General features: G+C 41.4%; 1 protein-coding gene across 3 annotated transcripts; it reads left to right on the top strand.

The window, feature by feature from the left end:
• Positions 1–75,510: 75,510 nt before the first annotated feature.
• LOC126473823 (solute carrier family 22 member 7-like) lies at positions 75,511–222,879 on the top strand. Of its 3 annotated transcripts, none has more exons than XM_050101142.1 (9): positions 75,511–75,597; positions 101,624–101,883; positions 117,441–117,683; positions 145,737–145,894; positions 161,059–161,227; positions 178,418–178,639; positions 194,815–195,029; positions 199,063–199,250; positions 221,422–222,879. In XM_050101142.1, the coding sequence occupies exons 1-9, from the start codon at positions 75,556–75,558 to the stop codon at positions 221,452–221,454; spliced, it is 1,530 nt and encodes a 509-aa protein (XP_049957099.1). In that variant the 5' UTR covers positions 75,511–75,555; the 3' UTR covers positions 221,455–222,879. The 3 variants fall into 3 exon arrangements, with proteins under 3 accessions (XP_049957099.1, XP_049957098.1, XP_049957100.1); XM_050101141.1 differs by having other exon boundaries at positions 221,346–222,879; XM_050101143.1 differs by lacking the exon at positions 199,063–199,250 and having other exon boundaries at positions 221,346–221,458.
• The last annotated feature ends 51,628 nt before the right edge of the window (positions 222,880–274,507 follow it).

The following is a 274,507-nucleotide window of genomic DNA, read 5'->3' as shown; positions in this document are numbered from 1 at the left end:
TCATCATTTATCCATACAGTAAAGCTGCATGCCCTCGGGACAAATTACAGCCGTAGTTTCCCCTTGCTTTCAGCCGTTTGCAGTACCAGCACAGCAAGGCCGTTTTGGTTAGTGTTACAAGGCCAGATCAGTCAGTCATCTAGACTGTTGCCCCTGCAACTACTGTAAAGGCTGCTGCCCCTCTTCAGGAACCATACGTTTGTCTGGCTTCTCAACAGATACCCCTCCGTTGTGGTTGCACCTACGGTACGGCTATCTGTATCACTGAGGCACGCAAGCCTCCCCACCAATGGCATGGTCTATGGTTCATGGGGGGCGGGGGGGCAGTACCAAGCACAAATGACAGACTCTTCTCATTTACACCGAGCATAATTTCATGGCTGCGAAGGATTGGTACAGGGCGCTTCATTGTATTGTTCAGCTCTGCAGCCAACATATTGGCCATGTCTATGTCTCTCACAAAGGTAATGCACTCACCTCTTGAACGCCTTCCTCTAGTAGGTAGGCTTGAACTGAACAGAATGTCTTGTGGCATTTCCTCATATTAAGCTGACCAACCATTCTTGGAACCAGCAGAGACATGTGACGTGTATCGCTGGAACCCTACGAGATCGTGCTGCAAAACTAATGCCTCCGAATTTTTTTATGCGGAAACTCTTAAAGACTTTTAAACAAAACAAACTTCATTAACATTATACGTCATTCTTCTCCATGCTTACATACTTACCTCTCAACATAGTCGCCCTGGCTAAATGCAAACACATTTCTGCCATAGAGGCACCAGTCTGCTGATAGCATCGCTGTGGAACGTTTGGCTTTGTTGACGGAGTCGCAACCTCGCCTCTGCTTGCACTGTTTTGTCATTATTAAAGTGAATGCATCGAAGCTGCTACTTAAGTTTTGGAAATGTATGAAAATCGGATGTGGCGAAATCAGGATTGTATCGAAGATGATCAATGACAGTTATCCCAAGGCGACGGATTGTTGCAGATATTTCAGCGCTTGTGTGTGGTCTGGCATTGTTACGCTGACAGAGAGGGCGCTCGATGCGTGAGCGAACACTCTGTATTCAGGCTTTCAATTTTCTGAGCCTCGCAGGACCCCGACTTAGTTACGTTACACACCACCATATTACACGCTACAATTCAGAGCCCTCTAGCAGCAGAGGCTTGCAACTTGCGTCAAGGAAGTGAAAAAGTCGATCGAGTAATATGGGTAACATGTAATACACGTCCCCATAGATGACCAAGTATGAGTAGCAGCATCATGAGAACGCTGTCGGCAGCATATCAAGAAGGATCCAGCTATACTACACTACATGGTTTGGAGCTACACGGTTCTCAATGTTGGTTATCAGGCAATTTTTATTTCACAGATGTGAATAGTTGTGTATTTTTGGCAGCACTGTCCATTATTTTGGTTACTCCCTTGAGTTTATTTCGCAGTAAAGCTATTTTTAACTTTCGGAATTCTTCCTCTGTCACCCCCTTCTTCTTGATTTCAAGCCCCTACACTTTAGTAGTGGGGTAATGGTGCCTAGGAGCAATTTTGATATCAAATTGGTATCAATTTAATTATGCAAATTCATTAAACTGTTCAAATAATTACCATCACTCCATTATGACATCATGGGTTTTCCCCAGCCAGCACATGTCTCTTCTCCCACCCCTTCCCTCGCCCCACTCCACCCAACCCCTAGACATAGTGGGATATTGAAATTTTGGTGGGAAAATCGAAATGGCGGGAAATTCAAATTTATTGTCGGAGATGTCAAATTTTGTGTTTTGACCTTGGTGTCCATGTACCAACTGATCTAGTTCTCAACACCATCACCAGAGGGCGCTGCTAGCTCTGCTCATTCCCCTCACCCCTCTCCCTTCCCTCCCACAATGTAATCCAAGATGGTGGACCAGAAAAAGGGGTGGAAACCATAGGAATGTCGAATCTGGTCACATAACAGGCTTCAGCCAATATTACCGCAGTATCTGGCGATGTCATCGAAATAAGGCAGGCTCAACAGCTCCGCAGCCTCAGTGTCAGTCAGCCTGCAGCAGCAGAAGAACAAGAACCACAAAGTATCTGCAGCAGCAATCGAGATCCAGCACAGCCCTGCAGAACAGGAAAAAGTGGGAAAGTAAGTACTGCATATTACATCTTTGTCTATAATTAGCATTATTATTGGTTGTTTCATGTCTTGGTCTGTATGTGACACTTCCTCCTCCTTGTTAAGCAGTAGCCTTTGACCTGCCAAGGCATGCAGGGGTGGCTGCCAACACAACGACATCTGTCACATCAGGATTCGCAGCAACCTCAGCCAACATTTTATTGAGTCCTGCACCAACTTCTGGACCTGCACCAGCACCAACCTGCAGCATTTCCGAACCCGTAGCGACCATGTGGGATCCTGTAACGCACGTTGCCCACATGCTGGAGCAGGACAAGGAGCTATTATTGCCCGTCCCACTGATCGATTTGTGTGATGAAGGCGCCCAGTCTGTTTTCCAACGTCTCAAGTATTGCTGGTGGGTCTAAACAAAAAGATGAAGGGCAGTGTTGGTCACTGACATCTGATCCATTCGACCAGAACATACATGTGGTAGTGCAAGGATAGAGTGCAGATGCCGTGGATAATGAAGTACAAAGTGTGCTCAAGCTTTTCATTTCAACATACAATTTAATGCGTAGTGAAACGAAGCGTGTAAATGTGGGTGTAGAAGCACATCATGACTGGGCCTTGTGTGTGAGGGTAGGAATTGAAAATGCATCAAAAGGTGTTAAAATGCCTATTTCTAAGTTCGACTGGGACGAAATATGTCGTGCAGATAGCTATATCAATCAACAGATGACGACAGAGAGTTATCTAACTTGTACCCCACCGGACATTTGTCTTACTTGTGTGACAGTATCTATACAACAGTGTTTTATGACTCTATACTATGTGTGAAATCGGATGACATTTGTGTTTGTCTACCACATGCCACAGTTATGAAGCTGTACGATGCCTTGCTCTGGAGAGACTGAGCCAGTAGTTGCTAAGCATAGAATCTGCATACAATGACGTTGTAAACTTTATACATCTGCATACTGTACGTATTGATGATCTGGAACAGTACCTTTGTTTTAGCATCAATGCAAAGCCGAAACAGAAAAAGGTTAAATGTATGTGTGAAAAACCAGAGTATTGTGAGGTGCCCTTTGGTTTGGAGGAGATACATGTGGAATTTATTACATATCATAAAGTTTTATTTGGGAAATATGCTACAGTCATACAGGTGTAAAGAAGATAAAGGAAGAGTCTGATGATTTTTTTTAAAATACTGAATCCGATTTATGGTACTTAAATAAGCAACAATTATTATAATTACAAATTAAAAATCTTGCTAAAAGAATAACAATGCTCACAGTAATTTAAAGTACTTGATCAGGATCAATTCATTAATAACAAAATTTAACAATTTACATCACTAAGAACAGGGCTTGAAACCAGGAATATACAGTCCCCAAATACAAGTAAGAAGGTGTGACCGCAAGCAGATTCAACAAACTGAAATTTATCAGTAAAATGAATCACAAATGACTGTCACTAAAAGTACTAACAACGCCCAAGGATGGACAACAAGTTAAACAAATAGTTCAAATCCAAAATACAGATAGGGTAACAAGTCACACAAATGATTGTGGTTGTTGGAAAGCTCTTAACAGTCTATAAGCCTTAATAAAATTCCTTAAGCAGAAAATATACAATTCCCAAAAATACAAGCAAAGCTGGAAGACATACAATTTAAAATGTGACTCCCAGCGGATACACACCAACAGAAACATTGACAATGACCATCAAATAAATATTCAGTCCCCCAGAATGCAAGATAAGGTGGAAAAACATGCAATTTTATGTAACTCCAACTGGTACACACCAGCAGAAACATTTACAATGGCCCTTAAGTAAATATACAATCCTCAAAATACAAGATAAGCTGGCAAGTAGAGCAGGCGGCTATCACAGCCAATAGACAACAAGCAGGCAAGTTTTACAAAGAGTGGAGTTAGCCAATGACTGTGGTTAAAAAGGAAACCTCAACAGTTCTTACTCATAAGTGAAAGACTTTAAAACTTAACATGCTCCAGAAATAGCGATAAGGGAGCTAGGTTTAAACGAGTATTTAAAGAGCAGGTATGGCGATGAGGAACTTCGGGCTTGCAGAACACGCTTCGAAGCTTATGTGCTTACTAAATCCACAATAATGGATATATTAAGAGATCCTGATTAATTGGTGACACTCGGCTCTGGCATGTATTAAACAATCAAATTTACTTCACTTGAGCCAACACATGCAGCTTGTAAAGGCACCAGATTGTGGACCAACCTAGATGTCGTGCAACAATGGAAGTGTCGCTGCAGCAGAAATGAAACATGTTTCTCCTCTGGGCCCAGGAAACAGGAATGCGTCGTCTGCTGTCAAAACTACCTTGCCAACACACATCACAAGAGGGCAGCAGTCTGCCCAAATAAGGCAACAGACTAGAATCCCTAGGATTTAGGCAGTATTAACATTCTGTGAAACCAACTATACATCCAATTTACAAGCTTAACACTTCTTAAATTACTTGAAAATTAAAAGAGTGAAACATAAGCTTCTGTTAATGCAATGACTAGGACATGCTCATCTATAAAGGGTGCCTTGCCTTTGAGATAGACAATGTTACAATTTCAATTTGATAACTCAATTTATGACTGAGAATTCTTGTACAATTACACAGAATATGGCCTGGAACAACAAGTTACTGTTAGTTCCAATGTTGTGACCATACACACCATCACTCAGAGGCACATTACCGTAACAGAAGTAGCTAGAAAAGGCGAGTTCTGGCCCACTAGCCCTCTCTCTGGCTCACAATGTGGGTATCGCGAAAAAGTGAGCTAGTGATCTAAAACCCGCCTTTTCTACTACTTTCACTCACATTTTCAGGCCTAACTCACTCTAAAATAATTATTTCATATTAAAGGTGAACCTAAGAAAAAGAAATTTATTATATTTGTTTACAAAAGGTGAATGTAAGAAAATAAATTTAATCTAATTTTTATAAAAGGTGAACATAAGAAAATAAATAAAATGAATTAAAATTATTGACTTTCTCTTTTAATAACCATAAGATTTTTATGAACAGCAGTTTGTAAATGGTTTTGAGAATGTTCTAGTGCATTCACAAGTAACTTCATTTTTCTGATATACTCTACAACATTCCTTACACATTCTACAGTATCCACCTTTTCTGTATTTGTCTTTATAAAATTCATTAATAATCTTTTTCTCTAGACACTCACCACATTGCTTTAGCTGTTTGGTATTGTCCGGTTAAAGAATATAAAATATAATAGGAAAAATTTTGCATAATGAATTCCAGATCATGAAATTTATTATTTTTGTTTTTAAGTTTCTTCATTCCTTTGTAACTCAATTTCATTAGTTCATCTTAAAAAAGTTGAAGATCCCAGTCAGTAATTAATTTAGAATATCTACCTGGTAAAAAATTTTAAAATCATTATTAAGCCCTATACAAGTTTTTTCTCCATATCTAGCATTTAAATATTCACATCCAGTAACATTATATAAAACATTTACCTCTAGCTCACTTAGATTTTTAATCTCTTTCAAGACACTTACATTGTTGAACTTCATGATTAGACTTTCATTTATACAGAAAAAAATTTATTTAGATTTTTATAATTTCTGAAATCCATATGATAGTGTATATATTTCATTTTCCAAAGCATATCTGTTATCATCATATGAACTCAATGATTTCTTGCTTATTTCGACTGTGTAAATTTCAAGTCTTTCACTTCGAATCATATTGATTTTTCTGTAATGTCCTCTTTTGTTTGACAAACAATCTTTGCAATCTTCTAAGCTTATTCTATTTTAAGAACACATTTATTAACTCCTTTATATTTTTTCTCCATTTTATCAGCAACTTTATAAGCATACATTTTTGCTCTTAAACTGCAGAATTCTTCCATTATTCTTCTATTGCATTCATGTGTCATTTTTCCTAAAACTTTTTTGTTTACTTGTAGAATTCCATAAATATTTTCTGCTGAATAATCACTTGCATCAAAGTAATCAATCATCGATTTCATTTCTTCATAAAAATCTTCAGTTTGTATTTTGTAGATATAACTGTTTGTATCTTGATAACACAACTCAAAATTTTCTCCATATTTTGGTTTCATTATTCAATTGAAAATCGTACATCAAATCTTTAGATAAATCAAGTATACTGATTCCAAAGTAAATGGGTTTTTAAATGTGATTTTTCTCTTGTTCATATGAATGGTAACAAGATTTTCATTAAATATAGTTAATCCTTTAAAGCTTCTCCATCTGATACTAATTTTACATCCACTCTGTTTCTTATATTTTCCATTGTCTTACCAAACACAGAATTATTCATCAATTTGTAGAAATATTTTTCAAAATCATTCTTCGATTTCATCCTCATTTGTTTATTCAACTCTATTTCGTCAACCAATCAGACTGTTTAAATTTTTGTTATCTTCATTCGTAGAGATAGGTATTGTTTGAGGTTTCTGTAGTGAACTACATACTTATTTCTTTTTCCAGAGTAGTTGGCAGTTTGCTTTCTTTAGCTCATGGCACAATTTTATTGCGAGTGGTAAATCTTTATGTAAACCATGCAGCTCCTTCAGATATTCTAGATCTACTTCGAAAATTTATCCCATTTTAGCAGTATCTGAAATTTCACTTATATCTGTGCAATCGCACTTCGCACTCAGGTCTTCAGGCCAATCAAAATTATTTGGTTCATCCTATTCAAATTCAGTGTATGGTAAATATTGTTTCATTGCATAACAATATAAATTATTTGCATCTAAATATGCTAAATAATTTCATATCTTTTTCACATCAGAGTGAAAGAAGTGCACTTCATTCACCATTCAGTGCACGTATTTCATATTTCTAATCCCAGCATTCTGGTATCCGGTAATAAAATAATTCAGGCCCTGTTAATAATTTCTATGGGTTGTCTAATTTATTTGATGATGTTTACAGTTTGTCTCGCACTGATCTGTGAGAGGAGCTTGGAGTTAGGAATTTTCTTTATTTATGGGTGAGGGCAGCATTCTTCCTAGCAGCCATGATGGCTTCCCGTTTCCCATACTTTTTGCGATCGCCAGGGTAGCACGTGGTGTCGTTTGAACTTCAATAGTGGCCAAAGTTTCTTTTGTTCTCAGTTCCCCAACCTGCCTTACCAACCTTGTAACTGCTGTTTCTGCTCGATTTTAACATCGCGAGGTAGCCTCCCTGTGAGATTCGGGCGCTCTGACTGGCCAGTTCATGTGCCCACCAACCGCCCTCTGTGGGTGGATAGTGGACGAAGGGGCAGTGGTCAGTTACAGTATGACCGTGCCTGAGCCTGGAGGTGCTGCTTTCAGAACATGAAGTTTCAGTAAGCATGAGTTCCGACGTGCACTGTAGCTTTGCGCCCTGCGGCCCAGGGGGAACCTTATAGGTCATTTTACAGATGTGCGTTCCTTAAATTACGGTTTGTGCAATTTGTCCAGGTTATAAGACTGTAGGTTTTCCCTGTCCAGTTGGGCATAATGTGCACAATGTGTTGGTTAGTCACAGTAGCTTGCAGTTCGGCACTAAAATGTATACTTTCGTGCTCGCTTTTCCGCTTTGTCTGGCAGTAGCTCTTTCAATTCTCAGAATTTAGGTCTCCCTAACTTGAAAATTTGTGCCCTTTGTCCTACGCCACATGGTGATTGTCTGGCGCCCCTTCATGTTTCGTTAACGTAGTCGGACTGCGAGCCAAAGTTATCTAGTATCGCCTGTATGAATAGTTTTGCGTCTTGCTGGTTTTATTCCTTTAGTTCAGGGGGCTACCTAGCGATTCACCCCCAGTAGCATCTTTCTTAGTCTTTGGCTGATTCATGGTGGTGGTCTTGGCATTCCTGCAAACCCTTCTTTAGCAAATTGAAATCCATTTGATAATATGGCGAGCGTTCCTAAAATTTCTTTTCTCCTGCCATCGTGGCTTATTACGAATGCACGTTGAGACAGGCTGCTGAACTCAATTCTTTCTTCCCCCCGCCCCCATTTGATTGTATAATTGTGCAATATTCAACTGTTAAATAAATGAGTCTTTTAATGTTTACATTCTCCCTTTCATTACATGAAATCACTCTTAATGTCACAGTAGAATAATGCAGAACTATTCTCATGACAGCAGTTACTATAAGGTCGTGCAGGTCCCTCGCCTTTAACGATAGGATAAAGATTCAATAGCATGCACCTGGCACGACCATTCCACACATGGTACCGATAATAGTAACAATAATTTTCAATTATCCCCCATTGATAAACTGGGAAGTGTTCATGACTCAGTGTGAGTATGTGAGCACTAAATCCACTTGATGTGTTGGAAGTAGTGCTCTGTGTGTTGCATTGCTGGTTTAGAAAAAAAGTCAACATTACAGCCCTCACAGCAAGGGATAGTAACCAGTAAAAACACGAACCACCACTTTTAATAGTCTATCATATATTTATTATTTTCTTTAACATACCTTTCACAACATTGTGATATTCCTCCTCTTATTCCTTTTTCAACCAAAATCATATCACAACCATGTAATAAATCAAGTGGTTGTTTGGTCATTCTCAGCATTTCAACCCAAGATGAAATGGGTGCAGTAAAATACCAAGATGGATCTAAATCATATGCTTTTATACAAGTTTTTCTAAAATTTTGAAAAACATCAGCTGATAATAGTACATCAGTTTTAAGATACAGATCATGATATTCACCAAGATTTTTCTTATTAAAATTGTTCCAAACCAATCTTGCATGTTTATAGTCTTCTTAATGTATTTCACAGTCATTCAATTTATTGTAAAATTCTTCTTTTGTTAGTAATTGTGTTTCTTCAAATTTCTTCCAAGAATCCATGTAATCATATGGATCTACACCTTTTCTGATCACTAAATCGCATAATTCTGCTTTAAAAAATTCTTTATATTTTTCATTTAATCTCTCTTCAAATTTGATAAAAGTTTGTCAAGTGAAGAAGCCATAAATTTAAATGCATCACTAACTCTCATTTCAAACATTCCGGCCTTTTACCAAAACTAATATATCTATCCTCATTGTTGGCTATTAAATCTATCTTTCTTATCATACCCAACTTCTTTCACAAAAAATGACAATCATATATAGATAAATTATGTAAATAAATTGGTACAAAACTCGGATGTTTTAACTGTAAATTACAATTATTACATCATGGATTTATATATTTTCCACTCAAATGATCATGATGTTGAACCTTTTATTATTTCTTGTATAATGATATCCACACAGTGTACGAACTTTAGATTTATTATGTCTTGATTGTCCTTTGGTAGTTAATGGACTCATTTCTACAATTTCAGAATAAATTCTTCCAACTTCATTAACCTATTTTTTCATGCATTCAATAAATTTCTTATGGCTATTTCATCTTCTGTAAGCAACATGATCTTTATAATGTCTATTAACATACTTGATATAATAGCAGACCACACTTGGTTCATGTTTTTGATATTCCATTGTATATGGATATTCTGGAATCAGTGTCCATCTCCAATTGTAAACTTTCAAAATCAGCATAAATAACAAATGAAACTTTCTGTGTATGTTGATAATTTTTATTATTAACGTATGATCCTTTCTCTGGCATTTCTACTTTTAATGATTTGGTAATTAAACAGCTCAATGTGTGATTATCTAACTTTTCTTTACTAACAATATGGTGTAAACATAAATCAGAAATAAATTTTGTTGCTTTGTCTTTAGTAATTTGACTGGAGACAAGCAGAAATAAATTTTTGATGTAACAGTAGTGTGAATTATTTTCACTCTTAAACTAAAGGAGATCTTTCTGCCTGTTACTTTTCGTTATTTTTAATGGATACACTTGATATTTTTCATCAAACGAATAGACATTGATAGATACTTTAATTCCACTCTGTAGTTTTGGAATATGTTCAACCACTATGGGAAACTCAATATTTTTTGGTTTCTGATCAAGATCAAGACCAAAATTTTATATTTTGTTACTCTTTCTGAATGTTTATGTACATGATTCAATGCAGATTTATAGCTCATAAAACATTTTTGGTCATTATTTTTAACATTAATACATGCTTTTTTGTTATTTATTTCATCTGATAATTCAAAGTAAGTTGATCCTCTCAATGGAATATACCCGTTTATTCCTAATTGCAAACCAATAAATCTATTTATTATACATCATGATCCATGAGCTTAAAAATCACCCATTCCTGACAAAATACTTTGTTTACCCATTTTACATTTTTTATTTATCACTCTTTCATTTGTGATCCTACAGGTCTCTCTGTCTGGAACTGAAATTCGATAATCATTCTGTCAGTCTGCATTTGGTACTCACAAAAAAGTTTTAAGGTTATTTTAAATCCATGATGTATTTTTAGATTCTCTCTTAAAATTTCCATAATTTTCAATTTTACTGCAGTCAAGAAATGGTCAGGTTCTGTTGTGTTTATATTATTTTCAAAATAAGTCGTTTATAATGTGTTTTTAAGTGGAGTATCAACTACATAAACTATAGCTATATTTCTGTCTCCAGGTTTCTAAAATAAATTAGTACAAAATGGAAATAATATTTCTTTATTAGTTCTAGTTTTTTGTTTTGCAAGCACATTAGTGGAAAATGGAAATATTTCTTTGAATGGTTTTTCCTCTTTAGTTTGGAAAACATCATCATCATTTTCAGTTTTATGATAGAGTAATTGTTTCCAAAGAGTGTCCTTAAGGACAGAACCCATGTTAGGTGCAAACATCTTTTAATAAATCTAATTACATCAGCTTTATTTAATTTACTATACCTCTCGAGTTATTCCTTCTACAACAATCGCCAAGTTAAACAACTGTGAATCTCTCCAGTCAGTCTTTCTATAATAAAGGAAATAAGATTCATTAGCTTTATAAAAATTCATTTTTCAAAATTAATCAGTAAGAGAATCCTTATTTAATTGAGACTTAAGTAATAAGTACTAGATTCTTCTAATTTCTTATTCTTACATTTATCATTATGTTTATCTTTATGCGAAGGATTTATGCAAAAAGAACTTAAATCTTCAATCTCTTGACAACCTTTACATTTCTTGTTGATGAATCAATTGGTTCTTCATTATTATTCATCAATAATAATATTTGCGAATTTTTTTCCATGTGGACTCCGCTTTAAATGTTCTTTGTAATAATATGTAGCAATACCTTTTCCAAATACACAAGGAATTCGATTTTCATTGTAATTCTTTACATGATATTTAATTGCACATGGTCTACATACCATTCTGTAACCTTCTTTTGTGTATTTCTGTGTATTTTTGTGTATTTCTGTAAAATTGCCAATTGATTTCTCAGTATCACATTATTTGCAAAGTTTGGATTTTACTGCTTCCATTTATGTAGAAAAATTTTTTTAATTTTGTGAAAAAATGAAATTTTCTAATTTTTCTACCCTGTCTTTTAATATATTTATTACCTGAGGAACTAATTTTCTATAAACAATACCAAATAAAGACAAATCTCTTGCACCAGCTCCAACATTATTTTTTGTGAATTCTTTATATTCATAGAAAGTATCATTAATTAAAAAGTATAACAATCCATTAATTTACCTAAATGCATAATTCATCTCTGTTGGCAATCCAGGAAATTCTCTATTTACAACTCCTTGTGACTTGTATGTAAAATTACATAAATCTGATTCCACACAGAAAAGTTAATTAAAGAATAAAAACGTTCTACCTCAATAAGTGTTAACTACACCATTTAATAAAAAGTTTCTATGTAACCCTGTACTAGATATTGATTTTGGATATCCCAGAATTAATTGCAATGTGTGTAAATTCATCATATATAACTTACTGTCAACAAATAACACAACTTCACCATTTGGTCTTTCATATGCTCCACCTACTTTTTGAAAATTTTGAGGTGAGAATGTTAACCAACTGGTCATCAATTGTGGACTATTACCACCTGTTCTCATGAAATGTATATAAAACTCCATTTACAAAAAGTAAGTGATCGAACTTTTTCATTTGACATAATAACTCAATTCGTTCATTTGGTATAGAAGGTTGTGTTGATATCTTAACAGTTATAGTTGGTTGTGTTATTATTTTTTATCATTCACATTTTGAATAGCTTCAATATCAACATGAAATAATTCTAAATGTGAACCTTTATTTTATGGATACATTATTGACTCATAAACATCTGAATGATATAAATCTAATGAGTGACCAACTTTCATGAACTAAAACTTCAAATAAATTTGTCAGATGTTTTGGTGTATTTTTGTCAATTTCTAAGTACCATAACTCATCATCATCCATGTGTATTTCTACTGGATCATTATTCTTATTTGGAAGAAATGTATGACCAACCACATTTCCTTTTCTATCTAGATCCTTTGGGCAATGAGGACTATATATTTCGATTTTATGGAATCTTCCTTTATTTGAAATTAAAATATCAACATTATTGTTATGGAGGCGACATTTAATATCGGTATATTTTTGCCATAAATTTAATGCTTTTTCTGTCATTTTTAATACTTGGTTAGTTGCTCCTTTATAGAACCATTTTACATTCTTTTTATTCGATTTATAAATATTAGTTCTATATCCACCAAAAGAATCTTATATGCCACTTAAAGGTCGATTCATATAACCTTCACTTAACTCACAATTGTTTCAAGATTGTATGTTAGTTGAAATAACATTAATGAATCTCTTAATAGATCAATGAGTAACCAATTTTCATGAACTAAAACTTCAAATAAATTTGTCAGATGTTTTGGTGTATTTTTGTCAATTTCTAAGTACCATAACTCATCATCATCCATATGTATTTCTACTGGATCATCCAAATAACCAAAATCAATTAAAAATTTACCTGCTTTGTTCCTTTCATTGGCTACTACCATTTTCATGAACAGCAGTAGCAAAATATCTTCATTTATATACACTTAAAATAATATGAAATATTATTTCCTAATAAAAATGTTTTCTTCTAAATTGAGTCAATTATAGATGTATTCAACAACTTGCTTATACATAATTATAAGCAGGTGTTTGTGATTATTGACAAAAAGAATAATCCATGGTTTAAAGCAAGGGATGTATGTGATATTTTGCAGTATTCGAATTCTAGAAATGCTTTACATGATAATATTAGTGAAAAGTGTATCAAAAATTAGAAGGAACTGGAGTGTACCTTCTGGTTAAACCGTTGAAACATGCAACCACATGCTGTCTTTATTAGTGGACCAGGTCTCTACACTCTGATTATGAAATAAACAATGAGATTAGCAGAAGATTTCCAAGACTGGGTTTGTGATGAATTTTTACTATCAATTAAAGAACATGCTGTATATAAACTGCAGTCAACAGTTGAAAATTTACAAGAACAAATTGAAGATTTACAAATACAAATTGAATATTTACAAATTGCTATCGAAATGGCTATGTGTGTTCTGGAGAAAATAAGAGAAGACATTCAAAAATCAAGACAAAGAATAATGAGAAAGATGAAACAATTAGAGAAATTCAACCACATGTAGTTACACCAACTGACAACATTAATGTAAGACCAACATTCGTTCTTTTAAAATTATTCCATGATGAATGTGAATACACTTATTAAAATTTACAAAAACAGTTATACACAATCGAAGTCAGACACCCAAATTGTGAAGATATATTAAGAATGAATTACAATCCCAATTCAATAAATTTAGACCAAAGAATGAAAGAAACTTTAAGAATTATTTGCTGGCATATCTATATTAATATTTTAAATAATTACACTCAAGAAGAATTGGTTAATGAAAAAATTACTCTAAATCCATAAAGTTATTTTCATTTACAATTTAATTTAATCATCATCAGACACATAATAAATTTGAGTTTTATTTTAATATCACTTCTACATAATGGACAATTATTTCTCCTCTTTGACCATTCATCAATACAGTCTTTATGAAAAATATGATTACACTTTGATTTTACAAATGATGATTTTCATTACTTAAATATAAAGAACATTCTATATCGTCAGGTTGTTCAATTAGTTCATATAGTTCACATGGATTAACATTTTTTGCAAGAGTGAATCTGATACATATTGATATTTTAAAACTGTTTCCCATATAAGTCTATCTTGAAATTCTTCCATAAAATCTTCAGACAATACTTGGTTAGATGATATTACATCCCAATCTAATTATCCTGAAATTCTCTCATAAAATCTTCAGTCGATTCTGGTGCATATGATATACCTCTCCAATATACTTTATCTTTAAATTCTTTAATACAATCAACCATTAATTTTTGATTAGATGATATATCTCCCCAATCTAATTTATCATGAAATTCACTGATAAAATCTTCAGTCAGTTTTTGAATATGCGACAAAATATCCCAATCTAACTTGTCCTGAAATTCTCTCATATAATCTTCAGGAAATTCATAATGTTCGGATATGTATTCCTAATCAGTTTCACTATTTTCTTTTGCTCCAACTTTCAGTTCACAGACTTCCAGGTTATTTCAGCTCACCATTTCTTAAAAATAATTTTTATTTGATTTGTAAAAACCTGAAAAATGAAGATTATTAGTAACCAATCATATTAGTTTAACCAGTCTCATATGGAATTACATTCTCTTTATTTATCGAAATATTGTGTGAATTATCAAATCCTAGGCATTTAACATATACTTTATCTTCTTTCTTTTTCAAAACTTGTTCAACTAGATAAACATCTGGATATTTTGTTTTCTGTAGCTCTTACTTATAAAAATAGTTCCCTATCTTTCATTTTGTATGTGACTGGATTAGTATGAGTGACAGATTCAATACCTATCTTATAGTTCTTTTAATTAACTTCCATTCTTTTCATTTTTATAGTTTAATGTTTTGTGTTATTCTATTCATTAATTAATTTCGAAACTAAGGTCAGCCCATTTATAATTTCCTTCAAGACTAAATTTTTTCTTTAAGTGTTTTGTTAAATCTTTCAACAACAGATGTTTTTACTTCTGTAATAGTTGAATAACAATTAATGTTGTATTTCTTCATCAATTCTTCAAAATCTTTATTATAGAATTCTTCTTCATTATCCATCTGTAAATTTTTTGGTTGTCTAGAATATTTTTTCAAAAGCATCAGCAGCATTCTTACCTGTTTTATTTTTAACTTGGATAGCACAAGAAAATTTAGAAAAGATGTTGATAACAGTCAATAAATGTTAATGTCCCCAATTTATCTTCGACATTCCTTTCAATTTGCCAGAACCCATTTTGACTAGATAGGTCTGCCATAGATCAGCAATACTGAGAGAAATTACATTTCTTCATTTAAAATTTTTCTCATGGGTTTATGTAATTCATCAATGCTTTGTGCATTAATATTATGGACTAGCGACTTGCTACCCCCTTCACCTACAAATTTTTTTAACAAACTTACTCTTTTTAATTTTACATACTGTGCAAAGACCTTCAAACATCTGTCATCCATTTTAAGTGGTGTGTATGAGGATTATGAGTATCAGTAAATTTTTTTACATTTCAAACAATAAATGTGATCGCTGTGAAGAGTGTGAGTGTTCATTTAAATAGAGTAAAAATTTAATAAGATTTAAAGTACTTCATCAAATATAATTTCTTTACACCAACTGGAACAGTTTTAACAGAATCTTTCAATCTTACAGTCAGAAAACTTGACTTATTTATAATTATTGACTGAATAGTAGAAGTTATTTTACAAAGATTATAGCAAACACTTTCTGTAATATCAAAATCATTAAAAGATAATTCTGTATTTATATTTCGACCAATAACAACAATTTAAAAAAAATAAACTTATACTTGAAAATGTGTGTTTTTTGTTCCCCTCCTGTAACAAATGTAAATTCTATTATTAGTTTACATGTAATTTATCTTTAAGACTACCTAATTCATTTAAGTATGGAGTAAAATCTGTTTTTGAGTAATAATATGAAAAAGCTTTTTCTACTTCCCTTTTTTGTAAAGTAATTTGTTAGATTAGTTTAACTGTCATAATTATTCAACCATGTAAAAATAATAATATTTGCAGGTTTTATAACAACATCTGAAAGTCATTCTGTAAATATTTGTTCACTAAATTCTTTGCATCAATTGGGTCATTTACATTCGAAATTCTTCTACCTTTAAACCCAATATAACATCTACTCACTTTAAAACTAGCATAAATTCTTTCTGAAATTGTTTAATTACATTATTTATTTTTAGAGCCATTAATAATTTAAAATCTATGATTTTTAGTTGAAAATCTTCAAACTCTGAAATTGATTATTAATTTTTGGATGAAAATGTAAATCACTATTGATCTTATTTACAAAAGTGTCAGTTTATTAAACTCAAAATATCATTAAATTAAAAATTATCAAATAATAGTTAAAAAAACATAAGTGACTGCAAATTACTTCATCAAAAGTTTGTATTTTCTCAGCATTGTAGTAAACATCTTTTTTCCCAAATAATTAACTAGTTTAGTTATTGTATTAGCACCAAATGAATCAAAAACAAATTTTATATCTTTATTCTTATAATAACAAATCCAATGAGAACCAACATGATCAGATGATCTAAATTAACTAATTCAGATTCGTATTTTCTAGGACCACTTAGCAATTCATCAGTAATAAAAACACAATGGAAGTGTTTGATTTTTAATTGTTTAAGTGATTCTTCTATATCGAAATTAAATGATAATGGATTATTATATTTATTAATAATTTCTTCGAATTTCTTTACTCCTTTGCCTTTCCTTTCCATCGCTTCATTATGCATATACAAAAGAACAATGTCCTCTTGAATTACAGCTTCTTGTTGTTGCTTGCTTTGTGATTTGAAATCAGCGCCATGCTGTTGTTCTTTTTTGCTTCGCTAGATGTTGCAAAATGATGGGAAGTGTTAGAAGAGAGAGATGAGAATTGTACCCTGCAGCTGAATATGAACTCTATATCGGTTTTGCTCATAAAACTAAAAGAAAATGAACTGTGCCTATTTTCATGGAAATAAGACATTTGTTAATGTCACGATAATGTTTTCTTGTTTTTAATTGCTGTTCGTTTATAGAAGGTGCATTGACATTAAACAAATGCATTCTTCATGACAGAATAGCATGCAGTTGCAGGTGGGAGGTGGGTCCCAAGTGTGTCGTCACCCAAGGTAGCTGAGGTCTGGTTCGGGGTGGTGGGACAGTGCGACTACATTTTAGACAAACAAGTTGCACTCAGGGTGGCCATCGTTTATCTCACTTTGTTCAGGGACATGATGGCTGCTTGTGTTTGTCAGCTCCGTTAGTGCAGAGTGGCTGCCTGGACCATGCAACCACATACACAATGGGGTTGCACTGGACTCAAGACTCTGCCAACAGATATGGCAGGGAGCTATGGACAGTAAAAAGATGAATGCACATTCAGCTGACGCTCCTCTCTCTTGGTGCAGTCTTTTGGGATGACGATTTTCCTCAGTCCCCAGTACATGTGTTGCATTATGACTCATGGTTATGAGTGCTGGTTTTTTATGACAATTTCGAGGTGTAATTAGAACAGTGAAGCATTTTCCATCATTTGTGGTAGTGCATATTGGCTTTCCTGAATTTCGATTGCTTGGGGTGCAGGGTGATTGTCGAGCAATGCAGGAGGAGGCGTCTAGTGGACTCTGATTTCAAACACCAGTAGACACAGTCCTCAGCTGTATGCTTACAGGTAATACACTTATTAAAGGCCTCTCTGTCCAACTGGTGTCAAACACGATAGACACAGTCCTCAGCTGTATGCTTACAGATAATACAGTTATTTAAGTCCTCTCTGTCCAACACCAGCATCTCGTAATATGACATATTTCCCATCAAAAATAAAGATTTTCCCGCCAGCTTGTAGGTGAATGGTAGAATTTGAGTATGCCTGTCGCTAGTTTCTAGTGGTATTTTGAAATATTTTTCCCAGCAGGTTAACACCAGTTGTATGGAATTGTCAATTTTTGGAACAGTATTGCGAGTTTAGGCACTCTTTCTCTATGCATATAGTTATGTAATTAGGACCGAACTTGAAGATAAATTATGTAATTAGGGCCATTCTCTACTTCAGTTTTCCAACAAAAATAAATAAAGTACACTAACCTACCCTTCACTCCTGCATCTGGACGGTTCCCTGTGTTGGGGTGTGCACTTGGGCCTTCTGTCCAGAAATCTGGGATCTGAGTCCCAGAAAGGGCATCCATTATTTTTAATTTCTTGCCCATTCCTTGGTGGAGAGTGCACTGGAGGGCAGCATAGCCTTAGGGGATCATTTCTGAAATGTCTATCATTTTTGAAATTCCCACCAAAATTTGAAATTTCCACCAACTGGGTAGATGGGGGAGGGGGAGGCATGGGGAGGTGGAAGGTGCAGGGAGCTGCGTGCTGTATCGGGAAAACACATAACATCATCTGGTGGTGGAGTGGGGATAGGCTATTAATTGATCAATTTAATTAATTAGCTTATCAATCTGACATCAAAATTGCTCTTGTGCCACCCTTATCTCACTACTGAGGTGATTTACTTTTCATAACATGGACGCATAGGCAATGCATGTATTAGCAGCACTAAACACAAAACTTCACATGAAGAATCATTTCTTTATACCTGTCTCGAACCACAGCCAAGACAGTAAACAAAAATTATCGATGTTCTGACTAGAAAAAAACCTTACTTTATGGACAGTGTCATTAAAGATAGAGGGATTAGTGAAAGCAAGACACTACAGAGACAATGGTCACCAGAATTAAAATGATTATCATATAGGTATGATAGCACGTGCATTTGTCACATGTAGACAAGACAGATGTGGGGATATATTAGGAATTCACTGCTCCCTTCTTTCCTTCCTTAGCCTTCTATCTACCTACATGCATCAATATTATCAGCTTGTATTTGACGTAATTGATCGAGTAAGTGCTGAACTGTTTCCTGAGTTGACGCTTTTTCACTTACCGCCATTTTTCTAGCCTGTTGCTACAAGAATTGTACAATACACCACACAAAAGAAAAAAAGCAAAGGTGGGAAACAACTACACTGGTTCACAACAGTAAAAAACTTGAAGTTGGGACTTAGTTGTACGTTTTTGCAGAATGCTGCTGCTGCACTGCCATTGTCAGTGTTATCATTTCAAACTCAAAATATCTGTTGACATCACTTCTACAGAATATGTCCCGCACATAGGTGCGGGCGAGTGAATCTCTAGTTGAGGTGGAGAGTAGGTGCAGAGGATGGAGGCTGCCAATGGTGAGAAATAATTTATTGACTGATTACTGCAGTTGGACAGGTGCAGATGCAGCATCCACAGGAGGTGAGCAGCGCAGGCAGGTGGTGACCCAGGCTGGAAGAGTCATACAATGATGCGCCAGTGATGGTGCTTTCGTGATTATGGCATGGTGGCTACCTTCCTAGCTGCAGATCGTTTGTCTCCACTGCTATGTCAAAAGGTGGTACTGCTGTTCTCATAGTTGTGGTCTGAATCAGCCAATACTCATCCCAATGGTTGACAGCTGCATTGCCTTGGATCGACTCTCATACCAGGGGCTGGTGCTGGCAGACCCCATTACTTCAGAGCTGAGACAACGTTAGTCTGACACCCAGCCCATCCAGGCTGGGGCTGAACCTCCAGCTGGTGGTCCCATAGAAATGGCAAAAGATTGTTGGAGAACTCGCAGCAGGAGCCGACACGCAGCAGACGCCTATTTGAAGTCCAGTAGTGGTCACATGTCCACAGAGGGCGGATAGCCCACTTTTATACACAGCAAGGCAGTTTATAAGGTGGCAGATTGAATGAATGTCAATTTTACACCTTAAATGAGAGATTTTATATATCGTAACAAGTAGATGAGTATTACCCTGACATACTTCGGCGATAATGAGCAGATTTGCCTATTAAAATGTACAGTATGTAATGCAAAAGGATGACACTCGATTCGACAGTATTAACACGCCAAACACAAATCCTGCATGTCAATGAGCAAAAGGTGAAAAAAGCTGCTGGAGGAAACGTTTTAGTTTGGCGGCAGACGTGAGTTGTGCCATCACAGCCTGAGTAGAACAGAACGCTTTTAAAAAGGAGTTGGTGACCTGTGGCGAGGCCGACGAAGAATGTTCCGAGCAATACTTCGAGGAGATTGGGTAGCGGGCCAGTGCTGCTTGCTACGGAGAAATTCTATAGAAAACTGCGTTGGGGAATTCCAGATGGATACAAACAGGCCAGCGATGCAGGTGATCGTGTGAAATGCCCGTGGTATGCTCGTTACGTATGCGTGTAACTTTTAAGCAGGCACAAATTGTCTGATTGGCTGGAATAAACTCAGAAGGAGTATGAACAGCTTGGTACAGAACTGAAACAATGTATCTAGAACCGTACAGAAAGCAGTAGGGAGGTGACGGAATCGGTAGTATCATCTGACATAGTGGTGGAAAAAAATCCAGTCCGTTATGCAATCGTCCGTGTCAGTTGCGGAAACACAAAAACGTCATGAGATTCCAGTTGTATGCCCACAAGATCTTGCGTCAGTATTTTCCGATCCGAAACAGAAGCAAATTGTAGGCGAACAGTTGAGACAGGTAAGCCAAGCAGGAAATGTGTGTCACAGCAGATAATGATGCGAGAAGCGATAACTGCGCGCATGCCAACAGAACGGCAGCCGACCCTCCGAACGTACGCGAATGACGCGATAACACAGAAGTTTACTGCACCACACATACCAAATTCTCAATTTATAAGTTACAATACAACAGGCCATATACCGCAGGGCAATATGAAGCAAGTACAAAGACAAAACACTGAGCCAGTAACGGGAAATTTAAATCTGCCAGTCCGATACATGAGGAACGGTACGGTCTAGTTAACTGCACACCACTGCGTAGATGCGATGCTAGGTGGTAGTCAAAAATATGTCGCCTCAGGATACAAATGGGTAGTATGAATAAAGGAAACATGATGCAGTTGAAAGGAACGGAAAATGTTGTGAAAACATAAACGCCATATGGTGCAATAGAAAAATTTGACAATGATCAATTCTTGACAGTCAGAAAATTCCCACATTACAGAGGAAACGGCAACAGCTTACACCCCCGCACGTTTATACATCAATTCCAAATCGGTTTACCAGAGCATTGGGCACTTAACTGCAATTTTGATTTCATTTGCTGCTCATATGGAAGGCGCAATAGCGGAAGCCATGCAAAGAGTCGCTGCAAACTGTCAGTGGTGTGAACAATTTAAGTCTGCATTCTTGGAGCGATACTGGTCCACGGAAACCCAAAATAGGATAAAGTATGAATTGTTACAGAAGGAGTCATTTGAAAATTCGGAAGAAAAGAAGCCAGTTCGATTTTTGGACGAAATGACGAAAAAGAATCAGTGTCTAGAGGTTCCATACAGTGATGGAGAACTGACAGTGTGTAAGTAGGCTGTTTAGGTTTTTATATTGGTAACGCCACGTAGCGCTCTGTATGAAAATCACTGGCTGTGCCGTGTGGAGTCTGTGGCTGGTTTGCATTGTTGTTGGCTATTGTAGTGTTGGGCTGTTGGCTGTTAACAGCGCGTAGCGTTGCGCAGTTGGAGGTGAGCCACCAGCAGTGGTGGATGTGGGGAGAGAAATGGCAGAATTTTGAGAGCAGATGATCTGGACGTGTGTCTATCAGAAACAGTACATTTGTAAGAATGGATGTCATGAACTGCTATATATATTATGACTTTTGAACACTATTAAGGTAAATACATTGTTTGTTCTCTATCAAAATCTTTCCTTTGCTAACTATGCCTATCAATAGTTAGTGCCTTCAGTAGTTTGAATCTTTTATTTAGCTGGCAGTAGTGGCGCTCGCTGTATTGCAGTAGTTCGAGTAACGAAGATTTTTGTGAGGTAAGTGATTTGTGAAAGGTATAGGTTAATGTTAGTCAGGGTCATTCTTTTGCAGGGATTATTGAAAGTCAGATTGCATTGCGCTAAAAAATATTGTGTGTCAGTTTAGTGTTGATCAGAATAGGTAAAGAGCGAAATGTCTGAGTACGTTCAGTTCTGCTCAGCTGTTTGAAAATCAAATAACGTAAGGGATTTACCAGCACAGTAATTCACTAATTTTTCTAAGGGGACATTTCAAGTGTTGCAACAAAGGTGAATGTGGCACAAAGTACCGCTATCCAAGATGGTGGCGATGACGTCATCCAAGATGGCGGCGATGACGTCATCAAATATGTTCATATGTTCGATCATCGAGATGAATGTGAAGGATAGAGCAGCTTTCAATAGCTGCATTACATGTAGACGTTCGAGGAAGGACTGTAGCCACAGTTCACTACATCTCGTATGGAAGTGTATGATAATGGAGGAGTGTAGGAGGAATAAGTACAAGAATTCTCTTCAGTAGTTTTCGGTAATGCAGAGGGATGGAACCAGGATGCGTATTGTAACCGTATTGTATGCAGCACTCGACTATCGATAATTTATTCAATCTAGACATTGCAGTAACTAGTACAATAGAGAGACTAAATAGATGGCGCAAACTGCCGAGATACTTATCATGAAGCATTCACTCTCCCAAAACGGAAGAGACGTCCAGCTGATGTCAATTCACTTCGGTCTAAGCATATTTCTATCCTCCATATATACCATTTAAGATCAGCTGCCCACCACCCCATCCTCATGACTGTGCCGAATGTGTTCTATTGATGAGTTGATGGTGTTAGAGCGGGATGAGTTTAACAGCTATGTGGTTTGTAAGCCTACAGCCGAGGACTGCCCCCGTAGCCTCCTACATGCGGAATGGAAGCGCGCATTAATGCTTGAACATATGAAGAGGGTGAATACGGTCCTGCAAATAAATGTGTTGCAGCAAGATGCTTTAAAGATACATCACCCATCTCATGGAAATATCTGCTATTTTTAAAAACTGTCTGCCTTTTCTAAAAGCGCCATATAAGCTCCCAGCCCACCAGAGACGACTGCCTCCAATCCAGCAGACTGAAGAACTGATCTAGTTCACGAGCTTACCGCCAGAGGGCGCTTCGTTAGGTCATGTGATCACACGATTTAGCCAATATGAACATGGCATCATGATGATGTTGGAGTATGGTATAGGAGGAGGACTCAACAGCTGCTCGATCTCTGTTCAGGTCAGTCAGTCAGTTAAGATGAAGCATCAGTCACTGCTGCAGCAGCAGCAGCATCAGCACCAGCAGAATAGAAGGAGGAAGCAGCAGAAAAGTAATTAACCGGTATCTGTTTCCCAAAATTATTATTATTATTATTATTATTTCTGTAGCAGCAGCATATTACGCTTAATGAATATTCTTCTTTGCCCACTAGCTTCACCCGTAATGTCAGAATCAGCAGGTTCCAACCTGTCAGGGCCCGCACACGTGGTGACCTCAGACTCTTCCACGCAGGATCCTGTAGTACAGCTTCTCAGTATGCTGGAGCAGCATAACGAGGTGCTAATGTCAGTGCCAGAGACTGCGTTTGAGGCGGCTCCACAGTACTGGACTCCTTCGTACGCGCCATCCATTGATCATCGCACAAGAGATGTTCAACCATCAGTGCAAGAACAGCGTGTTAGCCACGCTGGTGTGGATGTTGTGGATGAGAAGATACCGATCTCCAGTGCACCAAGCTTTACTGTTCGCCTCATGCTATGTGTTAACAGTTAATGGTTCAAGCGTCTTCATGTAGGACTTGAAGTTTCACAAGACGGTAGCCTGTCAACTGTGTTAGTGCTCGAAAATGTAAGCAAAAATATTAAAGTTAGGTTTTCTGACTACGAGTGAGATGAACTCTGACATGTAAAGCCGGCCGAAGTGGCCGTGCGGTTAAAGGCACTGCAGTCTGGAACCGCAGGACCGCTGCGGTCGCAGGTTCGAATCCTGCCTCGGGCATGGATGTTTGTGATGTCCTTAGGTTAGTTAGGTTTAACTAGTTCTAAGTTCTAGGGGACTAATGACCTCAGCAGTTGAGCCCCATAGTGCTCAGAGCCATTTGAACCATTTTTCTGACATGTAAAAACATACATCAAGAAGCATATGACTACCGAATATGCTCCATCCCACTTCTATCAGGACATGTACTATGACAGTCTGACTGTGAGTATTCTATCGATGTATGACGATGCTACACTAAGAATTAAAAGTGCTGAGGGTCATAGTATTTTCATGCAGCACTCGACTATCGATAATTTATTCAATCTAGACATTGCAGTAACTAGTACAATAGAGAGACTAAATAGATGGCGCCCATATGTTCAACTGTATACAGTGACATCATTAACTGGCTTCACAGATGTCGCATTCACATAGAAGATATGGATAATTGTATTAGTACCTGTATAACTGAGTGCCGAATTCTTGTGCTATTCCTCGAATAGGTGTTGAAAATGTTGAACTCAAATTTACTGATGGAATACAAGACTATTGCAATGCGCCTATAATATTACGAGATATACATGCTGAATTTGAGGGGTATAAAAAGCAGCTATTTTCGAAATACTGTACTTCTGCCTCACTGTTTAAAAAAGAATGAACTTATTGTTTTCCATGATGATCATAATTGTATATCTTGAATAAATAAATATATTTATAATCTTAAATTTCTCTTTGTTTTTTTTATTTCTCTAGACAAAGATGTCACATACGTTAATGCACGTTAGTATACATTTATGTATATATACGTTAATGTATGTCACACTCTTCCTTTAAATATACCACTTGGAGTTCATTCTATCGTGTAGCCTTTGTAGCTCAGTTGGTAAGGTGACTGTGCTATAGTGGCTACACACATATATTATTTATCATATAAAAGCCTATTGCACGCCAGTACCTAACACAGTAGGTATCATGGCAGGCTGGGTGAAGACCCTCGCTGCAAGGACTTTGTTGTAGGTAACTGGTCCTGTGATGATGACCAAGGCCAGAAGACCAATAATAAGAGGAAGAATGGACCACTCCTTCCTGACAGCATACAGCGATAATTGTAGGCCCTTCCAACTGTGGTAAGACAAATGTCCTCATGGCTCTGTTAATGCACATAGACAGAGTCTGCTTCGAGCACCTTTTCGTCTTCTCCAATACACTCTTTCAACCCAAGTACCAGTTACTGCAGAAAATATTAGGTGGTGTAACGTGCAGAGCATTCAGTGAAAGCTGCGACATCCCCGCATCTGAAGAGGTAAAGCCTAACACTGTCTTCATATTTGACAATGTGGCTGTTGAAAAGCAGGATCAAATCCGTAGATATTTCTGCTCTGATCGTCATATGGGTGTTGACGTATTTTATCTGACTCAGACGTATTCCAATATCTCAAAACAGTTGGTGAGGGATAACGCCAACCTCATTATAGCCTTCAAACAAGACAATCTCAATTTAAAACACGTTTACCAGGCTCATGTAGGGACCGACATGTCATACAATGAATTTGTAAAGATATGTGCTGATTGTTGGAACCACTCACAATATGGGTTTCTCGATATTGATAAAAGCCGTAAACTGAATGACGGTAGGTATAGCCGCAACTTCCAGGAATTTGTCCATATATAAACGTGCAAAATAGCTGACTGCGTCAGTAGACACTACACCATGGAAACATTCCCACGCATGCCGGTTGCTCAGCCTGAGAGGTTAGGTGTGTATAGACAGAATGCTCGCATGTACACCGATATGAAATTTAAGAATCTTGAGGGAAGACTTGGTAAGGTTGTAAGGGAATTAAAGGACACTCAGGAACTTCTTGCCCTTAACCAAAATCGGCTAGAGAATAGAATTAGTGCAATTGAGGAGAAGACAGAAGCTGAGGTTGTTGCTATTGAAGAAGGAGATGTAACAAACAAGAAGAAGAAGAACAACAAAGCATATATAAAACCACGTGATATGCAGAGCTCTGACCAGTATGCTTTGAGATATCGACAAAGCATAAAGTCATTCAGGCGTGCAAAGCAGTTCGAGAAAAATTACGTTTGCTGAGGTTGGGACATGTGGATTTCGAGCAAACACTAAGAGAAGCTTTTAAAGCTGTTACGAATCTATCAGTAAGATGGCTTTGCGTGATGATGATTCAATCGCAGAATTCACCAACCAGTATGGGACGGGTAAGATAGACAGAACATTTGGAGTCAGCAGGGAGAGACCATACATGCTAGGCTCTCAAACTATAAGTTTATTCGATAGCACAATACGCATTGGAGATACAGAGTTTAAAAGAACACCTGGCTTAAGAATCTAATCTTCCTAAGGCCCTCAAAAAACTTAAAATACTCTAGTAATGATTGCAAAGTGTATGGTGAAATACTACAGTTGACTGAGCTGCGTAAACATCCTGACGGAACACTGAGAAACCCGCAACCATTATACAACCTTCACTGAATGAGCAACCTAAAAGCATTTGTGAGGGTGTAGACTTTCAGCATAAAGGCGTGAGCAATTAACTCCCGCAGTATATATATTACGATGAGCCGGATGAACTAATAGACAGACTTCAAGTGTTGATGGCTTCGGCTGCTGCGGGCAATACAGCTCATTCGAATGAGGTTGTTTCGATAATCTCTGAGCTTTGAGAGAGAGGTATCATCGAATAAGTATGGAGACGGTAGTTCGAGAATTGCACAAGCCAGCATGTAAAACATACCCATGCGGGCATGTTATGATTAAAGGGCTGGATGACCCGTGGCAAGCCGATCTTGTAGATATGAGTCAATATTCACATGAGAATAATGGATTCTAATACATTTTCATGGTTATTGATACATACTCTAAATTCGCATGGTCATTACCTGTGAAAACTAAAACCGGTAGAGATGTTGCTATGGTGTTTGAGCGTTTGCTGCAGACAGGAACGAATCTTCAAACCGATCACGGTGGGGAGTTTTACAACGAACATTTCAAGACTGTGATGGAGCGGTACGGGATACACCACTACTCCACGTTTACCCACCTGAAAGCTGGCATCGTGGAGCGTTTGAACAGAACAGTCAAAGCTCAAATGTGGATGCGCTTCAATCTTCGCAGTTCGTACAAGTGGTTAGATATCACCCCACAGATAATAGCACGGCATAATCGAACCAAACATAGTACAATAAAAACGAGACCGATCGATGTTCGCGATAATACACTCATGGACACAGTTTATTTCCGTATTAAAATGCTGGACCCACACAAACAGAGATTCAATGTAGGCGACTTCGTACGTATTTCCAAACACGAGACAGCGTTCGAGAAATCGTAATTGCCAAACTCATCGGCGGAGATATTCACAGTATGCCGCCACTTCCCAACACTTTTGACGTATGAAACACTGCTAGATCCGGCAGCTTATCATTTCCATCGGAACTACTACTGCACACGTCCGATCTCTTTCATGGCTAGGCTTCGACTCTTCTGTAGAATACTCTAAGTCTTCTCTACCCGGTTCAAGGCGCTACAGTCTGGAACCGAGCGACCGCTACGGTCGCAGGTTCGAATCCTGCCTCGGGCATGGATGTGTGTGACGTCCTTAGGTTAGTTAGGTTTAAGTAGGTCTAAGTTCTAGGGGACTGATGACCTCAGATGTTAAGTCCCATAGTGCTCAGAGCCATTTGAATAATGAATGATATACCTCTGCCAACAGTAGCCAACAATTTGGGGATGGCGCTTCCGCGCGGAATTTGTTGCTCTGGACATAACAGCAAGTCGCTTGTCTCTTCACGCAAATTATTAGGGTATGCAATGTCTGCCTCGAGCACATACCCTACATCAGAATCAGCCGCAAAACCCATTATTTGTCCACTTAATCCCTTCAATTCGTCTTTGGATAGCCACCTAAACCCACCAACCAGCAACGGTTGCATCATGGCGTGCCTGTATAAGTTGTTAACATCTAAGTACAAAATGTAACTAGAATCAAGGATGCGTTGAACACGACACCCATCTGTGGGTTATTTGCCTTGGCGTGCCTGTGAACACATTGACGAAGTCCACCACAGATCCCTCACTCAAAAAATAGAAGCATTGCAGGATCAGTCAAAAGTTCAATGCTGCGGCCCGTTTATTTGAGCATAGCGTCCCAGGACAACGCAGATGCTGTGTAATAAAAGGCAGGGTCCAGAGAGTACGTGGTCATACATACACTCCACAATTTTTCAAAAACATCTGCAAGCAAACGCACGCCCATGTCCATATATAACCTTGAATATTCTCCGAAAGTTGGGACGTTGAATTCCCGCCAGACATTCATGGCATGCTCATAATCTGCGGTGGTTACGTCATCGCCTGTAAGAGTACTTGTAAAAGCAGATACGTCGGGAAGCCTGGTTTCATTGAGTTTTGCCATACTATCAACATACTCATATGGGAAAACTCCTTTCCTAGTCGCTAGTTGGAACTTTTCCTCATCGAGAAATGCAGATCGAGTGATATGCATATCATTCTGAGGTAAAGTCTCAACCAGTTTCTGGAGTGAAGTCTGCACAAAGCGTAAAGGGCCAAGGAAGCGGTGCGTAATTTTTGACGTCATTCGTTTTGAAAAAGAAATGTACTTCTGAACAATCTCAGGGAGGACACTGACCTGATCATTCTTCACACCGAACTTAGCCAAGTGCTCAACGAGAAAATGAGTTTGTGTGAAATTTGTGTGTGAGGCTAGGGGTTCCCTTCACAACGAGTAATAGGAGCCAGCAAGCATTCAAAATCGGCGTACACAACAAAAGAAAATCGCTGCTGGTGGTGAGTATTGTGAAATTTAATGAAGTTATTTTCCTCAGTGGGCATAATCACACGTACTGGGTCCTTGGAAGCACAATCTAATAGATGTGTCGCTAATAACTCTTCAGAAGAAAAATAGTTCAAACACCTTAAACAAATATGCTTTTTACACCATTTTACACCAAAAACTGGGAACAAAGGAGTCGGGACATGTCTTTGATCCAGACATAGTAATAATTATCACCTTCAGAGAAGAGCAGCATGTTTACATGCAACTCTCGCTCACCTGCAGATTTAGAGAAATGGAGGGGGCTGACTTGTCCTTCTTCTCCAGGCCATAAACGTGAACTGATATTCTGGAATTCTGATTCTCGAACTTATGTATGTCCTGGATCATTACAGGGAACTCTAGTCCATCAAAGTTATACTGTCTTTTAATATCTTTGAGATTGTAACTGCCCGGACACTTGGTACTTTTCTTGTAATATCTCTGATAAGCCAGGACTGACCATGCAAAACAAACATTATCATACTGATTTTGAACATTAATGCTGTGAGCGTGGGCTTGCTATTCTGTTATTCTGAGCAACGGATTAATCTGAGATGTACCCTTTATCCTGTGGCTCCCGCAAGATGCAATTTCCACCCCCACACTACTACAGAAGTCAGACAGACGCTCCTACGTTCTAAAAAGTAATGCCTGAAAAACTTTCAGCAATAAATATGTTCTGCTGTAAGGAAATGACACAAAATTCACAAAATTTCTTACGTAACTAGTGGGATACTTGGGTACTGGAGTAGTGCTAGTTAGTGTAAGAAAAACATGAAACTAACGAAAATTATTATTTATTTTGCAAAAATTCTGAGAAATCACAATGGCACTTTTAGTTATGAACTGAACAAGTTATATCCTGGTTCTTTTCGGAATGTGAAGTTACCTCTCAAGGATAGGATTCGCTAATGAAATTTCTATACAAAGTTTAAGATTGTTATTGACTTGGCAGAATAGCTGAGAGCTGTGCCTACTCAACTTGAATAATTATCTGTCAGAATGTTGCTAGGTACGGTCGAGGCTGTCGCATGTGAAATGAAGTGAAGTGTACTGTTGTGGGGGAAATATGGGGATCGCAATAGTTATAGCTCACAATACCGTAAGCTGCGATGACTGCTGTCTGCGCCGCTCGCTGCTGACAAATAAGATAACTCTCATTCTACCTAGACTGACTTTCGCCAATCAAACTCTCCCTACGCCTTGAAGTTGAGGACTCCTATTCGCCCCTAGTCTAACTATTGGCCTGGTACACTGGTCAGATAACGAGTGCACTGTGATGTCACTCAAAGATTCGCTCGCAGGCGTTCAACTATAACTCTGTCCATTCACACTGCACAATAAGTGTGGCGGCCAACACAGTGAGCAACGCTTAATCGCAAGGACTCACTATAGAGTCGCGCTCCAATTCTCTCTCGACAGAGGTGCTCTCCCAGTGAAGTACTGAGGAGAGACTTGTTCCTTGCTCTTTGAGTACACGTACGAGCGCACACGCTCTCGTTACGTGTTCTCGCTCCAAGAGCAACACCGGAACGGCCCCTCTCCACGCCAGACGTGAAGGGGTATATTTTTTGGTCTCTTCCATTACTCCATCAGCTCAATGTGTCAGAAATATCGTCTGCCATTCAGCATTGCTCTTCTAAAACGGGAGAATGACGTTTCTTTAAGGCGACCAATCCGGAAATCCGTAGCATTGGCGTTTGGCGTCTGCTGTCTCCGTGTGAAAATCTCTGAAACTGCGTGCTATGTGTAAAGAAAGTGTAGGCTGGCCGCTCCCACACAATGTAGCGGAATTTGCTTTTAAGCCGAACACGGGGACGTTCCCCCTTTTCACACGGGCCAACCCTGTCTGCTCTACGGGCAGTCACCAGCCGACATAGATAGGCTGAGTCGTCCTCTGAAGGGACCGGCCCCCTGGCGTGCGGTTTGCATCTCCTGAACTAAAAGCAAGCCCCCGCGACCGTAGTGTCTTGAATGTGTGTGTGTATGCCAGCCTCAAGTATTTCAACCACGGTGCACTTACTTGTTATTTGCATATCGTTTACATGAATTCATACAACACTGACTTTATCTTATCGAGTTTGGGTTCGAATGAAGCGTCTTGATGTGCGGAATATGATTGTGAGGGCGGAATATGTGAGCAATGAAGGTCAGGAGACCACGACGTCTCACAATGCATGCGTGCTTATTAGCAATGTCGTCAGGGAGTTTAATATAACTGGACCCTCCATTTATTGGATCAGAGACACGTATACGTATGTTGAGGTGTGGTATATTGCTGAGCGCTTTAGCAGACTCATTTACTTCCATCTCGGAAAATCGGGCGATAATAGTGCTCAAGGTGGATTCTCGGTATCACTCAGCAATCGATGTGCTCCGAGAAATAACGCCATTATCACCCCATATACAGTGTAGAGTCGTTGTTTCCGCCTCACCTTGATGTTTAGGTGAGTGACTCAGTTCGCAGCACAACACTGGGCTGCATGTAATGGCGTTAAATCCTGAATCTTGTAGGACTTTGACGAGCTCCGTCTCCAAGACAGGGAGGCCCACTTGTAAAAACCCGACAGTTCGCGATACCTCCCACACGGATTCTCAATTCTGCTGAATGAGATTCGCCCCTCAAAAGCCCTAGCTACTGCTGAGTATTCTAAGGGGGTCATCACGCCATTATTCTGATCGAATTGACTATCGATTGGACAGGAGAGAGAACTACCGCTAGCGACAGGAAAATTACTATTACTACTACTACAGCTAGGGGTCCACCCGGTAGAGGATGGGGCTGGCAAAGTTGCGTCGTCATCGTTTGCAGGGAGGGATATACGTGTAGGAACGCGTACCTTGTGCAGACGACAGCAGCGAGCTGGTTCAGTAAGAGGAGGAGGAGGCAGTGACAGCCGACTTGATGGGCCTGGGGGTGTGTTGCTGCTGCCGCTACCTGCTGTGGTGTGGGGGGGGCTGTTGTTCTTCTTCTCGGTCGCGACCAACCGCTTGAATTGCCCACGTACGCCAGAGGGGCTGCGGCGGTGCTGGGGACGAAGCTTGCGCGCCTTCCGGCCACTTCTCGTGCAGCCCTGATTGGGGCTAGACAAGTCGCCACTTGTCTTTGCGACTGTGCGCCCTGGATTCCCGCCCCTGCAACCACCGCTCTAGGTACACGGACTACGCCATGTGTTATACGTGTAACGTAAATAAGAAGAAAAAATACTTTAATGATTTAGATTTAAAAGAGCGATAAATAATAATAATGAGAGTAAATAATGGTAATTATTTGCAGTAATGTTAATGTTCAAAAGTATTCACCTTCTCCGCTCTGGCTCCATGATTTGAGCAACTCATTGCCACATTCAACAAGGTCCCCAAACCAGTCGGGCAGGTCGAGTTCCTCTTCCTCCTCCTCCTCTAAAAACTGGGTGTTCCTTGGAGCAGACATCGTTTGAACGCTGTCACCTTGTACCCTTTGTTGGTACACCCCTCCCTGTGCACAGAATTAGTAACATCTACAAAGAAAAGACAAGAACTTGAAGACTGAATATATACAAACAGAAAACGGGTATGTACATATATACATATATATATATATATATATATATACACTCCTGGAAATGGAAAAAAGAACACATTGACACCGGTGTGTCAGACCCACCATACTTGCTCCGGACACTGCGAGAGGGCTGTACAAGCAATGATCACACGCACGGCACAGCGGACACACCAGGAACCCCGGTGTTGGCCGTCGAATGGCGCTAGCTGCGCAGCATTTGTGCACCGCCGCTGTCAGTGTCAGCCAGTTTGCCGTGGCATACGGAGCTCCATCGCAGTCTTTAACACTGGTAGCATGCCGCGACAGCGTGGACGTGAACCGTATGTGCAGTTGACGGACTTCGAGCGAGGGCGTACAGTGGGCATGCGGGAGGCCGGGTGGACGTACCGCCGAATTGCTCAACACGTGGGGCGTGAGGTCTCCACAGTACATCGTTGTTGTCGCCAGTGGTCGGCGGAAGGTGCACGTGCCCGTTGACCTGGGAAGGGACCGCAGCGACGCACGGATGCACGCCAAGACCGTAGGATCCTACGCAGTGCCATAGGGGACTGCACCGCCACTTCCCAGCAAATTAGGGACACTGTTGCTCCTGGGGCTTCGGCGAGGACCATTCGCAACCGTCTCCATGAAGCTGGGCTACGGTCCTGCACACCGTTAGGCCGTCTTCCGCTCACGCCCCAACATCGTGCAGCCCGCCTCCAGTGGTGTCGCGACAGGCGTGAATGGAGGGACGTCTTCAGCGATGAGAGTCGCTTCTGCCTTGGTGCCAATGATGGTCGTATGCGTGTTTGGCGCCGTGCAGGTGAGCGCCACAATCAGGACTGCATACGACCGAGGCACACAGGGCCAACACCCGGCATCATGGTGTGGGGAGCGATCTCCTACACTGGCCGTACACCACTGGTGATCGTCGAGGGGACACTGAATAGTGCACGGTTCATCCAAACCGTCATCGAACCCATCGTTCTACCATTCCTAGACCGGCAAGGGAACTTGCTGTTCCAACAGGACAATGCACGTCCGCATGTATCCCGTGCCACCCAACGTGCTCTAGAAGGTGTAAGTCAACTACCCTGGCCAGCAAGATCACCGGATCTGTCCCCCATTGAGCATGTTTGGGACTGTATGAAGCGTCGTCTCACGCGGTCTGCACGTCCAGCACGAACGCTGGTCCAACTGAGGCGCCAGGTGGAAATGGCATGGCAAGCCGTTCCACAGGACTACATCCAGCATCTCTATGATCGTCTCCATGGGAGAATAGCAGCCTGCATTGCTGCGAAAGGTGGATATACACTGTACTAGTGCCGACATTGTGCATGCTCTGTTGCCTGTGTCTATGTGCCTGTGGTTCTGTCAGTGTGATCATGTGATGTATCTGACCCCAGGAATGTGTCAATAAAGTTTCCCCTTCCTGGGACAATGAATTCACGGTGTTCTTATTTCAATTTCCAGGAGTGTATATAGCAATGGCAAAAGAGGCGTTTTATAAGAAAAGGAGAAATTTCTGCAGCGGTCTGGACAGAGAACTCAGAAAGAGACTCATAAAATGTCTTGTATGGAGTGTTCTTCTATATGGTACTGCAGGCCGCGGTGGTCTAGCGGTTCTAGGCGCGCAGTCCGGAACCGCGTGACTGCTACGGTCGCAGGTTGGAATCCTGCCTCGGGCATGGATGTGTGTGATGTCCTTAGGTTCGTTAAGTTTAAGTAGTTCTAAGTTCTAGGGGACTGATGACCACAGATGTTAAGTCCCAAAGTGCTCAGAGCCATTTGAATCTATATGGCACTGAAACATGGACTATGAGGAAAAAAGTCAGAGAAAGGCTGGAGGCTTTTGAGATATGGACATGGCGGAAGAGGGAAAGAATAAGTTTGATGGACAGAGTAAAAAATGAAGAGGTACTGAGACGAGTGGGAGAGAAAAGACAGTTACTAGATGTAATAAAGAGAAGAAAAAGAAATTAGATTGGGCATATATTAAGAAAGAATGACGGACTCATAAAAACAGCTTTAGAAGGTTATGTAGAAGGGAATAGGAAGTGAGGAAGGAAGAGATTCCAGATACTGGATGACATGATGGATGGTACAACATACAGCAGCATTAAGAAGGAAGCAATGGATCGCAGAAAATGGAGAGGGAAAGGACCTGCTAATACAGCAGATAACTGATGATGATGATATGTATATGGTAATTATATATATACACTCACAGTCCGTCTTCAGCCCACGAATGGCCTACCAGGATCATCCAACCGCCGTGTCATCCTCAGTGGAGGATGCAGATAGAAGGGGCATGGCGTCAACACACTGCTCTCCCAGTCGTTATGATGGTGTTCTTGACCGAATCCGCTATTAATCGTTTGAGTAGCTGCTTAATTGGCATCACGAGGCTGAGTGAACCCCGAAAAATGGCAACAGTGCATGGCGGCCTGGATGGTTATATATATATATATATATATATATATATATATATATATATATATATATATATATATATTAGATGAAATTACTTTGATCTAAGAACTATGTTTTTATTGGAAATTTACTTACATTCGAGCTGCGCTTGCGCCCTCTCCATCTCGAGCTGCTGGTCTACAGCAGCGAGCATTTGAGGGATGAAATCTAGAAAGATGGAAAAGAGTGAGTGTAATATCGAGTATGTAAAGGAAAATTTGCAGCAGACCAGAACATATAGGCAAAAAATGAAAGAAATGAAACATTTATATAGAGCACTACAAAACAAATATAACAGTAAGACAAAATCTATTAAATGACATATTAATCTGGGTAGAATGCGCTACAAAACAGATATAAGATAGGGACACACAAATATACAATCTGTTAAATGATACAGCATTCTGTACAGATTGCGGTCCAAAACAGATATAACACATAGACACACAAACATAGAATCTGTTAAATGACACAGCATTCCATATAGAATGCGGTCCAAAACAGACGCAACACAGAACATAGAGACACACAATACGAGTAAGCTCAATCTTTGTAGAGAGCACTCTAATATGAATATAACACATAACAGAGAACACACACAATCCATTAAAATACACAGCCATCTTTATAGAGAGCGGCCAAAAACGGATATAACACGCAACATAGAGACACAGAACATGCACTATCCTTATATATGGAGGTCGAAAACAGATGTAGCACTCATACGCAGAGTTAAAGAGTACAGATACCGGAACACTGAAAATGAACTTACCAGGTAATGGAACTTCCTCTAAATGGGACCGTTTGCTGCTTCCACTGGCACTGTAAGTGCTGCTGGCGGATCCTGATCGCTTCATACCGAAAGTTTGCTAACGACGATAAATGCACTGGATCAAGTATAGGAGCAGAGTGAGGGCGAGTTGGGTTGTGGTCTGGATTATATAGGTTCTATGACGTAGAGTCAAGTGACTAGTGCAGTAGCGAATAGGAAAGCCGCATCCTAGGGGTGGGGGTGGGGGGTGGGGTGGTTGTACATCATGAAGGACCACAGCGCCCCTAGTGGGAAAATGTGAAACTTGTCATTTGTTCATTGAATATCGAAGTGGTACTTTAAAACTGATATGGAATTAAGTAATTGGGTAATTCATACGTTAGATGCGGGATGTGAGTGTTAGAATATTTACGAAATACCATGCCCAGAGTGTGTATGGAGGGAGTGCTCGGCCGCTCACGGCCCTGTGACGTCAGGAGATGACTCAAGATCGTCAGCTTTCTCTCTCGCGCCGCATCACGGTGGCGACCTCTGATGGCACGGATATGAACTAAGCCAGTTGCAGTCCAGACTCAGTGGCGAGCACATCTGCTTCAAATTGGTTAATTAATAAAGACAAGTGCATTTTTCTCGCCATTGTAGTACTGGAATTTGAACTTCCCACCATTTTCTGGGGGGAGGGGGGTAGGTTAGGGGAGGTAGCCCAAGTGTCGTATCTTCCCGCCAAAATCCGAAATCTTTGATAACGTCACGGTGGCGCTCTCTACTGGCGACGATATGAACTAAGTCAGTTGGAGTCCAGACCCAGTGGAGAACACACATGCTTGATGTTGGTTACAAAGTAAAGACAAGTCCCTTTTTTCCGCCGTTTTCTTTGCTTAGTAGAGATAAGTGGGGTGTGATACATTATCATGTTTGAATTTGAACTTTGCGCCATTTTTCTGAGGGAGGGAGGCGTGGCACTTTCCCATCAAAATTCAAACTTCCCTCCAAAATCCGCCATCTTGAATGACGTCACGGCCGCCATATGGGATGACGTCATCGCCGCCATCTTGGATAACGGTCCTTTGTGCCAAAATCACCCTTGTTCCAATACTACTGACACATATGTGCACAATGAAGTTACCCTTGCGTCGTTATCAGCAATCATTGGTTGGTGGACCAGGAGATCATATTCACGTATTTAAAGGCATTTTAAGAGAACCTGAATTCATCTTCAGCGAAGATGACACGAAGAAACAACGTGCAGTGAGAGAAACCAATGGAAGGGGGAATAATAGCAACCAATTGGCCTTTAATAATGTTTACAATTGCAGTAATAATGTTCGGAAAGGTAATCGTTATGGGAAGAATAGTAATCGCCCATGGGATAATAACAGCTATGGTTCTGGCAACTCACAGAGGTCAAACAATAACTTTGGATTTGGTGAGCTAGGGATTACACTAATGGATTTGATCCAGAAATTATGGTGGTAACTATAATTCGTGATATGATCACCAAGCAAACGAAGCAGGAAGGCTTAGAGGTCTTCCAACACAAAACCCAAATTATTCGGGTGGAACTGGAATGCCTAGAAAGCAGAAAGTTTGGGAGAATCAGAATTTAGCAGGACAACATACACGAGATGAAACGGTACAAGAAGTCGAGTTGAGGCCACCAAACCCCGGTAAAAAAACAGAATTGACGAGATGAACGGCACGAGGACCAGTCACAAGAGTTTCAGTCGGCAAATGAAGTTGATTTTATAATTAAATATGTAAATAGACTAGGCTTTGATCAACAAGATTCTGAAGCAGGTTTAGGGAGTGATCAGATACAAATACCAGTATACTGGGAGACAATTGACTGGGAATCGTCCGAGGATGAGGAACAAGAGTTGTCAACAGTTAATGTATGTGGCTGTACAAAAACTGATGATAACCAAATTGTGGAGGATGTAGTTCATTTATACGAAAGCGAGAGAGAAATGGTATGACAAGAGGATAATGCGCCATTGGCAATATCAGTATTGATACCCAAGTTATATATATATATATATAGGACAGGAACGTATGAAGCGATTAGAGAGGCGTTTTACAAAGAATATGGGCAAATAACTTCATCCCAGAATATTCAGATGACAGCTGTTAAGAGTAATAAGGAGAATAAAGTGACTGTAGTAAACCAATGGGAAATGCAGGCCCAACACATTGACAGGTTAAATGTCACTCGATAGAGGAGGCGTTAATACATGAAAATGAAACTAAGTCTCCTCATGAGATGCAACTGATCGTTCGGGCTGAGACAGGTGGCACTATTGTAGATGCCATCCTTGATACGAGAATCGAAATGACGGCGATTTCGGAAGAACTTTTTGAGAAATGTAACGCTTAACAGGCGCTACCAGTGTTAAAGGACCGATTATGGGTGCGTCAGCGGTGATTACTAGGCAAACGCATGTAACTTTTTCCTGTCAAGGGCATGAAAGAGAAGCGAACATGATAACTGTGCTGAAACTATCTGTGCTCATAGACATTGGAGCCGATTTCATGTGTCAAATTTGTGTCGCATTCAATATCGACGAAGGGTATATGATGCTCGGGAAGGTAGGTTTTACTGTTGAAGAAAAACTCAGACATGAAGAAATGCCAGGTGCTTACACACAACTGACCATGCTCTGTATCAGTCGGAGGAGGGACATTCACAGTATAGGTGGGCGAAAGAAACAATACCTGCGGATGACGAAGTAATGGTGGAAATTTATGAAGAAATAGACAATAAGTTGCGACAGGTAAGGGATATTTCAGATACAGACAAAGCCGAATAATAAGGAGTATTACTGCAAAATGCTGAGGTGTTTCTACCAAAACCCTGCGCCACTAAAAATTCTCAATACGAATTCAAGGTTAGAGGTTACAAGCCGTTTAGAGTACCGCCTTACACTACTCCACTGTGTTACCGAAGACAAGTATTTTTAGAATTACACAGGATGCTAGATGACATTATTGAAACTTCAACCTCGACATACAACAGTCCTTTGCAAATTGTGGATAAGAAGTATGGAAGTATTAGGTTGGTCATTGATGCAAGACAGATAAATTCCGTTATCAGTCCTGAGACCAATCGCCCAGAAAAATTGGAAGAGCTTCTAAAAAATTTCTTCGGGGTTAAGATTTTATCTTCCCTTGATCTGAGGGCTAGTTTTTGGCAAATAGAACTAACACCTGAATGTAGAAAGTATATGGCTTTTATCACATTTGGACGAAGTTAACAGTTCAAAAGGAACTGAATATATCCTCTGCTGCCTTTATGAGAAGTTTAGCAAGTGTACTGGATAAAGAGCTCCAATAGTGTCTCACCTGTTATGAGGTGACATATTAGTAGCTGAACCATCATGGAAACTTCATAATGAGGAGCTCAGTAAGTTGCTAAGGACATTAAAAGAATATGGAGTAACTGTGAACATAATGAAGTCCAGTTTTGGAAAATAAAATGGTTAAGTTTTTAGGCCATATTATTGCTGGACAGGGAATTGAACCAAACCCTAGCAAACTGTCAGCAATACAGAATATAGGCACTTCATACAACAGAAAGACGCTACGTGGCTTCTTGGGAGTCATTAACTTCTACAAAAGGTTCATTTGGATAGAATCCCTTGCTACCCACGTTTATGTGTGTTAGCTAGTAAAAAGATGTCCTGGGTGTGGAATGCCCAAGCAGGAGTTTCAGCAACTAAAAAAGTCGCTGGCAAAGGCACCAATTTTAGCGCATTCCGATTTGACGAGGGAATTCTGTATGGCGACCGACAGTGGCAAGACAGGCTTGGATGTGGTACTCTTTCAACAATATGAAGAAGACGATAGCTTTCGCTGGTCGAGTACTGACCAAATGTGAAAAAAATTACTCGATCACAGAGTTAGAGGTCTTGGCAGTAGTATAGAGGTTTCGTAGATTCAGATACTTCCTGTTTGGTGGAAAAACCAATGTGTTTACTGACCATAAGGCACTAGAATTTATCTTAAGTGCAAAACTATTGCCAGGAAGATTAGGTCGATGGATGTTAACGTTGCAGGAATATGATTTTCGTATCACCTACGTGCCTAGACCATCAAACATCATAGCTGATATCCTCTCCAGATTGCTGGAACGAGTTAACGAAAGCAGAGTGAGTAATACAGAAGAGGAGCAGGTAGCAATGTATTACTTGAAAAATATGCCATTTGAAAATTACGTCACCAATACCTCAAAACAGTTAGGTAGCGAACAAGATAAAGACCCAGATCTCGCCATGGTTAAAGCTAAGTGGAAAAACAGTGAATCACGGGCCGTTACACAATTCTGTCTCATAAAGGATAATGTCTTACTCTACAGATGTAATACAGATACAAGTTTATGGGCTGCATGTATACCACAGGATCTGATAAATAAGTATATTTGGCATACTCATTTGAGTAACAGTCATTTTGGTCCTAAGGTATTTTTTTTAAATTAACGATGTCTTGTCATTTTGCAAATATGGTGCGAAGAATCAGACAGGTTCTGGCTAGATGTAAGAAATACCAGACAGCTAAACATGTAACTTTTCAAACGAGACCACCAATGTTCCTTATTATTCCAGAGAAACTGAGACACATAGCAGCAACAGATGTCATGGGTCAATTACCTTGTACACAGAGAGGTCATGTATTCATTTTCGTGGTCCTAGAATTAACGTCGAAATATGTTACGTTTACTCACTTGAAGAAAGCAATTGGGAGCAATATAAGCAAGGCACTGACATAAAATTTCCTTCGACAGGTTGGTCGCGTCGATAAAATGCTGTCAGACAATGGACCACGATATCGTTCAGCGCAATGGCAAAACACTCTGCGACGGCATAAAATCGAACGTATTTCTATTTTCAAATATATGTCAAGCGCCAACCCAGCTGAACTAACGATGAAGGATCTGGGAACGTTTGTATTGTAGCAAGCAGCACAATACTGGGGATAGATATTTGTCTGACTTCCAAGGTGTGGTAAATGAAATGCCACATATCAGTACGCTATTACCTCCAATAAGTGTTCTGAAAAATAAGCCAGCACCAAATAAAATCCAGGAAATAATTAAACTCCCACCAGTACCCAGAGTGCAACATCAACATCTAGTAAAATTGGCACCGACCAATTTGAAGGCTGGGGAATTAAATAGAAAGAACCGAGCTGACAAGATGGCTACCTCACGAGTATTTTCACTAGGACAAAAAGTACTTGTGAAAACCCACCATCTGTAGCAAGAAAAAACATCTAAGCAATAAGTTCTTTTCAGTATATAAAGACCCTATGGAAGTAAGTAAAGTGGTTCATGATAATGTAGTCGAATTGATTAACCCAAAACAGGAAAATCATTGGGCTTGCCCCATGTGAGTCACTTGAAATCGAGTAAAGGGTAAAACAGCAAATATTAACTCCACAAGAAAAATTAGTTGTAGCAAATATCCGGATTCCAATAACAGCAAAATCTAGAAGTCAAAGAGTTGGGAAGCTAAGAAAATGCATACAGATAAAAAAAATTTTAATTGTACTTATCTCAATAAAGTAAATTAGTTAACTTTCTCAGTATATCAAAAGGATACTTGTGAAGGAAGAACAATAAAGTAAGAACTAAAGTAACTCTTCTCCAGAGGAAATGTGTTATGGGGGATGAGTAAAAAGAAAGGAGAAAGATAGAAATTAGCATGTGAATAGTTTGACGAAATAGTAGTAGATTCTCTCTTAAAATGTAGTGCGAAGCTAGAAAGAAGTTGATTTATTTATTGATTAAAGGAAGCCAAGAATTAGGAAGGAAGTAAAGAATTAGGTAAGAAGGAAATATCATTTGTGGTTTGTTCCGTCACAGACAGTGAACATTTAGTTGAGGAGATAGTGGGGGGGGGGAAATGAGAAGCATTTATGATTTGTGGAAGGTACCAGAACTTGCTATAAAAAGAGAATTGAATTATTAAGGAAAGCAAGAAACATGTTATTTCTTGGAAGGGTGTAGACAGAGGGATGTGAGTTTAACACAGGGAAGATTTCAATAAGGAAGAGTAGGATAAGGGAGAAAGTAACATAAAAGTTTATTGTTTAGAAGAAGGAGACAGGGATAACTGCAAGTGAGAAAAATAAGCTCTAAAATCATAGAATTGGACAGTGCAGAAAGTTTTGAAAAAGAGGGACAAATATTATATTTTGAAGTTCTGTTACAGCTTATGCCAAAAAGAAGAGACTGCAGAGAAAAAGACGCTGGAGTCGGAGTCAAGGTGCGGAGTTTTGATAATATGATGTACCTGTAGTTTAAAAAAAGAAAAAACAAAGCTACTAATACATTAAACGTCATCACCATCAATTTTCCTCTTACTGTCCATAGTGATGAAGATGAGAAAACCATAATATTTATATTATTAGAAAAGAATTGTACATATAGAATGGGGATAGATGTTGATCTAGTAAAAAAGATATAAACAAGAGTATAATAAGTAGAATCCTATGTATAGTTTAAATAAGGAATTTTTGTAAAGTCTCCTAGTAGTTTAGTTTTTGTAAAGCTTGCAATTTATTGTAAGGGAGAAAGGCTTGTGATAAGACAGGTAATAAAACCACGTAAATTAGAGAAATTTGGCGATGTAAGATGGACAAAAGTGTGCACAATGTTGTGTTATACATAACATCCTCAAGCACGATGCATCATCATTCCGGTCGGATCGACAGCAGCAATGAGTAGAGCAGTTAGGCATGACAGGAAGGAACAGTGAGTGTGGGTGCCTGGTACATCAGCTTTCGAGATGACGAAAGCAAATGCCTTGTCGGAAGCAACAGTCTGAGAGGATAACACATCTGGGCAAAAGTAAGTGGGTCTACGAGGAATCCTGGATATGGGCAATACGTACCATGACGCGATCGTTATGCATGTGAATGTCACATGCGATCTTGATAACAACAGTTTTGCAAAAGTGATAGGTTTCTAGCACTACTGCCACAAACAGTTTAGAGCTACATAAGGAGATTTGATGGCTGTCCACCAAAACGGAATTGAGGCGGACACATTACATCAAGGAAGAACGAATGTTTGAATTCACTGGAAGAAGAAGAGGCTCATTTCTGTAACTCAAGATACAGAATGTCTGAAACTATCGTCATACCATATGGAAGCCAGTGACTACAGAACATTCCCTGAACACTCATGAGAGTAAGCAAGAGAACGATGGAAGGCTGTCCAATCTATCCCAATGTACCTGATACAATAAAGGATACACAACGATTTGAAAGAAAATACCATAGGGACAGATTATACAATAACGAGGTTAAGCATGTCTTAAATGCTAATTCCCAGTCCAGAGAGTATCGAAGGCCCAAGTGAGAAGACAGCAAGATGCAACAAGAAAAGAAGATTCAACACAGAAGATTAGGAATAAAGAAGACCTGGACCAGATGAAGTCAAGAAACCTTTCTAAATCCCTTCCCATACAAGACCATTATTGCATCCAACTACAAAAAGAATGCAATTGTAACTGTTATAGCAATACAAATGTCTGATATTCGTTATGGAAAATTGTAACACTTCCGAATGTCACACCAAGAGATGGGAGATGACTATTCGTGTAGAAAACAGGGGATGAATTAATCAATGATGGATTGACATAAAGATTCGAGGATTGACGAAGAACATAAGTTTATGCTGCTAATAATAGATACCTAATATAATTTCGCCATGAGTACATGCAGAATAGAACAAAGACAACCAAGAATGCACAACACACTAAAACCTTCTGCAATCTTTCTCTCTGCCAACTGCCATTCCATGCTCAGGAGACACGTTGAAGTACAATGACGACTTCAATGAACCATGTTGAAGATATATGAGAAAGGACTGTCTGTGACAGACTAGTATCAGATTAATCTTGAAAAAGAAAATTTTTACGAACACACAGAGTGTGTTGTTGTTTAAAAATATTTAATTTTTGAAGAGTTTTGTGTGAGAGACAGATTTTTGTTAACAATACTTTTAAGATTTTTTAATCTTGACGTATCAATAATATTTTCTTGTATTTCATATTGTACAACACATCTAAGTTAAGAAATGTGTTTGTTAAAATATAGGTTATGTAGATTTAATATTCATAAGGTAATTAGTAGGATTCGGAATGTTTGTAAGAGTCAAGGAATAATTTAATTCATCTGTAAAGTTATAACGCATAAGTTTAAGATTTTTGGGAGAATATAAATATGTTGGTGAATGGGATTGTGCCTGAAATGTTATGAGAAGGGTGCTGTTAAGTATAACATAAATTAAGAAATTATTGTAAGAGATGAAACTTTCTTGAATTATTATTGACTGAGGTTGAGAATCAGAATAAATATTGAAAAAAGGGGAGGATAATTTTAAGTGAAGGTAATGCCGGAAATGCATATCCTCCTATTTCCATCTATTGTACTATTATTTTTTTCCTTGTTTTGTTACCTCAAGATATGACATTTCTGTCTCTTTATATATTGTAATTGCTTTACTGTTTGGATATATATATATATATTTATGCACTTATGTCGATGTATAATTGGTTTGTTTCGTAAATATTATTTGTATTTTTACGCTGGGTCTTGCCTAGGGAAAACTGCTATCGAACGATTACATCGATAGGTCGTGTGAAGAATCAAAGTGTGTAGGATCTTTGGTAGGGTGAACTCTGCCGCGTGGGGCGCGGGCAGGGAGAGTCTGGCGGGAGTAGCGAGTGGAGCAGGTGTGTTGTGTGACGCTCCCGCGAGTTGCCGCGCTTTCGGGGTTTGGCAGCATGTAATTGCGCTCGACTCGCGATGATAGTTTCTGACATGGTGTCGCGGACGGGAAGCATTAGCTGGCGCACATCAAGAGCCCGTTTCGCCTGGTGACCGTGTCGAGAAGAAGGCGCGCCAACATCCAGCTTCTGCAACAGCGACGGCCGACAATGAGTGACTGTCGCCACCTCCTCGACCGACGGCTTCAAACCTTCAATCAACCGACAAGGAAGACTGGACGCACGTAAAGTTTTAGAGCTGTATGGCAGACCTCAGCTTTTAATCTTGTTCCATTTTCGTAACTATAATTACAGCAACTTAGCATGAACGTTTGTTGCTCATTGTCCCAATTGCATCACCAAGCAGAGTCCCTTCCTTTTCCGAAATGAACCCGAGTGTCGTTGAAATTCAAACGCCAGCATTAAAGTAATATAGCTAACTCGTTTTCACTGCTTTAATTTCAAAGTTCAATTATGGCATTAATAGCTGGCTACAATATTCAGATTACACAAGCACGAATTAAGAGTGCGAGCTTTGTTACCGTATTTTAGCTTACCTGTGACTGCAGCTCAGCTTGGTACATACTAAATTTTACTATTGTTAATTGTTCAGAATCATTTAATTCAAGTTCAAAGTTAAATCTCTTCTTTCTAAATTGCGTAGATTCAAGTAGCTTTTGAAATGATTGTTGAGGTAGTCCAAGACTAACCGTATTTTACTGAATTTCGATGTGCTTCAGAAAGAAAGCTCACTATTAACTTCAGTCACTAAATTAACTTTCGATTTTCCGGTTTTAGTAATTCTTTTGCTAAATTAAGTCAGAGTGTAGCGAAATTTATTACTTCTGACAAACTTTCAGTTTTCACACTACACGTGTCAACCTTCAGTTGCCACGCTTCTAGTGCTAATTATATGTGTAATAACCTTTCTTTTTCAGTTACTATAGTAATTGTCCTTAGGACTGGCGACCGTGATTTCCCCAAATCTCAAATACCTAATTACCGCTAGTTAATTGTTAATGTAACGGCTGCACATTTACTTTCTTTATTAACTTTACCCCTTTTCAAAATTAATTTCCACCAGTTTCATTAGCACATTTCCTTTCATTTAGATGTAACCCTTTCCTCCCTCTTTACCGACAGGTTAACTTCGGTGACGATTGCTTTTCCAAAACTCCCATTAGGTACACGCGGTTTCATTTTTCACTGTCATTAAGGCCGGTAAGTGAGGGGGGAGGTTACACCCTCAACTTCAATACAAATCATTTAACATAAGTCATGATGCCAAAAGAAAAAAGTCTCAAAGTTAAAAATTATGAGTGGTAAAAATTTGTAGGTAATCTCTAATTTGTTTAAATTTAAATTTAAAATATATTCAACTATGAGATAGAAAGAAAAGGCTTCATATTATTTAAATAATTGTATTAAATCTGAAAATTAGTAAAAAACACGTTACATTTTGGAAAAACATTACTTTGGTGCTCAGATCAGTAGTAGACAGAAAATCATTTGTGGTGGAAAAAATAATGAAAAAGAGACTTAAAGAACAACTATTTGATTATGCCATATTAAAATAGAGAGTTGGTCAATACTAATATAAAACAATTGCTACAGTCAGCAGTTGAAAACTCAACTGTTTATTGACCCAGTGCAAAATTGATCATGGAAGGAGGAGGATATGCAAGGTGGCAGACTGAATGAATGTCAGTTTTGCACCTTACATGAGAGATTTTATATGTCGCAACAAGTAGAGTATTTCCCTGATATACTTCGGCGATAATGAGCAGATTTGCCTATTGAAATGTACAGTATGTAATGCAAAGGGATGACACTTGATTCGATGGTATTAACACACCGAACCCAAATCCTGCATGTCAGTGAGTAAAAGGTGAAAAAACCTCCTGGAGGAAACGTTTTAGTTTGGGGGCAGACGCGAGTTGTGCCATCACGGCCGAGTAATACGGAACGCTTTTAAAAAGGGATTGGTGACCTGTGGTGAAGAGGACAAAGAATGCGTTGAGTGATACATCGAGGAGAGGAGGTAGCGGGCCAGTCCTGTTTGCTAAGGAGAAATTCTTCAGAAAACTGCCCGGGGGATTTTCAAGATGGGGGCAAACAGACCAGCGATGCAGCTGATCACGTGAAATGCCCATGGTGCACATGTGATGTACGCGTGTAACTTCTAGGCATCAGGAGTAGGCACAAAATGTCCGATTGGCTGGAATAAACTCGGAAGGAGTAGAAAGAGACGAAATAACTATGCAGTTTGAAAGTAGGCCCCTGGCGATTCGCAGAGGCAATTTCCTCAAGATGAAAGGAACGCTCCCATTGGTTTGAAAAAGCCGTGACGTTAAACACAAAAGGACACAGGTGGGGGAAAGTTTGCTACAAAAGACACTAGCCCAAACACTCTGAACCAGTGTCAAGTGTAGAACAGGGCGCATCATGCTCTGTATGGCGACAAAAGAGAAATTTTGTGTGAACACTGCGTTCACTTCGGCTGACATTCAGCTAGAAATTAGCTGAATAGTCGTTGAGTTCCGATAACGGAGAAACGAAGCAGCCACGTAGTTAATTTTTCTTGCGAGAACTGAGAGGGCATTGTAGTATACACGCTGCTCCATCTGTGCATGTGTATATCGCCGTATTTCCAGACTACGGATGAGTGCATGTTTTCTCGCCTAACGAGAAACATAGGTCAGTTTCTGCTGATAAGATCAGTAAAGATTTTGAGTAGCTTTTTTACAGGATTTTCAGAGGGCGAGAGCAGCCCTCCAGTCGTCAGTTCATCGCAGCTAAGGTAAATGCTGCTAGCAGAGGTGTAAACTCGTTGGTTCACTGGCTTGTCTTCACTGTGAACTCGAGCAGCCTTGAGTAATCTTTTGCTCATCTTGTCACAAAAGCTAACCATCCTCTCTAGACTTGTCATCCTAAATAGTACCGAAGTTAGAACCAGAATCGGATGATTTGTCGTAATACCGGCCAACTTCAGCTTGTAGAGAACATTCTATTTAAATCTGATATTGTTGTGTTCAGCGTAATTTCGGCTAAACAGGACGTAATGCGTTATCTTGACAACTGTCCTAACATTGTCATGTCACCACATATGTAAATTCGTGTACTTCTTTGACCAAAATTCTGAAATTAAACAAATTGTGTACAGGTAAACACAGATGTGCTCTGTCATAGAATAAGGGTCCATTTCTAACCCTAATCATTTATTCTATAGACGCTAATGCACTCACAGGGTGTTTTTGCTGATGTCTGACAAACGTGAAAAGGAGTGGAGTGTCAAAAGTTCTTATTGCGCTTGAGGTCACACATGCAGCATGCCAAGTACAATCGAAATGTCTCAAAACGCCGGTTACTATCCTAGCTCCTGGGTCACAGCTGCAGAGTAGCTGATATGGAGCAAATGCTTGAGTCAGCAGGTGTCAACAAGCACGATGTTGGCTTTGGTCCCTGACTGGTGCTTACACCGCTGAAGTAATAAGTTACTGTGCAATAATTGCTTATTCTGTATGTGATTTCAGTGTCGCTAGTCACACTTTTAAATGCTGATAGCTTTCAGACAAAGACAAACTCAGAAAATCTGTACACACACTTGTGTGCATTGTCATACTTCGTTACTAGTCACTGAAATAGAGTTCTAGACACACAGTATTTGCATAACTGTCGGGGGGACTGTGATACACATAGGCTGCAAGTAGTTCTCATACAGATGATGCTGTCTCAGGCTGATTCAGTCGGCAACGTCTAATACCTCATATCTAGTCCTCATTGACAATCAGAGCCGATGTCAAGTTAAAAGTCTTCATCATTTAGAATAATTGGCAGTAAAATAATTTCTCTAGCCCTGTTGTTCTACATCTACTACATCTACATCCATACTCCGCAAGCCACCTGACGGTGTGTGGCGGAGGGTACCTTGAGTACCTCTATCGGTTCTCCCTTCTATTCCAGTCTCGTATTGTTCGTGGAAAGAAACATTGACGGTATGCCTCTGTGTGGGCTCTAATCTCTCTGATTTTATCCTCATGGTCTCTTCGCGAGATATACGTAGGAGGGAGCAATATACTGCTTGACTCTTCGGTGAAGGTATGTTCTCGAAAGTTTGACAAAAGCCCGTACCGAGCTATTGAGCATCTCTCCTGCAGAGTCTTCACTGGAGTTTATCTATCATCTCCGTAACGCTTTCACGATTACTAAATGATCCTGTAACGAAGTGCGCTGCTCTCCGTTGGATCTTCTCTATATCTTCTATCAACCCTATCTGGTACGGATCCCACACCGGTGAGCAGTATTCAAGCAGAGGGCGAACAAGCGTACTGTAACCTACTTCCTTTGTTTTCGGATTGCATTTCCTTAGGATTCTTCTAATGAATCTCAGTCTGGCATCTGCTTTTCCGACGATCAACATTATATGATCATTCCATTTTAAATCACTCCTAATGCGTACTCCCAGATAATTTATGGTATTAACTGCTTCCAGTTGCTGACCTGCTATTTTGTAGCAAAATGATAAAGGATCTATCTTTCTGTGTATTCGCAGCACATTACATTTGTCTACATTGAGATTCAATTGCCATTCCCTGCACCATGCATCAATTCGATGCAGATCCTCCTGCATTTCAGTACAATTTTCCATTGTTACAACCTCTCGATACACCACAGCATCATCTGCAAAAAGCCTCAGTGAACTTCCGATGTCATCCACCAGGTCGTTTATGTATATTGTGAATAGCAACGGTCCTATGACACTCCCCTGCGGCACACCTGAAATCACTCTTACTTCGGAAGACTTCTCTCCATTGAGAATGACACGCTGCGTCCTGTTATCTAGGAACTCCACAATCCAATCACACAATTGGTCTGATAGTCCATATGCTCTTACTTTGTTCATTAAACGACTGTGGGGAACTGTATCGAATGCCTTGCGGAAGTCAAGAAACACGGCATCTACCTGGGAACCAGTGTCTATGGCCCTCTGCGTCTCGTGGACGAATAGCGCGAGCTGGGTTTCACATGACCGTCTTTTTCGAAACCCATGCTGATTCCTACAGAGTAGATTTCTAGTCTCCAGAAAAGTCATTATACTCGAACACAACATGTGTTCCAAAATTCTACAACTGATAGACGTTAGAGATATAGGTCTATAGCTCTGCACATCTGTTCGACGTCCTTTCTTGAAAACGGGGATGACCTGTGCCCTTTTCCAATCCTTTGGAACGCTACGCTCTTCTAGAGACCTACGGTACACCGCTGCAAGAAGGGGGGCAAGTTCCTTCACGTACTCTGTGTAAAAGCGAACTGGTATCCCATCAGGTCCAGAGGCTTTTCCTCTTTTGAGCGATTTTAATCTATCCCTCTGTCGTCTATTTCGATATCTACCATTTTGTCATCTGTGCGACAGTCTAGAGAAGGAACTACAGTGCAGTCTTCCTCTGTGAAACAACTTTGGAAAAAGACATTTAGTATTTCGGCCTTTAGTCTGTCATCCTCTGTTTCAGTACCATTTTGGTCACAGAGTGTCTGGACATTTTGTTTTGATCCGCCTACCGCTTTGACATAAGACCAAAATTTCTTAGGATTTTCTGCCAAGTCAGTACATAGAACTTTACTTTCGAATTCATTGAACGCCTCTCGCATAGCCCTCCTCACACTACATTTCGCTTCGCGTAATTTTTGTTTGTCTGCAAGGCTTTGGCTATGTTTATGTTTGCTGTGAAGTTCCCTTTGCTTCCGCAGCAGTTTTCTAACTCGGTTGTTGTACCACGGTGGCTCTTTTCCATCTGTTACGATCTTGCTTGGCACATACTCATCTAACACATAATGTACGACGGTTTAGAACTTTGTCCACTGATCCTCAACACTATCTGTACTTGAGACAAAACTTTTGTGTTGAGCCAACAGGTACTCTGAAATCTGCTTTTTGTCACTTTTTCTAAACAGAAAAATCTTCCTACCCTTTTTAATATTCCTATTTACGGCTGAAATCATCGATGCCGTAACCCCCTTTATGGTCGCTGATTCCCTGTTCTGCGTTTACTTTTTCAAATAGTTCGGGTCTGTTTGTCACCAGAAGGTCTAATATGTTATCGCCACGAGTCGGTTTTCTGTTTAACTGCTCAAGGTAGTTTTCAGATAAAGCACTTAAAAAAATTTCACTGGATTCTTTGTCCCTGCCACCCGTTATGAACGTTTGAGTCTCCCAGTCTACATCCGGCAAATTAAAATCTCCACCCAGAACTATAACATGGTGGGGAAATCTACTCGAAATATTTTCCAAATTATCCTTCAGGTGCTCAGCCACAACAGCTGCTGAGCCAGGGGGCCTATAGATACATCCAATTACCATGTCTGAGCCTGATTTAACCGTGACCTTCACCCAAATCATTTCACATTTCGGATCTCCGTCAATTTCCTTCGATACTATTGCACTTCTTATCGCTATAAACACGCCTCCCCCTTCACTGTCCAGCCTTTCTCTGCGGTATACATTCCAATCTGAGTTTAGGATTTCATTACTGTTTACATCTGGTTTCAGCCAACTTTCTGTCCCTGGTACTATATGGGCGTTGTGACCGTTTATTAATGAGAGCAGTTCTGGGACCTTTCTATAGACGCTCCTGCAGTTTACTATTAGCACATTAATATTGTTACGCCCTGTTGCATTTTGGCTACTCCTATCTTGCCGCGTCTCAGGAGGCGTCTTGTAGGGCCTAGGGAGGGGATTCTCTAACCTAAAAAACCCCCATGTGCACTCCACACGTACTCCGCTACCCTTGTAGCCGCTTCCGGCGTGTAGTGCACGCCTGACCTATTCAGGGGGACCCTATATCTCTCCACCCGATAGCGGAGGTCGAGAAATTTGCACCCCAGATCTCCGCAGAATCGTCTGAGCCTCTGGTTTAAGCCTTCCACTCGGCTCCAAACCAGAGGACCGCGATCGGTTCTGGGAACGATACTACAAATAGTTAGCTCAGATTCCACCCCGCGAGCGAGGCTTTACGCCTTCACCAATTCCGCCAACCGCCTGTACGAACTGAGGAAACTTCACATGGCGGATGTTTCACGTTATATTGACGAGCTTGTCTGTTCAGTTGTTATGTTTGCTTGATTGTATGTCCAGTGGAGCGGTTGCTATGGGTTTATAACCCTAAACCAACCATCCTGGAGTGAAAGGTAACAGTGTGTTGGCAACTATAGGAGGCAGTTTCAAAAGCAGTGAATCCGCTATGCCAGGTGATAACGGATGTATATGGATTAATACAGAGACAGATATTGGGTTTCAATTGCATGAGTGTTTCTTAATGTAGTTTCTGTTTTCAAGAAAACTGTAAAGTGCGAAAGTGAAAGTGCGTATTATAAATTCCATGGGTGTTAGTCTGACAAGGCACAGGTGCCATTCACAATGAGGACCCAAAATAATATGGTACAGCTACAAAGCACTGATGGTGTATTATTTCCAAACGAACTTGAACGTTAATCATGAAAAGTGAATCTGTCAGGCTGTGAGTCCTTAAAGATATGGTAGAACTGATTTTAAGTGTAGTGCAAATGCATGGACAATAGCGTAAGAACCTATCTTTAAAAACCAGTAGGGATATTAATCGAGATTTTTCAAATTGTATAAGGCCTACAAAAGTGCCAGGTGCGTCATTAATTATTTCGAAGTACGGCCGCATCGTGGCAATGCCACCAATTATTGTTGTAAGTGATTCGTATGGTGACCTCTGTATTAACATAAAGAAATTAAATTTTATCAAATTTAAATTAACAGTTGAGAGCATGTCTTTAGCAAAGGGTCTAGTGAAGCAGGGGATACAACCCGTCGGCTTTGACCAATGACGTCAGAATTGGCCAGAGAGCGTTTATTACACAGATGAAAGAGCTGACAAGACTGTTCAGAAACAAAGGAATACGAGAGACGAAAAATACAGTTGACATATATCAAGGCAAGTAGTATTTTCACGTTAAGCATATCGCGTGTTTGTATCATATTATTTCTTGTGGAAAATGAAGGGGTATCTCAAGGCGAACTTAGATTTTTCGAACCATGTCCCTCGTCAAATGGGCCGCCACAACCGATCTTAGCTGCAGCGCCATACAGATAAGTCATGAATACGGCGACGAGATAGACTTGTGAGGCGCATATGTTCGCCGCACTCACGACATCGAACATACTCGGCAAAGAGGCCACACATTTGTAAAAAACAAATCGTGGTCCACATGTCTACGCCCATAGCCTCTCTCAAATCATCCAGGTTCATCGGAACAGATAAATCCATACCTACAAACGAAAATGAGATACTAAAAATTGTCCTAAAATAAGAAACTAATGTTCCAAATTACCTCAATATCACTAAGAATGAAATTAAGTACCGAATGAATCGCAAACAACCAATTATTTAAATAAATGCATACGAAGAATATTTTGAGTAATATGTAGCGATCTCTTTTAAATTCACATTCAGTTATTTTAATGTACAATGATAGCACTTATCCAGAGCACAGAACTGTTTTATTATCTATGGCTGAAAGTGAAGACATTATTATCTATGAGCAATGTATGACGTCATTGGTCAAGGCCGACGGGTTGTATCCCCTGCTTCACTAGACCATTAGCAAATGGTACAAATGAGTGTACCAGATAAAAGACGTATTCGATGCTGCTATGAATAGACAGATATTAAACACAGAGGATAAAAACGTTAAACAGTACCTCTAAAGCTTGCAGTTCGCCGTTTTGGATATGTTTCTCCATTCCTGAAGACAGTTCTGTGCACAGAAGATACGCACACTCGCTTACAAAGTCGACCTGTGCGCCTAGGACAGCCCTTCGTGGTTGGTTACTGAGCATACTGCGATATTTCATATCTGCAAAAAACAACTTAACTGGGACACCAGTCCCAAATACGTTGACGTTCGTCGGAAAACAATGCAGCTGATAACACCCGTGTTAATCTGAAACTGGGGGAACAAGCGCGCGATAGTAGCAAACGTCTAATTATTAGACCAGAAAAGGTGTTGCTAAGCCACGAAGACTTTTGAGTCGGTTAGGTTCCTAAGCCGCTAAATGCATTTTTGTCGATTTTGAGTTGAGCACACTACCGTATAGATTTTTTCTGCGCCGACACGACGGAACGGGTTTCAGGGTGCAAAACCCGCTATAAACAGTTGAAATTGGCTGTATAAAACAGTGTTCGGTTGCAAAAGCCGCAAACTGAACGGTGTCTTCGGGTGCAAAGCCCACTAAATGTGCAACGTTAGCAAGAGAAGTTCAATAGGCAAGGCCGTCGCCGTGCCATGTCCGGATGCAAAGAATGCCAACTGACAGCAGACTTACCAGTCTAAACATTCAAAGCTACCTTCAGGTTCTTACGATTCGAAAGGATGTTTTTCTTAGTCAGAGTTAGGTTGGCTGCGGTGCAGCGAACGCCTACACAACAATGAAGCTCTCGCTGCCGATGCGTTGTCGAAATAAACTACTGGCCATTAAAATTGCTACACCAAGAAGAAATGCAGATGATAAATGGGTATTCATTGGACAAATATATTATACTAGAACTGCCACGTGATTACATTTTCACGCAATTTGGCTGCATAGATCCTGAGAAATCAGTACCCTGAACAACCACCTCTGGCCGTAATAACGGCCTTGATACGCCTGGGCATTGAGTCAAACAGAGCTTGGATGGGGTATACAGGTACAGCTGCCCATGCAGCTTCAACACGATACCACAGTTCATCAAGAGTTCTGTCTGGCGTATTGTGACGAGCCAGTTACTCGGCCACCATTGACCAGACGTTTTCAATTGGTGAGAGATCTGGAGAATGTGCTGGCCAGGGCAGCAGTCGAACATTTTCTGTATCCAGAATGGCCCGTACAGGACCTGCAACATGCGGTCGTGCATTATCCTGCTGAAATGTAGGGTTTCGCAGGGATCGAATGAAGGGTAGAGCCACGGTTTGTAACACATCTGAAATGTAACGTCCACTGTTCAAAGTGCCATCAATGCAGGCAAGAGGTGACCGAGACGTGTAACCCATGGCACCCCATACCATCACGCCGTGTGATACACCAGTATGGCGATGACGAATACACGCTTCCAATGTGCGTTCACCGCGATGTCGCCAAACACGGATGCGACCATCATGATGCTGTAAACAGAACCTGGATTTATCCGAAAAAATAACGTTTTGCCATTCGTCAACCCACGTTGTCGTTGAGTACACCATCGCAGGCGCTCCTGTCTCTGATGCAGCATCAAGGGTAACCGCAGCCACGGTCTCCGAGCTGATAGTCCATGCTGCTGCAAACGTCGTCGAACTGTTCGTGCAGATGGTTGTTGTCTTGCAAACGTCCCCATATGTTGACTCAGGGATCGAGACGTGGCTGCACGATCCGTTACAACCATGCGATAAGATGCATGTCATCTCGACTGCTAGTAATACGAGGCCATTGGTATACAGCACATCGTTCTGTATTACCCTCCTGAACCCACAAATTCCATATTCTGCTAACAGTCATTGGATCTCGACCAACGCGAGCAGCAATGTCGCGATACGATAAACCGCAATCCTTTATCAAAGTCGGAAACGTGATGGTACGCATTTCTCCTCCTTACACGAGGCATCACAACAACGTTTCACCAGGCAACGCCGGTCAACTGCTGTTTGTGTATGAGAAATCGGTTGGAATCTTTCCTCATGTCAGAACGTTTTAGGTGTCGCCACCGGCGCCAACCTTGTGTGAATGCACTGAAAAGCTAATCTTTTGCATATCACAGCATTTTCTTCCTGTCGGTTAAATTTCGCGTCTGTAGCACGTCATTTTCGTGGTGTAGCAATTTTAATGGCCAGTAGTGTATATACCGCTATGCACAGTTCAGCTGCTCGGTGGAGTGTTTGTTGAGGTATTTGCGTAAATGTTTTGAAAAAAAAAAGTGATGTTGTGAATGGTTCACATGCAGAAGATGGTACAAACGATGTGGGAGTAATTGAAACAGTAGGAATTCTGCAAGAAGTCGAATCCATCGTCGTTGTTGCAAATGAGAAGAACGAGACCGAGGGTGACAGTCCATCCAGGAAAAGAAAGAGGCACCTTCATCAGAGCAAAAGAAATGTTTACAAAACAGAAAGGTAAAAACATGAAAAGTATTACTAAAGTAACGTTATGCAATGAATACTGTGTTGACACTAATTGTTATGACATACTTGGCCTTCCAAGTTACTGGTAACTGGCATTTCCATATTCAAAAACCCAAAAAAATTGCATTCACCAAAAGCAAAAACAAGAAGTTTTATCTAGCCCATGGAGAGCCCTTCTACAATTTTGAAGCTGGAGACGGAAAGATCATCCCGAAAAGTGGAAAAAATTTCGGCAAAGGAAACGGCGCAACTCCAATCACAGCTGCTGTAAAAACTTTCAGAAGCCAAACTCGGAGACGTCAAAAAACTTTTGGAGCTCCACTTTGCTGAAGACTGGGCGACCAACGACAAACTCAAATTCTACACTGAGGTGTTGGGCGAACAGGAAGGCACTTCTAGAGCCCCTGCCAAACATCTGAAGATGCCGGAAGCGATGGTGAGTCGATGGGCAGTGTTGAGGTCGATCTCACTTAAAAGTAATTTTCAGCTAATTTCATTTTCTAGAATTTCTTGTCGCTGTCTTAATTCAGAATGAACTTCCGGCCAATTTTATTACTTTCTAAAATTTTGTCAGTGTTTAGTAAGATGCAATTTGGAGCTAATTTTATTTTCTACAATATCTTGTGGTGCCAAAAACGTGATGGCGAATTTTTTTTGAGAAAAAAACCTAATGTTAAACCTTCATATGTTTTCTATTTTAGATGTTAAGTAAGTCAGTTTATCCTGGTAAAATAATGTCGCCTTCCTATTTTTATATGCCAATTTTGTAGAATTTTCAGACTTCTCTTTGAAATAAAACCTATTCTGTTTATGTTCGCAATAATTAAACTCCATCTCTTTATCATTCTTAACGTATCACCGTATAGCGAGTTTTGGAATCGAACGTTTATTTTCTAATTGGATCGATACGTTTGCAGAACCCGCTGGCTGCATAAATCGGATGCAAAAACTGCTAAGTCAATATTTCATTTAAGATTTTTATATACTAAACAAAATCGCAGATTCCAACCATTAATACCGTGTAATTAATTACTTTTTTACTTATTTTTTAGAAAAGAAATTAAGTCTTTAACTATAATGGTCTGGATGCGACGAGTTTTACGCGATTATCTCAGTTTCGCTTATCATGCAGTTAGCGGCTTTTGCATCTGGTCTACTCACGTATTTTCTCACTAACGTTCATTTCATTTTAGAAACAGTTGGTGGCAGCCAGCGTAAGGAACTGACAGTATTTGTCAGCGCACCCTACCTCTTCGCGTACAATACCAGCACAGGATTGTTAATGTCCAGAACATGGGTATGATATCATTCAGCATACCACATTACAGAAACACATAAAAGCTGAATTGCATCCCTAGTAAAACGGCTACCATGATTCCAGACATTCTTCAGTCAAAGCTTATCATATATATATATATATATATATATATATATATATATATATATATATATATATATATATAGGGTGGTCAATTGATGTGACCGGGCCAAATGTTGTTGATGTGGCCTTTAGTCCTGAGAATGGTTTGATGCAGCTCTCCATGCTACTCTATCCTGTGCAAGCTTCTTTATCTCCCAGTACCTACTGCAACCTACATCCTTCTGAATCTGCATAGTGTATTCATCTCTTGCTCTCCCTCTACGATTTTTACCCTCCACACTGCCCTCCAGTACTAAATTGGTGATCTCTTGATGCATCAGAACATGTCCTACCAACCGATCCCTTCTTATGGTCAAGTTGTGCCACACACTCCTCTTCTCCCCAATCCTGTTGAATACCTCCTCATTAGTTACGTGATCTACCCATCTAATCTTCAGCATTCTTCTGTAGCACCGAAAGCTTCTATTCTCTTCTTATCTAAACTATTTATCGTCCATGTTTCACTTCCATTCATGGCTACGCTCCATACAAATACTTTCAGAAACGACTTCCTGATACTGAAATCTATACTCGATATCAACAAATTCCTCTTCTTCAGAAACGCTTTCCTTGCCATTGCCACTCTACATTTTATATCCTCTCTACTTCGACCATCATCAGTTATTTTGCCACGCCATATAGCGAATCTCCTTTACTACTTTAAGTGTCTCATTTCCTAATCTAGTTCCCTCAACATCACCTGACTTAATTCGACTACATCCCATTATCCTCGTTTTGTTTTTGTTGATATTCATCTTATATCCTACTTTCAAGACACTGTCCATTCCATTCAACTGCTCTTCCAAGTCCTTTGCTGTCTCTGGCACAATTACAATGTCATCGGCGAAACTCAAAGTTTTTATTTCTTCTCCATGGATTTTAATACCTACCCCGAATTTTTGTACCGAGCGAGGTGGCGCAGTGGTTAGACACTGGACTCGCATTCGGAAGGACGACGGTTCAATCCCGGGTCCGGCCATCCTGATTTAGGTTTTCCGTGATTTCCCTAAATCACTCCAGGCAAATGCCGGGATGGTTCCTCTGAGAGGGCACGGCCGACTTCCTTCCCCATCCTTCCCTAATCCGATGAGACCGATGACCACGCTGTCTGGTCTCCTTCCCCAAACCAACCAACCAACCAACCAACCGAATTTTTGTTTTGTTTCCTTTATTGCTTGCTCAATATACAGATTGAGTAACATCGGGGAGAGGCTACAACCATGTCTCACTCCGTTCCCAACCACTGCTTCCCTTTCATACCCCTCGACTCTTATAACTGCCATCTGCTTTCTTTTCCAATTTGTAAATATCCTTTCGCCCCCTGTATTTTACCAATGCCACCTTTATAATTTGAAAGAGAGTATTGCAGTCAACATTGTCAAAAGCTTTCTCTCAGTCTACAAATGCTAGAAACGTAGGTTTGCTTTTCCTTAATCTTTTCTCTAAGATAAGTCGTAGGGTCAGTATTGCCTCACGTGTTCCAACATTTCTACGGAATCCACACTGATCTTCCCTGAGGTCGGCTTCTATCGGTTTTTCCATTCGTCAGCTGTGACTTATTAAACTGATAGTTCGGTAATTTTCACATCTGTCAACACCTGCTTTCTTTGGGATTGGAATTATTATATTCTTCTTGAAGTCTGAGGGTATTTCGCCTGTCTCATACATCTTGCTCACCAGATGGTAGAGTTTTGTCAGGACTGGCTCTCCCAAGGCTGTCAGTAGTTATAATGGAATGTTGTCTACTCCGGGGGCCTTGTTTTGACTTGGGTCATTCAGTGCTCTGTCAAACTCTTCACGCAGTATCATATCTCCCATTTCATCTTCATCTACATTCTCTTCCATTTCCATAATATTGTCCTCAAGTACATCGCCCTTGTATAGACCCTCTATATACTCCTTCCACCTTTCTGCTTTCCCTTCTTTGCTTAGAACTGGGTTTCCATCTGAGCTCTTGATATTCATGCAAGTGGTTCTCATTTCTCCAAAGGTCTCTTTAATTTTCCTATAGGCAGTATCTATCTTATCCCTCGTGAGATAAGCCTCTACATCCTTACATTTGTCCTCTAGCCATCCCTGCTTAGCCATTTTGCACTTCCTGTAGATCTCATTTTTGAGATGGTTGTATTCTTTTTTGTCTGCTTTATTTACTGCATTTTTATATTTTCTCCTTTCATCAATGAATTTCAATATTTCTTCTGTTACCCAATGGTTTCTACTGGCTCTCGTCTTTTTACCTATTTGATCCTCTGCTGCCTTCACTATTTCATCCCTCAAAGCTACCCATTCTTCTTCTAATGTATTTCTTTCCCCCATTCCTGTCAATTGTTCTCTTATGCTCTACCTGAAAATCTGTACAACCTCTCGTTCTTTCAGTTTATCCAGGTCCCATCTCCTTAAATTCCCACATTTTTGCAGTTTCTTCAGTTTTAATCTACAGTTCATAACCAATAGATTGTGACCAGAGTCCACATCTGCCCCTGGAAATGTCTTACAATTTAAAACCTGGTTCCTAAATCTCTGTCTTACAATTGTATAATCTATGCGAAACCTTCTAGTATCTCCAAGTTTCTTCCATGTATACAACTTTCTTACATAATTCTTGAACCAAGTGTTAGCTATGATTAAGTTATGCTCTGTGCAAAATTCTACCAGGTGGCTTCCTGTTGCATTTCTTAGCCCCAATCCATATTAACTTACTACGTTTCCGTCTCTTCCTTTTCCTATTGTCGAAGTCCAGTCACCCATGAATATTAAATTTTCGTCTCCCTTCACTACCTGAATAATTTCTTTTATCTCATCACACATTTCCATAATTTCTTGATCATCTGCAGAGCTATTTGACTAATAAACTTTTACTACTGTAGTTGGCGTGGGCTTCGTGTCTATCTTGGCCACAATAATGCGTTCACTATGCTGTTTGTAGTAGCTTACCCGCACTCCTATTTTTTTATTCATTATTAAACCTACTCCAGCAATACCCCTATTTGATTTTGTATTTATAACCCTGTATTCACCTGACCAAAAGCCTTGTTCCTCCTGCCACCGAACTTCACTAATTCCCGCTATATCTAACTTTAACCTATCCATTTCCCTTTTTAAATTTTCTAACCTACCTGCCTGATTAAGGGATCTGACATTCCACACTCCGATCCGTGGAACGCCAGTTTCCTTTCTCCTGATAACGACGTCCTCTTGAGTAGTTCCCACCCGGAGATCTGAATGGGGCACTATTTTACCTCTGGAATATTTTACCCAAGATTTTTTTTTTCTTTATTGTATTTTAATTCCCCATTGGGGCGGGCTGGCAGCAGCATATGCGTTGCTCTTCAGCCGAAAGACATAGAACAAACAATAGAAGACATTTAAAAAGAACAAAGGAGAGAATATTGTGAACATAGATATAAAAAAGGGGGAACATCATGGAAGGCAATAAACAAAAAACGGGGTGACCGTAAAATGGAGATAAAAAAACTGTTAAAACTGTTTAATAGTAGCACACACAAAAAGCCACACACTGCAACAATTTAAAGAACACAAGGCACAGTGTGACTGGAGCACGAAAGGTATCGACGGATGGTGTAGCACATAACAAACACTGACGGTGAACCTCAAGGCAGTACACAATTAAAATCACACCTCGTGATGTACAGGAGAAACAGCACTGAACACAACACTGATGTGGCACACTGACGATGATCAAAACAGAGGATCTGCCAGGCGCAAGGAAAGGATGGAGAAGGGAGGGAGGAGAAGAGATGGGGGAGATGAGCGGGGAGCGTGCTGAAGAGGGCCAGGTAGGGAGGGATGTGGGAAGGAAAGAGGCAAGTATGGGGTGCAGGGTCTCAGGGGGGGGGGGGGGAAGGAGGAAAATCCGCTCTGGGAGAAGGAGGGAAAAGGGAAAAAGGGAGCCTTGGGGAGGGGGGAGGAACAAGGCCAGGTTATAGTTGGAAGGAAGGGTAGATGTCACGGCGAAGTTCGTCTTCCGGGAGGGGGAGGCGTTGGAAATTGCCCTGATGAAGGAGATGGAGGGTGTGGAGGTGGAGAGAGGGAGGGATACAGCGATAGAGGCGTGGCAACGGGCATAGGGTGGACAGGAAGGAGGAAACCAGAGGGTGGGGGGACTCAAGCCTGCGGACAATGTAAAGGATGCGGAGATGTTGGAGGAACAGGAGGAGGTGGGGGAAGGGGGTCAGTTCATACAGGAGCCGTGTGGGGGAAGGAAGGCGGATACGGAAGGCAAGGTGGAGCGCATGGCGTTCAAGGATTTGGAGGACCTTGTAAAAGCGGGTGGGGGCGGAGATCCAGGCAATGCCGGCATAACAGAGGATTGGACAGATGAAGGATTTGTGGGTGTGGAGGATGGTAGAAGGATGCAATCCCCATGTCCGGCCAGACAGGAGTTTCAGAAGGCGGAGGCGGGAATGGGTTTTCTGCTGGATGGTCTGGAGATGAGGGGTCCAGGTGAGGTGTCGGTTGAGGGTGAGGCCAAGGTGTTTCAGGGTGGGGGTGAGCTGGATAGGACGACCATAAAGGGTGAGGTAGAAATCATGGAGGCGAAAGGAGCGAGTGGTGCGGCCTATGATGATTGCCTGGGTTTTGGAGGGGTTGAGATGGAGGAACCACTGGTTACACCAAGTGGTGAACTGGTTAAGGTGGGTTTGGAGGGTACGTTGAGACTGTTGAAGGGTAGGATAGAGAGCCAGGAAGGCAGTGTCATCAGCATACTGGAGAAGGTGGACTGGTGGGGGTGGCTTGGGCATATCACCTGTGTACAAGAGATAAAGGAGAGGGGAGAGGACAGAACCCTGGGGAATGCCAGCCGTGGGATAGAAGATACGGGAGTTGGTGTTGTGGAGGGTGACATAGGAAGGACGGTGCGAGAGGAAGGAAGCGACCAGAGAGACAAAATTGATAGGCAGGGCGTAGGTTTGGAGTTTAAAGAGGAGACCGGATGCCATACACGGTCATAGGCATTTTGGAGGTCAATGGAAACAGAAATGGCAGAGCGACGGGAGTTGAGCTGGAGGGACAGAAGGTGAACAAGGTTGAGGAGTTGGTCTTCAGCAGAGAAGGAAGGTCAGAAGCCACACTGGGTAAGGAGGAGGAGGTGGTGTTGAGCAAGGTGCTGATGGATATGGTGGGAGAGGATAGATTCAAGGACCTTACTGAAGACGGAGGTGAGGCAGATGGGACCATAGGAAGAGGTGGCAGAAGGGGGTTTGTTGGGTTTGAGGAATAAGAGGATGCGGGAGGTCTTCCAAAGGTCAGGGTAGAAACCAGTAGAGAGAATGACATTATAGACATGGGTGAGGACAGTGAGGAAGGAATAGGGGCTTTCTCGAAGGTGACGGTAGGTGACACAGTCGTGACCTGGGGCCGTGTTGCGTTTGGACTGGAGGATAAGTTTAATGTCTTGTGCTGTGATGGGAGTGTTGATGTTGGAGGGGGGCAACTGCCCCAAGTACTGGAGACTAGGAGCAAGTGGACCGACCGAGGTATTGGCACATTCCATGATGGTGGGGAAAAGAGAATAATCAAAGTGGGGATCATCGTGGATGGAGAAGACCTCGGAAAGGTGGGAAGCGAAGTGGTTGGCCTTACTGAGGTTGTCAGGAAGGGGGCGATCGTTATGGAGAAGGGGGTAGTGGGGAGTGGAAAGGGAACCAGTAAGGTGATGGAAGGCGGACCAGTACTTGGAGGAGTTGATAGGGAGGGTGGGGTTGAGTCGTGCGACGGGTCTGGCGCCAGCCTCGGCGTTTCGTTGCTGTAATAAGGTTCCGTACGTGTCGCTGTATTTGCCGATGGCATTGGAGTGTATCCCTGTCACGAATGCGCAGGAAGGAGCAATAGAGGCGGCGGGATTCACGGAGGAGGAGGACAGCCCACGGAGGGAGAGTGGGACGGTGTGGGTGGATGGTTTTAGTAGGAACATGGGCCTCCACAGCGTCAGTAATTACCTTCTGAAGGAAGGACGAGGCGTGGATGATGTCGTCAGGATGGCGATAGGTAAGAGGGTGGCTTTCGACCTGGGTGGAGATGGAGTCCCGGTAGGCATCCCAGTTGGCACGGTGATAGTCATGGACGACATTGGGACGGGGTGCAGGTTGCGGAGCCGGAGGGGGGCTATGAGCAGACGTTATGGTGAGAAAGACAGGGAGGTGATCGCTACCTGTGGGGTCAAGGAAGGCGACAGCGATACGCCCAAGGAGGTTGGCGGAGGCAATGACAACATCGGGGGTGGTGTCACTTTCGGGTCGGGTGTGCTGGGGAAGGGGAACAAGGTCACCTTGGATTGTGGAGAGGAACTGATGCTACCGCCGAAGCGCAGCAGGAGTGCGGCTATGGATGTTGAAGTCGGCGGCAATCACATAGGTGGAGAAGGCGCGGTCAATGTGTGAGATGAAGTCATAAGGAAGAGGAGCAGTGGAGCGGACATAGATGGTGGCACAGGTAATGGTGAGGTAGGGGAAGAAGACGCTAAGGATAAGGTGTTCAGTGGGGTCATTGAGGAGAGGTTGTGGCAGGACGGGGATATGCTTAAGGTGGCCAATCGCGACTCCACCCTGCGTACGAGGACCAGGAGCGTCAGTGCGGTGGAGGATATAGGGAGAGGTGCGGATAGAATGGTGGGGCTGAAGAAAGGTTTCGTTCAAGAGGAAGGTGTCGACCTGGTGGTGGGAGAGGGTGTGCATGAGGAGGTATTTGTCAGAGCGGAAGGAGCGAATGTTCTGGAAGAGGATGCGATACTTGTGCCGCGCCATGGCGGGAAGGAAGGGGGGAAGAGAGGGAAGGGAAGAGACTTAAACTAGGGTTTTGAGGCGGGTCAAGGTGAAGTGGGCTTGGTTGTGGGAGTAGGTGGCAAAGGTGTTCAGGTGGAAAACGGAGCAAGCAGCAAGGGAGATTTGTCGGAAGGTGTGGGGGCACTGAAAATGGTGAATGTTTTGGAGTACAACGGTAAGGAACCGGATGATGTCCTCGGCTGTGAGGGGTGAACAGAGGGAATTGTTGGGAAGAACAGGGGGATCGACGGGACGAACTGGGACTGTAAGCTCAGAGGTGGCTGGAGGGGGTTTAGCTTTACACTTGTGGGAATAGGTGGGATGGGGGCCATTTGCAGGTATTACAGGAAGGAGGAGCAGCGAGGTTGGGGCAGTTCTTAAGAAAGTGGGAGGCCTTGCAATGGGGACAGGTGGGGGGGGGTTTGCAGTTGGGAGTCAGGTGGTCACTGTACATCAGGCACCGCTGGCAATGGTAGGATTGAGGAGGGGATTTGGAGGATTCGACAGGGTGGCGACAGTGGTATATCAGGGCACCCTGGGTGAGGAGATGGTCAGTGGATGGGGCGGACTCAGAGATCACCCGCATGAGGTAGGTGGGACCAGAGGCATTGTGGATACGGTGGGCAGAGCGGATTTCCAAGTCCTGGTGGGAGTTCAGTTCTGCCAACACTTCATCCTCTGTGATCACCGGGCTGAGCTCGGTGATCACAGCGGTGTAGGTGGGGGGGCGACGGGGAGGCTGGGGCTGACAAGGAGTGGAAGTGGAAAAGAAGGGTGTCAGAGAGGTGTGAGGGCCAAACATAACTCGTGGGAGTTTTCGCAGGAGGTCCGTGTGAAAGGATGGGGACGGGGACTCGATAAGGACCGAGTCCCTGCGGGGAATGAGTCGGGAAATGGGAGCACCAGGTAAGTACTTTCGTATCTCCAAGGTGAGGGTACGAGCGTCGAGGAACTTAGGATCGGGAGTTGACAAGACAAAGGTGTGGAGGGTGGGGGCCGAGGTATGGGAGGCAGGAGGAGGGGTGGTGTCCGTGGAGACGGCAGGGGGAGGGGGAGGTGGTGTTGACTTTTTGTGGGAAGTGGCGGGAGCAGAGTCGGAAATGACGCGGTTTTGGGGATTTTTGGAGACTGGAGGCTGGGAGGAGGGAAGAGGAACGGGGAGGAGAGGGAGGTGATGGGTGGCAGATCCCTGTGGCATAGTGGAGGCGCCGGGAGAAGCAGCCGGTTCAGTGGTGGCGACGGTGGCTCGGCGCGACGCGATGCGTGCGGGAGATGCAGACAACAAAGTGACGGGGTGGGTGAGAGAGGGGAAGCCAACCACCTGGGGGGCGGCAGCAGAGGCGGCAACAGAGGCGTACGTGAGGGCGGGGGTAGTAGTGGGAGCTGTTGAGGGTGTGGAGGCTGGAGGAAGGGTGTAGAGGTGTGGGTATACAGCAGGGGAGGAGATAGGGGGATGGGTAAGTGAGGGAAGGGGAGGGGAGGTGTGAGGAGGGAGGCCAGGCGCGGCACTCCAGGAAGTGACTGTGGGAGAGGGGGAGGGGGAGGTGTAGATGACGGTGGAGGTGGGAGTACTCATTGCAGGCGAACGGCGACTGACAGACGGACGGGCAGCAGGCGGCGGCGGCGGCGGCAGCGGTTACGGCGACGGCGATGGACAGCGAGCAAGCAGGCGGACGGACGGACGAACAGCTACAGCAGCAAGCGGCGGGCGGGCGGGCGGACAGACAGACAGACAGACACAATCTTCGAAGACGGAGATTCCACCCTGAGAGTAGCCCAGGCTTTGCAATCTGACGCTTTCGAAGGAGGGGATCCAACCCTCTAGACGTTACCCAAGAGGACGCCATCATCATTTAATCATACAGTAAAGCTGTATGCCCTCGGGAAAAGTTACGCCTATAGTTTCCCCTTGCTTTCAGCCGTTCGCAGTACCAGCACAGCAAGGCCGCTTTGGTTAGTGTTACAAGGCCAGGTCAATCAATCATCCAAATATCTCACGAAGTAAGCGTCAAACGAAAAAACTACAAAGAACGAAACTTGTCTAGCTTGAAGGGGGAAACCAGATGGCGCTATGGTTGGCCCGCTAGATGTAGCTGCCATAGGTCAAACGGATATCAACTGCGTTTTTTTTAAATTACAAAACGGAAAATGTGGTCCAACTAAAACATTCTTATTTCTTTCCGTACTGCACGAATATGTCATAAAAAATGGGGGTTCCTATTTAAAATACGCAGTTGATATCCGTTTGACCTATGGCAGCGCCATCTAGTGGGCCAACCATAGCGCCATCTGGTTTCCCCCTTCAAGCTAGACAAGTTTCGTTCTTTGTAGTTTTTTCCTTTGACGTTTGTTTCGTGAGATATTTGGCGTGGTCATTATCAATGGACCACCCTGTATATTTTTTTGCAGAATACAAACAGCTTTTTTGCCAATTCTCAGTTGACGAAGTCAGTTCTAGACTGTTTATAACTGACTGAAAACACGAAATCACGCTACACAACTGTACCCTTAATTAGCTGCAGCACTGTTGGTGTTGCTACCTACCCGCTTATCTTGATAGCACATCCGTTACGTCATTAATCTTCATCAACATGACTTCTCTGCAATTCACACTTACCTGCCTGACAGAGGGTTTGTCGAAACACCTCCAGACTATTTCTCTTTCGTTCCACTCTCCAACAGCGCGCGGGAAAAACGAACGCTTAAAGTTTTCCGTGCAAGTTCTGATTTCTCTTATTTTATTACGATAGTTATTTTTCCCTATGAATATGGGGGTCAACAAAATATTTATACATTCAGAGAAGAGATTTGGCAGCGAAAAAACGCCATTGTTTTGATGTGTACCACCACTCTCGTACCATATCCGTATCACTATCTCGCCTAATTCGCTACCCTTCTTCGTAATTTTTCGATGTCCCCCGCGACCTCTGTCTGGTAAAGATCCCATACCGCGCAATAACATTCAGAAGAGACCGTACAAGCATAGTGTCGACAACTGTCTAGTAGATCTGTTATGTAATATCTAGGTATTTAGTTCAATTGGCAGTCTTTAGATTTGTGCGAATCATCGCGTATCCGAAATTCCTTACAGTATTCGAGTGAATGACCTAACACTTCGCATTATTTACAGTCAACTGCACCTTTTCGCACCATACAGATATCTTGGCTATGTCGTTTTGCAATTGGTTCTGATCTCCTGATGATTCTACGAGACGGTAAATGGCAGCATCATCTGTAAACATTTTAAGCGGGGTGCTCAGATTGTCTCTTAAATTAGATAGAGCAGATAAGCAGTTACTAACGCCTCGCTTAGACGGTGAATTGGCATCACTTAGTTCCAGTAAGTTGGATGTAGAGAAATTATAGGCAAAGTTTAAGCAGATTGTAAGTCGTGGTCTGGAGAGTTATGTGTCTAGCAAGTGGATAAAGCATGGAAGAGACCCAGCATGATTTAGTAACGAAATTCAGTAGATGTTGAGGAAGCAGAGGTCGTTGCACTCTCGGTTCAAAAGGGAACGCATAAATGACGACAAGCGAAGGTTAGCAGAGATTAGTGCGTCTGTGAGAAGATCTATATGCGAAGCATACAATAACTACCACCGTCACATCTTAGCAAAAGATCTTTGTTGACCATTCTGGTGCGGCAATTGAAGACAGCAAAACGAACGCCGAAGTTTTAGATTTCACGTTCAAGAAATCGTTCACAAAGGAGAATCGTAGAAACGCACCGTCAGTTGGCCATCGCACAGACTCCCGCATGGACGACAAAGTACGAGGGTGGGTCAAATGAAAACCTTAACTTTGTAATTACAAATCGAAATTTCGCGCCCTTATCCTGTAAGTTGGTAAGCGTGCTATAAACAGCGTGCAGAATGGTCTGTAGGTGGCAGCATAGTGCAGATGCACACATACCGTCGCAGTATCAGTATAAAGATGGCCGCCCCCACTTGCGACTTGCACCAGGGAAGAACAGCGTTCTGTTATTCGGTTTTTGCATAGTGAAGGTGTGAAATCTACTGAAATTCATCGACGAATGAAGGTTCAGTACGGAGATGCATGTTTGTCACAGCAGCATGTCTATGAATGGAGTAGGAAGTTCGTAAATGGTGTGACTTCAATGGAAGATACTCCTCGTCCAGGTCAGGCACAACGAGTTGTGACCCCACTGAACATTGCAGCAGTTGAACCCATAGTGAAGGAAAACCACCGAGCGACACTGAATGACATTGCAGCATGGGTCAGCACACCACATTGTGCATGATGTGCTCCAGTTTCACAAAGTGTCAGCAGCTGACTCCTGAAATGAGAGAACGACGTGTTGATGCTTGTGAAGAACTTCTTCGGCGCTTTGAACGAGAAGGTAATGGCTTCCTTACAATAATCGTTACTGGGGACGAAACCTGGGTTCACTTCCATCATCCGGAAACGAAGAGAGCGAGCAAGGAATGGCGCCATTCCTCATCACCAAAACCAAAGAAGTTTCGAACAGAACCGTCAGCAGGGAAGGTTATGCTGACTCTGTTTTGGGACGAAAACGGCGTCATTTTGGAGCATTACATGCCTAGAGGGGCCACTGTCACCAGTGCATCATACACAGATCTCCTAAAAAATCATCTGCGGCCTGCAATCAAATCAAAGCGACTTGGATTGCTGTCAGCGGGTGTCCTTTTGCAACATGACAATGCAAGGCCCCACACTGCCCGTACAACAGGTGCAACAATCACAGACTTGCATTTATAGCGTCTTCCTCATTCTGTCTCCGACTGAAAATTTAAAAAGGGAAATCGATAGGTTACAGTTAGATATAGTGGGAATTAGTGAAGTTCGGTGGCAGGAGGTACAAGACTTCTGATCACGTGAATACAGGGTTATAAATACAAAATCAAATAGAGGTAATGCAGGAGTAGGTTTAATAATGAATAAAAAAATAGGAATGACGAAGAGATATATGAAATGTATCATAAGATAGAAGAAATTATTCAGATAGTGAAGGGAGACGAAAATTTAATGGTCATGGGTGAATGGAATCCGATAGTAGCAAAAGGAAGAGAAGGAAACGTAGTAGGTGAATATGGAATGGGGGTAGGGAATGAAAGAGGAAGCCGCCTGGTAGAATTTTGCACAGAGCATAACTTAATCATAGCTAACACTTGGTTCAAGAATCATGAAAGAATGTTGTGTACATGGAAGACGGCTAATGGCTCTGAGCACTACGGGACTTAATACATGGAAGAAGCCTGGTCATACTGGAAGGTTTCAGATAGATTGTGTAATGGTAAGACAGAGATTTAGGAACCAGCTTTTAAATTTTAAGACATTTCCAGGGGCAGATGCGAACTCTGACCACAATTTATTGGTTGTGAACAGTAGATTAAAACTGAAGAAACTGCAAAAAGGTGAGAATTTAAGGAGATGGGACCTGGATAAGCTGACACAAGCAGAAGTTATGGAGAGTTTAAAGGAGAGCATTAAGGAACGATTGACAAGAATGGGAGAAAGAAATACAGTAGAAGAAGAATGGGAAGCTTTGAGAGACGGAATAGTGAAGGCAGCAGCAGAGGATCGAGTAGGTAAAAGGACGAGGGCTAGTAGAAATCCTGTGGTAACTGATGAAATATTGAATTTAATTGATGAAAGGAGAAAATACAAAAATGCAGTAAATGAAGCAGGCAAAAAGGAATACAAACGTCTCAAAGATGAGATCGACAGGAAGTGCAAAATGGCTAAGCAGGGATGGTTAGAGTACAAATGTAAGGATGTAGAGGCTTATCTCACGAGGGGAAGATAGATACTGCCTACAGAAAAATTAAAGAGACCTTTGGAGAAAAGAGAACCAGGTGCATGAATATCAAGAGCTCAGATGGAAACCCAATTCTAAGCAAAGAAGGAAAAGCAGACAGGTGGAAGGAGTATATAGAAGGTCTATACAAGGGCGATGTACTTGAGGACAATATTATGGAAATGGAAGAGGATGTAGATGAAGATGAAATGGGAGATACGATACTGAGTGAAGAGTTTGACAGAGCACTGAAAGATCTAAGTCGAAACAAGGCCCCAGGATTAGATAACATTCCATTAGAACTACTGATAGCCTTGGGAGAGCTAGCCCTGACAAAACTTTACCATCTGGTGAGCAAGATATATAAGACAGGCGAAATACCCTCAGACTTCAAGAAGAATATAATAATTCCAACCCCAAAGAAAGCAAGTGTTCACAGATGTGAAAATTATCGAGCTATCAGTTTAATAAGCTACGGAAGCAAAATACTAACACGAATTCGTTACAGACGAATGGAAAAACTGGTGGAAGGAGACCTCGGGGAAGAGCAGTTTGGATTCCGTAGAAATGTTGGAACACGTGAGGCAATACTGACTCTTCGACTTATCTCAGAAGATAGATTAAAGAAAGGCAAAAGTATGTTTCTAGCACTTGTAGACTCAGAGAAAGCTTTTGGCAGTGTTGAGTGGAATACTCTCTTTCAAATTCTGGAGGTGGCAGGGGTAAAATACAGGGAGCGAAAGGTTATTTACAGTTTGTACAGGAACCATATGGCAGTTTTAAGAGTCGAGGGACATGAAAGGGAAGCAGTGGTTGAGAAGGCAGTGATACAGGGTTGTAGGCTATCCCCGATGCTATTCAATCTGTATATTGAGCAAGCAGTGAAGGAAACAAAAGAAAAATTCGGGGCAGGAATTAAAATCAATGGAGAAGAAATTAAAAAATTGAGTTTCGCCGACGACATTGTAATTCTGTCAGAGACAGCAAAGGACCTGGAAGAGCGGTTGAACGGAATGGACAGTGTCTTGAAAGAAGGATATAAGATGAACATCAACAAAAGCAAAACGAGGATAATGGAATGTAGTCGAATTAAATCGGGCGATGGTGGGGGAATTAGATTAGCAAATGAGACACTTAAAGTAGTAAATGAATTTTGCTATTTGGGGAGCAAAATAATGTTGATGGTCGAAGTAGAGAGGATATAAAATGTAGACTGGCAATGGCAAGGAAAGCGTTTCTGAAGAAGAGAAATTTGTTATCATCGAGTATAGATTTCAATGTTAGGAAGTCGTTTCTGAAAGTATTTGTGTGGAGTGTAGCCATGTATGGAAGTGAAGCATGGACGATAAATGGTTTAGACAAGAAGAGAATAGATGCTTCCGAAATGTGATGCTACAGAAGAATGCTTAAGATTAGATAGGTAGACCACATAACTAATAAGGAAGTAATGAGTAGAATTGGGGAGAAGAGGAGTTTGTGGCACAACTTGACTAGAAGAAGGGATCGGTTGGTAGGACATGTTCTGAGGCATCAGGGGATCACCAATTTAGTTTTGGAGGGCAATGTGGAGGGTAAAAGTCGTAGAGGGAGACCAAGATATGAGTACACTAAGCAGACTCAGAAGGATGTAGGTTGCAGTAGGTACTGGGAGATGAAGAAGCTTGCACAGGATTGAGTAGCATGGAGAGCTGCATCAAACCAGTCTGTGGACTGAAGGCCATAACAACAACATTGTATTAACAGTTACTTCGTACCGTAGAGGCCTTTGCTCTACACAGATACGATTCGAAGTTGTATTACATCAGTGCCAGTAGCAAAAACGTGCTGTTTATGAAGAATTTTTTGCTACTCCACTAATGCTCAAACAGTTACGGATGTATACTTTGTTCGTGTACATTCACTACAGAAGTAAGGGATCATATTCTAGGGAATGTAAACCAGACCAAAACTGCTTTCATGAAAAAAAGGTAACTGTAAGAATAATGAAAGAAGCAAGCAGCAGAAAACAATGTAAACCTTTTTTTAAGAATTCAAAAATATTAAACCTTCTCCTGAGGTGATATATTGGAGATAGTTACGCATGTTAAAAATCTATGCTGCGGAAAAGATACAGTTTTCCTCAAAATAGAACTGTTCACGATTGCAGTAGCAGGTCAAACAGTAACATTTCTTGCCAGTCTTTCCAACACCACGTTGTGCGTATCAAGTGTATATCGTGGAGGAAGAAAACTGTATAACAAATTACGCAGATATGTAAAATCTCTGTCCCAATGATGTATCTTTAAAAAATCTGTGACATCCTACCTGCTGCAGAACTGCTTTTATGGAGTCTGGCATTGTCTTACGGATGAAAACATGTAATTCATATTTTTAACTGCAGAAGTAACTTGTAAATGTACAGTATACAGAGGTGTCTGAAGTCATGGGATAGTGATATGGATATGTGGGGGTAGTATCGCAAAGTAGAAAAGGGCAGTGCTTTGGTGGAGCTGTCATTTGTATTCGGATGATTCATGTGAAAAGGATTCCGACGTGAGTATGGCCGCACGACGGGAATTAGCAGACTTGGCACTGGAATGGAAGCTTCAGACGATCCATTTCGGAAGTAATTAGGGAATTCAGTATTCCGAGATCCACAGTGTGTAGAGTGTGCCGAGAGCAGCAAATTTCGGGCATGCTGCGTTTGCACAGAGTTGTGAGTGCCAACAGACAGGCACGAAATAACCGCAGGTATCAATATGGGACATAACGAGAACGTATCCCTTAGTACAGTGCGGCGAAATTTCTCGTTGTTGGGCCATGACAACGGACGACCGCACATCGACTGCAGCGCCTGTCCTCGGCTAGTGACCATATCGGTTGGACCCCAGACGACTGTAAACCGTGGCCTGGTCAGATGAGTTCCGATTTCGTTTGGTAAGAGCGGATGGTACGGTTCGAGTGTGCCGTACACCCTACGAAGCCATGGAGCCAAGTTGTCGAGAATACACTGTGCAGGCTGGTGGTAGCTCCGTAATGGTGTGGGCTGTGTTTACGTGGGATGGAGTGCGTCCTCTGGTCAAACTGAACTTATCATTGACTGGAAATGGTTATGTTCGGCCACTTGGAGACTATATGCTGCCATTTATGGGCTTCCTGTTCCCAGACAACAATGTAAGTTTTGAGGACGACAATATGCCTTGTAGAGGATCTCGCAGGACACTACCTATAGTCTGGGAGACGAGTCTTTGGTATTGACAGCTCGGTAGCGTCTTTCCGTTGCCTAGCGACCGCAGGCAGGCAGCCAATGGCGGCCTGACTTTGAGCGGGTAGCAAGGGCCACGTTGCCGCTCTGGAACCCGGCCGCGCGCGCTTACGAAACTTACCAGTGTCTCGCGTGCAGGCGGTGCGGTCGTTCGTCGTTTGTCTGAAGTTGAATTCCCAGTTTATTTCGTTTTTGTTGTTTTTAGTGTTTCTTTGTTTATGTTTCGTTGTAAACAATGTCTAGTGCGGCGGGTAGTACCAGCCCAACACAAGAAGTGAAACGGAGGAAGAAAAGTGTGCTACACACCCAGGCCCGTGAATTCGTGTGCTCTGTGACGGATTACTTTGAGAAAGAAAAGGACAAAGGTGGGCCCTTAATTCCTGTTGTTCAGGTTGTGAAGAGAACTGCAGCAGCATTGAAAATAAGTAAGAACACTGTTGTAAAGATAGGGAAAGAACAGTATAGTGTAGATTGTGACGAGAGTGGCACAACAAAGCTGCACACACCAGGAAAGAAGCGACCGAGAAATAAGCAGGTGACAGCTTTGGACGATTTTCAGAAAGACGCTATTCGTCGTCATATATACAGCTATTATAAGAGAAAGGAACATCCCACTCTATCTAAATTACTGGTGTCGCTTCAGAAAGACGATCTTTTTAAAGGGAGCAAATTTTCATCGCGTACAGTGTTGAAAGACATTGGCTTCAGTTATTCACGGTTTAACGGACGCAAAATATTAATGGAAAGGACAGACGTAGTTGCATGGCGGTGCAGATTTCTGCGCAGGATCATCGAAAGTATAGTGTGGTTAGATGAAACTTGGGTCAATGCCAGCCATTCTTTACGTAGAGGCTGGAATGATGGAACGCCCGAGGGGACAATGGCAGTGCCTGTTGGCAAAGGAGGGCGTATTATTGTCTTACATGCAGGTACATCTAAAGGTTTTGTGCCAAACTGCTTGAAAATGTTTCGGTCAAAAAAGACGGGAGATTACCATGAAGAAATGATCAGTGTAGTATTTCAAGAATGGTTCGAGACATCGCTTATGACGAATCTGACAAGTCCATCAGTGATTGTTATGGACAATGCGCCTTATCATTCCGTTGTTCACGATAAGGCACCAACCTTGGCAACAAAAAAAGACGATATCATTCAGTGGTTGAAACGGCGAAAAGTAGATTTCAGAGAAGATTTAAGGAAGGCGGAACTGCTCGAAATTGTGGCACAAAAGAAACCCCAATTTCCAACATATGTAATTGACGAGATTGCTAAAAGGCACGGGCATGAAATCGTTCGGCTTCCTCCATACCACTGTCACTTCAATGCAATTGAAGGAGTGTGGGCTCAGATAAAAAATTACATTGCTGCAAACAATAAAAAATTCACGATCTCTGAAGTGGAAACTCTCCTTCCAGCAGCTATCAATAAAGTGACAAGCGAGACGTGGGCTAAAATTGTAAACAGAACTGCAAGTGCCATCAGAGAGGCGGCCAAAACCGAAGGGGTTGTGGAAGAATGCATCGAAAATTTAATTATACATCTGGGAGAGAGCAGTGATAGTTCGAGTAGTGCTGAGGAAGACAATGTCAAATCAGATTCTGACAGTGATGTGAGTGGTGTTTTTCCATTACAGTAACTACAACGTATTCAGGAATGTAAGGAGGGAGTTTGCTATCGATCTACAACCAGATCATCATATTGTGAGTACTTTCTTCAGATTATAACTCTTAATACACTGACCAATTATTCTGTAGCTTGTAGTAGAACAAATTAATAATGCTAATACTTAACAATGTAAACCAAAACTGCTAATGTTCAACAACTTGCGAAAATAGTTTTCATTTCAGTTGTGAAGTTTAACAAATAACTTTATTATGTTTCAGCATCTTAGATACTTGTAGTAAATAGCTCTTATCAGTTTTGGAGTTAATATATTTCAAGCATCAACTTTAAATAAATTCACGCGTACCAATACGACTTGTATTTTGTGTCGCTTTTATTTCTGCTGCTAGAGAATGCGTGTAGCAGACAGGGCGCCGCGTGCTGTGAGCCACGTTCGGCAACAGCGCCGTCTGCCCGCCGGAACTGTCACTACCAATCACTCGTCTCACGGACTATAACGAGGCTGGCGGATGAGCGAGGCGCTCGTCGAATCCACGTGGCGGACTAAAGGGACTGTCAGCTAGTACACTGGCCAGCCCGAATGCAGTTTTTAAGCGATTCCCAACACTCTCTTCGGAAAATGTTAGGCTCACAACCATCTGTGGTTACAGCGTAAGGAACTTCTAAAAGAAAACACATATGACCATAAATCGTCCGCCGGCCGCTGTGGCCGAGCGGTTCTACGAGCTTCAGTCTGGAAGCGCGCTGCTGCTACGGTCGCAGGTTCGAATCCCACCTCGGGCATGGATGTGTGTGATGTCCTTAGGTTAGTTAGGCTTAATTAGTTCTAAGTCTAGGGGACTGATGACCTCAGATGTTATCACAGTGCTTTGGGCCATAAATTATCCCGTTGACTTGCCAGATTGTTAGTTACACCCCACATTCCTCCACTCGTGACTGCCATATCCGTTAAACACGTATTTTATCAATTGCGTTATTTTCGTACTGTAGGTGACGCCAGCAGATAAGGAGTACCACAGCAGTTCAGAGGTGCGTAACGTCGGTCTCTTGCTTCACAAGCCGTCGCAGTGCGTGTGCGACTCCCTTGAACAGACGTCTCTTCGCAGGGATGGGGAAAGACATCGGCAACGGCGAACTGCAAACATTGGAGGTACTGTGGAACGTCTACCCACGTAGAATACACCAAACGCATCCTCCATTACGTGTTTACATAATTGCACACGGTCAGGATTAAAAAGAAAAATGTTCTGATACAAGGTGTTCGTCTCGAAGAGTGACATCCAATGACTCCAAACTCGACCCTCGTGCCTCACCTCCAAGGGTGTGACGTGACAGATGGCGCTGTAATCGACTAAAGTCAAAATGGGTGAAAAGCCGTTGAAAAGTGGTAACATCTCAAGAAGTACACGTCAGATTATGGTCCCAGGTGGTTAGAAATGCAATTATTTTCAAATCTTTAATGTGAAACCGGCTTTTATAGCAAAAATACTTTACTTCTGTACAAATCGCACTATATTCAGGAATTTCGCAAATAAGTGTTCTGCAAATACTGCTTGAGCACAGATTCGATTGGCATCACTTATCGTTGCATAAGAACTACATGGGGACGGCTTTCAAAACCGCTTGAAGATTTGCAGTTGGATACAATAACAACTAGCAGCCTATGTAGATTTTCGTTCACATATACTTTCCTCTGATGAAACAAATCGCCAAATGAATAGGCATAATAGGCGTTATTGGTAAGTGAATAATCCGCGTTAACTAAGGGAAGTCGAGGATCATATATGAAAGAAATTACACCAAAAATGTGGACCAAGTAATTGTGTTTCGGACAATCAAGCCTTTTTTGCTACAAAACCGGTTTCTTATTGAAGGTTTTAGGATAACATCCTTTCTACCTCCTGGGATCCTGATCTGATGCGTGTTTAAACAGTTTTTAATGCAATTCCAGTTTTGTCGATTACAGCACTATCTATAACGGACTGCAAAAAAATTTTAATGCAAAAGTCAGTCTGCGTACTCTTCCTGGAGAATCCGCAACAGAAACTGGGGTTCCTTTTCACGATTTCAAACTTGACCCTCCCCCCCCCCCCCCCACACCTCCTGGAGGGGGGCAGGGGATCGAGTACCGTGTCACTGTATGTGAACAACTTTCATTCCAAACTTTTTTAATCTGATTTGTAGTTTTCCGCGTATTTCCAAAAATATATTTATATTCCTCAGCCTCTATAGCCTGTAAGCCACTAACAGCGTGTGGCCAACATACCTGGTAGCAACATTAACAGTTTCCAGTCCTCTTCGATTTGCGTATTGAGCGAGGCAGAAATGACTGTCTATATGCCTCCCTAAGCGCCCACATCTCTCTCGTCCTTTTCTCATCATAACAACGCGAGATGTGTAACGGCGACAGTAAGCGCGTTTCCGATTTTTCTCGCAAGATTCTCATCCTAGATAATCATACAAATTTGAGAGAACCTGAATTTCTTTCTGTGACATTATTTATTCATCGTATCGCTTTTGACACATTGAAAAAATAAGTAAGTTCATAGAATATACAGCCTAATATATCCTAGTAAAATGTAAAACATCTAGAGCATTTATGTACACTGTCCACTCTATAGAGTCGCCAGCACGAAGTTTGCCGTAGTGTGATCTTGTGGGGAATTCTTCTGTGATGTGTCTGACGACGGTCTGTGGTTCTCCGCAGTCACAAGACGGCATGGCTACTTACGCAGTTTCCGAAAAAAATATACACATCTCCCATGCTGAGTTCTAACCCTGTTTAGCATTGACCATGTTCTGCGTGGCAAGTCGAATCCCTGTTGTTCTTGAACGATACACGGCGCAGTATTTTCTTTTTTTCTCTAGTCCACTCCTGCGTCCATGATTTTGGTAAGGTGGACCTCATCTTTGACAGGGATCTTTTCTATTTTATTCTAATACTCTAGAGCAAAGTCAGTTGTGGTTTGCGTCATCAGTATCTTGATGGACTGGTAGATTTTTTACTGTCGCCGACGTTTTTTTTACTCGTTCGTGAGAGCACTTATGCGTCGTAGTTGACGGGGTGGAATGTGGCTTAATACCAGTGGCCATTCTGTAGGTGTTGATCTGATGACACCAGAAATCATCCTCATGCTGTTGTTTAGCTAGACGTCTGTTTTTTGAGCATATGGACAAACTGGGGCAGCAAAATCAGCACGTGAGAAAACTGGCCTCAGAGCAGAGAAACGTAGGGTGGATGCCGATGCTCCCCAGGATGTAATACACATCTTTTGGATGAAGTTGTGTATTGTTTCCAGTTTTTTAGTTGTTTTTGATACGTGATTTCTAAAAGAGAGGGGTCTATCTGGGGCTACCCCAAGATACTTAGGTGTTGTACTGCAAGTGTAGTGTTTTCATATTATACGTTGAGTTTTGTTCCGGTGAATTTACTATTTAGGTGAAAGCAGGAATTCTCTGCTTTGGTGGCATTTCGTTGGGGAAAGTTCTTTCACAGTACAACTAGGTCTCCGTCAGAACTTCTTCTAATTGTTGAATTGAGCTACACCTTGTTGCAAGTACCCAGTCGTCGGCGTAACCTAACTTCCTTGATTTTGTTTTTGGGATGTCCGCTTCGTAGAAGCTGAAGAGAAATGGAGCAAGGAGTGGTCCTTGTGGTAGATATTTTTAATTTACACTTGTGTCCAAAATTAACGCGACAAATCGTTATTCCCCCTCCCGCGTCTATTTCTCAATATAATGATACAAACTGTCAACCAGATGCCCGCACGATCTTATTCTGATCAGAAGATGGCATTCCGGTCAACGGACAACCATGTCATCAATGGGTTTTTGTATGTCCGTCCTTTTCACTGGAGGTCTTGGTCTCCATGGCCGTTCACTATTGTAAGAAAATGAAGCCCCTACAGCTGTCCTTATGATCTTATTTATTGTGTAGCTACCAGATTCGGCGCTTCAGTGCGCCACCTTCAGAACTTAGTTGACGCTGATAATCCCTTCAGCATCAACTAAGCTCTGAAGGTGGCTCACTGATGCGCCGAAACTGCTAGCCACACAATAAATAAGATCATAAGGACTGCTGTATTGGCGTCATTTTCTTACAATGCCAATGACGACATCACGGCACCTGTGAAACGAGGTAGTGTTCGCCGGCTAATCCCACATCCACAATCGCTGTGTACACAGTCGCAGACTGTGCAGTATGGCGCAGAGAAGATGCCTACCAGACTCTCTGCGGTGGAGAAACACAGAGAGAACGGAGGCAGGACAGTCGCAGTATGACGTGGCCCGATGACTTAGTGTGAATCGTTCTGTTGTTTCTCGGTTGTGGCGGCAGTTTATAAAGACCGGAACTGTGTCCCGAAGACCAGTGCAGGGACGACCACGTGTGACTTCAGAAGAGGACCGTCATTTGGCTATACACCTATATCTCTGACATCGATCTGTTGTAGAATTTTAGAACATGTTTTTTGCTCGGGTATCATGTCATTTCTGGAAACCAAGAAACTACTCTGTAGGAATCAACATGGATTTCGGGATCAGCTATCGTGTGAGACCCAACTCGCTTGATTTGTTCATGAGACCCAGAAAATATTAGATACAGGCTCTTTAATTTTACTGTAGGCAGTATCTATCTTACCCCTCGAGAGATAAGCCTCTACATCCTTACATTTGTCTTCTAGCCATCCCTGCTTAGCCATTTTGCACTTCCTGTCAATCTCATTTTTGAGACGTTTGTATTACTTTTTGCCTGCTTCACTTACTGCATTTTTGTATTTTCTTCTTTCATCAATTAAATTCAATATTTCTTCTGTTACCCAAGGATTTCTATTAGCCCTCGTCTTTTTACCTACTTGATCCTCTGCTGCCTTCACTACTTTGAGGAGTCCATAAAGTCCAGGTGGTGCTGGCGCTTTGGGACGCAGCTTCTTGATGACTTGTTCAGGCAGGCCCATCTCCTTCAACAGAGCCCTGGTCTTTTTGTGCACTTTCTCTGTAGGGTCGCTTGCTATTGACCTGTATGCAGGATCCTTCAGAAGGTGTTGCACCTTTCTGCCATATTCTGTTTTCTTTAGGATGACTGTAGAGTTCCCCTTGTCTGCGGGCATCACCACAATGCTGTCATCCTCCCGGAGTCGCCTCAGACCACCCTTTCATCACCTGAAATGTTGGATTTGGGTGGCTTGGTCTTGGTGAGCGCCCTGCAGGTCTCTCTTCCGATCTCTTCGGCCACACTAGAAGGTAGAGTGTTGGCCATTTGCTCAACTGCACTGACGAAGGCTGCGACAGGCACGTTTCTAGGTGTCATTGCGAAATTGAGGCCCTTACTTAGTACTTTCAAGGTGGTCTCATCAAGCTGCTTGTCACTTAGATTGACCACTGTGCGTGTGTCCCCAGTCTGTTGTGCCTTGTTGTTGAGGCGCTCAAACTTGGCTAGTTGGCGTGCCATTCACTTCTTGCTGGTGCATTCTGCTAGAGACCAGGAGGCACCGTCAACCTGGTTCCAGTCTTGAGTGGTCAAGGAGGCTGCTACAGTTAGGTGAAGATACAGCAACTCCCTAGACGTAACATCCAGTCGGTGGCGCAGGTCGCGCACTCTCTCTCTAACCAGAGCGAGACTAGCTCGGTGTTTTATCCTGTTTGCCGCTCTCGAATTAACGTGATGCTTGATCCTGGCGAAAACTGGAACTACCTTCCCCTCTCGGCATGTCAGCAGGAAACTGAGAGCACACAGCATCCTCCCTTTCCTTTGTCGAAGCTTGTCCAGCTTCTTGATGTTACGGCACATCTCCTCCCCGTAGAGTCTTCTGATGTAATTCTTCATGCTTTCCCGGCGATCTGTTGACATCTTGGATATGTCATATATTGGCCAGACCACCAGAACTGTGAACATCAGGTGTAAAGAACACCAGAGACATACCAGACTCAGGCAGGCTACTAAATCAGCCATAGCAGAGCATTGTCTGGAACTTGGTCATTCAATGGATTACAATGACACCAAGATTGTGACACAGACCTCAAGATTTTGGGACAGTGTCATTAAAGTAGCCATTGAGATTAAGGTCACAGACAATCTAATCAACCGTGACTCGGGATACCAAATCAGCACTGCCTGGAATCCAGTGCTTGAGCTTGTGAAAACTCAACGCAGGTCACTGGGATTCTACAAGAAATAGAAGCGGAGACCGAGAGAACAGCCGTGAGACAAGGTGTCTGACATTGGAGACCAGATCTGAAACACTCCAGATCATGAACACCAGCGACCAGAGAGGGACAATGTAGCCGCGTCTGGCGGGCACCGGTCCGCATCGTCTAAACTACCGGCAGGGGTTGAGGAAAGGTAGTATTTACCCGAAGGCATTGACTACTAATTCTGGGGAGGAGATATGGAACTTCAGGTGTAGGAAATTGTCATCTTTATTTGCGGATTATAGAATCAAATTCATTTGGACTTCAGTGGGTTGGACACTGCCAGGTGCATTACCTGTTGAGCAGTGCGACTGGTCTTTGGAATGTGTCCCGGACATCTGACGGGACTCCGATGTTCCTTATGAGTGGGTTTTCCGAGACCACGGCTTTTTGATACAGGCGTCTGGCTTTTTGTTGAAATCTGCGAAGGACCTCAGGTTCTTGCACAGCTTCATGTACGTAACGAGACGGGAACTGCAGGTGCACGTGTAGGACTCTTCGTAAGGCCTTATTCTCCAGTGCTTGAAGACGTTGAATGTGGCGGGTGGCAGCATTGCCCCAGGCGATGCAGGCGTAGTCCATGATCGGCCGGACGAATAGCCTGTAGATGAGGAGGCCATTTGCAACTCACAGTGAGGAGCCTTCATTAAGCAGCGGGTATAGTGCACCCAGGCGCTGGTCCACTTTCCTGCGGGTGGCCGTGACGTGCTGTTGCCAAATGAGCTGACGATCCAGCACAACTTCGAGATAAGTTGCTGAGGGCAGCCACGCGATGTCTTCGCCGAATAACCGAATTTCCGGCACTGGCGGCGGTCGTCTTCTGGTAAAGATGACTGCTTGGCTCTTCTGAGCGTTGAAGCGAATCCTCCATTTATGGGACCATCCTTCAAGGTCGGAACAGGCGTCCTGAAGTCGGCGGTGCATGGCCTGAGGCCAATGGCTGCACGTGTAGATGGTGGTGTCGTCAGCATACATAGCTTTTTCCACCCTGGGGGAGGTGGGGATGTCCGATGTAAAGATGCAGTAAAGGATCGGCCCAAGGACGGAGCCCTGAGGTACGCCAGCGGCGATGGGCCGGAGAGTCGAGCAGGAGTTGGCAACGCGAACAGAGAAGGTTCGCCCTCGGAGGTATGATGCGAGCAGCTGTACCATGGAGCAAGGAAATCCGTGCTGCTTCAATTTCCACAGGAGCCCCTGATGCCAGATGCTGTCGAACGCCTTGGAAATGTCAAGGAATACCGCCCCACAGTATTCCCGGTTGTTGAAGGCGAGGGTGATGTCTTCGACGACGCGGATCACCTGTTGTTCAGTGGAGTGGCCTCTTCTGAACCCAAATTGCTCCGGTGGGAGTATCCTCCGTCGGTCCATTATGGTGCGGATTCTTCGTAACAGCAGCCGTTCGAACACCTTACTGATATGAGGGAGGAGGCTGATAGGTCGATAGTTGGCCGGTTCCTTCCTGTTCTTCCCCGGTTTTGGAATGGGGATAACTGTAGCCCGTTTCCATGCCTCTGGATATGTCAGCGTCCGGAAGATGTTGTTAAAAACTGCAGCCAGCCAGATATAGGCTGCCGGAGGTAGTTCCTTCAGGGCTCTGTTGGGTTTGTCATTTGCCCCCGGTGCCTTGGTGGTGTTCAGACCAGCGATGCATGTCCGAACTTCTTCCATCGTGACGGGCGGAATTTGGTCCTCATCTGCAGCAGCAGGTTGGTCCAGGTATTGTTGGACTTCCGCTTCCACGCGCTGAACGTGATTGACGTCAATCGGGTCGTTCACAGGGACGAAATTAGCTTCAAATACATCGGCGATGGCGTTGGCCTTGTCCTCAGGGGTGTAGACGAGTCCAGCCGGGGCTGCCAACAGAGGAATAGTCGTCCGACGTTTAGTGAAAAATCGAACTGTGTCCCAGTGATTGGCATCCGGTGTAAAGGCCTCGAGTTTCGTGGCCCACTGCTGGTTCCTGTGGGCGAGGAGGGCGACCTTGACGTCGCGCCGAAGCTGGTTGATACGTCGCTTAAGGTCTGGATCCCTGGTGAGACGCCAGTCTTTGCAGAGACGATTGCGGAGACGTATAAGGTCCAGGATGTCTTGGGGTAACCCTGGACGAAGTGGCTGCCGCTGTCTGGCCTGTGGCGTGGACTGCCGGAGAGCTGTGGTAACAGCAGCGGTGAACTCCGCCGTGGCATCATCGACGGGTGCATCCGGTGGAGTGAATGCCAGCAGATGGGGGAGCCGATCCCGGTAGTCATCCCAGTGTGTACGTCGCAGATTCCACCGTGGCGTCTGCGGAGGAAGATGGACGTTCAGCTGGAAAATGACAGGCAGATGGTTAGAATTGAGAGCATGTCTCACTTCTGCCGTCATGAACTGACGTCTAGCGGGCGAGGACCTCAGACGGAACAGACGGGGCGGCGCGGACCGATTAGGGAGCGCCCAGCACGAAACAGAAGTGGAAATCATAGTAACAGTCAGGAGATAGAGTACCCAACATCTCAGACCGGGTCTGACACACCTCAGATGATAACCACATCCGTTGAGGACGGCCAGAACGGGCGACGACGGCAGTCGGAACATCTGCGACTGGAGGGGTCCGTTGAAGCTGAGTCTGGCGGGCGCGGACCGCAGATGGAACACTCGACCCGGCGCGGACCGATTAGGGAACGCCCAGCTCCTCCCAGGCATAAATACTGGACTCGATCGACCCAAGGACCATTCTCAGGTAGCACCTGAATAAGACAGCGAGGCACGCTGTTGAAATATCGTGCGAGAACGACGCGAACATCCGGCTGGATTCCCGAATATCCAAGATGTCAACAGATCGCCGGGAAAGCATGAAGAATTACAATAATTGTTTTCTTTGCAGTCTTCCTCAGCACATTGTTTCAAACCCATAGGTGCACGTAATAAAGCATCAGCAATAATATTAGAAGAACCCTGGATGTAAACAATACTAAAATCAAATTCCTGTACATACAGTGCCCTTCGTGATAATCTTCCATGTGTTAATTTTGTTGACATAAGAAATTCCAGAGCTCTATGATCGGTGTAAACCTTAGTATGTCTGCCATACAAAAAGATGCGAAATTTTGTGAAAGCCCAAACAACAGCCAAAGCTCCATGTTCTGTGATCGAATAATTCTTTTCTGATTTAGAGAGAACACGACTTCCAAATGCAATAGTTTTCTGTACTACAACGTTGTTTTCTTCTATCTCTTGAAATAAGTGTGCACCTAGGCCTTTGTATGATGAGTCCGTCGCCAAACAAAATTCTAATTGAGTTTCCTCATCCCAGCACCAATCAGAATTCTTTCCAGAAAGTTCACATAAACGAGGTGTGGCCAAATTGTCCAATCTAACAAAGCACCTAAGAAAATTACAGACACCAAGGAAATTACAAACATCACGTTTATCAGTAGGAACAGCATAATTACGAATAGCGTCTAGTATCTCTGGATCAGGAAGAATACCTTCTGTTGAAATAATATGACCAAGAAATTTCACCTGAGAACGACCAAATTCAGATTTTCCCAAGTTCACTGTAATGCCAACTCTTGCAAAAATACGAATCCAAAATTCTGTTATGCTCTCTCCAAGAACGTTTAGCAATAAGAATATTGTCAACATATGAAGTAATATTGTTACGAAGATAAACAGGTAAAATTTCATTTAAACCAAGAATGAATGCTGCTGAAGATACAGTAAGTCCAAATGGTAATTTCGGAAATTGATAACAGTTACCAAAGGCTAAAAAAGTAGTGTATTTTCTACAATCAGGGTGGAGTTTAATTTGCCAAAAACTTGCACAGAGATCAATTGTGGATAAAACTTTAATTCCATGGAAATGTTGAAGAAGTTCATCTAAATTTTTTGGACCTCAGTTTCAGGAATGAAGATATTATTTATCAGTCTGGAATCCAGAACCAAACGAATTGACCCATCCTTTTTAAAAACTGCATGTAATGGGCTGGTATAAGGACTGACAGCTGGCTCAATAATGCCTTGATCTAACATGGATTGAAGTTCTTTCTTAACATTGTCTCTATAAGCCAAAGGAATAGCGTATGTTTTTCCCCGAAATGGTGTGTGTGTTCTTTTACTTTAAATAAATATTGTAAGCCTTGTATAGTTCCTGTGTGATGACTAAATACTGTAGTATGCGAAGTCAAAATTTGGTGTAATTTTTCTCTTGCAACGTCATCTGTCACCTCAGCTTTGTTAATCTTTTCATTAATTAATTCTTCACCATTAATCATATCATCCATCGTGTCTCTGTATCTATTGTCGTTGTCATGAATGAACACATTGTCGTCATAATACTCAGCGAAAACATCAGAAGTAAGAAACCTTAAACAATATGTGTCTGATTCAGATTTCGTTACTCACTCGAAAAATTTCAAACACCTCGGCATTCCGGCAACATTCAAGTTCACACTTCCTTCCTTAAAGTTTAACATTGCTTTATATGTGTTAAGAAACTCCATACCTAATATAATTTGTGTATTGAGTAATGGAACAATAATAAAATTAGCAGAAAATTCATATCCTTGACAAATGAAATTTAAGTTGGTCTGTTGTTTGACTTCCACACTTTTTCCAGAAATAGCTCCTCGAATTGTGGTTTTAGAAACAGGTAACATAGGACAAGCAATAGTTCTTACACATATACGAAAACCTAATTCACTAATAAAATTCAGTGGGCTCCCAGAAATTAAAACCGCAGTGAACTTATTCTTACTCACACATACTTCAATAACAGAATGTAAAAATGTGTCTACATCATTTTCCTTTTCGTCTAGCAAAATATCTCTCACGTCTTCCAAGCATACGTAGTGTAAAGTCGTAGTGTCATTACTTTTTGAACCGTCTGTATTGCTGCCAGAAGCCGAAGCTACAAGTCATTGTCGATTGTTTGTGTCACGTCTTTGATTATTCGCGTCACTTCGCGGATCAATTTCTACGATTTGCACTTTGTTGTTGTTGTTGTGGTCTTCAGTCCTGAGACTGGTTTGATGCAGCTCTCCATGCTACTCTATCCTGTGCAAGCTTCCTCATCTCCCAGTACCTACTGCAACCTACATCCTTCTGAATCTGCTTAGTGTACTGATCCCTTGGTCTCCCTCTACGATTTTTACCCTCCACACTGCCCTCCAATGCTAAATTTGTGATCCCTTGATGCCTCAAAACATGTCCTACCAACCGATCCCTTCTTCTAGTCAAGTTGTGCCACAAACTTCTCTTCTCCCCAATCCTGTTCAATACCTCCTCATTAGTTACGTGATCTACCCACCTTATTTTCAGCATTCTTCTGTAGCACCACATTTCGAAAGCTTCTATTCTCTTCTTGTCCAAACTGGTTATCGTCCATGTTTCACTTCCATACATGGCTACACTCCATACAAATACTTTCAGAAACGACTTCCTGACACTTAAATCTCTACTCGATGTTAACAAATTTCTCTTCTTCAGAAACGATTTCCTTGCCATTGCCAGTCTACATTTTATATCCTCTCTACTTCGACCATCATCAGTTATTTTACTCCCTAAATAGCAAAACTCCTTTACTACTTTAAGTGTCTCATTTCCTAATCTAATCCCCTCAGCATCACCCGATTTAATTTGACTACATTCCATTATCCTCGTTTTGCTTTTGTTGATGTTCATCTTATATCCTCCTTTCAAGACACTGTCCATTCCGTTTAACTGCTTTTCCAAGTCCTTTGCTGTCTCTGACAGAATTACAATGTCATCGGCGAACCTCAAAGTTTTTACTTCTTCTCCATGAATTTTAATACCTACTCCGAATTTTTCTTTTGTTTCCTTTACTGCTTGCTCAATATACAGATTGAATAACATCGGGGAGAGGCTACAACCCTGTCTCACTCCCTTCCCAACCACTGCTTCCCTTTCATGCCCCTCGACTCTTATAACTGCCATCTGGTTTCTGTACAAATTGTAAATAGCCTTTCGCTCCCTGTATTTTACCCCTGCCACCTTCAGAATTTGAAAGAGAGTATTCCAGTTAACGTTGTCAAAAGCTTTCTCTAAGTCTACAAATGCTAGAAACGTAGGTTTGCCTTTTCTTAATCTTTCTTCTAAGATAAGTCGTAAGGTTAGTATTGCCTCACGTGTTCCAATATTTCTACGGAATCCAAACTGATCTTCCCCGAGGTCCGCTTCTACCAGTTTTTCCATTCGTCTGTAAAGAATTCGCGTTAGTATTTTGCAGCTGTGACTTATTAAACTGATAGTTCGGTAATTTTCACATCTGTCAACACCTGCTTTCTTTGGGATTGGAATTATTATATTCTTCTTGAAGTCTGTGGGTATTTCGCCTGTCTCATACATCTTGCTCACCAGATGGTAGAGTTTTGTCATGACTGGCTCTCCCAAGGCCATCAGTAGTTCTAATGGAATGTTGTCTACTCCCGGGGCCTTGTTTCGACTCAGGTCTTTCAGTGCTCTGTCAAACTCTTCACGCAGTATCTTATCTCCCATTTCATCTTCACCTACATCCTCTTCCATTTCCATAATACTGTCCTCAAGTACATCGCCCTTGTATAAACCCTCTATATACTCCTTCCACCTTTCTGCCTTCCCTTCTTTGCTTAGAACTGGGTTCCCATCTGAGCTCTTGATATTCATACAAGTGGTTCTCTTCTCTCCAAAGGTCTCTTTAATTTTCCTGTAGGCAGTATCTATCTTACCCCTAGTGAGACAAGCCTCTACATCCTTACATTTGTCCTCTAGCCATCCCTGCTTAGCCATTTTGCACTTTCTGTCGATCTCATTTTTGAGACGTTTGTATTCCCTTTTGCCTGCTTCATTTACTGCATTTCTATATTTTCTCCTTTCATCAATTAAATTCAATATTTCTTCTGTTACCCAAGGATTTCTATTAGCCCTCGTCTTTTTACCTACTTGATCGTCTGCTGCCTTCACTACTTCATCCCTCAGAGCTACCCATTCTTCTTCTACTGTATTTCTTTCCCCCATTCCTGTCGATTGTTCCTTTATGCTCTCCCTGAAACTCTCTACAACCTCTGGTTCTTTCAGTTTATCCAGGTCCCATCTCCTTAAATTCCCACCTTTTTGCAGTTTCTTCAGTTTCAATCTGCAGTTCATAACCAATAGATTGTGGTCAGAGTCCACATCTGCCCCTGGAAATGTCCTACAATTTAAAACCTGGTTCCTAAATCTCTGTCTTACCATTATATAATCTATCTGATACCTATTAGTATCTCCAGGATTCTTCCAGGTATACAACCTTCTTTTATGATTCTTGAACCAAGTGTTAGCTATGATTAAGTTATGCTCTGTGCAAAATTCTACAAGGCGGCTTCCTCTTTCATTTCTTCCCCCCAATCCATATTCACCTACTATGTTTCCTTCTCTCCCTTTTCCTACTGACGAATTCCAGTCACCCATGACTATAAAATTTCGTCTCCCTTCACTACCTGAATAATTTCTTTTATCTCGTCATACATTTCATCAATTTCTTCATCATCTGCAGAGCTAGTTGGCATATAAACTTGTACTACTGTAGTAGGCATGGGCTTTGTGTCTATCTTGGCCACAATAATGCTTTCACTATGCTGTTTGTAGTAGCTAACCCGCACTCCTATTTTTTTATTCGTTATTAAACCTACTCCTGCATTACCCCTATCTGATTTTGTATTTATAACCCTGTAACCACCTGACCAAAAGTCTTGCTCCTCCTGCCACCGAACTTCACTAATTCCCACTATATCTAACTTTAACCTATCCATTTCCCTTTTTAAATTTTCTAACCTACCTGCCCGATTAAGGGATCTGACATTCCATGCTCCGATCCGTAGAATGCCAGTTTTCTTTCTCCTGATAACGACGTCCTCTTGAGTAGTCCCCGCCCGGAGATCCGAATGGGGGACTATTTTACCTCCAGAATATTTTACCCAAGAGGACGCCATCATCATTTAATCATACAGTAAAGCTGCATGTCCTCGGGAAAAATTACGGCTGTAGTTTCTCCTTGCTTTCAGCCATTTGCAGTACCAGCACAGCAAGGCCGTTTTGGTTAATGTTACAAGGCCAGATCAGTCAATCATCCAGACTGTTGCCCCTGCAACTACTGAAAAGGCTGCTGCCCCTCTTCAGGAACCACATGTTTGTCTGGCCTCTCAACAGATACCCCTCCGTTGTGGTTGCACCTACAGTACGGCCATCTGTATCGCTGACGCACGCAAGCCTCCCCACCAACGGCAAGGTCCATGGTTCATGGGCACTTGTCTCTCTGAATTTCTGTCACGTGGAGGGTGCCAATTAGGTCCTTCCTGTCTGTTAGATGTAAATTCTTTGTTGTGTCTGTTATTAAAATTTCTATTTTCATGGCTATCTGCATGACTACTTCATGTGTAATTTCGACTATCACTTCTGAAATTATTGTTAGGGCTACTACCCTGGTTATTTCTGTAGTAAGAATTTCCATTATTGTATGAATAATTTCTGTCTTGATGATACCGATTACTGTTTCCGTATGATTGATCATTCCGGTAAGAATTTCTATTATTATAATTGCCTCTGAAATTTCTGTTAGAACGTCTGTTATTGTCATAAGGGTGGTATTTATTGTCCTGTCTGTTTCGTCTCTCATTTCCGAAATTAACGTCATAACGTCCGTTCCGATCATTATCGCTTTTCTCTGAAAATCTATTGTGGTTACCGTTACTGAAAAAATTACAAGAAGTTACATCGTCGTCGTCATACTCAAGTTCTTGCAGCAAAGTCTTAAAAGTTTCAATGTCGTCTTTACATCTTCCGGCTACAACAATGTATCTTATCGATTGTGGCAGCTTAGTTAAACAGTTCAGTCGGGCTATTAGGGTTGGAAAGGAATTGATTCTTTTGAATCACGTCTTCAAAGTATTCTGCCGGCGTGCGGAACTCAGACTGTTTAAAATTACACTGCATAATAAGACTATGTTTGACTCTGTCTTCCGTGTTTTCTGACCAATATGCCGATAGAAATACATGATAAAATTCATTTAAATTATTACAATCTCTAATAAGTGCGCGCATGCGCGTCGCCGGTTCGTTTTCTAAATATACACACATAAATTCCAGTTTGTGACTCAGTGGCCAATTTGGGGGAAGTGCGTACATAAATTGATCTAACCATGAATATGGATGTATGTCATTATTAGAATTGCGAAAGAACTTAAATTTACGAACAGTTAAAAAGTGTTTGTAGTCGAAGTTTTCGCCTCGTGGCGACAAAGACCTACCGTGTCTGTCCCAGTCCGAATGTTGGTTATTGTCAAGTTCGCGCGCCTGGCGCTCTCTTGTTGCATCTCGTAAATGAAATAAATTACTTTCTTCAAAACCCCCCGCTATCGGTGATTCTAAACTTCTTTTACTGTCTTTTCCTACGATTTCGCTTTCAATTTGTGTAACTTGCTTTCGTAAAGCCTCAAATACCCTTTTAACGCGTTCATTAAATTTTCCCTGATTTTCAACATGTTTATTTATATTCTCGTACTCTTCTGTTCCTGTAAATGGCAATGGAGCTGTATCATCTGAATCCCTGTTCCCACTTAAACTAATATTTGTCAATTTATCTGAAATCTCCTCAACCTTTTCCGTTAAGTCACCTGTTTGTTCTTTCTGTTTATTTACGTCTTCCGTAAGTGTCGCGACTCGGGTTTCAGTATTGACACATTTAGTAGTTAACTGTTCATATTGTTGTTTTAGGTTATTTATTTTGTCATTTGGTACGGATTCCTCGATTGTTTCAAATATTTCTTCCGTATCGTATGTACGCTGTAAATTTAACTCTGAAAATTTTTGTACTATCACGCGATCTCTTTCTTCCTGTTCTCTATCCTGTTCTTTTTGTCTATTTTCTATTGAAGTTAATCTGTTATTGTGAGCATTCAAAATCGGTTGTACTTCTTCTCTAATTTCTTTCTTTAATTCATCTTTCATGTTTTCAAAACATGTCCCTATTCGTGAGTCTAACCGTGTTGCCATTGTTCCCATCTCTGTTTTAAATTCAGATCCTAACTGTGTTTTCATTGTTCCCATATCAGTTTTAATTGTTCCTATTTGTGATCCCAAATTTAATATTGCACTCATCAACTGCTCCATATTAAGTGGTTCGAAATTCTTTTCGCCCCTAACATTTCCTGTAAAACTAACTTCCTTCGTCATAGCCGTAAAGCTATCTGTGTTCGACACTATTCCAGAATTTTCTAACATTAATCTCGTATTCTGAAAATTTTTCAATTGTGAAAAAATTTGAATTGGTTCCGGACTATTTTCCCAGCTTATTAAATTGTTTTCTACTTTATTATTCACCATACTGTTCTCCAGTGTTGGCGAGTTCGCCATGTTAACAAATTCGTTATTCTGAATATTCATCATTCTTATCTTTTTCATCGATTGCGTAATCATTTACAAAACATACAAAACTCGTCAGTATACGAAAATTACACACAATATAACACTTTATCACCAACAATACCATTCACACGAAATGCTTCTTGACAAACACGATTAACGAACAATTAAAACCTTCACAATTGCACAAAATTGTCAAACCTTTATACGACACATCAGAGATTAAATTCTACAAAAATACCATTAGAAGAATGACAAGACAACTATAAACGTTCAATTACAAATTCTACACTTGCAGTATAGACTAAAGCAATACTACTGTCTACTATTTTTACTATGAAAACAATTCCAAGGGACGATCCGAAGCAGCGGTCGCCACGTGCATGGGGGCTTAACTAAAATGAAAAGACTAATATTTATGAATAAACGCAATAATTTTACTACCTGTATGACCGGTTACTAAGTCTCGTAACCGGTTTGCCCTGACTAGTATTAGCACGCAATCTGACTGCATAAAACAAAAATAAAGAATGACAAGGAAGTTCCATTAACACAATTGATTAATTAAGTCCCCTGCAACTATAAAAGCAACGAAAGAACAAAGCACAAGTGTAACCGTTCACTGCGTGGTAGTGTGACTCAATGTACATGTATCTGGCTCTGTTCTTTCTCAATACGACAAAATATTTTAAACACCATTTACAATGAATTAATTGAAAAACCAGAAATACTACAATTACACATAGAAACCAGAATTACAAGTCTAATAAATGAACACGAGCCAGATGCTTTGTTGACTGTGAGCAAGAGGGATTGTTATTAAAGAAAACTATAATACCTTTTTACCTCATTACATATTGACGAAAATATTCCATTACACCAGCATCATAAATCAAAAGCCCATCTCCTTTCTCAAATATATTCTGACAGTTGCATCTTCTTCCATCTATACATTACACCAACCAAACAGTACAACACTCAGATCGTCTACTCTCTCATCCCAACAGAACAACAACTGCCCTCGACACCCTCTGAACTACTACAGCGCCCATTGGAGGCGGCGGAATAATAATCTTTGTCGCAATCTCTGGCGCTGTGACTCAGTGTAGCCACCTTTCAATAGTTCCGCACATCTGTTCGACGTCCCTTCTTGAAAACGGGGATGACGTGTGCCCTTTTCCAATGTTTTGGAACGCTACGCTCTTCTAGAGACCTACGGTACACCACTGCAAGAAGGGGGGCAAGTTCCTTCGCGTAGTCTGTGTAAAATCGAACTGGTATCCCATCAGGTCCAGCGTCCTTTCCTCTTTTGAGCGATTTTAATTGTTTTTCTATCCCTCTGTCATCTATTTCGATGTATACCATTTTGTCATCCGTGCGTCCATCTAGAGAAGGAACTACAGTGCAGCCTTCCTCTGTGAAACAGCTTTGGAAAAAGACATTTAGTATTTCGGCCTATAGTCTGTCGTCCTCCGTTTCAGTACCATTTTGATCACAGAGTGTCTGGACATTTTGTTTTGATCCACCTACCGCTTTGACATAAGACCAAAATTTCTTAGGATTTTCTGCCAAGTCAGTACATAGAAGTTTACTTTCGAGTTCATTGAACGCCGCTCGCATAGCCCTCCTCACATTACATTTCGCTTCTTGTAGTTTTTGTTTGTCTGGAAGGACTTTTTCATTAGATGCTTTTGGTTCTCGTTCTGCTGATGAGTAAGTTGCGTGAGTAGAGCTTCCAGCGTAGGTGGTTCCTGGCCCATCGCCATTTTAGTGTGTTATAACTAGGAATAACACGATAAATACATCACCATTCTCGACTTATTGACACTGCACTGATGCAAATAACTGTGTTACTGGGCGCCAAGTTGTAGATGAACACTTCATCGAAAATTACATAAAACTATGGCGGTTATACCAATGTTCAGGGAGTGCAAGCGAAAAGCAGACTTCCAGCGGAAATCAGAATCCCGTCGACGTACTAAGCCTAGTGAACATTCGAGTCCAACTTCCAGTATAGCATCCCGATTCCAAGTCCAGAGTGCAGCCAAATCAGTATCGAACAGCAGGTCCACTGCAGTGTAGCACTTCCAAGTTGTAGAGTAGAACACAGCGCGGTGAGAACTCACTTGAAGACGTCAGTTGCTGCATTAAATGAGGCTCCGTAGCAGGCCCCCACAACCGCACAAGTGGTCGACTGTTCACTGTGTGGTGAGCGGACAAATTGAATAGCTGGGCGGCGGCCATTAGAGTGGTAAACTGACGCGCGGAGTTCGAATGTTTATACATCACTTTTGGTTATAAAATGCCTTCCCTTGAGTTAAGTCACAAACATAATGCCTCATTTAAATACGTTACTACAATATACTTCTTAATTTATGAACAAACAGCAACTAGTCACTGTTTAAGAATTTATCTTACGTACTACATGGAATCTGCCGTAGCTAAAAGTTATGTACTGGACCCTAGCAGTTTTCGTAGTTCATTTACGATAGATGTACGCAAAATGCATCAAAATACTCTAAGATTTGCCCACTATATTAATAGATATTTTCTGATTCTGCCTTGCTTTAGATTTTATGACGAGAAGTGCGTTATTTATGGCATAGTGCTTTGGCAACTCACGACCAAATTATCAAGTTTCAACCTATTCTAGACCATGAAAACACTACCGATCAGCCAACTTTCTTCAAAATGATCAGAACATATAAAATGGTATTCTGTCGGTCGGAAATCTAGCCTTCTGACAGCGTGTAACCATTTTTGTAACAGCTGTGGTTTTGAGAAAGGACACCTGCAGATAGATGCACAGACATTATGCTAATACCGTGTTACAAAATCATTTATTAAGTGCACTGACATACAAAACAACTTAAAATATTCACATATCGGTGAAATGTAATATTCGTTCCTTTCTCGAATTTATTTGTACAATTAATCGCTGCACAACTCTTCACCATTGTACTTCTTTTGATTGGAACGTACAGACAGTAGAATTACGAGTAACAAATACTGTATGTACGCCCCAACAAATATACAACGTTGAATCAGGGTTTTCATGAACAGTCGCTGGCCGGAGTGGCCGAGAGGTTCTAGGCGGTACAGTTTGGAACCGCGTGACCACTACGGTCGCAGGTTCGAATCCTGCCTCGGGCATGGATGTGTGTGATATCCTTAGGTTAGTTAGGTTTAAGTAGTTCTAAGTTCTAGGGGACTGATGACCACAGGAGTTGAGTCCCATAGTGCTCAGAGCCATTTGAACCATCTTCATGAACAACAATACTACACAATACTTCAGACTACAACCACTATAACGGCGTCCAGCCGAAGGTTCAAATTATCCCGCGACTGCAGTGCCTTCAGTGAGTCTAGTTATTTTTTACAAGGTCTTTGCTCCATAGTTAACCGAGCCGGCGGCTGAGGTCGCGGTACAGTGTGGGCGGCCAATCGCTGAGTGTTATGGGTGACCAATCGCACGCGCTCACACGAAGCCGACCTGTGATGTTAGTAGAGGGCGGTGCAAGGACAAGAGCGGCCGACGATGCATTTTTTGGCCGAGCATAATGGAGCGCGCTGATGGTCGGCGCGGAGATTAAATAGTGGTGAATACCATAATTCCCTTCCTCACCCGTTCTCAATCTGAACATGCCGTCCGTCTGTAATGGCCTCACCGTCGACGAGATGTTAAACCCAGATCTTCCTTTCTTCTTCGAGTATTGGAGGACCATGGTCAAATACAGCTGTTAAGATTGTATGTTAAAAATGAAGAAATTGCTCCAGCTGTATTTAAGGTGTCGATTTTATTTTGGCAACTAGTTTCAACGTTGTAACTAGTTGCCAAAATAAATCGATTCCTTAAATACAGCTGGAGGAATTTCTTCATTTTTAATATAAATTTAATACAGCTGACGTCCCACTGTCTTCCATTTCAACTATGGATGTACGAAGGTTAGGATTTTAAGTTTTCTGTGGTTTCTCTAAAACTCCTAAGGCAAATGCTGGGATGGTTGCTTTGAAAAAGCAAACCACTGTACCACCTACGTTGCAACTAAGACTTCTTTATTCACAAAATCAATTTCATTTTTCAGCAACCCATTTTTATGGTAATGTGTGTTATTATGTACGCCTTTAACTTCAATGGCCACGTAGTCCGCAAGACATACGGAGGGCTACATCTGCGTCTACGGTACTGCTCTACAGTTCACAGAGCCTCTTCCAGACTATTTCTCGACCGTTCCTCTCTCGAATCCAATGCGGGAAAAATGAAGAACTAAATCTTTCTGAGCGATCTCATTTTTCTCTTATTTTTCTCGTATTTTACTACGCCCCCTGCCAGGCACTTCAATGTGAGGTGGAGAGTAGTCACGTGGATATAGATAGTTATTTTCCCCACGCAATCAACAAAATATTTCCGCTTTCGGAGGAAAAACTTGATCAGGATAGAAACAGGGATAGCGTTCATGATGCCATTTTAGCAGTTATGGCTACAAAAGTTAATAAAACAGTCAAGACGGCTAGGAGAGCGTTACTGCTATATAGAGCAGATAAGATGTTGTTAGCATCTCACTTAGAGGATGAACTGATGTCACTTAGTTCCAGCAAGAGCGACGAAGAGGAATTATGAGGAAAGTTCAAGCAGATTTTAAATCCTGGTCTCGGGAGTTATGTGCCTAGTAAGTGGATAAAGGATGGGAAACTTCCACCATGGTTTAATAACGAAATTCAAAAGTTGCTGATGATGGAATACGAAGATAGATACGAGAAATTAGGGCTCATATGAAGGCATACAGACAGTCGTTTTTCCCTCGCTCTATTTACGAGTGGAACAGGAAAGGAAATGATTACTAGTGGCACAGGTTCCCTCCCCCTAGCACCGTACGGTGGCTTTCTGAATATTTGCGTAGAAGAGGATGTGGATATAGTTTCTGTAAAAAGATCTCGCCGCAACTAAAAACGCTTGTGTTTTAATGACTGCCGGCCTAGCTCATCATATCCAGGACGCTCTTCCCGCTATTTCGGGATATTACAAAACAAGCTGCCTGTTTTTGAACCAATCGGTCCTCATTTATAATGTCCACTGGTTTTGTTCGTTTCTTGATACTGATTTTGTGTAGGACTTATCGACTGTTTTCGCAATTATTATTCATAGTTTGTTTCTGTTTCCTGTTCTTACATTCCCTCGCCCCTTACAGGCAAGAGTGAGTTCTCACAATATGCCACTCTTCATCCATAAATTTATCAAGCGCAGCGTCAAATGTGGTCACTTGTCTTGATATACCACTTCAAGTTATCTGTTTTTGTGTTTTTAACGTAAGTTTCTATATTGTTGTGTTCACCAACATACAAGTTGGCAGGAAGCGAACATCCTACCACAGAAAAGTAGTTGGTGTACAAAGGTACCTTGGTTGCACGCTAGCAACTGGGGTGGTCACAGGGTGTTTACACTGAGGTGACAAAGGTCGTGAGATACCTCCTAACATGGTGTCGGACCTCTTTCTGCCCAGCGTGTTGCAAGAACTAGACGTGGCATGGACTCAACAAGTCCAGCTGAGCCATGCTACCTCCGTAGCCGTCCATAATTGCAAAAATGTTGACTTCGCAGGATTGTGTGCACGAACTGACCTCCCGATTGTGTCCTACAAAAGTTCGATGGAATTCATGTCGGGCGATCTGGGTGGGCCGCGCGGGATTAGCCGAGCGGTCTCAGGCGCTCTGCCGGCTGAGTGGCCGAGCGGTTCTAGGCGCTATAGTCTGGAACCGCGCGACAGCTGCGGTCGCAGGTTCGAATCCTGCCTCGGGCATGGATGTGTGTGATGTCCTTATGTTAGTTAGGTTTAATTAGTTCTAAGTTCTAGGGGACTGATGACCTTAGAAGTTAAGTCCTATAGTGCTCAGAGCCATTTGAACCATTCTGAATCAGGCGCTGTAGTCATGGACTGTGCGGCTGGTTCCGGCGGAGATTCGAGTCCTCACTCGGGCAAGGGTGTGTGTGTTTGTCCTTAGGATAATTTAGGTTAAGTAGTGTGTAAGCTCAGGGACTGATGACCTTAGCAGTTTAGTCCCATAAGATTTCACACACATTTGAAATTTTTTGATCTGGGTGGCTGAATCATTTGCTCGAGTTGTCCAGAATGTTCTTCAAGCAAATGGCGAACAGTTGTGGCCCAGCGAGAAGGAATCTGTGATCCATAAATATTCCATCATCGTTTGGAAACATAAAGTCCATAAATGGCTGCAACTGATTTCCACGTAGCCGAACATAATCATTTCCTATCAGAGATTGATTCAGTTGGACCAGAGGAACCAGTTCTTTACATGTAAACACAGCCCACACCGTTATGGAGCCACCAGCAGCTTACACAGTGCCTTGTTAACAACTTCATCCATGGCTTCGTGTGGTCTAAGTCACTCAAAACCTACCATTAACTACTTGTGAAATTGGGACTCATCTGACCAGGCCACGGTTTTCCAATCGCCTGGTGTCCAACTCATATGGTCATGAACTCAGCAGAGGCGCAGCGGGAGACGTCAGTAGTGGGGCAAGGCGGTTTCTATCCCAAAGTGCCATTATCCAAGATGGCGGAAGGGCGTCATTACCCCAAGGGCGGCGTCACCCCGAAGTACCATTATCCAAGATGGCGGCCGTGAAGCAAGTACGTGACGTCACATGACGTCAGCTGATGATGCAAGTACTGTTATCGAAAATGGCAGCTTTTGGCAGGCAGATAGGTCAGTTGGGCTGCCTCTACTAACCTAAGAAAATGGTGGGAAAGTAAGGGCACATGGGTTACCTCCACTAACCTAAGTCGCTTCTTCCTAGGAACTGCACATGAATCTTTATTTAAACAATTAGAACAAGTACCACTATCAAGTGTTTTCGCCATCCTCTTGGAAAAAGGGCGTGAATTTTGCTATAAGAGCTTACCCCTGCAGCTGAGGCAAGATAATATGGTGTCGCCCCACTGGAGACTGCTCATTCAATTCAAATAAAATTTTTTATAAATTTGTTTAAATTTGCTTAAATTTGTTTAACTTTGATAAAATTTCTTTAAATTTATTATCTACCCACAGCATTAGTGTCGTGTTACCGCCACAAGAGGCTGAGATACTGGTGGTCCGTGTTTTAGTAGCTCTATTACATGCTCTCATTATGCTCTGGACATAAGTTTTTATTTAAACAATTAGAGGCAGTACCACCATCATATAGGTAAGATACCTAGTTTCAACTACTTTTCAAGGTCAACCAACCATATTTCCTACACACATTGAGGGACGGATGTCACCCAGTTTATTTATTATGCTGGTACAAAAACTCACCCTGCCAGTGGTCTAGAGGGGGGGGGGGGAATTGATGTGAAAAAGGGATCAGCCTGTTCTGGGCTGTTGGAGAGAGGAAGGAGCGTACTTTATTTATTTTTTGAACAATTTATTTAGCCACAGATTTCACCTAATTTATTTATTTATTATGTTGATGCAAAACACTCACACTGAAGTGCTTGGGATCACAATATACAGTTTACAGACCTGGAAACTAATTTTAAATAATGCATTATGCTGATATGCAGAGACGCAAACAACTCGTAAGTTACTCAAATAATCCAGTACACACCATGCAGACATGCAAACTACTCGTAGATCATTGAAATAATGCATTCAAACACCTGAAAATAATTCAATGCACAAACACTCAGTGCAAGTAAAAAAATGCAACTTGCCAGCCACTTGAACCCTGATTCTGCTGGATGTAAATCCTAAGTCCACCCCCTAACACATATAAACTGTCTACATGCGGTAGAGGAAAGTTAAGTTAGTGTACTTCATTTATTTTGCTTGGCAAGCTGACTCAATTATCCATCCTAATTAATCATAAACATCGGTCCTAATTTCACAACTATATGCATAGCGCATGGTCGAAGTAGAGAGGATCTAAAATGTAGACTGGCAATGGCAAGGAAAGAGTTTCTGAAGAAGAGAAATTTGTTAACATTGAGTATAGATTTAAGTGTCAGGAATGCGTTTCTGAAAGTATTTGTACGGAGTGTAGACATGTATGGAAGTGAAACATGGACGATAAATAGTTTGGACAAGAAGAGAATAGAAGCTTTCGAAATGTGGTGCTACAGAAGAATGCTGAAGATTAGATGGGTAGATCATATAACTAATGAGGAGGTATTGAATGGAATTGCGGAGAAGAGAAGTTTGTGGCACAACTTGACGAGAAGAAGGGATCGGTTGGTAGGACATGTTCTGAGGCATCAAGGTATCACCAATTTAGTACTGGAGGGCAGCGTAAAAATCGTAGAGGGAGACCAAGAGATGAATGCACTAAGCAGATTCAGAAGGATGTAGGTTGCAGTAGATATTGGGAGATGAAGCAGCTTGCACAGGATAGAGTAGCATAGAGAGCTGCATCAGACCAGTCTCAGGACTGAAGACCACAACAATAACAACATGCATAGCGCTGCACAAGGAGGGCTTAAAATCGCAAAAAGTAACTATTGTGGTGTAACGCCGTAAGTTTTGTATAAATGATTTTCTTTTGACATATGACCATGTGCAGACTCCGTCACCTACGTCAGTTACAACACACTTCAAAATTATTTAAATTCTTTTTTAAATTGTCTCTGAATGGTTCTTGAACGAAACTGTAAAACATCGTCATTTGAGTCGTATGCGCAGAATTACGTTACTCAGTCCAATTGGTTTGCGCAAACTTTTTCAATTTAAATGTCGTTTGTTTCTCCTCAGAAATTATATTAATGCAAGTGATCTGCTTTAATAAATATTAGAACCACATTGAATAAACTTTCAAGAATCACACTCGCGATGAACGCTGTCAAAAATTAATAATCTTGTCAAATAAATTACTTAACATAATTCTTCATAAATAAATTCTCGGAACACGTATTTAAACTTTTGTAGCATCCACTAGTTTATTATCTTCCTACATATAGACGTGAACATGAGCCTTCACAAGACAGAACTGAACATTTACAACATGATTAAACTTTCTGTGACGTCATTGTTGTAGAAACATTACAAATTCTCAGTTTTTCAATTTTTAGAAGCACGACGCAACAACTCGGTTTCAGGATCTTTTGTTGCTCTTTGGCTGTCGACCCGGGACGTATAGTGGCCAGCAATTTTCTCTCTGGTCCCGGCAGCGAAGATGCTGTCTCCGTTCATTGCGCCGCCCTCTCCGTACATGAAACATAAAAAATAAACACAAAACTTTAGACAATTCACAGCCATTACAAATATTACAAAAATACATAAACAAAACAGTAAATTAAACTTATATTCACCTGCAAACTGGGCTGACACTGGTGGATGGGTGACGCTTCAATTTCGCGTCCCACTACACTATACCATAAAGCTTGCGTTATCCTGCTGGAAACAAAATTCGTGATACCACACCAAACTTACTCAAATATCTATCCTAATTGCGTAATTAATCACAAAGATCCGCCATAATTACACAAATGTATGCACAGCATAAAAAAGATTTATACCACTCGAAACCAGCGACAGAAACACTCAAACTCTACCCAACACCTACAAGCTGGGGTAAAAACGTCCAACTGACTAGATCCTGGTGTTGGACAGAAATGAATTTAAAAAAAGTGTATTACCTGCAAGAGTATAGCATATCCCTGTTTGATGTCAGAGACCACTACACACACCTGCTAAAAAAAAAATCGCCCTAACCAAAGCCAAAACACGCTATAACAGCTGAGGGAAAGAAAAGGATCACAGTAGTGGGGGAAATCGTCATCCTAAAAGACGGCATTCTCATCGATATACAATCACAAACTCTGAGGTAGAGCTACTACACTGACAGTCTCGCGGCCCGCGTAGCCCCAGCCGCAAGCCTCGCTGAAATGCCTCGCGGCGCCAGGGCGAAAGTCCTGCTTTTCCCCCCAAATGCATCCTGTTCGTCTCAAAGTATATTGATGACTGACAGGTTTACCGTTAACAGTCGCAAGTAGACAGCGCTTTAAATCATATACAGAACACGTGGCTGTATACGAGTCGAACGCAGGCTATGTCACGTGACTGATGCATCCTGACAGTGGAAAAATTGACCAGTAGCAACTTATCCCTCTCTAGAATCCATCATTAGTCTACCATTAAATCGTACCTCGCTACAGCTCCGTCTCAATCGATCATCAGCTACTGGACATACTAATAATACCTCAAACACCCAATATTGACAAGAGTGAGTCACAAGCATATAAGAATTGAATCCAACAAATAAAAAAACGAAGAATTGTAAAAGAAGGCAGCAAACAGGATGGACTGAGTGATCATACACAGACATAAATAAATAAAACTCATTAAAATATTGTCAAAAGAAATTAGCTACTTTTGCCACATCAGACAATGTACAGTTATAAATTAGGCTCGCTACTGACAATGAAACTTGTAACTTTGCTGCTGTTGGTCACTGGAAACAGAACTAGATAATTCTATAGAGATATAAAACTGTTGCCCACATTCTCCACCGGCTAGCAATACAAACAAAAAGCAAATGTCTGCTGCTTTCCTGGGGACTCATTACATTTCCCTGTCACTGAGGGCGATAGTAACACCGCTGCATGGTTGTTCATTTTCAGGAGAGGACTGGAATCCCAGAATGCAGTACAAAAACAAAGGCTGCTCCAGCATTCGAGGAGGTCCTGGACGCCATTGGGTCCCGGGGGAAGTTCCAGACGAGGCTGAACATCGTCTTCGTTTGCTTTGCCTCATGCTTCGACCTGATGAGCGTCAACATGTTCTACCTGGCTATGCAGACTCCAGATCACTGGTGCTACGTCCCTGGCAGGGAGCTTTCCAACCTTTCAGTTGAGGAGTGGAAGAACCTCACCATACCGAGGTTTGTAGTGGTAAATGTTTTAGCTTTCATTGATCGGTTCTGGTAGAATGTTTTATACAGTATGAATAAAAACACCCACAACACTGATGTAAAATTCTACATTATTTATTATTTTTTCACAAACCGATTTTCGGCTCTTATGCAACCGTCAGGTTCAAAGATAAGTATGTGCTGCAGTGAAATTTTGTTGCATCATATATTTTAAACTAGTGCATCTAGAGAGTATCTCCATTTCCAGACATGTAAAATGTAAACGTCAGGTTTAAGAATAAAACAAGAGGGATTGTTTCAGTGTAAATGCTATGTAAGATTATTTAACTAAGATAAAATAAAGGAAGGAAGACGAACTATCTCGAAATAATTTGGAATTAATAAACATGTATCCATCAGCCTAAGCTTAGTACTGAATTACCAGATGCAGTTCCCTTACTCGCCACTTCAGACTGCAGATACTTCTCATAATCCCAGCCAGGCCATGTTGCAAATTACCCCCCTCCCCCCCCCCCTCCCCTTACTCACATGTTCCACTTTCCTCTGTTTCGGTTAGATAATTTGTTTTCTTGTGAAAGAAAAAACATGTTGTATAATCACAGCTCCTTCACTTACCTGCTTATTTTCTCTACTCTATCTTATCTGTTTGTAATTTGGGAATTATTAAAGAAAAATTTATTTTGTTCAGCCACATCTTTCAAATATGTATTGTTCAGTTTATTTTCTTCTGTGAACAACTGTTGTAATTTGTAAACGGTCCATTAATTAATGTATCACATATATTATCTTAGTTAAATAATCTGTCATCGCATTTACACTGAAATAAAACCTGTTGTTTTAATCCTAAAATCTAACGTTAATATTTCTAACTCTGGAAATGGAGATACTCTGTAAATGAACTAGTTCAAAATATTTGCTCGAACAAAACTTCACTGCACCACATACTTGTCTGTGTACCTGTAGATCACGTAACAGCCGAAAATCTGGAAAATAAACAAGAAATATTGTAGAATATTACACCAGCATTCAGTGTGTTTTCATTCATAATTTTGGCTTTGATCTACTACAACTGCCTAGTACTTCAATGGAAGTTGAAACTCAGTAAGTACAGCTTGTTATACATGTGTGTACAGCATAAGATGAAAAAAGATAGCAAAGACCAATCTTGGTTTAATGTTACCATTCACAAAATGTAGCGAAAACAGAAATTGTTGTACTTCCAATTTGAAAAATAATAAACAGATAGCGCAACTTGCTTACCTATAATACGGGATATGTGCAAAGCGTGCAACTACATTCACTGTCAGATCTTGGAGAAACATCTATCAGAAAATCGAGCGAAGTTACGACTGTAGGACACGTTTTAAAGGCAACGACGGATCCAAACTTAAAGATGTCTGACCACCGTACGCACAAAAGTAAGCACTACCAGTACTGAAAAGCAGTTTAGACTACTCATTACGAAGAGGGATCCAGGAAAAATTTGTATTAGAAAGCACTTTATGGGGAGGGCAATCACATGTCAGAGACATTGTTTATAATAATAACAATAACACTTAGTAATCACTCAAATTATCACAAAAATTATGACAGTTGAAAAGTCAAGATTGTAAGGGTATTTCCAAAAACCACACATCTGTATTAATGTGCTTTATTTCTACAATTTCAAAATTTCACTCAGTGGTTCGTATTCTTGAAAGTTAAACTCGAAATGCGTCTATACTGACGTGAAACCGATAGTTGAGAATAAAGTGCCTTCAAACAGCTATGTGGATTTTGGAAACACCTCGTCATTCTTGACTTTTTAATTGTTATAATTTTTATGACAATTCGAATGGTTATTGAGATTTGACTATTGGTATTGTTACGCAGAAACTTCTATCAGTTTTTACATTGAACAGACTGTGAAAACTGCACCTTTTTAAAGCTTGTCTTTACCGAGAAACTCACAGTAAAAAAACCGATGAACAGAATCTATATCAGTATCCATACTCTGCAAACCACTATAAAGTGCACGGCAGAGGACACTTCAGGTTGTAAAAGTCTTAAGATATTATCGTTTTCCATTGACGGGAAAATGTTTGCTAAGTTGTCTCATTAGTTAGTTTTCTTTTGTCTTCGAAGTCCAACATACGTAGTGGGTGCAGTATATTCCTAGATTCGTCAGTTAATACTAGTCCTCGAAACACTGTATGTAGGGTTTAGAGGTATTGTTGGCTTTAACGTTAAGCATTGTGCCAGGGGCCTGGGACGGAAGTGGGGGTGGGTTGGTGGGTGGGTGGGGTGTGGAGTTAAACACACAAAATCCCCCATACGACTACACTCAACGTTACGTAACACATGCACATGGGCCGAGTGTCTAGACCTCACACACCTGTTTCCTGTCTGCACTTGTTCTATTGATGCTGCAACCACCAACTAAAGTTTGATCCTGAAATTGTTTATCTACTAATTGACTGCAGTTCAGGGAGCATACACACAATGACGACCACAAATATCTGGTGAAGACTCATATATATTATAACAGTACAACACGATAATGTGGGATGCACTGTCCACATAAAAGATATAAATCAGTCCGTGCATGACAGCTAGCGTTTTTCAGAGAGTCATGCCTCCGGTTCTGTTGATCACAGAGATAAGGGGTCAAGCGTTCTCGATAGTTCTTGGCCTAGTGACCACTTGTATACCTATAGGAAGGACGGCCAAGCACTAGCTTCTTCTTCTTATTTTCGTTTTGGCCATTTGAGGACCACGTTGATTCGCTTCTGTTTCGTTTCTTCTGATCTTTCTCCTTGTCCAATATTCTTTCATTCGCGTACTTTGCATCTTTCTTCGTTCTTCCGCCCATGATGATTCTGTTCTGTGTCTAGTTCTGTTCTCTAAACCTGTGAAAGCCTGCATTTTTTACTTAAAAATTACTCTATTGTATTTCCCTGATTCCTACATTCGCATTTCTTCTAGATACCTTTGCACCTCTTGGATTCGGTGTACTTTGGTTCTCTTGCTCACCAGAAACTGTATTATTTGCTGTGTTAACCTCCCCTGATCCATTCTGAGGATGTGCCTTTTGTTCTTCGAGGTCCCACTGTCCTCCTGAGAGTTTTTCGTTCCGTCAGTTCTAGTCTCTTACGTACTCCTGTTCTTACCAGGTTAAGTCTTTCTGCTGCATATAAAACTATTCTGCAGCACATGATCAAATTAAAACATTACACACTTCCTCCAGTCCAGACAAACTGAGCGGTTGGTTCTTCTGCATTCAGTCTGGTCCAGGATGGATGTAAGGCAGCTTATAAAAGGACCATTTGTTCATGGGCACTTCCTGAGATAATCCCAATAAACCATGATTTTTCGGTACCAAAAGTACGAGTTGTGGCAGAGAAACTTCAGTAACACGTATTAATGACAGTTCGTCGAAATTTTCATCATATGTTCTGAAGACGATGATGTCGGGGAACCTTGAAACATTGTTCAGTATGACAGTCAGTTTGTGGGATACAGAGGGCCATAGTTACGTACTTACACGTGTACATTATGCATAATATCCGACGTGAGGCACAAATGTAGTTTTGAATGACGTAGTGAACACATGGCAAAGGTTCTAGCACCATCATAATGGTTCTGAGGTCACTAGACGATGCTTTTAACCAGTATTTTTTCACCAATAAAACTAAATGATCTGTTGTCTCTGTATAAAAGGCACTTCGCGCTTGTACAAATATGCGCAAAGTGTTACTGCAATGACAAAGATAGACCAAAAAGAGTCTTAAAATAGCTAAAAAGAACTTAAAATGACTGCCAAAAATTATATAAAACTGGGAAGATTCCAAACTAAGTGAAATACTTTTTTCTTTTTTAAGGTACACATCATAAGCCAGGCGTTTTTGATGAATTACGATCGATGCGCAAAGAACAAAAAAAAAGTAAATCAAATGATTTTGTGTTAACTTATTTGTTGTTTGTATGTGTCAAAGTATAAAAATTTGTTGAAGCATATCAGTGAACTATCAAAGTTTCGCTGCCTTAGAGCAATGGTTTTGTATGAGCAGCACACCTAGTTGTAGCAGGGGAAAAAAGGGTGCCAGTGCAGGAATACTCATGTTGGAACACGAAAGATTCTGTTCTGTTCCTCTTTAGAAGACTCTGTCAGAAGATGTGGGGAACCAGCTGCCTCAACCGTAGTTCCGCCTTCCTCATAAAAAATTTTGGCATGCGAACATAATCACGCACTTTTGTGCTGTAAGAGGGTTGCAGAAAAACGAGATGGCAGTTATAAGAGTCGAGGGGCACGAAAGGGAAGCAGTAGTTGAGAGGGGATTGAGGCAGGGTTGTAGCCTATCCTCGATGTTATTCTGTCTGTATATTGAGCAAGCAGTAAAGGAAACAAAAGAAAAAACTGGACTAGGAATTAAAGTCCAGGGAGAATAAATAAAAACTCTGAGGCTTCTCTGATGACATTGTAATTCTGTCAGAGACAGAAAAGCACTTGGAAAAGCAGTTGCAGGGAATGGACAGTATCTTGAAAACAGGGTATAACATGAACATCAACAAAAGCAAAGTGAGGATAATGGAATGTAGTCGATTTAAATCAGGCGACGATGAGGGAGTTAGATTAGGAAACGATACACTTAAAATTTAAAATAGTAGAGGAGTTTTGCTATTTGGGAAGCAAAATAACTGAGGATGGTCGAAGTAGAGAGGATATAAAATGTAGACTGGCAATGGCAAGGAAAGCGTTTCTGAAGAAGAGAAATTTGTTTACATCGAGTATAGATTTAAGTGTCAGGAAGTCCATACTGAAAGTATGTGTATAGAGTGTAGCCATATATGGAACTGATATATGGACGATAAACAGTTTAGACAAGAAGAGAATAGAAGCTTCTGAAATGTGGTGCTACAGAAGAATGTTGAAGATTAGATGGGTAGATCAAGTAACTAATGAGGAGGTACTGAATAGAATTGATGAGAAGAGAAATTTGTGGCACAACCTGACTAGAATAAGGGATCGGTTGGTAGGACACGTTCTGAGGCATTAAGGGCTCACCAGTTTAATACTGGAAGGAACCATGGGTGGTAAAAACCGTAGAGGGAGACGAAGAGATGGATACAGTAAGCAGATTCAGAAGGGTGTAGGTTGTGGTAGTTACTCTGAGATGAATGGACTTGAACAGAATAGAGTAGCTTGGAGAGTTGCATCAAATCAGTCGTTGGACTGAAGACCACAACAACAACAACGTTGTGTTCGAACATCATGAGTTATCTCGAAGAGAATGGTCTATTGACACACAGTCAACACGGATTTAAAAAACATCGTTGTTGTGAAACACAACTAGCTCTTTTCACACAAGTGTTGAGTGCTATTGACAAGAAATTTCAAATTGGTTCTGTATATCCAGATTTCCAAACTGGCTTTTGAAGATGAGCAACATAAGCGGCCTTTAGCGAAATTGCCTCCTTATGGAATATTTATGTGACTGGATTCGTGATTTACTGTCAGAGAGTTCACATGTCGTGGTAAATGACTTCTGGCGTTCCCCAAGGTATCGTTATAGGCCCTCTGCAGTCCCTTATCTATATTAACTATTTAGAAGACAATCTGAGCAGCTGTCTTAGGTTGTTTGCAGATGACGCTGTCGTTTATCGTCTAGTACGCTCATCAGATCAAAACAGATTGCAAAAACGATGTAGAGAAGATATGCACTTGGTGCAAAAATTGGCAGTCAACCCTAAATAACGAAAAGTGTGAGGTCATCCACATGAGCGCTAAAAGGAATCCGTTAAACTTCGGTTATACGACAAATCAGTCAAATCTAAAGGCCGTAAATTCAACTAAATATGTAGGAGTTTGAATTACGAACAATTTAAATTGGAAGGAATACATAGAAAATGTTGTAGGGAAGGCAAACCAAACGTTGCGTTTTATTGTCAGGACACTTAGAAGATGGAACACATCTCCTAAAGAGGCTGCCTACACTACGCTTGTCCGTCCTCTTTTGGAGTACTGCTGCACGGTGTGGGACACTTACCAGATAGGACTCACGGAGTGCATCGAGAAAGGTCAGCACAGAGCAGCACGTTTTGTAGTAGCACGAAATAGGCGAAAGACTGTCACGGACATGACACAGGATTTGGGATGGACACCATTAAAACAAAGTCGTTTGTCGTTGCGGTGGAATCTTCTCACGAAATTTCAATCGCCAACTTTCTCCTCCGATTGCAAAAATATTTTGTTGACGCCGACCTTTATAGGGAGAAACGATCGTAGTAATAAAATAAGGGAAAACAGAGCTCGCACGGAAAGCGAAAACGGTTCGTTTTTATCTTTTTCCAAGATCCGGCTATCTGAACTTCCGTCCTTTCAAATGCAACCACAATGTGCTAAACATTGCACCATGTCACGCAGTGGGCAGTCGGGAACCTCTTCATGAGGAAACAAACTATCTGTTACAAAATGTCAAGAAGTACGTTTTCAGTTACTTTCCTTTTTTTATCATTCTGTTGACGCGAAACCTTCAGACACGCACCAGTCGGTCAGGTTGATAAGGAAAAAGATAACGCTAAGGGGCAGTGTTGACGCAACGACTTTGCGAGTGGCATGCGGGTATTTCGAGAAAATCTATTATCAAGGCCCATAGATCAATCCAAGTCGAAACAAAATATCGATATGAAAGCAGAATATGGCTAGACATTGTTGTCCATAATCAGTAATTGTTTATCGTATATTAACGTTATTGGAGGAAGAACAGAACAAAATGACGCTAGAGTGTATTATCTCTGACAGAAGCACGTCCACGAAGCTCTCGCTAAGTTACGGGATTAATATTGACGTAAGAGTTAATTTACTTAATATTACATTTTGGACTAGTGCATTTACTTCTTCGCTAAGCTATCTATTAAAGGTTTCGCTTTTCTGAGCGTCTTTAGATCGACAAGAAAGTATTTTGTAAAGGCCGATAGTCGTTAGTTTTGTTTACATTTTAGGCGTAAATTGCGGGTGAGCGTAGGTACTTTTTTTTTTCACTAGACCTGGCGGTTCAAAGTTAAATTAAAAGTGTAGGTAGTCAATTAGAACTTTGGAAAGTAAGTTTAAAAGTTTGTTTACATTAGCGTTTAGTTACGTATTAGTACAGGCTACGCAATTTCAGTGATCTTGTGCCAAGTTATTCTCTGCTTTTGTGTAAATTTTGTGTAAATCGTTTGTGCAAGTTTTTCTATCAAAGCATTTGTGACCAATGTAGTGGTTGCCGTAGAAACCTGAAGGAGGGGTGTTCTGTGAAGACAGTAGATTGTGGTTTAATTGGGGCGAATGTAGCGGCGAGGAAACAGGGCTAGATAATGAGGCTCTTCCATGACAATGTAGGTTATGTAGAAAGGACAGAAAAAACGCTGAACAGGAGGCAAAGATTTGTGCCCTTAAGGATGAGTTAGAAAACGCCGGTTTGTAATTATGTAGGCTTAGGGAGAAAAACGAGATGGAGTGCTGGGAAAAGGTAGCAAGCAAATGGTGGAAAAGGGAAACTGTTCAAAAAACTTTAGAAATTCCGTTAGCAAATCAATTTGACTTACTATCTGAACTGGTATGTAACTGGAAGTAGGTTGAAGCAGAATATTAGCTTAAAGAAAAATGGCAGGTCTGGATCAAATCAGAGTAGGAAAAGAAGAACTCTACTTTTAGGTAGCAGTCATGGGAGGGATGTAGGCCAGCAGTTCTAGGAGAAATTAGGTAAAGTGTACCAGATCTTAAGTTTTGTGAAACCAAGTGCTAGCCTTAACCAGGCAAGAGAAAACTTAGGTCAGGTATGCAGGGACTTTGAGAAGGAAGATCAGGTAAGTATAGTTGGGGGAGCAGGAAACAGCTTCGCTGTGAATCTAGGATATGGTATTAGGAGTGACCTTTTAATGTTGATGCATTAAGTTGTTCTGAAAGAGGTCCTGATATTCAACAATAAAAGCGGGTTAAAAGCTGTTAGCTATCTGGGGGAGCTAACCTTGAATTATTGAGCCATTGTTTCACCAGGTACCCAGTCTAGCTTACCAAATTCCCAAGCAGACTAACACTAATTAAAATCTTTTAGTAGTCATCTTACAACAACCGGTGATATATATATATAAAAAGAAAATTTAAATATAAAGAAATAAATCAGTTTATATTTGGATATTTATTTCAACATTGATCATTGTCCCGTTAAAATTTCTGCATATTAAACTTGATTCATAACTAAACTGGTGCCTTATTTAGGATTGTGAAAATGTGAGTTTGTAATCTTACGGAACACATCAAATATGGAGCCAAGATTGGGAGACTGCATACAACACTACATTCATAAAATAACACACGAAGAACGTTGAAACATATGCAAGAGGAAATTAACCACAACCAACCGATTCAATTTTCACCCAAAGAAGTTACGTTCGTAGCACAATCCTGTCCGTCATGAAATTACCACACATAGGTATACTAAATTCATACTAACTCGATGTGAAATCTTTGCGAAAAGAATAGCTGAGGGCTACTTTGATGATTACACTACATGCTTCACGTGGTCAACTTGGTTTACACAAAGAGTGTAACTCCACAATAATTTTGATAATTATAATAAATTACATCGAACCACAAATTACAAAAGAAAAATCTCGAACTGGTTACTATCGCCTTACTATTAACCTGATGGGTCAAACAATTGTATAAGCACGTGGTACTGGTCTCACAAAGTACACCCCATGTGGGCTGAACATAAAGAAAAGTTGCTATATTGAAAAATATTGTGAAGACGAGACGTTATAATCTCACGCACATTGACATTTAAGATTGATGATCTTAGTTAGAGTTACAGATCATCCACACGTGGTTCCACTTTACTCACAAAGTAGTGACAAAGCAACTACTGGAAGATATTCTGAACCTCACACTCGAATTACATTGCGTTGCAATTTAAGATAACGTTAAATATTTTAGATCTAAACCTGAAATAAAGGTGATTAAATTTTCAGTTAGGCTGAACTTAAGAAATCCATTGTCCTACGGACTTAGCAGAGACATGCTTAGCCCGAGATCTTACCACTTCAGACGCTCACCACGGACTGACTGCCGTGGGCCCCTACCAAGGGTGCTTCTAGATACAAAACGGAAGTGACCAGAGATGCAGCTTCCTATACCAACATGACAAGGGACGAACAGGACCATACTAAGAATAGAAACCTCTTTGCTTTTAGAAAGCGTAGCTACCTGTTCCGACGTTGGTCCTACTGTTCTCTAGCAGACAGGCTTGTCTGCTACCATCAAGCATGCAACTAGAAATACATTTGCTCATTCATGATTTCACACAGAAGGGAAGGGGGATGACAGTATCTTATCATATACAGTATGTAAAACAAAGCGCATGTAGGTTCCGTATGAGGCTGTGTGACATGAATTACATATAAACTGTGTTTTAAAGTGTAGTGGTGTGACAGATCATTCTTGATTATGTGTAAAAGTAACACGTTCCACTGCTCAGTCTCCTCCCAGATAGTCAGAAACACCACAGTAAATTTAGAAGTGGAATGATGCCATAAATGACAACAGTTTTAAAAAAATTAACATGAAAGGAATCGAACAGGGACCTTTCAACCTGGACAAAGTAGGACAAGGAACTGGGCACACAGATGTGGTGTTTGTGGAGGTCTTTCAGCGCCATGATCGGCCATAGGTAAACACTGCTGTAAGGCGTGTAAACACTGAGCTGAACAGGATGTGCCAGACACTGGCAAAGTCCCACATGAGTGTTCTTCCAGTTGATGCTGTTGCTAGGGGGGGATACACAACACATGGCCTGCACCTAAATAGGAAGGGGAAAGGTAAGTTAGTTTCTCTGTTAGCAGAAACTGTAAGGGAGGGGGGAGGGTGCACAGTCACACAAGAGATGATCCCTGTGGTTAATGGGAACAGGCAGACAGGTTTTCTAGGTTGATGCCAATGTCCAGACAGACAATAATCAAGAAAAATAGAATAAAAGAAGCGTCATTAACAGTAAATAGGTATAAAGCTAAGGGTAGTGTCAATTTACTTCATAAAAATATCAGGGGAATAAAAAATAAAATAGATGAGCTGTTAGTGAGTTTAGATGATCTTAAAAATAAGAATGAGGTTGATATTCTTTGTCTGTCTAAACACCATGTAACTGTGGGGATGGAAAGTGTCAGTATAAATGGGTGTAATTTAGCATCTTACACTTGCAGATCGAGCATAGATAAAGGAGGAGTTGCCATTTACACAAAACAAGGGGATAAGTACAAAACTGTAGAAGTAAGCAAATTTTGAGTCGATTAGCACTTTGAAGTTTGTGCATGTAAACTGCAGCTAGATAATGTACTGTTGTTATTAGCAACAGCATACAGGTCACCATTAGGAGAATGGCAGCTATCCATAAAGTAGTTTGACTCCCTATTACGCTGTCTGTCAGACAAAAAGAAGAAGTTATTAATCTGTGATAATTTCAGTCTAAACTTTCTCAGCAGTTGTGATAGTAAAAGTGAACTACAAGTGTTATTAATGACGGATAGCTTAGAATCAGTGATCAATTTCTCTACATGTATAGCTCAAGACAGTAGCACTCTAATAGATAATGTATTTGTGCAGCAAGAGGATGTAAAACTAACACATGCTCTCCCTGTGATAAACGTATTGTCGGACCATGATGCACAACTGATTAACTTACAAAAATTAGCAGGGTGTACAGTTCAGAAACTAAGTAAAAGTGTAAGGCTGGCCAATCCGGTATCTATAGCACACTTCAGAGAAAGTTTAAGAAATGTTAATTGGGGAGATGTGTATAATGAACCAATTGCCAATGATATATACAACATATTTCTTGATAAATTTATAAAATTTATATCCCTTTTTGAACACTGTTGCCCCAAATAAAATTAATAGATGTAACACCAAACAGTTTTCAAAAAAGGCTTGGTATTTTCCCAAACGGGCTAACTTATGCCATAGTCTAGCCTCTCTACAAAAAATGGGACACCTCACGTCAATAATTACCAGCCATTATCCTTGTTCACAGCATTTTAAAAAATTGTTGAGAAAGTAATGTACTCAAGAGTGGTTAGCAACTTCAGCTGTAATGGGATACTTAGTAAATCACATTTTGCATTTCAAAAATGCTGTTCCACTGAGACAGCAATATACAATTTCACTGTCCAGTACAGAAATTACAATTCTATGGTATAAATGGAACAGCATATGAGTGGTTTAAGTCATACCTACAGAACAGGAGGCAAAAAGTTTCTTTATTTGGTTTAAGTAATTTAAGGAAGCTTCCCCTTTCATCTAACTGGGGTGAAATTACTTCAGGTCTTCAACAGGGCTCGATCATGGGTCGCCTTCTGTTCTTGATCTGAAAAGAGAGACTAAACAGAAATTGTTTACTGATGATACAAGCATCATTACTAGTAAAAAATATCCAATAGAAAATGATACAAATAACGTCTTTGGAAAAGTTATTGATTGGTTTTCTGCGAATGGGCTTGCTCTGAACTTTGAAGAAACACAGTACACCCGATTTTCTACTGCAAGGAATGCAGTTCCTTCAATAAATATAACACATCAGCAGAAGTCAGTAGCCAGGGTAGAGCATACTAAGTTTTTGGGTGTACATCTAGACAAGGATCTTAATTAGAAAATTCATATTTTGTATCTCCTAAAGCGACTAGGTTCATCAACTTGTACTATCAGAATAATTGCTAAGTTAGAGGATATAAAAATTAGCTAGCTAATATTCTTTGCATACCTTCACTCTATGATGTCATACGGATTACTATTTTGGGGTAAATCAACACTCAGGCAAAAAGTATTCACTGCTCAAAAAGAAGTGGTTAGAACAACGTGTGGGGTTTGTAGTCAGTACTGCTGGGGAACGATATACACCACAATTCATGATATAATTGAGAAACAGATAGCGAATATTGCAATCCGATACATCCAGTAATTACCGTAAGAACGACGGAAGACTTATCCTGTATGCTCGAGCTGTTAATCATTTTATTGTATCCCAGTGGGATCAAATGGCTCTGAGCACTGAGGGACTTAACATCTGAGGTCATCAGTCCCGTAGACTTAGAACCACTTAAACCTAACCAACCTAAGGATATCACACACATCCATACCCGCAGCAGGATTCGAACCTGCGACCGTAGCTGCAGCGCGGTTCCGAACTGAAGCGCCTAGAACCGCTCGGCCACAGCGGCCGGCTTGCCGCCTACAGATCACGTCTCGAGCGTGATAGGAAGACGTACACTTCACGACAGTCTCTAGCCGGCAACTTTTATGAATGACCCACCTTGAATTTCAGGCATGACAAGACGTTCCCCAATGTACCTTTAGGAGGCAGTTTGCTTCCACGTTACAATGAATACAAGTGTGTCTTCGGGTCCATGGGTGTCGAACCCCATACTGATGTTGATCATTTACACCATTTTCGAACGGAATAAACGTTTGATCATTTAACACTTGTTGCCTGATGAGCACCTCCACCGTCTCCAGAATGAGGTTTAGCTTCTGTAAAGTTTGGAAGGCAGGAGACGATATACTGGCAGAAGTACAGCTGTGAGTACCGGGCGTGAGTCGTGCTTCGGTGGCTCAGATGGTAGAGCACTTGCCCGCGAAAGGCAAAGGTCCCGAGTTCGAGTCTCGGTCGGGCACACAGTTTTAATCTGCCAGGAAGTTTCACCTCCACCGTCTGATATGGAGGGTGGTCCACTGATCGTGACCGGGCCAAATATCTCACGAAATAAGCGTCAAACGAAAAAACTACAAAGAATGAAACTTGTCTAGCTTGAAGGGGGAAACCAGATGGCGCTATGGTTGGCCCGCTAGATGGCGCTGCCATAGGTCAAACGGATGTCAACTGCGTATTTTTAAATAGGAACCCCCATTTTTATTACATATTCCTGTGGTACGTAAAGGAATATGAATGTTTTACTTGGACCACTTTTTTCGATTTGTGATAGATGGCGCTGTAAGAGTCACAAACGTATCGCTCACAATTTTAGACGAACAGTTGATAACAGGTAGGTTTTTTAGATTAAAATACAGAACGCAAGTACGTTTGAACATTTTATTTCGGTTGTTCCAATGTGATACATGTACCTTTGTGAACTTGTCATTTCTGAGAACACATGCTGTTACAGCGCGATTACCTGTAAATACCACATTAATGCAATAAATGCTCAAAATTATGTCCGTCAACCTCAATGCTTTTGGCAATACATGTAACGACATTCCTCTCAACAGCGAGTAGTTCACCTTCCGTAATGTTGACACATGCATTGACAATGCGCTGACGCATGTTGCCAGGCGTTATCGGTGGATCACGATGGCAAATATCCTTCAACTTTCCCCATAGAAAGAAATCCGGCAACGTCATATCCTGTCAACGTGCGGGCCACGGTATGGTGCTTCGACGACCAATCCACCTGTCATGAAGTATACTATTCAATACCGCTTCACCGCGCGCGAGCTATGTGCCGGACATTCATCATGTTGGAAGAACATCGCCATTCTGTCATGCAGTGCAACCTCTTGTAGCAACATCGGTAGAACATTACGCAGGAAATCAGCATACATTGCACCATTTAGATTGTCATCCATAAAATGGGGACCAATTATCCTTCCTCCCATAATGCCGCACCATACATTAACCCGCCAAGGTCGCTGATGTTCCACTTGTCGCATCCATCGTGGATTTTCCGTTGCCCAATAGTGCATATTATGCCGGTTTACGTTATCGCTGTTGATGAGTGACGCTTCGTCGCTAAATAGAACGCGTGCAAAGAATCTGTCACCGTCCCGTAATTTCTCTTGTGCCCAGTGGCAGAACTGTACACGACGGTCAAAGTTATCGCCATGCAATTCCCGGTGCATAGAAATATGGTACGGGTGCAGTCGATGTTGATGTAGCATTCTCAACACCGACGTTTTTGAGATTCCCGATTCTCGCGCAATTTGTCTGTTGCTGACGTGCGGATTATCCGCGACAGCAGCTAAAACACTTACTTGGGCATCATCATTTGTTGCAGGTCGTGGTTGACGTTTCACATGTGGCTGAACGCTTCCTGTTTCCTTAAATAACGTAACTATCCGCCGAACGGTGCTGACACTTGGATGATGTCGTCTAGGATACCGAGCAGCATACATAGCACATGCCCGTTGGGCATTTTGATCACAATAGCCATACATCAACACCATATCGACCATTTCCGCAATTGGTAAATGGTCCATTTTAACACGGATAATGTATCACGAAGCAAATACCGTCTGCACTGGTGGAATGTTACGTGATACCACGTACTTGTACGTTTGTGACTATTACAAAGGGAAAAAAGTGGAGTGTTCACTCATATTTCTTTACGTACTGCACGAATATGTAATAAAAAATGGGGGTTCCTATTTTAAAAAACGCAGTTGATACCCGTTTGACCTATGGCAAGGGCTATCTAGCGGGTCAACCATAGCGCCATCTGGTTTCCCCCTTAAAGCTAGACGAGTTTCGTTCTTTGTAGTTTTTTCTTTTGATGCTTAGTTCGTGAGATATTTGGCCCGGTCACTATCAATGGACCATCCTGTATATTGGAACGATGCTTCGTGACGTAACATCTCCCTTCTAGGTCCGTACATAAAATACATTTGTTGCTCCAGTAATTCCTGTTATAACTTTTCTCAGACATCTGTCCGCATACCGAGTCAGAAATTTCATGTCGTCCGCCAGATACCTACATTCGTGCAGAAGAAATGATACTGCACCCACTGCAAAGGCACTATTTCTCGTGGCGCGTTAGTCCGCGATTATGATTCGAATTCCGATTGCTTGCGCTGCGAAGAATTTGAACCTGCTCCATCAACTCAACCACAGGGGAATGACCATTTGCTACAAGCGTGTTCTTAAGCTCCCTTAGAAACGTCGTGTACGAGGACTGAAAAAAAAATCACTATTAATATTGAGACTTTGTGTACTTAGGAAATATGTTCAGTTGCTAGTGGCTGGACCCAAGCTAGAGCCTATCTCTGTCCAAATTTACATTTTTGCATGTACTGGTGTTCAAAACATTTTGTGCATTTCACAGCGTAAACAGACAATTGTAGGTCGCAAAACAATAGCGTGTTAATATGACACGACGAAAAGTTCTTCAGTAATATCAAGAATCTCTCTTCTTGTCTGGATGTAATTATTTCGTATATTTATTTTTCCACTCTTTTCGGTCCGCAGCTCGTGGTCTTGCGGTAGCGTTCTCGCTTCTCGCGCACGGGCTCCCGGGTTCGATGCCCGGCGGGGTCAGGGATTTTCCCTGCCTCGAGATGACTGGGTGTTGCTGTGTCGTCTTCATCATTATCATTCATCCACATTACTGTTGGAGGAAGGCAATGGCAAACCACCTCCTTTAGCGCCTTACCTAGTCATCAGCGCGGGTCTCCTGCATCTTTCCCTACCTTCCTCGGAGTATGGCGCCTCATCATCACTGTTTTCGCGTCACATGAGTAAGCTGTGGGCTCCTCTTTTACGCCCTAAGTTATGTCCTGCTTGTTACAGGGAAGGAGCCTCGTTCAGCAAGTGCCTGATGTACAACCAGAGCGATGTGACGGACTTCGGCGGCAGCAGGGAACCTGTGAAGTGCCAGCACGGTTGGGAGTATGACGACACGTGGTTCTCCCTGACGGTGACGTCACAGATGAACTGGGTCTGCGACAACCGGCAGGCCGTCAATGACGTCTTCTTCTACTCACAGATTATTGGAGTGGCCCTGGGGTTACTGTTTGGCTACATTGGCGACATGTGCGTAGCTATTTTTTTTATTACCGGTTTCATCCACCATGAAAAGACACTTATTATTTTCAGTACACAGGGTGTTACAAAAAGGTACGGCCAAACATTCAGGAAACATTCCTCACACACAAACTAAAGAAAAGATGTTTATGTTGACATGTGTCCGGAAACGCTCAATTTACATGTTAGAGCTCATTTTAGTTTCGTCAGTACGTACTGTACTTCCTCGATTCACCACCAGTTGGCCCAATTGAAGGAAGGTAATGTTGACTTCGGTGCTTGTGTTGACATGTGACTCATTGCTCTACTGTACTAGCATCAAGCACATCAGTACGTAGCATCAACAGGTTAGTCTGTCAGCGTCAGAGAAGTTGCTGCTGTACAAGGTAACGTTGACCACGTCACTGTATGGAGAGTGCTACGGGAGAACCAGTTGTTTCCGTACCATGTACAGCGTGTGCAGGCACTATCAGCAGCGGATTGGCCTCCACAGGTACACTTCTGCGAATGGTTCATCCAACAATGTGTCAATCCTCATTTCAGTGCAAATGTTCTCTTTACAGACGAGGCTTCATTCCAACGTGATCAAATTGTAAATTTTCACAATCATCGTGTGTGGGCTGACGAGAATCCGCACGCAATTGTGCAATCGCGTCATCAACAGATTTTCTGTGAACGTTTGGGCAGGCATTGTTGGTGATGTCTCGATAGGGCCCCATGATCTTCCACCTACCCACAATGGAGCACGTTATCATGATTTCATATGGGATACTCTACCTGTGCTGCTACAACATGTGCCTTTTCAAGTACGACACAACATGTGGTTCATGTACGATGGAGCTCCTGCACATTTCAGTCGAAGTGTTCGTACGCTTCTCAACAAGATTCGGTGACCGATGGATTGGTAGAGGCGGACCAATTCCGTGGCCTCCACGCTCTCCTGACCTCAACCCTCTTGACTTTCATTTATGGGAGCATTTGAAAGCTCTTGCCTACGCAACCCCGGTACCAAATGTAGAGACTCTTCGTGCTCGTATTGTGGACGGCTGTGATACAACACGCCATTCTCCAGGGCTGCATCAGCGCATCAGGGATTCCATGCGACGGAGGGTGGATGCATGTATCCTCGCTAACGGAAGACATTTTGAACATTTCCTGTAACAAAGTATTTGAAGTCACGCTGGCACGTTCTGTTGCTGTGTGTTTCCATTCCATGATTAATGTGATTTGAAGAGAAGTAATAAAATGAGCTGTAACATGGAAAGTAAGCGTTTCCGGACACATGTCCACATAACATATTTTCTTTCTTTGTGTGTGAGGAATGCTTCCTGAAAGTTTGGCCGTACCTTTTTGTAACACCCTGTATAAGAAGTTAAATTATTTTTAGAATTTATGATTGGTTTTTCAATAGCGACAGATACGTAGTACATTTCACATATCACTACCGTTTCAGTCAATATAATAAGAGTGCATTATTATTATTATCGATGTATTCCTATATGTCACGTGCATTACACTGTACTTTCCCATTGTATCTTTTTTTCTAGGCTCTGTGGTGAAGTTAGTTACTTGTTTATGCTCCATGGATACTTTTTAAAGTGGTTCTAGATATTTATCTTAGCAAAAAGAGGAAACCGAAAGCTAATTTTATTCTTACATAGAAGCCAAAGGTACTTAAGGGTTTACTTGGTTAAAAATTTTATTACTTTTGTACACACAGACATACACACGCACCTATCTTTCATACTTTTCTATAGTAAATATTGAGTTCAAGGAGCTGAAAGTAGATTAATGTTACACGTAATTGACCTAAGATTAAGATACTGCAGTACGATGTATTACATTGTGAAAGTGTGTTCTCGAATCAATTTTTTACTATTAATTTATGACACATTTCTACCAATTAGTATTCAGTTGTATAGGAAAATGTAATATATATCGTAACGATGTAAGATGTATTTCACAAATTTATTGGTCTTATTTGTCCTCTTATTTTCCTCGAGCAGTTTATAGCACATTTTTATTCCCAGGAAAAAAATATTATTCTGAGTTTTCCATTGGTTTTTTCCTGCTATATTTAACGTCAAGTTTGATGATGCTCCATAATCATAACCAGAACTTTAGGGGACTACCAACTGATGTTTTCTTAATATGGATAAAAGGTTATTAAATGTGCTCCATGATATTAGTATAAACTTTAATTCCTGAAAGAGATTTTTATAGTAAACCGAGTTACTATTTTTACTTATTACTCTGATGTCCCTTGTCTGTAGGATTGGTGGGGTTTAAGAGACCAAACTACATGGCTATCAGTCGCTCCATCCTATATGTGTCAAGCCGGGAAGTGTCCTCAGAGTGGAAGGACGTACAAGGCAAACCCTTGTAACCTCCCCACCGCAATTTTTAAAAGAAAGAAAATTGACAATACTTAATAGAAATGGGAGCCAAGTGTAACCTCCCCACAAAAATTTTAAAAGAAAATAACGATACTAATTAGAAATGCTGATGGACATGGCTCTATGCGTAACCTGCCCACAATCAAATGTACTGACAATGGCAACAAATGTGAAATTCGCAATCTGACTCAATTATAAATCCTTCAAAAAATTAAAGTCCATTCAGTGACAAGAAAATTCAATTAAACCGAAATATCGGTCTTTGGCCCTGTGTAAAAACAATCAGAATTAAAGTCTTACCTCAGAATAAATGGATGTCACATATCTGCTCTTGTTGTTGCGCACCACTTGGAGGAACTACATTGCAAATAATAATATTCTCCTTTTTTTTTTTTTGTAATTCTAGTGAAATTTTTCTTCAAAAAGAAGTGGAATGAAATGGGAAGTGCAACGAGATCTTTAGTTCAAAAAAATTAAACTTTTGAGAAAATGCTTTTGAAATAAAAAATTATTATTGGGAGACTTGTTGGAGAATAATTACAATAAATAAAATTTTTCATTATCTAATGATTATATTAATTAACAGTATACCTTATTCCTCATCTTGACCATTGTTGCCGACCGCCTACATCACACAACCGCACTGGGCTGCTACTACTGACCGACCGCTCTGCATGACGACTACAGACAGAGTACTGCTCTCAACTAGACAGAGCTACAGACTCGCAACGACTGACTGACTGCTACTCTGCATAGCGACAACTAACTCGCAAAGACTACTACTGACTGAGAACCGCTCGCAACACTCGCGCGGTCAAGCGCATACTCTCTGGTCACAGATGCTACAATGCCTCGCCATCGCTGCTGCGTTACATACGTGTTTCATAACCCTCCACTCGGGGGGCAAAAATTTGGCAGCGATGGTGAGTCATTTGGACTTGCCAAGCGCGGCAAAATTTTTCTTTAATTAACAAAATCCTACAACTTACAGAATATTTAAATGTTGTGCACACGCACTAAGTACAAAATATATCAGACAAAGACAAAATGTGAGTACAAAACATAGTAGCAAATCAGAAAAGTATATACAAACTTTTTGACAGATAAAGTGCACAGGCACTGAAAAAATTCTTTAGCATATGCAGAACAAATAAACAGACTGGCAAGAATAATTAGATGTAGTACATAAAGTAAATGTTGTGCACACGCACTAAGTACAAAATATATCAGACAAAGACAAAATGTGAGTACAAAACATAGTAGCAAATCAGAAAAGTATATACAAATTATTTGACAGATAACAAAGTGCACAGGCACTGAAAAAATTCTTTAGCATATGCAGAACAAATAAACAGACTGGCAAAAAATATTATGTTGACAAGTGTACATGCACTGAAAAATGTCTTTAGCATTTTCACAACAAATAAACATAATGGCAAAAAAAAAAAATTCATGTCCAAAGTGCACATGCACTGAAAAATGTCTTTAGTATTTTCACAACAAATAAACATAATGGCAAACATCATGTCGACCAGTGACATAAGTGTACTCACACTGGAGTTTAGCGAATCGAAAAATGTATAACCTATGAACATAAATGATGTTACCAAAAAAAATTTTTCTTTATGTGACAAGAATCAGGATAGGAAAGGGAAGGATTGCATCATGGTTGTAGCACTTTAGATTGCACACAGCTGCTCTGAAAGTCCATATCTTTCCACAGTAGTACAACACCAAGTGACACAACTTGAAGTTCTTTTCCCATCAGAATTTATCAGTGTAGCCAAGACACTGAACTGTCGTAGTAATGTTCCATGTTTTCATTTTGGCAGTACATTAGGTACACCAAACAGTGGGACCATAATAATGTCTTCATCGCTCATGGTGGTGGACAGCATGTCGTGTCAACACCACACTCTTACAAGGCACACCAACGTAGAATTAGTGCAAAACCAAATATAGTGCTCCATGATCACTGGGATAAACAGGACAAATGGACATTGCAGTAATTCAGGGTAGTCAGCTTATGAGGTGAAGGACATCAAGTCACATAATATTGACAATTACAGTCTTCATTGATAGTTCGTGGCATTCATAGCCCAGTTATTGAACATTTCTGTACCAAGTATGTAGTATTACAGAAAAATGTTCATTAATTGTTTTACATAGAATCAGTAGCCTTCTTTTCCTGGTTACAAAATATTATGAAATAATCGCATTCTTTTCAGTTACAGAGTATAATTAAGAATCATTAACCTTCTCCTAATTACAGTTAATTAATCATTTGTCATTCCAATCTATTAAGAATCATTAGCCTTCTTCTAATTACAAAGCATTATTAAACAATCACATTTATTTCCAATTACAAAGTATGAACATTGAAAACAAGAGTTAATTAATGGCATAATTAATAACAATTTCGTTGATTGACATTAATTATTGGCACTCAGTGGCCATCAAGTATTGAATAGAATAAAACATAGTTCATCATTCAGTATTATTCAGATCATTACAAAGTCATTATTAAAAATCAGTTAATTACAGTCAAATCATTAGTAATCACAGGCATTACAATAAACAGTGGCAGTTATTAGCTAGTGACAAAGCATTATTTTGAATATAGTCTCATTAAGAGGTCATTACTCGAGTGACGTGCTATTCAGAGTTGATCAGTATTATTCAGAATTATCATAAACTAGTGACATTATGTGGGACTGGTAATACATTTTTTTGGTAGCAATGCATTGCGTTGGGATCGATAATTAATTGCTGAGGCACAATACTTTTTGCTTTTGACCTATTGCTGCAAATGAGGATAGGTAACGTCATTCGTCATGAGTCAGCTGTAGCAAGATTATGTAACAAGGCAGTACATGTGATCACATTTATAAATGATAAACACAAATGGGTAAAAAATATAAAAATGCAAGTACTAGAACAGGTATAATAAGTAACAGGTTTAGTAAGTGTCATGAAAAACTTCTCCTGGAAAAAATATAAAAACGGATTATTGACCTGAAAGAAGAAACGCACACTATGCTGAAAAGTAGTGAACTTCGAATTAACAAGTAGTGAAATGTGTATAAAATGTGTTCCATAGCTGTCCTTTCCAAAACTTTCCGTCATCCTACTATGCAATGTAACACCTGCTGTCAAAGCAAACCGCAACAAATACTTAAATAACTACGTGGCATAAATACATTACTTCAACATTATCCTCATCTGTAAAGAAAAAAACTTCATTATCCATATCATCATAACTTCACCATAATCATCACCTGTAGAGAAAAACTTCATTATTCATAATACCATTTCCTTCATCATTATTCATCAGTATTCACTATCATCTGCAAAAAATCACTTCATTACTCATTACCTAACTATTCCTTATCTCTAGCATATTTCATCACTAAAAATAAGATGTGTAGTTCTCTCTGACAGCCTGCATCAATCACCTTGTATTCTGAAAGAAAAAATTAGTTAAGACTGCTATTCTGTGACGAGTATAGTATAGTCTTGTTAATGCTTGTTAATCCTGATCCCTTTACTCTTCCTCATAAAGTTATTGCATCTCCTTTCGTTTATTTCGTAGGTGAAATTCCCATTTATGTTAAATTTATTTCTTAGAATCATCATTCCTTTCTGAAATTGATGAACAAAGATTAATGTCTTGCATTTAAATCCTATACCCACTAAATAATGACTGGTTTATGGTGACACAATTAACCATACAGCATAACATGACAGAAAACGTAATATGTCCAAGACATTGACAGTGTTCGGATGCGAAAAAATGTACACAGAATAATACAATGCAGTAGCAAAAAAAATGTGAAACAGTCACGATGTTGAGATGTCATAAGGCAAAAAAAAAAAAATGTCAAAGTCGACTGGTGTGTGTTATATCTTAACTATTTCATAGTGCCTACAAACAAAACTGGAGTACAGTCATATACACAAAAAAATGGAAAATGTGCACGGTCTGATGTGTAACGACAAGAAAAGCGACCTGCTAACCTTACCTTGCCGGGCACTTGCCAAGAAAAAAAAAATACGATAATCATCAATAAGTAGTCACATAAATATAATTGCAGAAATAGTCGTAAATGTGTAAATTCATCTGGAAAAATATGCACGGTCTGATGTGTAACGACAAGAAGAGCGACCTGCTAACCTTACCTTGCCGGGCACTTGCCAAGAAAAAAAATACGATAATCATCAATAATTAGTCAGGTGAATTAATTGCATTAGTAAATGGCATTATAGTGTGTTGAATCATACAGTGGTTTCACTCAATAAACGGTTTAATGTTTGAGATATGGTGATTGCCTTTCGATTTTCTGGTTCTCAAAGTTTCGACGTGTACAACATTGGGGTGAGGGATGCTGCGAATCCGATACGGACCTGCGTATAGAAGTTCAAATTTACTGCACTTACCTTTTAATTTGCTGGATAAATAGTGTGTACGTACTAATATCTTCTGTCCAACGTGAAAGTCGCGGCGTGTACAAACCTGTTTTTGCTGTCTTCTCCGGCGCTCTGCGGCACGTTTGATGTTGTTCAGCGCAATGTCAATTATTTCGTGGTGTCGTAGGCGACGATTTTTGGGGAATTCTATTAATTCTTTAATTTTGTTCGGTGGTTCAACGTTTTTCAGTATAACAGTCGGAGATAGCATAGTGGATTCATTTGGAATGGAATTAATTACATCTTGGAATGAGAGTATGTGTGTATCCCAATCAATATGTCTTTTGTGGCAGTATATTCTGCACAGCTTACCAATTTCCTTCATTAATCTTTCACAAGGGTTCGAAGAAGCGTGGTACTTGGATATATAGATCGGAGAAATGTTTCTAGCTCGTAACATGCGTGTCCATACACTACTACGAAATTGAGGTCCATTATCAGAAATTACTTTCATTACATGCCCTACATGAAATAGAAAATGTTTTACAAATGCTTTCGAAACAGTTTTAGCAGTAGCTTTGCGTAACGGAGTGAAAGTAACAAATTTTGAAGTGAGCTCAACAGCGACAAAGATGTAGCAAAAACATGGTAATGAGGTCGGACATGTTCTTTTGTGTTCCGATTCTACTTTGTTACTATCCGTAATAGTTTGCACGTGTCAAAATTAATCATTTGCTGAAAAACATTTGTTTGTGTTTTGTGAGTGTCGTAAATTGGTAGTGACAGCAGAAGACAACACAGCTGACGGACAGAAGCATTAGCTCGCGCAGCTGACCAAAGCATGTGAAAGGAAAAAAAGAATACTATGTCTCGTAATGACGACGAAATGAAATTTTCAAATGCAACTTGTTGAATGTACATGACGCTGAAATTTGCTTTGCAGAAGTTGGTTGCGATGTCTTGCTGATTGTTGCCGAGAGAACGCGATAGTGCGTCTGCTATAACATTTTGCGTGCCGGGAATGTGAACTATTGTAAAATTAAATTCCTGTAAATACAGTTTCCATCTACTTAACCTGTCGTGAGTAAATTTAGCTGAAAGCAAAAATTGTATTTCTCTGTGGTCTGTGTAGACGGTGGTATGTCTGCCATAAAGAAAGTGCCGAAATCTCGTAAAAGCCCATACAACACAATGTTTGAAGTTCTGTAACGGAATAATTTCGTTCAGCAGGTGACAAAATGCGACTTGCAAATGCGATGTTTTTAATTACTGTAGAACCATCTTCTTCAATTTCCTGAAAAATATGTACACCTAAAGCGGTGTTAGAGCTGTCAGTGGCAATGGAAAAATTTCTGGTGAGATCTGGGTGCGATAAAAGTAGAGCATTCAATAAAGCATGTTTCAAATAACATTCTCGTGAACAAAATTCTGCGTGTCAAAAGTAATGTTTGCGTTACTGTAGTATGCAATCTGTGCTGTATCTGGTTAAATTCTATCGTTCGTCCTGTTATTTACGGGAGGATGCTGTGGCATATCCACTATATGAACTGTTCTGTTATTTCTTACTGACGTGTTACGCTATGGATGACACCTATTGTCTGTTCCATTCATGATTATTTGTTGTTGCTGATGTTGTTGCTGCTCATAAGATCGACTGTTATTAAATGTACGCTGAAAATTGTGCTCATCATTCTTTTTACGTCTGTCCTAATAATCATTCCTATACGGTGTATTGCGATAGGAATTGAAATAGAGTGTTGTCTGTACGTAGTTATTTCTTTGCTGCCATGCGTTACTATTTGTTGGAGCTGAGACTATACATGCACGCGGCGAAACATTAAAGTTTGGTTGACCTTGTAGACTGCATTGTTGGTTAGGTATGCTAAGCGGCTGACTTTCATGCTATTGTGGTGAAAAACATCTATTGTTACCAAAAAATGCGTTTGCTGTTAATTTTACTTTTACACATACTGATGATTACGATTTTATCTGTAATTAAAATTACGGCGGTACTGGAGTGCCTACTGAAAATTGTCACATTCGGTAAAAGATTTGTCGTATCCGGTTTTCATTACATACGTTTCTTAATACTAGGTAGAGCAATAGTTAAAGAGCAGTTTGGATAGATATAAAGGATAGTAGAAGAAAAGGCAGCAGTGCAGAAAACTAAAGATGAAACAGCACTACTACAGCTCGGGGCCCTATGCTCGCTACGGCACATATTCATTAAAGCGTAATGAATCCCCTGAGGTCATTTACGCACTGCAAATAAATTTTAGCTTTTGTGTTACAGGCAATAGCGATAAAATTTCAAAGGCAAATTGTTGTATTCGTGCTAATTCAAATTTCTTCATTACAGGCAATGCTGTTGTAAATACAAAAATAAATTGTCGCATCTGGTTCAAAGCTAGTTTCTCCATTACCGATAATAGCGGTGAATGTACAAAGATAAATTGTCGTATACAGTGCAAATCGTGTATCTGTGTTCTGTCATTATTAAATTCTTTACATTTGCTTACAAATGCAAATTGCTCGAAATCTACGTTCTCGTCTTTGAATTTGAAAACACGTTCGGGTTTGTGTGTGAATCTGTTCGTCTGTGTCATTCCGGATTTCAAGTTGCGTAGCTTTTCAGATTTTAAGTCGCGTGGCTTTTCGGATTTTAAGTCGCGTAGTCTCTGTAAATTGCTCACTTTATACGCGTTGCGCGAGTCTGACAAATGTTCGCAAAGTGGCGGATTCTGTGACGTATTGGTGACTGAAATAGTTTTTATTTCTGTTACTTGTTGTTGTAAAATCGATAACTTTCCACGTAACGTGTTATTAGATGAATCGATCTCATTAATCGTCTGCTGTAAATTTTGAAATTCAGGTGTTTGGATAAATGAAACCGGTGCAGTATCGTCTGATTTATTGTCATTAGTATTTTCGATAGCATCAATACGACTGGCCAATTCATCACATTTTTCAGTCAGTATTTTAACCTGATCATCGGTTTTAGAATCAGACGCATTAATCTGTTTTTGCAACTTGCGCGTAGTTTCGCTCAGTTTTTTAACATCAGCTTTGATGACATCGCAATCCTGTGTTAGATCTAGTTGTTCGAATCTATCTGTCACTGTTTGAATATTTACTGTGTGTGTATCCGTTTTTGCTTTAAGATCAGAAATTTCATCCCGTAATTCCGCGTTCAATTGTTCTATGGTATTAATTTTGTCGGACACTGTAGTAATATTATTGTCTACATACGTCTTCGCTTTCGCGAATATTTTACGTTTGTCCTCTTGTCTCTGTGCAGTGATTGTTTCCATGACTTGTCGTTTTACTTTGTTTTGATCTTGAATAAATCTGCGGAAACGCGTATCACTGTTCTGTATGTGCTGACTAAAGCGCTCGTTAATCTGAGTGTTCTGCTGTTCGAATTTCGCGTCTATCTTTGCGTCCATAGTGCGCGAAAGTTCTACCGTCATTGCTTTAAACTCGTCCCGTAATTGTGCAGCTTTTTCAGAGCATTGTTTAGCGACTCTGCTAATTTCGTCTCTGAGTGTTTCTGTTGCGGCTGTTTGCATTTCTCTTAATTCTTGCGCAACAGACTTAATTTCTTCGATATTTTTTTGAGAACAAGCCTCAATTTTCACGCGCAATTGTTCCTTAGTGTCATGGCACTGCGCGGCAACGTCTCTAATTTGTTCACTAAGCTGTCTGTTATCTTCCCTAAGTTGTTTGAAATTTTCACTCTGTTGTTTATTATCTTCCCTAAGTTGTTTGAAATTTTCACTCTGTTGTTTATTATCTTCCCTAAGTTGTATCAGTATTGCCATAATTGGATCCGAGCCAAAATTACCATTTCTATTATCTGTACTGTTCAATAGTGGATCTGGAATTGTTTCACTTTCTGTAACCATTTGGTCATTCTGAAATTTACAAAAAGGTTTGTCAGTCAAATGTATACTATCAGTCATTGTTTCGGAATTAAATACATCTGTCCTACTTTGTGTGATCTGTTCATTTTCATTAGACAGATTTGACTGTACATTACTTGAATTTTCCAAATCGGGTGTGTTAAGCTCTACAGCGCTCATTACCATAGAGCATTCTGCGTCATCAATTGTCGTCAAGTTAACAGACGAGACAATTGAGTTCGTTTGTTCATCATTAAGGTGAAAGTCATCATTAGTGGTTGGAATGCACTGATTGTTAGTGAACGCAGGATTGTCATCATTACGTTGCGTATCACAATTACTATCGGTCACGTTGTTTAAGTCAGTAATTTCATTCACAATACTTCGCGATACACTATTCACAGTCTTTCGCGGCATTTTTACAATAGTCAAAATTTTTCACAAAACAAATAAGCACAATGCAAAAGCAACACACAAATACAACAAAGCAGCAAATTGCCGTTGACCTGTAGAAAGAAAGTCACAATATTATTAAAAGCGTTGCGCCAAATCCTAATTATCTAAGCAAATAAGAGCAAATATCTGACTGTCGCTCAAAAGACTCTCAACGAAATACGATCCTGGACTGGGTGTCGCCAAGTGTAACCTCCCCACCGCAATTTTTAAAAGAAAGAAAATTGACAATACTTAATAGAAATGGGAGCCAAGTGTAACCTCCCCACAAAAATTTTAAAAGAAAATAACGATACTAATTAGAAATGCTGATGGACATGGCTCTATGCGTAACCTGCCCACAATCAAATGTACTGACAATGGCAACAAATGTGAAATTCGCAATCTGACTCAATTATAAATCCTTCAAAAAATTAAAGTCCATTCAGTGACAAGAAAATTCAATTAAACCGAAATATCGGTCTTTGGCCCTGTGTAAAAACAATCAGAATTAAAGTCTTACCTCAGAATAAATGGATGTCACATATCTGCTCTTGTTGTTGCGCACCACTTGGAGGAACTACATTGCAAATAATAATATTCTCCTTTTTTTTTTTTTGTAATTCTAGTGAAATTTTTCTTCAAAAAGAAGTGGAATGAAATGGGAAGTGCAACGAGATCTTTAGTTCAAAAAAATTAAACTTTTGAGAAAATGCTTTTGAAATAAAAAATTATTATTGGGAGACTTGTTGGAGAATAATTACAATAAATAAAATTTTTCATTATCTAATGATTATATTAATTAACAGTATACCTTATTCCTCATCTTGACCATTGTTGCCGACCGCCTACATCACACAACCGCACTGGACTGCTACTACTGACCGACCGCTCTGCATGACGACTACAGACTGAGTACTGCTCTCAACTAGACAGAGCTACAGACTCGCAACGACTGACTGACTGCTACTCTGCATAGCGACAACTAACTCGCAAAGACTACTACTGACTGAGAACCGCTCGCAACACTCGCGCGGTCAAGCGCATACTCTCTGGTCACAGATGCTACAATGCCTCGCCATCGCTGCTGCGTTACATACGTGTTTCACCCTGATGAACGTGTTGTAACTGAGGATCAATAAAATCAAAAGATGCGAGTAGAAGCAAGCAGAAGTCAGTGACGGGTAATCGGGAGAATGTGGGTATGTTGCTCCACTCAGAAAACTGCTGGAGGCACCCAAAACATGTCATGCAGGAGGTGCACCCTCTGCATGCGACTGGCGTTTCCTCTCCCCCCATTATCACAATAAAAACTAGCAAAACAGGCAAGTTTATAAAACATCAGAAAAGACAATAGCACCAACGAGACAGTAAACCAACGATATATGAGTAAAAGAATAAGAACTTGAAAGGTGGGAAGGGCAAAAGCCAGGCTGGATCACCGACCATCCCCTGGGTCGGAGCAGGAGAGGGGGTACCCCTGCAACCCTTAAGTGACTGACGATGCCATTGTGCCCTCCCTCACAGAGAGGAGTAGAAACCAACTTTATGGGTAAAATGTGAAACCAGATCAGCTACTCTGACGTCATCCACTAGCACCAGAGACAGCGTATCTGCAGGTTTAGGGTTTTACTGTACAGTGGCCAGATTAGAGCGTTCCAGAAGGATGTGGACACCCATCAGATTGGCACCACACCGACAGTGGGGTGAATCCTCATGTTGTAGGCTGTGGCTGTGGGTCGGCCAAGTGGGGCCAATGTGAAGATGGCAGAGAATGGCATATTCTCTGTGAGAAGCACGAAGGGAAGAGTGCCACATGGAACGGTGGCTTATTTCTTGCAGTTTGTTTGGAGAAAGCAGGGCACACCAATCGGTGCTCAGCTGATGGTGGGGAGTCGACTGCAGGCCAAGTTCTGAACCTTTAAACTCCAAAGTCGTTGTTCTGGTGGCTAACTTGGTCAACAGGTCAGCATATTCGTTCACTGGGATCCCAACGTGACCTGGGGTCCAGACAAAGACGACCGACCATCCATCTTGATGGAGGTCGGAATGGAGATCTGGATAGTCACGACCAGTGGGTTTCGGGGGCAGCGCTGGTCGATAGCCTGATGACGAGGTTCCAGACGCTTAAAACATTGCAATTACTAGCATATTCGACATTCATTTCACTTCAGGTGACAATTTTTAACCTTGAAATTTATACTGTTATTACACAATCCATGATATTATCACCTAATGTTAATTTAACAGTATTAATACGGTATTAATATCCACTTATGTGGTTTGGTGGCTCAGTGTTCGAGAGCTATACTACTGATCCAAAGGTCATGGATTTGGCACCTAGTCAATCCCACAATATTTATCTGATACTTTTCACATTTGGAAGTGATTTGCATATACGAAATATGCGTAGTTGCACTGTGGTTCGAGGGTTCACGTTGAACTGTATATCACTCTATAGCTCAGTTCTATGGCCGAAGGATGTTATCAGCATGTGCGCAAGTGGGTGTGACGCGTATGTCCGTCCATGGTATGCTCGCTCTCACTGGGTTCTACAGATATATCTGTCCACAGCATTCTGTGGCTTGTAGCTAATGCGAGTGACGAGTTTAATGCCAATAGATATTGCACACTTAGGTGATAAAAGTTATGGGATCCCCCTAAGATAGATCGACTCAGACCTTCTTTTGACAGACGTAGTGGGGCATCTCGACATGGCAAGGACTCAACAAGTCGCTAAATGTCCCCTACAAAAATTCTGAGCTGTGCTGCTTCCACAGCCCGCCAAAATTGTCAAAGCGTTGCTGGTGCAAGGATTTTCTGCACGCAGTGACCTCTCGATTAAACCCCTTAAATGTTCAATGGGATTCGTGTCGGGCGACCTGGCTGGCCATATCATTCGCTCGAATTGTCCAGAATGTTCTGAAAAGGAATCTCGAACAATTGTGGCCCGCTGACATGGCTCATTGTCGTCCATAAAAATTCCATCTTTGTTTGGGAACATGAAGTCCATGAATGGTTGCAGGTGGTGTCCAAGTAGCCGTACATAAAAATTTCCAGTCAAAGTTTAACTGGACCAGAGGATACACTTCATTCCAGCCCGCACCGTTATGGAGGCACCAGTAGCTTGTTGAAACTTGCGTCCATGGCTTCATGGGGTCTGCGCCCCACTCAAACCCTGGCGTCAGCTCTTACCGTCTGAAATCGGGACTCTTCTGACCAAGCCACTGTTTTCTGCAGTCGTCTGGGGTCTAACTGATATTGTCACGACCCCAGGAGAGGCACTGCACAGATGTCGCCCTGTTAGCAAAGACTCACCTCGGTCGTCTGCTGCCAAAGCCCATTAACATCAAATTTCGCCGGCCTGTCCTTAGGGATACGTTCGTCGTACATCCGACATTGATTTCTGTGGTTATTTGAAGCAGTGTTGCTCTCCTTTTAGCACTGACAACTCTACGCAAACACCGCTCGGTCGTTAGGTGAAAGCCGTCGGCCACTGCATTCTCCTCGGTGAGAGGTAGTGCCTGAAATTTGGTGCCCTCGGTACACTTTTGGCACTGCGGATCTCGTAATATTGAATGCTCTAGCGATATCCGAAGTGCCATGTCTCATACATCTCGGCAGCACCACCATTCCGCGTTCAAAGTCTGTTAATTCCCGTTGTACGGCCATAATCCGTTCGGAAACCTTTTCACACGGATCACCCGAGTACAAATCACAGCTCCGGCGATGCACTGACCTTTCATACGTTGTGTACGCCATTCTACTGCCATCTCTACATGTGCATACCGCTATCCCAATACTTTTGTCACCTCAGTGTAACGCTATTGGTTAATGACAAAAGATAAAGAAGAACGAGAAGTAGAGAGATAACCCATCACGGGTTGAACCTACAGTGATGAGCCAACAGTTACGACCACCACCCACCACGACACTGAATGCCGCCCTTTGGCGACACTTGAAGCTGTAAGGAGAGCACATGGGGACTTCAGAAGAAGAGATACACATGTCGCCTCACGCTAAGACTAATGCGCAACAAGAGTGGCACACAGTCAGAAGAGAGTTTTTTTTTTTTTTTTTTGGTCATCAGTCTACTGACTGGTTTGATGCGGCCCGCCACGAATTCCCTTCCTGTGCTAACCTCTTCATCTCAGAGTAGCACTTGCAACCTACGTCCTCAATTATTTGCTTGACGTATTCCAATCTCTGTCTTCCTCTGCAGTTTTTGCCCTCTACAGCTCCCTCTAGTACCATGGAAGTCATTCCCTCATGTCTTAGCAGATGTCCTGTCATCCTGTCCCTTCTCCTTATCAGTGTTTTCCACATATTCCTTTCAAATGGTTCAAATGGCGCTGAGCACTATGGGACTTAACGTCTATGGTCATCAGTCCCCTAGAACTTAGAACTACTTAAACCTAACTAACCTAAGGACAGCACACAACACCCAGCCATCACGAGGCAGAGAAATTTCCTGACCCCGCCGGGAATCGAACCCGGGAACCCGGGCGTGGGAAGCGAGAACGCTACCGCACGACCACGAGATGCGGGCATATTCCTTTCCTCTCCGATTCTGCGTAGAACCTCCTCATTCCTTACCTTATCAGTCCACCTAATTTTCAACATTCGTCTATAGCACCACATCTCAAATGCTTCGATTCCCTTCTGTTCCGGTTTTCCCACAGTCCATGTTTCACTACCATACAATGCTGTACTCCAGACGTACATCCTCAGAAATTTCTTCCTCAAATTAAGGCCGGTATTTGATATTAGTAGACTTCTCTTGGCCAGAAATGCCTTTTTGCCATAGCGAGTCTGCTTTTGATGTCCTCCTTGCTCCGTCCGTCATTGGTTATTTTACTGCCTAGGTAGCAGAATTCCTTAACTTCATTGACTTCGTGACCATCAATCCTGATGTTAAGTTTCTCGCTGTTCTCATTTCTACTACTTCTCATTACCTTCGTCTTTCTCCGATTTACTCTCAAACCATACTGTGTACTCATTAGACTGTTCATTCCGTTCAGCAGATCATTTAATTCTTCTTCACCTTCACTCAGGATAGCAATATCATCAGCGAATCGTATCATTGATATCCTTTCACCTTGTATTTTAATTCCACTCCTGAACCTTTCTTTTATTTCCATCATTGCTTCCTCGATGTACAGATTGAAGAGTAGGGGCGGAAGGCTACAGTCTTGTCTTACACCCTTCTTAATACGAGCACTTCGTTCTTGATCGTGCACTCTTATTATTCCCACTTGGTTGTTATGCATATTGTATATGACTCGTCTCTCTCTATAGCTTACCCCTACTGTTTTCAGAATCTCGAACAGCTTGCACCATTTTATATTGTCGAACGCTTTTTCCAGGTCGACAAATCCTATGAAAGTGTCTTGATTTTTCTTTAGCCTTGCTTCCATTATTAGCCGTAACGTCAGAATTGCCTCTCTCGTCCCTTTACTTTTCCTAAAGCCAAACTGATCGTCACCCAGCGCATTCTCAATTTTCTTTTCCATTCTTCTGTATATTATTCTTGTAAGCAGCTTCGATGTGTGGATGATGCTTTTCCGAAAGTCAGATGGTATATCGCCAGACTCATATATTCTACACACTAACGTGAATAGTCGTTTTGTTGCCACTTCCCCCAATGATTTTAGAAATTCTGATGAAATGTTATCTATCCCTTCTACCTTATTTGACCGTTAGTCCTCCAAAGCTCTTTTAAATTCAGATTCTAATACTGGATCACCTACCTCTTCTAAATCGACTCCTGCTTCTTCTTCTATCACATCAGACAAATCTTCACCCTCATAGAGGCTTTCAATGTATTCTTTCCACCTATCTGCTCTCTCCTCTGCATTTAACAGTGGAATTCCCGTTGCACTCTTAATGTTACCACCATTGCTTTTAATGTCACCAAAGGTTGTTTTGACTTTCCTGTATGCTTAGTCTGTCCTTCCGACAATCATATCTTTTTCGATGTCTTCACATTTTTCCTGCAGCCATTTCGTCTTAGCTTCCCTGCACTTCCTATTTATTTCATTCCTCAGCGACTTGTATTTCTGTATTCCTGATTTTGCCGGAACATGTTTGTACTTGCTCCTTTCATCAATCAACTGAAGTATTTCTTCTGTTACCCATGGTTTCTTCGCAGCTACCTTATTTGTACCTATGTTTTCCTTCCCAACTTCTGTGATGGCCCTTTTTAGAGATGTCCATTCCTCTTCAACTGTACTGCCTACTGCGCTATTTCCTTATTGCTGTATCTATAGCGTTAGAGAACTTCAAATGTATCTCGTCATTCCTTAGTATTTCCGCATCCCACTTCATTGCGTATTGATTCTTCCTGACTAATGTCTTGAACTTCAGCCTACTCTTCATCACTACTATATTGTGATCTGAGTCTATATCTGCTCCTGGGTACGCCTTACAATCCAGTATCTGATTTCGGAATCTCTGTCTGACCATGGCGTAATCTAATTGAAATCTTCCCGTATCTCCCGGCCTTTTCCAAGTATACCTCCTCCTCTTGTGATTCTTGAACAGGGTATTCGCTATTACTAGCTGAAACTTGTTACAGAACTCAGTTAACCTTTCTCCTCTTTCATTCCTTGTCCCAAGCCCATATTCTCCTGTAACGTTTTCTTCTACTCCCTCACCTACAACTGCATTCCAGTCGCCCATTACTATTAGATTTTCGTCCCCCTTAACATTCTGCATTACCCTTTCAATATCCTCATACAATTTCTCTATCTGTTCATCTTCAGCTTGCGACGTCGGCATGTATACCTGAACTATCATTGTCGGTGTTGGTCTGCTGTCGATTCTGATTAGAACAACCCAGTCACTGAACTGTTCACAGTAACACACCCTCTGCCGTACCTTCCTATTCATAACGAATCCTACACCTGTTATACCATTTTCTGCTGCTGTTGATATTACCCGATACTCATCTGAACAGAAATCCTTGTCTTCCTTCCACTTCACTTCACTGACCCCTACTATATCTAGATTGAGCCTTTGCATTTGCCTTTTCAGATTTTCTATTTTCCCTACCACGTTCAAGCTTCTGACATTCCACGCCCCGACTCGTAGAACGTTATCCTTTCGTTGATTATTCAATCTTTTTCTCATGGTAACCTCCCCCTTGGCAGTCCCCTCCCAGAGATCCGAATGGGGGACTATTCCGGAATCTTTTGCCAATGGAGAGATCATCATGACACTTCTTCAATTACAGGCCACATGTCCTGTGGATACACATTACGTGTCTTTAATGCAATGGTTTCCATTGCCTTCTGCATCCTCATGTCGTTGATCATTGCTGATTCTTCCGCCTTTAGGGGCAATTTCCCACCCCTAGGACAAGAGAGTGCCCTGAACCTCTATCCGCTCCTCCACCCTCTTTGACAAGGCCGTTGGCAGAATGAGGCTGACTTCTTATGCCGGAAGTCTTCGGCTGCCAATGCCGATTATTTATCAAAATTTAGGCAGTGGTGGGGACCGAACCCGGAACCGAAGACGTTTTGATTATGAATCAAAGACGCTACCCCTAGACCACGGGTCCCTTCCATTTTTGTGTTATGTTCCGGGTTTCCTGTAGTGACCATTGTGCTCCGGTACGGATAACAGGTGCATCACAGCGTGCAAATTACGATGGCGACTCAAATGAAAACCTTAATATTTTTTTAAATATTATTTATTGTGCAGAAGTGGTACAAAGTTGTATCACTTTTCAACATGGTCTCCCCCACGCTCAATGCAAGTCCTCCAGCGCTTACAAAGTGCATAACTTCCTTTAGAAAAAAATTCTTTTGGTAGTCTGCGCAACCACTCATGCACCGCGTGGCGTACCTCTTCATCAGAACGGAACTTCTTTCCCCCCATTGCGTCAATCAGTGTCACTCGGCGGTTTTCCTTCACTATGGCTTCAACTGCTGCAATGTCCTGTGGAGTCACAACTCATTGTGCCTGACCTGGACGAGGAGTATCTTCCACTGAAGTCACACCATCTGCGAACTTCCTACTCCATTTGTAGAATTGCTGCTGTGACAAACATGCATTACTGTAGCGAACCTTCATTCGTCGATGAATTTCAATAGGTTTCACACCTTCACTACGCAGAAACCGAATAACAGAACGCTGTTCTTCCCTGGTGCAAGTCGCAAGGGGGGCGGCCATTTTTATCGTGATACTGTGACGGTATGTGTGCATCTGCACTATGCTGCCACCTCCAGGCCAATCTGCACGCTGTTTGTAACACGCTTACCAACTTATAGGATAACGGCGTGAAATTTTCGATTTGTTATTACAAATTTAAGGTTTTCATTTGACTCACCCTCGTATATGAAGCGACATCTAGAAATGTAACTTCCTGGCAGATTAAAACTGTGTGCCCGACCGAGACTCGATCTCGGGACCTTTGCCTTTCGCGGGCAAGTGCTCTACCATCTCAGCTACCGAAGCACGACTCACGTCCGGTACTCACAGCTTTACTTCTGCCAGTACCTTGTCAAGTTTGGAAGGTAGGAGACGAGGTACTGGCAGAAGTAAAGCTGTGAGTACCGTCCGTGAGTCGTGCTTGGGTAGCTCAGATGGTAGAGCACTTGCCCGCGAAAGGCAAAGGTCCCGAGTTCGAGTCTCGGTCGGGCACACAGTTTTAATCTGCCAGGAAGTTTCATATCAGCGCACACTCCGCTGCAGAGTGAAAATCTCATTCTGGAATCTAGAAATGTACTCCAAAGTTCCATGGGCAGGAAAGAGCAAGAATCTCGTGTGCAGAACGCCTAAATTGCGTACAGATTCATTGCGATATTCTGGCGGTGTATGGACTACAAGCAATGTCGCTTCCAGCAGCAGTGAAATGGCGATAAAAATTTGGCCATGGCCGAACAGACGTGAGTTATGCTGACCAGGAAGTCAAGATCTCCCACAGTACCATTTCCATCTTTTCAGCAAGCTGAAAGGATTCCTGGGGGAAACAGACCTTTCAAACGTGAGAATGTTCACCAGCGGTTCTAGAATGACTTCGTGAACAAGGAGCGGATTTCTGTCGTCGAGGAACTGAACGATTGGTAAAATGTTCCGGTTGTTGTTTGCAGAGATTTAGTGACAATGTTGAAGAATACTGTCATTTATCTGACTCGCTTCGGAGTGTAGTGTAGCATTCAATGAAAGCTACTTGATCTGCGATAATAATGTGTAACACACGTTTTGGAGCCCCTTGTATATACACTGACATGACACGCACAGATGACAGTAGCATCGCGTATGCAAGGTTTAAAAGGGCAGTACTTTGGTGGAGCTGTCATTTGTTCTCAAGTGATTGTGTGAAAAGTTGTCCGACGTGATTATGGCCTCACGGCGGGAATTAATAGACTTTAAAACAGGAATGGAAGTTGGAGACAGACGCTTGGGTCACTCCATTACGGAAATCGTTAGGGAATACAATATTCCAAGATGCACAGTGCCATGAGTGCGCCGAGAATACCTAATTTCTGACATTATCTCTCAACAAGAACAACGCAGTGGCCAAACGTCCTTCACTTAATGACCGAGAGAAGCGGTGTTTGTGTAGAGTTGCCAGTGCTAAAAGACAAGCAACACTGTGTGAAATAACCACAGAAATCAATGTGGGGCGCACGACGAAAGTATCCGTTGAGACAGTGCGGTGAAATCAGGCAATAATCGGCTAAGGCTGTGTCCTACGTGAGCGACAGAGGCGAGCGACTTCTGGATACGCGACACTCCAGCGACAAGCAGTAACGTCGGGCGACAACCTTGGGTGTCCTGCGTGCGAGCGACCATGTCGCGCTACAAGATGGCTGCTTAGAGCCAACCAGCTGTTTCGATAAAACGGCGTCCCTAAACTGCGGAATACTGCAGCTGGAGAGTAAGGCTACAGAATTAGGTATGCTTAAGAAAATAAAGTGAAAAGGAATGCTGTGCATGAAATTTACAAATAGAGGAATCTCCATGGAGAATTTCGTAAGTATCGTCAACTACGAAGATCGCCAGACAAGTTCTTCGAATACACGTGAATGAGCAGAGGAGCATTTGACTACTCATCAATAAATTAAATATGAATGTTCTTTTTTTTACATGATCAACACCTTTTAACAGCCAATAAATGCGGACGAATGGCTATTACATGATTAACTACACTAAATTCCAACATAAGTACACAGATTGACACCAGTTAACAACAGCTAGCTGTAGGGGTAGAGTAGACAGTTAATAATCACATGTGAGGAAAAGGTTCTGGGTTCGATACCTGGACGTTTTTATATTTTTACTGATTCAGTTACGATTTTGTATACTATGTTTTATGTAAACTGTTTACACTGCATCGCTAAGAATATTTTTAAGGTCTTGCCAAAGAACTTATCTTCACACCTACACCAGTTTATCACACACTTTTAATTCCTAATAAATTACAATGAACCATGAAATTTTAAAGATATTTGATGTTGCGAACGTAATTCATCAGCAGGCAGTGTTAAGGCCAAGCGTTTCAATTACACTAAATAGTTTGTAAAAGTATAGCTTACAAAGTTTTTGAAAAGAAAGTCAAACGTTTTGTGTAATGATTTGTCTAAAAGTATGAAATAAAAAATATTAGAGAAACGTTTGGAGCACCTCGTCTTCTGTTCATGATTTCGATCATCATTCAAAGGCACGTAGAACGTTTCTCTGACCTAGGCCTACTTATTTCTTTTACATAAATCATTTCATAAAATATTTGACTGATTACTTCCACTTTTGAATTTCAAGTTTTATTCAGAAAGCATGATCTTACTGACTCCTCGTTTGCCTTCCTAACGTACTTGATTCGAAGGAAGTCTTTTTGACATTTTAATACCGCCCCAATGTGTCTTTTTATGTGCAAAATAGCTAGGTCTTGAACAGATGTCATTTTTGACACTTCATTTATAGTAGCTTATCGTGAAAGATTTCAATTTTTCCTCAGCTTATTAATTAAGTCTTCGTTCATTACCCTCATTATATTCAAGCAGTTAAATATTTTCATGCCAAACTAGACCTCATGCTGGTCACTTTGATACCCCGTTTACCTGTTTCACTCCCTTTGTTTGGCTATGAAAATTTGGACAAAACCTCATGGTGTAAGTTATAGGGAGTCTTGTTTTAGCTCTGCTCACGCGTTTACAAAAACGTATTGAGTGTTAATCATATGATAAAATAGTCCTTTCTGCGTGCTGCCATTTCCAGAATTTGTCGTTTCGATATCTTGGACCTTTTATGAGATACGACGATTTTTACAACCATTAGATTCCCAAAGCGCAGGAAACCAGGGATATAACAACCAATATCTCAAGAATGAAAAGAGGTATCATTGCGGTCTCAACTTTAAACACAATTGAGATGTATTGGTTACATTTCATATGCGATAATGTATGGCCTTAAATGAACTACACGGAAAGTCTACACAATGTGATTCTTACCTCTGCAAATTCTTAAAAATTACGTGCAGCCATGTACTCAATTTCGTGCAGAACAGTAACTATGACGAATAACGAAAATAGATTCTGACCTCTATCATTTAAGGATATCAAGCTATAGGTTGCGGAAGAATCATATTTTTTCACCGAATAGTTTTCTTAAAATCGGATGATAAGTAATTCATAACTGCCGTCGCGTCCGCTCGACTGCTTTGCCAAGAAGACACGTGCCTATCGCTCTGTGTTGCGCGTGCTGCAGTGACAAGATTCAAACACGTTTGAATTCAAACGTCGCCAGTTGCAGCGGGAGACAGGCAGCGACACAGATGTTGCTCACGTAGGCACTTCCCTAACTATACCTGCTGTTGTGTTTTGTCGCCTTAAGCTGTCGCTCGCTGTCGCGTGCTTCTGTCGCTCACGTAGGACGGCCTAAGGCAGCAGACTAGCAATGTGAGAGCCCTTGCTAGCATCACAACATCGCCGCCAGCGCCTCTCCTGGGCAGGTGACCATATTGGTTGAACGCTAGACGACTGGGAACCCCTGGCTCGGTCAGATGAGTCCTGATTTGGGGTAGTAAGGGCTGATCGTAGCGGTCGAGTGTGCCCAGACCCTGCGACCCATAGACCCAATTTGTCAACAATGCACTGTGCAAATGGTAGTGGCTCCATAACGTTATAGGCTGTGTTTATACAGAATGGGCTTGGGACCTCTGGTCCAACTGAACCGATCACTGACTGGATACGGTTATGTTCGTCTACTTGGAGACTATTTGCAGCCATTCGTGTACTTCATGTTCGGAAACAACGATAGAGTTTTTATGGATGACAATACGTCAGTCGCTGGGAAACAGTTGCCTGCGATTGGCTTGAAGAGCATTCCACACAATTCGAGTGAGTGATTTGTCCACCAAGATCTTACGACATGAATCCCTTCGAACATTTATGGAACATAATAGAGAGGTCAGTGTGCGTACAAGATCCTGCACCAGCAACACAATTCCGTAATTATGGACAGCTATAGAGGCAGCATAGCTCAGTATCTCTGAAGGGGACTTCGAACGACTTGTTGAGTCCATACTGTGTCGAGTTGCACTACTACGCCGGGCTAAAGGAGGTCGGCCACGATATTAGGACGCAAATTGGAGGATACACTGAGATACGTCGCTCACAAAGTACAAACCGTTATGACGCTGCGCCTGGGAACGAACATCTCGGTGAAGCTGGTCTGCTGTTCGCTTGCTACTGTCGTATCTACGGAAAATGGATAAACGACTGCGAAACCACGAGCAGGCGAGAAGGGATTGAACGTCCATACCTCATTGCGGAGCACGAAGGTCGGAAGTTTGCCCATTACGCAGAATGGGCAGCGATCTGCCGCAGATCTGAAGACAGATCATAATGGTGGTGCAGGCACACTTGTTTCTGAGCACACCGTTTACCGCAAGTTGTTGAACCTCCAGCAGACGACCTTGTTGGGTTCCCAAGTTACTCCAAAAATATCCCCAACTTACCGTCCGATGGACGCAGGTCGGTGGAGGCAGTATTATGTTACAGCGGACATTGAACTGGGTTTTCGTCCGTCCTATGGCTCTGTTGAAGGTACCACTGCAGATGTGGATTGTGTGTTTATTGCTGTGGAAGACCTGTATTCCTTCATCTTTAATGTCTTCCCTGACGGCGGCGACATCTTCCACCACGCTAACTGTCCCGTGTTACAAGGCCAGAATCAAGCTACAGTGGTTTGAGGAGCACGATTGTGAACTCATTTTGATACCTGGGCCACAAAATTAGCACGAGCTCGGTGGAGAATATTTGGTACACTATCGGGCAAATTCATGCCATGCAGAATTGCTGATATATGCGTTCCAAAGAGTGATAATCATACTATTAAACAGGTGGTCATAGTGCTTTGGGCCATCCCATCAGCGCAACTGCAGATGTTGACTCCATTGTGTGTTCCGTGTGTTTCACCGAACGAGGTGGCGCAGTGGTTAGCACACTGGACTCGCATTCGGGAGGACGACGGTTCAATCCCGTCTCCGGCCATCCTGATTTAGGTTTTCCGTGATTTCCCTAAATCGCTTCAGGCAAATGCCGGGATGGTTCCTTTGAAAGGGCACGGCCGATTTCCTTCCCCATCCTTCCCTCACCAGAGCTTGCGCTCCGTCTCTAATGACCACGTTGTCGACGGGACGTTAAACACTAATCTCCTCCTCCTCCGTGTGTTTCTTTGAAATGAAATGAAATGTGCGTGTAGCACTGTTGGACGGAGGTCTCATCCTGGGAAGTTGGCCCGCCAGAGTTCATGTACTTTTTTTTTTTTTTTGGTTTGACTCAACTTCCGCGACTCGCACATCACTGATGATGAAATAATAATGAGGGCAACTCACGTGCACCCAGTCCCCAGTGGAGGAAATCCCCGACCTGGCCAGGAATCGACACAGGGCCCGTGATCGAGAGACAGCATCGCGAAGCGCAAGCCCGTGAGCTGCTGACCGTATTGTCGAGGACGGATAGTGAGTAAATCGAATAGACTGACAAAGAAGAGATATTCGCGTTATTTTATCATCAACAGTATCTTGTTTATGAAAAGGGTCACATGCCTCATCCCCTGAACCATTTCAGCTCTTCTTCGTTCTTCACAAACATGTTTTGCCTCATGGATGGCATTTCGTAACTAGGTTTAACACATTCAACTCTGATACCTCTCCTCTTCGACAGCGTAGGTGACCTGATGTTTTGATTGTAAACTTAAAGAGACTCAGAGACTCACATACATATGTCATTTTATACCCCACCCATTAGAGATCGCCGGCCGCGGTGGTCTCGCGGTTCTAGGCACTCAGTCCGGATCCGCGCGACTGCTACGGTCGCAGGTTCGAATCCTGCCTCGGGCATGGGTGTGTGTAATGTCCTTAGGTTAGTTAGGTTTAAGTAGTTCTAAGTTCTAGGGGACTGATGACCACAGATGTTAAGTCCCATAGTGCTCAGAGCCATTTTGAACCATTAGAGATCAGGAAATAGGCTTCGTTTTATGTATATACGTTCACGTTAGCACTGGTATATTAATGTTGCCAAGAACAAAAAAAAATTCCCCCTCCCTCCACTCTCGAAAAACTTTTATATCATGTCACAAATAAAAATAATAAAATTAACATCACAACTGCATATTTACTTCATATGCAATGACAAAAAATGATGACTTGTAATTCATATGTAATTTACACACGTTGTTGTACACGAAGTCAGACTCTGCAGTCTTTGTATGACATTCTGGTTTCTTTCGTTATCCGCTTCCCAGACTCTTTCTTTCCTTTGCCAAAGCGACCTTTAAACTAGCACGTGGCGTTTCCTTTGTTGTTCTGGAAGATGACCAAAATTTCTATCCAGGCTAGAGGCTGCTGTTGGTTCCAGTGATCGAATGTCTGCTCCCGCAGCTAACAAGTCCATACTAACTTCCTTTTTACAAGTTCCACTAGAGGTACCTTCTGCTTGGTGACATCCGTGTACAAAATAAAAGCATTCACAGTAGACGTTAGGGAAACGGGAAAGAAGGGTTTTTTCGCCACTTCATTGTGCTTCTCGCAACTGGGTAGTAGCTGTAAATCTGGTTGACACAGTTTATACCGGCCTTGTCCATGTTCGATTACGATGATGTTTGGCTCTAGTGTTCTTACACTTTTCCAAAAATAAAAAGAAGGGAAAAGGCAGAAACTTTAGCTTCCTTGCTTTAAAGCTCGTTGGAAGACATTTCTGTTCTTCATTTCTTCACGAGAATTTACATGCATACTTATGTCGGCTGCATCAAGAAGGCAAAATACGAACTGCCGCAGCTATCATAAGTCGAAAGTCTTGGAGCACATGGGAAAGCACATTCCAGCAAATGTAAAAGCTGCGCGCCGGCCGCTGTGGCCGAGAGGTTCTAGGCGCTTCAGTCCGGCACCGCGCTGCTGCTACGGTCGCAGGTTCGAATCCTGCGTCGGGCATGGATGTGTGTGATGTCCTTAGGTTAGTTAGGTTTAAATAGTTCTAAGTTCTAGGGGACTGATGACCACAAATGTTACGTCCCATAGTGCTCAGAGCCATTTTGAACCATTAGAGATCAGGAAATAGGCTTCGTTTTATGTATATACGTTCACGTTAGCACTGGTATATTAATGTTGCCAAGAACAAAAAAAAATTCCCCCTCCCCCCACTCTCGAAAAACTTTTATATCATGTCACAAATAAAAATAATAAAATTAACATCACAACTGCATATTTACTTCATATGCAATGACAAAAAATGATGACTTGTAATTCATATGTAATTTACACACGTTGTTGTACACGAAGTCAGACTCTGCAGTCTTTGTATGACATTCTGGTTTCTTTCGTTATCCGCTTCCCAGACTCTTTCTTTCCTTTGCCAAAGCGACCTTTAAACTAGCACGTGGAGTTTCCTTTGTTGTTCTGGAAGATGACCAAAATTTCTATCCAGGCTAGAGGCTGCTGTTGGTTCCAGTGATCGAATGTCTGCTCCCGCAGCTAACAAGTCCATACTAACTTCCTTTTTACAAGTTCCACTAGAGGTACCTTCTGCTTGGTGACATCCGTGTACAAAATAAAAGCATTCACAGTAGACGTTAGGGAAACGGGAAAGAAGGGTTTTTTCGCCACTTCATTGTGCTTCTCGCAACTGGGTAGTAGCTGTAAATCTGGTTGACACAGTTTATACCAGCCTTGTCCATGTTAGATTACGATGATGTTTGGCTCTAGTGTTCTTACACTTTTCCAAAAATAAAAAGAAGGGAAAAGGCAGAAACTTTAGCTTCCTTGCTTTAAAGCTCGTTGGAAGACATTTCTGTTCTTCATTTCTTCACGAGAATTTACATGCATACTTATGTCGGCTGCATCAAGAAGGCAAAATACGAACTGCCGCAGCTATCATAAGTCGAAAGTCTTGGAGCACATGGGAAAGCACATTCCAGCAAATGTATAAGCTGCGCGCCGGCCGCTGTGGCCGAGAGGTTCTAGGCGCTTCAGTCCGGCACCGCGCTGCTGCTACGGTCGCAGGTTCGAATCCTGCGTCGGGCATGGACGTGTGTGATGTCCTTAGGTCAGTTAGGTTTAAGTAGTTCTATGTGTAGGGGACTGATAATCTCAGATGTTAAGCCCCATAGTGCTCAGAGCCATTTGAACCATTTGAAAAGCTGCGCCCTTACGGGATACGGGCGCCGTCCACACGGACGACACACACGCGCCCCTTTGGCATATGGGATTAGAGCCGAAAGTGTTGACAGTCACTCATAAACAGTCTAAGGTCTCGGCTACTCCATTTTCTGCTATTTTCTGTCCCAACTACAAAGCCCATCGACAAATAAATGGAGTATTTCGTTTAATAAGTGGCAGCGCATAATCGTGGGAGTGTATCTGCTAGCTGGACTGCCCAGGACCTCGACACACGGGTTGAGCTGACTCTTGCTGCCGACAGGTACGGCCGACGCCCCCAGCAGCTGCTGTGCCTGTCAGCCCACGTGGTCAGCAGAGTGCTGGTCGTCCTCGCTCCACACGTGCTGCCGCTCTTCATCCTGGCGGCATCCCTCGTGTCAGCCGCAACTGGGCCCATGGTGGAATCGGTCTTATCTGTTGGTGAGTGTTAGAAAAAGCTGAGTAACTTTCGCAGCAATCTGAGCAGTACCGGGAAACCTTTATAAAAATTGGGGCATTGTACTCACTCCAGAAACTGGGAGAAGCTCTGTATGAACTTCAAATGCCTGAGCAAAAAAATGCAACACTCTCAAGGTCTACGTTCAGCGCAACTATGGTATAATTTGTGCGTACTAATGGGGTGTAGTATTAGTGAGTCATCTGTCACGGTATTCGACAATCAGATAGTGCTGAGTTTTGGCTCTGCAGGCAGTAACTGTGTTCAGTTTACAGCTGAGTAGTGTTCGCAACCTTCTTCATACGGCATAACCACACTCCACCAACGAGTACGTACTCCTTTTGAATGGCTTCAGCCAATTGAACAGTGTCTCATTTTGAGGATGTGGGAAGCTGGATGGACGAGTACATGGACTCCTGCACACGTTGGGTACAATGTGCCTATGGTGTGTGGATGTTTTCAACAGTGGTCTGGGCAACATTCCCCCACCTGTAGACCGGGTTTTGTACATCTGCACAGGACAGACACATGACAAAATAGACGCATTATGCGAGCTGTGGTGCAAAAATGTTCAAATGTGTGTGAATTCCTAAGGGAGAGATGACTGGAGAGATGATTGGCACTCTGTCCGCCCCGGGTAGCTGAAGGGTCAGTGTGACGGATTGTCAATCCTCTGGGCCCGGGTTCGATTCCCGGCTGGGCCGGGAATTTTCTCCGCCCAGGGGCTGGGTGTTGTGCTGTCCTCATCATCATCCTATCATTCTCATCGATTGCAGGTCGGCGAAGTGGCGTCAGATTGAAAGACCGGCACCCCGGGAATGGTCTGCCCGACGGGGGCCCTAGACATACCATTAAATATATTAAATAAAATAAATTGGGACTCTGTCGTCTTTAACGATGAGAATAGGTACTGACTGTGTGGGTGATGGAGTATGGCGTAGACCTGGTTAGCTGCCTATTTCTGAGTGCATTCTCCACAACACACATGTCCTGTTCCAGACTTCGTGGTGTGGCAGACACTAGTAAAGCTCACGGTCACACTTGTTGTTTCTGCAGGGTAAAGTAACCATTGTCCGCTACACTAGACAGGCTACCATTCATGTGCTACTGCCATTTCCTCGACAGAAGGGTGACACGGTTTTCCAGCAGGACAATGCACGGCCACATATGGCTGCTGTCGCGCAACGTGCTTCTAGTGGTGTAAAACAGATTCTCTGGCCAGCAAGGTTACCAGATCTGTCACCAGCTGAGCATGTAAGGACCATACTGGAACTTATTCGTTCTCCAGGGACAGCTAGAACTATTGCCAAACTGCAACAAAAGCCGCAAAATGCTAGATGCAGTCTGTCGCTGGACGCTATTCAACACCTTAATGATCGTTTGCATGGGAGAATACACGGTTGCATTGCCACCAGAGGGTGTAAACTGTGTACTGACGCAACTGTATGTACACCCTTTATTGTGTTATGTGTGTTTCATTTGGTCTGAATTTGTTACCATATTGGCACACAGTCCAACAATGGTGAACTACCTGTCACCTCACTTGTGAATAAAATGACCTTGTCCTTGATAGTGTTGCATTTTTTTCCGCCGAAGATATTCGAAAATGCTATATGAAAGAACCTCTTACAAAGTTCTCAAGTCTGAATCCCAAAATTTTTTTTGACGATATACTTCATCTTTTTCTACACACACCTATATACTCATCAGATAATGTTCTGTCACATCTACTCAAACAGCAACAAATGGTGTTGAATTGTTTTAAAGGTTTCCATAATACGTTTAAGTAGCATCTCCATATTAGGTACGTTTGGCGCAAAAACCAGATGTTCCTGGGGCCCCACAGCAGATAAAATACCCAAAAATCACCTAAACCTGTGTTAACATCTATAGAGTTACTTTCCACGAGATCAGTGAGTAAAAGAATAAAGTTTTTGGACCAAAAATACTAACTTTACAGTGCACTGCAAACCTAGCAGCAGCGAAAATAAAGGCAATAAGTATGACAGTAACTCATTTGCAAATCTGTGAAATCAAAGTCTATTACTGAGTAACACTAAATGTTGTGATGTCATCGAAGTGTCACACTCTTCGACTGAGGTTGTCCACTGTGCATGGTGGGTTCTTGCGAGTAAACGTTGCAAGGCACTTTACATTCGTCGATCGCTCTTGAAACACCCCCCGTTATGTCCTTAATTGGGTTTTGTGTGATTTACCAAAGCCGCCAAACAGTTAATTATTATAATGTATGACCATGTGCTTAATGGATGAAAGGCTATCGGTTTTTCGGCTGTGGCTTCAGGGGTATTTCAACCACGTGCGGCTGTTCTGAGACGGAATAGTTAATGATTGAATGTTTGTCTATTATTAAAGACCATAAGGGTTGCAATGTACAAACTGATATGTATTTTCTACTAACACACTAATTCTGAGGCAGTTGCTACCTTCGCCTTTACATGTCTAATTACAGGGATATCTTTTATTGGTTGCTGATTTCAAGTACTTCGTCACACGCAATGATGATTGTTAACATTCACAACAATCCTCACTGCAATCCATGGTTGTTGCTGGCTGACGCGCTTGGCGCGAAACACGTAATTCGCCATTCGCGAATCGATATCGATGAGGGTCCACCCCACAACGGTCAGGGGAACGCGCTCATTTGTCATACTCTGCTGAATTTACTGGTTTCTACTCACTCGATCGCCCATCTTGCCCACCTCTCCGGTACCACTCCTCACTCGTAACTGGTTTCACTGCCTCCTGCAGTGCTCAACAATCGACACCCCTGTCTACTATCGTCCTGACTGTCGGATACTAGTATCTATGTTCGTGGGATCACGGATCCCTTACATCCCCGCCCTAAAAACCTTCTTTGTAGTCTAAGGCCGAAAAGAATAATAGGAAAAAATTATCACAAAGCATATAAATGAAAATGAGGAACATTAGATTCTGATTCACATACTGAAAGTTACAATGTATCACAAATAATACCCTTTTGACTCCGGTAGCAAACTGCCCCTGTAGAATCAAAATACAACATCAGTCTATCTTAATTAACACAGCATGGCAAATATTTTTACAAACTTTGTCTTACATTCAATTAACAAAAATCTTCACTTTGAAAGGTTTGTATGGGCCGTTAACTACATATTTGTTACTGGTTAATCTTTTATAGCTTGCAACAGCAAAGACAAGAAGACAAACTAGTTGAATGCCAGCTACCCCTTTGGTATGCCATCCTTTCAGTGTGGTTCCTGCCATCACTACTACTATCACACTAACTTATAACTCACTTGGTCAACACACATGAAAGTTAAGGAAGAAATTCACAACTTACTCATTTGAGTCTTTAATGCAAGCGAAATTGAATATGAGAACTAAATATAGCACTTATTTTACAATTCCTCATGCCTCTACAGATTGATTCAGAAATCTTAAATGCTCCATTATGGCACTAAATATGTCTTACATAACTATTTACATAGCTAGAACTAATGTGGTCACCCAATGAAAAATTTTAAATTACTAATCATTTCATTTTTCCAAACATTTATACTGCCATGTGTGAATTGTTATCACTAATGAGAGGTACAATATTTCCTGTTATATTGACATTAATCCAAATCTGCCATATGGATATTTATTATTCATTACACAGTGCCAGAATTCTGCTTCTAAAGCTTGGCCATGTATAACTATAATTGACTTGACTCTGATAGCTAATTGGATTACTCATGAGTTACCCTTTCTGTTTTATCAGCATACTTCAGATCAACATGTATACCTACAAATAACTTGCAAACAGATGTTTCTCATGTGCTAAATGACATACTTCAAACATCTCATACTCAATACAGTTCATTACCCAGAACTCCCTCAACTTAACAGCAACTTCAACTGCAAATATATAGATACATACCTTCAACCTATATCAACCCCCCATATTCGCTGCAATAACTACATAAAAATACTACTCCAGGCTCCTTGGCCTCTCCGTATATCATATTTCACATCATTTATTTGAACAAGTATCTCATCATGTATTTGTTTCTTTGTATGCCTTCCTATTTACAAGCTGATACATTACTTCAGTTCTCTTACAATTGCTTGACCTTTCCATGCCTCATAAAACAACTCCATAAAATTACACAAACTCTTATTTGACCAATTAGCTTCCCACTACATTTTATTAACATTGGCTTTCTCATCTGGTTCTCATTTTATTACTTATGGCACTATTAATTTTGTAATGTATTGACACTAAACTGATTTTTAACTTATTGATTCTTTGACACCTCACTCGCTACAGCAACAGTAACTACTTATCCATATTTTAAGTCAAGCATGAATTTGCTACATGGTTCCTGACTGTATCATTTGGATGACCACTACCTATTTTAAGCTAAGGATAGAGAAAGATGGTAGAGGAGTGAAAGTTGAAATAAGAAATAAAGCTGGGAGTGTACCAGTCGCCACTTGGTATACCAGCAAAAGAGTTGCTGGCTCCCCACACCTTGTTTAGTTCACTGGGTCTCTTATTTCTTCAATTCGTACGTCATGATCCCTTTGTCTATCTTCTCCCCTCTCATAACTCCTGTCATCATCATCTCTCCCATTATTATGGCAAAACTATCGAGCATTGCCACAGTTCCTATATCTATTACCCCCACCTCTACCTCTGTAATTTGGTGGGCCATTAAAATGACTTTGATGGTAATTATTTCCATCTTGGTTCTGATCACGCATCTGGTTGTTTTCCTGTCCACGAATAGTTTCTAATTGTTCCAATACTTCCATTAAAGTATCTTTATCTTTAATCAGCTTTCCGGATAAGTTTTCTTGCATCCTGTGACTTAACATCCTTTTAATTGCTGAAATCATTATGTCGTCATTCAATGGTTGCTCTATGTTTCATTCAATTCCCATAGATGCTCAGCAAATTCTCTCAAGGTACCTCTGCATATATTAAGGGACTTGCGATGCAGTAAATCTTCAAGTGTTGCACACTGGTGACTTTTGGACCAGTACTTCTTTAAAAACTCTTCCTCAAATTGACTGTAACTGGTAACTTCTTCTTTCTGTCTGACGCCCCAGGTGAAAGCTTCACCCTCCATTCTGTCTATTGCGAATGTGGGTCTGGATGTACCAATTATCAGCGTTCACTAATGTAACGACCTTGCCCTCCCCTACTGTTAAGGTGGCACTATTTATCTTCCTATCAATCTCTTCCAATTTAGTTTCTAGCTGTTGGACGCCCTCCTGCAGCTGTTTGATCTCATTTGTGATTATATGTTCCACAGCATCCTCCAATTTCACTTGCCCATTTCCCAATTTACCAATATTAACTTAGCACTGCTGTTGTATTTGTACCACATCTTTAATCTGTTGGTGTTGGTGTGTTTCAAATTTTTGTATTCTCCCTTCCAGTTCAGTTTTGATGCCCTTGACGTCTCCCTCAGCTTTTCCACTTATCTCTGCCTTCATATCCCTCATCTCTTCTTGGAGTCGATCTACCTTCACCTGCAGCTTGTCATCTCTCTCCTTAAGAGTTATTCGCATCTGTTCCTGGAATTCCTGCAGTTCTTTCCTTAAGTTTTCTTGGGACATCTCTGCATACTTTTCTTGATTTCTTTGTTTTATTTCTTGATTTCTTCATTTCCTTTCTTGATTTCATCATTTCCTTTAGACATCTCTTCCATGTGCTTGTTGATTACTTGGAGCATCTTGAATATTATTGACTGTGATTCTCCATCCTCTAGACTCAGTTCCTTTCTAATTGATTTTACTGGTGTCTCGGGTTAACCAGTTCAATGACCCAATGGACTGTCCATTGACATTTCACTATTACCAATTCCCAACTCATCCTTGTCCTCCTGCCCTATCTCCATTTTTCTAACTACTTTCTTCCCAACCTTTTCTTTCAGTTCAGGATCCATTCTAAACTATTCACTATGCACAGACAAGAAAATAAAATGACCTCCTAGTAACCCAAACACTCACTAATTAACTAATAACTAAATAATCATTGACTGTATTAGATTAAGCCAGGCTGGCAAAATAGACCTCTCCATTGAACACCATAAATTACAAAAAACCTACCCGGATCAAATATCAATGACTGCATTTATACACAAAATTGCGAAGTAACTACACACAACTTAAACATGTAGTTTACAATAAATAATGCAAATGAGACACTATTCTTTGCTGTACAGTATGAAAACACACGCATATTAGCATACCATGCTTCAGAGCAAATTCGCAAAGAAATGTTAAAAAAAATTTATTTTTATATTTTCTGCAACTGACTAATTTAGTTTTAAGTTCTTTCTGCGCTCTGAGGATAGTGCAGTATTAAATAATCTCGCGCCAGCAAATCGTCAATGTTTCGACGTTTGAAGTCGCGCTGCTAGTCATGTTGGCGTTGGCTCCTCCGGTGAGGCGGCTGTCAGGCGTGGCGTTGCTGTAGCTGGTGTGGTGCCGTGTGCAAAGCGAAACTCGCGTCGAATCGCGCTGACGCAGTCTCGTAGTTCCGCGCTTGGCGACGGGATGGGGCTGCTTTCACGTATTTCGTTGATCGGCGAGTAGGTGGCGCAGGCGTCGTATACTTCGTGGGTTCGCCACTAGATGTCGTACTCAGCGCCGTGGTTGTTTCTACTTCAGCCACTTGGCTCCGCTGTAGTCCCCGGTCAGTGTGGTACACCTCAACTATCGAAATCCTTGCTGTCGTGGCATGTGGACCTTCTTCAGTGCTTCATATGCTTTGGCTACCCGGTCACAGAATCTGGGTGACGTCATCCAACAATTACGCCACAGTCGACACTCGGAAATGAGGTAACAGTTTAAAGGTCCACATCAAATTAAGCGATTTATACCATTTAAAAGATAATTTCGGATACATAGTCACCCGAGATCATGTTCCTGACACTTTCGTAACGGAATTTTGGCTGTTTCACTCGCGATTATGCACAAACGCGCCTTTATAGAGTATGAATTTTACAGTAATTCACGCAGGTTTTCGTGTCCATACTTCAATATGTTGTTTATTAACTCTGCTTTTGTCACTTAAACTCATAAAAAAACAAATTGTTTGCTGTATCTCGGTTACCTTTGCACTGTATTGTCCAAATAATGTGTTTCGTTCCTGCGAATTCTAGTTTCACCATAAATACGTTATATTACACTGTTCCTAGTTGAAACACTCTAATTTTAGTCACGGTAACGACAATACCGGATTAGTCTTGCACTAAAATCGTCCGATAAATGCCAATATCTTTCCACTGAAACCAGAAATGGTGGTTAATAAATCCAGTTTGGATCCGAAGATTGCAACTGTCCTTGGTAAGGGAGCCAAGGTGAAACACCCCCCCCCCCCCCCCCCCGCACCCCAGTTAATTTATGATTATATGACCATGCGCTTAATGGATGAAAGGCTATCGGTTTTTCACTGTGACTTTCAATCGAGTGCGGCTGTTCTGAGAAGGAATAGTTAATGATTGAAAGTTTTTCTATTATTAAAGACCATAAAGGTTGTGATCTTCCCCCCATGAACCATGGACCTTGCCATTGGTGGGGAGGGTTGTGTGCCTCAGCAATACAGATAGCCGTACCATAGGTGCAACCACAACGGAGGGGTGTCTGTTGAGAGGACAGACAAACACGTGGTTCCTGAAGAGGGGCAGCAGCCTTTTCAGTAGTTGCAGGGGCAACAGTCTGGATGATTGACTGATCTGGCCATGTAACAGTAACCAAAACGTCCTTACTGTGCTGGTACTGCGAACGGCTGAAAGCAAGGGGAAACTACAGCCGTAATTTTTCCCGAGGGCATGCAGCTTTACTGTATGGTTAATGATGATGGCGTCCACTTGGGTAAAATATTCCAGAGGTAAAATGGTCCCCCATTCGGATCTCCAGGTGGGGACTACTCAAGAGGACATCGTTCTCAGGAGAAAGAAAACTGGCGTTCTACAGATCGGAGCACGGAGATGGGACCTGGGTAAACTGACTAAACCAGAGGTTGTAGAGAGTTTCAGGGAGAGCATAAGGGAACAAATGGCCAGAATGGGGGGAAGAAATACAGTAGAAGAAGAATGGGTAGCTTTGAGGGATGAAGTAGTGAAGGCAGAAGAGGATCAAGTAGGTAAAAAGACGAGGGCTAGTAGAAATCCTTGGGTAACAGAAGAAATATTGAATTTAATTGATGAAAGGAGAAAATACAAAAATGCAGTAAATGAAGCAGGCAAAAAGGAATACAAACGTCTCAAAAATGAGATCGACAGGAAGTGCAAAATAGCTAAGCAGGGATGGCTAGAGGATAAATGTAAGGATAAACAGGCTTAAGGGTAAGATAGATACTGCCTACAGAAAAATTAAAGAGACCCTTGGAGAAAAGAGAACCACTCGTATGAATATCAAGAGCTCAGATGGAAACACAGTTCTAAGCAAAGAAGGGAAAGCTGAAAGGTGGAAGGAGTATATAGAAGGTCTATACAAAGGCGATGTACTTGAGGACAATGTTATGGAAATGGAAGAGGATGTAGATGAAGATGAAATGGGAGATATGATACTGCGTGAAGAGTTCGACAGAGCACTGAAAGACCTGAGTCGAAACAAGGCCCCGGGAGTAGACAACATTACATTAGAACTACTGACGGCCTTGGGAGGGCCAGTCCTGACAAAACTCTACCATCTGGTGAGCAAGATGTATAAGACAGGCGAAATATCCTCAGACGTCAAGAAGAATATAATAATTCCAATCCCAAAGAAAGCAGGTGTTGACAGATGTGAAAATTACCGAACTATCAGTTTAATAAGTAATGGCTGCAAAATACTAACGCGAATTCTTTACAGACGAATGCAAAAACTAGTAGAAGCCGACCTTGGGGAAGATCAGTTTGGATTCCGTAGAAGTATTGGAACATGTGAGGCAATACTGACCCTACGGTTTATCTTAGAAGCTAGATTAAGGAAAGGCAAACCTACGTTTCTAGCATTTGTAGACTTAGTGAAAGCTTCTGTCAATGTTGCCAGGAATACTGTCTTTCAAATTCTGAAGGTGGCAAGGGGAAAACACAGGGAGGGAAAGGCTATTTACAATTTTCACAGGAACCAGATGGCAGTTATAAGAGTCGAGGGGCATGAAAGGGAAGCAGTGGTTGGGAAGGGAATGAGACAGGGTTGTAGCCTATCCCCGATGTTATTCAATCTGTATATTGAGCAAGCAGAGAAGGAAATAAAAGAAAAATTCGGAGTAGGTATTAAAATCCATGGAGAAGAAATAATAACTTTGAGGTTCGTCGATGACATTGTAATTCTACCGGAGACAGCAAAGGACTTGGAAGAGCAGTTGAACGGAATGGACAGTGTAATGAAAGGAGGGTATAAGATGAACATCAACAAAAGCAAAACGAGGATAATGGTATGTAGTCGAATTAAGTCGGGTGATGCTGAGGGAATTAGATTAGGAAATGAGACACTTAAAGTAGTAAAGGAATTTTGCTATTTGGGGAGCAAAATAACTGATGGTGGTCGAAGTAGAGAAGGTATCAAATGTAGATTGGCAATGGCAAGGAAAGCGTTTGTGAAGAAGAGAAATTTGTTAACATCGAGTATTGATTTAAGTGTCAGGAAGTCGATTCTGAAAGTATTTGTATGGAGTGTAGCCATGTATGGAAGTGAAACATGGACGATAACTAGTTTGGACAAGAAGAGAATAGAAGCTTTCGAAATGTGGTGCTACGGAAGAATGCTGAAGATTAGATGGGTAGATCATATAACTGATGAGGAGGTATTGAATAGAATTGGGGAGAAGAAACGTTTGTGGGACAACTTAACTTGAAGAAGGGATCGGTTGGTAGGACATGTTCTGAGGCATCAAGGGATCACCAGGAGGGCAATGTGGAGGGTAAAAATCGTAGAGGGAGACCAAGAGATGAATAGACTAAACAGATTCAGAAGGATGTAGGTTGCAGTAAGTACTGGGAGATGAAGAAGCTTGCACAGGATAGAGTAGCATGGAGAGCTGCATCAAACCAGTCTCAGGACTGAAGACCACAACAACAACATGTATGAAATAATATGACTACTGTTTAAAAAAATAAAAATTAAGAAAAACATGCGGGGTTCGGTCCACTGATTAACCGATGACGGAGCTTGAATGCAGACCACATGACCACCGTCATATCATGTTCAGGGTGGCTGCGCACGGGGACATCACTAACGCGTAAGGCGTCTCTTGCAGTTTTCGCGGAATTGTCTAAGTAGTACGCCTTACTATTTACACATTACGTTGTCCTAATGAACTACTGAAAGTATACAAACTTTGAAATACACCACGTTACGAATGTCGTGGCTGTGGCGGGTCGCGGTTTAATTTCTCGTGTCTATTCGTTGTTGTCACTGTGCAGGCTGCAAATTAAAATTCACCTACCTCAGAACGGCGTCTGCCCAATGTCCAGTCACTCGGCAACGTAGGTACTTACAAGATGATGTAAAATCAGTGTCGATAAAAAGCACCACCTAATATCTACAATTACTGAGGCCGCGGAACTCTAGTTATGAAATAAAGATGCGTAGAAATACTGTCGTGCAACTTTATCAGGCAGTAAGAAAATGGATTGGCTTCTGGAAAATAATGTCCAGAATTTCCTCACAATAATGCTCATTTTGCCCTTGATAACCAAAGAAAAGGTACTGTTCAGTCCATATTTAAACTATTGGCTATTGCTATTTCCTTCCAGTTCACGATTCATACACAAATTTCACACGCACAGCAGCCAGAAATCTGTCCAAACCCGACCCAAATTAAACAACTTTCTCACAGTCAATAATTTCACCACTAATAAGAGTTATTACATTCGGTCCTTCTCGTGGATTTCTAAGAAAAGAACTGATCGACAAAAATGCTCAGTAGTTGGATACTGAAACACGCCACGCAGATTCTATGAAGGCCAATATTTCACACGCGAATATCTGTCCAACAGATTTAGTCAAAACCTCTGAAATTTCGCCAATCAGTCCTCAACAACAACTGCTGTCGACTTAGCTCACCAATAACTCAAACACTAAGTAATTCTTCATCTTACACGTTAATTTTACTGGCACTAGTAACATGACCGTCCACGTTCAAAGCTAGCGAGGGACTTCCTTCTTCCATCCTCCCTCCCAGTATAACTATCAGGTAACCAGCGGTAACCGTCTCAACTCTGATTGGCTCACCATATTGACTGCCAATCAGAATACTCGCTGGGGATCATACTTGGGCCATAACTGGTCTGCACCAATCGTTATAAACAGACGCATTTGCGTCAATCTGACATACAAATATTATAGTAATGTTTAATAAACGAAAACGAAAAGACAGTAATTCCGGAAATATTCGTTAGATACAGATTTTACTCCAGCTGACTTTCTGTCTGCTCTGTTACAACAGCAATCACACCTAGACATACGTCATCAGCAAAGGGGATAAATCCCCAGGATCATTTTCTCACAACAGGCCTGTGTAACTCTTCCACGTTACTTAAGACGGTATACAATGTAATATTGAAATCTGACGAATGTCCCACGTACACACTCTCATTTACTGACAGGCTCACGTAACACATAATAAAATAAATATTGATTTTTAATAGTTCTTTCTGAAGTTGTTCTAGATTTCGTACTACAAGAATTGTAAGGTATTTGAAATTTTTAAATTAAATTTCAATTAAACGATTCTATAGCCAGATACTTCAGGTGAGTATTTCAATTGACAACCAAAAACAAGTCATAATTGTTCCCAGGTGAATTTCCTTTCTTAACCTTTAAATATAACACTTATTAGAATATACACAAACATAACCTTGGGGTGTCATGGACCCCAATGTATTTCTTCTTATATTTATCACAGTTTTGAAATTTTTGAAAATATTTTGTTTACATATTTCTCATGAACATTTAATTGTGCTGAAACAATTTTTGGTTGGAAAACTTATCTTTTCGAATTTTAGTGGCAATTTTCAAAAGATGTCACATTCTTATTTACTAAAACATATTGATTTCCAAAAAAATAAATGAAATTTGAAATTTTAAAAACTGGATTGAATCTACTTATATTTTCAGAAAGTACACAAAAAGTAGAATAACTTAGTGTTTTTGAAAAAGTGAAAGCATTTAAAGATTTTCTTATAATACCACACAAAAAAGATACTTTTTACTATGAAAATTACCCAAATCCTCTTACATCACAGCCATAGGCTCTTATAAAATAGGTATAAATTGAAAACTAATTAAATCTGTTACCAGGACTTTTATTTACACACTATAAACTACATATATTTCACATAATATTAAATAAATTTCTAGATTATTAAATTCTAACAAAAGTAATTAACCATTAAGTGAAAAATGTAAGAAAAATTGATTATTTGCCTTGAAGTGGTTTGTGTCCTTTTTCTACGCCGTACAATCTCTGCAAACCATTGCACGATGTTCCTCATACACATCAGATCGGTGTGATGAACAGAGGAGTCTCGTTTTCCGATCTCTTGCTCGAGGGCAGAAGGAGCAGCTTTGTTTTCTGGGTGGCTCGCCGTCATTTGCAACTTGACGTTCTGCTGGAATCTGCACTATTCCTCGAATAGCAAGTTTGATTCCTCTCTGAATCGTAGAATTTCCAGTTGTTGAAAGAGCCATGGTTTTATCAAGTTCTTTGCCAATATCTACAAATACTTCCTTTGGCTGAGTTTAGGATTTTTTGCATTCAAAAGGTACAAAACCATAGAGTTGACGACACATTCATCCATCATCCCGAAAAAAGTCTTAACGGCCAACGTTTCGTTCTCTGGCTGACACTGTAACCATGGCACAATTTGTCAAAAGTATCAGTCCCTCCTTTAGTTGAGTTATAGACAAGAACTATTTCGGGTTTCTTGGTCTCCGCATCTACATTTGCATTGTGATGCATTGTCGAGAGCAAAATAACATTTTTATTCTCTTTTGGGCTATGGGAAACTAAGGTCTTGTTATGGTCGAAAGCGAATAACGATTCTCCTTTAGGTTTAGATTGCAAAAATTTTGCAGGTATCTCAGTTATGTTAGCCCTCATTGTTCCAACCATTGTTAGTTTGTGGTCGACAAGCATTTTGTTGAACAACGGGACGGACGTGAACCAGTTGTCTGTCGTAATATTACGATTTGTCCCTTATATTGGCTCAGGTAGCTTTCTCACGTAATACATGGGTACTGGTTCACTGTTCAGTGTTTCTGCTTTTCCAATGTAAGGAATTGCGTTTTACATGTAACTGGTCTTACAATCATTCAGCATAACTACTTTCAAGCCATACCTGCCTTTTTTTGATTTCATGTATACCCTGAATCCAAATCGACCACGAAAGCTTAGAAGTTGTTCATCAATGGCGCAGTGCTGAAATGGTGTGCAATAAGCACGACAGTGTTCCACAAAAGTGTCCCACAAATATCGTATCGCAGCCAAACCATCATCTCTTATTCTCTCTTGCCTAGTGACTTTGTCATCAAAGCAGAAGCAAGTACTTATAAAGCGAAATCGAGGTAAGGACATAGTAGCTCTGTAAATAGAAAACCCCAACTCAGTTGACCAAAGTTCTTCTAAATTACTTTTTGAATCTTTGCGCACACCAGCCAAGTACAAAAGCCCTATGTACGCAATCATTTCGTTTTTACATGTATTCCGCTGATATGACTGCCTTACAATGTTACATACTTGCCTATTTCTTCATTAGTTCGCATGGTTATCTCTTCTAGCATCGCATCCTCAATTAGAAGCTTCCAAGCATTTTCAGGTGTTCCCACCTCTTTAGCAGCTTTCTTAGGACCAAGTAAATGCGTTACCAGGTTTCTTTCTGCAGCTCTTCCACGGCGTACTGGCTCTTTGGCGGACCAAATATATGGTGTCTTTTTGTTCCTACCTTGAATCAGATGTCTATTTCGTTGGTGTTCCTCATTTTCACTGTTATCATCTTCTTCACCATCTTGTTGACTAACTTCATTTTCTATTTCACGAGGCTCACCACTATTCAGCGCATCATTAGGTTCACTAGCAACCAGTTCATCATCTAAATCGTCATCTTTAAGAACGACATCTGGATCGGAATCAGTATCATCAACAAATAGGCTTTCTCAATCTTCTTCCTCACTTGCTTCTAACAAAGCTAGAATTAAGTCTGGCCTATCACGTAAATTTTCTGCCATTTTGTTAGTACAAGCTGATGAAAGTCAAACGTAAACAGGATTTACATAGGAGTGAAATATCCCTACCTTCTGTTTTCAAAGAGAAATAACTTAAAAAGGAAAGGGTGGGGTCCGCTGGACCCCAGCGTTATTTTTAAAGGTTAAGTGTAGTTTTTCTAACTTTAAAGTAAATTTTTCTGTCTCCAAAAATATGCCCGCTATAAAGCTGAGATTTACACACCACCTTTCTATTAATAACAAAGTGCAGTATACAAATTTTGAAAGCGATTACACAAAAACTACTATCCTTTATTTAGATTCTTATAGGTGGTGAATGTACGCGTTCAGTAAGAGACATTGAATAGCTTTCCCACGGCAGGCACTGTTACATGCACGTGTCTCTCCTGGGTAGGCCGCTAGATGTCAGCCCCCGAAGTTATGTACAGCAAGCTATCCTAAAACACCGGTTCGCTCGGAACAACTTGCCACGCTACAGTGGCCTGCCCTTGTATCTTTAAATGCAGATTAAGTGCAATGTAAAAGCCAGTCTCGTAAATGGTCAGTCTATTAGCCATAATTTCCTTGATATTATATGTGATTTATAAGTCAGCTGACTTAGAAATATATCGCACATGTGACCGATGTTACATGTCAAGAAATAAACCAAAACTCCTGAAAACTGACGGCAACAGGCTGCAAACGAAATAACAGTTTCAATGTGAATAACATTCTTAGTACAATCGGCGAAGAACAGGTGCCCTTGCCTAAGTAAATTCTTCTCGTTTGCAGTTTTAGGCTTTCATTAAAAGTTAGTTATTGTGGAACCATACATACTGCTATGGTGTCTGTCCCGCAAGTAAATTATCGAAACGTCACAGGAACATCTTTGAAGTGAAGTCTGTGTTATTTGATACCGAAGACTGAAAGCACATGATGACGTTTTCTCGTGTTTCAGGCGTGGAGCTAACTGACATCAAGCACCGCACTGTGATCAACTGCTACGGATCCTGCAGCATGGCCGCTGGAGTGATGCTTGCTGGTCTGGTGTCTTGGGCGCTGCCCAATTGGAACTACTCCATCCCGTTTGCCGCCCTCAGTTGTTTTGCGCTGTTCTTCTTCTTCAGGTAATGCACGCAAAATAAACGATACATGAGGATGCGTAAAGTTACAATGAATATTAAAATTTTATGTTTTTGACCTAAATGAACAACGGACGACGAATATATACAGGTTGTGTTTAGTCAGCGTGTCTTGTCAACGAGCCGAGCCGAAGTTCGCCAGGAGATGAGTTTTACGAGCGAAGTGTGTAGAAAGCACGTAGCGAGATACGTGGAGCATTGGTTGTGTCGTGGGATATTGTTCACAATTAATAATGTGCAGGGGTCGAAGATCTGTTGGTGTTGGGTTTCCCAGGCTGCTGTTGCGTACGTCATCAGCCATGTAATGAGAGTTATATAGAAGTACTAGCCACACCCCTATTCAATATACTTTGGCTGTTGAGCATTCTGTAGAATTAGAAAAGTCTGACTTGAGCTCTGGTTTCAGCCCCCCCCCCCCCCCCCCCCCGCAGACCCGCAGTGCAACTAAACGCCGACGAGGCAGCTAATTCTTACAGAGAAATACAGGGTGTTTAGAAAAGGACTCCCTGATTTCAAAATTAAATATCTCGAAAACAAAGATCAAATAGAGGAATGCAGTAAACGGTATGTTTATTGTGAAAGCTGTAAGAAGTTTATACAGCAGTTTGAAATAATAGTTACAAAAGCTGCTAACAGATGGCGCTGTAATCGTCATACGTAATGCCAGGTATAAATAGTGATCCGAAGCCCAGAGCGATCAGTTCAACTATTGAAACGTGAAAGGAGATTAGCGTACCGAAGGAAGAGATTAAAACCATGTACTCCACTGAACAACGCGTTTTTCTGGTGCTAGAGTACCACAGGTTAGAAGAGAGTCCTACGGCAACAAGGCGAAGTTTTCAAGCACGATTTAATGTGCTTTAATGCACCCGATGCGAAAATCATTCGTACGCTCTTCGCAAAATTTCGACGAACAGGCAGCGTAACTGATGATCTAGTGCGGCATGTTGGCCGCAAGGAAACCGCAGTTACGCCTGAAAATATCGCCACAGTTTCTGGAATTATTCAGCGAAATCCAATGTCATCCGTCCGTAGAATTGTATCTGAGACTGGTTTGAAGCGTTCCAGCACGCAGAAAATACTGAAGAAAGAGCCTACACATGTTTCCATTCAAAATTCAAACGCACCAGGCCATACCCGTACGAGCTGTGCAACAAAGGCTTGCCTTTGCTAATCAGATGCTCACAATGATTGATAGTGAAGGATTTGATGTTGTCTGCATCTGGTTTACAGATGAAGCACACTTCCACCTGAATGGATTCGTGAATAAGCAGAACTGGCGATTTTGGGGTTCCGAAAAGCCATATTGGTGTGAAGCGAAACCCCCGTATTCTCCTAAAGTTACTGTGTGGGCTGCAGTATGCAGCAGATGCATTATTGGCCCTTTTTTCATTCGAGAAACGGTCACTGGTGCACGTTACGTTGCAATTTTGGAACAATTTGTCGCCACACAGCAAGCGTTAGAGGATCGACCAGGTACTGAATGGTTTATGCAAGATGGAGCCCGACCACATCGGACCGGACAAGTGTTTCGCTTTCTTGAGGAATACTTCGGGAATCGAGTCATTGCTTTGGGATATCCCAAATTTACTGGTGCAGGCATGGATTGGCCTCCATATTCGCCGGATTTGACTCCCTGTGACTTTTTTTTTTGTGGGGCACAGTGAAAGACATGGTCTACCCGAAGCATCCCGCCACGCTGGACGAGCTTGAATCGGCGATCTCTGTGGCATGTGAATCCATTTCGGTTGAGACACTACGAAATGTGATGGCGAATTTCATTCATCGTTTCCGCCACCTCTGTAGTGCCAATGGTGAACATTTTGAAAACATTGTGATGTGATTGTTTGCAAAGATTGTTTTCGTACGATTATTTCACTTATGTATGCTGATATGAGCTGTACAGCGTACAGCGCCATCTGTTAGCAGCTTTTGTAACTATTATTTGAAACTGCTGTATAAACTTCTTACAGATTTCACAATAAACATACCGTTTACTGCATTCCTCTATCGATCTTTGTTTTCGAGATAATTAATTTTGAAATCAGGGAGCCCTTTTCTGGACACCCTGTATGTGTCTAATGTAATTTATCTACACTGTCTGTGGTTGTGCAATGGGGAGGATTGGGGGGGGGGGGGGAGGGGGAAGGATCTGCTTGTGAATATAATTAACTTCCACTTACTAAACTCATCATTTCTCCAGCCAAAGCCTGAGAGTTTTCAGTGCTGTCTGTAGGCTAAGATGATGTTTGATAATGTCTAGTATTGTGCCAGGATAGTTACGTCATCGGTGTGTATGGCTACCATCACGTCGTTGTGGAGGCTTAACACGTGGGACTCCAGTATACTTCGTCGAGGTGCTCCCGCCTGTTTACCATGCAGTATTGACTGTTTACTTCGAATCCCTGGAAACTTCTGTCAGCGAGGCATGAGTGCATGAATCTATGAAACCGAGCGGAATTCTAGTGCCGTTCAATTATCATATGAAGCTGTTTGGCAAATACATTCGGCGGTCTAGGAAAACAATGCTGCTATTCCTTTTTTTGTCGTTGTCGTGTGTTATGCGTTCTATTACACGGAGAAATTGTGTTGTGGCGTGGTGATTCTGGAATTGGAATTCCGCTGGGCTCAGCACTTCATTGTTGATGCAGTGCCATGTGAGGCGCTCCTGAATTATTTACTCAACAACTCTGCTGGAAGAGCTCAGCTGGATGATGAGTGAGTAATTTTGTGGGAGAGAGTTACATTTTCCTGCTTTCCTGAACATCAGGACCTTGGCCACATTCCAGTGCGCAAGGAAACTGTAGTGTTTGAGGACAGCATTCTTGATATTTGTAAAATATTCTAATGATACATGAATGAGCTGGGTTATGAATGCCATCTGGGCCAATTTCTTTCCTGGGATAGGTTACTTGATTGTTACCACGATACGCTTCGTTTTACGTGACTGTATGCTGGTTAGTTATAAACATCATGTCTCTTGCAGATACATTTGGTTACATAGCCATATATAGAGTGTGTATAATATCTCTTCGTTAGCGGTTGCTTGCCGAGAATATTTGTTATTCGAATTCAAACAGTTTCGCAATTTGTACGGCGATGTAAGAAAAAGCCTCAGAATAATGGTTTCTCTTCGGTACTACAGCGTCGACCAGTGATGTGTTTTATAATCAATCCCAGAGATGTTGTTCAATTTAAATTGATAATTTGTATTCTCTGATTCAGTCAGCACAGATACACGACCTTTCATTTCTTTAAACAAAATTTATAATATTTTAATCTTTGTCAAGTATTTTACGTTTCAGATATTTCCTTAATAAGCAGACGACAAACCCTACCTTATGGTCTTTGGTTTTATGTATCATAACTTTATGTATCTCACTAAGTAACCTATAAAAACACCGTTATTTCACTTTTTGCGTTTTACTATTCTCCAATACAAAAACCGGAAATTTGGAGAAATACGTTTTTCACACCATTTCACTTCTTCACATTTCCAAGATAAAATATTTGTTTTCATATTTGCAGTATTATAAACTCAGTCACACACAGCGTATTGCTTTCGTGATCCATGTTGGGTCATACGACAAATAAGATTTTAGGACGAAATAAAAATGGCAACTGAACGTTGTAGTAGTTTAATTATACATCTTTTTCATATGTTCATTTTTACAATTACGTTAATAATGGTGGAAATTGGAATCTTCCAGCAGTCGCTGATGTTCGCTGAAGGTGTCACTCCGGTACCCGTTCTTTCAATATGAAACACAAAATATTAACATTTTGTAAATATTTCACAGTTTGTAATGAGTAAAAACCATTTAATTATATTTTAAAAGAAATATTTACATCATAGGTAGCAGTGTGACCGAAAACACGTCACACTACATAGTCTATATGATTTCAAATACCGTTTGTCTGGCTGGCGTAGACGTGAGGTGCCTAGGCAACAAGTGCGAAGTTTTGTTTGATGGGCCAAAACTGCCCTGAACGAGTATTCTACATCTACATCTACATACATACTCCGCAATCCACCATACGGTGCGTGGCGGAGGGTACCTCGTACCACAACTAGCATCTTCTCTCCCTGTTCCACTCCCAAACAGAACGAGGGAAAAATGACTGCCTATATGCCTCTGTACGAGCCGTAATCTCTCTTATCTTATCTTTGTGGTCTTTCCGCGAAATGTAACTTGGCGGCAGTAAAATTGTACTGCTGTCAGCCTCAAATGCTGGTTCTCTAAATTTCTTCAGCAGCGGTTCACGAACAGAACGCCTCCTTTCCTCTAGAGACTCCCACCCGAGTTCCTGAAGCATTCGCGTAACACTCGCGTGATGATCAAACCTACCAGTAACAAATCTAGCAGCCCGCCTCTGAATTGCTTCTATGTCCTCCCTCAATCCGACCTGATAGGGATCCCAAACGCTCGAGCAGTACTCAAGAATAGGTCGTATTAGTGTTTTATAAGCGGTCTCCTTTACAGATGAACCACATCTTCCCACAATTCTACCAATGAACCGAAGACGACTATCCGCCTTCCCCACAACTACCATTACGTGCTTGTCCCACTTCATATCGCTCTGCAATGTTACGCCCAAATATTTAATCGACGTGACTGTGTCAAGCGCTACACTACTAATGGAGTATTCAAAAATCACGGGATTCTTTTTCCTATTCATCTGCATTAATTTACATTTATCTATATTTAGAGTTACCTGCCATTCTTTACACCAATCACAAATCCTGTCCAAGTCATCTTGTATCCTCCTACAGCCACTCATCTACATCTACATCTACATCCATACTTCGCAAGCCACCTGACGGTGTGTGGCGGTGGGTACTTTGAGTACCTCTATCGGTTCTCCCTTCTATTCCAGTCTCGTATTGTTCGTGGAAAGAAAAACTGCCGGTAAGCCTCTGTGTGGGCTCTGATCTCTTTGTTTTTATCCTCATGGTCTCTTCTCGAGATACACTTAGGAGGGAGCAATATACTACTTGACTCCTCGGAGAAGGTATGTTCTCGAAACTTCAACAAAAGCCCGTACCGAGCTACTGAGCGTCTCTCGTGCAGAGTCTTCCACTGGAGTTTATCTATCATCTCCGTAACGCTTTCGCGATTACTAAATGATCCTGTAACGAAGCGCGCTGCTCTCCGTTGGATCTTCTCTATCTCTTCTATCAACCCTATCTAGTACGGATCCCACACTGCTGATCAGTATTCAAGCAGTGGGCGAACATGCGTGCTGTAACCTACTTCCTTTGTTTTCGGATTGCATTTCCTTAGGATTCTTCCAATGAATCTCAGTGTGGCATCTGCTTTACCGACGATCAACTTTATATGATTATTCCATTTTAAATCACTCCTAATGCGTACTCCCAGATAAGTTATGGAATTAACTGCTTCCAGTTGCTGACCTGCTATATTGTAGCTAAATGATAAGGGATCTTTCTTTCTATGTATTCGCAGCACATTACACTTGTCTACATTGAGATTCAATTGCCATTCTCTGCACCATGCGTCAATTCGCTTCAGATCCTCCTGCATTTCAGTACAATTATCCATTGTTACAACCTCTCGATATACCACAGCATCATCCGCAAAACGCCTCAGTGGACTTCCGATGTCATCCACAAGGTCATTGATGTATATTGTGAATAGCAACGGTCCTACGACACTCCCCTGCGGCACACTTGAAATCACTGTTACTTCGGAAGACTTCTCTCCATTGAGAATGACATGCTGCGTTCTGTTATCTAGGAACTCTTCAATCCAATCACACAATTGGTCTGATAGTCCATATGCTCTTACTTTGTTCATTAAACGACTGTGGGGAACTGTATCGAACGCCTTGCGGAAGTCAAGAAACATGGCATCTACCTGGGAACCCGTGTCTATGGCCGTCTGGGTCTCGTGGACGAATAGCGCGAGCTGGGTTTCACTCAACGACGACTCCTTCCCGTACACCACAGCATCATCAGCAAACAGCCGCACATTGCTATCCACCCTATCCAAAAGATCATTTGTATAGATAGAAAACAACAGCGCACCTACCACACTTCCCTGGGGCACTCCAGATGATACCCTCTCCTCCGATGAATACTCACCATCGAAAACAACGTACTCGGTCCTGGCGGATTGCGGATGTAGCGTTACTTACTGGTTCAGCGATCCATCAGATTCCAGCCACCTCGGTAGGCGGTGTCCAAAGGAGCGGGTGTCTGACCCCAGTGTGTGGCCCTACGAATAAGTGTTTGTTCCAAACGTCAGTTCCAAACGGCACGTTTACCGATAAGGTTTCCAGCAGTAATGGCACGCGGAGCAATATTAAGCGCTGTTGTTTATATTGGCCCTGACAGGTGTAGATTCTGATTTCTCAAGTTTAGTCAGCTCTCTTCTGCTGTCTTTGATGGCCTTTTCTCCATCGGCTCTGTCACTCTTCTGTCCGTATGACAGGCGAAATATCTATCGTAAACTGTCTGTGAGGTTCAGGTAGCGTATCGGTGACCAGCGCGATGCGCTTCTGAAATATCCCATTGGCATCCTAAAACAGGTTCAGTATCTACGATTTGTTGCTAGAATGTTATCCATTGACCCATGTGAAGATCGTCTTGAGGAGTGTCTTTGTTAATATCGTACCCTTGACTAGGCTCAGTCAAAAGTAGCTGTACGAAGAGGGAAGCCACCCTTTGGAGGATCTTCTTCATTGTGACGTAGGTAAAAGTTTTGCAACAGGGGTTCCATATAAGTGCTGAAGAACCAGGCAAGGACATCATCTGATTTGCTGAAGCTGCTGTAAAATTCACTTTTTTCTGAATGAACTTGTTTGGTAACTTCTTTAGGTCTCTTACTGCTTTGAACATAATCATTCAGGTCATCCTTATAGACATGAGACTGATACATATGTGTCAGCAATGATGTTGACGTAACTTCCAGCCATTCCAGCATACTACTTCCCAAAGGATGTGATTTGGTATGTCTCAGAGAGACAGGCATCTGCTACAGTTTATGAAGTCCTTAAAGCGGTGCACGATGGATATACGTTAACACAATGATCACAGAACACGTCACCAAAGCATCTTCCCACAGTTACGTCTAATTTATTTTCAACTCCTACTTTAACGCTTCCACCGACGACCTATAACGGCAATCGCTGCTAACGTTATACCTCTGCGAGGAATTTTTGATAAGTTGACCCTGAGATAAAATAATAGAAACAGAACAATCAAACTGGGATTCGTTTCCGAAACACTCCAGCAGAGTATAACCAATAGCAAACGGTGGATCAGGAACAGACGTTCTCCCAGCACAAAAGTTGTAACACTACATATTCAGAGCGGTCGCTAGCCTAATTAGCGTTTCTTGTGTCAAGCTAAATGATAAAGCACAAGGCTAACCTAACCTTCGTTGACACACACACGAAAGTCTTTCGTTACATCTGTTCCTACTACAACACAGTAACCCAACCTTGCAGATAAATGTGCTACTAACAAGAAAATGGCCAATGAGATAATAGTTGCATATGCCTCTCAATAACATGTACCTTAAATGAACCAGCTGTAGCAGTTCATAAAACCAGTTAAATGAAACTAGTACCAATACCGAACAGGGAAAAGCTTGAAATGATTCTGAATTTAAGTCAGGGGGTCTGCTAATGATCGTAATCAATAACTTCATCGCTTAGTACGGGGTCTCTATGCCTGTGCTATAACCAACTTGCATTAGAGTAGATAACATAGTAAATATTTCTTTCTTAAACTCAGTTTGAAGCAACCAAACAGAATGCAGGTCTAGCTACACTGGCTCTGAAGCAAGCCTTTGCATTGCTTCATTAACTAGCTAGCCTAGTACCCTAGGACCCTTAAACTTTCATAGTTTGAAGAACCATGCTCATTAACCAAACCACACCAGCATGTATGAGAAATGGAAAGTATTGTTATCATTAATTATTAATTTAATAAAGCATAACAAACTATAACTCTTTAAATAACAAATGCACTTTGATAAGCAGTCTTTTTACCTACTCAAAAGTATTATTGGCTTTACAAATGACAACACATCATTAAATTCAATCTGACCCACTTTCTCATAATAAATCAGGACACCTGAACTTAAATTCGCTAGTATAGGATTCCTCTCCAGGTCTGTGATTTGGGATAATCACGGGTGTACGATAGAGATTTTAGCAACACCACAATTACTATTATAAAATCAACCAAATTTCACAAGTACCTGGTCCATTTACAGAATGCCAAATATAAACAATTTAGTGGAAGGCTGGTTGTTCTGGTGGCTGGTAACCAGGCAGCGGTGGAATCACAGCAATACTGTTGGCCTCGCCCTGTTACATATCTTCTTGGCGTCGAAATTATATTTTTATAGGGCCAAAAACCATGCCATGATAATGGTATTAGCAAATGCAGCATCCGAGGCCCATAAACACTGCCCTTAAGCTCTTCCGGCCTCAAAACTCCACGAATATGAGCCACAATGATCCGCTACATGTACGTATGATTACACTACAAGCATAAAATCTTTTAAGCTGACTGTAAGTCGGAGCAGAGAATTCACTCGAAGATACTAGCAAAGAGAATACAGTCGCCCTTATGAGCAGTGAATCCAAGTTCGAGTTCTTTAAGAGATTTTCATTTTTCACCACATATTCATTACATTGCATGTTCTGCACTTGGTTCACTCTCAGTTACTTTCGTGTCATTGTGTTAACGCTGGTGTCTTCCTCAACGATTTATTCATCTAATTTGAATGAGTTTAATTAATTTAAGAGAGAATAGCATCAGAATCTTACTACTGCGGAGTTCTGTGATGAGTGTGTAGTATGCAGTACCCTGTAGAAACACAAAAATGCCGTATACACTCAATCCCGAGAGATGGAGTCCCTTTTTCAGGATTAAATGCACAAAATAAGAACCTAATTTTGATACACAGTGCCCTGTGGACACACAAACATTCCACATACACTCAGTCTCTAAGATGGAATCCTACTTTTCAGGATTAAATGCACAAAACAAGAAGACAAGTTTCATACTGTGTTAAGTATAAGAACGATACAACATGGGCCTCTTTAATGGTTAGTTCAAAAAGTTGAGTACTTTAATGTGTCATAAGAGTATCACTTGATAAAGCATACTGAGCATAAATTTTGAATTATCACAATAACAGCTCTATCTATCATCACAGGACAACCTTCAAAATTTTCAAATGACTGTTACAATGTATTTCTTAAATAATTCGTACTGTATTGTAACGTGTGGTTTAGACAACATAGAGCAAACATTTGTAAAATACGAGGGCATTTCGAAAAGTAAAGATACAATGGCTCGCAGTCCTTAAATAGAAAATTTATTTAGAAAACATCAGTTACATCTTATTAACTGGATTATTTGTTATTTTTCGACATAATCACCCCCCTTATCCAAACATTTGTTAAGTCAGTGCACAAGCTTTTGTATCCCACAGTCATAGAAGGTTCTCGCCTGTTGTCAGAACCACATTTCAACTTCATCTTTGATCTCTTCATCGTCGTGGAATGATTTTCCACCAAGATGTGACTTCAGGTAATGGAAGACAAGGAAGTCGGTGGGCACAAGGTCCGGGCTGTAAGGCGGATGGTCCAATACGTTCCATTTTTTTTCTCCGGACTGGAAAGAAACATGCGCATTGTTTTAAAATGAGGCCGCATTCATTGTCAATACGTCCCAGAGATGGCAGCACCATACGGCAGATGGAATTTTACCGCCAGCGGCGAGAATGAGAACTGTTTTAAATACTTAAAATGGCGACATTTTCCTTACTTGAACAACATGCAAAAATTCGTTTTCTGAATTTGCGTGGTGTGAAACCAATTGAAATTCATCGACAGTTGAAGGAGATATGTGGTGATGGAGTTATGGATGTGTCGAAAGTGCGTTCGTGGGTGCGACAGTTTAATGAAGGCAGAACATCATGTGACAACAAACCGAAACAACCTCAGGCTCGCACAAGCCGGTCTGACGACACGATCGATAAAATGGAGAGAATTGTTTTGGGGGATCGCCGAATGACTGTTGAACAGATCGCCTCCAGAGTTGGCATTTCTGTGGGTTCTGTGCACACAATCCTGCATGACGACCTGAAAATGCGAAAAGAGTCATCCAGGTGGGTGCCACGAATTCTGACGGACGACCACACGGCTGTCCGTGTGGCATGTTGCCAAGCAATGTTGACGCACAATGACAGCATGAATGGGACTTTCTTTTCGTCGGTTGCGACAATGGATGAGACGTGGATGCCATTTTTCAATCCAGAAACAAAGCGCCAGTCAGCTCAATGGAAGCACACAGATTCACCGCCACCAAAAAAATTTCGGGTAACCGCCAGTGCTGAAAAAATGATGGTGTCCATGTTCTGGGACAGCGAGGGCGTAATCCTTACCCATTGCGTTCCAAAGGGCACTACGGTAACAGGTGCATCCTACGAAATTGTTTTGAAGAACAAATTCCTTCCTGCACTGCAACAAAAAAGTCTGGGAAGGGCTGCGCGTGTGCTGATTCACCAAGACAACACACCCGCACATCGAGCTAATGTTACGCAACAGTTTCTTCATGATAACAACTTTGAAGTGATTCCTCATGCTCCCTACTCACCTGACCTGGCTCCTAGTGACTTTTGGTTTTTTCCAACAATGAAAGACACTGTCCGTGGCCGCACATTCACCAGCCGTGCTGCTATTGCCTCAGCGATTTTCCAGTGGTCAAAACAGACTTCTAAAGAAGCCTTCGCCGCTGCCATGGAATCATGGCGTCAGCATTGTGAAAAATGTGTACGTCTGCAGGGCGATTACGTCGAGAAGTAACGCCAGCCATTTTAAACACGACCTACTCCAACCAGAAGCAACGTTCAACTGCCGAACGACCGCAAGGAGAAACTAACGGTTCAAGGTTAACACCAGTGTTGCCAATTTGCTCGCCAAAACTCTTCTGTTCCTCTGGCGTACGGTGTATCTTTACTTTCCGAAATACCCTCGTATAACTTAAATTAATAATAAATACCTACTTCACTCTACAATGTACACTGCTGGAACAAAATAGTACATCCTTTTAGAGATTTCCAAGTCACTCAAGATTCATTGTTGCAACAGTGCATATGCAGACCATGAAACTATTACATTTACAGATCAATAGCAAAACGGTTCTGAGGTACCAGGTACCGGCCTATGCTGAAGCACCGATATTAGTACGTGGTGCAGCTTCCGCAGGCGGCAATGCAGGTGCTGACTCGGCATCCAGTCGATCGTACAGATGGCGAATACTGTCCTGGGATTCGTTATGCCACGCCTGCTCGACCTGTTCACGTACTTCTGTAAGAGTTGTCGGCTGACGAGTCACTTCTTTTCTCCTCGTATGCCACACGTGCCCCATCAGAAGTAAGTCCAGAGATAGTGCTGGCCAGAGAAGTTGCCGCATGCCTTGCAGAGCACACGGAGTTTCGCTGGCAGTAAGTGACCGAGCATTATCCTCTTGGAAAAGCATCGCCTTCCTGTTGCAAAAACGGCAGAAGAATGGGTCTAACAACATTCTCCAAAAACGATTGCTGGTTAACATCCCCAGCATAAACACCAAAGGTGAATGTGAGTTGTAGGTTATTGCAGCGCAGACCATAAGCCCTGGGATGGTGCCAGTCTGTCTTGGACGAATGCAAATCACTTGCGTGCTGGCAGGATCTACATTCATCTCTGGAAACCGCGACGCACCACTCCATCTTCAAAGTGAACCTTTGACAGTACCAGTCGAGCCGTGTACGTTGATGCCAGGGGCCGAGTGGAAGACGGGCTGGAGTTGTGTGTGTCTGCAGTCCCACTGCTAAAGTGCGCGTCATTTACGACGGCGGCCGAATTTAGGTTCGTTCTGCGCATCTGACGTCACGAAACACAGTCATCCAATGAACAGAGAACGACATTGCCAGAGCTCGAGTGCAGTGCAGAGCACCGATGAGTGTCTTTAGTTTTAGAAACTTTATTTAAAGTAATTGAACAAAAGCAATGTCTTGATAGCAGACTTTCTATGAAAGAATGTTTGGAAAAAGCATTCTTCATACCAATTGCTTCATATTCTATTAATTAATTAAACCAAACAAGCAATAAGCCTCCTAATTCAGGCAATAGCAAGGAAATTCATTCTCACTAACCGCTTTTTCGCAATAAAGAACAGCGGTAATTGTTTATTTCCTGATGTACTTTGACGAAATGTGGGTAATTCATAGTCATACCAACAGTGTTTGTTGGTATTTTGCGTGACGCTTTACAGTCCTCAAGGAAGTCTATTAGATGATGAGTTGCATTAGCATAATGGTTAAGGTGTTTGGCTGCTAAGCAGAAGGTGGGGAGTTCAAACCTTGTTTGGTGTTTAATATTTTCTTTATTTAAAAACAATATCGAAGTATCTTACTTCATGAATTTTATTCGTTTGAATGTAATTTTTTGAAATTTCCAGTGGCAACTAAAATCGACCATACGGAAAGTATACGCTGTGGACTTTTACCTCTGCAAACTCTTCAAAATTTCGTGCAATAGTTTACTACATTCAATACTGCACAATAACTGCACTGAACATCGAAACAAAATTAAGCCATTTATGGGGGGAAGGTATCAGTCAAGAAGATGTGTAAAAATCAAATTTTTGGGCCAAACAGTTTTTGTGAAATCGAATGATAAGTGTGTCAAAGCAGTCGGAACACCGTGTGTTGCACAGGCGAGCAGTGCAGTGATGGCAAAATGCGGGGATCACGTCTCTGTAGCAGCGTAAAGGTTAATGCGGCCGTGGTGGCTTTACGTCTGCGCGCTCCCCCCTAAACGTAAGTCTGAACTATGCTGCACTATGGCTCTGCTTCTCTTGGCGCGTGCAACTGGCAACGCAGCAATCTCCCGCGTCTGGGCGGCTATGCGCGAGCCGCTAAGATAAAAGAATTGAACCATAACAGCCGATTCGCGACAGTTCGTCTTCACACTTGTGGCTCCCAGGCCCTCTCATCTGTGCTGTGGTAGCTGTACCATCTGCCACTGCTGCCCTTACAATATGACGACCCTGGAGGGCGTCTGTGCTGTGTGGATGTACAAAACCTCATCAACGGGTGTAATAACGTTCACGTGACCACAGATACCAGCATCGTTGCGCAACTGACGCAGCACATCCAACTTGTGTGGCAATTCTCCGAAAGGACCATCCCACCACTCGGAAGACCACAGTTTGATCCCTTTCAAAATCGCTCAGTAGCTTGAAGGAAGCACAGATGCCTCTCTGTGGCATTGTTGCCTGTTCACTTCACACTTTTGCACCACAGTGAGCCTTCTGGCTGAGGGCATTCCCTACTAAAGGGTAGACACAGATGGCGCACTGGTAGAAACGCCACTATACGGTCTGTTGGCGGACGACGTTGAAACCATTATCATTACATATACTGTCCCCCAGACGGCATATGCCGTCATCGGATCGACGTTTACGTCGTCTTTTCTGGAGTAATAAATTTATTTCTGGTAGTGTACTTTCTACCAAAATGAAAAAAAAATGCTCCTATCATATCACAAAAAGGAGAATATGTCCTAGGAAGAGTTGGAGATGCAAAAGAAGGCTTATCTTCTTTACGAGTTAATCCTACTTGCCCAACGGAATCATCTCTTGTTCTTTATATCTTTGAGTAAACAACTAGCTGTCAAACTTGAATTCCTACAGTTGTCACATAGTAAAAAACGTATTATAATAAACATGAAACAGCAAGTTATCGAACCACTTTAAAACGTTGTCGAAAATAATTTTACCAGCAACTACAGACAGCAATAATGATTTACTCAGAGTTGACAATTGACAATTGACCATCTGAATTGTCAGGACGTGTACTGATGAAAAAATAAAGCCGAAATAAGCTTACATATTAAAATAAAATTTCAAGCACCATACTCTTTTCCAGTTCTCTGCAGTCATTTCTCTTAGTTGCAAGTTGTTGGCACACCTGAATCTCATAATTTATAGGTCAAAGTCCCCGATCCTCTGCCCAAAATCTAGAAAAATCGTCAGCCATTGCCAGAACAGTTTTTTTTTTGTCTTCCGAACCATGTTACTTGGTTAGGTATCGTTAGACTGGTTCCGCTACAGTTACCTGCCTGGTATGATTGAGCATATACAGTATATACCACTGTATCCTCAGAGTACAAACCTCACCCCCACCAAATCAGGGTCATATCCCACAGGAGTTTTTTTGTTTGGTTTTTATTTTTTTGTACTTTTGATTATTTTCATTATTTTGCTTTACATTTTTAAATTTTTTAAAATTTTATTTAATTTCTTTATTGTTTTTTTTATTTTTGGCTACATTGTTAAACACATTTTATTCACATATGTATGAGATTGTAAATGCAAAAATTTGAAAAATAACCATAAATACTTAATACAGTGCACAAAATAGCAGCAAACATAAACATGATAAAAACAAGTCAAATAATTTCCGAAATTTCTGATTGTAAAGTATGTAAATAGTTCATATCACTCATATAAACTTACGAAATGACCGCATTACACGGATAAACTTACTTGATAGCTTACTACATCGCAAGCTGAATGATTCGTGCAACAAATAATAAACTACTCAAAAGCATACACCTTGCTCTTTCCTCGTATCTTAAATTTTTGTCATTGTTTATCTAAAGTATGCACTAGCAAAAAATTGAGTGTTAAGAAACCGGTGCTATAAAAATTCACGTGAATAATTTTGGCGCTAAATGTTACAACAGCCAGTCCAAACTAAATGTGAGTATGACTGGCTTCAATAAGCAAGGGACTGCGGAAAAATGTGTGCAGAGCAAAATCCTATCATCTTTCCAATTCCGTGCGAAAATCGACAATCTTAAGCTTCTTTCGTCCGAAAATAAATTTTCTAGGAGATAGCATAAGAGCTTGTGATGAAAACGTAATAAAGTATTTTCTTCATTGGCGACTCCATGGAGTGTCCTGTGCACCACGACCATATAATGGGTATACTTGGAAGGAGAGACAGCATTGGTCGTATTTTTTTTGTTTTATTAAACGCAAAATCGCTGTAAGCTTGTTGACACCAGTGCCTACCAATTTAAATTATATATTACAGCACTGAAGATGGTCACTAAGTGACCGGAAATCGATTTTGCGTTTAATAAAACAAAACAAAAAATACTACCAATGCTGTCTCTCCTTCTAAAGTATTTTCTATTGGTTAGAAACGAGGTGAACTTTTTCTGACAGTAATTTTTATAGCAATTTTTGGGTTAGTTTAATTTAATGTGTTGTCATTGATAGAGCTTTAAATTCTCAATCAAATAGTACATAATTTTGTACAGGGCTAGAGGTAATTCTCATTTGGTACATGCATTGTTTTCTTGTTCAGTTGCTTGTTTCAATCGAATGAAACAACCAAATGAAACTAGTCTCTGTGGCCGTATCAGCTACATCATTGTTTTCACTCACTCTCCATGCTTGAGTCGTTTCACTTAATATGAGACAACCGACAGACACAAATCTCTGATGGTTACCTCAGTCATATTTATGTTCTTACTCAGTGTCTGAGTTTGAGAGGTTTCATTTGCATACTTATTCAGTCTTCTCGGTTACAGATGAATCATGACTAGTTTCGCCAATCTCTTTGGAGAAAAATAAGGTACCTTATTTCAAGGAAAGGTGAATGACAAGTATATTTCTAAAAACGAAGTATTTTGAAAAGTAAGGTATTTATTGATTGGCATTAAATATGGATTTTTGGTTGGTTTTGGATGGTTAGTGACTGACAGTACATGGTAAATATACGTTGAATGAATTGAACAATCACTTTTTTATTTACATTTATTGAAACTTTGTCTCTCTGTTTCCGCTGGTTTGCACCGATCACCAATCATCATTTTTCGGTAAATGCTAAGGTGATGTGAACATAAAGCACATAAGATAAAAATTTTTAAATTGACGTCATCACTTGCTTTCGAAACATATACTGTCACTGTTGGAAGCCTGTTTTTGTGAGAAATACTTCTTATTTTCTTTGAATTTCTTTAATTAATATAGATTCAGAATATGAATCCTGTGCAGATACTTTAAATCGACTGTGTTTGCCTTGAGGATCATTTTCTATCCAGTAATTTGGTTTATTCCATCCTTACGCCATTGAGAATATCAGAATTGTGATCCAAACACAATGTTCACTATTAAGAAAACGCCTCTTCATAAACATGCATAAGAGCCGAACTAATGATTACTTAACGGCACTCAATAAACGTTAAACATCGAAATGACAATAACGGTGACGACCACACTGTAGTCAACAATAAACGTTTAACACTGGCCAAAAGGAATGCATTGTTTTCCAATAATAGACTGAATCGATTGCTTTTATTCAGTTGTTCCTATCACTACTTCATCATGATGTGAACATACATTTTGTTACTGAGGGATATCTACTCAGTTTTTCGGAGTTACAAAGACTGAAGTGCATAGGTACAATGACAATTGTCAGTGAATGAGAGAATATATATATATATATATATATATATATATATATATATATATATATATATATATGTGTGTGTGTGTGTGTGTGTGTGTGTGTGTGTGTGCGAGCGTATACCTGTCCCTTTTTCCCCCTAAGGTGAGTCTTTCCGCTCCCGGGATTGGAATGACTCCTTACCCTCTCCCTTAAAACCCACATCCTTTCGTCTTTCCCTCTCCTTCCCTCTTTCCTGATGAAGCAACCGTTGGTTGCGAAAGCTTGAAATTTGTGTGTGTGTTTGTGTGTTTTTTATTGTGTCTATCTACCAGCGCTTTCTCGTTTGGTAAGTCACAGAATCTTTGTTTTATAATATATTTTTCCCATGTGCAATGTTTCTTGTGTGTCTAACGATTAGGTATGAACAAATAACGGAACATTAGTTTCCGTATTGAGCTCACTTTTTTTCGACTGTGAACATAACAAAGAAATTTTACACAATGGATAAATGATTCTCAAGTTCGAAATGTAAAGGTTTAAATGTCCGAACATATAAATTAAGTTTTCACTGTTTTCCCTATGTATTAAGCTGACACATGTAATATTGTTGTAAAACTGACCAGTGGATAATGCTAGGACTACTACCACTACTTACAGGAGACCTGTACTTTTTTTGTGACAGTTGGTTCCCCGAGTCTCCACGCTGGCTGGCGTGCAGGGGTCGCGACCAGGAGGCGCTGGCCGTTGTGCGTCGCATAGCAGCCACCAACGGCTCCACGGTGCCTCCGTTCGCCCTGCAGGTGATCCAGACTGTGGGCAAGAGCAAGACAGACAGGAGGGGCTTCCTCAGCATCTTCTCCAGCTTTAACCTCGTCAGGAACACAACACTCCTCATCATTGCCAGGTGACTCACAGAATAACTTTAAGACGCGTCTTTGTTCTAGTAGAACCTAGAAGTTTAAGGCTGGCACACGTTATCTGCAGTCTCTCCAATTTCCTGTTTCAAGAGAAGTCATGAAACACATGAAACCTTCCTAATTTCCTTGCAATCCACTCAGGGTCAAAGACGACCAGAACTATGTTGTGTCACCGGATGGCAACTTCTAACTTCAGTGCTGCACTTGTGGTGGTGGAATGCAGAGGCGGGGCAAGCTTACATGTATAAGAGACGTGTGATACGAACAGCAAAGACGTTAATTTGGAATGCAATGGTGTTAGTTACCATAATGATCACCTATAATAATCACTACAGCTGACTGCTTTTCAAATAAATGTAGTAAAAACTTTCATTGCTCGCAACAACTATTTTTCACTACCAGAGTTATGTAGACACGTGCACATAATATCGCCTACAATATAAAATTCTAAAGCTATTTTCTCTACGTGAGAGCCAGCATATTATTATCATAGAAACTGAATTTCAATTAAAATCACTTTTAATTTGAACTGATTGTCTGCAGTAGTTGTGCAATACTGTATGAGCAACTATCGTCTGTCTTTTATTACAGTAATCACTCGGTTGAAAATAAACTGTACATTTAATTAAAGTTCTCTCCTTCTGACTATTACTTTCACTTATGACTTTTTATGGTGAAAGGAAGGACCCTGGTAACGGTTAATGACATCTACATCTACATCTAAATCTACATGGTTACTCTGCAATTCACACTTAAGTGCCTGGCAGAGGGTTCATCGAACCATTTTCATACTACTTCTCTACCATTCCACTCTCGAATGGCGAGTGGGAAAAGGAACACCTAAATCATTCCGTTCGAGCTCTGATTTCACTTATTTTGTTGTGATGATCATTTCTCCCTGCGTAGGTAGGTGTCAACACAATATTTTCGCATTCGGAAGAGAAAGTTAGTGATCTAAATTTCGTAAATAGATCTCGCCGCAAAGAAAATCATCTTTGTCCTATTGACTGCCACCCCAACTGGCATATCATATCAGTGACACTCTCACCCCTATTGCGCGATAACACGAAACAGGCTGCCCTTCTTTACACTTTTTCGATGTCCTCCACCAATCCTACCTCGTAAGGATCCCATACCACGCAGGTATAATCCAGCAGAAGACGGACAAGTGTAATGTAGGCTGTCTCTCTAGTGGGTTTGTCGCATCTTCTAAGTGTTCTGCCAACAAAACGCAGTCTTTGTTTCGCGTTCCCCACAATATTATCTATGTGCTCTTTCCAATTTAAGTTGCTCGTAATTGTCATTCCTAGGTATTTAGTCGTATTGACAGCCCTTAGATTTGTGTGATTTATCGTATGTCCAAAATTTATCGGATTTCTTTTAGTACCCATGTGGATGACCCCGCACTTTTCTTTGTTTAGTGCCAATTGTCACTTTTCGCCAGTGGCCACTTAGGTCAATGAAGTTTCTCTCCACAAGTTCGTTCTTTGACTGAACATAGTATAATGTTCCAAAAAGTTACTAAGACGCTAGCATGCCTATTACACAGCTACAAACTGCTGCTGGATCTCACTTTGCGATACGTTACTTGTGGTGCGAAATAGTGATTATTATGAGGTCCATTATTGGCAACAGGCTCTTCTTGAGTAGCGAGCAGTTAGAATAAATTATGCCCACACAATATTCTCCATTACTTCCAAAAATCTTCTTGTGACCATATACTGTGCCCACATACCTGCAAGCCCACATATAATTTGCCCTGCCACATTTTACAACACCATTTTCGATGCAAAACACTCTGACAATTGCACCTCAACACATACATCTGTTGCACACTATAGATGTTTCGCAACTACTTCTCTCCCTTCACCTCTGCGACTGCATGCACTCGCGCCAACTATGTTAGTTTTAAACAAAATTTTACACAAAAGATATTCTGTGTGCTTTATACAATAAAAACTTCCCTGACATGGCCAAAGTATTTACAATGATTTGACATGAATAATTCTTGTTGTTGTTGTGGTCTTCAGTCCTGAGACTGGTTTGATGCAGCTCTCCATGCTACTCTATCCTGTGGAAGCTTCTTCATCTCCCAGTACCTACTGCAGCCTACATCCTTCTAAATCTGCTTAGTGTATTCATCTCTTGGTCTCCGTCTACGATTTTTACCCTCCACGCTGCCCTCCAATACTAAATTGGTGATCCCTCGATGTCTCAGAACATGTCCTACCAACCGATCCCTTCTTCTAGTCAAGTTGTGCCACAAACTCCTCTTTCCCCAATTCTATTCGATACCTCCTCATTAGTTATGTGATCTACCCATCTAATCTTCAGCATTCTTCTGTAGCACCACATTTCGAAAGCTTCTATTCTCTTCTTGTCTAAACTATTTATCGTCCATGTTTCACTTCCATACGTGGCTACACTCTATACAAAAACTTTCAGAAACAACTTCCTGACACTTAAATCTATACTCGATGTTAACAAATTTTCCTTCTTCAGAAACGCTTTCCTTGCCATTGCCAGTCTACATTTTATATCCTCTCTACTTCGACCATCATCAGTTATTTTGCTCCCCAAATAGCAAAACTCCTTTACTACTTTAACTGTCTCATTTCCTAATCTAATTACCTCAGCATCACCCGACTTAATTCGACTACATTCCATTAACCTCGTTTTGCTTTTGTTGATGTTAATCTTATATCGTCCTTTCAAGACACTGTCCATTCCGTTCAACTGCTCTTCCAAGTCCTTTGCTGTCTCTGACAGAATTACAATGTCATCGGCAAACCTCAAAGTTTTTATTTCTTCTCCATGGACTTTAATACCTACTCCGAACTTTTCTTTTGTGTCCTTTATTGCTTGCTCAATATAGAGGTTGAATAACATCAGGGATAGGCTACAACCATGCCTCACTCCCTTCCCAACCACTGCTTCCCTTTCATACCCGTCGATTCTTATAACTGCCATCTGGTTTCTGAACAAATTGTAAATAGCGTTTGGCTCTCTGTATTTTACCCCTGCCACCTTCAGAATTTGAAAGAGAGTATTCCAATCAACATTGTCAAAAGCTTTCTCTAATTCTTACTTGTCCTATTAAAATACATTACATTTTCATAAACACTAATTATTAACAAAATCCATCAAGACATGTATTTACAAAAAACGGTAATGAACTCGAGAAATCAAGGAGCTGAAATGTACGTGAGGTAACAGGTTGTAGAGTTAGAAGCACTCCTAACAGAACCCGTTAGACAGGCTGGCACGCATCTCCCACGGTCCGTGGTGACTGACAGAAAATGTGCAGCCGCTCAACGTCTGTTTCAATGTTCACTAGTGATCTACCACGACGCCATTTTGCTACCGGGATTCCGTGGTCGTCCATCCATCCGTGACTCCAGAGGTGTAGCATCACCTGTATCGTGACACTCCTTCCGGCCACCTTTGGCGCCATTGTTACCTAAAGAAGGGAAACACCTATCACCCTCCTACCTCCTTTACGCCAGTCTGTTTCTCGATCTTAGTGAATACACTGAAGTGGGAGTGTCCCGCTCACCTTGTAACGCCAGTTCCCCTTCTTACTCTTCCCATCTCACCCTCCTCCAGTTAGAGACCGACACCTGTACAGGTGGTAAAGAATGTGGCGCGCCCTGAAGGAATCGAATACGACCAATGTGGACGATTGTGGTGCGCAGCCGGCCGGAGTGGCCGAGCCGTTAAAGACCGCTACGGTCGCAGGTTCGAATCCTGCCTCGGGCATGGATGTGTGTGATGTCCTTAGGGTAGTTAGGTTTAAGTAGTTCTAAGTTCCAGGGGACTTGTGACCACAGCAGTTGAGTCTCATAGTGCTCAGAGCCGTTTGAACCATTTTTTTGATTGTGGTGCGAGTAGGGAACTGGAACTCTTCCTTGGTGCTGGCCCTTGAAATGGGCCTAAATTTCTTTTTCGTTTTCCCCGTCCGGGATGTAAGAGATAGTCAACATCATCCGGTGTCCTACACGGGACTTGGGTAACTTGGTATTTCGTTCTACCAAACACTCCTCCTCTTTTAGGTCCCTCAAATGTACCTTTTGCACTTGCGCCACACTGTTGTTAGGTTCTCCATAAAATTACGCATTGATGCCCCGTTTTTATCTCCAATGGTTTCCACAAAACGTTATGACATCTCGTGGCTGTACACTATCTCGTATGTTGAGAACTTCGTGTGCCTTCGAAGTGTACGCTGTCTCTATGTAAGGTACCAGAGTACCCCCAGTAATTATGAAGACGTGATTACTCAGCATCTTTTCTATTGTTCACATACTGCAACACATGTTGTCTGTGTGTCCACCACCAGTACTCTTGGGCTTATGTCACATTGTTGTTCTACAGGCTCAGTGCTCGGCCAACACATTATCATGTGCCTCTTTTATCATTTCACCGCGTGACTGGTAACACAATACAATGTATGACCTTTCATGCTCAAGGTACTGTGATTGTGTTGAGTACACTTGGCTGTCTGCATCAGTAACTTGCACATTATGCCATTCTGCAAAAGTGATACTCGCACATTGTACCATACATATTTTCCGACTCAGGCGATTGGAATTGTCATGGGCCTTAACAGGTCGATGAGTCACCTCAAAATCAAACTATAACTCGTGTGATTAGTATTTCATTAACTGTCACTCCTTTGCCGACTTTCAGTTAAGTAATTTCTTACCTCCAGAGAAAATTCTCCTGTCACCATGACAATGGCAGCGTTGGACTTCTCACCGTACTGTGTGTGTTTATGCAAAACGTGCTGTAGTACTCGGAGAGGCAGCACGGTTATGGGTAACAAACAGTTAAGGGAATTTTAACTTAGCTTAGATATATTCTTCAACACAAATTAAATTTGAGGCAGTATTTCCATTATGGGAGTCACTAAACCACTATGCTGCGTAGTCAATGAAAATAACCCTGTTGCACACCGGAAAATATTTGAACTGAAAAAGTATTAAAGTTCTATTCCTTCAGCCTGTAGCATTTTCTAATGGAAGAAAAGATGACAGCAGACAAAGATGCCTACCATGCTTTTGTAGGAAACAAAGAACAGGTTCGTATTTGAAATGCACTCGAGGGAAATCAACTTACAGAGGCAACTAAGTAGCAATGATATTCTTGAGATTCATTGATAGGAGCTGCATAAACAGTAACGCTTACCAGTTTTGCGACAGAAACTCGTAGCGTCGACGCCGGGTGTGTGTGGATTATCTCTGACGAACGTCTATACCACAGTCTCATGGTATGACAGAATTCATAGCAATGCTGAACTGTACAAGTCTGACAGACAAGGTAATGGAGGTTAGAGCAAGCTGTTCGTAGCATGGCTGTACTATGTTACGCCAGTGTTCATATTAATAAAGAACTAATAAGCCACGATAAACGGACGAGAAAGGAATGGGATTAGACTGAGCAACGAATGAGAGGGAGCACATGTCTTCATCCATTTTATAACCTTGGTAGTGTGCCTCCATACCTAAAAGCACCCCAGCAGCTCTTTTACTCACACGATGTGTTGAGTGCTATTGGCAAGGGATTTCAAGTTGATTCCGTATTTCTAGATTTCCAGAAGGCTTTTGAAACAGTACCTCACATGCGGCTTGTAATGAAACTGCGTGCTTATGGAATATCGTTTCAGTTATGTGCCTGGATTCGTGATTTCCTGTCCGAGAGGTCAAAGTTAGTAATAACTGACGGAAATTCATCGAGTAAAACAGAAGTGATTTCTGGCATTCCCCGAGGTAGTGTTATAGGTCCTCTGAGCAGCCCTCTTAGGTTGTTTGCAGATGATTCTGTCGTTTATCGTCTGGTAAAGCCATCAGAAGATCAAATCACATTTCAAAACGATTTAGATCTGTATGGTGCGAAAATTACCGACTGACCTTAAATAATGAAAAGTATGAGGTCATCCACACGAGTGGTAAAATTAATCTGTTAAACTTGGGTTCCACAATAAATTAATCAAATCTAAAGGCCGTAAATTCAACTAAATACCTGAGAATTACAATTACGAACAACTTAAACTGGAAGTAACAGATGGAAAATGTCGGGTGAAGACGAACCAAAGACTACGCTTTATTACACAACACTTAGAAGATGCAAAAGGTCCACTAAAGAGACTGCCTACACAACGCTTGTAGGCCCTGTTGTGAAGTACTGCTGCAGATAGAACTAACGGAGTATATCGAGAAAGTTCAAGGAAGATAGCACGTTTCGTATTATCGAGACATATGGGACAGAATGTCACGGACGTAATACAGTAATTGGGATTGACATCATTAAAACATTCTCTTTGCAGCGGGGTCTTCTCACGAAATTTCAATCACCAACTTTCTCATCTGAATGCGAAAATAGTTCGTTGACGCCAACCTACAGGGGAGAAACGATCATCATAGTAAAATAAGGTAAATCAGAGCTCACACGGAAAGATACACTTGTTCGTTTCTCCCACGCGCTCTTCGAGAGTGGAATAATAGAGAATTATTGTGAAGGTGGTTCGCTGAACTCTCTGCCGGGCACTTAAGTGTGATTTAGAGAGTATACATGTAGATGTAGAACCCCGCAGATATACACGACTAGATGTTACGCCCCATTCACTTCCTGACTTGACACACAACCTAGCACATGGCTGCTCGCACCACATGACTCAACAGACTCCTTTTCATATTCGGTTGCTGACAACTACTTCAATCGACTCTATGCATCTTTGATATTGTGATTCTTCAATTTCTCCAGGCGTATTTTATGACGAAATAAATCTCGGGTGAACAGCCTGGTATGAGTGTGCATAGGAAGCGCCTGACGGAGGAGCGGGAGGGAGACTGTCCTATATACAGGGCGAGTCACCTAACATTACCGCTGGATATATTTCGTAAACCACATCAAATACTGACGGATCGATTCCACAGACCGAACGTGAGGAGAGGGGCTAGTGTAATTGGTTAATACAAACCATAAGAAAATGCACGGAAGTATGTTTTTAACACAAACCTACGTTTTTTTTTAAATGGAACCCCGTTAGTTTTGCTAGCACATCTGAACATTACCACTCCTCCGCTGTTCGATCGTGTGTATCGGAGAGCACCGAATTACGTAGGGATCCAAAGGGAACGGTGATGGACCTTAGGTACAGAAGAGACTGGAACACCACATTACGTCCACATGCTAACACCTTTTTATTGGTCTTTTTCACTGACGCACATGTACATTACCATGAGGGGTGAGGTACACGTACACACGTGGTTTCCGTTTTCAATTACAGAGTGGAATAGAGTGTGTCCCGACATGTCAGGCCAATAGATGTTCAATGTGGTGGCCATCATTTGCTGCACACAATTGCAATCTCTGGCGTAATGAATGTCGTACACGCCGCAGTACATCTGGTGTAATGTCGTCGCAGGCTTCCACAATACGTTGTTTCATATCCTCTCGGGTTGTAGGCACATCACGGTACACATTCTCCTTTAATGTACCCCACAGAAAGAAGTCCAGAGCTGTAAGATCAGGAGAACGGGCTGGCCAATTTATGCGTCCTCCACGTCCTATGAAACGCCCGTCGAACATCCTGTCAAGGGTCAGCCTAGTGTTAATTGCGGAATGTGCAGGTGCACCATCATGCTGATACGTCGACGCGTTTCCAGTGGGACATTTTCGAGCAACGTTGGCAGATCATTCTGTAGAAACTCGACGTATGTTGCAGCTGTTTGGGCCCCTGCAATGAAGTGTTTGTTACAACACGCAACTGAACGTCGGACGTTTCAAGCGTCAACTTTAGGTTACAATATCTCCGGATGTAATTAACATTTTACAATGCAACAAACGGCACTGATTACGTATTTGTTTATATGTTCAGATGTGCTAACAAAACTAACGGGGTTCCATTTAAAAAAACGTAGGTTTGTGTTGAAAAACATACTTCCGTGCATTTTTGTATGCTTTGTATTAAACAATTACACTAGCCCTTCTCCTCACGTTCTATCTGTGGAATCGGTTCGTCAGTATTTGAAGTGGTTTACGAAATATGTCCAGCGGTAACGTTAGGTGACTGACCCTGTATACCTGGCGCCGGCCCACCGCCGGTCAGTACATCAGCGCACCTGATGATGGCAACGGGGTCGATTGCCGAAATATTGTGTCCTATGCAAACTCATACCAGGCTGTTCACCCGAGATTTATTTCGTCATCTTTCATCTTGTTCGGCAAAATTTTTCCCTAACCTACCAAAAGGCGTGCAAGAGGAACGACAGCAGCCCTGTCCAGTTTCCTGACAAAGAAAAATCCACATTGTCCATAAAATTATGTATCTAGTGACGTAGCTCCTGGGTTGACACGATTATTATTTCAAAAGTTGATGAAATTAATTGATAGATAAATGGCATCAAACGATTTCCTCGGCAATTAGAGAACACCGAAGGCTTGCGTAATCAGGGGATTGTCGTCTCGGGCGGGCGGAGTATTTTTCCGAACCCCAGATTAATTATTCTTGATATTTCGCAAGACGGCGAAAATCCACAAAGACTGACCAAACCGTTGTTCTGAAATTTGTGCCACATATACTTTGCAAATGAGGGACAATAGACCATCCGAGGCGTCTCACTTTTCTCAAAATTGTCCAGTAACTCTAGTAACCTCTGAGCTACGAGGCTGTGCTTCGCTGTTCAGAACGTAACTGCCACCTTAGTTAGGCCTACTGCGGGGTCTGCTTTCCGCTGACCTTGGTGTAGCGCCCAAGTTAACAAAAATTATTAGATTGGTGCTTACCATCTCAATCAGCTGCAGTTCTATTAGACTGGTGCATAAGCTCACATTTTTCTTTTCTTTTTTTTGCGTATCGGTAGTCTCGTTGATGTAGTTCACTGTTCCTATTTGAGTTTACATATTATGACTTTGCCATTTGGAGATAGTGAGTGGTGCTTTGCACGCTAGAAAATGGAGTGCCAAGTGGAGAAATGGCAATATTTTCCACATAGTCTGTCACCTCCCGCTCACTTATCGACCTTAATGACAGTAAAATTTAAACCGCGTGTACCTAATGGAAATTTGGGAAAAGCTATCGTCACCGAAGTTAATCTGTCGGTAAAGAGGGAGGAAAGGGTTACATCTAAATGAAAGGAAAAATGCAAATGAAACTGATGAAAATTAATTTTGAAAAAGTGTAAAGTTAATAAAGAAAGTAAATGTGCGGTCGTTACGTTAAAAATTAACTGGCGTTAATTAGATACTTGAGATTTGGGGAAAATTACGGTCGCCAGTCCTATGGACAACTACTATAATAACTGAAAATGAAAGATTAATGCACATATAATTAGCACTAAAAGCGTGGCAACTGAAGTTTGACACGTGTTGTGTGAAAACTGAATGTTTGTCAGAAGTAATAAATTTTGCTACACTCTGACTTAATTTAGCAGAAGAATTAATAAAACTGGGAAATTGAAAGTTAATTTAGTGACTGGAATTAATAGTGATCTTTGTTTCTGAAGCACTACGAACTTCAATAAAATGAGGTTAGTCTTGGGCTACCTCAACAATCATTTCAAAAGCTACTTGAATCTATGCAATTTAGAAATAAGAGATTTAATTTTGAACTTGAATTAAATGATTCTGAACAATTAACAATAGTAAAATTTAGTACGTACCAAGCTGAGCTGCAGTCACAGGTAAGCTAAAATATGGTAACAAAACTCGCACTCTTAATTTGTGCTTGTGTAATCTAAATATTGTAGCCAGCTATGAATACTTTAACTGAACTTTGAAATTAAAGCAGTGAAATGGAATCATATTACTTTAATGCTGGCGTTTGAATTTCAACGACACTCGGGTTCATTCTGGAAAGGGAAGGGACCCTGCTTGGTAATGCAATTGGGACAATGAGCAACAAAGGTTCATGCTAAGTTGCTGTAATTTTGAGAATGGAACAATTTTAAAAGCTGAGGTCTGCCATACAGTTCTAAAACTTTACGTGCTTCCAGTCTTCCTTGTTGGTTGGTTGAAGGTTTGAAGCCGTCGATCGAGGAGGTGGCGACAGTCACTCATTGTCGGCCGTCGCTGTTGCAGAAGCTGGATGTTGGCGCGCCTCCTTCTCGACACGGTCACCAGGCGAAACGGGCTCTTGATGTGCGCCAGCTAATGCTTCCCGTCCGCGACACCGTGTCAGAAACTATCACAGCAAGTCGAGCGCAATTACATGCTGCCAAACCCCGAAAGCGTGGCAGCTCGCGGGAGCGTCACACAACACACCTGCTCCACTGCACCACCCTAGCCAGACTCCCTCTGCTCTGTCCGCGCTCCACGCGGCAGAGTTAACACTACCAAAGATCCTAAACACTTTGGTTCTCCACACGACCTATCGATGTAGTCGTTCGATAGCATAGTTTTCCCTAGCATAAAAATACAAATAATATTTACAAAACAAACCAATTATACATCGACATAAATGCATATATATATACAAATAGTAAAACAATTACAATATACAAAGACAGAGAAACGTCATATCTTCAGGTAACAAAATAAGGAAAAAAATTTATAGTACAATAGATGGAAATAGGAGGATATGCATTTCTGGCATTACAAGTCTGCCTGAATTCGATAGAGGGTGACAGCAGCGGAGGCAACCAGAACCATTTGTTCCGTCAGTGGGGACAATACCACTGGATAGAGCATGGTAATGAAATGGTTTTCTAGTTTTAAGTAGGATCTTTTTCATCTTTTTCACATTATCCACGTTTAGGAAGACATGCGGGGTTTGATGAAAATCGTTTAAACGCATACAATACCCCACGTCGGTGTACTCGAGAACTGGCAAATGCTATGAATTGTGATCTCCTCCATTGTGCGACATTTGCAATCGGATGTATGGGTAACGAACGAATGTTTCAAGCTAAAATCACAACAATCAACGGGTGGGCCGTATGTGCATATCTGCTTGCTCGTCATTTACTGGCTCGTGAACAACAACGACCTTCCCCACCCTGTATCGTTACTGATGAGAAATGTTGTCTTTATGCTAACATGGGGAAAAGAAAGGATTGTTTGAGACCAGACAAAGCAGCAGCGGCCCTTTCGAAGACCTGCACGCATCCACAAAAGGTGAGGTTGCACAGCCGGTGGAATAGCGATGGTGTAGTGTACTACAAATTGCTTCCCCACCGCATAACCATTACTGCTCACATTTACTGTCAACAGCTGAGATGTGCTGCAGACGCAATCCAAAAACGATGACCAGGAAGACTGTACGAAGCGATGTTACTCCACGATGAGGCCTGTCCGCATTCCGCTAGACTGACAAAAACACTATACAGGAGATGGATTGAGAAGTCACTCCATGTCCACGTTATTTACGTGATCTTGCACCCTCAGATTTTCACCTGTCAGCTTTCTACCGAGAAACGCTCAAGGAACTTCATTTAGCAATGAAAATTCGCTCCGGACATGGCTCAATGGGTACTTCACCTCAAAACCACGTGATTTCTACAGACGCTGAATCGAGAAGTTACCCCAGCGTTCGCAGACTGTTGTTAACTAGTGAAGGAGAACATCCTCATATTATTGGTGACTAAAATCTCTGTTATATGTATCTCTTGTGTTTATTAAACTCATGGAAAGACACTTCGAAGTTGTGCACCATTGCAGTAGATTGGAGCAGGTCGTTATTCTCACTAACAAGGGTGTTTCCTACATTTTCATCTTTGCGCACATGCTTCTTGTGCTTCGTAGCAGCTATGGAACGTACAGCACATGTTGGTGAGCTTTGATCAGTAATATTGACAGAAGTATTTCGGTTGTTATTATCATAATGATGCTACTGTTAGCATCCCAATTGGTAGGCATGATAACGCTAAGTAAAATTTCGCTTTAGGTAATTTTTTGCTGCGCCTGCCTGGGATTCAGACATCTCAGTTCTCTCGGCTACTTATCATTTTAACATAACTCTGAGTGCACTCTATCTAAACAGGGGCTGAAGGACTTGCTCGTTTTAATCACTTGCTTTATTGACCTGGAGCCAGATATTTACATGCCAGGTTTGATATGATTATTTTCTAACAGGCTAACTCGGATTTCAGTGTGGTTTTTGAACATTTTATTTAAATTTTTAAGTGATCTGTATGTTTCCTGGTTAGTATAACTCCCCTGTTACCTCCTACAAATGTTCTTTTTAGCTATGAGAAACCTCTGGTAGATGAAATCGGGCCCTTTGTCGGCCACGGTCAAGGCAGAAGCAGTTTATCAGGTGAGACTACGTGTTCTAGCTGACTGGGAAATAGCTGACAGACAGCTTCAATAATTCCTCAGTCTTATCTCAATGTTCAGTTATCAAAAACGTCGGCAACTACTCCAATGACCAGTAACACTTCACCCCTTTTTTTAATGGATGAGTGAATATTTGTGCTACTGCCGAAAATGTTGGTGCAAACCTGTGGTAATAATTCGCCAAGTCCATGAAGTGAGGGTTTTTGCGGTGCGCGTCTGTCATTTAAATGTATAGCTGCTTTCCTAGCAGAATGGAAATACGTTCCATACTCATCAATGGTTTAAATAACGTTGCTGAATTTTGAATGGTTTATTGTTTTTCTCTGGTTTTGATGTACTTTGATTGTGACAGTATGCCAGTGTAGTTCAAGTGCTAATGACAATCATGTGCTTGCTTTCTTCCAAATAATAACAACTACAAACGATCTAATAATTTGTTTGGTAAAACCAACTAACTGAATGGCCGTTGCTACTAGAAGCAGAGATGCAGAAAGTGAACAACTAGAAAAAATTACATATGTCGACATAAATGTCCACAGAGCACTGCTGGGGCAGTGGATAAATAGACTTTACTGTCGTTACTTCGTTATATTAAGCACTTAAGTTGTCTGTGGGTGCTTTACACCTACCTTCGCCGTTTAAAAAAGCCTGAAAACTGTTTTTGCGTTCAGTCAGAAAGCATACTGATCATAATTTCCAGTCTGCAAGGTCACACAACTCTTCGAGCTCACCGAAAGAAAACAAGTTCCTTCTTGCAATTTACTCAGCAGGATCAGACACTATGACTACAAATAAAAGTTTTGCGTTCTAACTGATTGGTATGTTCTTTAAAACTTCACACGCACAAAATATAATAACATCACTAGTAATAATAAGAATATTCCTATCGGAAACAGCACTATTAACAGTTCAGAGGTTATTTCTACAGGAAGTTCCAAGTCAAATGGTGGCTCTGAGCACTATGGGACTTAACATCTATGGTCATCAGTCCCAAGTCAAATGGTCTATCGTTCTGACTTCTAATCAAAAAAAGTTGATTGCTCACCTTGAAAGTGGAAAATTAATCTCGCCACATGGCACACGGTTTGTCAACATCGTTCGTGGCACACAGACTGTTACTTCTGTGAAATCTAAGCGATCCAAGACGGTGTACGTCCTCGCTAGTTCACTTCCAAATTTTACGGAAACGCATGCAAGTCTTCCTAGCTTTGACGTCATCCGTAGCACAGGGCACGCATGCGTTTGACTGACGTGGACATGTCGATATCTCGGTGCGAAGTGTCTCTTCTCACTGCTTATCTGGCCGTAGTTATACAGGGTGTTCAACTAAATGTGTTTGCCTCTGTAAGTTACGAAGTAATCCGAGACGGAAATATTTATTGTGGTAGCTCGCCATAAGACACGTTACACTGTCTGCAGAGCTACGCACGTAGTTTATTGCGTTATTATCCAAAGAGTTACAGCAAAAAGATACAATTTTTTAAATGGAACAATAGTTGTTTCCATCATGCACTGGAATCAGTAACACCAGCTGTGTATACATCAATTTAAATTACATTCCTATCACTTTTAGTTTAGGAGCTACAACCCTTCAAAGTTTCAGGGGCAGATACCACACGCTGTACATAATACATGGCTTTGTGGTGGGTGATGGGTGTTCTGGAGGTGGGAAGTTGATTTAAATGAGATATTCAAATGTGTGTCCATGTTCGTGAATGCACAATGCAATGCACCTTCTAAAGGATCTGCAGACGAGATGTAACATCGCCGGTGTCATGGAGCAACATGCGTCCTCGATGCGCCGTTTTAGATCATCTAGGGATGTGGGCTCAGTGACATAAACACGATCCTTTAGATATCCCCACAAAAAGAAATCTAATGGTGTTAAGTCGGGCGACCTTGCGGGCCATGAGTGAGGGCCATGGCGGCCCAACCACCTTCCTGCAAACCTATTGTTTAGTTCTTCCACAACAGCACGCGCAGAATGGGCTGGGTGACCATCGTGCTGCATCCGCATATGGACTCTCGTGCATACACACATGTTCAAGGAGACCACCCAAACTGTCGACTATGAATGCGCGATATAATTCACCTGTCAGTGTACCTGGGAAGTAGTGTGGACCGATGATTTCATCCCCAAGGATTCCACACCGTACATTAATAGACCACCTATGTTGACTGTCGACAGGTCACACCCACCGAGGATTGTCTGCGGCCCAGTAGTGCACGTTATGGCGATTCACTGCACCATAATTTGTGAACGTGGACTCATCAGAGAACAATAACACCTTGCAAAGACTCCAGCGTGAAATTGCGCATGACCCATTCACAGAATGTAACTCTCGCACGGAAATCGTTCCCATGCAGCTCCCGGGTCAGTGACAGGCGGTACGGGTGTAACCTGTGACTGTGTACAATGCGCCACACAGATGTGAGACTGACGCCAGCGACTGCAGCAACGGCTCGTAAGCTGACATGAGGATCTTGGTGTACTGCAGCTAAAACAAACACCTCCGTCTCCTCACTTCTTGCAGTTCTTCGTCTTCTACTGCGGCGCATTACCAAGCTGCCTGTTTCCCAAAGTCGTCGTTCGGCACGTGAGAACGTAATGGCTGCCAGTGCTCATCACCCAGGATATCTTACGGCGTACGCCACGGCTGCTTCAGTGGCATCGTGTCGGCACTCGCCAAGCGTTAGCAACATGTCAACGTACCCGTTGTTCATGTATGCCATCTTCATCCGACATCAATAACTGTGGTATATTGAGCCCCGTTTGTTTGTGTGGGTCGAACTGCCGTGTGCGGCGACAGTCGGCAGTCTAACAGCGCATCGAGGAAGCTTCTCGCCCCGTGACACCGGCGACGTTACAACTCGGCTGCACCACATTTAGAAGGCACATTGCATTATGTGCAGCGTGTGTGGTATCTGCCCCTGAAACTTTGAAGGGTTGTAGCTCCCAAACTAAAAGTGATAGGAATGTAATTTAAATTGATGTATACACAGCTGGTGTTACTGATTGAAGTGCATGATAGAAACAACTATTGTTCCATTTAAAAAATTGTATCTTTTTGCTGTAAGTCTTTGGATAATAACACAGTAAACTATGTTCATAGCTCCGCAGACAGTGTAACGTTTCTTATGGTGAGCTACCACAGTAAATATTTCCGTCGCCTGTTACTTCATAACTTACAGAGGCAAACACATGTAGTGAAACACTGTGTATATCTACAAGGCTCATGAACCATTCAGTTATCAGCTGCACACAACCCTTTCTGACCACAGGTTACCTGATCAGTCTTTCAGTATGCGAGTTCTTCCAGTTCTTCCAGTGGGGCAATGTCGAGGTAGAGGTTCCATCTTTCGATGTCACTCTGTGAGAACCGATGGTTATTAGCTTCTCCACGTTCAAAGGATACATCACACTGGATGCTTGAAGTTGCTTCACAACAGCACAATTTTCGGTTCCTCTAGAAAATGGTCTGGATGCGAAGGATGAACTCGGTTGTGAACTTATGTAATGTATATATCAGGAAATGGAATGCCCTTAAATTAATAGAACTGACAATCCACGTTACTGTAGCTACTAAGAACATCAGATCAAGAGGGCTTGTTGAGAAAGGAGCTTCAGACTGACCATCCATCTGTCATACTATATGTGGACCAACCATTAAGTCCATCTAACATCTGTGTAAAATCTTGATAATTTTCTTTGTATGACGCTGGTAAAATCGTATATTTAAGTTCATTTTTTGTACAAACATCGCTTAATGACAATTTTTAAACAGACTGCACAGTAAAGAATGTGTCGTAAGCCCACTTAAAGGAATCCGTTCATGTTGAGACTCTTTGAACGATACGGAATAATGTGCGCATTTCTGGCTGTTACTAGTTCAGTGCACATGCTGGCTATCTACTCACTGGTGATAGCCGTGAGCCGACTGAGCGTGAACCCTTTCCTGGGGATAGTGGCGCAGGGGGCGGCCAAGCTGCCTGCCCACTTCATGGTGAACTACTTTGCGGCGAGGTTCGGTCGCCGTTGGCCCAGTGTAGGGAGTGCACTGTTGGCTGCACTGGCCAGTCTCCTCATCTTCTGCCTGCTGACTGGTGAGCTGCACCCATGCGTCTTTGTTGATTTAGCCTCTATTTTGTCTAAAAATTGGATGAAAATCATAAGGGATCACAGTTAGTTGTCCAACAGTCAGAGAAGGGAGCTGTGGTAATTAGCTGGGTCAATAATGAAATCAGTAGAAATGGAGCAAAGCCAACATACGAGGTGCATTCAAGTTCTAAGGCCTCCGTTTTTTTTTCTAATTAACTACTCACCCGAAATCGATGAAACTGGCGTTACTTCTCGACGTAATCGCCCTGCAGACGTACACATTTTCACAACGCTGACGCCATGATTCCATGGCAGCGGCGAAGGCTTCTTTAGGAGTCTGTTTTGACCACTGGAAAATCGCTGAGACAATAGCAGCACAGCTGGTGAATGTGCGGGCACGGAGAGTGTCTTTCATTGTTGGAAAAATCCAAAAGTCACTAGGAGCCAGGTCAGGTGAGTAGGGCGCATGAGGAATCACTTCAAAGTTGCTATCACGAAGAAACTGTTGCGTAACGTTAGCTCGATGTGCGGCTGCGTTGTCTCGGTGAAACAGCACATGCGCAGCCCTTCCCGGACGTTTTTGTTGCAGTGCAGGAAGGAATTTGTTCTTCAAAACATTTTCGTAGGATACATCTGTTACCGTAGTGCCCTTTGGAACGCAATGGGTAATGATTACGCCCTCGCTGTCCCAGAACATACAGAACATAGACACCATCATTTTTTCAGCACTGGCGGTTACCCGAAATTTTTTTGGTGGCGGTGAATCTGTGTGCTTCCATTGAGCTGACTGGCGCTTTGTTTCTGGATTGAAAAATGGCATCCACGTCTCATCCATTATCACAACTGACGAAAAGAAAGTCCCATTCGTGCGCGTCAACATTGCTCGGCCACGTGCCACACAGGCAGCCGTGTGGTCGTCTGTCAGCATTCGTGGCACCCACCTGGATGACAGTTTTCGCATTTTCAGGTCGTCATGCAGGATTGTGTGCACAGAACCCACATAAATGCCAACTCTGGAGGCGATCTGTTCAACAGTCATTCGGCGATCCCTCAAAACAATTCTCTCCACTTTCTCGATCGTGTTGTCAGACTGGCTTGTGCGAGCCCGAGATTGTTTCGGTTTGTTGTCACACGATGTTCTGCCTTCATTAAACTGTCGCACCCACGAACGCACTTCCGACACATCCGTAACTCCATCACCACATGTCTCCTTCAACTGTCGATGAATTTCAATTGGTTTCACACCACGCAAATTCAGAAAACGAATGATTGCACGCTGTTCAAGTAAGGAAAACGTCGCCATTTTAAGTATTTAAAACAGTTCTCATTCTCGCCACTGGCGCTAAAATTCCACCTGCCGTACGGTGCTGCCATCTCTGGGATGTATTGACAATGAACACGGCCTCATTTTAAAACAATGCGCATGTTTCTTTCCAGTCCGGAGAAAAAAAATCGGAGGCCTTAGAACTTGAATGCACCTCATACAGTCATCTTGTGTAGAGACTATGACGAAGTGATACTAACAGACTGGAGATGGGTAAAACTGAAAGAGCAGTGGACATATTTTCATAAAAGAATGGTCTCTTTTCCCATTGCTCATAGACTGTGGCATAATTAATAACCACCTGTTAGACACTGACGAAATTCAGTAATAAATGACCAAGTACAGTAACATGTGATGATGATTAATATACGCTGTTACACACTCGAATGTTTAGAATACCATCCCCAACGCAAATTTGGTGTGGTGCTTATTCACCTTGGCCTAATGGTGTAGTGTAGGAAACTATTCTGCTTTGAGCAAGGGGTAATGCACTTAGTTTCCTATTTACAGCAATAAGTCATTGTAAGTAATTGAATCGATCATGAATGGGATAGCAGATTTTATGGGGAATACAATACAACAAGTGCGAAAACGATATACTGTCCTAACTGGACACAAAAAATACTCAAATATGCTGATTAATACAATGTACAGCTATACAGTTAATTCATAAATTTAATCAGCTCGAAAAGAATACCAAAAATGCTGACAATATGATCAATAGTAAAATAAACAGAAATATGCTGAAATTTGACCTAACTCATGAAGCGAGTGTAAGTACTCTCTGTGTCAATATTCAGCCACTTCGACAATGGGGAAGAACAAAAATGAGAGAAAAAATCCATATCAATTATGGAAAAAATTGTTTGCTGATGCTAGATGGCAGTCTTAGTGGCTCACAACTTCTGCTTGTTGCCTGTTGTTGGCCCACAGATAGCTCTGTAAATGAAACGCGATCTACACGAACTGACAAAGGCGAATTACCAGCCTGATGACCCATAATCAGCCCTATGATTTCCGAGTACATTATCAGAGGAACATGCCATTGGTTAAAGTAACTGTTTGGTGCAAGCACTATATACAGCTACAAAATATAATCCGTTCTGAAAGTGGAGACCATCCACAGCTTATAATTAAACTCAAGTCCAGAAACATGGATTCAATCCAAAAGCTCTTGCTTGGAAAATGTACAAAATCAAGTAATTATAATTTATTTCTGCTGTAAGCTGTTGACAATGCTTATTATAATTATACATAAAGTGGTTATTTAAGAAACAGTATGAAATTCAGATAGAAGAGAGGAATAACAGTTACTCTATTTTACAAGTTAAGCACCATTTTGTTAGTAACCAAGGATTAATGCCCACATATAATAAGATGAAGTTTTCTTGTAATATGCATCTGTTTGAAAATAAGGACTACACCACTGAACTTGTTATAATAATTATCTGAGAAGCATACTCAAAATCAATAAACTTTATCAGATAACATCTCAGAATTGGAACCCAATTTATTTTAGGGTATACTTCTTAATAGAAATATAATTTGTTGTTTGAAGATGCAAATGTACATTATATGTTGTATCACACTAGGTTGTTAGGTTTATAGAGACACATTATCAATGTGTGTACTGAAACAAAAAAATGTGATCACATATTAAAGAACTGGATAATACGTTTACAAGAGATAAATGTTATGATTAGTGCTTTTGTACCTAATCTAAAATACTGAAAATGCTGTAGAATCTCTGCAGAATTTATATTATTCCTATATTATTCGATCATAGGTTTATTTATTCATGATATACCAAATACTTGTCAGATATACATTTAAAGATAGTATCTTCCAGTCATTATTGCTACAATTTGTTAAACTGCTTGATGTGTTGCGATACAAAGATAATAAAAAAATTGTAGGTTGAATACTTATAAATTAACTCCATAGTTCAATGAACGTACTATTTATTTTAAGATAATTATGGTACCTTTTATTTCCTTATACTGACTGTTTGGAGCTATTGACAGGATTAAATAACTGTAGTTACACTTAGAAAAAGCAGAAACAGTTGAAGTAAAAATGGAGAAGAAGTGAAATGGTGCATCTGATCTAACTTAAACTTTTATAGTAAAGAGTCTGCTGCAAAGTGTAACACTATGACTGCTAGTAACACAGACAGAATATAATGTAAATGTAGAAACAAATTGGGTTAAAATGAGATTATTATATCAAGAAAGGAATCCAAACATTTAATAAAAAAAAGGAATCTTAGAGTTGAAATTTGATTAACAAATCCATACTGATCAAATTTCAATTGTTATCATTAAATTATGAATGTACATCTGGAAACTGTAGCAAAATGAAGTAAAGTGTCAAAAGAGTTGCCCATATCGTGAATTACAGCCTGGCTGTAGTTCTCAGCTCTTTCTTCACACTTATGTCGGTCTGTGCCAGGCTGGGTTTACATGTCTGCATCCGAACTACAGCAACACAAAAAGCTAAAAACGAAACTGCTGAAACAAAGTTTGCAAAATTCACAGACATGTGGCGTACATAATGTGTCTTCCAGTGTATTAGAGTAAGGGTGTGATGTTCCTGTTTAATCGCTGTCCAAGGGAATGACGAAGAGGTTAATATGTTAGCTCGCTCTGTTATTGGCGGGTGAACGTATATCTCTCTCTCAGAACTGAACACACAAGACTTCTCTTCCTGCACAGAACACATCACGGGTGTAGCCATCGTGATGGCGACCATGCTGATGCAGTTCAGCGCCGTCGCCGGTGTAGGCATGGTAAACCTGCAGAGCATCGAGTTGCACCCCACCTGCCTCCGCCAGATTGCAACGAGTGTCGAGTTTGCCGTTGCTGGAATTTCCATGTCTTCCCTGCCCTACCTGGCGCTGATGGTACGTGAAATGTAAGACGTTGCACATCAGTAGGTGGAAATAAGCCTTACTGCTCGATTACGAGGTTTTTCGTCCAAGTTCAGTCGCAGACGCTGCATGGGAGGTGTTTCGGATGGTACAGAAGTATAGATTAGATTAGATTAATACTTGTTCCATAGATCATGAATACAACACTTCGTAATGATGTGGAACATGTCAGGTTAATAAAAGATGTCTGTACTAGATATTACATAACACACAATATTGCATGACACTAATGTTTAAGTTGTTTTTTTTTTCCTTAATTTATGTCGAAAGATTCAGCCAATGAGTAGAAGGAGTTGTCATCTAGAAATTCTTTTAATATTTTTTAAATGTTAGTTGGCTATCTGTCAGGCTTTTGATGCTGTTTGGTAGATGACCAAAGACTTTTGTGGCAGCACAATTTACCCCTTTCTGTGCCAAAGTCAGATTTAATCATGCATAGTGAAGATCATCCTTTCTCCTGGTGTTATAGCTATGCACACTGCCATTACTTTTGAACTGGGTTGGATTATTAACAACAAATTTCATAAGTGAATGTATACACTGTGAGGTTACTGTGTGGATCCCTAGATCCTTAAATAGATGTCTGCAGGATGACCGTGGGTGGGCTCCAGCAATTATTCTGATTACACGTTTTTGAGCAATGAATACTTTTCTACCCAACGATGAATTACCCCAGAATATGATGCCATACGAAAGCAGTGAATGAAAGTAGGCACAGTAAGCTAATTTAATGAGATTCTTATCACCAAAATTTGCAATAACCCTAATAGCATACGTAGCTGAACGCAGACATTTCAGCAGACCAGTTTAACCTCTCATCAATGGACACACCTAAAAATTTGAAAATTCTACCTTAGCTACAGACTTCCGTTCAAAGTCTATATTTATTACTGGAGTTGTGCCATTTACTGTACGGAACTGTATATACTGCGTTTTATCAAAATTTAAAGCGAGTCTGTTTGCTGAGAACCACTTAATAATTTTGTGAAAAACATCATTTAAAATTACATCGCTTAGTTCTTGGTTTTTGGATGTTATTACTATACTTGTATCATCAGCAAAAAGCACTAACTTAGCATCTTCATCATTGTGGAATGGTAAGTCATTAATGTACACTCCTGGAAATGGAAAAAAGAACACATTGACACCGGTGTGTCAGACCCACCATACTTGCTCCGGACACTGCGAGAGGGCTGTACAAGCAATGATCACACGCACGGCACAGCGGACACACCAGGAACCGCGGTGTTGGCCGTCGAATGGCGCTAGCTGCGCAGCATTTGTGCACCGCCGCCGTCAGTGTCAGCCAGTTTGCCGTGGCATACGGAGCTCCATCGCAGTCTTTAACACTGGTAGCATGCCGCGACAGCGTGGACGTGAACCGTATGTGCAGTTGACGGACTTTGAGCGAGGGCATATAGTGGGCATGCGGGAGGCCGGGTGAACGTACCGCCGAATTGCTCAACACGTGGGGCGTGAGGTCTCCACAGTACATCGATGTTGTCGCCAGTGGTCGGCGGAAGGCGCACGTGCCCGTCGACCTGGGACCGGACCGCAGCGACGCACGGATGCACGCCAAGACCGTAGGATCCTACGCAGTGCCGTAGAGGACCGCACCGCCACTTCCCAGCAAATTAGGGACACTGTTGCTCCTGGGGTATCGGCGAGGACCATTCGCAACCATCTCCATGAAGCTGGGCTACGGTCCCGCACACCGTTAGGCCGTCTTCCGCTCACGCCCCAACATCGTGCAGCCCGCCTCGAGTGGTGTCGCGACAGGCGTGAAAGGAGGGACGAATGGAGACGTGTCGTCTTCAGCGATGAGAGTCGCTTCTGCCTTGGTGCCAATGATGGTCGTATGCGTGTTTAGCGCCGTGCAGGTGAGCGCCACAATCAGGACTGCATACGACCGAGGCACACAGGGCCAACACCCGGCATCATGGTGTGGGGAGCGATCTCCTACACTGGCCGTACACCACTGGTGATCGTCGAGGGGACACTGAATAGTGCACGGTACATCCAAACCGTCATCGAACCCATCGTTCTACCATTCCTAGACCGGCAAGGGAACTTGCTGTTCCAACAGGACAATGCACGTCCGCATGTATCCCGTGCCACCAAACGTGCTCTAGAAGGTGTAAGTCAACTACCCTGGCCAGCAAGATCTCCGGATCTGTCCCCCATTGAGCATGTTTGGGACTGGATGAAGCGTCCTCTCACGCGGTCTGCACGTCCAGCACGAACGCTGGTCCAACTGAGGCGCCAGGTGGAAATGGCATGGCCAGCCGTTCCACAGGACTACATCCAGCATCTCTACGATCGTCTCCATGGGAGAGTAGCAGCCTGCATTGCTGAGAAAGGTAGATATACACTGTACTAGTGCCGACATTGTGCATGCTCTGTTGCCTGTGTTTATGTGCCTGTGGTTCTGTCAGTGTGATCATGTGTTGTATCTGACCCCAGGAATGTGTCAATAAAGTTTCCCCTTCCTGGGACAATGAATTCACGGTGTTCTTATTTCAATTTCCAGGAGTGTATATCAAGAACAGTAAAGGACCTAAGACCAAACCCTGTGGGACCCCGTGCTTGATAGCCCTCCAGTTTGAGGAATCAGCTGTTGTTTTAACATTACATGAACCACTTATTTCAACTTTCTGCATTCTTCCAGTTAAGTATGAATTAAACCATTTCTGTACTGCCCCACTCAAGCCATAATGATTTAGCTTATCTAAAGGAATTCCATGATTTACTGTAAAAAATTGGAGCACACGATCGAAGAAGCACTAAGTACACTATTAGTTCCTCATAAGTACACTATCTGAACTATCAGGACCCCCTTCTGTAAAGCGGAATCGACCACTGGATGTCATGAGAGGCTGACGTGCCATTATAAAACGAGGCGGGGAGTCCTGCGTTGTCAGTAGAGAAGCAGGAACAGCAGAATTGGACTGTCGGAAGAGCTCAGTGACTTAGAAGGCGGACTATCCACTGGCTTTCACCTGATTATGTGAAGTGGAAACACGAATGGACAACCACAGCTAAACCGAAATCAGACAGACTTAATCAGACCTCATGTACTGACGAACTGGGACCATCGAGCATTGCGGAGTGTAATCCTCAAGAATCCAACGAAATCAGTTGAAGTAATCACTCGGGAGTTCCAAAGTAATAGCACAGTGACTGTACGTAGGGAGTCAAAAATAATGGCGTACAATGGTCTATGAGGGGTTCTTAACCCATCCATTTTAGTAGTCAGTTCAAAGTGACACTTGAGGAGGTGTAAAGAGTGACGTGTAACCGCCCTGTTCAGTTGTTAAAAACTTAGTCAGCTGGTCTCATAATTTTGAAGTGAGAGTTAGTATGAATGTCGCGTAATAAATATTTCGTGTGAAGTGCCGTTGCGACAGAGGTAAAGGTCAACTGTGGAAACTAAGCCACTGAATATTAAAAGTAATGTGCTGACGTAATGTTCTGACAGAAATTAATAATGCGGTTAATAAGATTAAAACTGAATGTAGTATTGTCAAACGGGAGACTGGTCAGCCTGACAATGCACAGCATACCGTAGCAATAATGCTTAATGATGATCTTTTGAGTTATAATTCACAAGTTGCAAGTATTTTGAACAATCACTTTCTGAATGTAGCAGCAAAAATAGGGTAAAAGTTGAAGAAGCAAAAAAAAATGTATTAAAATCCAGAATGAGAAGTTTCATGTATTAAAATGTCACTCCCCAGGACTTTAGACCTTTAGAAATAGGACCAACACCCCCCAATGAAATTAAGGGAATTATAAATATTCTGAAAAACATGAGATCATGTGATGTTGTGGGGTTTCTAACAGAATATTGGAGTGTTGTTCTAATTTAATAAATGGAGTCCTTAGTGATATATGTAATGTTTCGCTGACACAGGGAATTTTTCCAGACAGATTGAAATGTGCAATTGTCAAACCTCTTCATAAGAAAGAGGGCAAGAGTGACTTAAATAATTATAGACCAGTCTCATTGCTGACTTCATTTTCTAAAATATTCGAAAAAGTTATGTATTCAGAAGTAGTCTCACATTTAAGTGAAAATAATTTACTCAGCATGTCACAGTTGAGATTCTGGAAGGGTTACTCGACTGAGAATGCTATCTACACATTTACCCATCAAATAGCACAAGCCCTAAATAACCAATTAGCACCAGTTGGTATTTTTTGTGATCTTTCCAAGGCATTTGACTGTGTGGATCATGTCACACTCTTAGAAAAACTCAGCTTTTATGGAATTGAAGGCTAGACACGAAGTTGGTTTGAATCATACTTAACAAACAGAAAGCAAAAAGTTGTGCTGAATAACACAAATAATCTTAGGAGGTTTGTAAATTCTAGTGAATGGGGAGTTATCACAAAGGGAGTCCCACAGGGTTCAATTTTGGGTCATCTGCTGTTCCTCATTCATGTGAATGGTCTCTCACTTAACATTCAGCAAGCAGAACTAGTACTTTTTGCAGATGACACAAGTGTTATAATAGATCCCACCTCAGGAAAAGCAGCTGAAAATAGTGTTAAGGATATCTTCCAACGAATTATTAAGTGAGTCTCAGAAAATGGACTCTCCCTTAATTTTGAAAAAATCTCACTATATCCAGTTCAGTACACCAAACAGAGCCATACCGAAAATTGATGTAGCATATGAACAGGGTTCAGTTAAGAGGGTAGATTTCTCCAAATTTCCAGTGTTCACATTGATGACAATCTGAACTGGGAGAAGCATATTACTGGACTTCTCAAGCAATTAAGTTCATCTTCTTTCGTTCTTTGTATAATCACTAGTCTTGGTAATAAACAGATCAGCCTCCTAACGTACTTTGTATATTTCCACTCGATAATGTCTTATGGAATAGTTTTCTGGGGTGATTGCACAAAAGAGAGCAGTGAGAACCATTAGTGGTGTTCACCCAAGGATGTTATGTGGGCACCTATTCAAGGAGTTACGTATTTTAACTGCACCATCAGAGTACATATATTCGCTAATGAAATTCTTTATAAATAATCCACTCAATTCGTGAGAACAGCGATGTTCATACGTACAACACTAGAGGAAAAAATGACCTTTCCTATCCGTTATTGAAGCTGTCAGTTGCTCAAAAAGGAGTACATTATGCAGCAACAAAAATCTTTGATCATTTTCCCAACAACATAAAGTGTCTGGCAGGTAGCAGATCAAGTTTTAAATCTAGCATAAAATCATTCCTTTTGGACAACTCCTTTTATTTCATGGACGAGTTTCTGTTTCTGAACTGGTAAAAAAAAAGTACCTCTAAATGTAATTGCATGTGTAGAACTAAAAATTTCAGTAATATTAATATTAGAGCTATTCATGTGTGTATATATATCTTGTAATCTGACTTGTTCCACATCATATCGATAAAATAACCCCGAAAATGATCTACGGAACATGGCAGTGTTAAATACTTTTCAAATGAATCTTCGGTATGAGAGTCGAATAATTATCTATACATTTATCAATAAGAAAAAATTATTAAGTTTCTTTATATTGCCTCCTAGGGCGAATTCTCCGAAGAAAAGTCAGATTCCGGCTAATGAGCCCGACCACTACACACTTGTAGTTCTTTCATTCCTTTACACATGTACTTGAATTGCACTGTTCGCTTCTTTTACGGGATTTCTCTTCGCCACTTTGCTTATATAGTTGTGGTGCCGGCCCTGGCACTTAGTTAATCATCTACATCTACATCTACATCCATACCCCGTAAGCCACCTGACGGTGTGTGGCGGAGGGTACCTTGAGTACCTCTATCGGTTCTCCCTTCTATTCCAGTCTCGTTCGTGGAAAGGAAGATTGTCGGTATACCTCTGTGTGGTCTCTAATCTCTTTGATTTTATCCTCGTGATCTCTTCGCGAGATATACATAGGAGGGAGCAATATACACTAATCCTCCAGGTGTTAGAATGCACGGCTAACCGGGCTGGCTTGGCCTCATACTTAAAAGTGAACGGTATACTGGTAAACAATTTTGTGGCTTTCCGATGTTTACCAGTTTTCCGACAGTAATTCGGAGCTGCTTTCGTGGGGTACTCATAAGTTGTTCATTTGATGTCAAGAAATTGAACAACAGTGTACATCAGTGCTGTCCAACTTTCTTATGTGTTTATTGTTTTAGCACATTTAACTCATGCCTAAGGTGAGGCTTTTGCTGCCGTGAACATAGTCGCTGTTTTAGCATTTCTACTGCAATTGCTGCTAACACAAACGTATAGTACTATAATAGTATTTCAAAGAATTATAATTAAAATAGCTTGGATTTACAACTTACATAATTAACGTGAAATTTAGTACTGCACAATCGCTGTAAGTTCAGTAACATCTGATGTGTACCTGGAACGAGCTGTTCTTAATGTGTCATCTAAATGTGAGTCTGTCAGGCTGGATCGATATTTCCTTGACGCTGGTCATAAATGAAAATGTGGCGTCACAGAAGGCAGTGCGGCTATATGCAGGACGACAAAAGCAACAAAAGAATGTCAACACTTGACAGTGGCCGAGGATTACTGGACCGAAAGCTCGTGGATTTTATACCATTCGCTGCTGCTGGAAGCTCGAAAGAATTTTATTGCCCATCGGGTGTAGTTTCTCTACAGGAGTTACTAGAAATTCTGGAACCATCCTTAGCATAAGCAGCAAGAAATCCATTATTCTTTCGAGTCCTTGAGGGCAGCCCATCTGTTGTTACAGCAACAAGTTTAGGCAGGAGACTTGGCTACCTCTCGCATCTTTCAGGAATGTATTAAATATGTCTCACGCTCATGAAGTGGCAAGACTTTTACAAACTCCTTCTTAACACGAAATCATGAAAGACCATCCTAAAAAACAAACGACTCCCCTATATCGGAAATTTCTGTGCTTCCATCAGACAGAAGTGAATAATAATCATACTCTTTCAAGTCCTGATATAACTGAGATTCTAAATTTTTAGAAATCTGTTCTAGGCGCAAATTTATCTTTGTGACTGTCTAACAGAGATTCCGTGATACTGATCATTGCATCTTTAACTACTTCCCCATAATTTAAGGCTTTTCTCTTTTCGCTAAAACACAACAGACTTTGTAAGATGGCAATTTAGATGTCAAGTCTCTGAATTTATGTTTTCGTAATTCAGAATTAACAGGGAAGTGAGCGCTGAAGTCTGTGTGATTTATCGAAAGCGACATTCTATATTACTTTTCTTGGGAACAAACACACAACTTAAGCACAATAAATACATGGGTTTTCCTCTTAATTAGAGAAGACAATATTGCTCCTCCTAATCGCTGTTAAAATTGTAGGTTCTTCGTCTTTAACCCATACTTTATTAAGGATTAGCTATCATAAACTCACAAGCTCTCAATTTATACCGGGTAGCGGCAAAAACATTGTACAGGAAGATGCTATCGGTAGAAACAACAATATAAAGAAAGAACGTATTGTTTGTGGCATAGTTTTGTTGAGACTAAAGTGACTGTCTTCTATTCCAGAACTGCGCTATAAAGTCTAATGTTTGTTAAGAGTAGTAACGAGAACAGATTTGTGTAATAAAATGTGTTGTTCTGAAATTTGTTTTAATAACAGAAAATGTCCTACAGAGTAGATTTCTAGTCTCCAGAAAAGTCATTATACTCGAACACAATACGTGTTCCAAAATTCTAGAACTGATCGACGTTACAGGTATAGATCTATAGTTCTGCACATCTGTTCGTCGACCCTTCGTGAAAACGGGAATGACCTGTGCCGTTTCCCAATCGTTTGGAACGCTACGCTCTTCTAGAGACCTACGGTACACCGTTGCAAGAAGGGGGGCAAGTTCCTTCGCGTACTCTGTGTAAAATCGAACTGGTATCCCATCAGGTCCAGCGGCCTTTCCTCTTTTGAGCAATTTTAGATGTTTTTCTATCCCTCTGTCATCTATTTCGATATCTACCATTTTGTCATCTGTGCGACAATCTAGAGAAGGAACTACAGTGCAGTCTTCCTCTGTGAAACAGCTTTGGAAAAAGACGTTTAGTATTTCGGCCTTTAGTCTGTCATCCTCTGTTGCAGTACCATTTTGGTCACATAGTGTCTGAACATTTTGTTTTGATCCACCTACCGCTTTGACATAGCATGTCATTCTCAATGTCGAGAAGTCTTCCGAAGTAAGAGTGATTTCAGGTGTGCCGCAGGGGAGTGTCTAGGACAGTTGCTACTCACAATATACACTCCTGGAAATTGAAATAAGAACACCGTGAATTCATTGTCCCAGGAAGGGGAAACTTTATTGACACATTCCTGGGGTCACATACATCACATGATCACACTGACAGAACCACAGGCAACAGAGCATGCACAATGTCGGCACTAGTACAGTGTATATCCACCTTTCGCAGCAATGCAGGCGGCTGTTCTCCCATGGAGACGATCGTAGAGATGCTGGATGTAGTCCTGTGGAACGGCTTGCCATGCCATTTCCACCTGGCGCCTCAGTTGGACCAGCGTTCGTGCTGGACGTGCAGACCGCGTGAGACGACGCTTCATCCAGTCCCAAACATGCTCAATGGGGGACAGATCCGGAGATCTTGCTGGCCAGGGTAGTTGACTTACAACTTCCAGAGCACGTTGGGTGGCACGGGATACATGCGGACGTGCATTGTCCTGTTGGAACAGCAAGTTCCCTTGCCGGTCTAGGAATGGTAGAACGATGGGTTCGATGACGGTTTGGATGTACCGTGCACTATTCAGTGTCCCCTCGACGATCACCAGTGGTGTACGGCCAGTGTAGGAGATCGCTCCCCACACCATGATGCCGGGTGTTGGCCCTGTGTGGCTCGGTCGTATGCAGTCCTGATTGTGGCGCTCACCTGCACGGCGCCAAACACGCATACGACCATCATTGGCACCAAGGCAGAAGCGACTCTCATCGCTGAAGACGACACGTCTCCATTCGTCCCTCCATTCACGCCTGTCGCGACACCACTGGAGGCGGGCTGCACGATGTTGGGGCGTGAGCGGAAGACGGCCTAACGGTGTGCGGGACCGTAGCCCAGCTTCATGGAGACGGTTGCGAATGGTCCTCGCCGATACCCCAGGAGCAACAGTGTCCCTAATTTGCTGGGAAGTGGCGGTGCGGTCCCCTACGGCACTGCGTAGGATCCTACGGTCTTGGCGTGCATCCGTGCGTCGCTGCGGTCCGGTCCCAGGTCGACGGGCACGTGCACCTTCCGCCGACCACTGGCGACAACATCGATGTACTGTGGAGACCTCACGCCCCACGTGTTGAGCAATTCGGCGGTACGTTCACCCGGCCTCCCGCATGCCCACTATATGCCCTCGCTCAAAGTCCGTCAACTGCACATACGGTTCACGTCCACGCTGTCGCGGCATGCTACCAGTGTTAAAGACTGCGATGGAGCTCCGTATGCCACGGCAAACTGGCTGACACTGACGGCGGCGGTGCACAAATGCTGCGCAGCTAGCGCCATTCGACGGCCAACACCGCGGTTCCTGGTGTGTCCGCTGTGCCGTGCGTGTGATCATTGCTTGTACAGCCCTCTCGCAGTGTCCGGAGCAAGTATGGTGGGTCTGACACACCGGTGTCAATGTGTTCTTTTTTCCATTTCCAGGAGTGTATATAAATGACCTTGTGGATAACATCGGAAGATCACTGCGGCTTTTTGCAGATGATGGTGTAGTATATCGAGAGGCTGTAACAATGGAAAATAAATTGTACTGAAATGCAGGAGGATCTGCAACGAATTGACGCATGCTGCAGGGAGTGGCAATTGAATCTCAATGTAGACAAGTGTAATGTGCTGCGAAAACAGAAAGATAGATCCTTATCATTTAGCTACAATATAACAGGTCAGCAACTGGAAACAGTTAATTCCATAAATTATCTGGGAATAAGCATTAGGAGTGATTTAAAATGGAACGACCATACAAAGTTAATCGTCCATAAAGCAGATGCCAGACTGAGATTCATTGGAAGAATCCTAAGGAAATGTAATACGAAACAAAGTACACTTGTTCGCCCACTGCTTGAATACTGCCGACCAGTGTGGGATCCGTACCAGATAGGGTTGATAGAAGAGATAGAGAAGATCCAACGGAGAGCAGCGCGCTTCGTTACAGGATCATTTAGTAATCGCTAAAGCGTTACGGAGGTGATAGATAAATTCCAGTGGAAGACTCTGCAGCAGAGACGCTCAGTAGCTCGGTACGGGCTTTTATTGAATTTTCGAGAACATACCTTCACGGAGGAGTCAAGCAGTATATTGCTTCCTCCTACGTATATCTCGCGAAGAGACCATGAGGATAAAATCAGAGATATTGGAGCCCACACAGAGGCATACCGACAATCTTTCTTTCCACGAACAATAAGAGACTGGAATAGAGGGGAGAACCGATAGTGGTACTCAAGGTACCCTCCGCCACACACCGTCAGGTGGCTTGCGAAGTATGGATGTAGATGTAGATGTAGATTTCTAACCATTCTTAGTGGAATCAGACATTAGCTAGTACCACCATCCCCACGGCCTGCCATCTGCTGCCCCCTCCCCCACACCCAACCTTATCATCAACTTTAGCACCTAAATAAAGTTTAGAATGAAAGACTTTTCTTGGAACACTTTTATTTTTAAAATGATAAAAGATGAATTATATTTAGCTTGTGTATGTGTGTTTGTATGTGCATATGTGCATGTGTGAGGAATTCGCGGTGCATCACAACTCCTTCTCAGAAAAGGAAAGCTAACTACTTACAGTGAGTGCAGACACTTGTTACAAAGCATGCTCCCCCTCCATTGCCGCTTTCCATTCTGGCACTTTCTTGACCTGCTCGCTGCAACTCCATTTTAAATCAAACAAGTTCAAATGTGTGCACTATAGTTACTGTTCCCAAATCACTTCATTGCTGTGCTCCTTACTTCCGAACTGGCAGATTTGGACGACTTCAGGCTGTTAATGCTTTGTATCTAACCACTCTTATAAAAATGATAATAAAACTGTGCACAACACTATAGTGCACAACTTATAGTTACTGGCTTGTTGTGCTGTCAATTAATTCATTTATCTGTTTCAAAGCGAGTTATGAAGCAGTTTCTGAATCACTGCAGTTTCTACCTTTAAATTGGAGAACATTTTCTTGAAATATTTATCTTTGGTTACGTATATGTCTCTCTTTTATCATCAGCGATGTACAGGACAAAGCACAACATACGTGTGTAGTGGGTAGACCACGTGAGGAACCTGTAACATGCACCACATTAGTACTACTAATTGAAAAAAAGTGGTTATTGATGACTTATATAATCAATATTAGAGTCTTACAAAGTTGTGATAATAGTAATGATCTTTTGAAAATAATTTAGTTTCGTGACTGAAACAGAATCAAATCGTTTACTTTTCATCCCTCAGAAAATTTCATTTTACCCCTCAGGGAGTTATTACCTCCAGGTTGAGAACCGCTGGTATAGGAGCTTCTGTGTTCTCGCTACACTTTTGATGTCAGTGAACCATTTCCTCGTGTTATGTTGATAATATTTGTCAACATGACGATCACTTGAGATCGAAACTAGTAGAAAACAATAAAAATTGTTAAAATAACAACTTCTGGTGATTTTAAGATGTCTTTTCTGGTTCTTTTCTGTGACGCACTTTGTCTTAGGAAATATGGTCTGCAGAATAAAAAAGATTCATTGTTTCATTCTCCTCGCCCCATATGATGGGGAATGGTCTGCCAGCGGTACGAATAGCTGAAAAGTCTAAAATATGCGTAAGATCGAAACTATATACCGTGAATAAATAGCAAAACATTTTTTTACTTCTATATCGATACGCCACAATCCGCATTACGGTGCTTGGCGGAGGATATCCTGTGCCACTACTAGTCAATCCCTTTCCTCTTCCACTCCCAAATAGAACGAGAGGAAAAAAGAGTAGGTATATGCCTCCGTATAAACCCTAATTTACCGCATCTTATCTTTGTGGCCGTCACGCACAATGTATGTTGCAGGCAACGGAATTGTTCTGCAATCAGATAAAATGCTGGCCCTCTAAATTTCCTCAGTAGTCTCCCTCGAAAAGAACGTTGCCTTCCCTTCAGGCATTCCCTTTTGAGTTCCCGAAGCATCTCCGTAAGACTTGCGTGTTGTTCGATGCTATAGGTAACAAACAAACCTAGCAACTCGCCTCTGAATTGCTTGGACACCTTCCTTTAAGCCGACCTGTTATGGATCTCAAACATTTGAGCAGTACTCAAGAATAGGTTGCACTAGCATCCTATATGCAGTCTCCTTTACAAATGAACGATACTTTCCTAGAATTAGCCCAATAAACCGAAGTAGACCATTCACCTTTCCTAGAATTAGCCCAATAAACCGAAGTAGACCATTCACCTTCCCTTCCACAATCCCCAAGTACTCATTCGACTTCATATCGCTTTGCAACGTTGTTGTTGTTGTTGTGGTCTTCAGTCCTGAGACTGGTTTGATGCAGCTCTCCATGTTACTGCATCCTGTGCTAGCTCCTTCATCTCCCAGTACCTGCTGCAGCCTTACGCCCAGATATTTAAGCGAAGTAACAGTCTGAAGCAGGACACTTCTAATTCTGTATCCGAACATTACAGTTTTTTTTCTACTCATCCGCATTAACTCATTTTTCTTCATTTAGAGCCAACTGCCATTCATGATACCAAGCAGAAATTTTGTCAAAAACATCTCATATCCTCCTATAGTCACTCAAATTCGACACCTTACCGTACACCACAGCATCATCAGCAAAACAACCGCTGATTGCTGCCCACCTTATCCGCCATACCATATATGAGTCTCAGGAATTCTGAGACCATGTCAAAACCTCAACAGTAGTTGCTCATTCTAGGCTGGACTTACAAAGAGAAGCGAACAGGGGTCTTCATATTATATATGTAGATACAGAAGATTTAATAAAATATGTTTTATTTACTTATAATTTATTTACTTACACATTTACTTTATTTACTTATAATTATTTACTTATATTTATTTACTTATAATTTATTTACTTATAAAACATAAGTACAACTTACATTTTATGTTTGCATGCAGTAGTGTTTGTTTATTATGCTTCTGATGGATGACGAATGGAATTTATGTTATAATTCCGAAAAGGAAATTTTTCATCATCACCATCATCATCATCATCATCATCATTTAAGACTGATTATGCCTTTCAGCGTGCAGTCTGGAGCATAGCCCCCTTATAAAATTCCTCCATGATCCCCTATTCAGTGCTAACAAATCAGTAAGTGGCTCGAAACAGCATATCCAGACACTCCGGGATGAAGATGGCATTGAAACAGAGGATGACACGCGTAAAGCTGAAATACTAAACACCTTTTTCCAAAGCTGTTTCACAGAGGAAGACCGCACTGCAGTTCCTTCTCTAAATCCTCGCACAAACGAAGAAATGGCTGACATCGAAATAAGTGTCCAAGGAATAGAAAAGCAACTGGAATCACTCAACAGAGGAAAGTCCACTGGACCTGACGGGATACCAATTCGATTCTACACAGAGTACGCCAAAGAACTTACCCCATTTCTAACAGCCGTGTACCGCAAGTCTCTAGAGGAACGGAGGGTTCCAAATGATTGGAAAAGAGCACAGGTAGTCCCAGTCTTCAAGAAGGGTCCTCGAGCAGATGCGAAAAACTATAGACCTATATCTCTGACGTCGATCTGTTGTAGAATTTTAGAACATGTTTTTTGCTCGAGTATCATGTCGTTTTTGGAAACTCAGAATCTACTATGTAGGAATCAACATGGATTCCGGAAAGAGCGATCGTGTGAGACCCAACTCGCTTTATTTGTTCATGAGACCCAGAAAATATTAGATACAGGCTCCCAGGTAGATGCTATTTTTCTTGACTTCCGGAAGGCGTTCGATACAGTTCCGCACTGTCACCTGATAAACAAAGTAAGAGCCTACGGAATATCAGACCAGCTGTGTGACTGGATTGAAGAGTTTTTAGCAAACAGAACACAGCATGTTGTTATCAATGGAGAGACGTCTACAGACGTTAAAGTAACCTCTGGCGTGCCACAGGGGAGTGCTGTGGGACCATTGCTTTTCTCAATCTATATAAATGACCTAGTAGATAGTGTCGGAAGTTCCATGCGGCTTTTCGCGGATGATGCTGTAGTATACAGAGAAGTTGCAGCATTAGAAAATTGTAGCGAAATGCAGGAAGATCTGCAGCGGATAGGCACTTGGTGCAGGGAGTGGCAACTGACCCTTAACATAGACAAATGTAATGTATTGCGAATACATAGAAAGAAGGATCCTTTATTGTATGATTATATGATAGCGGAACAAACACTGGTAGCAGTTACTTCTGTAAAATATCTGGGAGTATGCGTGCGGAACGATTTGAAGTGGAATGATCATATAAAATTAATTGTTGGTAAGGCGGGTACCAGGTTGAGATTCATTGGGAGAGTGCTTAGAAAATGTAGTCCATCAACAAAAGAGGTGGCTTACAAAACACTCGTTCGACCTATACTTGAGTATTGCTCATCAGTGTGGGATCCGTACCAGATCGGGTTGACGGAGGAGATAGAGAAGATCCAAAGAAGAGCGGCGCGTTTCGTCACAGGGTTATTTGGTAACCGTGATAGCGTTACGGAGATGTTTAGCAAACTCAAGTGGCAGACTCTGCAAGAGAGGCGCTCTGCATCGCGGTGTAGCTTCCTCGCCAGGTTTCGAGAGTGTGCGTTTCTGGATGAGGTATCGAATATATTGCTTCCCCCTACTTATACTTCCCGAGGAGATCACGAATGTAAAATTAGAGAGATTAGAGCGCGCACGGAGGCTTTACTGCAGTCGTTCTTCCCGCGAACCATACGCGACTGGAACAGGAAAGGGAGGTAATGACAGTGGCACGTAAAGTGCCCTCCGCCACACACCTTTGGGTGGCTTGCGGAGTATAAATGTAGATGTAGATGCCTCTTCTGATGTTAAACCTATTACTTTAAAATCATTCTTAACCGAATCCAGGTACCTTCTCCTTGGTCTGCCCCGACTCCTCCTACCCTCTACTGCTGAACCCACGAGTCTCTTGGGTAACCTTGCTTCTCCCATGCGTGTAACATGACCCCACCATCTAAGCCTGTTCGCCCTGACTGCCACATCTATAGAGTTCATTCCCAGTTTTTCTTTGATTTCCTCATTGTGGACAGCCTCGTGCCATTGTTCCCATCTACTAGTACCTGCAATCATCTTAGCTACTTTCATATCCGTAACCTCAACCTTGTTGATAAGGTCACCTGAATCCACCCAGCTTTCGCTCCCATACAACAAAGTTGGTCGAAAGATTGAACGGTGCACGGATAACTTAGTCTTGGTACTGACTTCCTTCTTGCAGAAGAGAGTAGATCGTAGCTGAGCGCACACTGCATTAGCTTTGCTACACCTCGCTTCCAGTGCTTTCACTATGTTGCCATCCTGTGACAATATGCATCCTAAGTACTTGAAACCGTCCACCTGTTCTAACTTTGTTCCTCCTATTTGGCACTCAATCCGTTTATATTTCTTTCCCACTGCCATTACTTTCGTTTTGGAGATGCTAATCTTCATACCATAGTCCTTACATTTCTGATCTAGCTCTGAAATATTACTTTGCAAACTTTCAATCGAATCTGCCATCACAACTAAGTCATCCACATATGCAAGACTGCTTATTTTGTGTTCACACATCTTAATCTCACCCAGCCTGTCTATTGTTTTCAACATATGATCCATAAATAATATGAACAACAGTGGAGACAGGTTGCAGCCTTGTCTTACCCCTGAAACTACTCTGAACCATGAACTCAATTTACTGTCAACTCTAACTGCTGCCTGACTATCCATGTAAAGACCTTCAATTGCTTGCAAAAGTTTGCCTCCTATTCCATAATCTCGTAGAACAAACAATAACTTCCTCCTAGGAACACGGTCATATGCCTTTTCTAGATCTATGAAGCATAGATACAATTCCCTGTTCCACTCATAACACTTCTCCATTATTTGCCGTAAGCTAAAGATCTGGTTCTGACAACCTCTAAGAGGCCTAAACCCACACTGGTTTTCATCCAATTGGTCCTCAACTAATACTCGCACTTTCCTTTCGGCAATACCTGAGAAGATTTTACCCACAACGCTGATTAAAGAGATACCTCTGCAGTTGTTACAATCTTTTCTGTTTTCATGTTTAAAGATTGGTGTGATTACTGCTTTTGTCCAGTCTGATGGAACTGTCCCGACACCCAAGGAAATTTTTATGTAATATAATTACACTTCAATAATTTTGTGATTTTTTTACTTTACTTGTACTGTGAAATCTTGATTCTTGCCAAATTTCGTGATTCAACAGTAACAAGAAGTACTTTATAGGCTTTGATGAATGAATTTACCAGTATCAAAACATGTGACATGAATAGCCGAATCTTTTGACTGCATTGACTTAGAAGCTTAAATCATTTACGGATCCAAGAAACCATAGATCTTACAATTAGTCAGTGAAATAAATTTGAATATGATACACCAACCAGTTCAGGAGAAAGAGGGGTCCTAACAGACGGACAAAATAGTTCGAATGACTCTGAGCAGTATGGGACTTAACTTCTGAGGTCATCAGTCCCCTAGAACTTAGAACTACTTAAACCTAACTAACCTAAGTACATCACACACATCCATGCCCGAGGCAGGATTCGAACCTGCGACCGTAGCGGTCGCTCGGTTCCAGACTGTAGCGCGTAGAACCGCTCGACCACCCCGGCCGGTAACAGACGGACAGACTGATTTTTTTTCATTGCTTGTACTGCGAAACCTTGCTTCTTACCAAATTTCGCTATTCTAGGTCAACAGGCCAACGGTATATCCCTATACGTTCTGAAGGGGGAGATTTCGAGTATCAAAATACGTAATATATATGGCCTTAACTTTTGATTGCATTGACTAAGAAGCTTTAAATTTTCACTCCACAAAGGGATTGCAGACTTTAATACGTGACGTAAATTTGAACTTGATATTTCTACTTGTTCCTGAGAAAAAGTGTTGTAGACAGTCGGACAGATAGACAGACAGACATACAGAAAGACAGACGACAAAGCAAGGCTATAAGACTACCGTGTTTACAGGTTGAGGCATGAAACCCTAAAAATTAAAAAAAATATTTAATAGACGTTGCTGACGGATAAAGATGTTAAAAAGTAACCAGCACCGTCACAAAAAGCTGAAGAACTTGAACCAGGAAAAAATTGTAGGGTATGGCTGTAAGCATAAATGTTCGTTTGATAGTATCTGTAGAGAGGTAAGTATGTATTGAAGTGGACGCAGTGGACGAGGGATCGCAAACAAGGAGGAGTATCAAGCGTGGGTATGGCTGTAATATGAAGAGGAGAAGGTACAGGGAAAGATAGAGAGGGAAGGGAGAAGGCACGTCCTTCATATGGGGTGGTGTAGGTATGCAAGAGTAATAGCTGTTAGGACGGATAGACGGATAAATATCGGGGCAGATTTCGTTTGCTGAGAGAGAGAAATGGTAGGAAATTTGGTTGGGAACGTATGTGGGAGGGGGGGGGGGGGGCATGTAGTCGTGAAATACAGTGTGATTCATATAAATATGAACTACTTCCTCGGAAAGCTCGTAAATACGGGGAAGTTGTCTTACTGACCTCAGTAGCGCTGAGAGAACCAGAAGTACTGCCCGTTGCTGCCAAGTTGACTGTTGTTCCTGCCTATGTTGTCCTTTGTCCGGTATAACGCCGCGCTTTCTCGCCTCGTGTTACTTCGTTTGTAGCCTCGTTGGTCACGGTTTGTGGAGTCTGTGAGTGTACAGTTCGGGTCGCGCGACAACAACGAGCAAATTAGCGATTCGATCGCAGTCTTTAACTGGCTGGAACATGGAGTTCACACTTCGAGAGCGAGTTGTTATTGTGAAAACACACTGAAAGACAAACTCGTTGATTACGACATGACGGACACTCCAGAGAAAATTCAAATTTCGCGATGCTCCAGAAAAGCTAACAATTTTATCATTTGTAAAAAAGCTGTTGGCAACCGATGAGCTAAACGGTTACGGTTGTAAACATAGACCACCATTTAGTGCAGAATTTATTGATAATGTGCAGAGAAGTTCTCTCCAAGGAACCAGGAGACAAACATTTCATATGGCGCATGTCAGAGAGCATTGCGACCATACAGAGTGCACGTGATGCAACGATACAAGACACAGATCACCAGAAAGGAATGCGTTACTGTCGATGGTTTCAGGGGTTTCTAATTCAACAGCTTCCCCATAACTTAGTTTACAGATGAGGCATGGTTGCATCTTCCAGGTTACACCAAAACACGAAGCAGTAGACGCTGGGCTGGTGTTAACCCCCACATCGTCCACGAAACAGCACTGCATGATGAAAAGGTTGGAGTGTGTCAGCTTCCAGAATTGTTGTCCCCGTTTTCCTTGATATGACTGAAGACTCTACAGTTTATAAGGGCATCTTCAATACATTTGTGGAGCAGCTGGATGACGTCGAAACAAAACAGGTATTTTACAACACTAAACAACCGAACTAGGTTAATAATTGGCTCCTTTTACCGACCTCCCGACTCAGCAGCATTAGTGGCAGAACAACTGAGAGAAAATTTGGAATACATTTCACATAAATTTTCTCAGCATGTTATAGTCTTAGGTGGAGATTTCAATTTACCAGATATAGACTGGGACACTCAGATGTTTAGGACGGGTGGTAGGGACAGAGCATCGAGTGACATTATACTGAGTGCACTATCCGAAAATTACCTCGAGCAATTAAACAGAGAACCGACTCGTGGAGATAACATATTGGACCTACTGATAACAAACAGACCCGAACTTTTCGAATCTGTATGTACAGAACAGGGAATCAGTGATCATAAGGCCGTTGCAGCATCCCTGAATATGGAAGTTAACAGGAATATAAAAAAAGGGAGGAAGGTTTATCTGTTTAGCAAGAGTAATAGAAGGCAGATTTCAGACTACCTAACAGATCAAAACGAAAATTTCTGTTCCGACACTGACAATGTTGAGTGTTTATGGAAAAAGTTCAAGGCAATCGTAAAATGCGTTTTAGACAGGTACGTGCCGAGTAAAACTGTGAGGGACGGGAAAAACCCACCGTGGTACAACAACAAAGTTAGGAAACTACTGCGAAAGCAAAGAGAGCTCCACTCCAAGTTTAAACGCAGCCAAAACCTCTCAGACAAACAGAAGCTAAACGATGTCAAAGTTAGCGTAAGGAGGGCTATGCGTGAAGCGTTCATTGAATTCGAAAGTAAAATTCTATGTAACGACTTGACAGAAAATCCTAGGAAGTTCTGGTCTTACGTTAAATCAGTAAGTGGCTCGAAACAGCATATCCAGACACTACGGGATGATGATGGCATTGAAACAGAGGATGACACGCGTAAAGCTGAAATACTAAACACCTTTTTCCAAAGCTGTTTCACAGAGGAAGACCGCACTGCAGTTCCTTCTCTAAATCCTCGCACAAACGAAAAAATGGCTGACATCGAAATAAGTGTCCAAGGAATAGAAAAGCAACTGGAATCACTCAATAGAGGAAAGTCCACTGGACCTGACGGGATACCAATTCGATTCTACACAGAGTACGCGAAAGAACTTGCCCCCCTTCTAACAGCCGTGTACCGCAAGTCTCTAGAGGAACGGAGGGTTCCAAATGATTGGAAAAGAGCACAGATAGTCCCAGTCTTCAAGAAGGGTCGTCGAGCAGATGCGCAAAACTATAGACCTATATCTCTTACGTCGATCTCTTGTAGAATTTTAGAACATGTTTTTTGCTCGCGTATCATGTCATTTCTGGAAACCCAGAATCTACTATGTAGGAATCAACATGGATTCCGGAAACAGCGATCGTGTGAGACCCAACTCGCCTTATTTGTTCATGAGACCCAAAAAATATTAGATACAGGCTCCCAGGTAGATGCTATTTTTCTTGACTTCCGGAAGGCGTTCGATACAGTTCCGCACTGTTGCCTGATAAACAAAGTAAGAGCCTACGGAATATCAGACCAGCTGTGTGGCTGGATTGAAGAGTTTTTAGCAAACAGAACACAGCATGTTGTTATCAATGGAGAGACGTCTACAGACGTTAAAGTAACCTCTGGCGTGCCACAGGGGAGTGTTATCGGACCATTGCTTTTCACAATGTATATAAATGACTTAGTAGATAGTGTCGGAAGTTCCATGCGGCTTTTCGCGGATGATGCTGTAGTATACAGAGACGTTGCTGCATTAGAAAATTGTAGCGAAATACAGGAAGATCTGCAGCGGATAGGCACTTGGTGCAGGGAGTGGCAACTGACCCTTAACATAGACAAATGTAATGTATTGCGAATACATAGAAAGAAGGATCCTTTATTGTATGATTATATGATAGCGGAACAAACACTGGTAGCAGTTACTTCTGTAAAATATCTGGGAGTATGCGTACGGAACGATTTGAAGTGGAATGATCATATAAAACTAATTGTTGGTAAGGCGGGCACCAGGTTGAGATTCATTGGGAGAGTGCTTAGAAAATGTAGTCCATCAACAAAGGAGGTGGCTTACAAAACACTCGTTCGACCTATACTTGAGTATTGCTCATCAGTGTGGGATCCGTACCAGGTCGGGTTGACGGAAGAGATAGAGAAGATCCAAAGGAGAGCGGCGCGTTTCGTCACAGGGTTATTTGGTAACCGTGATAGCGTTACGGAGATGTTTAATAAACTCAAGTGGCAGACTCTGCAAGAGAGGCGCTCTGCATCGCGGTGTAGCTTGCTCGCCAGGTTTCGAGAGGGTGCGTTTCTGGATGAGGTATCGAATATATTGCTTCCCCCTACTTATACTTCCCGAGGAGATCACGAATGTAAAATTAGAGAGATTAGAGCGCGCACGGAGGCTTTACTGCAGTCGTTCTTCCCGCGAACCATACGCGACTGGAACAGGAAAGGGAGGTAATGACAGTGGCACGTAAAGTGCCCTCCGCCACACACCGTTGGGTGGCTTGAGGAGTATCGATGTAGATGTAGATGTATAGAGCAACATGACACATGTCTAGCGCTTCCATGCAACTTTTAACATGTGTCTATGGTGATCGATGATCTCAAAAAATTTGTGCCCCTCCCCGATCACCTGACCAACACCCCCTCCTCCCCCCCCCACTCCCTCGTCAGGCTCCCGAGATATTTTCGTGTGGGGATATCTTAAAGGCGGAATTTACAAAATCAGGCCACGGACAACTGCAGAAGTTCGTGTGGCCATTAGTCACGAAATAAACAGCGCTGGTGAGGATACACGTCGCAGAATGCTGCGGAATATGGTGAAACGAATACAGTTGTACATCGATGTTGGTGAAGGGCACTTCCAGCATTTGCTGTGAGAAACTTGTATGTCTGCATGTATGTATGTAATCTCCAAGTTGTATATTGTCTCTCAAAATTGTAAATGTGTCCCATTATAGGTTCAAATGTTACGACTCAATAAAGCAGTTCAGGTTTATATGGTTCACACTGAATGTCGGTACAAGGATGTACCAGGTTTGCAAATTAGAGACGAGATAATATGAATGTTGAAGTTGAGTTTTCAGATAGTGTTGGATGTGCTTAGGTGTTCATTGTGTAGCAGGAGAGGTGGGAATTTGATAAGGGTGGTAAAGGGTACAATGAGGGAAACTAAGTAGATGTTGAAAGGGAGAACAGGGTGCATGACGCTCACCGATTTAGAGGGAGTAATAGAACGTTGGTGGAGAATACATCAGTGCAACACTGGCATAGCAGACTATAGGTCGGATCATGGAACAGGACGAGGATAGTGTAGGGGTGCAATCCCCTTTTCGCTCAGTTAATAGGTTTTGTAATCTCATTCTGATGCATGCTTTCTGTTGGATGGTTGTCAAAGGAGTTTTAGAGCCGTATTAATTCACGTGGAAATGTATCTGTCGTTCGTGTCTCTCATTCTCACTACTTACAAGTATGTTTTCCTTTCGCAGAATGACAAGCGACTTCCCTTCGCCATCCTCTGTGCCCTCGAGCTGATGGTAGCGTTTTCTGTGTCGTTCCTACCAGAATCTGCAATGCAGCGATTGCCAGAGACGTTAAGGGATGGTGCCGTCTTTGGCAGAGGGCAACCTTACTGGAGCTGGAAACCAAAACCACCTCTTCAGTACGCCACAGGATAAAGGAGTTCCAGAACTTACTTATAGTGTAGTTCTACACTGGTCATAGAGTAGCAGCTGACATGTTAATGCGACGCTAGCAGCCTACGACTTCTGTTTGCTGACGTCTTGCATGACTAGCTCGGCCTGCTATGAGTGGTTAACAGTGCAGGTCGAACTTTATTTCAAATCTGTAAACAGTAGCACGAAAACTAAGGCTGACCAGGATTAGATTATAAATTTACTCTCTGGTGCAACTAGCGACTCCTGAGAATCAATTTTTACAAGACACAGGCAATAATTAATGGACGAACTACTTGCAGGATCCATCTCCACGTCCATCTCCATGGTTTCTGTCTAACCATTTATGACCGCCCTATCCAATAAACGCTATACCAAACTAAACCAACATAGAAACCGCACCCACTGGCCGTCCAAAGAAAACAAAATTTCACAATAGACTAAAACTACACGCTGCATAACTAACAGCCTTAATCTGAGGACTAATCCTGTTATTCCAACGTCACCTGGATTTATACCCCCTTACACCCACACCTTTAATTTTAACACTCCCCCAAAAATGATACTACGCAACTCTCCTCGCTCTCTGTATCCACCTACTACCTCCTCCCCCCCTCCCCCACCTGTTACACCTACAAGCGCTCCACATCCAATTCCAAAAAAAATTTAATCGCCTCTCACAACCTGCCCTCGAGATCCCATCCAGAGATCCACCCATCCTTCCATCTTTAACAGAAGTCTCTTCTTGCTTCCATGTGTGTGTTACAGTTCGCAATCCCAAGCCACTTTTCTGGGTCCTCCTCCTCAACTCTTCACTCCACATTCTTTCGAAAACGCATTTAAGCAGGTGAAATGTTAAACAGAATTATGATTGAGAGTGGTGTAATTATATATGGATATAAACGCCACCTACTCTTTGCATACATTTAGTAAAATGAAGACCGCCATTTAAAGGTTTTTTTTTTAATTTTTAAAATTAAAAAACAGCCAATATCAGTATTTAAATTACAATCTGAAATATACGATAGCTTGTTTTAATAATTTTAAAAAGACGAAAATATTTTGTGTTTTTAAAGTTTTGTAAAGTGTTTATACGTTTTTTGACTGCTGTTCCTCAACAGCACCAATGTAAAATATAGATCTAGTTCTCTAATTTCGTCAATGTTTTTAATAAACATAGTAATCTTCTCATTATTTTTATCTTCACATTCTTACACATTTTTACAAATTCTTGATGTTGTGGTTGATATAAGCTTTAAGTGAGTTCTCTTATTCCAGTTCAACCATCCTGAAGCTAGAATATAAATATCAATCATTAATGTTGTTTTTCCTCAGCTTTGTAGCTATTACAGCATATGGAATAGAATTAGGTAAAAGCCTTCCATGCATATTTTCTGGTTTCACTCTGGAATTCTTATTTTTGGTTTGCAACCTGTTTTCGTATAATTAAATAAAATTTTATTAACATTACATGAGTCACTATTTCAGTGGAGTGGTAACTCATCTGTTCTCAAGAAAGATTGACTGTACTTGCATGAGAAAAATTAAATAATTTGCTGTAGTTGGGTTTTATACATTTTTAACTCCATATATTGTACAAAAATAATAAATTGTATTACGATGGAGAAACGATAGAAATTCCTGTTTTCCAATGTAATTTGGAAAGTTTGGAAAAATTTATTCATTCAACAAAGCCAAATAATCACATTAAATCATGTGAAATTTTAAATAGATTTATTATTGAGGGTGACATAATTATATATGGATATAAACTTTAGTATTAGAAGTGTGTTTGAATTCAGTAATCAAATTATTGAAAAACTGTTACTAATGATGTTTCTAAATTTATTCTGTTTGAATTCATCAGTATGAATTTTAATCTAGCTGATGGAATGTTTGTGGAGCATACTGATCATTTTCATTGAGAAACTAGGCTTATTGCTTCATTCAAGTCCAATGCTGAATTTGGTGGACCAACAGCTCATGAACCACATTATGCTGTATATATTCCACTTTTTAATATTATACAGGAATTAGATCTAACTGTAACTGAAGAAAATTGTGATTTGATTGACTTCAATGGTGCCTCTGTAACAGTTATTTTAGAAATGGTCTAGCAAATTTTTATGTTTAATCAATAGTTAACAAAACAGAGAGCCATCAGTTCTATTCATTGCCTGAGAATGGGAAATCAAAAAAGAATCTAAATATGCTTAACAGAGACACAAATATTAACATAAATATAGGAGACAAATGGCTTCATCCCAATAAAACTCAGTTGTACATGAGCTTTAGTATTATTGGAGCTGATGATACAGGTTATACAGGGTGTTATAAAAAGGTACAGCCAAACTTTCAGGAAACATTCCTCACACACAAAGAAAGAAAATATGTTATGTGGACATGTGTCCGGAAACGCTTACTTTACATGTTAGAGCTCATTTTTTTACTTCTCTTCAAATCATATTATTCATGGAATGGAAACAGACAGCAACAGAATGTACCAGCGTGACTTCAAACACTTTGTTACAGGAAATGTTCAAAATGTCCTCCATTAACGAGGATACATGCATCCACCCTCCGTCCCATGGAATCCCTGATGCGCTGATGCAGCCCTGGAGAATGGCGTATTGTATCACAGCCGTCCACAATACGAACACGAAGAGTCTCTACATTTGGTACCGAGGTTGCGTAGGCAAGAGCTTTCAAATGCCCCCATAAATGAAAGTCAAGAGGGTTGAGGTCAGTAGAGCGTGGAACCCATGGAATTGGTCCGCCTCTACCAATCCATCGGTCACCGTATCTGTTGTTGAGAAGCGTATGAACACTTCGACTGAAATGTGCAGGAGCTCCATCTTGCATGAACCACATGTTGTGTCGTACTTGTAAAGGCTCATGTTCTAGTAGCACAGGTAGAGTATCCCATATGAAATCATGATAACGTGCTCCATTGAGCGTAGGTGGAAGAACATGGGGCCCAATCAAGACATCACCAACAATGCCTGCCCAAACGTTCACAGAAAATCTGTGTTGATGACGTGATTGCACAATTGCGTGCGGATTCTCGTCAGTCCACACATTTTGATTGTGAAAATTTACAATTTGATCACGTTGGAATGAATCCTCATCCGTAAAGAGAACATCTGCACTGAAATGAGGATTGACACATTGTTGGATGAACCATTCGCAGATGTGTACCCATGGGGGCCAATCAGCTGCCGATAGTGCCTGCATACGCTGTACATGGTACGGAAACAACTGGTTCTCCCGTAGCACTCTCCATACAGTGACATGGTCAACATTACCTTGTACAGCAGCAACTTCTCTGACGCTGACATTGGGGTTATCGTCAATTGCACGAAGAATTGCCTCGTCCATTGCAGGTGTCCTCGTCGTTCTAGGTCTTCCCCAGTCGCGAGTCATAGGCTGGAATGCTCCGTGCTCCCTAAGACGCCGATCAATTGCTTCGAACGTCTTCCTGTCGGGACACCTTCGTTCTGGAAATCTGTCTCGATACAAACGTACCGCGCCACGGCTATTGCCCCGTGCTAATCCACACATCAAAAGGGCATCTGCCAACTCCGCATTTGTAAACATTGCACTGACTGCAAAACCACGTTCGTGATGAACACTAACCTGTTGATGCTACGTACTGATTTGCTTGACGCTAGTACTGTAGAGCAATGAGTCGCATGTCAACACAAGCACCGAAGTCAACATTACCTTCCCTCAATTGGGCCAACTGGCGGTGAATCGAGGAAGTACAGTACATACTGACGAAACTAAAATGAGATATAACATGGAAATTAAGCGTTTCCAGACACATGCCCACATAACATCTTTTCTTTATTTGTGTGTGAGGAATGTTTCCTGAAAGTTTGGCCGTACCTTTTTGTAATACCCTGTAGAACTTATGATGAAAACTCTAATACAAAATCAGTTGTTAATTATGTGTTAGAGCTATTTGATTTTACAACCACAAAGAAAGCAAATAATGTTATGTCTAGAATAGAGCTTTCTTGTTTTTAATCATCAGCTTTGTTGTGCTTGACTTCATATCTCAGTAGTAAAATAAGTATGGAAGAACACGTACTTAATAATGATAAAGTAAAGACTATGAGAGATGAAGTTTTCTATCCACTGAATATGCTTGGCGGTTTCTGTAGGCACTACAAAGAAATTTTTTTTGGAGGGGGATCTTACTGTAATTTTTACTTGTAGTTCCAGTGCTGGAGATGCTCTCCTTACATGGACTGACTACAATAATGCCAGAGTTGAATTAAAGATACATTTGCAAAAGAAGGTGAAAGTGTAGAGCTATCGAAATGCGTGTACCTATTCTTAAATTGAACTGTATTATGAGCTTAAACAATGAAAAACTATACTGAAAAATCCTCAAATTCCAATATTTTTCTATGAATTACAAACTGTACAAGTTGGTAGTTTAGGTAACAAGCAAAATTTCGAGTTATGTATCACAAATTACTAAAATTCAATAGAGTTTGATCTGCCATATTTAGTTTTTTTGTGATTCAAACTAATTGTAACAACAATGGGCCAGTTTATTTGTCACTAAACCATCATATTTAACTTCAGAACATTTGTATTAAAAATAGAAGGAATGAAATATTGCCTCAAGAAATGTGGAATTTGGATCCACAAAAACAATGATATGAAGACATGTGATGCATTCCTTCGTTTTAAGAGAGTTACGCAGTCGAAGAGCTATGTTACTATAGGTCCAATTATTTTTGTAACGAACTATCCTATCTACATGATTAATATGACTCACATATAGAATATTGTTACTGCTCAGAGGTCTATTGTGAGACGATGTGCCACATTCATACATCGAAAGAAGCAGCTCACATTTGATGCACCACACAGAATATTAACTGAGAATTTTTAAACTGAAAAACTGAATATCTAATGATTTCCGATTTTATTTATTATTATTTTTCTGGATATCTCTTTTATGAAGATTACGATAGTATTTTGAATTTTGAAAATCGGTTAACATTTGGCTGAGAAATTAACGAAAATTGATCTAGTCAGCAGACCAGCTGGCAGGAAATGTTGCGTAGCTCCTGTGTGTAGTGTGGTTGACGACTGGCTGAAGTTTCTATCGCTGTCTGGTGCTAGCAGAAGGCTGCTCTATATTATCAAACCGCAATTTTCTGGATGGGTTTAGCAGCTGGACCTGGTTCAATAAATCGCTAACAGAGATGTCTTTTTGTTCTCGAAATAACTTCTTTCCTCAAAAACCAACTATATACGCGTTTTGTGAACGTTATTTCCTTGCCCTATGAGGCACAGCTGAATAGCTAAGGGATTGATTCGGTCAGTCAATACTATTGTTATCAGCTAATATCGTCCCATGCACGAGCTCAGCTGAAAGAAGACGAAACACAGCTGTCAGCAGCCCTTCTCTGTACATGCCAATGTGTACTGACCAAGGCAGCATAAAGGAAGAAGATGGATGGACAACGGTTAGCATCCAAGTCAAAGTCCAATAGTGACATTCAGGAAAACAAAAAAAAGCTGTATGACGTAGTGCAATAAAGAGAGTGCCACCAGAATAAACCTTTCCAGGTTTTCTTTCAAAAGGCATCGAAAGGTTTGGATTAAATTTTGTATAATTTTGTGTCTCAAATTACTTTTTACATTAATTCTAGTGTGCTCAAAGTTCCCATTATTTTTAAACTAAAATTTTATTTCGTTCAATATGGATTTTAATTAGGAATAAAAACACATCTCTATTGTTTTCAGTTAATGCTAGTAGACTCAAAATGGCCTCAATTTTTGAGTAAAATTTTGTTTCATTCTTTGTGGATTTTAATTAGTGCGCTCAAAACTGGCTTGGATTTTTATAAATAGTAGTAAGTGGGTGCGTTTAGTGCACTTGGTATGTTTGTAATGCATCATCTTTTTATGAATTAATTAAATTAATTATAATATTATGTTAATGTATTTATAATATAATTTTATGTAATTAATTTGTATAAAAGGTTATGTATTAAAAACATACCAATTGTTTTGAATTTACCCACTTACTACAACTGTTAATGTGTGTGTGTGTGTGTGTGTGTGTACAGAGAGAGAGAGAGAGAGAGAGAGAGAGAGAGAGAGAGAGAGAGAGATTCCAACCACAGCATATATGTTCCACTGTTTGAGTGGGGAGTAGATATGGATATAATATAAAATGAAGGATTCATAGGGTACAAGGCAATTAAATTCATGCTGACTTCCGAAACCATATGCAATATTTCTGTGATTAATTACGTTTATTTTAAAAAACTATTACATACTACATAAATTAGCCTTGTATTAGACAATAGTAGATTCAACTGTTGTGATTTTAAATATTTAACCTAATCTGTGATAAGTATCCATGTGTATGTACAATAATCACAAAATAATATCAAGAAAAATTGCCTTATACATTTCAGGTGGACAGCACATTAATATTACAGTTAAGACATACATTAGTTATAGATTGTGGAGTAATATGCTAATTACTGTTTGCAACAATAATTAAATCATTAATATATGCCAATTCTTGAGGTAATATATTTGTGAAAGAAAACATATTAGAGTTATTTTGCTTGTATTACTACAACTGATGCATAAGTTATTCTCTGTATCAAAATATTCGATTTGTCATCCACTTACTAAGTTCATTAAAGCTATACTGACAAATGCACATACATAGAGCAGCACAGCTTGTGCACTAAGGTAAGACTATGTGTATATACATGAGTTTGAATATTCATATATAATGAAGTAATTTTAAATGAGGTATCTAATTTCATTGTGAAATTACGCAACTATTCTGTGATATACAAACTGTATCACTTGCAAAGGTAAGACAATTGTAAAATGTAGACTTTTGCATGGTTGTTGTGTATCAGCAATGATTAAGTAACTGAGTAATTCAGCAGTCATTGTGGGAAGAGTAAGATTCAATTATCTGAACCTGCCTTGCTCAACACCAGGGCCGCACAAGGTGCATGCACCTGTGCATCGCACAGTGCAGAGCGCAGAAGATGGCTGTGCTATGTTGACGACGGTGCAGACCCCCCACTCTTCGGTTTTGCGCGACAGCACTGCCTCTCACTTCCTTAGCTTGTGTCGCTCGCGCCGCCTGTCTCGACCTGTTTCAAAGCTTCTACCCTGTTATCTTCCTCATTGCCAAATACTAATGTACACTAGGTGGAGAGCTTAGTTTGTTGTACTGGTACAAGAGAGATTTATATAATAACTGTAATGGTAACAATTTTAAATTTGGTTTCAACACAAATGTATCTTCCTATGTGCTCTTTATTTTATTTGCAATTATGCTACTAAGATCTGAAACGAGAGATTGGCTGACAGCAATTCTGAGAGAATTTCGTAAATTACAATTAGAAATACTCGCACGCCATCTAGTTTTTGTACAAGACAAAACAGAAAAAAACCTTTCACATACACAAGTAGAACCAAATATAGAAATAATCTTCGCTGCTTCTCTGTGTAACTTGGGAAATTCTTCATTTGGCAAATTCTTGTAGAATTGTGGATCACCTCACTTTTCGTTATTTAGCATCAACTGCCACCTGCAGCACCATACAGCAATCTTTTCTAAATCGCTTTGCAACTGATACTGGTCTTCGGATGACCTTACTAGACGGTAAGTTACAGCAACATCTGCGAACAACCTAAGAGAACTGCTCAGATTGTCACCCAGGTCATATATATAGATCAGGAACTGCAGAGGTCCCAAGGCGCTTCCCTGGGGAACACCTGATATCACTTCAATTTTACTCGCTGATTTGCCGTCTATTACTACGAACTGCGACCTTCCTGACCGGAAATCACGAAGGCCCTTACTATAACTTTGCACTCGGCACAGGTCGATAGGGCGAACAATCGACTGTAACGTGTTGCGAGAGCAAGTGTCTAGATGCGCCAGAGGGGTTGGCGGGAATGGTGTGTGTGTGTGTGTGTGTGTGTGTGTGTGTGTGTGTGGAGGCCATTATTGGAATGCAGGGTCTTTAACCAAGAAGGGTGTCACCGTCGCCGTGGTTAGACCCCTAAATAATAAATGAATACCAGGAAAGTGATGAAGTATCTTTATAAAAGTGAGCAGTGACGTTACTAGTGCCGATATTTGGTTTCGCGTCTACCGCGCCGGCCTGACCTTGGATTGCAGTGTTGGATGCAGTGATGGACTAGCGTGTGACGATAATGGCAAATGAAGAAAGCCTGTGCTGAGATTAGCCGTAATTAGATATGTATGACGAAGGCAGTGGCTGTCTCCTTTTTGTGTTTTGAGAAGAATATAAGTTCGTAATTAGTAAAACTGTGTTGGTGTTCCTTATTACCATACATTCAGTATTATAGTATTGAACAGGACGAACTGGAAAGTAACAACTTCCGCAGCAGTCAATTCCCATTACCAGCCCCATTAGGTTCACGGTCATGTTAATAATAAATATTAGGCTGCTATTCGATCAGATCAGGTCGGGATAAAAACGGAGGTGTTACACCTTGGCGACCATGACAGGACAAGTGCAATCTTCGGACGAATAGTAATGAACAATAGGTAATTTTATCTTGCTTAACGTGAGAAAATATTTTCCAATTTCGGATGAAGACAGTATGTACACTTTAAACTTGTAGCAATAAATTCATTAAGTTACATGTGCATAGGTAGATGCAAAATTGAAACTTTAAAACAGTGTTTCAATGTGTAGGACCTTATAAATGATTACCATAGTTAAAACTGCGTAACCATAATGAATGTTAGACAGTGGACAATGTCTATACCACGTTTTGCAAAATTAAAAATCGCGACAAGAAACAGTGCATCTTGAACTATACGAAGTAATAGCATCTTACGATTATGAATAAACTGTTTTTTCGCCATATTAGATAAGAGTAGTAGTGTCGATAAACTGTGTTATAATGTGCAAACGCGTAAATCCGCACGAAAAACTGTGAAAAGTGAACACCAAAGAAAGACACGTGTGAACATTACCACAACAAAACGAGCCAAGAATTCGTCACGAAAGCTTTTACAGAAGTGTTTAATAGTAATGTTATGACCGAAATTGCTTTTTGAATGATGAAAATCGAGCAACTTCACGTGGACACATAAACTGTTATACAGGCGACAACTTATGTGGCGACGCAATTGTTGAATGACATCACGCAGACCCGTGCAGCAGCTGTGCCAAAGAGCTTCGATCCGCAAGGTGATTTCACACATCATCACAACTTCCTGTGCAAGGAGTAGGTCAGATGCAGACGCAATACACTGGACAGCGACCAGCAGGACTTCGTGACGCCGAACGCCAACCCGGCATCTAGCGGCCGAACTACAAACTACACCCGCCTGCAACGCCACGGAGCGGCCGACTGAGAACTACAACGACTCACCACAGATCTTCAGCGCGACTTCACGCGGCTCCGGCGGCAGTACAGCAGCACGTCACAAAAGCACCACGCCCACTTCAAACGTCAATACATCGCGACTCGTGGTAATGTCAGTTGGTGAGTGAAGACAATTGGTTAGCATATTATTAAATTGCAATATACTATCTCCACAATAAATAAACAGTTTCAAACTGTGTTTTGCCTTAGGAAAAGTGCCCAGTTACAGTAATTTCAGAGAATTTTACGAAACATACTCTGAAATACGGCATGCTTATTTATGCATACTGCGCTGTCTAAACGGTGATTATACAGATATGCTCATTGTTTTTGTAAATTTTACATTTATAGATTTAATGAATGATGTGATTTGTCTTATTTAAAACATTTTACATAAACTGTGTATGTGAAAATTGATATTTGAATTTATTAGGTTTTGAGAGTCGTTATGTTCAGTACTCATATGTATTGTATCAATTTTGGGATTAACTGAAGATACTGCAGTTACTGTTTGATTAGTTTAGCGGGAATTAGGTGTGTTTTGGGTTACAAGAGGTTATTTTATATTACTTGCCTGTGCATTAAAAATAAACCAAACATGTCTACCGAAGATAAGCATGTTTGTGAGGCAGTAGCTGACAGGAAAGGGATAGGACAGGAAGACAGAGATGATTCAGGAATCAGTGATTATGGATTGTCATTAGAAAGCCCATTAGCACATTCAACTAGTTACCCCGAGACGCCGGGACAAATGACGAGTGATAAGCCAGTTTCAGAGGGTGAGGATATACGGTCGATGTTAGCAGACTTGCTAAAGGAAACCAAGGCAACAAAAGAGAAATTAGAAGAAACTAGAGAAAGGGAAGAAATATTCCGCAAATTATTAAAGGAAGGTTTACAAGAAACTAGAGAAAGGGAAGAAACATTCTGCAAATGATTAAAGGAAGGTTTACAAGAAACTAAAGAAAGGGAAGAAATGTTCCTCAAATCATTAAAGGAAGATTTACAAGAAACCAAAGAAAGTTTAGAAAAATCATTTAAGGAAACTCTAGCACAAGAGATCAAAACATCTCAAAGGAAGATAGAATATAATCTGAAGAAGGAAATGCAGGAGTTGCAAGAACGACTGAAGATGGACATCAACGAGAGAGAGTGAGTAAGCTACAGAAGAGCATAGACCAAGTCCAGGTAGACGCGGAGAAGATGGAAGGAAAGTTAACAAAATGGATAGAAGACGATATTAAAGAAACTAAAGCCGAATTGGAAGAAAGGATCACCGAAGCGGAAACAAATTGCAATCATCAAATTGCCAAGGTGATGCAGATGCAGAAACTATGTAATGATGCGGTTAAGGGGATAGGAGATAGGCAAAACCAACTGGTTGTCAATCTGAAAAATGCTATAGCCGTGCAACGAGAAGAGGATAACAGGAGGGTCCCAATGGAGGTCAGGCAATTACAACATGGAGTGCAATAATTGGAGAGCAAGACAGAAGAAATTGATAAACGAATTAGCAATGCAACTTTAACCGTTGGGGAAGGTAGAGTCGTTACCTTGATGAGCGGTGATAGTTGGTATGTCCAAAACAATACAGGGCAGAAGTATAAACCAAAAAGAGGGTTGCACCCAATGATATTTATGAAATGGTTAAAAGGAGTTTTTCCAGCACATTTCAAAGACGCAGACAAGATTCAATTTGCAATAGATAGGATGGATGGTGAGGCCTTCACTTGGGGAGTCAGGAAGAAGGAAGGGATTACTAATTACGATCAGTTTGAAGGGGAATTCTTGAAGAAGTACTGGTCCAAAAGTCATCGGTGTGCAGCACTTGAGGACCTACTACACCGCAAGTCACTTAATACATGGAGAGGAACGTTGAGAGGGTTTTCCGAACATTTGTGGGAATTAAACGAGACCTTGGAACAACCCCTGAGTGATGACATAATAATATCAGCGATAAAAAGAAGATTGAGCCAGAGAATGCTAGAAACTGTATCCGGGAGCCTAGTTAAAGATAGGGAGGCCTTGATGGAAACACTGGAACAGTTGGAATCTGTTCGATCACAGGAACACAACCAAACTAATCATCAAAATCGAGAGGGAAGTAGTGACCAAAGGAATCATTTTAATAATTCGTCTAATTATAGACGAAGAGGTGGTGGCCATAAATATAGGAACCATGGTGGTGAATGCCAATGTAGAAATGATTGGAGAAGGAGTGAAGAACCGAGAGATCATAAGAGAGCGAATGACACAGTGCATACAGAAGATGCGGAGAGACCGGAAAACTGAGTGACACTCCAGATGAGGTCCGTTCAGGAGTGAGAGCTACAAGGACCAGAATAAACCTACTAAGACACGACAATGGTGGAGATCTAAGAGGAGATCTACTGGAGGAAAGAAGTAGGATTCCCAAAGAACCCATACTACCCATGATAGGGATCAAGCTATGTGGACTGAATATTGAGGCATTAGTTGACACAGGAAGTGAAGCATGTGCAATATCCAAGAGGCTATATGAACAGGTACTGAAAGCAAACATTAGCTTGCCTAGTTTCACAGTGAGTGGAGTGAGAATTGCGAACGCATTGGGTGCAAGGAGTAAACCTATTAAAGAACAAGTGTTGATTACCTTTGAGATAGAGGGAGAAGAATACGAAGCAACATTTTTGGTGGTGGCTGGACTGAACACATCAATTATTTTAGGAATAGATTGGTTGAATGAAGTTGAAGCGATAGTGAATTTTGATGAAGGTACTATCAAGGTCAAAGGAAGAAAGGGAGAAGGAGTTGAAGTTTGCTGAGGGTAGTGCAATAAAAGAAGAGGAAGAATTTAAAAGGATAAGTTTGTGTTATGAAGATGAACCCACAGTAGTAAATGGGGAAGAGGAACTAGAAGAAGAAGTGTTGGTGTACTTTGAGGGATTAGCACGAGAGGATCGACATGAAGAGGATAAGATCAGTAAAAAGTTGGAGGAAATGACACACCTAGATGAGGAGATTAAGAGGAAATTAGCCACAGTATTACACAGGCGTTGTAAGGTATTTTCTCAATGGCCAGGTATCATGAAAGAGGTGGAGTGTAAGCTAAAGATAAAGAACCATAAAGCGTTCAATATAAAACAGTATTCCATTCCCCAGACGAAAAGAAGAGCAGTAGATGAGGAGATACAGAGGATGATGGACCTTGGTGTTATAGAAAGGGCCAACAGTCTGTATAACAACCCCCTATTTGTTGTTGATAAGAAGGATGGAAAGGTGAGGATAGTTTTAGATGCATGGACCCTGAACAAGATCATTGAGCCAGAACGGGACAAACCTGAGACTATAGAAGAACTGATTCAAAAATTCCGAGGAGCGAAGGTGCTTAGTAGTATCGACTTAACTGCTGGTTACTGGCAAATACCATTGGCCACAGAGTCCCGTCAGTATACAGCATTTACTTATGGAGGGAGGTGCTATCAATTTAGAGTGTTGCCATTTGGGCTTAATGTGACAGTGTCTGAATTCATAAGAGCAATGGATAAGATACTGGGCGAGAAGTTACTTAAGAAAGTCACTGTTTATGTGGATGACCTTTTGATAGCAAGTGAATCATAGGAAGAATATTTGGATACATTGGATGCAGTCTTGGAAGCTTTTTAAACTGCAGGGGTAACCATAAACCTGGACAAGTCGGAATTTGGCAAATCAAAGATAAAATTCCTGGTGCCACATAATATCAGAGGAGGGTATCTATACTGATCCTAGTAAAATGGAGGCTATTAAAATTTTCCGACCCCCCCATAGTAAGAAGCAGTTGCGAGCGTTCTTTGGAGTTTGTGAGTTTTATAGAAAATTTGTCAAGGGATCCGTACTTAATGCCCCGAGTATGAGGGAATTGACCAAGGCAAGAATGACGTGGCATTTGAGTGCAGAGTGCCAAACCGTATTTGAGAATATCAAGGAAGCACTATGTAGTGCAGACATATTGTACCACCCAGATTTATCCAAGGACTTTTATTTGGGAGTGGACATCTCTGACTATGGACTGGGGATACATTTGTACCAAATGGAGAGGAGCAGAAATAGTGAGAGAGTAAGAACAATAGCATTTGGTAGCAGGAGTTTAAATGCTTGGGAGAGGAAATATTCGATTACTGAAAGGGAGGCATTGGCAATCGTATGGGGGTTTAAGTGATTCCGTTATTATTTGGCAGGGAGGAATGTGAAAGTGGAGACTGACCATAAGGCCCTTACATTTCTGACCACAAGCAAATTGAGGCATAGCAGACTAACGCAATGGGCCCTGGCATTACAGGACTATGACTTCGAGATAATTTATGAGCCAGGAGCAGCCCATATAATACGTGATGCCTTGTCAAGATTACCAGCTGACTCGATAGGAATGTTGGTGGACAGGCCGGAAGGAGGAGGAGTTAGAATTAACCTGATGAAAGCAGTACAGTATGAAGAATTCGTAAGGAAGTTCCTAAGGAATGTGCGCAGGGAACAGAACGAGGACGAGAAATTGAAGACAATTAAAACCAAATACAGGTGTGCAGGAGAAGAAAGAATTCGCACATTTTATTATATTGACAATGGGGTACTTTATAAAAGAAGCAAGGAGAGTGAGGAGAACTGGAAACTCTGTGTGCCTGAGCATGTGGTAGAGAAATTAATTTGGTATACGCACTATAGTAATGCGCATTATGGATCGAAGAAGTGTCTGGAAAAGGTGAAGTCAGATTGTGCATTCAACAACATGGGAAGGTGTATACATAAGATACTGAGTATATGTGACACTTGTCAAAAAATCTAAAACGACTACAGTACAACACAAAGGATATATGCGCCCAATTGTACCAACAGCGATTAAGGACATAGTAGCAGTGGATCTCTTTGGGCCACTTCCTGCCTCACGAGGGAATTACACACAAATCTTAGTAGTGGAAGATCTGGTTCCCAAGTGTATAAAATTTTACCCATTGAAGAAAGCCACTAGTAGAGCCATAATTAACCAGTTTGAGAAAGACTATTTTCAAAAAGGGTGTATTCCTAAGCGAATCTTCAGTGATAATGGGTCACAATGTAGGTCAAAGGAGTGGACAGAGATGCTTAATGAACAAAAAATAGAGCAAATTGCCATTTGTAGGTATAGGCCAGCTTCTAACCCTGCAGAACGAACAATGAAGGAATTGAATCGTTTATGCCGAACATACTGTCATAGGAAGCATGGTTCATGGAAAGAATATTTGGAAGAATTTGAGCAGGTCAGGAATCACCTCCTGCATGATTCTACAGGGTTTGCACCATGTGAAGTATTATTCAATCAAGAACCCTACAGTATTTTTCGCGAGTTGCTAGTGTACCCACCAGGAAATTCATTGACCTGGGAAAGGAAATTGGAACTAGTGGAATTAAATATGAAGGATAAGGCCAGGAAAAGACAGGAAAGACACGACAAGCTAGTGAAACCGATAACTTACCGAGTGGGAGACTTACTACTAGTAAAGGTTCATGCAAAATCAAAGAAAATAAACTCTGAAATACACAAATTCAACCAAGTTTATAAGAGACCATACAGGATTATAAAAATTTGGCATCCTAACACGGTGGAGTTGGAATATGCACGGACAAAGAGGGTGCATGGTAAGGAGCATGTGGAAAACATAAAAAGGTACTACTCAGATGTGAACAGGGATAACCCAGATGAGGAAGTGGAAATCGATTAGGGCGAATGTCTGAAATGGGGTGTTCAAGCTCCATGATGTAGTTGAGTAAGACTTGTTTGGAACATTTAGTTGTTAATCGGACATTTGAAAAAGGGGAATGTTTATTTCCATTGTATTTTCTGATGTATTATAAATAGAGATGCATATTTCATATCGACAATTGCTTGAGAAAGGCTGTAAAACTTGTAACAACTCAATTGTAATATAATAACTCTTATGTCATGTGTTCACATAATAATTTTGATTATATGTTGTGTGTTACATTCAATATGGACTGTAGAGGATTATTGCTGCTTGATGGAAAATTGTGATTTGGACAATGCCATGTTTGTGAGATGTAATAATCTTTTGTAGAATATTATTATGGAGGCAGCCCACTACCAGAGTCAAGGGATTGTTTGGTAAATTATAATTTCATTAATTAATTATACTGTGTGTTTTGTTCAGATGTAATAATATCTAATTTCTTTGGCAATTCTTTTATGCCAGAGGCTCCAAAGAAGTCTTCTAGGGCGGGGATGTTAGGGGTCCATAGGCCCTTACTATAACTTCGCACTCGGCACAAGTCACAGGGCGAACAATCGATTGTTACGTGTTGTGAGAGCGAGTGTCTAGATGCGCCAGAGGGGTTGGCGGGAATGGTGTGTGTGTGTGTGTGTGTGTGTGGAGGCCATTATTGGAATCCAGGGCCTTTAACCGAGAAGGGTGTCACCGTCGCCGTGGTTAGACCCCTAAATAATAAATGAATACCGGGAAAGTGATGAAGTATCATTATAAAAGTGAGCAGTGACGTTACTAGTGCCAATATTTAGTTTCGCGTCTACCGCGCCGGCCTGACCTTGGATTGCAGTGTTGGAGGCAGTGATGGACTAGCGTGTGACTATAATGGCAAATGAAGAAACCCTGTGCTGAGATTAGCCGTAATTAGATATGTATGACGAAGGCAGTGGCTGTCTCCTTTTTGTGTTTTGAGAAGAATATAAGTTTGTAATTAGTAAAACTGTGTTGGTGTTCCTTATTACCATACATTCAGTATTATAGTATTGAACAGGACGAACTGGAAAGTAACAACTTCCGTAGCTGTCAATTCCAATTACCAGCTCCATTAGGTTCACGGTCATGTTAATAATAAATATTGGGCTGCTATTCGATCCCGTGGTACCCATGGTCTAGGGGTAACGTCTTTGATTCATAATCAAAACGTCTTCGGTCCCGGGTTCAATCCCCGCCACTGCCCAAATTTTGATAAATAATCAGCATTGGCGGCCGAATACTTCCGGCATAAGATGTCAGCCTCATTCTGCCAACAGCCTTGTCAAAGAGGGCAGAGAAGCGGATAGAAGTTCAGGGCACTCTCTTGTCCTGGGGGTGGGAAATTGCCCCTAAAGGCGGAAGAATCAGCAATGATCAACCACATGAGGATGCAGAAGGCAATGGAAACCACTGCATTAAATACACGTAACGTGTATCCACAGGACATGTGACCTGTAATTGAAGAAGTATCATGATGATCTCTCCATTGGCAAAAGATTCTGGAATAGTCCCCCATTCGGATCTCGAGGAGGGCACTGCCAAAGGGGAGGTTACCATGAGAAAAAGATTGAATAATCAATGAAAGGATAACGTTCTACGAGTCGGGGCGTGGAATGTCAGTAGCTTGAACGTGGTAGGGAAACTAGAAAATCTGAAAAGGGAAATGCAAAGGCTCAATCTAGACATAGTAGGGGTCAGTGAAGTGAAGTGGATGGAAGACAAGGATTTCTGGTCAGATGAGTATCGGGTAATATCAACAGCAGCAGAAAATGGTATAACAGGTGGAGGATTCGTTATGAATAGGAAGGTAGGGCAGAGGGTGTGTTACTGTGAACAGTTCAGTGACCGGGTTGTTCTAATCAGCCGGCAGCGGTGGCCGTGCGGTTCTAGGCGCTCCAGTCCGAAGCCGCGCTGCTGCTACGGTCGCAGGTTCGAATCCTGCCTCGGGCATGGATGTGTGTGATGTCCTTAGTTAGTTAGGTTTAAGCAGTTCTAAGTTCTAGGGGACTGATGGCCACAGCAGTTGAGTCCCATAGTGCTCAGAGCCATTTGAACAATTTTTTTTTTCTAATCAGAATCGACAGCAGACCAACACCGACAATGATAGTTCAGGTACACATGCCGACGTCGCAAGCTGAAGATGAACAGATAGAGAAAGAGTATGAGAATATTGAAAGGGCAATGCAGTATGTAAAGGGGGACGAAAATCTAATAGTCATGGGCGACTGGAATGCAGTTGTAGGGGAAGGAGTAGAAGAAAAGGTTACAGGAGAATATGGGCTTGGGACAAGGAATGAAAGACGAGAAAGACTAATTGAGTTCTGTAACAAGTTTCAGCTAGTAATAGCGAATACCCTGTTCAAGAATCACAAGAGGAGGAGGTATACTTGGAAAAGGCCGGGAGATACGGGAAGATTTGTATTAGATTACATCATGGTCAGACAGAGATTCCGAAATCAGATACTGGATTGTAAGGCGTACCAGGAGCAGATATAGACTCAGATCACAATATAGTAGTGATGAAGAGTAGGCTGAAGTTCAAGACATTAGTCAGGAAGAATCAATACGCAAAGAAGTGGGATACGGAAGTACTAAGGAATGACGAGATACGTTTGAAGTTCTCTAACGCTATAGATACAGCAATAAGGATTAGCGCAGTAGGCAGTACAGTTGAAGAGGAATGGACATCTCTAAAAAGGGCCATCACAGAACTAGGGAAGGAAAACATAGGTACAAAGGAGGTAGCTGCGAAGAAACCATGGGTAACAGAAGAAATACTTCAGTTGATTGATGGAAGGAGGAAGTACAAACATGTTCCGGGAAAATCAGGAATACAGAAATACAAGTCGCTGAGGAATGAAATAAATAGGAAGTGCAGGGAAGCTAAGAGGAAATGGCTGCAGGAAAAATGTGAAGACATCGAAAAAGATATGATTGTTGGAAGGACAGACTCAGCAAACAGGAAAGTCAAAACAACCTTTGGTGACATTAAAAGCAACGGTGGTAATATTAAGAGTGCAACGGGAATTCCGCTGTTAAATGCAGAGGAGAGAGCAGATAGGTGGAAAGAATACATTGAAAGCCTCTATGAGGGTGAAGATTTGTCTGATGTGATAGAAGAAGAAACAGGAGTCGATTTAGAAGAGATAGGGGATCCAGTGTTAGAATCGGAATTTAAAAGAGCTTTGGAGGACTTACGGTCAAATAAGGCAGAAGGGATAGATAACATTCCATCAGAATTTCTAAAATCATTGGGGGAAGTGGCATCAAAACGACTATTCACGTTGGTGTGTAGAATATATGAGTCTGGCGATATACCATCTGACTTTCGGAAAAGCATGATCCACACAATTCCGAAGATGGCAAGAGCTGACAAGTGCGAGAATTATCGCACAATCAGATTAACAGCTCATGCATCGAAGCTGCTTACAAGAATAATATACAGAAGAATGGAAAAGAAAATTGAGAATGCGCTGGGTGACGATCAGTTTGGCTTTAGGAAAAGTAAAGGGACGAGAGAGGCAATTCTGACGTTATGGCTAATAATGGAAGCAAGGCTAAGGAAAAATCAAGACACTTTCATAGGATTTTTCGACTTGGAAAAAGCGTTCGACAATATAAAATGGTGCAAGCTGTTCGAGATTCTGAAAAAAGTAGGGGTAAGGTATAGGGAGAGACGGGTCATATACAATATGTACGACAACCAAGAGAGAATAATAAGAGTGGACGATCAAGAACGAAGTGCTCATATTAAGAAGGGTGTAAGAAGGCTGTAGCCTTTCGCCCCTACTCTTCAATCTGTACATCGAGGAAGCAATGACGGAAATAAAAGAAAGGTTCAGGAGTGGAATTAAAATACAAGGTGAAAGGATATCAATGATACGATTCGCTGATGACATTGCTATCCTGAGTGAAAGTGAAGAAGAATTAAATGATCTGCTGAACGGAATGAACAGTCTAATGAGTACACAGTATGGTTTGAGAGTAAATCAGAGAAAGGCGAAGGTAATGAGAAGTAGTAGAAATGAGAACAGCGAGAAACTTAACATCAGGATTGATGGTCATGAAGTCAATGAAGTTAAGGAATTCTGCTACCTAGGCAGTAAAATAACCATTGACGGACGGAGCAAGGAGGACATCAAAAGCAGACTCGCTATGGCAAAAAAGGCATTTCTGGCCAAGAGAAGTCTACTAATATCAAATACCGGCCTTAATTTGAGGAAGAAATTTCTGAGGATGTACGTCTGGAGTACAGCATTGTATGGTAGTGAAACATGGACTGTGGGAAAACCGGAACAGAAGAGAATCGAAGCATTTGAGATGTGGTGCTATAGACGAATGTTGAAAATGAGGTGGACTGATAAGGTAAGGAATGAGGAGGTTCTACGCAGAATCGGAGAGGAAAGGAATATGTGGAAAACACTGATAAGGAGAAGGGACAGGATCATAGGACACCTGCTAAGACATGAGGGAATGACTTCCATGGTACTAGAGGGAGCTGTAGAGGGCAAAAACTGTAGAGGAAGACAGAGATTGGAATACATCAAGCAAATAATTGAGGACGTAGGTTGCAAGTGCTACTCTGAGATGAAGAGGTTAGCACAGGAAAGGAATTCGTGGCGGGCCGCATCAAACCAGTCAGTAGTCTGATGACCAAAAAAGAAAAAAAAAAAAAAACAAAAAAAAAATTCGATCAGATCAGGTTGGGATAAAAACGGAGGTGTTACAAGTCGCACAACTGAGACGATACCCCATAGGCCCGCAGCTTGATTAGAAGTCGCTTGTGAAGAACGGGGTCAAAAGCTTTCCGGAAATCTAGAAATACGGAATCAACTTGAGATCCCCTGTCGATAGCGGCCATTACTTCGTGCGAATAAAGAGCTAGCTACGTTGCACAAGAACGATGTTTTCTGAAATCATTCTGATTACGTATCAATAGATCGTTCCCTTCGAGGTAATTCATAATGTTACAAAATCTGCATACTAAATTATTCTAATGCAATTCAATAAAAGAAATACAGTTTATGATAGTGCTATAGAAGATCATAATAAAAAGATATATAACATCAATAAGGCTTTTAATTATGCTTTACACAAATACTATGTACTGGATTGGTTAACTGATTGACTGAGTTGGGTTATGGGACCAAACGGGGAAGTCATCAGTCCAATGATACCAAAGTTACCTGCAGAAGAGTGAGAGTCTGCTAAAAGTGGACAGATCCAGTCAGAGGGGTCAAACTATAAAACGAAAAAGTTAAAAAAACACAGAACAGAAGGCATAAAACAGTAGAACAAATTTAAAAACAGGGATAAAAGAGCAGTCCTCGCATGGGGAAGTGGTCATGGGTCCCGGACAAAGAAAACATGAGGAGAGACCACAACCACTCTGAACCTACCCCATAAGTAAAGCAAAACCTTATATCTGAAAATGAAAACCAGTTTCACATAGGAAACTGAGGACCAGTTGAACCATCCGTGAAACATCTGTCAGTGTTAAAGACAAAGAATCTGGAGGGCTATACTTAGTATGAAGGGTCAAAAGAAGGCGACATTCCACCAATATATGGGATACCATCACTCTGGCTCCACAGTTACATTGTGAGGGTGGGTCGCTATGCAATGAGTGAGCCTGACATGATCAATGTGAAGATGTGAGGGTGGTTTGCTATGCAATGAGTGAGCCCGACATGATCAATGTGTAGATGTGAGGGTGGTTTGCTATGCAATGAGTGAGCCCGACATGATCAATGTGTAGATGGAATAAGACTATGGACTCCTTCTGATAGGGGTCCAAGGTAGTGGGTCAAACAGCTGTAGTCTCTTTGATCGTGTAGAGTTTATTACCAAGACAAGTAGTGCACCAGATGTCATTCCACATTTGGGCAAAGAGAGATTTGATGTGGATCCACATACCTGCACCTGGATTGATGGAATGGAATGAGGGTAAGTACCTGCCTCTCTAAACAAACGGTCAGCCAGTTCATTCCCTGGAGGCCCACTTGACTAGGGAACAACAGGAAGACAACAGGACAGCTGGCATAGTCAAGGCAGAGAGATGGTCATCGATAGCAGACACCAAAGGGTGACGAGACTAGCGTCGTTCTATGGCCTGTGGGCTGCCCATTGAGTTGGTACATATTAAAACACTGTGGAAGGAGCCTTGAGTAACAAAATAGAGGAGCCTGGTACTGGCCAGAAGCTCTCCTTGCCCCAATCCTGGCAGTAAATGGTGTTCTAAGCCAGTAAGAGACGTGAAAATGTATCCCGCCTTGAAACTTCCTGTCAGGTTAAAACTGTGGGCAAGTGCTCTACCAGTTGCCTGTGAAGGGCAAGTCTCGGTCTGACACACAGTTTTTATCTGCCAGGAAGTTTCATACCAGTGCACACTCTGTTCCAGAGTGAAAATTCCATTGTGGTATCCTGCCTTATCTATCATGTTAGAGCCATCATTGTAGAAGATATTGGAACTCTGTGAGGATGGAACGTACAAGACCCCAGAAGACTATACAGGTGACAGAATCATTGGGACCCTGGAATAGGTCAGTTCTAATGTGTGGTCTAGGCACTGTCCAAAGCGGAGTGCAGGAGGAAATACATGGGGCACATTCAGGTGAATGGAAATGGAGATCGTGACAGAGACCTATTCCAGCCAAATATCCCACCCAGGAGCGGGTATCAGGAGATCGTGTACAAAGTGAACATGGTACATGGGATGGTCAGAGAATCATCGAATGGTGATTGCGTAAGTAAACAGGATACGCTACATGATATTTGTAGATGGGGAATCCTCACTTCTGTGAGGAGACTGTCAACGGGACTAGCATGAAAAGCGCCAATAACCAGACACATCCCACAATGATGAACACGGTCAAATTTCAGAGTGAAAGGAGCCACTAAGCCACATACGTGACCACCAGAATCTAGTCAGGACAAAACCAGAGCACGGTAAAAATGGAGAAGAGTTGCATAGCCTGTAACCCAAGATGTGTGGGCCAAGAGCTAGAGAGCATTAAGTTTGTGCATGCATGTAGTTTTCAGATAGCGAAGATGTGGCAGCCATATCAGCTTTTTATCAAAAATAAGCCCCAAGAAACAGGACTGTGCTCCAAAATCTACAGGCTGTTCACCTAAATAAAGTTCTGGATCGCGGTGTACTGTGGGTCTGCAGCAAAAATGCATAATCCGTGTTATAGAAGGAGGAAGCTGGAAGCCATGGGAGAGGACCCATGCAGAGGCACGTCAGATGGCGCCTTGGTGCCGGCCTTCAGCAGACGCTACCAAGTGGGAGCTACTCCATGTGCAAAAACCGTCAGCATACAATACTGGGGTAACAGAGGATGCAAGCTCACTGATCGCCATGACAAAGAGTTTCTCACGCAACACAGAACCCTGTGGGATGCTGTTCTTCTGAATACGAGGGGTAATGAGTGAAGTGCCAACTCCAACATGGAAGATCCGGTTGGATAAAAAATCGAGGATAAAATTTGGAAGGGGGCTGCGAAATCCCCAGTCATGGACAGTATGTAAAGTGTGATGGCACCAAGATGTGTTGTATGCCCTATGTAGGTCACAGAAGACCGTGAGAAGATGCCAGTGGTTAGTAAAAGCCTGTCGGATTGCTGTTTCCAACCTGAATAAAAGGTCAATTGGAGATCGTCCTCCCTGGAAGCCACACTGATACAGAGACAGAAGTATGGGTACCCAACATAATTGGAAGCTAACCATCCTCTCGAGTAGTTCACAAAGTATGATGGTGAGGGTAATTGGGCACTAGCTGTCGAGAGACATTGTGTTCTTCCTGCGTGTAAGGGGATAACATGAGCCAAATGCAGTTGAAGACCCTGAGTAGATATTGCCTCTGGGTAATGTCCAATCGTTAGATCATCTGGGTGTTGTTGGAATATGGGCCTGGGGCCACGTCATGTGAAGAGGTAAGAGCCTGCAAGAATTCCCATTCAGTGAAGGGGTCATTATAGGGTTAAGCATGGTGGGTTCTGATACAGAGGGGGTCTGTTCAGCTCTGTCCCTGCCAGATAAAAGTAGCAGGATAGGAAGAGGATGCTGATGTCTGAGGCATCAAGGGATCACCAATTTTGTACTGGAGGGCACCGTGGAGGGTAAAAATCGTAGAGGGAGACCAAGAGATGAATACACTAAGCAGATTCAGAAGGATGTAGGCTGCAGTAGGTACTGGGAGATGAAGAAGCTTGCACAGGATAGAGTAGCATGGAGAGCTGCATCAAACCAGTCTCTGGACTGAAGACCACAACAACAACAACAACAACAACAACAACAATAACAGTAAAAATTCGATCAGACCGCCACAAATCTGCGTCCGTCTTACTTAAGAAAAATAATACAAGTGTTTAGCGCTCAAGTCTTTATTAGTTCTCCAGCGAACAAAATAGTGAGAGATAGCATATCGAACCGTATTCTTCTCAGTTTATATTGCCGCTCAAAGACGACGAATTACACGATTTAGGAAATTCCAACGTCGCTATGCGACGCCTTATTATACATTAATCATTCTTTATAAACAAGTATTCGCCTTCTGGCTGAAAGTGTAAACTATTTGCTGTTTCAATGAAGCCAAAAGTAGCGACTATCACAGATCTTGTCTTTCCGTAGCACAATCTCTCCGCTCCCTATGTCAAGGACAGTTTGGCGTTCATTTAGAATGTCCATGCCTACTATCAGGTCGATGGACAGATTCGGCACGATTAAGAAATTTGTCTCTAGCCTGTTTCCCTGACATGTAAACTCTAACCTCGTCTGCTTGTTGACCTCAGTGCATTTTTCTGCTAGCGCTCTCTTGATGTTCGTCTTTTTCATGGCCAAGGTGGGCCAGCTTTCCTTCTACGAGCCTCTTTGAAATGCTGCATCAGAGATTATATGACTGCCACTATACAGAATTCCGTGTAGTCGTACGCCCCCTACTGTCACAGTAGTCATAGGATAGAGATCCTTTCTGGTGGGAGTCTCTTGCTCCCTGAGCAGCAACTCTGATATGTCCACATATTTCAACATTTGTACACGGCTCTGTCCGAGTATTTGTGCGGATTTTCCGCGAGCCTAAACCGCACGGTCCTGGCGTCAATCTCGCCCTCCGTTTCTGTTTTGGAGATTGGAACTCGGGTTCGGACAACGTATTTCGCTTGACTCATCCCGTTGTTCATCTGAATCTCTGCGCCTGCAGTTCGTGTCGTATTGGCGGGTATCGTTTTGCCTCTGCCAGTGATTCTGCCGTCCTGAATTTTGTCTCTTATAGTCCTGCCTCCCGGATCTTCCATCACGCTAATGGATGTTGTTAGTGCGCGGTGTTCCACGAAAGTCGACATTGTAATAGTTATTTTGCCCTTTCCTTCGATCATGTGCTCCTTCTTTTTTCAAAAATTAGCTCCCACTCGGGCAGAAGGCTTCTGACTGTTTCGATATTCGATCCGTACTTTCCTACAAGCGCTTGCTGGTAGTTGCTTGGCAGTTTCGCCAAACAGAACTTAATTATTTCACCGTCACTATGTGGCACATCAGGAAACTGATTCTTTTTAATTAAAGCCTCAAAGTGCTTCGTGGGGCTCTTGTATCCTGACGCCTCCAGATCTGGACACAGAATGATTTCCTGTTTTATTCGGTCTTCCATTTCGCGCGACCAATACGTTCCGAGAAATGCGTCGGTGAATTCTTGCTACGTTCGGCATGTACCCGCAACACCGCGCATTTTCTCAACTGCCGTGCCGTCGATGTGCCCGCAGATAAATACTATTTTTGCTGTCAATCTTTCTTAACATAATACACGTTTAAAACCCGACAAACTTAATTCCCAGCAAATTCTTACATCCAAAATAGATTTAATGTTTCGTTTTTACAAACGTAAGATCATCTCTAGAGGAATCTTGCAAGAAACATGAATAATTCATTCACGCATACGGGCTGTTCACAAATATTTATCATTTACTTGGAAAAAGAAATCACATGCCATCCATCTTTCTTCTTTCTTTTATCTAACTGAGGCAGAATAGGTGTTGATGTTTTCTTGGTTTCCTTCATATCAGGTGCCGCATTCACAACGTTTTTTAATTCTGTGGTTATGTTTAACTATGCGGGAGATTCCCACAGAGTGGGGCAAGTAAGTTTGGCATTTATAGCTGTACAGTATGTTACAGGCTGCCTTCCACCCAGCTCTCAGTATCTACCTCTGTTCTTCTCCACGACCACGTGCAGGAGAACAGAAAAACAGTGAATGTGTTTGGTATTTGTGGGACGGGAAGAGGGGGAGGGGGGGAGGGTTTGATGGAATGTTAAGCTGCAGCGAGCTGCAACATCTACAAAAATAGCAGACCGCTTACTTTCCATATCGTTAATACGATAATTAAGCTCCTAACGTCACAAATCTGCACCTAACATCATAAATCTTTCGAGCATGTAGGTACATTACAGATGCGGCTGTCATAATTACCAGTCAAAAATAGGTCCTTTCAATTATTACACTAAAATTCGGTCAGATCATTGTTACATGAACAAACAGCCTCAAATTTTGTGGTTGTCACTCATATACTCGTACAGGGTGTTCCATACAACCCATCCCGCCATGGTTCTGTAAAAAGATACGTACTGTTGTAAGGTTTTCATATGTTTTTTGCCATTGTAAATATTCCACCTTCACTGTACTGGGATAAAGAGGCATAAGCGCGCTCGCTAGTAGTGGATAAAATTCTTGACTCTGTGTTTAACGTAATATGTAGTGCGCTTGGTCGGCAGTCAGTTGTACAGCGCTAGGGCATTCTTATTAGAGGCACTTAGCGATCAGTTGAGTTTTAGAGGAGATACGATATTTATGAATCTGGGAGAAATTAGCTCAAATACTTTATTACGAAGATGAAAACTCGTTCGTAAAGATATTTTCTTGAGTGTGTGTTGTCCCGCCACCACCACAAATTGGTCTGATAGTTTATATACAGGATCATTCATCTACCCCTGTCATGTCGTTTTATGCAACTCGCATTGTGTGTATCAGGAACGGTGTATAGACAGGAATATTTCAAGATAACCAGTGCACGCACAAGAAAGAAATGTTTGTTTGTCAGAACTATTAATAGAAGGAAATCTTTGTCTCTTAGACAACTAATAATATTCATAATGAGTGTTAATTTGATCTCTTTGCTTTCATTGTGTCACAAATTACGCAGTTGGTTTAACTGTCAGTAATTTTTTTAATGAAAGAATTTCGTAATTGTTAGAGTCATCTTATGTTGTACACTCTTTTTTAACAATAATCAGAGTTTAATTTTTCAAGAACGCTTTTGTTGGAAGTAACACACTCCTCCATCATTTTTAGTGACGTTTTAAGTGTCTTGTATTGTGTGGATTGCACCTTAAGCCACACGCAGCCACAGATTGTTTTTGACAAACAAGGACAAATTCAGTAGCGTGTAGGTTACTTTTCTTTAGTTGCTTCATTTGCTGATTTCAATTGGCTTTCGAGAACGTCGGTACACGAGACACAAAACAGTATATTGAGCAAGAGGTAAGCTACTTTTCTTTGAGGTCAGATCTCACGTTGCATTCTTGTCAGCAAACGGTATAAAGTCAGAATTTTCAGGTGTTGTACTAAGTAAGCACATTAATTTACAGTGAACTGTGAAGGTAATCTTAAACAATTATTTTCTACCGCAATGAACACTATTTTATTTTGTTGATATTTCAAGTTAGACATTGCACTTCATATTACGTAATTTTCATAATGTACTTCAGTATTGAGTTTCAGTACAACTAGTTTCTTTTGGGATTTAATTAAATTCACTTTCATTTTTTCAACTTCAGCATTTCACTATGGTTTAAGTTTTGTTTCTCGATACTATTCACAAACGCAGACCATCTACATCTTCATCTACACAGATACTCTGCGAAGCACATTTAAGTGCCTGGCAGAGAGTTCATCGAACCACTGCATGGGGGCTTAATTATTTAGAATGCAAATATTTTTAGTAACTGTATGTCCGGCTACGAAGTCTCGTAACCGGTTGGCCCTGACTAGTATTAGTACGAAATCTGACTGCATAGAATAACAACAAAGAAAGAAAGGAAATTTCCGTTACACAATTAATTAATTAAGTCCCCAGCAACTATAAAAGCTACGAAACAACAAAGCACAAGTGTAACTGTTCTGTGTGTAGAAGTGTGATTCAACGTACACATATGGCACGGTTCTTCCTCAATACGACAAGATGCTTTAAACGCCATTTACAATGAAGTAATTAAAAAAAACAGAAATACTATGATTGCACATAGAAACCAGAATTACACTCTAATACATGAACACAAGCCAGATGCTTTGTTGACTAAACCTGTGACCAAGAGGCATTGTCAGTTAGGAAATTTAAAAAAAAATGTTTTTTACCTTCATATATATTGACGAAAAATACACTCTGATCATTACAACATCTCCATTCGAACAACATCTGCTGTCTAGCCCATCAAAACAACTGCACACGACATGGCCTCAACTAGTACATCTATCGACATCCTCTCAGCAAGCACTGCCCACGACAACTTATGAACAAGCCCTGCCAGTGGAGGCGGCGGAATAAAACTCTTTGGCGCAATCTCTGGCGCTGTGACTCAGTGTAGCCACCTTTCATATGCCCCTCCTCCACGGGCTAGAATTTGATGGTATTTTTGACAGCGTTGGTGGTGAAAATACCACCAAATTCGTCAAAAAAATACAGACAAAAATAAAAGATGTAAGTAAATACCACATAACTAAATACATTTTGGCTTTGCACTGACCCTTCAATAACCTAATATATAAAATACAGTAAGGAATACAAATGGTTGCATACATGTGATTTTTACATAATAGTTTACACAAGTACCATTCAATCAATGGCACCAGCAATGACAAATAGGTGTAGGTAAGAGTCTCATAACATTTCACAAACAGTAAATATACAAAAAATCAGTTTATACAAGTATTCACATAAAATCTTTTCAATAGTTCAATAAACAAGCAGCACTCCTCAGAGTAGTTGATAGTTCCAACAGTAGCACCCAGCAATGGTCAATAGGTGCAAATAGCAGTCTCATAACATTTCATCAGCAGTAATTAAACAGCTCCAACAGTGACACCCAAAAATGGCGAGCAGGCGCAGACACCAAAACGTGACATCATTTCAGTAGAAGCAGTTCCATCAGTGGCACTCAGTAATGTTGAACAGGTGCAGACACCAACAAGTGAGATTATTTCAGTAGAAACAGTTCCATCAGTGGCACCCAGCAATGTTGAACAGGTGCAGACACCAACAAGTGACATTATGTCAGTAGAAGCAGTAACATCAGTGGCACCCAGCAATGTTGAACAGGTGCAGACACCAACAAGTGACATTATGGCAGTAGAAGTAGTTCCACCAGTGGCATCCAGCAATGTTGAACAGGTGCAGGTAACAGTCCATTATATTCACTGTCACTAATTAGACAGTTCATCAGAGTTCATCAGCAGAAATTAAACATTTCCAAGTGGCACCCATCATGTTGAACAAGTGCAGGTAGCAGTCCATAATATTCACTATCACTAATCAGACAGTTCATCAGAGTTCATTAGCACAAATTAAACATTTCCAAGTGGCACCCATCATGTTGAACAAGTGCAGGTAACAGTTCATAATATTCACTATCACTAATCAGACAGTTCATCAGAGTTCATTAGCACAAATTAAACATTTCCAAGTGGCACCCATCATGTTGAACAAGTGCAGGCAACAGTCCATAATATTCACTATCACTAATCAGACAGTTCATCAGAGTTCATCAGCAGAAATTAAGCATTTCTAAGTGGCACCCATTAATGTTGAACAGGTGCAGGCATGAACAACAGTTTGAATGCACACACAATTGCTTTTACAAAATTATTCTCAATGCTCTTACACTAAACATACAAATTATAACAAACACACAAATGATATCAGATAATTGTCATATTAACTATTACAATACACAAATAACAGTAAACCTATAATATTTATGGGTGTCAGTGCAAGCCACAACTAACAAGTAAAATAATATTTAGGAGATAGGTCAGTACCAATTATTTGGGATTAGGAAAGGAAAACACACAAAACACACTGACTCATCTTTCATCCACATTAAGTACTACTGTGTAATTGAATAGTGTTCACTGTGTAAATGCAATTCTGTCAAAATTTGATGTTCAACATGTGTATCAAGTAGCAGTGGCACAGTGTATAACAGTCAATAATAGTTAGTCAACGTCATAGTCATCATGTCAAGACCAATGTTTGCCAAGCCAAATCAAATGTACGGTTGCTGAACAACTGGCAGTGTGCCAAGATATGCAAATACTTCCTCTCCCCCAAAAAAGGTATATACTGCTCATTGATTTAACAAAGTATGTGTGTAGACAATCATCCTTCTACTTGAGTGTTCTAGTCTGCCATCTTCATCCTCCTTGTTCCATATAAACCAACAAAAAAATATGCTCCTCACTTACTTTACCTCTTATCAACCAAAACTCCAATAATCATCAGCATCACATAATCTTAATACTTCAATAATACCTCTTACGTCGATACATATAAACCTCATCATCAATATCATTTACCTTACCTCTTGTCCACCAAAACTCCAATAATCATCAACTTCACACAATCTCAATACCTCAATAATACCTCTTCAATACGTCGATACATATAAACCATATCGCCAATATCATTTCACTTCCATAACAACTCTTTCGTCTAGTCAGTCTTCTCGAACAAGTACAGATAAAATCCTAGTGTAAACTTCAATTCATCATCCCATACAATCCGAAGACCCAATGTCCACACACAACCTTTGTGTAATCCACCTGACCCATATCTTCTACTCATTATGAATTATAAAATACATTTTGGTTACCTTGTCCATCATTAAATAAAAGAAATGCATACATGACCTCTAACAGCCTTTAGTTTGAATAACTTTCAGTAAGTATGAGTACGGAGTGTGAATGATCGTAATATTTCACAGTGTGTACACCACTTCAAGAATCATGGCAAAACAGAAGCAAACATGTGGAGTATTTCTTGTGTCAAGTGTCACTTGCTATTTCAATTGCTCACGAAGAACGCAGTGTAATAACTGTCAATGGTCTAAACCTAGTATTGGTATGTCATGAAGTTAGCTTCCTTCCTAGTAACATAAATTTATACAGCTTCCATAAAACCTCCAGCTCATGTGACTTCAATGAAGTTTTTTTGTACCAATGTCGTTCGTAGAATTACAGCAGTTCATTTTCTTATCTTAAAATATAAAGCACTGAGCGTAAGCAAAACATGCAATAGCGAATAAATATACCAGTAGAGAACAGAATGTCAACAAATGGATGTAGCCCTACAACGAGGCTCTGCCAAGCGAACAGTCTATAATTAATACCACAGTGTGGCGTAAACTCCATGTTCGTACACAGTATATCAGCATTTCTATATACCAGATTAAAGAGTAGTTATGACAACAAAACAGAAATGTGTAAATATGCAATCCATACGCAAAGCAGCAAATATATATCTTACATAATAAACAGGTCGTTAGCATCATATCAGCATAAGCAAATAAATGTTCATATGTAATCTTAATAAGTAAACATGAAGGCGCAAGCAGATAAATCACGAAGTATGACTTATATACATAACCATATCAGCACGACTAATCAGGTGGCAATTATAATTTAAATAAATAGGCACAGCAGGCACATAATAAAAAAATGTGACATCAGTGAAAAGGCAGAGCAGCCAAGCGATGCATAATATGCATAAGTAACAACCCTGTTCATTAATCAATCATTGTCAAAATCAGTTAACACAAAGTATAAATCACGTAATCGCGAGCAGCAAATTATGTCTAAAGTACGTACCTAAGTGGAAATATGTTACCTGAAAAATAAACTCAATTAATAGTTACCTTTTTAGTTTATTAGTTTCTTCTTCGAAATTGCATTCTTCCTGAAAATTTTTTCGATAGCAAGTCCCCTTAACGTCGGACACACACAGAATTTACCTGAAGGTCTTAAATATTTTATACAACCGTATCCTGATAAATACTGTACGTTAATAACATAATTTATCAAGTTACTACAGCTTTATACTGAATTTAATCAGAGAAATTAGACTGTGTATTTGTTTACGGCTGTCAGTGCATTCGCACTGAGCGCTCGATCAGCTGTAGGTACGCGTGACGTAGGAAGTAATTGTTTGCGGTCAACGACTGCCTTGTGTGCCGCGCAGACTTGACTGTTGCTTTGAGTATGTGCCGCCGCCGGAACACGGCGCGATATCCTTGTACTCTCCGTGTGTTTACGTATAACTGTTAGTTTCTCAAAAGTATGTAATTCCACAAAAATTTTAACATTCGATATATGATGTATTCCCTTGGAGCGTCGAGATTTAAGAGTTTCTACTTCAACAGTGTTATCATGAATAATTTTGCGAACTCTATATGGACCGTTATAAAGCAGAAAAAATTTGCGACACAAGCCTTTTCCCTTGTGACACAGACGATGAGACTTAATTAACACCTTTTGACCAACTGACAAGGTTTTTAAACGACCAGGACGTTTAGCTGATTTCTCTCTTCTAGCAGCCGCAGATGCAATATTTGGTAGAGCCAGGTTGACAACTTCAGAATGCCGCAGTTTCCGTGAAGGCGGAAAAGGAACGATTTCAGAAATGCGATTTGTCGGTGCTTTATTTTTTAATATCAATATAGGCGGTAAAGAAGTTGAATCATTAGGGAGTTCATTCAGAATGTTTTGAAAAATATGAAGATACTGATCCCATGTTCTGTGATTCTGATGACAATAAAGTCGACACAATGTATTGATTTCCTTCATCCATCTCTCTGAAGCGTTAGATTGAGGGTGAAACAGTGAAAGGAAAATTGGTTTAATCTTACGACGCCGTAGAGTACGAAGCCAAATTTTAGAGCGAAACTGTGATCCATTATTTGATATAACCTTATCAACATGACCAACTTCTTTAAGAAAATGTTTGATGAAAGCGTTAGATACTGAACGAGCTGTTGCTTTGCATAAAGGTGTAAAACACACATATTTTGATGTCAATTCCACTGCTACCAAAATGTACGCAAAACCATTAGTAGAACGAACCACTGGACCGAACAAATCGACTGCAGCCATCTCCTTTAATTTCGCTGGAATGATAGGAAACAACGGTGCTCTGTGAGAAATAGTTGGCGGCTTAGCCTTTTGACATAATTTGCATTTGGCAAGAACAGATCGAATACGTTTTTCCATATTACTGAAGTAGCAATTTTCTCGTAATTTATGAAAGCAATTTCTGGGACCAAAGTGTGCATAACTGAAATGTGTATACCAAATCAATTTATTAACCCACTCATCAGGAATGTAAACTAACCAAACAGAGCTGTGGACCGATTTTCGTTTAAAAAGAATATCATTGCGAACTAAATGATACTGTCTAATCGCTACACTTTCCTTTCTCCTCCTCTTCTCCTTAATGTCCTTCCAGATTGGATCCTTATTTTGCTCCTTAGTGATGTCCTGGAGCGAAGGCGAAATAAAATTTCCAAATGCAACACCTCGAATATACATCAAACAATAATTGTTTTCCTTGCAGTCCTCCTCAGCACTTTGTTTCAAACCCATGGGTACACGTGATAAAGCATCAGCAATAATATTTGAAGAACCCTGTATGTAAACAAGTCAAATTCCTGTAAATACAGCGCCCATCGTGACAATCTTCCATGAGTTAATTTTGTTGACATAAGAAATTCCAGAGCTCGATGATCGGTGTAAACCTTAGTATGTCTGCCGTACAAAAATATGCGAAATTTTGTGAAAGCCCAAACAACAGCCAAGGCTTCAAGTTCCGTAATCGAATAATTCTTTTCTGATTTAGAGAGAACACGACTTCCAAATGCAATAGTTTTCTGTACTACAACGCCGTTTTCTTCTATCTCTTGAAATAAATGTGCACCTAGGCCTTTGTATGATGAGTCCGTCGCCAAACAAAAATCTTTAGATAAATCCGGATGTGAAAGAAGTGGAGCAGCAACTAAAGCATCACGAAGTTGTTCAAATTCTTATTGAGCTTCCTCATCCCAACACCAATTAGAATTATTTCCAGACAGTTCACATAAACGTCTAGTTTCTCTGGATCAGGAAGGAATACCTTCTGTAGAAATAATATGACCAAGAAATTTCACCTGAGAACAACCAAATTCAGATTTTTCCAAGTTCACTGTAATGCCAACCCTTGCAAAAATACGTAATAATGAATCCAAAATTTTGTTATGCTCGCTCCAAGAACGTTTAGCAATAAGAATATCGTCAACATATGAAGTAATATTGTCACGAAGATAAACAGGTAAAATTTCGTTTAAACTACGAATGAATGCTGCAGAAGATATAGTAAGTCCAAACGGTAATTTCCGAAATCACTTTTGGGTAAAATAGTCATATCAGGTTATTCTTTACCGACTCTCTAGATAGATTGATAGTTGAAGAGTTGTTTTGATAGATTCAAAGGATAGTAAAAGAGTAGGCAGCGGTGCAGAAAACTAAAAGGGAAATAGCACCACTACAGCTCAGGGTCCTGTGCACGCTACGGCACATATTCACTTAGTGTAGTGAATCCCCTGAGGACTTAAATAGCCGCACATAAATTCCAGTTTGTGACTTATTGGCCAATTTGGTGGAATTGCGTGCATAAATTGATCTAACCATGAACATGGATGTATGTCATTCTTACAATTGCGAAAAATCTTAAATTTCCGAACAGTTAAAAAGTGTTTATAGTCATAGTTTTCGCCTCGTGGCGACAAAGACCTACCGCGTCTGTCCCAGTCCGAATGTCGATTATTGTTAAGTTCGCGCGCCTGGCGCTCTCTTGTTGCATCCCGTAAATGAAATAAATTATTTTCTTCAAAACCCGCTGCTATCTGTGATTCAAAATTTCTTCTACTGTCTTTTCCTACGATTTCGCTTTCAATTTGTTTGACTTGCTTTCGTAACGCCTCAAATTTCCTTTTAACGCGTTCATTAAATTTTCCCTGATTTTCAACATGTTTATTTATGTTCTGGTACTCTTCGGTTTCTGTAAATGGCAATGGAGCTGTATCATCTGAATCTCTGTCCCCATTTAAACTAAGACTTGTCAATTTATCTGAAATCTCCTCAACTCTTTCCGATAAGTCACCTATTTGTTCTTTCTGTTTATTTACGTCTTCCGTAAGTGCCGCGACTCGGGTTTCAGTATTGACACATTTAGTAGTTAACTGTTCACATTGTGCACATAGAAACCAGAATTACACTCTAATACATGAACACAAGCCAGATGCTTTGTTGACTGAACCTGTGATCAAGAGGCATTGTTAGTTAGGAAATCTAAAAAAATAATGTTTTTACCTTCATATATATTGACGAAAAATACACTCTGATCATTACAACATCTCCATTCGAACAACATCTGCTGTCTAGCCCATCAAAACAACTGCACACGACATGGCCTCAACTAGTACAGCTATCGACATCCTCTCAGCAAGCACTGCCCACGACAACTTATGAACAAGCCCTGCCAGTGGAGGCGGCGGAATAAAACTCTTTGGCGCAATCTCTGGCGCTGTGACTGAGTGTAGCCACCTTTCACCACCTTCATAATTCTCTATTATTCCAATCTCGTACAGCGCGCGGAAAGGATGAACGCCTATACCCTTCCGTACAAGCTGTGATTTCCCTTATTTTTATCTTGGTGATCGTTCCTCCCTATGTAAATCGGTGTCAACAAAATATTTTCGCATTCAGAGGAGAAAGTTGGTGATTGGAATTTCGTGAGAACATTATGTGGAAACGAAAAACGCCTTTCTTTTAATGATGTCCATCCCAAATCCTGTATCATTTCTGTGACACTCTCTCCCATATTTCGCGATAATACAAAAGGTGCTGCTTTTCTTTGAACTTTTTCGATGTACTTCGTCAGTCCTATCTAATAAGGATCCCACGCCGCGCAGCAGAATTCTAAAAGAGGACGGACAAGCGTAGTGTAGGCACATTTTCTGTGTGTTCCTTCCAATTTAAGTTGTTCGTAATTGTAATACCAAGGTGTTTAGTTGAATTTACGGCTTTTAGATTAGACTGATTTATCGTGTAGCCAAAGTTTAACAAGTTCCTTTTAGCACTCATGTGGATGGCCTCACACTTTTCGTTATTTAGGGTCAACTGCCACTTTTTGCACCATTCAGATATTTTTTCTAAATAGTTTTGCAGTTTGTTTTGGTCTTCCGATGACTTTATTAGTCGATAAACGACAGCGTCATCTGCAAACAACCGAAGACTGCTGCCCAGATTGTCTCCAAAATCGTTAATATAGATAAGAAACAACAAAGGGCCTCTTAACACTACATAGGGAACGCCAGAAATCACTTCTGTTTTACTCGATGACTTTCCATCAATTACTACGAACTGTGACGTGTCTGACAGAACAGGGCCAACCAATAGTCAGTCAGTACTGCTCAGCAGTTAAACACGATCTCTTAAGGTTGAATACGGCCTCATTCAGTATTTCATATATAGATAAATTACATAGAAATCTCATGCAACTAACGTTGAACATCACACAGTAATCTGCGAGAAACTGGAAGAATTTCGTACTGAAAAATGGTCAAAAGGTAGAACCGTTGAATAGAATTCTTTTGAGGAAAGTTACTCAGTCTTTCCCGCCGATCTGACAGTACCATGAAAAAAGTTTTACGTACCGACATTTTGACTACGCTTAAAGAGAGGACACACAACGGATGTGCACACATGAGAAACACAATTTTCGGTCCTACAAAGTTGGACGTAAAACTCCTGATCCTAATGATATCGGTTGCCCATAACTCTCTCTGTTTGGTCACAACTGAGTCCAAAGGTGGGAAACCTTACACAACGGCGTGACCAATAGGATTAAAGTCAGGGTCATTTGACCTCAGAAGCCACGCAAGCAATGTTCATGGAGTGGTCCTCAAAACAGTCTGACAGAAGTTGGTGATTTCTCTTGTTTGAGGTGGAGGTCGCCTGCGATGTGCTCTTTACGATTAAACAGACGTTTACTATCGAACAGCACGTCTCCGTATCGTTGGTTGGCGAAAGAAAAGTGCAGAGACACCACGGACCCCATGCCCTCCTACGTAAGCATCCGTTGTACACTACTGGCCATTAAAATTGCTACGCCACGAAGATGACGTGCTACAGACGCGAAATTTAACCGACAGGATATGCAAATGATTAGCTTTTCAGAGCATTCACACAAGGTCGGCGCCGGTGGCGACACCTACAACGTGCTGACATGAGGAAGGTTTCCAACCGATTTCTAGTACACAAACAGCAGTTGACCGGCGTTGCCTGGTGAAACGTTGTTGTGATGCCTCGTGTAAGGAGGAGAAATGCGTACCATCACGTTTCCGACATTGATTAAGATCGGATTATAGCCTATCGGGATTGCGGTTTATCGTATCGCGACATTGTTGCTCGCATTGGTCGAGATCCAATGACTGTTAGCGGAATATGGAATCGGTGGGTTCAGGAGGGTAATACGGAACGCCGTGTTGGATCCCAATGGCCTCGTATCACTAGCAGTCGAGATGACGCGCATCTTATCCGCATGGCTGTAACGGATCGTGCAGCCACGTCTCGATCCTTGAGTCAACAGATGGGGACGTTTGCAAGACAACAACCGTCTGCACGAACAGTTCGACGACGTTTGCAGCAGCATGGACTATCTGCTCGCAGACCATGGCTGCGGTTACTCTTGACGCTGCATCACAGACAGGATCGCCTGCGATGATGTACTCGACGACGAACCTGGGTGTACGAATGGCAAAACGTCATTTTTTCGCATGAATCCAGGTTCTGTTTACAGCATCGTGATGGTCGCATCCGTGTTTGGCGACTTCGCGGTGAACACACATTGGAAGCGTGTATTCATCATCGCCATACCGGCGTATCACCCGGCGTGATGGTATGGGCTGCCATTGATTACACGTCTCGGCCGCCTCTTGTTCGCATTGACGGCACTTTGAACAGTGGACGTTACATTTCAGATGTGTTACGACCCGTGGCTCTACCCTTCATTCGATTCCTGCGAAACCCTACATTTCAGCAGGATAACGCACGACCGCATGTTGCAGGTCCTGTACGGGCCTTTCTGGATAAAGAAAATGTTCGACTGCTGCCCTGGCCAGCACATTCTCCAGATTTCTCAGCAATTGAAAACGTCTGGTCGATGGTGGCCGAGCAACTGGCTCATCACGATACGCCAGTCACTACTTTTGATAAACTGTGGTATCGTGTTGAAGCCGCATGGGCAGCTGTACCTGTACACGCCATCCAAGCTCTGTTTGACTGAATGCCCAGGCGTATCAAGGCCGTTATTACGGCCAGAGGTGGTTGTTCTGGGTACTGATTTCTCAGGATCTGTGCACCCAAATTGCGTGAAAATGTAATCACATGTCAGTTCCAATATAATATATTTGTCCAATGAATACCCGCTTATCATCTGCATTTCTTCTTGGTGTGGCAATTGTAATGGCAAGTCAGCGAGCAGAATGCACCTTCTCGTTTCCTACTCACTCTTGCACGGTAGACGGTGTGGGACTGTTACATTGGCGTGACATGACTATCCACCACTGGCAGAAGTCACGGCAGTAAAGTGGTGTGTATATGTTACAGCCGGTTGACTGCAAAAAGCGTAATAGCATAGATCAACATGGGTACGTGACGTACTGAAAGGAAGAAGCTATCGTCTTCGGACGTGCACATGACCGCACCTTGAATAGCCCGTCCGGCTAGCCGCGCGGTCTAACACGCTGCTTCCCGAGGGAGAAGGCGCGCCGGTGCCCGGCACGAGTCCGCCCGGCGGATTAGTGTCGAGGTCCGGTGTGCCGGCCAGCCTGTGGACGGTTTTTAAGGCGGTTTTCCATCTGCCTCGGCGAGTGTGGGTTGGTTGCCCGCATTCCGCCTCAGTTACACTATGTCGGCAATTGCTGCACCAACACTGTCTCCTCGTACGTGTACACAATCATTACTCTACCACGCAAACACTGGCGTTTCACTCGTCGTTCCAATGGGGTGGGAGGTTCACTGGAGGCCGAACCGCACAATAACCCTGGGTTCGGTGTGGGGCGGCGGTGAGGTGGGTGAACTGCTGTGGCCTGCTGTGGGGTTGTGAACCACTGAGGGCTACGGTGGGGTGAAGCCTATCCGACGTTTGTAGGCCCCCAATTCAATACCCACACACACAGCTTGAATAAGTTACCCGATTTGATTACGTGTCTCTGCTGATTGCCCCATGTCTCTTTTCAAGGAGTGGTGTACCACACACAGCTATGTTACGCGATGTATGAGCAGTGGTCGCAAAAATATCCTAGCGGACAGGCATTTAGAAAGGGCAGCTAATCAAATTTTTGCTGACATTAATAAGTGTTTCACAGGCAATTCACTGCCATCAAACTTTGAAAAAACCCGCTATATGCAGTTCAGAACTTCCAAGAGATTTCCTTCTGGTGTGTGTATAAAATATGATGACATGGAAATAGGAGAAGTTGAGAGTGTAAAATTCTTGGGATTACAACTTGATAATAAATTCAGTTGGGAGCAACATTCTAACGAACTGATAAACCGCCTAAACAAGCCTGTGTTTGCATTGTGAATGATGTCAGACATAGGAGAGATAAATATTAAAAAAAACTGGCATATTTAGCTTATTTTCACTCCATTATGTCATATAGTATCATATTTTGGGGTAACTCCACAAACAGAGAAAAAAGTTTTAGAGTACAGAAGCGTATAATAAAAGTAATGTGTAGTGTAAATCCAAGAACATCATGTCGAAACCTATTCAAAGAATTGGGCATATTAACCACAGCTTCTCAGTATATTTATTCCTTAATGAAGTTTGTTGTAAATATTACATCTCTTTTTCCTACTAAGTGCTTAGTACACAGTATCAATACTAGGAATAAGAACAATATACATAAAGATTTAAAATCACTTACTATTGCCCAGAAAGGAGTCCAGTATTCAGCAACGCATATTTTCAATAAGCTACCAGCAACCATTAAGAGTTTAGTTTCAGACAAGGCACAATTTAAATATACGTAATTTAAAAGAATTTTTGGTGGCCAACTCCGTCTATTCCATCCATGAGTTTCTCAACACGTGCAGTAGACCACTTTAATGAAAATTTATTATACTTTAATTTTTGACAATACTTGGTTGTAACATCCGAGTAACTACCTACTGTGTGAATGATGGATGTATGGAAAGCAGATGTAAGTCTTAAGTCTGTAAATAGTGGAAGTTTAATTTTAAATCTTGTACACAATCTGACTATTCTTAACTGAGGATCACTGAAATCAATAATTTACTTTAACTTTTGACAATAATTGGTTGTAATAGCCAAGAAACCAGCAAATGTCTGAATGGTGGATTTAATGAAAGCACATGTAAGTATTAAACCTGCAAATATTAGAAGTTTAATTTTTATTGATGTGCATAATTTTACTGTTTATTGACTGAGGATCATTAAAATTAATGAAACTCAGGCTTTTGTAATTACATTTTTGTAATGTGTTTATCTGACATGTTCCACGCCCAGAAGGATTCCCTCTTTCATGGGTCTGTGGAATGAATAATTAATCTAATCCAATCTAATCTCATCTCCATCGCAGACTGAGGCTTACGCCTTGCCCGTGAAAACGGCTTCAAGCCCAACATTAACTGCTGCTGTCGGTGAACACTGTCTGTCTCAACCAGCCTGCGAGCCTGCATTGTGAACGGAACAGCATGCAACAGGCGCTGGGTCGGGTACCTTGCAAAACGCTAGTATTCATAGAGGCAGATAAAACGAAACGTCTTCAGTCCGTCAAAGAACGCAGAAACCGGACAGCAATTGACTGACAGCGATCGAAACTGGTGTTGGAGACAGGATTTCCTGGGTGAAGCTATTCTGAACGTCTTTTCTGTAAATTATTTCGAGGAGATACGGTACGCAAAACAAGAATTTGATCGAGCATATCACGTATTTAGAACGTGATTAAGATACACTGACGGAAAATAATCGCAGCACAGAGAAGGAGTTGTGCGAAATAAACTAAGGTTGGTAGGCGTGTTTCTACATCTGAAAGACGATCACGCCAGTCGCATAATAGTGGCGCTAGTAGCGCGATAATAAAGATTCAAATCAGGTTCGCTTTAAACACACGCTATAACAAAAAAAAAAAAAAAAGAATGGTTCAAATGGCTCTGAGCACTATGGGACTTAACATCTGAGGTCATCGTTACCCTAGACTTAGAACTTCTTAAACCTAACTAACCAAAGGACATCACACTCATCCATGCCCGAGGCAGGATTCGAACCTGCGACCGTAGCAGCCGCATGTTTCCGTACTGAAGCGCCTAGAACCGCTCAGCCAAAGCGACCGGCACGCTATTACAGTCGTGAGCGCTAGATACCTTTGAGATTAGGGGTGGCGAGTTGATGTTAGTCAAGAATGCCTTTAAGGAGACAAAGACGCCATTATCAACACCACACTGAGTTTTAACGAGGTCGTATGGTAGGGCTACAAGAAGCTGGATGTTCCTTTTGCGATATTGGAGTTAGGTTTGGCAGGAATGGAGCCACTGCACATGATTACTGGCAGCGGTGGTCACGAGAATATACGGTCACAAAGGACCTACAACTGGAGTTATCGTCTGGATGCTATATCGTACGACAGCAGGAACAATCTCGTGGTCATCCCAAACACGCCAATTGCAAATTTGTCCGTCAATCTAGTGATTCGACCTGTTGTGCTATCATTCATGAACAGCAGTCCGGGGGGTATTTTCCAACAGGATAACGCTCGCCCAGATACCGCTGTTGTAGTCCAACATACTCTACAGAGTGCCGACATGTTGCCCTGGCCTGCTCGATCACCAGATTTGTCTCCAATCGAGCACATATGGGACAGCATCAGACGAAAACTGCAGCGTCATCCCCAAACAGTTCTAACAGTCCCTGTATTGACGGATCACGTGCAACAGGCATGAAACTCCATCCCACAAACTGACATCGGGCATCTGTACAACACAAAGCATGCACGTTTCCTTGCTTTCACTCAACATTCTGGCGGTTACACCGGTTATTAATGTACCAGCATGTCAAATTCGCAATGGCGTATCTCGCGCTTACATTAACCTGTGATCTTGTAATGTTAACCACATAAACATGATACCTAAAGAAACGTATTCCAGAAATTCCATTGAAACATGGGACATAGGAATGGCAGGGAAAGGTGTAGATGGGGCCTTACTCAGTTACCGTTGGTTGCTCAGGGATTTTTTTTAAAATCACGTACAATATATTTGAAACCAATGGCTTGTAAAGTTGACAATAAGGAACAATTATCAAATTTGACTGTAAAGACAATATCTAACTAAAAATTCTTTAGACAAATCGCATTCACGGTTGAAGGCCTTATTGACCAGAAATTCAAAGTATTTGTCGGTTGAAGGCCCGAATAGTATTGTTGTTGTTGTTGTTGTGGTCTTCAGTCCTGAGACTAGTTTGATGCAGCTCTCCATGCTACTCTATCCTGTGCAAGCTTCTTCATCTACCAGTACGTACTGCAAACTACATCCTTCTGTATCTGTTTAGTGTATTCATCTCTTGGTCTCCCTCTACGATTTTTACCCTCCACGCTGCCCTCCAATACTAAATTGGTGATCCCTTGATGCCTCAGAACATATCCCACCAACCGATCCCTTCTTCTAGTCAAGTTGTGCCACAAACTTCTCTTCTCCCCAATACTGTTCAATACTTCCTCATTAGTTATGTGATCTACCCATCTAATCTTCAGCATTCTTCTGTAGCACCACATTTCGATAGCTTCTATTCTCTTCTTGTTCAAACTATTTATCGTCCATGTTTCACTTCCATACATGGCTACATCCATATAAATACTTTCAGAAATGACTTCCTGACACTTAAATCTCTACTCGAAACTCAAAAAACAATATGATGGCTGAAGGCCTAGATAGCAAATTCCTACTAAAATATTATTAAAAGCAGGAGATCCCGGGTTCGAGTCCCGGTCGGGGCACACATTTTTAACATGTCCCCAGTGAAGTATATCAACGCCTGTTTGCAGCTAGGGTGTCTATTTAATTATCATTTCATTAAAAGGAAAAGTACAATCATATTAAGAGACAATACCTAATTAAAAATACTTAAGACAAACTGCATTCATGGCTGAAGGCCTTATTGACAAGAAATTCAAATCATTTGGCGGCTGAAGGCCTTGTAGTAATTACTTAAAAACAATTTGACAGCTGAAGGCGTAGTTAGCAAAATTTTTACTAAAATATTTTAAGAAAGGACAATCATATTAAGAGACAATATCTAATTAAAAATTCTTAGGACAAATTGTATTCACGGCAGAAGGCCTTATTGACAATCATCACAATCTGACCAAATCAAGAGAGAAGTGGGCCTCAGACAGTGTCCCAAGGATCAACCTGGGAAAGCCACTCAACTTTGTAAACGATGAGACAGGCAGCCAAGAAATGTATTCACTTAACCGGATGACAACTCAAACTAGTGACAGTTTAAACGCTGCCCAACACTCTTGCAACATCTACCTAACGTCTGATAACCAACACAACGATGGAATAATCCAGGTAAGGCGGAACCGGTGGACAGCACTGCGTCTTTTGAGTCCGCTGTTTAGAACATCCAGAAGCAGAAGGATCCACTAAGACCAAAGCAGTCCAAAAGAAAGAAATATCCGAACCACAACAAGGAGGCTGTCCAACTACCCCCCTTCCTGGACAGCAGCAAGGCAAGGAATGGTACATCATCATCATCATCATCATCATCAGCCAATTCAATCATTAAATGATGTGGCATCTTCGAGTCGTGGATTCAGGTAGGCTTTCAGCAGTCTTCTCCAAGTGGGACGGTCTTGGGCAATTCTCTGCCAGGTGTTACCAGCGATCTTCTCGATTTCTTTGTCCCATCTGTCTAGTGGTCTTCCTCTAGGCCTCCGGTGCTCTCTCGGACTCCACTCCAGTACTAGCTTCGTCCATCTGTTGTCTTTCCTTCTTGCGACGTGGCCAGCCCACTGCCATTTCGAGGAACCTATTGTCTGTAAGATGTCATTAACCTTCGTCACAGACCGGATGTCATCTGCCCTTTTTCTATCCTTTCTTGTATAGCCGAGCATTGATCTCTCCATAGCTCTCTGTGGTGTCCTAAGTTTCCCTTTAGTAAATGAGTTCAGTGTCCATGTCTCGCAGCCATACGTCATCACAGGAAGAATGCATTGATCAAATACTGCTTTCTTCAGATTTACTGGCACTTTTGATCTGAATACTTTTGAATTCTTCCCAAATGCTTGCCAGCCAAGCTTGATGCGTCGATGGATTTCTGGCCTTAGGTCTCGCTTCATAGGTACACTGCCCCAAAAATACTCTAACCTCCAGGGCAAGTAACCAGGGCGTTAGCGGCCACTAGGCAGAAAAATAACGCTGGTTGAACTTCATCAATAAACACAAGGAATTCAATGATTAATAATAAAAGGTGGAGGGCGGGTAATTAATTTCGCCAACTCCAAACTCTCCACTCGGTGCACTTCGTCTCAGCGACCCTGCGAGCAGCAAAGTGCGAACAAACGGTGTGATCTCAAAATAGTGGAGGTTTCACTACTGGATTAATGCTCACTTAACTCAAACCTCCTGGGTCCGGTGGAGAACGAGGTTGTCGCCCTCGCAACTGCAGCCCCTCGATCCGGCAGTGCCTGCGTGCCGCCAGCGGTCCAGGCATGTCCTCGCGCTGCCGGACCCCACTGCTGCTCCGTCTCAACCAAACTGCCAACACACCCGTCCCAGAAAACACTTCGCATCCTTCCAAAGATAGTACCACTGTACTAGATACAGATAACGCTGCTGCTGCCGCTCGCGGACAGGCAACTCTAGCAAACATAGTGGCACCATAACACAAGAATACAACGAGACGCCACTATCCCTATTACACGATACCAACCTACCAACGGCACCAACGCGAGCTGCACATGGCTCATCCATTATTCTATATTAATTATGTTTTGGCGTTGCCATTTTTTTCCGCCAGTGTGTACACTATTGTTCCTTTTCTTTCGACATGCTTTAATAATGAGGACAGTTCCTCACAACACGTTTGAAAGCAACGGCTTGGTGGTGGTACTCAAGTGCATCGTGCAATGCCTAAGAGTGAACCGTACGAGCATAGCGAGTGTAAGAAACGTGTGCGTCTCTTTACTCTTTGTGTACGTCTCATGAATCAAGATGAGGCGTCTGCCTGATGCAGAGCGTGTCCGGCCACTGGCATGACTGCAGGAAGCTTCGATCATCCATGTAGTGTCTACAGAGCTTAATGTTGTTCGGAGGGTTTAGAAACTATCTCGTGAAACAATTGCATACGTAAGAAAGCTAGCGCAAGGCCGGACATCGGCCGGAGACGAGCGATGTGTGGTTTGTTGTTCTATCCCGTCAGCGCTCTTCGTCTGCCTGGGACCTACAATATGGTCTAAGAGCAGCAACTGGTTACAGTGTCAGCGACCAAACAATACGGAACAGACTCCGAGACGCCGGCGGAAGACGTGGAAGACATCATCACGTCCCTCGATTAACTGCTCGACACATGAGAGATCGACTTCCATGTGCCGAGGGACATAGGCGCTGGCAGCTGTGTTTTGTTTGTAGACGAGTCCCACTTTCGTCTAACAGGGTGCGAAGTGTATATGTCGTCTCCGTGGTGAATGTTGTAATGAAGCAGCGGTCCAGGCAACGTACAGATTTGGCTGCGGCTGTCATGGCGTGCTGTCGCATCACAGTTGATGACCAGTCAGACCTTTGGACACTCAGAAGTCGACTTAGTGCTCAGAGGTACGTCGACGACATTGTACTGGATCTTGCTATGCCCATTGCATTTGTAATGGGTCCTCATTTTATTCTGTAACGAGACAATGCGACAGCGCTTTGAGCAGCAGCCAGCACGGGAACATTACAGGACCTCGCGACTGAAACATTTGGGTGGCCTATCCTGAGTCCTGACTTCAGCCCCTTCAGCGTGTATGCGCTACACTGGACAGACAACTTCTGACCCGTCCTGTAGCACCTCAGACTCTTGAACAATTTGCAGACGTCCTTCTACATCTACACCTACATCTACATCTACGTGATTACTCTGCTATTCACAATAAAGTGCTTGGTAGAGGGTTCAATAAACCACCTTCATGCTGTCTCTCTGCCGTTCCACTCTCGAAAGGCACGCGGGAAAAACCAGCACTTAAATTTTGTCTGCGCGAGCCCTGATTTCTCTTATTTAATCGTGATGATCATATCTCCCTATTTAGGTGGGTGCCAACAGAATGTTTTCGCAATCGGAGCAGAAAACTGGTGATTGAAATTTCACGAGAAGATCCCGTCGCAACGAAAAAAGCCTTTGTTTTAATGATTGCTACTCCAATTCACGTATCATGTCTGTGACACTATCTCCCCTATTTCGCGATAATACAAAACGAGCTGCCCTTCTTTGTATTTTTTCGATGTCATCCGTCAGTCCCACCTGATGCGGATCCCACACCGTACAGCAGTCTTTGGTTTGCTCTACCCACAATATTATCTATGTGATCGTTTCAATTTAGGTTATTTGTAATTGTAATCCCTAAGTATTGTAAGTAGGCTGTTCAGGTTTTTATGTTGATAACGCCATGTAGCGCTCTATATGAAAATCACTGACTGTGCTGTGTGGAGCCTGTGGCTGGTTTGCATTGTTGGAATATTTGCTATTGTAGTGTTGGGCAGTTGGATGTGAACAGCGCGTAGCGTTGTGCAGTTGGAGGTGAGCCGCCAGCAGTGGTGGATGTGGGGAGAGAGATATCGGAGTTTTGAGAGCGGATGATCTGGACGTGTGTCCATCAGAGACAGTAAATTTGTAAGACTGGATGTCATGAACTGATATATATATTTATATCATGACTTTTGAACGCTATTAAGGTAAATACATTGTTTGTTCTCTATCAAAATCTTTCATTTGCTAACTATGTCTATCAGTAGTTAGAATCTTATAGCCAGGTGGCAGTATTGGTGCACGCTGTATTGTAGTAGTTTGAGTAACGAAGATTTTTGTGAGATAAGTCATTCATGAAAGGTATAGGTTATTGTTAGTCAGGGCCATTCTTTTGTAGGGATTTTTGAGGAACGGTGACGAAAGCCTTCTGAAAATCTAGAAATATGGAATCAATTTGACATCCCCTGTCGACAGCATTTATTACTTCATTAGTATAAAGAGCTAGTTGTGTTTCACAAGAACGATATTTTCTGAATCCGGGTTGACTATACGTCAATAAATCGTTTTCTTCGAGGTACTTCATAATGTTCGAATACAGTATATGTTCTAAAACCCTACTGCAAAGTGACGTTAGTGATATAGGCCTGTAATTCAGCGGATTACTCCTACTTTCCTTTTTGGGTATTGGTGTGACTTGAGCAATTTTACTGTCTTTCGGTACGTATCTTTCTGTGAGCGAGTGGTTCTATATAATTGCTAAATATGGAGCTATTTTATAAGCATACTCTGAGAGGAACCTGACTGATATACAATCTGGACCGGAGGCCTTGCCTTTATTAAGCGGTTTAAGCTGCTTTGTTACACCGAGGATATCTACTTCTATGTTTCTCATCTTGACAGTTGTTCTCAATTGGAATTCAGGAATGTTTAATTCGTCTTCTTTGGTGAAGGAGTTTCGAAAAACCGTGTTTAATAACTCTGCTTTAGGGGCACTGTCATCAGTGACTTAACCGTTGCTATCGACCAGTGGAAGTGTTGATTGTGTCTTGCCACTGGTGTGCTTTATGTATGACCAGAATCTCTTTAGGTTTTCTGCCATATTTCGAGACAGAATTTCATTGTGGAAATTATTAAAAGCATCTCACATTGAAGTACGCGCCATATTTCGAACTTCTGTAAAACTTTGCCAATCTTGGGGATTTTGCCTTCTTTTGAATTTGGCATGCTTTTTTCGTTGCTTCTGCGACAACGATCTGACCCGTTCTGTGTACCATGGGGGATCAGTACCATCGCTTATTAATTTTTGTGGTAAATATCTCTCAATTGCTGTTGCTCTTTGAAAACATTCCACAACTTTTCTACACTTACATGATCAGATCGGAAGGAGTGAAGACTGTCTCTTAAAAAGGCGTTGAGAGCATTTTTATCAGCTTTTTTGAATAGATATATTTTGCGTTTCTTTTTGATGGTTGTAGGTGTTACGGTATTGAGCCTAGCAGCAACTACCTTGTGGTCGCTAATCCCTGTATTCGTCACAACACTCACTATTTGTCCAGGATTATTTGTTGCTCATCAAGGGAAAAAATTCCACAAGAAAATGTTCCCCCACTTGTCAGGAGCATGCCTCGAATATGTGAGGTAGTAATACGGGCATGTGGAGGGCCCACTACATGAGAAAATATTTCTTTCTTTTATTGGCTCTGAGCACTATGGGACTTAACTTCTGAAGTCATCAGTCGCCTAGAACTTAGAACTAATTAAACCTAACCAACCTAAGGACATCACACACATCCATGCCCGAGGCAGGATTCGAACCTGCGACCGTAGCGGTCGCTCGGTTCCAGACTGTAGCGCCTAGAACCGCACGGCCACTCCGGCCAGCTTTCTTTCTTTGCCTTATGGGACTTACGTGAAGGAGTTTCCACTTTGATTTACGATACTGTGTTAAATTCCTGGTCGTAGCACCAACGTGTGTGGTGCTGTACGGTTCCCATGGTTCTGCTGCTGAATGGGCTCTCCCATTGTCTTGTTGCAGCTTAATGTGGACACCCATTAAAACTGCAGTGGGCATGACAGGACCCAGTACATTTTCCTTAAATAAGGTTTCCTTTTCCAGAACAAAAGTCTGTTTCACTCCGAACGTTCCTGAAGAAATAATGCAAGTGTTTAAAATGTCCCTCTAAATTTTTGAGCACTGTATGTAGAGAACCAACTCGTGAGGATAACGTCTTGGACCTCCCAGCAACGATAGCAAGAAAGGTCTTTGAAATTTTTTTATCAGTTAACTCAGAGGAGGGCAACAGTGATCGTAAGGCTAAGATATCATCAATGAGCACGGCTGTTACAAGGAATGTTAAGAATGGGAGGAAAATATTGTTGGCTAGCAAGAATGACAGGATAGAAGCAGTAGAGTATCTGAGGAGTCAGCGTCAAATATTCGGTCCTGAGGACGCAGATGTGGACACAAATGGATAAAATTCAAAAACATCGTCAATACGCCTTATACAAGTATGTTCCGAGCAAGGTTTGCGGGATAAGAAAGACACTCCGTGGTTGAATAGACGTATATGAAAGCTGCTAGAAATCGAAGGAAGGTTCATTATATGTTTAAGAAAAGTCGAAGCCTAGCAGACAAACAAAAGCCAAGCGAAGGGAAAATGAGCGTAAGGAGAGCAGTGGGAGAAGCTTCAATGAAATTCAATGAGATAATTTTCCGATCAGCCTGACTAAAGCCCGTGACAATCTTTGGTCTTATGCGTCCAAAGTACCTATGTATTTCCTTCGCTGGCACTGAAACGGAAGATGAAAGAGAAAAGGCCGAAATACTAAATTCGGTCTTCCGCAACTGTTTTTCGGCGCTGAAGTGGCAGATATTGACTTAAGAAAGCAACTACAATCCCTTAATACCGGAAAAGCATCTGTACCAGACGAAATACCTGTCAGGTTCCACAGAGACTATGCGAAAGAACTTGCTTTCCTCGTAGCAGTAGTTTGTCGTATTTCGCTGCGGCAACAAAGAGAACCTAGAGACTGGAAAAAAGCGAAGACCATTCCCATTTTCAAGAAGGATAGGACAGATGCACATAATAAACAGGCCTATACGGCTGAAATTGTCTCTGAGCGCTATAGGACTTAACATCTGAGGTCATCAGTCCCCTAGACTTAGAACTACTTAAACCTAACTAACCTAAGGACATTAAACACATCCATGCTCGAGGCAGGATTAGAACCTGCGACCGTAGCAGCAGTGCGGTTTCGGACTGAAGCGCCTAGAGCCGCTCGGCCAGAACGGTCGGCTATACGGCTGATGTCAGTTTGTTGCGGAATTAGGGAATATGTTTAAAACTGACATATTATGTTGTTTTTGAACGGAAAAAATCTATAAAAATCATTATGGGCGGAAACAAATATTTTGCGATCTCAGTTCATTTTCTAGGTCCGTAAGATCCAGAGAGCGTAGACATAGGCGCCCAGGTTGATACCGCGTCCATTGACTTCAGGAAGGTTTTTCGATAGAGTTACTCTCTGTCGGTTAGAGAGCAAAATACGAGCTTACCCACTATCGGATCAGACTTGTGACTCGATTCAGGAGTTTTGTTTCGGATAGAAGTCAACACGCCCTTCTTAGCGGAACGAAACAAATAGCTATGAAGGTAATTTCAGGAGTACCCCAAGAAAGTCTGACAGGACCATTTAAAGGTACCAAACACATGAAAATTAGCGAATTACAGGGAAGACTGAAGAGAATGAAAACTTGGTGCAGGGTGTAGCAGTTGACCATGAACCTAAAAAAGATATATTGTGCATAAAGATGCAAAGAAATCCACGACTGTCCAATTACTCTATTGGCGACGTATCACTGGAAACATTAACCGCCGTAAAATGCGTATGAGTTGTGACGAATCCCTCTCATATATCTTTCTTCTTTTCTTGACTGTTTATTTGCTTTGCCACAAAAAGGACTGTTTGTGAAGGTAGCAAGCCTCTTGAAAGGAAGTGAATAATATTATTCTCTATATTTTCGTGATCAATACCCCTATGCCAAGCCAGTTAATCCGGGCAACAGGTAATAAAACAGATAAATTAATAAGGTGGAAATAGGAAAATGTTTGCCCTTTTTGTATCCCGTGATGAAACTTGTCCACCAATTTCTGGCTGACTCGTTTGATGAAAATACGTCTCGACCATAAATTTCCGGCAGTCATTTCAATATGAGAACAAGCAGATATCAGTTGATGCAGAAGTAATTGCGATCTAACAAGTACACAATACCTTCATGTAAAAAAAAAAAACTTTGAGGTTTGCAGATGACATTATAATACTGTCTGAGACAGAAAAGGACTTGGAAGAGCAGTTGACTGGAATGGACATTGTCTTGAAAAGGGGGAATAAGATGAACATCAGCCGGCCGCAGTGGACGAGCGGTTCTAGGCGCTTCAGTCTGGAATCGCGCGACCGCTACGGTCGCAGGTTCGAATCCTGCCTCGGGCATCGATGTATGTGATGTCCTTAGGTTAGTTAGGTTAAAGTAGTCTTAAGTTCTAGGGGACTGATGACCTCAGATGTTAAGTCCCATAGTGCTCAGAGCCATTTGAACCATTTTTTCATGAACATTAACAAAATCAAAACAAGGATAATGAAGTGTAGTCGAATTAAATCGGGTGACGCTGAGGGAATGGCAGCAGAATAGTTGATGCCGCCCCAAGTAGAGGGGATATAAACTGTCGACGCAATGGCAAGAAGAGCGTTTATGAAGAAAAGATATCTGTTAATATCGAACATAGATTGAAGTGTTAGGCAGTCTCATCTGAATATTTTTACGGAATGTAGCCATGTATGGAAGTGAAACATGGGCGATAAATAGTTTAAACAAGAAGCGAATAGAAGCTTCTGAAATATAGTGTTGCAGAAGAAAGGAGGAGATTCGTAACTAATGAAGAGTTACTGAATAGAACGGGGGAGAAAAGGAATTCGTGGTACATCCTGCCTAGAAAAAGGGATTGATTGACAGGACACATTCTGAGACATCAAAGGATCACCAGTTTAGAACTGGAAAGAAGTGTGAGGGGGGTAAGAATTGTAGAGGGGGACCAAAAGATGAATACAGTGAGCAGATACAAAATGATGTCAGTTGCAGTAGTTATTCGGAGGTGAAGAGGCTTGCACTGGATGAAGTTGGATGGAGAGTTGCATCAAAACAGTCTTCGGACTGAAAATCACAACAATGGAAATGATCGTATGGCATTGTTGGCCGGGAGGCACCATTCGGGGGAGTTCGGCCGCCGTATTGCAAGTCCTTTTTAGGTGACGCCACATCGGCGACTTGGGAGTCAATGATGATGAAAATGATTAACAAGGACACACAACACCCAGTCCGCTGCCGGGAATCGAACACGAGCTCCCCTGCGTGGTAGGCGGTAACGCTGCCTCTGCGCTACGGAAGTTGACATCACAACAATAAAAGTTACGCAACGCAACGACAGTATTGTTTGCACATTATTTCTTTGTCAGTTACTTTCGAAGTGTCCCAGAACCCGGGGTTTGGAGCGCCAAGGGACTGCGGCGGTGCGTTGTTTCGTCTTTGTCAGCGAGGCGTGAAATTTTCTGGACAAAAGCGACTTTTGGAAGTGGTGTCTCCACGGATGCATTTATGGGCGACTGTACAGCGCCTTACCTTTACGATACGCCTCTGAGGTACGCTCCCACGCGACGTCACGGCTGCAATTTGGCACAAAACATAGCCGTTGCACATTTCAGCTACTCAAAGCGCACACTTTTGTATTTTCGTTGGCCTGGTCGGCTGGATCAAATTTTCACTAGAGATGGGGAATTCGAAATGGCTAGTCTGCGCTCATTCGTAGGACGCGCACGTAGTTTATGTATCAGCCGATAGGGGACAATATTGGATAGGGGGACTGTGATTTTAGTTTCGATTGTGCCCACTAGAGTGCACTAAAGTAATAGAATGTTTTTCATAAACTGTTCTAGTATTTTCATAAAGTGTTTCTATGTCTTTTTGTTTAGGTAAATTGTTATAAATGTGTTTTAGCAGTATGAATGACGCATGAGTGTGGTTTAAGGTTAATATGAAGATAATTGTTTAACGAGTTATGTAGTAGGATTTAGTATGGGAACATTTCAAAGAAGTATGGATATGGACAAAGGGGATTTTTGTAGAATAGATTTGTAAAGTAAGTTTATGGTAAAGGGAAAATTAATTCAGGTATAAATAACAATAGTAAATAACTTTATGCATAAACAAAACTTCTGTATATTAGATAATTACGTCGGTAAAAAGTGCAGTCGTGAGATTTACTATTTTGCGAATGGTTATAGATGAAAAGCGCGGATTGACGCGGGAGAATGTTGGTTTGCTATTGGCTGTTGAGTAAACTGAGCAATGGTAAAGCAATATTCTTCGCGCGCCTTTCTTTGCTGGTAGAGAAGACTTAGAGTGTTCTAGAGAAGGAGTGGAAGCCTAGCCATGAAAGAGATCTGACGTGTGCAGTAGTGGTTCCGATGGAAATGATAAGTTGCCGGATCTAGCAGTGTTTCATACGTCAAAAGGGTTGTAAAGTGACGGCATAATTATTCCGATGTGTGTGTAGAAATTTCGGAATTTTTAAGTGAACTTTGTGACGAGAAAAGAGAGAAATTCCGCGTGGCGTATTGAGTAAGCCGGTGGCTAAAAACTGTGACTGCATTTGATACCGACAGACTTAATATTTGGCGAGCATTCTCAATCAAAAACAATCAGTACTGTTGTAGCTATTACGTTTTCGGGAAATGCAACACCATAAACTTGCTAACGCGAGTGAAATGATTTGTGAGTGACTGCGTTAAGACTAGCACGGCCTTGGCAGTGATACTTGTTCACCTAAGTTTCAGAATATATTAATTGAGGACAAAATTTCCAACCTTTCGTTTCGTGTTTCTC

Source organism: Schistocerca serialis, chromosome 4 (genome assembly GCF_023864345.2).
Source record: "Schistocerca serialis cubense isolate TAMUIC-IGC-003099 chromosome 4, iqSchSeri2.2, whole genome shotgun sequence".
Taxonomy (NCBI): Eukaryota; Metazoa; Arthropoda; class Insecta; order Orthoptera; family Acrididae; genus Schistocerca; species Schistocerca serialis.
This window is presented reverse-complemented; position numbering and strand designations above follow the sequence as displayed.

Coding starts and splice junctions, on each gene's coding strand:
- LOC126473823 (XM_050101141.1), top strand. CDS start 75,556: ATGGGGAAAGACATCGGCAACGGCGAACTGCAAACATTGGAG. Junction 75,598..101,623: donor GCGAACTGCAAACATTGGAG/GTACTGTGGAAC, acceptor GTTCATTTTCAG/GAGAGGACTGGAATCCCAGA. Junction 199,251..221,345: donor TGCCCTACCTGGCGCTGATG/GTACGTGAAATG, acceptor TTCCTTTCGCAG/AATGACAAGCGACTTCCCTT.